Below are 204,171 nucleotides of genomic sequence, written 5' to 3'. Positions count from 1 at the left end.
ACTGTTCTTCGTATACCAGCATATGTGCAAAAAAAAAAAAAAAACGCTACTGCAAGCCCAGGAACTGCTGCCCTGGGCCCGCAGATGCAGCCAGGCCAGCAGAAAGAGCGGAGGCCAGGGAGCCCCAGGCAACCCCCCCGCGTCCGAGCAACCCCCCAGATGCCCCCAAGATCCCAGGCCGAGAGGCAGCCACCGCCCCCCACACACACATCCGAGGAAGCCCCAAGCAGCCCCAATATGGAGTTAAAATATAAATACATCATGAAATAAATACATGCAAAAAAGTAAGTTAAATAAAATGCAAATATATATAAAAAATATTGTCCAATAATTAAATATAAATTGATAAATAAAAGTGGAAATTAAAAGTAAAATACAAATATTATTATTATTATTTCACTTTTATTCATTCAATACTGAGCCCCTAAAGGGATATGCAAAAATAAAAAAAAATAAATCTAAGTTTTTTTTTTTTTAAACATCTCCCTTTTCTTTTAAGGCTCCGTAATTTCATACCTTTGTATATATATATATATATATATATATATATATATATATATATATATATATATATATATATATATATATATATAAATAAATAAATAAAGGTTTTTGTTTTCATTTTTACTTCTATTCATTTATTTTTAATTTTGGTTTAGCCCTTCATAATAAGCCCTACAGAATGTATAAACCCTCTGGGAATTATGTTTTTTTTTTTTTTTTTTGAAAAATGGAGGAAAAAAGGTGTGTCACTTTCCTGTAACTAGTTGCATTGTGGGTGATGGAGTTCACACACACACACACACACACACACCAACACAACAAACCATGTGACAGAGTCCACAGAAAGTGACAGGCTGGGAAGTTTCAGTGAGGCGCGTGCTTGTTGTGAACGCGTGTTGTTGTCGCCGGCGCTCACGCGCTTGTTAAACGTGCAATGCGGAACTTGTTTCTCACTTCGTCTCCGCAGCAGTTTACCGTATTAAAGGTTTAGTTCCTGAGCCTGGGGGTGGGGGACACACCGACGGACTCACTGACTGTAAACAGACAGAAGCAGTTAAGCTACAGGTGCAGTTAAACACAGCATGTTGTACTGAGGATGAGCAGCTGGGTCCAGCAGGCTTCATGAAGGCACTGGGTTTAATATGTGGTAAAGGAAAGTGGGCGTGAATATTTTTTTTAATTATTACTACTGTTTGAGAGAATTTAGTTATATTTTTCATCACTTTCTGAGTCATAATGAAGTTCAACGGATACCTGAAGCTACGGATCGGGGAGGCTCTGGACCTGAAGCCCACCACCTTCTCCCTGAGACACGCCGTCATCTTCAACAAGCCTCCCCCGGCCATGGACCCCTACATAGTGGTGAAGGTGGACGACTACAAGATAGGACAGACACACACCAAGCAGAAAACCAACATGCCCACGTACAACGAGGAGTTCTGCGTGAACGTGAACGATGGCAGAAGCATCGAGTTGGCGGTTTTCCACGATACACCGATCGGGTACGATGACTTTGTTGCCAACTGCATGATCCAGTTTGAAGACCTTATCAACAACTGCAACACCGGGGAGAACTATGAGGGATGGGTGAGTGCAAGTGTTTACACCTTCTAGTTAATGATAGTAAAAATTCAACATGGCCATTAAACCATTGATTAAATAGTATTGTTTTTTGACCATGTTATGTTTCCATAGTATCGTATTGTTATCGTGAGCCCATTATTATCAATCGTATCAGCCTAATTAATACAATTAATTACGATATCAATACGATAACAATACAATACTATTGAAAGGGAAAAATAAACATTTTAAAAATGGCATTGGCTATCCATACGTAGCCGTATCCATACTAGCGCCCCTCATTGGCCAGTTTAGGTCACGTGACTAAGATGCTACACACTTGTATTTCTGTTTAAACATTACCCACCCGAACTCCCTAATTCATCCAAACATCAATTGTTCAGCTATTTTCCCCGTACTTTGTTTATACGACTACGTACGGATAGCTACGTTACGTACGAATAGCTACGTACGGCTAGCTACGTACGGATAGCCACTTCGTAATAAAAAAAATGCTGTTACGCTTTGATTTTTATAGCGCTCGTTCACGTCAATGAGCTTTTATTTTGGTACTTTTTGTGAATTTGCATTTTAACTAAATATTTAGTTTCGCCTGTGACATTTCAATTCAACATTTAACATTTCTATTTTGATTTCATTTTTGATTCAACATTTATATATAGATTCAACGTTTACATTTGAAAGTACCATTTAAATTTAACATAGAATTAGATATAATATTTACCATTTCAATTTAGATTTAACATTGACGTTTCTGCGAGAAAAAAAATCGCAAATTTCACAAATGTTGTTGTAAATCTGGTGAAAAGTAACATGAAAAAATTTTGTTGTGAAATGTTGCAAAAAGTTGCTGTTTATTTTAGCATACGCAACTTTACAATCAGCGCCCCATAGACTTAAACTCTGGGCATTTAAGGGTAGTTGAGACTCTGATTTTGTGTTTTAAAATTTCCCAAATTCCCTTTTCGGATATATATCACGCCTTCGTCACTTTTCTATTCTGTTTCCATTTCTTCATCTTTCCCTGTTTAGATGACTTTACTGCCTATTTAACTTCCCCAAATCATACCAAATCATGCTAAATAGGGTTAATAGAGTCAACTAAACTACTATTAATCGTTTTACATTTTATATGCTTGACAATGATTTACAAAAACAAGATGTTACGCCAAAATCGTGCAAGATTACATCACAAGGGTGACTCTTCATTCAAAAATAATATTCTAATGACAATCTGTGCATGAACTTTACAAAACAACTTTTTAAAATATCAAACGACTATATTCTACCCAGTCCAGATTTAAGACACGGACATGTACTTTTTTAAGGTTATGATGAGCATGTTTACTGGCAGCAACTGAGAGCTGAAAGGGGATTTTAAAAACCACAGAAAGTGGTTAAAAGTTGCAAATTAGAGTGGCCAAAAACGTGCAGAAGAAGTGGTAAAAAGGGTTAAAAGTGTCAATACTGGAACAATGAGTTTATACTGACAAATAATGGGTTAAATTGGCAAAAAAATAAGCATTGAATATGGTGAAAAGAGGTTAAAAGTGACATAATGGCTCAACATATGTGACATCAGGTGGGAAAAGTTGCCAAAAATGTGCAGAAAAGGCATTGAAATCGGATGGAGAAATGGCAGAAATAGAAGTAATGTAGCAAAAATGCATTAAAAAGGAGCCAAAATATGGCTAGAAAAAGTTAAAATATGACAAGTTTGGTGTATTTGCAGAAAAATTGTAAAAATGGGCTCAAAATGTTAAAAAAAATAATCTTAGTTTCTTGAAGGCATCTGGCAACCCTTTCCCAGTGTCTGACCTCAAGGTTGAGAACCAGGATCTATTATGGATATGGCTTTGCTTATAGTTTAATTATTCAAACTTCACCTAATTAAAATGTAATTTTATTAACGTACACTTGGCAGAACATGAGTATTATTGTCTCTTTCTTTTCTGCTACACCTGCTGAACACTGTATGACAGCCAATACAAACCATTATATTAGGCTGCGATGGTGTTCACTTTACATTTGACTGGAAGTCACTTAAATGCATTCTAAAGCACTTGAGAAGAGCTTCACACGCACGTTCACATTTTCTGCAGTCACGTGTGCTGTTCCAGATGCTGGAGGCTTAAATACGCTCCAATGACAACACGACACACACCGACACGTCCCTGAGGCTGAAGCAGACTGAGGATTGTTGTATCCTCCATGTTTGTCCAAGTCTACATGAGTTGGGAGCAAAAATCTTCCTTTGGCTTAAATACTGTAACTGTCATTGCTGTAAATGATGAATTGGCTCCCGAGGGTGGAAACGATGACCTCATCAAAGCATAGACAAACAACAAAAGCATTATTTTTGGTCTCTTGGATCCTTTCAGCATGGCTGAGCATGGCATTACTGAGCAGTTCTACAAGCCACACAAGGGTTTTTTTCTGGTCGCCTAAAATGTCTAGTAATTAATAAAACAATTTAAAACCATGTTTAAAATGTGTTAAATCATTACTTTCCTTCAAATAACTGTATTCTAAACTTTCACTTTCTCAAATAAATAAATAAATGAATGTATAAAAAAAAAAAATCTGTATATAAATATCTGAGCTGGTGCATCTCATCGCTTTGTGCACAAATTTGGCTGATATTAACACAAACACAGCATAACAAACATATAACAAAAATTAATTCTAGAATGAATTCACCAATAATTTGTGAGTCACGACCCAAAAAAGTTTGGGAACCACTTAACCAGTGTTTCTCAAATGGGGGTACGCGACGGCACTAGAGGGAGAAAGTGGAAAATTAACAAACTAATCCATTAAAAATAGGTGTTTTTATATTGTTTATCTTAAGTTAAAAATGATAATCGTAATGACGATAATAGAAATAAACTTGAATAGAACATGAACAGAAAATACATGGGTCAGTCTTGGTCCCACACCAGGCGGAACTAAGAAAAACTATAGAAATAAATCTATTATTTCCACTTATTTACAAAACTTGATTTTTAAAAATGTGTGTTATCACTTATTCATTCCATCATTATGCGCTATAGTTGTTTTTTCATAGTATTCTGAGCTAAATGTTGTATTTGTACAAAAGGCGTACTCGAGCCAAAACAGTTTGAGAACCAATGAACTAAACCATACACACCAAACGGAAAAATAATCAACACTATGTAATGGAATGTCTGTATTTAAAAGCCATTCTGTTGATACCGTCTAACATTTATTGCTGATGTGCATCTTATTCTCAGAGCGAGGCGTAGAAAGGAAGTGGTGTGACATCATGGTTCGTGGAGCATTGACACCTTCTTATTTAAAGTCGCTGCTGTTATCTAGCAGCGAAGGAAAGGCTCTGTTCTCGCTTAGTTTCACATGTTGAGGTTCAAGCCTCCACACGCCCCCACACGCCCACTGCTGTTTATCACACTTTTCTCACCCGCTGATCCTTGCTCAAGGGTTCACTGGGAAAATACTTACTTTCTGTTAGCTCTTGTCCAAACAGCTTTTCCGTGGAATTTTTACACGTGTTTGTGTGTGTATTAACCCCATGTTTGCTCAATATTTGCTTAATATTGAGTTAAAGCGTTATGCTTTACAGGATCTGTTCAGTTTCATAAATGTAGTTAAATGATGAACAATAGTTTTCTTAGAATTTGGTTTAAGAATTCCCACGTTCTTCTTCTGTTGCATGTACTTGACAAACTAGTCTGACTCCTCAGTGATGCCGTATAAGTAGACTTAATGATCTGCTGCCAACCTCATGTTTACAGATACCACAGCCAGGGTTTCCTCCAGAAAGCTTGCTAAGCCTGGTGGTAGAGAAGCCCACTGGAGACCCACCGTGTTTTTATAAAAAAAATGTGTTAAAAGTTGCAAGGAATTCTGAATTTATGACTATTATGTGTAATTATAAGCCATTTGTTAACGATACTTAAAGGTAGAGTCTTACAAAGAGGCACAATATTTAAATACTGTTTTAACAAACACACACAAAAAAAAATACAATTAAAATAACTAATATCAATTGTTTTCATTTAAAGCTGATATCCAGAGTTTCTGAGAAACATCTTGATGTCCCGCCCTAAATAGCTCCACTTCCTCCCACTGCCTCTGCCAATCTACCAGAAGCCACGTCTCTACTTTTCTGCACGCGCGTCACGGAGCATAACAAGGTCGCATTAATATAGGTCTATGGGTCAGTTAAGAGCCAAAATCATATTTACCTGTTTGCTGTTGTGACGCGGCCTTGTTTCCGTGCACAGTTCTGCATTTGCCTTGATTGACAGTCTCAAAAACAGGAAGTCGAAGCCTATTGGCTGGACGCACTCGGCAATCATCTCCATTTGTATAGGGGTCTATTGGACAAAGGAGGGACTTATATACATTAATGTATATGAATGACCACCGGCAGTAGACCATAGTAAAAGACTAGTTAGGTATTTTTTGCATTTCAAAAGAATGATACATAAACATAGATTTCTCAGAAACTCCGGATATCAGCTTTAAGTTAAATCCTAGTGAATCTTAAAACAAGCCATTTCTGGTCACATATAAAAGTAAAATAAATTAACATAAATAAAAAAGTGCAAACATGGCCAAGGGGTAAAACCAGGAAACTCAGAGGCTTCAGTGATTGACAGCCTACAACATGGAACATGTGAAAGTTATTAGTTATTTTCATAATTTTCATTTAAGTCAGTGTACTGTATATACATTATTTATTATTTACTTTTGCTTTTTCTTGCTGCCATTTCAATGCAAGTGCAATGGTGTAGAGTCTAGGGCTGCAACTATTAAGAACTATTTTAATAGTCGACTAGTCATCGATTATTGAAACGATTAATCTACTAATCGGATGACAAATTGTACAATTATTTGCTCTATGTTGTTACAATTTTTAAAATTTGGCTTGGGGCAATCTACGACAAATAAAAACAATAAATAAATAAAACAATTCCCAACTTAAGGTGTAAACAGACTCTAGAATGTGCTTCAGTTATAACATTTACGCATTAAAAAACCGTGGCTCTGGTTGTAGAGGGGTCGTCCTCTGATCGAGGGGTTGGGGGTTCGATCCCGGTCTATACCGGTCTATGTGTTGAAGTGTCCTTGGGCAAGTCACTGAACCCCAAGTTGCTCCCAGTTGTTGACTAGTGCCTTGCATGGCAGCGCTGTCCCATTGGTGTGTGAATGATATGTAAAGTACTTAGTGACCTGTCTGTGAAAGGTGCAATATAGATAAATATTACTTACTTGTATGCAATTCATTTATTTCCTCATTTATAATAAAATTATTATTTAAAAATAACAAAAATAACTACAATATAATATAGTTTATTTTCTATCTGATAATATGTCACATAAAGTTATGGTTGATGAATATCTCACTAATTTCCAATAATTAAACCATATCAGACTTGATGATTTAATCATTAATATACTGAGAGCAGTATTAACAGTATTTTTAGGTGTAATAATTAAAATATTTACATTACTGTCTAATGGGGCCAGCTTTGTCTGTGAACACGTGAAATATAATTAAAAATATTGTGTTTCACAAGTTGGGACGGATGAATAGTGACAAGAGTTTTATGCCAAAATGTATTTCACATGATGTTTGACGTTAGCTTGACATGTCTGTGACCCTTAGTGGTTTAATCACAGTAAGCCATGTACTTTTCACTAGTCTCTTCCTTTTATGAAGTGGTTAGCGTTAGCTCTTAACCCAGTTTTACGTGTCGGTGGGTTAGCTTGTTGTTCACTTTGTTGCGAGAGAGAGCCGTTTGTGACATCTCCGTACACTCCAATGGTTTTTTTTTTTTTGTTGTTGTTGTTTTAACAGCAATGGCGGAGCCTCACGTTTTGTCCTGGAAGTGAGCAGTTTAGCATTGTAGCGCATTGAAGCTACAGCAAATGAGACAGTTTGTGATGCACTTAATTTGAACTTTAAGACGTTTAAATAATCATATTGGATATTATTATAATTATTATCAGCGTATCTAGACCCATTAATGTGTGGTGTTTTTTAATGACCCCTTTTTTTTAAAGAAATTTAAAGAAAATTCAAAGCAATACATACTGTATACAATACATATTAACGCATTTTTTAGCCAAATTAATGTTGGTTTTAACTACGTAAAAAAGCAGATAAGCTAGCTTCTAGGCAAGGCAAATTTATTTGTATAGTGCATTTCATACACAAGGCAACTCAATATTGCTTAAAATCAAATGAATTAAAGTCGGCAACAAAACATTTCATACTATCTAATGTGAAAGCACTACATACTAATTTTGGCATCAGGCTTAGTATGAGTAATACGTTAGTAGGATATACTTAACACAGCCTTTGTCTAAAGCAGTGGTTCTCAACTGGTGGGTCGGGACCCAAAAGTGGGTCGCGGACCTGTACTGGGTGGGTTGCGGACAGCTGGTCAAAAATAAATAAATGCTTAATGTCTCTCATGTTGGACTTGTATTTTATTTTGAAAGAAACTTTTCTTTTGACAGGCATGCTGTGAAATGCATGTTGCACAGGAAAATATATAGATTTATGTTTAAAAAAAGATTGTATATGTGTGTTTTCAACAGCCATTTTTGAAAAACAAATTTTTTTTGGTTGAATTCTGAAAAAAAAAAAAAAGAAAAAAAAAAGTGGGTCGCGATATAATAATGTCCATGGCAAAATCTGGGTCCCAGGATGAAACCAGTTGAGAACCTCTGGTCTAAAGGTTTTTTGCATTGCATTGTGGGATGTGGAGTCCCATTGACAGATGCATAGAAGTGTTTTTACTTCATTCTTACTGTGATTTCTTGTGTTTCTTCACCAAACAGGACAGAGATTAGTTTGACACCATTTTTTTATTACCTGTCATATCGCCTCACCCCTCCAAACATTCAAGATTCACAGATCTTTCCTTGTAAACCCCAAAATAAACATCCGCCATTGTTTTCGCTAGGGGTGGTAACCTCTGCTCACAATATGACGATACTGCGATTATCGATATATTGGTCAAAAATCAATCTACAATGATCTATGACAAAACTAGAAAAAAAAAAATTAGGTGAAAAAATACATTTTTTTATTTCATATCTCTGAAAGACAATAAATTAAAAAAGTGTCCTCTGAACAGTGACACTATTTTAGTGCAACATTTCTGTAAATAAGTGTCAACATACCAATGTAAATGAATAAGTATCTCCAATAGTGCTTTTTGTAAACAAAAAATAGGGTCTTCTTACCAGTGACATCATTATAGTGCAATATTCCAGTAAACAATATATTGGTTCCTTCAACAGTGATAACATTTCTGTGAAGACGTACCTGCACATTTTAGTGAAAAAGCAGACAGGTTTTGAAAATAATAAAATAAATCTTGAATCCAAAAAAATTAAAAATTAAAGAAAATTGATACTTAGGGCGAGCATATCGATAATCGGTTGTGTGAAAAAAAAAAAATATATCGCCATATCGAGATATCGTCACACTCCTAGTTTTTGCTGCAATTTTCAGTCCGTGAAAACACCAGGAATTTGTTGAGAAGTCAGAGTTTTTGTGGGGAAACACAAGAAATCACAGTAACAATGAAGTAAAAACCCTTCTACGGGACTCCACATCCCACAATGCAATGCAAGAATCCTTTCTCCCCACCCATTACATACCAAGTTATTCCTGCTTCCTTCAGGGTTTAGCTTTTCCCTGGTTATTGTTAATTTATTATTGTGTGTTTTTATTTTATTACTGCTGTACTGCAAATGAATTTGCAACCTCATGGAGATGACAAAGATTTCTTGAACTTGAAAGCCATCTGGGGTGTTAGTTCGTGCACAGCCTTTTAAGTCATGGCTTTTTAATTCCTAAAATTGTTTTAAACAGGGAGTGTAATGATAGGGCTGTTTGTGTGTATTGTGTGTGTCACGGCAAATTTGCGGTTGACCTCATTTTCCTGAAATTGAGTAAAAACAAAAGAGTAAAAGAAGAATCATTCAGAAATAACAAAGGAGAAAAAACGTGTGAGCTCAAAAAAATCATGGCCAATAAAAAAATAAAAAATAAACTTCAGCTCCAAAAGCTGAGGCAACAGAGGGCTCTTTCTTCAACGGATGTAACCATATCTTGCATTGTGGGGGGGTCTCCCCTCAATGAGAAAATAAAAGGAAAGAAAAGCTAACAAAAACAAACCCATTAGTAACACTGTTTTCCTCCCTTTTGTTTGTTTTTTCTCATAAAGGCAAAAGCAGTGTAAATAAATGAGCAACATAATGAATAAAAGCAAAGATAAATGATGGGCACACATGGTCTCATGTGGCAAACAGAAGGGTTCTGTGTGAAGTTATGGTGGTCCTGTGTTTCAGCAAGAAAAATATAGGGAACTTATAGTATTAAAAAGCAAAGAACTTCAACCATTTGAGCCCTTTCTCATGGCAGTCTCTTCACTGCGTCAAAAAACAGAACAGCTGAAGGAGGAGAGAACCTCCAGAATGATGAAAATCAATACAGTGCTCGACTGGTTGCCTTTCTATCAACACAGAGCGAATATATATATGTAAATGAAAATTTATATATATATATATATATAAAAAAAGGCTGCTTTACCTTAATAGTCCGAATTGGTGTTTGAGGATCAACCGATGGTTCGTGGTCCAGTCTCTGTTCGAGGGGCAGACCACCGTGGGGAAGACTCGGAAGTCCCATGCCATAAAAAACTGGCTTTGGGGTTTTAAGTGCGTCCACTCTCCGGTGCTGGTCCACGGCAGAAGCCCCCCAGAGTAGAAGATTGAACCTGTTCGTGATCGCCAATTTGTCACGGCAAATTTGCGGTTGACCTCATTTGGAGACATGATTTATTGCTCTGGTTGAATGATGGAGTCCAGGCGAGGCATTGATGATTTTATAAAAAAAGTTTATTATAAAACTAAATAAAAAGGGGTAAAAAAGAAGCTTCCATCCTGAAAGAATGAAAGGCAAAAGGCTCCTGGCAGAGCAAAAAGGTAAGACCCACTCTAACTAACAGTTTCACAGCTTAAGCTTTTATACAGATAACAGAAAAAGTTCCACCCTGAGGTGAGGAGAAGGAGGGAGTCAGATGTCCAACAGTGGAAACATTTGAGGATGATGAAGGCGTGAATATTATGAGGAAGATTGGTCGCCACTCTTATCTATCCTTGATAGTGTGTGTGTGCGTGCATATCTGCACGTGAGTTTGAGTTTTGGCCTTCAGCAGAGACTCTGTGTTGCACTGAGTACAATACGATCTGTACTGTTTAATCTAACATGATTCAGCTGTTCAAAAGTGCAAAGAGTAATGGAGTCATCATGTATTTAAACATGACAAATTGTACACATGAACACACATTTGACGATATGATGATGAATATAAAAATTGCCATAACATGCGGAAGAACGTCTCAGGAATTTACTAAACTCCTCCTCATAATTTCACAAAGAAATGTTGCTGCCTCCCACTTGATGTGGTAGACCATGTGGTAAATTGATCGAGATTTAAATGTTCCTTTTTTTTTTAACCAAAGTAAATTTTATGGCTTGCTTCCAGACATTGTTTACTATGTATCGGTTTAGAGAGCACTTCTTCTCAAAGCTCTGACGTAGCTTTACGTCTTCTGCTTTTTTTTTTATCTACATCAGGCTGTCATTTCCCACTTTTATTTCTGATTTGGTTACTTTTATTTTTGGTTGCTTTGCTTTTTCTGTGAAATGTAAGACCGGTTGAACCTCATCAGGGCTGGTGATTGCGAGAGTCTTTCTCGGATATTTCAGGATGGAAGATAGGGTGGCCATGTAAAGTACGGGTCGTTAATCAGCCAGATTTCCCAATTAGATTAGATTACAAACCGATTTTCAATAAATAGCAATTATTGATTTGATTTTTTATTATTGCTGAATATTGATCTTCCATTTACCAACAGTAAGCTACTGATTTATTTGACTTCTCTTTTGAGGAACACCTCACAGCACCTTCAGCATTGTATAGTGTTATTAAAATATAAAATTATAATTTGAATTTTTGGAAATATGAGAATCAATTCATAATCATCAATTTTCACGGCACCCCTAATGTAAAGGGTACGAATGAAAGGCACACAGACACAAAATCAAGTTTTTATTTGAACACAAAGGCAGAACGTCCTTTGTGTTCCTCCTGTTATTGACGCCTCTGATTGTAGACCATCTGCTTTTAATGTATGAACTAAATGTTTTTTGACATATGGAAAAACATGTGTGATATAAAAGGGGAATACAAAGGAAATTGGGAGAGAACATGCACATTTTATTTAGTCATTTTCTTGCAAAGAAACCGAGACGCTAACCTGTGTAACAAAGCAACTGAAAGAATAATTAATTTATACATTTGTTTAAGATTGTGTGTGGTTTTTTTTTTTTTTAAAGAATAATAATTTTAAAAATTCAAAAATTTACTTCAATAATAAGTAAACATGGTCTCCTTTGTAAAATTCAGATAATTCTTGTCTCCTATTGTCAGAAATGTATTAAAATGGCCTCTACTGCATAAAACAATTCTGTTTCAATAAATTACAAGAACATTTTGTATTTTATTGAGCGATAGTACAGATAGTTTGTGGCAAATTTTTCCAATAAAATAGCCTTAAAAAAGAACGAGGAACATTTCCAGATCATTTTTAATTTAATTGTAATTGCAGTGCACTCCTGTACACTTAGGGGTACACATATCCTTGTTTGGGAACCACTGCTCTATAAGAAGCACTTTCTGTACAGACTCAGGTCCATCTTTTAATCTGTTTTTTGAATATTGTTTAATGCAACAGATGCAACTTTAATATGTCAGACTCATTATTATAAAATATGTCTGTACAATACCTTAACTTGCCAAGTCCAAAAAGTGCTGGACAAATTATTTCCTTATCTTATTCTCCTCATTCCAAGGGGCTGAAAAGCAGACAAAATGTGTAATTTGGTTCATCTGCTGTCTCAATAACATCACAATGCGCACATAAGCAGGTCACTGAAGGCATGGCCACCTGTCTTTAGAGCAAAGATATCATTTTCTCTCTAAACTCAAAGCTGTGCATTCAGCTGAGGTTGTTGGTAAGTTATAGTACATCTATGACGTCTCTGGTTTTTGGCCAGAGATATTTTCCAGGACGAGCATATGTGACTGTCACTGATCTTTGTCTTACCTCTTTGTATAAGATAAATACCAACTTAGTGCTTATTATAGGAAATGTTTTGCTCTGCTTGTCATCACCGTCCAGATCTAAGAATAAACCCCCATCTCTCTGAATGCAGGTGATGATGTTTGAAGCTGAACTCACAGCTCTTCTGCATCACCTGCACAACAGGCCCGACTTGCTCTGCTGCCTTTTTGTCGTACTGTTTAGATTCCTTTCACACCGAGGACGCGCCAAAGAATGTAGAGACAGTATGTGTTCATTCCTCAGAGTTTTTGCAGAAAGGCTGGGGCTTAAATATCAAATTGTTGTCTTGGTTATTGTTTGGTTGGTAAATCACATATTGTGTTTTTAATGGAAACCTTTGACATTAACTCCTTCAGACAAATCATTTATTTAGATTTTGAAGTTGCTTCGAAGATTAAAGATGAGTATTCTGTGTGAATTCTGTCTCTAGGTTGAGCTCTGCAAACTATTAGGGATAGAGGAACATTTTTGTCACCTGAGTGTAATATGTTGGCGCTTACGGAAGCAGATTAGGGACAATTTTGATGGAGAAAATAATTTTGGGTAAATCAAGAATGAAGTTGAGATGTGGATACTAAAGTCGAAATGTCGAGATTAAAGTAAAAATGGGAGAATAAAGTTGAGATGTCAGAACTAAAGTCGAGATGTCGAGACTAAAGTCGACATGTCGAGACTAAAGTTGAGATGTTGAGAATGAAGTCTAAATGTCGAGAATAAAGTTGAAATGTGGAATTTAAAGTTGAAATGTCGAGACTAAATTTGAGTTGTCGAGACTAAAGTCGGAATGACGAGATTAAAGTTAAAATATCTCGACTAAAGTCGAGATGTCGAGACTAAAGTCGAGATATAAAGACTAAAATCGAGATTAAAGTCGAGATTATTGTTGAAATGTCGAGAAAAAAGTTGAAATGTCGAGACTAAATTTGAGATGTCGAGACTAAAGTCGGAATGACGAGATTAAAGTTAAAATATCTAGACTAAAGTCGACATGTTGAGACTAAAGTCGAGATGCCAAAACTAAAGTCGAGATATAAAGACTAAAATCGAGATTAAAGTCGAGATTAAAGTTGAAATGTCGAGATTAAAGTTGAAATGACGATATTAAAGTCGAGATGTCCGAGATTTAAATCGAAAAGTTAAAATGTCGACATTAAAGTTAAAATGTCGAAAAAGAACTCAAAATACGATATTGTGATAAAAGTCGAAGGTTTGCTAATAAGTCAAATCTACGGAAGGTGACTCGGGCCAATTCATCATTTGACAACAAACAACAGATTGTGGCCATCTGCAAAATGGTGTGATTTGATTAATGCGTTAAAGGGATAGTTCGCCTATTTAAGACATGACGTTGTATGCAATCCTCACCAGCACTATAGTGCATACACATTGTTTCACTCAGTGGTCACCTCCCTGGTCCGAGTTCTGGCCGTTTGAAGTTGGTCAAGAAAGTAGTCCCGGTTAGTTTCCGGGGCCACAAAACTGTGCGTTTTTAATAGAAAAAAAGATATGCGTTTGAAAGCTGATTTGCCCACAATTATTTTCTCTATCAAAATTGGCCCTATTTCCTGCTGTATTACTGCGAGAAGGACGAGAGTTTGATTTTCTCAGCAGCATAGTCTTAACGTTTGTCCTGCATTACGTTAATGTTTTTCTGGTTTCATCCCACAGTCTGTCTGTGATCATCTAAAAAAAGTGTTGCTTTTGTGGTCACCTGAGTAAATTTACAGGTAAACATGCTCATGTAGAATAACCTATTATGAAATTAGCATTAAAAAGATAATAAATGCATGTGGTGCTTGTAATGTAAGGTATTGACCTAAAAAAAAACCCCACAAAAAATAGTCATTTTAAAAAAACCTTTGGGTGCAGTTAAATAAAAAGTGTATCGTTGATGTCAATACAAATATGAGCTGATCTGTTATAAATATTTCTTTCCAGTTTGTTTATAGAGAAATTATTTATGCTGTGTTTGTGTGTCCACAGATGGAATTAGAGCCCGAGGGTAAAGTCTACGTTCATATTTCACTCACTGGATCCTTCATCGACGGTAACTATTTCATCCTTTTGTTGTTTCCTGTTTGCATTTCATCTTCACCCCCTCAAACCACCAACTCTCTCACTCTGTCATTGTTTTCACCTTTTTCTAATTTGTCAAATGCTCCATCCTGTTTTTTTTTAGTGGACTGTTAAACTAACTACAGCTTTGAAACCATCATCCTGTGTGTTCATGTCAACAATGATCTCTCATGTCCTTATAAGTAAATTAAAATACATTTAAAATGTTTTTTTTAACCAAAAAAAATTTGCAAATTTAAATGATGAGATAAATAACATAATCTGGATAACTATACATACAGTATACAAACCATTACTAATAATAGTAATACATTTCAGAATCAGAAATAGATCCCATGGGGAAATAACTTTCTTACAGAGGATCATTAAATATTACAGATGAAAAAAGAAACACTAAATAAAGAAAAACGGGAAACATTCATAATAACTACACTGTACAATCAAGAAGCTGTTGGGTATAGGTTAGGAGTTTAGTCATGTTTATCACGTTTAGATCATTAAAATTATAAAGTGTTTAAAGTTTTTGCAACAGTGTGTCTGACGCCCCCTGTTTTATTCTTGTACAGCAGCTATTTATGTTATTTGCGTGGGCTAAACCGATCTGTGCAACCTCGCTGTTTTTTCCAACTTGATTTCACTGACACTCCTGAGAGCTGAAATACTTACTGTAGAGCTGTAACAAGTAGATGTGCGCACAGATTGAGCATTTTTATATCAACTTACACGGACTGCTTCCTGGAAACCTCTTTGTTCTCAAATAAATACAATTATTTTATTGCATAGTTGTGACCTTTACTAGCCCTCCTTAAGTAAGGATAAGAAAAACTTTATTAAAAGTGAGAATATAAAAAGAGGGGTCACTGTTACACCTTGGTGAGGGGGAAAATAATAGGGGAGAGGGAGTCAGGGTAGGACAATGGGGTGTAATCTATTAAGCCCGGTTTAAGCATAATGAAGAATGTAAAATTTTTAATTCAGCCACAACATCTCTATGCTACAGTTTTTGTACAATAAGTAAACTCTTTGCCTGACGTAGGGCTGGGCGATATGGACCAAAACTCATATCTCAATATATTATTCTAGATATAAGATATATAGATCTTATATAGAATAAATATATATAATTAAAATCTTATATAGATATAAGATTTAAATTATTTCATTATTTTTACTGCTGATTTTAAATGTTTTTACTGGCGATTTTAATGTTCTTATTGATTTTTAACCTGTCAAATGTTTTCTGTTGCACTTTTTGATCATGTGAAGCACATTGAATTGCCTTGTGTATGAAATGCGCCCTACAAATAAATTTGCCCTGCTTTGCCTATGAAATAAAAATATATCAATATAGGCGATATAGTAATTCACTATGTCGCCAAAGCATAAATTGTGATATATCTTCACTCTCGATGTATTGCTGAGGACTAGCGTGAAGTAGAATGTTAACATCATGAAAATAAGGCCTTTTGAATTTAAAATAAGTGCTCAGTTATACCTAACTTTTAAACCTTTTTTCTTCTTTTATTTAATTATTGTTTGATGCTGTTATATTTCCTGTTTCCTATTTCCTATATAGTGTTTATGCCTTGTATTATTTAATTCTATTGTATGTTGTCTTCCTTTATTTAATTATTGTTTGATGCTGTTATATTTCCTGTTTCCCTGTTTTTCCCCCATTGGGGGATCAATAATTATAATTTATCTTATCTTATTTTAACAAATGAGGATCATTAATAACTCATTTAATTTTGAGCTAATTTCTAACATTTTGTTATGACTGAGTACCCCAAGCGTCTTCCTTTTGCCGCTTTCAGAGGATGCCATCGTCAAAGAGTACAAGCAGTTCACCAGGAAGCGTCAGGGAGCCGTGCGGCGGAGGATCCACCAGGTCAACGGCCACAAATTCATGTCCACGTTCCTCCGTCAGCCCACCTTCTGCTTTCACTGCAGAGAGTTCATCTGGTGAGACTGCGGGACGACGGCCAGCCCCCCTCCTCCTGTGTAACAGGATCTAACGTCTCTGTCTGTGTTGTAGGGGCGTGTTTGGAAAGCAGGGTTACCAGTGTCAACGTGAGCAACACCTTATTGTGTTTTATTCTGCTTTCAGTCACAGTGGGCTCAACTTACAGGCAGGATCCTGAGTTTGATATTGTTTTGTTGTTTTTTTCCCAGTGTGCACCTGTGTAGTTCACAAAAAATGCCACCAGCAGGTTGTCACTGAGTGTCCTCATAAGAAGAAGCCAGCGAAAGAACAGGTAACAACAGGGAATGGCAGCTAATGTAGGAAATGTACTGTAATCACTGCCAATACAGACGTCATTCTTTTTTTTTTTTTTTTCATTTAGAATACAGTAGAATCTTTTTATTGTTATTGCACAAGTACAGTGACGTTGCACCTGCCCCTCCCAACAACGTTCAACATTCTATCTTTATTGTTCTTTGTTTGATTTTCTATTAATGTTCTCACTCCCTGTAGCACTATGAGATTTGTACACAAATTTTGAAGTGCTTTACAAATAAAATGCATTATTATTATTATTGTTATTAATATTATTATTATTATTATTAACTACACTTCAAAGATTAAAGCCAAACATACACAATCGTCATAAAAACAACATAAGGTCGGAATAAAAAGTTCATCAGTATAAAAGTGCATGGGTATGAAATATCTAAAAAGAGACAGTATTTTTATTTCAAGGAAAGCATATGCATATAAAATATGGCTAAATTACAAGATTTCCGTCATTACAGATAGATAATAGTGAGTTTTTTTCGTCCCTTGTTTTACATATATTTGGAAAAAAGGGGGAAGAAGTGCATGCTTATTTTATCCCACCCCTTCTGCCTATTTAAATCAAAGTTCCTCATTTCTTAAGCTTCCATATAAGGCAGTGTTTCTCAAATGAGGGTACGTGATGGCCCTACGGGGGTACTTAAGAGAGAGAGAGAGAATGTGGAAAATTAACAAATAACAGCATTAAAAATATGAGGATTTTTTATTTAAAATGATAAAAATGATGATTTGTGGTACATGAGAAAAATCTCTTCATGAGTCACTAAATACTGTTTCTTACCACTTATTTACAAAGTTAGATTCTTTAAAATGTGTGTAAAATTTCCTTTATTCAATCATCGTAGTCTATGATCGTTTTTTTTTTCATAGTATTCTGAGCAAAATGTTGTAGCCAGAAAGGGGGTACTTGGATTCAGAAATAAGAGAACGGGGGTGTTTGAGCCAAACCACTTTGAGAACCACAGCTATAAGGTATTTACCACCAGGAACCGAAAATATATTGCATTTATAGAAAAATACAAAATTGTGAAGAAAAAAAACATGAAATAATAATAAAACATGTATATTTGCAAATTCTAAATAACACATATGTGATCATGTGATCAAAACATACATATACACAAAGAAAAACCAATATAAGCTCAAAAACTCAATGTGAAACAGAAATGTAGTCATAACTCAACATACAGAACACTTGGGATGTGCATTAATTTACCAAAAATACAGGAACCTTTCCACTGCACAGGTTCCTGTTTCTGTGCTGTGAGTCAGTCAGGGAACTAAAACTTAATTTTTTATTTTTTTTTACGTTTGCACTTTTGTGTTGCTAAAAATACCCACTGATACATTGCTAACCTTTGCTAGTTTGTCTCTTTTTAGAAACCCTCAAAATTCATCATCAAAGCAAAAACTATATTTAGAATATTTGTGACTATTTCACTCTTTTGTATGTTGTTGCACACTGCTTTACTTGCGTTGTGCGCGCTCTGCGTCCTCACTCAGGCGTCCATCAATCAAGCTTTTGGCATCAATCTGCCTCACAAGTTCAATATCCACAACTACAAGTCACCCACCTTCTGCTCCCACTGTGGCTCCCTGCTGTGGGGGATCGTCAAACAGGGGCTGCACTGTAAAAGTAAGACTCCATTTAAAACCGTGCCTAACATAATCAGTTGTTGCTGAGTGTTTTTTTTTTAATTTATTTTCTTTTTCCTCAAAGTCTGCAAAATGAACGTCCACATGCGCTGCAAAGGCAACGTAGCTCCCAGCTGTGGGGTGAACAGCGTGGAGTTGGCCAATAGGCTGTCAGAAATGGGTCTGCACGCTGACGTACTCACCAAAAGAAACTCAATGGTGAAAAAAAAGAGTGGATTTCAGAATGAGTGTAAAACTTGGGGGGAAAAAGGTTTCTGAGTGTGTTTTTTCACTGACAGGTGAGAAAGACAGAGCCGAAGAGCGCCCCGTCGGAGAGGAGAGAGAGTATAAACACACAGCTGCACGTGCCTCAGCTGGGGATTTCAGACTTCACTTTCATTCAAGTGCTCGGAAAGGGAAGCTTTGGGAAGGTAAACGACAATATGAAATAAAGAACACATTTCATTTAGAAACTGTAATCAGGCAAAAGCTTTATTACCAAGAAGAGAGTCATTACATGGTAAAAAATACTACAATGCTTATTTTAATTTACAAAAAAACGATTCTTACTTTAATTTATAAAAATGTGGTTGCCTGATCCGAGGACCACATTATCAAACTATTGTCGGCTATTAAAATAATGACAATCTGAGTTTTGCAACAAAGGATTTGTGTCATTTTGTTGTAATTTTATCAAATTTTCTGTTATTTTATTTTATTTTTCTTGTTGATTTGTTTTTGTTGTCATTTGTTTGGGATTTTGCAGTTATTTTGGGTATTTTTGTATATTTTTCCATCATTTTGTGAGTGTTTTTGTATGTTTTCTGTCATTTTGTTTGTCATTTTTTGTGTATTTTTGCTTTGGGAAGGTAAACAACAATAAGCACTAGAGACATGGACAACGCACGAGAAGAACAAATTTCAATTAGACACTGTAATCAGGCAAAAGCTTTATGACCAAGAGAAGAGACTTGTCGTCAAGGTGTAAAAAAAACAATACAATGCTTATTTTGATTTACAAAATAAAACAATTCTTGCTTCAAAATATTTGGTTTTAGTGTGATTGGGAATGTGGGACAGATTAAAGATCAGTGCCTGAGGCTCTTGAATTAACATGATTTTGAAACCCATGATTTACGACATCATGCAGAGATTTTAAAATGACAATCTGAGCATTAGAATAAAAACATTTTCAAATGTTATTGTCATTTTGTAAAATTTTCTGTAATTTTCTTTTCTTTTTATATTTTTGTTGTCATTTGTTGGAGTGATTTTGGTTTTTTTTGTTGTATTTTTTTAAATCATTTTGAGTTTTTATTGTTTTTTTGTTGTTTTGTGTTTACAAATTTAATTTAGAAACTGTAATCAGGCAAAAGCTTTATTACCAAGAGGAGAGTCTTGTCATCGTGGCAAAAAAAACTGCTACAATGCTTATTTTAATTTACAAAATTTCAGCTTTAGTGTGATTGGAAATATGGGACAGAACTTTTGTCACAACGAGGGCAATAAAAATGTGTTTGTCTGATCTGAGGACCACATTATCAACATCCATGTCAGCTATTAAAAAAATAACAATCTGAGCATTACAACAAAGAATTCGTGTAGTTTGTCAAATTTTCTGTAATTTTCCTTTCTTTTTGTTGTTGATTTGTGTATTTGTTGAGATTTAGTGAGTTATTTTGTGTATTTCTGTTGTAATTATGTATATTTTGTCAGTTTTTCTCGTTGTTTTGCATCTTTTTGACATTTGTTTTATTTCTATTGTCATTTTGTATGTTTTCTGTCATTTTGTTTGTCATTCATTTGTGTATTTGTGTGGTTCTTTTCTTTGTTTCTCTGTAACTTTGTGTTTTTTTTTAGTCAATTTGTGTATTTAACTTGTCGTCCACACAAAACTAGTCCGCCATTTGCCAATGTGTGACCTGAAGTGTCTTGTAAATCTTATTTCCAGGTGATGCTGGCGAGGCTAAACAGTAACGATAGCGTATTTGCGGTCAAGGTGTTGAAGAAGGACATCATTCTGCAGGACGATGATGTTGAGTGCACCATGACGGAGAAGAGGGTGCTGTCACTTGCCCGCTATCACCCCTACCTCACACAGCTGTACTGCTGCTTCCAGACATCAGTGAGCAAATCTATACGCAGAATTTACACAAATATACTCCTTTACAAAACAAATGGGGAGGAAAAGTGTGTATTTTTTAGGGCTTTCATTTGAACCCGTTAATTGCGATTGATGTGTTAAAGTGAACTTTACTTGGGACTAGTCGCAAATACAGCAGAATGTAAAAGGCTACGCCTGCATCTATCCAAGTCTGTGAAAAACAATAAATGACTTTATGATGATAATAATAATAATAATAATAATAATAATAATAATAATAATAATAATAATAATATGAATATGAATAATATGAATAATGATGATAATAATACATTGGATTTTATACAGCACTTTATCATAGACACTCAAAGTCACTTTCTTAAATATCAATCTTTTGATCTGCCACAATAATGTAAGTTAAATGAAAATACCTCAAGTTGACTGCGTTTCTCAGCAATTTTTAGGTGAGATTAAAAAACAGATTATTAGATTAATTAATTACAGAGCATCATTCTTTTTTTTAATCTCTTGACAGTACTAGTATTTTTTGCAATCAATATGTTTTTTAGGGTTTTTCTAAAGTTGCACATCATTAGCTGACCAGCAGATGGCGCTAGTTGCACGTTCTTGATGATTGTTCTCCCTCAGACTCACCGTTACATCCGCTTTAGTTGAAATGTATAACCAGTAACCACACCTTGTATTTTTGATAATTAGTAGAATAAGATTATTAATCTGAGCGAAATATGGTAAAATTATTACACTTTGATGCAGTTTGAATAAATACTTTTAACTTGGCATATTTTAAATAATTCCAAGCTAATTTGCAAAATTGAAAATCGAAAGGTTTTTACAACTTTATTACTGAAAACCACAGTCGCTGCAATAAGTAACGTAATGTCATTGATTAGAATATATATATATATATATATATATATATATATATATGTTTACATATATATATCTGTGTATATGTTTACATATATATGTATACACATGTTTTTGAAATTAAACATTTAAAACACAATGTGAACAAATGGATCAGGTCTCAAAACCATGAATCTATTTTCTGACCCCATTGTTTATTTCAGGGTCACGGGGAAGTTTAAATGATTATTGTTATTTTTTTAAATATTTTAACTTTTTAATTCTAGTGCCAGGTTTATTTAAACTACAACAGTTACAGATTAATAGGTGCATGTATTGGAAAATTGCATATAGTCAACCCTCAGATGTTTGCACGTGTGTGTGTGCATGAGCAGAAAAAACCCATGGGTAATGTTGTGATGAATTATCATACAAAGTATGTTTTTGAGGAAAGATGAATGTGTCCAGAGAATTATCTGAACTACGTCTTTTATAACCTCCTCAATGTCCTCTTAGATGTCATTCAAAGTGCTGCGACATTGGCTCGACATGCTGCAGAGATTTAATGTTAAACTAAAGATCATTAAAAAGTCAGAGTGGCTGAATGTCACTGCAGGACATTTATAGGCGGGTCTGTTAATCACATTTTTCTGGCACTTTTAGTCCCCAGGCTTCTATTTTCTACATCGCTTATCGACCGTGGCCTGTAATGAGATTTATGAGTTTGATCGATATTTCACCCCTTTTTCGTAACTTCAAAACTGCACTTGGTTGCACAGGAATCCATTATAAAGACGTGAAATTTATGACAAGCAGTCACGTTAAAGTCTCCGTGTAATCTCAGCACAGTCATGGTCGTTGGTTCGTGCTCGGTTTGATAACTCAGGCTGCATCGTTCACGTGCGCACGTGTAAGCTCTTGATTTGTGCGACAGGATCGTCTCTTCTTCGTGATGGAGTTTGTGAACGGTGGCGATCTGATGTTCCACATTCAGAAGGCCAGGAAGTTTGAGGAAGGCAGAGCACGTTTCTACACGGCAGAGATCACCTCGGCTCTCATGTTCCTGCACAGCAAAGGCATCCTGTACAGGTCAGAGGACGACACACGTGCACACAGCAGTAGTCAGGGTTGGGGTCTATTACATTTTTCAGTTACAATCAAGATTTCAATTTTACATTTTTAATTACAACTCAATTACAATTAGTGATCAGCATTTTTTCCAATTGCAATTAAATTACAATATTTTTTTATATCAACAGAAAGTCAATTACAATTACATTCTAAATGACTAAAGTTCAATCACAATTACTGAGTCTGAAATAAATAACTTATTAAAAGTTAACCTTCCTCTTGTGTTAGCTTTCTGTTAGCATCTCTTATGATAACGGGTAGTAAATCAGCTGTAAAATACACTAAAACATATATTTTAGCTTCCTAATCAATTAAAATATAGGTTTTAAGATTTTTAGTGTTAAAATGTGGGAAAAGCTTGATATGAAACATATTTTAATAATTGTTGACTACATATGTGTAGAACTGTAACATGGTTCCCCAGTTTTGCGTGAAATTATAATTGACATTTTATATATGGAATTTTCATGGCAATTACAATTAAGAGGTCAATTATCTGGACTCAATTACAATTTACTTATGATTACGACAACAGCAGATTTTTAAAATTACAATTCTAATTCACCCCAACGCTGGCAGCAGTTAATCATCAAATTAAGTACATGAACTGAAACTATATGGAACCGTTTACTTCAATAACAAACTACTGCTGTAGTTTTAATGCATATAATTTACTTAAAAACAAGTTAAATTCTGAGATCTTCTGCATTTGTTGCTGTTTGTTTTAAACTGGGTGTCAATGTTCTTGGTATATAAATATATATATGTATATATGTATAATGTATTGTTGACCAATATCTTTGAACTAAACGAAAATTAGAAACTGAACTAAATGAAATTAGAAAACCTTTTGGAAAAAAATGTATTATTTACAATAAACGAGGTGGATGAACATGGAAACAACAAATCTTACCCAAAATAAATCTTTGGATGAGAACAGAAGAACAAATTTTAGATGCTGAAAAAATAACATTAAAAATTAGAGATAACTTGCAAACATTTAATAAAATACACTAAACTAAGTAGACTATACAATTGCATCAAAAGATGTGTGACAAAAAGGCACTTACCCTCTTTATTTATTTCCCATTTCCTACTATGCATTTCTTTTAAACTTTAGCTTTTTCCCTTTTCTTTCTCTTTTGTATGTGGGTGGTGTGTTTTGTTTGGTTCCTTTTTGTTCTTTTTGTTTCTTGTCTTATTTAGTTAATATTTAATATATAATATATATAATATATTTAATATTTAATTAATAAAGTATTTAGAGGAATATTCTTGGTAATCTGCCATTCACAGCTAATAATTTCTAATAATTTTTATCATTCAAAAACAACGATCAGAAACTAAATGGTTTGACACCATGATAAAAATGTCATTTAAGAGCCGTGAATTTGGCTCAAAGGTCATGACTCTGACAAGTGTTAAAATAAATAATTCATGATCAATGGATCCATTCAGGCATCCTGGTTTAAATAAACCATGATGAACATTGTAAGGGTGTTTGTTGAGAAACACTTTAATTTAGTTTGATAAGAGCTAAAAAAAATCAAAAAACGAATACGTTGACTCAACAAATAGAATGAAATAAATTGACCAAAACAGACTCTAAGTAATTCAGGGACTTATCGAAGGCCTGCCAAACCAAACATCTATAAATAATTAACCTTTGAAAAATGTGCTCTATAATAAACAACTTCATGCAAAGCTGTGCACATGATTCCCCAGATTAGTTGTTTTAAACCACAAAGCAATTCAATCCTAATGTCAACAAAGCAGCATAAAAACATCCCAGCGGGGAGAGATCAGGTGCTCGCGGCCATTAACGCTGACGACTTGAAAACTGCACGAGAGAAATTAGAGGAAGGGAAAAACACAGCAGCAGTCTCAAAGTCTCAAACTTAGCGTTAGCATAGCAACTAGACCACATGTGTGAAACTCAAGGCCCCGCGGCCATATCCGGCCCTTTAGAGCAGTGTTTCTCAAACTTTTTTGGCTTAAGTACCCCCTTTCTCTTATTTCTGATTCCAAGTACCCCCTTTCTCTTATTTCTGAATCCAAGCACCCCCTTTCTCTTATTTCTGAATCCAAGTACCCCCTTTCTCTTATTTCTGTATCCAAGTACCCCCTTTGTCCAATTACAACATTTTGCTTAGAATACTGGGGAAAAACCACTATAGAGCACAATGATAGAATGAAGGAGTGATCTCATTTTGTAATTAAGTGGAAAGAAGCATTATTTAGTGCAGTGGTTCACAACCTTTTTTGGATCGTTACCCCATTTTGATATCAAGAATTTCTGGCAACCCCAAAGACATTATTATTATTATTTATTTATTTTTTTTACTGCATTTTAGTTGAACTAGATTTATATTTCACAAAGTGAAAGTATAAGCCGCCACCTGGGAATTTTTGTTTCTGAATCAGATCTACCCAAGGTTGTTTCACGTCATCTGCGACGGGCTGAACTGTACAGAATGAAGCGATTGGGATCATGTTTCAACGCCTTCTTTGGCCCACCGTCCCCCCTCCCTCCTACATAGTGGCGGCAGGAGGGGCGAGCGAGCCACCTGTAAGAGGCTGCACGCGCGCGCCCCCCAGCGGCTGGCTGCAATCCTTTTTTCCACCCAAAATGACCAAATATTTCATTTGAAGACATATCAGCCCCCGCAAATACACAAATTTGCATGGCTCACAAATTTTCAATGCTTATATCACACGATGGCAGTCATTTCTATATGGAAATTGTTGCAAGAACTTAACATTTTTCTAAAATCATGCAATTTTCCTCCAAATGTTCAACAAAATTTTGCCAAATTAATTAAAGATTGGTCACAAAATTAAAGAAATTGAATTGTAGATTGAGCAGGGACAGATATCTGACACTTAATGCTTATAAGTATTGTTGGTACCTTACATACTTTATATGTCATTTATACCTGAAAGTGAAAACTAGTGTTAAAATGACTCGTTTTCTTCACCGATAGGCCCAATCTGCGGCTCACTTTACATCAAACTGCTCCGTATTTTGGCCCCTGAACTAATATGAGTTTGACACCCTGACCTAGATTAAGATTGATATGTTGATGATGTGATGATATACTGTTTTATTTTCAATCAAATGTAATAATACAAAAACAATATGACAATAAACAAAAGATTTGATGCAGATGGCTTCTCTCCAAAAACCCCCAAAAAACAAAACAATGACATATATTACTGCATACACAGTGGACGGAAGTATGAACGTATTAGTCCCACCCCTTTTCCTACATTACAATTCAAAATAATTCATTTTCAGCATCCTGTTTTGCAGCCATTGCCGCTGTTAATTATTTAATTGTGTCATATCTTTATATGATTTTGATTAAATACACACAAAAAAAACATATTAAATACTTTCAAAATTGTCAGTTGACATAAAGATATTTCCTTTATATTTTCTTTTAAATTGATTGATCTTAGTATACACTATTTAATTTCCATTGGCATATGTTGCAGAATCTTATTCCACACACTGATACACACATGTTTTTCTTGTTGTCCACACACTCACAGACCTAAATTGTATTTATGTATTTACTATGTAATTACAGAGCAGGTCAACAAGTTGATTTTGACATCATGTGGATGTAATGATGATCCATAGTGAGAAGATGACAATTTACACAATTGGATTTTTTTTGTTGCTTTTTTAAAAATATCATCATCAACTTTGTTTTTTCACAACGCGAGGCTAATTAGCTCCAACAGCAAAGTAGGATAAATAAAATGTAATATCTTTTTCAACGTGCTTTGTTGTGCTGTTTTTTACTCGTTCTTTGGAACATTCCTCATGTTCTTTGCTTACATTGAGTTACATAGCAGAGCTGTGGGCCTTCTGCCAGAACATTGTGATATAGGAGCGCCAGCATCATTGACCTAACACCAAATCCTCAGTTATATTTAGTGATCCATGTGCCTTGTCTCAGCTGGCACCCCACAGCATGACAGGAATCTAAAAGCTGGACACGGTTAGCATGCTGCAGAGACAATAACGTGTCAGAATGGTCGCACACACAGATCAGGCTTTTATAATGAGAACAGAGCTCCCAAATTAGGGAGTTAACCACTGTCAGTGTGTTGTGTAATACACACGCGCAGATGTCCTGCTTTGACTCATTGTGATGCTGTTGTTCCTTTAGCTTCATGGGGTAGGGAAAACTCATTTTGCATGAAATTGCTTCCTATTTTTGTAAATGTGGAATACTTCTTTCCGTTAGTTTGCTGATGACTTTTCTGCTCCATCTAGACTCCCCCTTGAAGGCAGTTTGGTGAAGTCTGCAGGGAATAAACACAGCATCGTAAACAGCTGCTAAATGTCATGCTAGTACAGCCGTAAACACTGATGCTGTAGGACGTAAAAGATTGTTTAAAAGAGGAGTTACATTAAAAACCAATAACACATGGATGAAATTTTTAAACCAATGATTTAGGTTACTGATTATTGATAATGTCTTCATGTCAATCTAAAGGTAGTACTACAATTAAAATAGAGGTGTGCATTGCCATGAATCTAACGATACGATTCACGATTTGCATGTCACTATACGATATATCCGTACACTAAACAATTCGATATACATTGTGATATCAATAATTACAAATTTCACCATTAAAAAAAATTAAATAAATTGCATTTCATACTATTAAGAAAATGGTAACTAACTGTAATTCAAGAACCAATATCAAAAACAAGTGGTATGTTTAGCAAACTGTCAAATTCCATTTTTCTATAAAGTTTTTGTTAAGTTTTTAAATTCTTTAAAAAAAAAAACAGTAACCACATACGTCTATAAAAGTACCCAGTATGTTTTATGAAAATAAAGCGCTCTGCTTATATTAGCGCAATTAAATGTCTTTTTTTTGTTGAAAAACACGATTTAAAAAATCGATTTGGACTTTTTTTTGTATGGATTCGATGATCGCGCGGTGAAACATCGTGATATATCACCTTATCGATTTTTTCTTACACCCTTAAATTAAAGTGCTATGAAATGATTTCATATGAAATCTAAAAATCTGTCATCAAAGAAAGCAAAGCAAACCTCTTGATTTCAAATTTTTATAGTGTAAAAATTCTACAAATGAGCATTGTCATTACTCAGAACCTCCTCCGTCTATCCCCCTCACTGTCCCCTCTGTGAGCCTCACGACCACGGGGAGCAGAGCTTTCAGTCGCTCTGCTCCCCAGCTCTGGAATTCATTCCCTCTTGACCTCTGAAACACTGACTCACTGTCACAGTTCATATCTAAACTCAAAACCCATCTGTTTCAACTCCACTACTTTCTCTGATCCATTATTATCAGAATCTCACCTTATTTTGATTGTAAATGAGGTTAAAAAGTAGTCGACAGCCTGTGCGTCATATTGTTTCAACACATTTCCTCTTTTTTTTTTTTTTTGTTGGAAGAGGAATTAAATGTTTGGTTTCTTAAACCTATTTACTTTAGTCAATTGTTGTTTGGTTTCAGTATACATTCTTAACAAAACATAATTGGCTTTGGATTCATGCAAACAGGATAAAACGATCACTTTATCCAGTAGTGCAAGAGTCTGCGATCATGGCGTTGATTCATGTTTCGCCCTTTCACTGTGTGACCATCAGTCTTGTTCTGCTTCTTTTGGCTCCAGGGAGCGTTACAGAGCTCTCTGAGCTTATGACTCACTGTTACACAATCAGCTTTAGGTGAAGAGGAGCAAACCAGATTAATCCAACCAAACCAGTGTTGGACCAACCACAGACATTTAAAAAAACACTTTCTGTAGATGTATTTTTTCATACATTTTTAGGTTTCTATATGATACAAAATCTAGGGTTTTGTAATTTTATGATTTAATAGACTAAAGAGCAGAGACATTTGTGAATCTTTATTATTATTTTGTTCATTGAAATAGGCTAATTCCCCCCACCCCACCCTTTTTTTTGGTCAATATCTTTTTATTTCATTTTCTTTTGGTTTTTTTTTTCGAGCAGGGACAAGAAAACAATCAAATAAGATCCTTGTACACCTATAATTGCAATAATATGTCTGCTCAAAAGGTTAGTGGGAAGAAGAAAGGCTTATTGAATCCCACCTCCATTCCTTAATGATACAATTTTCATCATAATGCTTCCGTCTGTTTGGACTTCTAGAAATACACAATAAGTTTGAAACAGAATAGGAAAAAAAAATGACTAATAATCAGTAACTGAGGTTGACCACAGTGTCCTAGCCAGCTTGGCTAGGTTGGCTAACTCTGCTGTAGCAAAGAACAGCTCCACCTCTGTCAGCTTCGGCCTCTCCAACATCCGCTCTCTCAACGGCAAAGGGCATCAAATCCGCGATGTCGAAATTTGGCAACAGCCAAATGACTTTGCCTCTCTGAACGAGTCTGCTGCGCCGGGGTTTGTTTACATCTGCCAGCCTTACGCATCCAGCCGCCATGGCGGAGGTCTCACGATGTTTCACTGCGAGAGTTGGGAAGTTGTTCCTGTGCCTGTGTTTTCCTCCTTTGAGTACTCCGTCTCACTGCTGTCTGGACCTTCTCCTACAGTTGTTGCCAACATCTACCGCCCACCAAAACATAACAAGATCCAAACTATTTCTCTCACCTGCTGACACATTTCTCGTCTTTATCTCAAAACGTAATCCTCCTTGGTGACTTCAATATTCATATGGACAGTAACAGTAATGCTATCTCCAAAGACTTTTCATCGTGTTTAGATAATTTTGGTCTGCAACAACACATCAATTTCTCTACTCACTGTGAAGGTCACATCCTGGATTCAATGTGTTGCTCTTGTCTCACTCCCACTGACCGTAAACCTCATTTACTCCCATACTCCGACCATATGCTCATCACATTCAACACCAACCTCTCTCTCTCCAAATCCATCCTCCCCCGAACCATTTCTAAAATCAGAGATATAAACACTGCCACCTTTTCCTCAGACATTAATCATCTCCCCAGTACTAATCCCAATAGCTCACCCAACGATCTGGTTTCCCACTACTACAGTAATCTCCATCACCTTTTGGACACTCATGCTCCACTCAAAACCAGATCTGTCTCCTTCACGCACTCCGCACACCCTGGTTCACCCCCGCCCTCCGTCAGCTCAAATCCCAAGGATGACAACTAGAGTGGCTGTACAATTAAACTGGACTCACCATACACAAACTAAATAACCATATCATTCAATACAAGGACCATCTCTCCTCTGCCAAAGCCGCCTGCTACTCCGGTTTAATTCACTCCAATTAACATAATTCTAAAACTTTGTTCTCACTCCTCACCAATATCACAAAACTCCCTGACTTTCTCCCCCACCACATGCAATCCACTCACTGACTGACTTCTTTATCGCCAAGATCTCCAATATCCACCAACACCTGACCTCATGGGGAGCTGCAGTTTTTGGAGTGGACTCCTCAGCCCCCCACACATCCCTTAAATCTACATTTTCCAGCTTCATCCTCCCCTTCGTCCAAGCCATTTCCGATCTCATCCTCACATTTAAACCCTCAACCTGTCAGATTGACCCTCTCTATGCAGTTCTTGTTATATCCTGCCTCTCTTCACTTGCCCCTTTTCTCACCAATATCATTCACTCATTTCTTATCTCTGGTACTGTCCCCCTCTCATTCAAAACTGCCACAGTCACATCCATTCTGAAGAAACCTGGTTTGGACCCCACCAAGTTCAACAACCTACCACTAGATTGAAATCTAGTGGTATACTGACTCAAAAAATGCTCAGACGCCTACACCAAAAATATTAAAACCTATATTTTCATTGATTTGGAAGCCTAACAAAGTAACCAAGAGATAGGAAAGGAATTAGATGATAGATATTTGTTTTTAGTGTATTTTACAGCTGATTTAGGACCTGTTAAGAGATGTTAACACAAAGCTAACATGAGAGGAATGTTAACTTTTATTAGGTTATTTATTTCAGGCACAGTAATTGTGATTAATTTTAATTGAACTTTAATAATTGAGAACGTATTTGTAATTGACTTTCTGAGGACAAAAAATATTTGCAATTTAATTGTAATTGGAAAAAATGCTGGTCAGTATAATCGTAATTGAATTGTAATAATAAAGAAGTTCAGCTCTAATTTACAGTACCCTTAGCTTTCATTTTTTTCTATATAAGTATAACTTTTTTTAATACAGTTTTTATGATAGTTTTATATGAACTGCCTGCTTTTCTTGAAATTGACCTTGGCATGGAGTTAAGTCCTCTGATCCCAGATTAAGGTTAAAACCCTGAGAACACTCTCAGGAGCTTTAATCTTTCTGTCAGATGACAAAGCACCAGCTGATGTGAACAGAGACGGTACAGTTTTCCACATAGTTTTAATGGGCAGAGTAGACACAGCAGTGGGTGGCAGACTTTCACTGAATGGAGTTTGAGATGAATACAATGGAACAATGCATGCTGTTTTACTGATGGCCAGTACAGCTATAATACATCTACTATGGTGTCTAATACCAGTGACATGAGAAAGGGTTTTCTGCCGAAGTGGTCGCCTGAAGGCTCTCCTGGCAAAGTTCTCTTTCTAGATGTATTATCACGAACCAACACCAACCAGATGTAATAAAACCTACCTGAACTAGAACGAAAGCAGAGGTAGGCAACTATTATGACAGCGGGCCACAAAAATGTGTTTGTTTGATCAAAGGGCCACATGATCAACATTCATGTCAGCATTTAGAATAATGATCGATCTGAGCATTAATACAAGAAAGAACAAAGAGTTTATATAATAGTTTTGTGTGTTTTTCTGTCATTCTGTTTGCGTTTGTTGTTGTCTTACTTGTTGTGAGGCATTTTGTGTATTTCTGTAGTCCTTATGTGTAATTTCTCTGTAAATTATGTTTTTTGGAGTCATAATGTGTATTGGTGCTGCCATTTTATGTTTTTGGTAGTATTTTTTGTGGATTTTTGTTGTTGTTTTGCTTGTTTGTTAGTACTGGGTGTTTGTGTGGTAATTTTGTATGTTTTTCCTGTCTTTTTGTGTACTTTTGCTGTCATTTTCTAAACTTTTGTATCTGAGTAATTATGTGTATTACTGTACATTTTTTGAGTAGTTTTGTGTATTTTTGGAGTATTTTCTCTGTCTTGCTCTTGTCTTTTACTGTATTTTCCTGCAATGTTGTAATTCTTTGTATGTTTTAATGTATTTCTGCTCTTGTTTTGTGTATTTTTTTGTCATTTTGTACATTTACTTTGGGGGCCGCATAAAATTAGACCGAGGGCAACATTTGGCCTCTGGTCCGCCAGTTGCCTATGTCTGCACCAACGTCTAATGTTGTCTTTGTGTGTCTTTTTTTCCCTTTGCAGGGACCTTAAACTGGACAACGTTCTACTTGACAGAGACGGTCACTGTAAACTTGCAGATTTCGGCATGTGCAAAGAGGGCATGTTTGAGGGCGTCACCACGGGGACCTTCTGTGGGACCCCGGATTACATCGCCCCTGAGGTCAGTTTCTGCCCTCAATTTGCTTTGTCGGTGCACTTTTAGTTCCTCCAACATTAAAGTATTCCATCAGTCTGACACTTTCATTCAGGGGTGTCAAACTCATTTTAGTTCAGGGGCCAAATACGGAGCAGTTTGATCTTAAATGGGCCACAGATTTTAAAGAAGAAAATTAGTCATTTCAACATTGTTGTGCTATAGTTTGCACTTCAACTGACAATATCTAAGAAATAAGTGACAAATATCAGTCCCAACTGGATTTTCACTTTAAAGTTCCTAGATTTTGTGACCAATTTCTATTCAAGTAAATCAAATATTGTTGTAATTTTTAGGAAAATTGAAGGATTTTGTAAGAATTTTGAGTTTTTTTCCAACTGTTTAACATTAGAAATGACTGCGATCATGAGGCATAAGCAATGTGAAAACTGTGAGGCAGCCCCTGCAAATATTGTTGAGTTTCATTTACACAATGATTCCTGTTTTCTCTGTCATTTTTATTTTCTCCTGCGGGCCGAATTGGATGCTCCAAAGGGCTGGATTTGGCCCCCTGGCCATGTGCTTTAAATAAACAGATTCTAGGTCAAAGTAATTATCAGATACTGACAAATCAGATTGGATAGAAGGCTCTAATTCCACCCATGGATTGAGATTCTTGTGATATTAAATCCAAAGCTGGACTTTGACAAACACGTCCACTAAATGACATTGTAGAACTTTTGAATAAACATTAATCAAATACTAGACAAATATTGTGATTTCATAGCTCATTGCTGCAAAATCATAAACATCAGAGAAGACCAAACACATCTCATTAAAACCACCACTGCATACTGGTTTCCTGGAGGCATTTTGACTTTGCAGTGACTGGCAGTTTGAGCAGTAATATTAGAGGAAGCCAGTGTCACTGTCTGCAGAGAGGAAAGCATAAAAAAATAACAAAATCCAATTTTACCAGCCCTGGACTTTTATTGAAAGTGTTGTGAGTATTGTTTTCCTCATTAAAGTTTGATATTGTCATATATTGCAAAAACCCAACGTAGTGCAGTAAACACTCTGCAGGGTCACAAACACACACTTCTCCACTATCAAGTCACCTTTTTTTCATCCCTTAGAGTTTTTCACAGTCTTATTTCACTCACTCCCAATAAAGCAGCTTCAAACCACTAAGTATAACGGTAATAGGCCCTTTGACTTTCCAAAAAGTTTATCCATTTTCACGTTTCTTTACACTTTTCCGTTTTGTTTCCGTTTGAACTTGGTTCAACTTTATTTTATAGCGCTAATCACAACAGTAGGCCATCTCATTTCAGAAAATATGAAATTGTTAAAGAAAAAACAACAATTATACATGATCAAGCATCAGTTTCATCATCTTTCCTTATTTAGATAATTTTCCTGACTATTAAACTTCTTGAAATTATATCAAACATGCTAAATAGGATTAATAGTCAACTACTATTATTAGTTTGACAATTTATATGGTTTGTTACATTGAAATCACAAGAGCCACACTGCTAGTCCCTAAGCCACCCATGTAAAGGGAAAAATGTCATGGAAATGTGTGACGTGGTCCCACAACTTTAGTTGTAAAACCTTGAATTATCGGCAAGCTGCAAATTACCCCCATGTTTTGCGCGAAATCACGCGCAACCGTCTGATTGTTGATGCTTCTTCCATAACGTGTCACCAGGTAAACTCATCACCAGTTGTACTAACACACTACAATAGCTGTACTAATAGCTAAACCTGTTTTTGTACCAGAGCCTTTTCAGATTTGAATGGAGTCTGAAAATGCATGAAGAGCAGTTCAGATTATTAAATCACAGGATAACATGATCACCACTCGAACCAAAACACGTAGCACAAGATTTTGAACGCGATTATGTGTGGAATTGCACATTTTTGTCTGTTTGTCACATTTTCTAGACATTCAGCCGCCTGTTTTCTATTGAAGAATGACATTTAAATGTGTGATTTTGTTACAAAACATGCATGTGAGGTATTTCTTTTGTCATGTTAGGGCCTGAAATCAAATAAATGGGGGAAAAAAAATTGCATTTCAGAATGCAAATTCAGTTTTTTCCATCCATTTTCTGCCATCACAGAAACTCGGAGGCTCTGCAGGAACCAATAAGATTCTAATTCAAGGAACAGTTGCTCAGTTTTTATTATAAATTTGACTAATCTCTATATTTTAGAGGTCTATGTTTTGTTCATCAAATTGGCATTGTTTTTTTTTATTTATTTATTTAACTTTTTTCTTATATATATTATAAATGTAACTTTTTTAGCCTCCGTCAGGTCAGGTTTTGACTGGCACAGTGAGTGGAGTATGTGAGTGCACATATTTACCGTAGGTGGGCGTGGCCACCATAATTATAGAGTCAAGCAATTTGCTAATTTCACACAGCTGTGAGACTTTTCACAAACAAGATTTGTGTGTTTGTATTAATGAAGGTTTTCATTTCACTCCTCAGTTCAGCCTCGTTCACAATAACGCCTCCTCTTTAGGACTCAGTGTGATTTCATCTAATATATTACTCCACCTTTTCGACAGATCTTGCAGGAGATGCAGTACGGGCCCTCCGTCGATTGGTGGGCACTCGGGGTGCTGCTGTACGAGATGCTGTTAGGCCACGCCCCCTTCGAAGCCGAGAACGAAGACGACCTGTTTGAGTCCATCCTCACTGAAGACATCGTCTACGCGTCTTGGCTCAGCACACAAGCCGTTGATATACTCAGAGCTGTGAGTTTCACCTATTGCACATTTTTCATTAAATATACATTTTTATTGACTGACGATGACACTGGGATGAAAGCCAGCTGGACTGTGGCCTTGTGTATTCACAATGGCAGGAAATGTTTGCGGGGACTATTCCAGCAAAGTGAAGATCATGAAGGAAATGTTTCTTTTATTTTTAACTGTAATCACGTGGGTGACACACATATCTTATCTTCAGTCATAGATACAGTACGTCCTACTGTTTTTCATTGGATGGGAGACATTTGGGTTACCGCAGCAACAAGGAGAAAAAAACACTTCACACAAATACACAAATAAATGTAAAATGAACAAAAAGGGGAGGGGAAAAAAAATAATGATAATAACAGAGGTGTAAAAAGTATTGATATATTTGTTACTTGATGAAATTGTACTCAAGTACAAGTAAGTCATACAGTACATAAAATACTCGAGTACAAGTAAAAAGTAGCTCACATTAAGTAAAAGTAAAAGTTTCTAGTTACTTTCACCCCACACATTTATTTTTGGTAATAAATCTTGCCACGTTCCTTCGCATACAGTAAACATCTCACGTATAAACTTAAAAAGGATCATTTCTTTTCCACAAACGCATCTGTATAAAATAAAAGGTTTGTCAAAATTTTTTTTTAAATAATAATAACACCAATGAATTAAGTTCAAAATGAAAAAAAGTATCTGGCTCTAAGTATAGCTACATTTATAAAGAAAATAACCAGCATTCAATGCTGTTTACTTTTAATCTGATTGGTCGGCTATGATGGGATGCATTTGATTGTTGTCTGGGTCATAACATTATTTTGTAGTGTCACAATCGATGATTTCAAAGCAAAAAAAAATATGAAGTTACTCCCTAACGGTTGGGTGCAGAAATATAATGAATTACTTCTTTTAAAACGTACTTAAGTACATGTAAAATTGCTGATTTAGAAATACACTGAAATAAAATCAATCAATTAATCAATCAATCAATCTATATTTGTCATTGCACATTACAGGGCAACAAAATTACATTTCAGTTTCATCCCGTCCAAGAAACATGAAAACACTATCACATATAACATGGGAGAACAGGGGCGGGAGAACTGTGGGCTATCAGAAGGGCGGCGCCCCGTATTTCTTAGATGAGAAGTGGAAAACAGGAGGTAAGAAGAGGGGAAGAAAAGGCAGGTCCCAAACAATGCCCCATTTTGTGAGGGGCACAGTGTGGAATTAGGGGAAAAAACTCCTTAGCACGTAGAAGCAAAAAAAAAAACAGTTACAACAGCAAAATTCAAGGACATGGCACATTTGGGCATGTACCCATAAAAGCAACTCAATTACTGTAACGTGAGTACTTGTAATCCGTCACTTTCACCTCTGCTAAGATTTGATCTGTTAGTTTACTTATGTTATACATGTAGTGTACTATTGGTACAGGGCCAAGACTTTTACTTATATTAAGTGTGTGTCTGACGATTTTCTGGATTTTTCTAGGAGAGAAGGTCAGCTTCACTGAAACAGAATATGAGTCAAAATAATAATGAGTTGACACAATACACCAGTGGTTCCCAACTTTTACCTTGAACCATAAGTACCCCCTCACTCATACTCACGTGTTCCACATTCTCCAAAAGTAGAACATAACACAACTGAATATTCAACGCAAGTCAATTTATTTCATCTTCTTAAATTGAAAAATTATTATTCAGGCATTATCTTCTTATTTAACTCAAATTAAACATAAAAGTGTGTTGCCTTAAAGGCAGTAAAAATGATAAATATAAGAATTTTTTTATAGTAAACGTTTGTATTGTTAATACTGTATTATTAATACTAATATATTATGATTATATTGTTATTAAAGAACAATAATAGTTGAAACTAGAAAAAAAATAAGAATAAATAAAAATGATAAGTAATATGAAGAAAACAAATAATTAACCTGCTTGTGTTATATGGAACTTTTATGACATTTACCACAAAAGGAGCTTCTTTGAATATGTCCCCTTTAAACAGGCATTTAAATTTTAAAAACAAGTCATAGCACACACGTACCATTTTATAAACGGACTTATGAAATGACTTATTATCTTGGTGGTTGGGAAACACTACAATACACAACACTGTATAATAAAAGCAGCTGATTCTGGAGCCTGCAGTGAACAGAGATTGTTTTTGATTATGTTTTGTATTTGTTGTCCTTCAGACTTTCTGACCACAGCCTGACTCTCAACCAGCTGTTTGAACCTCTACATAACTACGTATATGGAGGCATGGTCCCCTGCTCTTACCCTGCACACAGACTATAAATACAATCCATCAGTTTTTTTTTTACATTGTTCTCTTCACAGCCGCGATGTTATGAGTGGAAGAAGCAGCAAACCCACCGTTCACGTGCACTCTCCTCCACAGATGTCTGTTGTGCGTTGGTGTGAGTGGATTTAAAGGCTGATGGGATAAACAACAAGCTCCGCTACTGCATTTAGCTCAGCCGTGATGCTGTGCAGCTTTGTGACACCGTCTACAGATATATTTGGGCTCACCGCAATATCTGATTACCCACTTAACATCGAGTTACATAATTTAGTGTTTGCAAACGTCCAAAAGCCGTGTTTTGTTTTTGAACCCTTAAACAACATTATGCGTACCACCAGACTTATGAACAGTTTCTTCTCAAAAGCCATTCACTCTAAACGATCAACACACACCATAGACACCAGCATCACAACTAATATATGGAAAATGAAATACTGTCTATCAGGGGCTGCTCCTCCAGCCCCGCTTCGCACCACTGCCTGATCGATCCTGATCCCGAAGTTACAGTTCAACTACTGTCTGCATACACAATCAAAAGACGAAGGGAGGCTGGCCCGACTTGATTTTTGCGACAGTGCCACGGTGCTTGTGGCCACTAGGGGCGCTTGATGTGAAAGTTACAGGTCTAGTGCCCCTAGTGACCAAAAGTTACACAGTGTGCCTTTAAAAGCTCACTATGTTATAGAATATTATTGATTTTTTTTTTTTATTGTATCATTGTATTTAATTCATAATCTTTTTTTTTTAGCATTTTTATTACTTATTTTTTTTCATAATTTCTGTTTTGTTGATAAACATAATAGTATGTAATATAAATTGAAAATATGTGATAATTTTTCCCTTAGATTTTAGATTATTACCTCCGCCAAGGATGTGAGTTTTTTTTATGTATTTGTTTGTTAGTCTGTTAGCAGGATTACGTCAAAAGTGCTTCACAGATTTTGAAGATTTTTAACCAAAGATTGGCGTTGTGAAGTGGAAGATTTCATTCAACTTTGGATGGGATCTGGATTAATTTACTGATTCTGGATCAGTTTCAATATGAAAATTGAAGACATCTAAAAAAAATTCATATCTCGGATCATAATTGACCGATCTTTATGAAATTTGACTCAGTTATGTCAGGTTGGTTCACCAATTACTCCAGTGAGTCTAATCCATTCCACCTCAATTTTTTTTTTTTTTTTTTAATGGTGGTGTCTATACATCTGGACCTACTGCATGGTTATTAATGGGATTTGAAATTTCTTCTTTAAGGTGTGAATAATCATGGTTCCATAATCAGGATCAATGATCCAGATAACTGCCAATATCTGACGCTTGGTGGATGCTTGTGTTCTCTGAGTGCTTTCAAAACATGTATTGCTTTTATAGTTTTTACAATGATATTGCAATATTATCAACCGTGATTGGGGAGTAAAATTATAAGCAATATTGAAAACCAAACTTTATACTGTATTAATCCATCTGTTGTATCAAAAAGCCTATGTTCTGCTAATGCCAACAAAGCTGCTACTGCATGGTGCTGTTTAGCCTCAGGCTGGCAGGTAATGGTGTTTTAAACTGATATATCAGGACATATTTATTATTGTGGAGTCGACGGCTGTCACGCTGGAGATGGAGAGTTGTTGGTCGACTGTCTGTCATTGTGCAGGTCGTGAAGACGACTCTTCATCTCAATGGCTTTTTCATTCATTGTGCGAACACACAAAGGGTTTTATTTTTCAGCTGCTTCCCACAGGCATTTAAAAATGAGGTCGCGGATTTTCTGTTGTTTATAAAGGAACAAGGAGTTCTCTATTGTTTGGTTGCGTACAACGCTGGCCTTACTTGCACTGTGCTGAACCTGAACTTTGTTTGCCTGGAGCAACGCGGGAGGTATCTGAAACAATCAAGGGTGTGCTTTTCCTTTTTGTTCCTGTTTCTTTGAGCTGGGAGGGGGGGGACTGAGAAAGTGAATCAACTTGTTTCCAGTTTGGCCTTTTTTCATTTATATATACAGACCCTTTCCAAAAAATTACAATATCATGGAAAAGTTCTTTTATTTTTATACTTCCATTCAAAAAGTTAAACTTTCATAGATTATAGATTCAGAGCTCACAATTTAAAAGAATTCAAGTATTTTATTTATTTTTTATTTTTTTACATAATTTGGACTTCCAGCTCATAAAACCTATGAAAACATGAAAATTAGAATACTGTGAAGAAATCACCATTTACTTTTCAGTTTTTGCAGAAAAAAAGAGGAGAAGAAGGACTGGACTGTTGGCCAGTGGTCCATGGTCCTCTTTTCCAATGAAAGTAAAGTGTCTTTCATTCAAAAATCAAGGTTCAAGGGTTTGGAGGAAGACGGGTGAGGAACAGAACCCAAGCTGCTTGAGGTCCAGTGTGAAATATCCAGAGTCAGTCATGATTTGGGGTGCAATGTTCTGTTCTGTTCCTCACCCGTCTTCCTCCAAACCCTTGGACCTTGATTTTTGATACTTTCATCAGAAAAGAGGACCATGGACCACTGGACAACTGACCAGTCCTTCTTTTCCTCTTTTTTTTCTGCTAAAACTAAAAAGTAAATGGTGATTTCTTCACAGTATTCTAATTTTCATGTTTTCATGGGTTTTACCTAATTATGTAAAAAAAAAAAAAAGCAAAATACTTGAAATCATTAAATTGTGGGCTCTGAATCTATGAAAGTTTAACTTTTTGAATGGAATTATGGAAACAACTTTTCCATGATCTTCTAATTTTTTGGAAAGGGTCTGTATACATATCTTATCCAACTGAATGTGATACATGGCTTTTCTCTTGCTGTACTTGAGAATTAGCTTTTATCCATGCAGCTTTATCTCTAGTCTTTGATTATAGGGTGTATTATTACCAGCTTTGAATCTTTAAGTGGCAGCAGTAGCTCTCTGTAATCATAATAACCCTTTTAAATTCCTTAAAACAATAATTTCAGAAATATTTCTGTTTTTTTTTTTTTTTTTTACAAATGGTGATTACGTCTTTATTTATATTGCTCCTAGCATCAAAATAAGCCATAAATGTCTCATCAACACTTGATGTGTGTTGTCTTGTATTACTTTGGATGTATTCAGTGTTAGTTGAAATAATGTGGGTTTCTCACACACTATTAGATATTGTTATCATCAGTGTTAAAGTCTGTCTTTACTCAGTGGTGATAAAGCTGCCTTTTAAGTTTCTTCATGTATTTTTAAAACATGTATACTATGAAGTCAAGGATTCAAGTCTGTAAATATATGAAAACTCATTTCAGCGTTTTTTCCCTGCAGCTCTTGACCAAAAACCCAGCGCGGCGTCTGGGCTGCGTGGCCTCAGAGGGCGGAGAGAACGCAGTGACCTGCCATCCTTTCTTCAACTGCATCGACTGGGACAAACTGAACCGAAGGGAAATAGAGCCTCCCTTCAAGCCGAGGATTGTGAGTTATCTAGTCCAGGGTTTTTCAACCGCATGATGTGCCATGGGAATTATTCAATTTTACCTAATTGGTCTAGAAAACATTTTTGAAAACTAATTAATTATTGTCTGCAATATATGCAATTGTGCAGCTGTGAACCCCTCCCCGACCACAGCTGCATGTCAGAGTAGAGAGCACCACTGTGGATGTGTGCACATAAAGCTACCTTAATTTGTGATATTCATAATAAATAGATAAAAAAAAAACACCATGTGATATTTGCTCGCTATAAGCACCACACGTGCACTTTTCTGCGTTTTCGGACTGCTCTCACTCTGAGGAGGAACGGATGAGGAGCTTATGTTTGCCTGTGTGTGAAACACAACCATAAAAAATCAAAGAAAAAATATCGCCACATAACTGCCACTCAGTTCTCATCGTTCATGTTAATAAACTAGATTTGGTTCGTTCTTGATCATCACATTCCCAATAACAGCCTTTGGATCAAATCTGACAATCCTAACGTTTAACAATACAGAACAAAATGTAATTATAAAACTGTATTATATATTTATTTAATAACATGTTTACATATTATATAATATAAAAATATGCATTATATGAAACCAAACAATATTTAACAGAATAAAGTTCAATTGTAGTTTTTTTTACTTACTTACTTTTATCCCTCCCATGACGTGTATCATGTATGTAAAATATGAAAGATGATAAAAGGTTGTTTTTTAGGACTCTGATTAGAATGAATGTATATTGTTATTATAAGCCAGTGGTTCGCAAACCTTTTTTGGCTCAAGTACCCCCTGTCTCTTATTTCTGAATCCATGAACTATTTAACATTGTGCTTAGAAAACCTTTTAAAAACCACTATAGAGCGTAATGATGGAATTAACATTTTAATGAATTTCATTTTGTAAATAAGTGGAAAGAAACAGTATTTACTACAGTGGTTCCCAACCTTTTTTGGATCGTGACCCCATTTTGATATCAAGAATTTCTGGTGACCACAAAGACATTTTATTTTTGTTTTTGATCAAGTTTGATATAGGATTTTTTTTTTTTTACTGCATTTTGTTTTACTAGATGTATATTGTGTTTTAATTTAGAAAAAGAATAATAATTATAAAAAAAAATTTAAATCTATTTTAGTTTTTCAGAAATTTCATGCGACCCTATTTTAACTCCAAGTGACCCCACATGGGGTCCCGACCCCAAGGTAGAAAAACAATGATTTAGTGCCTCCTGAATAGATTATTTCTATAGTTTTTATCATTTACGGTGATTTCACACCTGGGGTGGGACCAACACTGTCACTATATTCGTTAATTTTCCACTCTCTCTCCGTCATGTACCCCTTACCCCATTTGAGAAACACTGATATAGGCTGCAAAGTTTCATTTAAACATTTTTGGATGGTCGTATGCCTTAGAAATCTTTTCAATGCAAAGATGTACCTTTGCTCTAAAAAAAGGGTTGAAAAACACTGATCAAGTCATGATTTTGTGTGATTGGATGTGAATTAATGTGAAATGCTTCCCTTGTCCTCCCTGTAGAAAGCTCCAGAAGATGTCAATAACTTTGACCCAGATTTCACTCAGGAAGAGCCGACGCTCACACCCATCGACGATCCGTTCATCTCCACCATCAACCAGGAGGACTTTAGAGACTTTTCCTTCACTTCACCTGAACTGCTTTAGAGCCCAGACAGAGGCTTGTTTTTGCTCGTCCAGTCTTTGCACTCCTGGCTCATTGTTTCTGAGCTTTGCCAGAGACCATCGACTGCAACGGTATGCAGAGGCTGTCACATTCCCCACAGATATGAGTGAACAGAGCGCCGAGAGGCCTGCCAAACATGAACTTAGTTAAAAAAAAAAAAAAAAAAACACGAGCTTCATCCCAACAATGGAGGAACTCTGACTTGGCAGACGATGTAAAGAGCTTTTGGAAATAAGATTGAGTTTTTACTGTTATTTGGCTTTGTTTACACTCTTGTATTTGTAGTTTGATTTTTTTAATGAAACATGGAGCGTGAGAACATTGTTTGTACTGCCTTTGATAACCACACACATGCACACACACACACACACACAATAATGTCTCACCTTCTCTGTGGCAACCTCCTTCCCGTCTTGATGATGTAACATCTCATCAGAGGTAAAAGACATTATGTGACTCATGGTAACTGTTTATTGCTCAAAATCTTTCACATTTCACCACACAGCTCGGTGAACTTAAATATTTTGCAACCAGGATTAAGAACACGCCACTTTCTCACTTTCTTCTCCAAACGTGCACAGATTGTTAAAAGGCACTGATGTTTTATGTGTAATCTAAACCACCTGATAATGTGTCCAAGGTGTGGTCTGCCCTCCAGACGAGGGTGATTGGTAGTGAATGTGCAGTCTGACTATGCACTGGTAAGAACATATAAGACTAGAGCCATTGTGACATTAAAACAAACTCAGATATGTACATTTGAAAGGAGTTATTGAATAATATTTCTGCTGAACACCTAAACTGTTTTCTTTGTGAGTGTTTAAAGCTTAAAGGAAGTCATCAGTGACAGGATCTCACTCCACTACAGTAAAGTTCAAATAGAGACCAAGAGTAGCAGCGGAGACAAACAGGAAACCACAACGCGTCAATGCTTTCGCCTTTAATGGAAATAGGAAGACACCTTTAATGTGTGTTAACATACCAGACAGACGATGCACACATCATTCTAAAACGAACACACTTCTTTTTTTACTGTCATCATTTTAAGATCTAACTTTTTAAGCAACATCAAACAGAGAGAATGAGATCTGCATCAAAGCAAAATTGTTCTCATGTGAACCTGTGCGGACATGAATGAGATCGACCTTGGAGGACTGGGACTCTCTTCCTGTTGGTTTAAAGGAGGAAGTCTAGAAATGCACGTGTTCATCTCCTGTGCTCTGTGTCCTGTGCACGAGCCTGATTCAGAGCAGTACGTCAGAGATAGAAGTGCACACTGCAATAGAAAGTTACGTCTCATTACTAACTGCCATATAACCAGCACAGACATGATCATAAATTCCTTCCTTTCAGGTTGTAATCCCTGATTGATATGAAACGCATCTGAACCTCAAACAAATATGTAGAATATTCTGTTATGGTTTCTTTTATTCAGACAACAGTTTCTCAGGAAATCCACTTTGGTCTCCTGACGTGTTTCAACTGTCAACTGCCAGTCTTTGTCAGAGGCATCGGCTGATCGCTTTGACGTGTCCTTATGAGTTTCAGGACAACTTTACCCGAAAAAGTTGTCTGAATAAAAGAAAAACCATGACATATTATTCAAAAAGAAGATACAATGAACTTGCTGGAATTATGTTACTAAATATTGCTACACTGCTAATCCTTTTTCATTTCTGGTACTGAGGAACCAACCTTTACAACCATCAGTAACTATTTTAATGATATGTTGAGGTTTCATTTATTCAGACAACTGTTTCTCAGGAAATCCACTTTGGTCTTTTGACATGTTTTGACTGACAACTGCCAGTCTTCATCAAAGGCGTCTGCTGATCGCTTTGAAGTTTCCTTTGAAGTTTCCTTGACTTCCGTGTAAGAATTCCAGCAATATCATTTTTGAGTTGACGAAACCTTAACATATCATTCAAAAATAATCTTGCTGGAATTATTACGCGGAAGTCACGGAAACATCAAAGTGATCAAACATGTCAGGAGATCAAAGTGGATTTCCTGAGGAACAGTTAAATGAAACCGTAACATATCATTCATAAAGGCAACAAAACAAATCTTGTTGGAATTCTTACACGAATATGTAGATGTTTATCAAACTCAGACTTAACAGTAATTACACAAATTATCTACTTAAATCTGCTTTCCTCAGCCGTTACCACTGTCTGTCTGTGTGCTATTGTACAGAGAAGAGGACAACAGATTAAAGCACTTGAGTTTTTGTTTATCCATTAACGTCGTGACACTTGGCAACTCTCCCTGGGTAACGCCTGAACCAGAGGAAAGATTTAGAGAGGCTGTCTCAGCTTCCATTAGTGAGACTTAGTGATGGCCGCCAGCACTCTCTCTGCACCGCTTTGATTGTGTCTGTGGTAGATTCTCCCGTCTGGCCCTGTTTGATTGATGCCTTAAAAAAAAGCAGCGATAGATCATGAAAGAGACCGAACACAGACGTCACATCAGTAATCTGAGGAAATCAATATAATTCCATGACTCAAATGTGTCACTTGTGGACAGGGCTGGACTGGAACAAAAAATTCAGCCCTGGCATTTTATGTCTTCATTTTAAATACTACTCCCTCAGAAAACCTTAAGTTAATTATGACACTTGTATCCAATTTTTGTCCTTTCTTGAATTTTTGTGGACACTTTTCATCCAAATAAGCTAGCTTTTACCCAATAAATACCACTTGTTTCCTTTTTTCTCTAAATTTTGCTTCTTTTTGTTGCACATTTTGCCCTTTCTTCACTATTGTTTGCCCCATTTTCTCATTAAAGCTACCGTTTTCCATTAAACACCACCTGGTCCCTCCTTATTTGCCCATTTTTTTAGCACACTCTTGACTTTTGGCCCATTTCAGTGATTTTACACTCTTTTATTGCCATATTTTTGCAACTTTTGGGCCATTTTTGACCACCTGTTCTTATGCCTACCTCCACTCTTCAAAAAAAGAAAAAAAAAGCAGACCGTACCGGCTCACTGGGACGATGCCCGGTAGGCCTGATGGCCAGTCCACCTCTTGTGGAAAATTCACTGGATCAGTTCATTGCAACTCCTCCAATGAGCTTCAGATTTATACATATTAAAATCTATATCTTCTTCCAGAATTGTGTTTTTGTTAGTATAGTTATCTTACCAGGGATTTAAAACTTAAGGTTAGCCACAGGTGATGGAAGGAAAGGTGATGTTCTGTAGAGGATGCAGACGGTGATGTAGGGAGGTGGCTGAGTTGTTGCACCATGTGATTTTTGTTTAGGTTAACAAATTGTTTTGTCATCATTTTACTTGAAGTTAATGTCATTCATCGTCAAAAATAACAATTCATTGTTTAATTTTTTTTTTAAAGCTCTAGGGAGCCATTGAAAAAGTGTCAAAGAGCCACATGAGGATCCAGAGCCACAGATTGCAAACCCCTGGCCTAGTCTGTAAATTAGATCCCCAAACTGAAGAGCACCAGAGACAACATTTTTCAAGCATCTTTAAACTTCAAGAAATCCATGCAGCACTCCATGCAACATGTTATTTATTTATACAAATCTACTATTGTTGTGGATGAGACTGAGAGCTGTTTTTATTGCTACCTGTAGTGTTTCTGTTTGTCTGACTCACACTGTGTATGAACTCCTCAGTGAACCTTTGTTTCGCTCTGATGTAATAGCTGTAAACTCGTCCAATTCTCATGTGAACGCGCAGAGTGGAAAAAGAAGGCATGTGATTGCGCGCTCCCGCGGAAGCAGCCGAGGGGGTGGGTCTCTCTCTCTCTCTCTCTCTCTCTCTCTCTCTCTCTCTCTCTCTCTCTCTCTCTCTCTCTCTCTCTCTCTCGCTCTCTCTCTCTCTCTCTCCAGCGTGGCACCATTCACCGGGAGGAAAGTACGCACTACGCATTTGGTCTCGGGTTCAATTTCTTGGATCTAACCCTAACCCAGACCCGGACTCTTATGCAACCCTCTTGAGGAGGATTTTCGGATTATTAATATTTCACGTGATTTGCGAGTTTTGGTTTTTATTTCCCGTCTGGACAGGAAACAGCTCTACACAGGTAGAAAGAGAGCTTTAATCTGGTTGACTCGTCCTGACATGGACACAGGAACTGTCCCCGAAAAGAAAAGGTAAACCCCCATTTGTTCACACATGTAGCATTTTTTTTTTTTTTACCTTTTGTTGTCTTTTTAGGTTCAGTCTTGTGACATCATTCCTTTGAATTAACGCTTTGAATCCGGTTTGGGCGATAGTTGGAACGCTAGCTACACCGCTGTCTGTAGCTAGCGGCTAGCAGCTAGCTGTGTGATGTGGATGCAACTATTTCATGGCAAAATGTGTATTTTTCCAGCTATTAAAAGTTAATTACTCTACATACCTGTGTAGTTACAGCTATCACACACACTCATTAAAGTACAATGTCCGTCTACATTAATTAAACATGCACTGTTCACAAGTTTATCTATGGTTGGCGTAATTATTTCCACTTTATTTGTCTCTTGGCTGCTCATTAGTCTAATATTAGTGCATGGCTGCAGGTGCGTTAAAAGTGACAGCTATAAGTGAAGGTCTGCCAGTTCATCATGTGAGTTTGGAGTCTGATTCCAGCTCTGAAGTCCTTCCATTGACTATTGTTGGCAGTAACATTATGCCTATTGTATTACCAAGTATTAATCCACCAGGATTAGTTTAGTTTTGTCTTTCTTACCAGAGTTAGTGTTCACATTATTTTATCTATATATTGTTTTATATTTTTAACCTGGCTGGGTTCTCCGGATGCACATTATCACTTTTTTTATTTTTATTTTGTGGCTCTGTGCTGTACTTTCTACTTTAATGTGCCACTGTAATAGTTACAAAATGACACCACTGGCACTGCCTTCTTTTATTTATTTATCCATGTTTACTGTTTGAGATTTTAGCAACCTCATTTTTTAATGTTTTTTTTCCCCCCTATGTTCACACTGTTTCGCTTCTTTGTTTTGAATCATATTTTGGGTATTATAAGATCGTGTTGTCATGTACAGTTTATAACCTGTGTATTTACAATATTCCTATTTCATATATTAGCATATATACTGTATTGATAATCGGCAGATATATTAGATATTGGCTTAAACACACACACAGACACACACACACACACACACAATATCAGTAAAAAAAAAAAATCCCATATTGGTTGGGTTCATTAATGGGGAATCCACATATCAATTAATTTTATAAAGAAAAAAACCCCAAAAAATAATGTTTTTAAAACTCCCAATATAAGTTATAAAATTATAATAATCCAATATTGGTCGGTGGGTTCATTAATAAGGACTCTAAATATCAATTAAATAAATAAATAATGTATAAAGCACTGGATTCCCATCAAATCTCCAGTTGAATAAGTGCAAATACAAGTCTCACTCTTGCTAGGTCATCAGGTTTAATCCCCCCCTTCATGCTGTGGCTGAGCAGGACAAAATGACACTTAAGACCTTTTCCTGGAGCCGCTCTGTGAGGGCAGCCTGTCATTAAATGCACCTCAAAGTCTAGTGGCTACTGGCTAGGCGATCCTGTTCAGTAAACAGTAAATACATATTTCATGACTTGTGTTGACTCGTGAACTATAATAATATAATCTTGAATCAAAAGATTGGCATGTCTTGTAAAAAGCACCCTAAGCTCTGACAGGTTTTTGTTATTATCATTGGCAGAGTTGGAAAACAAGCCCACTCATGTTTAGCGCTCCACGCCAAGCAGATTAGTGCCCTGGTCCAGGATGACGAGCTTATGCCTCCACTCAGTCAATAGTACAGTACCGCTCCTGTTTGTGTTACAAGCCTTTGAAACCACATCTCCAAATAAAGACATGTAACTATGATAGGTGACAGACTCATTTCTGAGATATAGCAAAGCAATAGACAGTCATAAAATAGATTAGCTAGGGGAAATCTATTGAGTCCTAAACGGAAGAACAAGGTGTGCATTTCTCAGACCTCAACAGAAACTTTCACTGTGGATTCAATATGATTCAGTTTTTTACTGCGTTCAATGAGTAAAACAATGCAAAGGATGCAAAATATAAAAACACATTCGTGTAAAAAAGAGAGTGAGCCCACACACATTACTACCTATTGCCTTGAAAAGATTGGTGATACATTTTGAATCGGCATGAAATGCATCAACGTGAGGCAAGGGAATTTTTGATAAGAATTTAGAGATTTCGATTCTGTTAGATACTGCTTTTCGATTTGATTCCTTGCCGATTTTCATTGGTTGAGGGAATTAAATAATACAAATGGATTTGTTTGCTTTAACTCTTTGCTTTTATCTTTGTCTCTTTAATTTGCTGCAGGGATATCAGCTCTCTTTTAATCCACCAGGTAAGGCAGGTATAGATTGTTTTAACTGGATAATGATATATGCAATATATGACACTGGCTACAAACATTTGAGAATATTTACAGTGCTCCTTTTGAACTTGATCAAATTGACTCAAAACTAATTCAGACATAAAACAAATAATTATTCTATACTCTTAGCAAAGATTTCTTCATTTTATTCAGGCTGGTGTAGCTCAAGTCTCCAAAGTCCACCTTGGAAAAAACACGTTTGTTTTTTTAATGTATGTTTGGGGCCTGACATCTAAAGACCGGAGTACATTTTGCACAGTAATTTACAAAATAAACATTACTACTCCACACTCACAAAGTGAGTATAAAAAGTTATACTTTTTGCACCACTTAGCTACTACTTAACACAGACTTCATGGTTTACCACGTGTGTCATCATCAAAACAAGACAGGATTTATAAACATTACGCCTTCCTTCACCATTTTCTACGATGTTTCCCAAGTATTGGATCTTTGTACTCACCTATGAATGAACACACTATTAGTGCATTACAAAGCGTCATTTTATCAGGGTTTAGATTCAAACTCGGCCCTGTTCACCCCATTACACACTGGATCAGATGGTTTCCACCCAGCTAGCAGAACAAGATGATTCAGCCATGTCGTCAATAGTCATTAGCTCAACTAATGACAGCAGATGTCCCTCAAATCTTTTTCTAATTAAAATAATTAGCTTTTCTTTAACTGTTGGTAGCACGAAATTGTAGTCTCTCTCTTTATGAGATTTATATGCATGAGTTTTGGGATTTATTTTTCTTTTATTTGTATTTATCTGAATGAGTGGATTTAATGAAGTGCTTTGCCTCAGGCTGATGGTGTAGCTACTGGTGTGTTTGTGTTCTTTGTGTGTTGTTTCTCTTTGCAGTAATATTTAGGATAAAAAACATCATGGATTTTACTAGAGTCAAAAGTCAAAGGTCATTTGAACTGGAAAAGGAATTCTATTCCCACTCGTGTGTTGCCTTCCTCTTCCCACGGTGCGTGTTGTTTTTCTCATTACGTAACAGCAGTGACCATGTTGTTTACTGTCACTTTAAACCACATCAACAAATAGTGCCAACATTTGGACCTTTAATGCCTTTAAAGCTGTTCCAACAAGCTGCCCTCCTCAATTTATACACGGCTACTAACAAATCAAGTATATTTAGTTTTTTATTACATCGTTCACAAACTAAAACTCCACATGGAAGTGTTTGCTCAGGGGCACTGGAGCAGAGCATTAGAGGAGAAGTACCTCCATGTGCATATTGTTGTTATATAATAGTGGCCTCTAGGGATGTAACGATTCACTCAACTCCCGATACGATTCGATTCACGATTCTGGGTTCATGATACGATTTTCTCATGATTTATTTTACAAAATGGGAATGTTGACAAATGACTGAAAAATATTCCTTTATTTTTTGGGAGAAAATACTGTACTATTTTCCTTTTATTTTTCATTGTCAAAAGAATCCCTTGATAAACTATTCAAAATGATGCAATTTAACTAAAAATAAATCTTGAATGAAATAAATAAAGGAATAATACAAATGAAGAAGCCTATTAATTTAAATTCTGGTTCTATAATAAACAATTCAAAACTGCGTAATAGTTCTTTTTCTTTTTAAAAGTGCAACTGAAAATGCATTTTGTGCCTTAACAATTGGACTTTTAAAAAAAAAAAACAAAAAAAAAACAGTCATTTTACTGTATTTACGTCAGATATTTGTTTAGACCAGCAGAGGGCGCTGGTAACCCAGTGGTCGGTTGGCATGCAGTTATTCCACCAGTGAAGAAGAGAAGCTATGCTAGCAGACAGAGCTAATAGAAAAACCTGACTTTTACAGATATTCACGTAATATTACAGATATTCTTTCGGTGCTAAAGGAGTAAAGAATCATTTTTGAGCATGTTTAACAGTAAATGGCGGCCAGAAAGAAAATAGTAGCAGATTTCCGCCCGTCACGTCCGCTTCTGGAAGGATTAATATATAGCGCCCTCTGCTGGTTAAAAAAAGTACTGCGATTCAATTTTCAGAGCATCGATGTGAACCGTGGTACCTATGAATCGATTTTTAACTGCCTTACGATTAATCGTTACATCCCTAGTGGCCTCTCTACTTGCTCTTTTTTTCATCAAGTGAGCAATCTTATCTTGAATGCTGTTTTTTTTCCCTCTCTTTGTACAATTCAAAAGCAATGTCATTATTATTAATAATTACTAGTAACTCCAGTTGAATTTAGGTTTTGGTGCGAAAATGACTTAACATTACATTAGACACATGCATAGTTTATTTCAAACTGTACACGTGAGATAAAGTTGTGTTGTTCTATTAATGCAGTCGCTCAGACACTGCAGCTCTCTCTAATTTGTGCCCTTATGGAATTTTACAACTCAACTGTAGTCAAACTGGTTTTGCATGGAGAAGTAGAGTCTATGATAGCTCGTTTAATTACCCTCTATTTCTTCTCGTGACCTGGCACATTTGTCTGCATGTAGCCTGAAGAATTGTGACTTTGGGTACTAGCCAGATATCCTTATGTATAAGACAGAAAATGGAAATATTTGTTTGTAGAGTTGACAATAGAAGGCCAATAAGGTTGTGACTGTGGAGATGTGCAAGAAGTTGTATTGGCCTCTCTCACTGGAAGTGATTATATAATATATTAAAATGAAAATGCACTAATTTCCCAATAATTCACTCACCGTTTATTGCCACTGTCTCTGTTTATCAAGAGTTTGGCTGGGGGAGTCGTGTTCTTTCCGGGGTGCGACGACTGGGGTATACAGTTATTAGCAACTGTCATATTACTATATTACTATCAAAATTTCAGTCGACATCCTCCTGAAGCATACAAGTCTCCCAATCTATATTAATCTATATTAACAGGCTTTGTTAACACTTATTAGCCTTGTGTCACTTGTTGGTTCAGCTAGCTAGCTCATGTCACAGTTTGTTTTATTAAGATCCCCATTAGCTGTGATAACGCTCTTATAGCTTAAGCTTAAGGAGGATACGAACAATATAATATAAGAAAACCTACACAGCACTGCATGAGCTTGACTGGTCCGGTATGTTTTTCTTTCGATAGTTGTAATGTCCCCTTTGTTGTTCATTTTAATATGTTGAATATATCCGTCCACAGCATATTGTAAGCCCTTTTGCCTGGATCTGGAGGATATTGCGCAGGTATTGCCCCAAAAAGAGTCACTAACACGCACTGGTAGACTTCTCCCAGCCATTACAGACTTGACGAACTCAGGAACATGACGGTCATCCCAAAAGTAAAGAAGGGGGGGCGGGGCTTTTGCGAAAGCTCAATTGGCAAAAGTTCTAGTTATCATTTTTAATCAACATCAACATGTTTCAAAATTATCTTCTCTGCCTGCTAGGGCTGCCAACTTTGGTCGTTTAGTCGACTAATTGCTTGATGCTGTTGTGGTCGACCAAGATTTTCATTGGTCGACCAGCAATGGTATCAGTTTCAATACTGTTACATATATTGGTGATATTACTAAATATCAATATAATGTATTTAATGCCTAAACATGATTCTATGTCCAGCAATAGCTCTGAGTGCATGCGTGCTGCAAAAAAAAAAAAGTATTGCGCTTCAGCTGTCAGTGCGCAGTGCGCTGTCCTCAGAGCAGAGAGGGACACAAGAACAAGAACATGGATTATCCTTATATTTGATACGTGGATTATGTAAATAGAACCACTGCTGTCTCTGACGCCACGGGCACACTGCGCACCTGTGTTTGACGTGCGTTTGATTCCCCGTGCGCTGATCTGATGTTGTTTATTAATAAAAGCAGCCTTACCACTAAATTAAATGTAAATATATCCTTTGTAAGAGGAAATAAATAATAGGTTTTAATTGTCGGTTTCGGGCACGGATATAAATGCCTAATGTTTGTCGGACCTGTAGGTTTCACTTTTGCTTTGTTGGGTCCTGGTCAATGCTTGAAAACTACATTTTTGTCTCTCTTTTTCTTTCTCCTCGTCCTCCTCTGCACCTGCTCATTCATTCTGTGTTTTTTTTTTGGTCGACTAATCGCTGCGTGTGCCATAGTCTTGGTCGACTAACCATTTCCTTGGTTGACTACAGCCCTACTGCCCACACAGTTTTTTTTATTTTTTAAAAAAGCTTTAATGATCAAATCTTTCACTTTAAGATGCACAACATTAAATGCCTCTCATCCAAAAGAGGACAAAACTCCTTTTAACAGACATTCAGACTGTGCTTATTGACAGATCTGTCTTTGACATCTACTCTGAAAGACGGCAGATGCAACTCAAAGTAGTTTTTTTTTTTTTTACCTATTTGTATAAATATTTTCTGATGTGGTGATTTTATATGGAGACAAAATACAGCATGATGTGGTGATCTTTTTTCTTTTTTTGTGTTATTTTTCATGTTTGAGATGAGAAAGTTGTTTTTGTGCTGCCATGTGACTTCTTTAGCCCTAAAGTACAATAACGCTATAATTGTATTGCTGCTTGCACATCATGTTTTATTTGAATTTTTGTGCTGTCTCTAACAAAAAAAAAAGAATCCTGCAATCCCCCCTCCATGTGATGTGCAAGACTGCAGGCTAATTTTAGTAAGCCGGGTCGCTTTCTTTTTATATTGCCCCACAAAAGCAATTTAGCCTCCTTTTTTAGCTGTAAGTGGATCACAGATCAATTCCAATCAATCGTGCATTTCATGGCCAAGGGCTTTTGAACCATCATCCTCCTTGTTTTGATGCATTTGGGGTTTTGAGATAAAGTTTTGGTGAAGGCTGCTGCACCCAGGCCAGTAAACAAACACGATTACCCTGATGGTCTGGATGCTTCTATTCTTTTTTTTTTTTAATACACTACATTTAGGAAGTAAATTCACATTTTTGTGAAAAGGTCAAGATTTTTCTTATATTGAATGGAAACCAATTTCCCTAAGAGACTGTGCCTGGTAGGGATTTCTTACTACGTGCCCTTTCAAGGACATTATAAGTTATTCTGAATGACTGTCAGGTCTTTGGAACTTGTTTACTGTCTGCTGAGAGTCCATTAGCCAGGCTTTGGATAGCCGCCCAGATACATGTGAGATCAAAGTAAAAGGAGTATGAGCAGTATGCAGTTGTGAAGGTTGCTAAGGGGTAATAATAGCAACTCTAAAGCATTTGTCGTGGCTGTGATGTTGTTCATTTCGCTCTCGTGTGCGTTCTCACATTGTTGATGATGATGGTGTTATTATTATTTTTTCCTGTCGCTGTAGATTCAGCTGGGACTCATAAATGTCACCATGATTGGTGTTCTGCGCCGTAGCTCGATTGTGTACTACGAGACGGAGCTGATGCTCTCTGCCAATTACTATAGTGTAAATGAACTAGGGCTGGGCAATATATCAAGATTTATCAAGTTTTTTTTAATTTTGGCATATAAATCTCAATAATTTTAACTAAAATGAAGTCTGACCAGAAAGATAATTCTGAGTTAAATTTGCCACACAGGCACATTTAATAACAGTCAGTTGCACAATATGTGCCACTTTTGGCTTTTTCTCCTATAAGGGGCAGCGTGTGTGAGTAAGTTCTTTAGTGTGGCTTGTTTAGGGAAAGGTCTGGGTTAGGATGCACTCAGAAGTCCATCTAACTGTGCTTTTTATGCTCTTCTGCAAAGTAGTGGAAGCAGCGAGTTTAAAACAAAATAAGCTGTAAATATATATATATCGATATAGCTGATATTATAATTTCCTATATCACCAAAATAGAAAACTCGATATATCTTGAACCTCGATATATAACGCCCAGCCTTACACTTCACGACCCCTTCCATTCTCCTACCCCGACTCCCTCTTCCTTGTTCCTTTCCCCCTCACTAAGGTGTAACACTGCCCTCTCTTTTTATATTCTCCTTTTAATAATGTTTTTTCCCCCATCCTTATGGAAGGTTGGTGATGGTCACAGTTATGCAATAAATTCAATGAATGTATTAAATTGCAATAATAGTAATAATTAAAAAAAAGAACAGCATAAAAAGCACAGTTTAATGGATTTCCAAGTATTTCTTAACAGACCTTCCCCTAAACAAGCCACACTACAGAACTCACTCACACGTGCTGTCCCTTAGAGGAGAAAAATAATTGTCTTTCTGGTAAGACTTTATTGAGTTAAAATTATTTACATTCATATCATATGTATAGCCATTTTGAGAAAAACTATCAAGACATGAGTTTTTCGCCCAGCTCTCAGGTGGACTGAGTTTCTATCATTTAGAAGCCACTGAATTGATTGTAGATCAGAGTTTATGCTAATCAGGGTTCAGACGAGGCTTCTTTTTTATGGACTCCAGTAACTCCACTCCAGTGACTACACTCCAGCTGCTGTTTATGTTGCCTGAGGCTGAGCAGTCACTATGAAGAGAGGGTGTCACTGTTGTTGGCCCGTGGGACCGTGCACAACAGTCTGTCTGTGTGTGTGACCTACGACCTGTCCTCCACAGGGTGAGCTCGGAGCGCAGGAAGGAGAAGTCCCGGGATGCGGCGCGATGTCGGCGTGGGAAAGAATCTGAGGTGTTTTATGAGTTGGCTCAACATCTGCCGCTGCCCCACAGCCTCCCCACCCTGGACAAGGCCTCCATCATGAGGGTGACCATCAGCTACCTGCGCATGAGGAAACTGCTCTGCACCGGTCAGTGATTGTCACTGTTTTTTTTTTTGTTTTTTTTCTATAATAGGCTATTGTACAAATAGACTGGCGCCCTGTCCAGGGTGTACCCCAGCCTTGTGCCCAGTGTGAGCCAGAGACCCCTGCAACCCTAAAATAGGACAAAGCGGGTCTAAAAATGGATGGATGTATTGTACAAATATGAACTTAAAGAGAGGTTTAATAGTATAAGGGGAGATTTGTCTCAAAAATATTCACAAATATGTCCACAATTTTCACATGTGTTTTTCAGATCCACAAATGCATCTGCAATTTACACGTGCTTTATAATTTGTGTGACTTGAGCAAGCAGGAATTCTATCACAACACATCATCATTAGGGTAAAACTATAACAAATAATGATATAAATCTAAAATTAAATTATATAATGTAAACACAAAGTTCTAATTATATTAAACTTACCTTTATCCCTCCCACGACATGCATCAAGTATGCAAAATATGAAAGATGATAGAATATTTTTTATTTCTATTCAAGACATTGATAAAAATGAATGCATATTGTTAATTACACTTTTTATTTGAAAAAAGAAATGTGAAATATCCTGAAAACTTTTTTGTTGTTCATTTAATTCGTATTAAAAACACTTTGATAAGAATTAATGCAGATTGTTAATTACACAATTTATTAGAAAGAGGAAATGTGAAAGATCATAAAAACGTATTTCTTTATGTTTATTTGATTCCTATTCAAGGCACTTTGATAAGAATGACTCGATATTGTTAATATTTGCTACAAAGTTACATTTTTTAACATTTTCGGTTGGTGGTGTGGTTTTTTCCCCACAAAAAGATGTAGCTTGCCTCCAAAAAAAAGGTGAAAAACACTATAATAATGTGTCTGTGTAGATTTCTATGCAGGCTACTTTACTTCCTTGTTTACATTTATTCTCTTATCTTCCTTATTTTTCTCTACTTCCTCCAGAAGAGCCAGTGGCAAAGAAGGAAACAGAGCTTGATATCTTACTCGACAGCTCCTACCTGAAGGCCCTGGAAGGCTTTCTCATGGTGCTGTCTGATGATGGAGATCTGATCTATCTCACTGACACTGTCAACAAGTGCCTGGGTTTGACACAGGTTGGTCTGATTTGACCTGCTGTACTGTACTGGCAGAATGAGACACATCCACTTTGAATACTGTTTACCAAGCAACCAATGTTGTGTAAATGCAGTTGAGTTTAAGTGACCTGCAGAGAATAGCTATGGTAGCTGTAATTATATAAACAGGGTGAGTGTAATAAAGGTGTCAAAGTAGAAATGCATAAACAGTGGAACTGATGCATAGTTGGTTTCTGTTTCTGTCTGTGGGCTGCAGTTCGACATGATTGGACACAGTGTTTTTGACTTCACTCACCCATGTGACCAGGAGGAGCTGCGGGAGATGCTGGTCCACAGAACTGGTGAGCAGCGTCATGTTTCAGACCTTTTAATGAACAGAGACATACACATTCAGGTCAGGGGAGGACGGACGGAACGGGAGTCCATTTCACTGAGTTTGCAAATACAATAGAGGAGACTTCAAAACAACAGGCTTCATCTTACTGATCCAGCGGGTCATGGTGGTTCAAGGTGGCTGCAATGTACACCAAAATGACCTCTTGTTTTCCTTTGACACGTTAGCTGTTGTGTTATTGCACTAGTGTTGTGTACCTTTCACCTTTTATTTTTTTCATCCCTACAGCAGTCCAGTTAGTTCAATATGACACAGGAACATTTTAATGAAATGTAGCCAAAACATTTTAATCAGAATTTTAAGGTGCACATACTGTAGGTCTACCTGTTTATCTAATGCAAACAAGTAGTTTATGCCTAAACCATCGTTTCCTCTAGAAACTGCTAAATAACATCTGAGACCATGAATAATGCAACATATTCTTTGTTTTTTTTATTTGGAAAGTTTTCATAAATCTTTATTGTTTACTGTGAGTTACTATTATTGTATTGGTTAATGCGCAGAATAAAACTGGCACTTCTATCGGGTGTTAATCTGTTTGCACTCGACAGTACAGCCTAACGGGGTGGTGAGGGCATGATTAAACTATGAACACCTTTTTTGAAGTGTTATGGTGCATTTACACTAATCCTAGAGCAGTTAAAACGCTCAAGGATTTGTTTGCTCAGATAGTCCTCCTTGTTTGGCTGGTGTGAACACGCAAACGAAGTCTAGAGTGGATCAAACGGGCAAACTCTAGAGCGATTGTTTCTCTCGGTTTTGGAGCATTTTCATTCGAAGTCCAGAGCGATTAGGTGCGTCGTGAACGCAATTGCTCTTGGTGCGGATAAAACACAGGAAGTATTAACGATGAGGTAGAGTGCACAGCATTGTGGGTTGTCGGTAGAGCCGGCTTTAAAACCACCTAAAGCACGGCAACTTTTTGCTGATCCATTGTTGAATGTTGAGAAAGAAGAAATGGAGAAGGCAGAAGTTTCTGTGCACTCTTAGTGTAACTAAACCGGTGTGAAAGCACCATAAGAGGTGCTGCGGCTAATTTAGTTTTGTTTTTGATTTTGCACTTGTAGTCGTGAGTACAGGAAAAAGAGTTGGCAAAGGTTACAATGCACGACAAAATTAGTGTTTAGAAGTAAGTGATAATTTAAAGTCACATGTGCCTTTTTTGCTTGTATAACTTGTCAGTCATCACATTGCTCACACTTCCCTGAAATCACAGGAGTTTTCCACAAATCAATGCAGTGCTGGTTTATGTCAAATTAAAGAGATTGAACTCACATAGTTGGTTACTATCTCTAAACTCAAACTGTGATTTCAGGCACCAAGAAAGCCAAGAATCACAACTCAGAGCGCAACTTCTTTCTCCGGATGAAGTGCACGCTCACGAGCAGGGGGCGAACTGTCAATGTCAAGTCAGCAACATGGAAGGTGTGTAAGCTGTCTGATTATCCTTTATTTTAGGGGTGTCAAACTAGTTCAGGGGCTAAATACGGAGCAGTTTGATCTCAAGTGGGCCACAGATTTTATGCTGGAAAAACAAGTGATTTCAGCAATATTACGCTATAGTTTGCACTTCTACGTATACATAAAATACAAAATATGTAAGAAACCGACCATATCCAAGCAATAAGTGATAGATATCAGTTCCAACAGGTTTTCACTTAAATTCTATAGATTTTGTGACCAATTTCTATTTAATTAAGGGAAATATTATGCAATAACTTAAGGAATTTGTAAGAGATTTTCTGTTTTTTCCCAACTGTTTAACATTAAAAATGGCTGCAATCTTGCAATATAAGCACCAGGAATGTTGAGTTTCATTTACACACATTTTCCATGCTCAGAATGAAACGTGCACTTCAGCCTTATATGTGAGGTCACCACAGTGAGTGTTTTGTTTGGGATGAAATCCACCTTAAAGCTCTCCTATCAGACTTTAATCTGTTTGCAACCCCAGGATGACAGTGTTTATTTATTGTCTTTGTGGTGTGAAAACACTTAACTGTGGTTATGGTTCTATTCTGGCTGCTACAGGTGCTTCACTGCACAGGTCACGTGCGCGTTTATGAAAGCCCAGCTGAGCAGAATGCTGCAGGCCTTAGAGAGCCACCAGTCCCTCACTTGGTTTTGATCTGCGACCCTATCCCACACCCCTCGAACATCGAAGTCCCCCTGGACACCAAAACCTTCCTCAGCCGCCACACGATGGATATGAAGTTCACCTACTGTGATGAGAGGTCGGACACTTTAAACATTTACACAGAGATCAAAGATTAATGCCTGTCATTCTGTGCTCGTGATAATACCTGTCCTTTATATTTGATCATAGATAGCCCCCTAGTGTTCATATAGGGCAGTGGTTCACAAACTCTTCACAGTCCTGTACTGCTTCACACATTTTACCAGTAACCTAAAGCCCTGTACTCCTTACTCCTGCACACTTAAAAAAAACATAATAATGTATAGTCATATTCTATGTAACCCTACAGTGAAATTTGTCCCAGAATTTTACCTGGTAATAATAATATATTAAAAATAAGAATAATAATCTGTTTCAGAATTATCACTTGATTTATTTGAGAAACAATCTCTTTTTTGGGGAGGGCAGAGAAATCTACCAAACATTTGTTGATTGAACAAAAACCAGTAATACAACATATTATCACCCTGAAACTGTGAAATACGACTCTCTACAACTTTAATACGAAGGGTGAGGTTGAGAGGATGCACAGAACTCTCCAATGTTTGGATGAATTTGAGAGAAACTGAGTCTAAAATCCTTCTAAAGTCTTTTTTATATTTTGTTTTCATGTTTATCAAAGCTGAAAATCAACTTTCAAACCAAACCAATCCAGTATGTTTATAGAACACATTTAACAACAAACAAGGTTTGACAGAAGTGCTGCCCAATAAAACATAAAACCCAGATGTACAACAATGTAAAATACCAGTGTTTAATGGAAAATGTCTAATAATAAGTCATCGACTCACACGGTGTTAAAAGCTACAGCAAATAGATGTTTTTAAAAGAGATTTAAAAATGAAACAGAAGAGGCCTCTCTTATGTTTTCGTACTTTCATACAAGTACGTGGTGGCAAAGCAATATTTCTCCCGTCACATTTGCACTTTTTTGATAAGATTACTTCAGGTTACTACACAAGTTTGAGCTGAAAATAATGGAGTTTTATATTTGTTTCCCTAGGATCACTGAGCTCCTGGGGTACAACCCAAAGGAGATGTTGAACCGCTCCGTGTACGAGTACTATCACGTTCTGGACTCGGATCATCTCACCAAGACTCACCGCAACTGTAAGGGGGGAGGGGACACATTGTTTCTAAAGTCCTGATAAAACATGAGCAACCTTCAAAAGAGTATTATGATCAGACGTCTACACCAGTGAATGCTTTGAAGTGATCTTTGTTTTGTTTCTTTCACCCTCACTCAGTGTTTGCAAAGGGCCAGGTGTGCACTGGGCAGTACCGCATGTTGGCCAAGAGAGGAGGCTACGTGTGGTTGGAAACACAGGCTACTGTTATCTACAACAGCAAGAACTCCCAGCCCCAGTGTGTCGTCTGTGTCAACTTTGTGCTCAGGTACCGTCAGGAGACTTTTTATGAAGAATTTACTGCTTGCCAGTCTCCTATATACCTACTAGGGGTGTAAAGATCTGTTTTAGCAACGTCACGATCCGTTGTTGCTGATATTGGTTAATTAAGAACGATTCGATTTCAAATGATTCAGTGACTAGAAATCGATTCAGTAACTTTTTATCCAGAATGAGAATGTAACCAGTGTGACTGAAATAAATACCTTTAATCATCAATACATTTTCATTAAAAATACATATTAGGTTTAGTTGACTCTTCTGCTTGTTTTTGCAGCATAAAAATAATACAATATTAACATAAAAAATTAACTGCAACCAAGATTAGATTAGATAGACTTTATTAATCCCTTGGGAAGGCTCCGTCAGGGAAATTACAATTCCAGCAGCATTACAGAATGAAAAGAAAATCAGCAAACAGGGTTGAAATAATAAATTAATACAGAATGTAGAGAATATATGATCTGTTCAGGTTAAATGAGCAGTGGTTGAACTTGCTACTTTCCCTTTTAACATGATGGATATCATGAGGCTTCTGCAGAGCTAATGCTAACGAGCTAACGCTACATGCACTGCTGCCGCTGCAGTGAACACAGCCAGAAGGGCCTAGTAGTGGACGGTCGACACAGTGAGCGACTCCTTTAGAATATCTTTGTCTGTGTGAAAGCCAAAGTGTTTCCGTGTTTCCACACACTGGATCCCAAAGGTGGATTATTGAATAATTTCTCCTTCGCTTCATTATCTGCTGTGCACGCCGTGTGGCGTCACAGATAGTAACGTCTTTAATATTAAAAGTGCTTTTAAAACACATCATGTAAAGTCTGCCATGCTTACATCCAATACATAATTTCCTTGTATCGATACAATCGATTGATTACTTTTTAAAATCATTTTAGATCAATTAATGTCAACTGGAAGGCCAACTAGCCGAGCACAGATTGATGTAGTTAGATCGTAGCAATATAAACTGTTTCATCGATCTAATGGACCCTTAATACATACATTTATAGATGCAAACCATGCTTGTGTTGTAATTTCAGTGGAATCCAGGAGGAGAAGATGATTGTGTCTCTGGAGCAAACTCAAGACATGAAAGCGGTGAAGCAGGAGCAGCAGGAGGAGGAGGAGGAGGAGGAGGAGGAGGAGGAGGAGGAGAAGGAGAAGGAGAAGGTTGTTGTTAAGACCATCCTACCTGGGGAGGAGGAAGAGGAGGAGACAAAGCTGGATGTCATTAAACCTTTTCCCCAAGTGGTAAAGAGTGACACATCAGTGAGCCTGTGTGAGCAGCGGAAGGCTGAGCCAGAGGCCCTCACCCTGCTGACTCCAGCTGCAGGAGACACCATCATCTCCCTCAACTTTGATTGCCCTGGTTTGTACATGTGCACATTCATGTAAATTAATCACTGAAAGCACACTGACCTTCCTCCATCGTCTGGTGTAGATTCAGAAATCCAGCTGACCAAGTACGTTCCTGTCTACAATGACGTAATGCTTCCGTCTACAAGCATTGAGATGACTCCGCCCCTGTCTCCCCTGCCTCCCACTGAGCCCCTCATTGTCTCCACCTGTGAGGAGAAGTGTGAAAACTTTGCTCCAGTCTCGTCCGCTACAACTACCAGCCACAGTTCCTCTGAGGTAGGACAGACCGCCGCTGTACGGTGAACATTTTAGGACATCCTCAGGTCTCACAGTGAGGTATCAGGAAATCAAGAAAACCTCTGTTATTTATCAGACCAAATTGACTCATGACTCAGCAAAACTTCCATCAAATGACTTGTCAAACAAAACGCCAAAGTCAATTTAAATGACCTTAGGCTTCAAAATAAATTTGCCTTGCTTTAACTTTTAAAAATACATAGAAAATAACAGCTTTTAACTCACACTCATCGTATCCGAAGCAGCGCATATTGATGACGTTGTGTTTTTTTTTTCAGTTTTTTCAAAATACAACATCATATTGTTTTTTATGGCATGAGATGGTTTGAATTGAGCCTGATGACTTTTATTTTGAAGCCTGAGGCTGTTTTATCTGACGGCGTTTGGTCTGACAAGGCCTGATACCTCATTCTGAGACCTGAGGATGTCCTAAAATGTACATTGTACTCTGTCATGTGCTCATTTCTCTGTCTGTTTTACACTGAAAGGTAAATAACATGTAACTCCTTTTTGAAGGCCGTCAGCTCGATGGATTTCTGTTTCCCAATGGATTCAGACATAAGTGGAGAGTTCAAACTAGATTTGGTGGAGAAGTTGTTTGCCATCGACACCGAACAAAAGACTCCTTTCAGCAATCAGGTAACGTCACCAGGAAGTAGTGCACATACTGTTTCCTGTCCGCTCACTAAACTCTGTCTCTCTCCAAAGTTAATGGATAACTTGGATCTGGAGATGTTGGCCCCCTACATCCCCATGGATGATGACTTCCAGCTACGCTGTCTAACCCCAGAGGAGCCTCTGACTTGTGAACCCGTCAAATCTGTGGAGAATTCTCCCATCCACGTCATCAAACAAGGTGTCCACAGCATTCCCAGCTCTCCCTTCAGTGCAGCCTCCCCCGAAGCACCCAAGCCTGTAAATGTTCCTCTTCCTGCTGCCTTCCTACTGGACAGGTAAGCTTTGCTTCTTTCTTTGACTTTATTTGGATCTGAGAGCTAAGTGCTGCTATTGCTGTGCTGCAGGGCCCCACAGCTGGACAGTAGCGTCTCACTGGCTGCTTTAACAGCTCAGACTGCACCTCGTAAAAGAAAACTGGGTGATCTAAAGGACAAGATTGAACAGGTAGAACTCTGTTTATAAAGCTACAGATAGACTGTGATGATTTGGGGTGTTAATAATTGTTTTTTTTTAGGGGTCTTTGCACTTGGAGCAGCTTGATAAGGGCAAAAAACTGAAGGAATCAGAGGAAGCAACAATCAGGACGGTTCTTCTGCTGCCTTCAGGTAAATGAAGCAGATTTTCAGGAAAGCAATTACAAACGTACCTGAGAAAAGAATGTTAAGCAGGGTACACACACAAAGACAAGCAGGCTGTTTATTTACTGATTTCTGAGGCCAGTGCCAGATTATTTTATGTTTTTATAAAATATTACTATTAGATCATCCTGTGGTCTGAGGGGTGTTGAGAATTAATTTGTCACTGAAACGAGTCGGGCGGACAATTGTTAATATTAAACTTGTTCAAAACCCCTTGTGTGTGTGTGTGTGTGTGTGTGTGTGTGTGTGTGTGTGCGTGTGTGCGTGTGTGCGTGCGTGCGTGCGTGTGTGAGGAAAGCCGTCATTTGTGACATGGAACGGAATGTAGCCAATCAAAAAGCGAGCTGACTGAGAAACACAAAATGCTGCGTTCAAGGCAACTCGGAATTCTGCATTTCCAGCAGCCAAAAAATGGAAATCTATCAGACTGACGCCAAAAAGGCTCAGACGCCCACACTATAAATATTAAAACCTATATTTTCATTGATTTGGAAGCCTAACAAGGTAACCAAGAGATAGGAAAGAAATTAGATGATATGTATTTGTATTTTATGGCTGTTTATGACCTATTATCATAAGAGATGCTAACAGAAAGCTAACTTTCATTAGGCTATTTATTTCAGGCTCGGCAATTGTGATTGAGTTTTAGTAATTGAGAACGTAACTGTAATTGACTTTCTGAGGATGTAATTTAATTGTAATTGGAAAGAATGCTGATCGCTGTAATCGTAATTGAGTTGCAATTGAACATGGATAATTGAAGTCGTAATTGTTACTGAAATATGTAATTGACCCCAACCCTGGTGTTTGTTTCCTACTGTACCAATTATTTTTGCAAAAAAAAAAATTAAGGACTAAGGACACATGCGATCAGCAGACGCCTCTGAGGAAGACTGACAGTAAGCAGTCAAAACATGTCAGGTGATCAAAGTAAATTTCCTGAAAAAAGCTGTCTGAATGAATGAAACCGTAACACATTATTAAAACTGCTTGATGCCTGATTGTTTATCTTCATGTGTGCGGCCTGTAACAGATAAAATACAATGCTAGCACTTTACTTGAAGTTTCATACATGAGGCTGACATTACGCTGTCATTATTTGTCATTAGCATTAATAAAGTGTCATGAAGGCTGTCATTAAGTGTCGTTCGCTAAATGATGACACCTTTAGCGCTATGTTGGCATTTTTTGGGTTAGTTGGAGGGATCTAGTGGGGTTGGTTAGGGTTAGGGATTACTGTAGCAAATAATGATGTGCCGATACTGATACTAGTATCTGGGAGGGGCCTCGATGTGGCACCAAAAGGCTGGCATTGTTATAACTATTAACATGCTGATGCCATTTACAGCATCAAACTCTTCTTCAAAACACGTATGAATAAGTGTTCAGTACATGGCAAGGCAAGCTATTGCTTTTGGCCCGGAGCTGCCGTTCTGAACCAATCGCAGGGCCATGTTTTTATGTTGTGGAAAAACAAACAAACGTCTCTACACATGAGAGAAAATGTCGGCAATTGTGAGGACCTGGTTTTCTTTTTTTTAACCTTGCGGTATCGCTAATATTGAACGTTACCATGCAACTGGGTATCGGTATCGGGACAAAAAAAAAAAAAAGGGTATCGGAACAACACTAGTAATGAACGACACTTAATGACAGCCTTCATGACACCTTATTAATGCTACTGACAGATAATGACAGCGTAATGTCAGCCTCATGTAAAAAACTTCAAGTAAAGTGTTACCAGAAATTCTTCAGATTTAGAAAATCCTTAAGTGTGTCCTTTGCTTTAGTGCTACTTTAAGTTGAACTTTTTCTTAAATATTTTCTCTTAGACTTGGCGAGCCGCCTGCTCAGCAGCACGTCAGAGGGCACCACCACCCTCTTCACTCTGCCTCATCTCACACGCTACGACTGCGAGGTGAACGCGCCCCTACAGGGCCGACAGTACTTACTGCAGGGAGAGGAGCTGCTGCGCGCTCTGGACCATGTCAACTGAGTCATTGCTTAGCCCTTAGCTAACTGCTGGACTAGATCAGATACCTTAGCTTAGTTTGTCCCTGACCCCCCCCCCCCCCCCTTTTACATTACAGCTACTGCCCCCTTATTTATGTGCCTGTTATAGTCTGCTGCTGTTTGTGCACATTGCGTAATATTTGCAGCATTCCACCGACAAACCTCACAGCATCATCCAAGATCTGGTGCAAGTTGTTTGTAAATCTTGAGATGCCCATTCGTCGTGTTTCTTCTCATTTTTCCCTCTCGTCCAATGAGCCGCTCAGCACACGGTGCCCAGTCTGATCATCCTTCCACATGACCGGGTGCTCCTGCCAGCAGTGTATTGTAAGCTTCAGTCGCACAATTTATATTTTCTTAAGATAAAGATATTACCAGCAATATATAAGCCTTTTTAAAAGTAGTTTTAATGAAAAGTTATGCAGCTTTATTTTTCCTCGTATACTTGTATGTCGTAGTATTCTTTACTCAATAGGATGTTTTTTCTGTCCACATGTGTGAATTGTTTAAGCCTAAAGTGGTGTGAATTTTTCTGTTTTAATAGGTGTCAGTCTTTGACGTAAAGGCATTTAAATGTGTAGCAGTCCAGTACATGTCACTTTATTACTTTACTGTAAGTGTGTATGTGTGTTTTTGTGCAGAATATTTTGTCAACTACGAATTGCTTTCCCACTCTGTGTCACATACAAGTATCAGTTTCACTCTTTATTTTCTACCTTCATCATGAAAAATGTTATTCTTTGGTGTAGAGTGACTATTCGTTTTTTGGTCTTTATTGTGTGTGACACACTCAGAGTGGTCAGTTTGTTTGTTTCTAAAACATCCCATTAGTTCAGTCTACTGTTGGAGACCATACTTGTGTCCTAAGCCAAGGGCCATCAGTTAAAAAACCTGCATTATTTGCCATAATGTTGGATCTGTCCTGCTTCTTTTTGCTGTCTAACGTTACTGTATATGGCTTCAATAAAGTGCACTGCGTCAGAAAGAGTTGGAGTTATTGTATATTTGTGTTAAAGTAAACTTTGTATTGTGTTTTCTACTGATAATTAATGAGATCACAACTCAGAATTTGTAGCTAAACATAAAAACATTTTTTATATAACTGCTTAGCTTTCATTTGCAGTGTCCCCCCTCCCAAAATAAAATGTATTACAACATGGATAAACTAGTGCTACAGTTTTTAAATTGAATTGTATTTGAAATTAGTAAAGTATACTGTTGGGTTTCTGTCGTTAAACCTGTCCTTGCTTTTCTAATTATATTCTAGAATTGTTTTGTTTGTTATACTGTGATACAAATATATGTTCTGATGCATCAGCTCAGATATCTTTATATTGCATTTCATTCCAGCTATATTTACATTTGAGACAGTAAAAAATAGTTGTTTAAGATTGTGTGTTGTGTTTTAATTCTAGCCATCCATTTTCAGACCCGCTTGTTCCTGTTTTTCAGGGTTGCGGGGTGTGTTTTAATTTGAAAAAGAAAAATGTTTAAATAACTGAAAACAAAAATAATGTGTAATCAGTAATTAAAAAATAAAATATGAATATGAATATCAAGTACGATACATTTCAGGTGACCCCACATAGGGACACAACACCAAAGTTGAAAAACCTTGTCCTTGCTGAGTCAGGATAAAACATCCTTAAACAGTCAAAATAAAGACCTTATTTTTACATGTTTTGTTTATTAGAGAAAATCCATCGACATTGAATGTAAAATGTTCAAATATCTGATTTATAACAGGAAGAGAAACCAGTTTGCTTTGATGTATCTCTATGAGTTCTTTCATAAGGAAAGCATCTACTGATTGCTTTGATCATGTATCACTGTGAGTTCTTTCATAAGGAAAGCATCAAAGCATCTACCGATTGCTTTGATCATGTATCCCTGTAAGTTCTTTCATAAGGAAAGCATCTACTGAACACTTTCATGTGTCCTTATGAGATTTTTCCTTATGAAATAACTTACGGGGATATGTCAAAGGAACCACAAAATGCCTCTGAGGAAGACTGACAGTTGGCAGTCGAAAAATATCAGGAGATCTAATTTCCTGAGAAAAAAGGTGAATAAATGAAACCTTGACATGTACAGTATTTCATATATTTATGAAATAGATTAAAGCAGTCACAGATCATTATTTCCACAGTTCCTTTATCATTCACAGTTATCTGTCTTTGTTTACATAAGCTCTTCCTGTATACATTAGCTCATGTTTAGCAGCTTCAAACGGTGTTGTTGCTGTCACTCTGTGGAGTCTGGAGTCATCTGCAGTGGAATCAACCTGTGTCCTCTCTGCACCACCACGCTGATTTTACTGCTGCTGTTGATGGCCTGGTACAGCTCCTCTGACGTGTTGGCTTGGACCCCATTGATCTGGACCACCACGTCTCCTGGTAACATCCCAGCTCTGAACACAGTGGACCAGAACAACAGGTTAGTCAGCTCTGTTTCTTCTATCAACTGTGGCTTCAATGACAATTATGTCTTCAATCATCCATGTTCAATTATGATTACGGTGGTTGTTATTTTTTTTTTTTACAATTAAAATTGCAATCATTTTCGCCCTGAAAGTCAGTTTTAATTACATTTCCAATTACTAAAGTTCAATTACAATTAATAATTGAGCCTTTAATAAATAAATCCATGAAACATAACCTTCCTCTTGTGTTAGCTTTCTGTTCGCATCTCTTATGATAACGTGTCCGTCTGATACACGTCCATAATCAGCTGTAAAATACACTAAAAAATATTATCTATTACATAATTTGTTTCTCATCTCTTGGTTGCCTTGTTAGGTTTCCTAATCAATGAAAATATTGGTATTAATATTTTTGGTGGTGGCGTCTGAGCCTTTTTTCTGTCACTATAACACTATTTGGTAGTGGGAAAAATTGATATGAAACATTTTGATAATTGTTAACTACATATGTGTGAGACATAGAACTGTAACACGGTTCCATAGTTTTGCATTTCATTAAATTATGACTACAACAGCAACAGATTTTTTTTTTTTTAAACAACTATAATTGCGTCATAATTGTAAAAAATGACCAATTATAATTGACCCTCACCCTGGCTTCAGCTTACCTGTTAGCTGGTGAACCTAAGATAACTCTGTGAATCAGTATTCCATGTGTTACATCTGGAAACGATGGATCTCTCAGTTTCAAATCGGCAATAATGCTAAAAAAAACAAAAATAAAAAGTCAAAATGAGAATCCTGCTGTGAGTAAATCTCATTAATGCTTCTAATAATGATGTTTTTACCTTGGAGTCAACGTCAGCATGGTTACACCGATGTACTGTCGCTTTGACGCAGATTCACCAGACCTAGAGCCTAAATACAGTGAAGAAGGTAACTTAAAACATAAGCTCATGAAGGGGGTGAGGTGTTGCTTTGATATTGATCTGCTCTTACTCTTTCGTTGTGCAGCTTGATCGAGAAAACGTTTGAGGCGATCAGAAGGGATGGCGAAAGAGATTCCAGCTGTGACCTTCATGGTGTTGATACCGATGACTTCACCGTCCTGAGGGAGGAAGGGAACAGTAAGAAAAGATCGTTCTCAGTCTTCACAGTTCGATAAACGTACCACTTGTTTTTAATATTAATACTTGCTACCATTTACTTGTTTTAAAAAAATGAAATAAATTGTATTTCATACCATTTTGTACTTGCAAAGGTTACATTTGTAATTATTGGTATCACGATATATCGTGATGTGTATCGTATTGTTTAGTATCGGTATGTAGTGTATATTGACATGCAAATCGTGAATTATACTGTATACTTTTGATAAACGCAGCAAATGATCCTTTAGGTTCACATTAGGTTTATGTGACGACTCTATATTATAGTTTAATTTCCCCAGACCTTATCTATTGTAATATGGCTTGTGGCAATACACGTCTAACGTATTTAAACAAGGTTTTGCTAATTAAAAAATAATTTCTAAGCATGTTGGATTTCCTCTGATAGATTGTCTTTATCTGGTCCTTTGTTTAGAAAATGCTACATTTTGTCCATTTTCAATGTTAACATTTACAGAACTTGTTTATTCATGTATAGGTACTGTATGTGCACGTATATATAAATTGCTTACAAGTAAGTCTATAAACAAATAACTACAGTGTGAATAAATGTACGAACGTGATTTCTGACTCACCAAATTAATCAGGGGACCTCCTGAGTTTCCAAACTGTGAAACAGACCAATGACAAAGTAACGAGTCATCCTACAGACGTTACATCTCTGACTCATTGTACGTCCTCTCCTCTGTGTGAATTATCTAACATGATGAGTTTACTGTGTATAAGATGGACTCACGTCGATGGCAGCGTCCGTCTGTATGTACTCCATGTTGTTGTTGGAGAGGCCGAGCTCTTTGCTGCCTCTCTGCACCGTGCTGACGATGCCTGAGGTGATCGTGTTCTGTAAAGAAAACGGACTCCCCATGGCAACCACGAACTCGCCTTGGCGAACGTCAGACGACTTCCCCAGTTTGAGGGTGGGCAGAGGATTCTGGGACAAAAGTCAAAGAGCCGTACGCAGCTGATACAAAAGTGGTAATTAAACAGAAGATGTATTTGACAGATGGGCCTTTAGTAAGCATTAGTTTACACATCTTATGGGATTTTGCCTGAACAATAAAAATAGCTTCATGCTTTTATTTTGAAGGTAGCACCCAATCGGTAGCCAAATTCTAAAGAGCTCAATATTTTTCAGTATTTACCTACTGACCAGGGTGTCTAAAGAAAAGATTTACAATAGTTTTTTTGTTTGTTTTTTTTTATTTATCAGAAGGCAGAAAAAAATATTGGGTTTGTTACTTTTTATGGAATGTTTTGGATTTATAGTATGTTAAATAGTAATTACACAATTTCCCTTAATTTTAGGTCATGGCTGGTAAACAGAGGCTGATGGTGTGTCCCAAAGCCAGACCGACACAGAAATATGGATTTAGAGAAATGCATGAGTCACAGCCGTGTTCTTACAGAAACCTGGAACTGCATCTTCAAACTAGAATTAACGCAGCCATTGTAATTAAAGGTGTGAGAAAAAAATCAATTAGGCAATATATCGTGATATTTCACCATGAGATTATCGTATCGATCCAAAAAAAAGTCAAAACATTTAATTGTGCCAACATATGCATAGCACATAAACGCCCGGTCACTAGATGTCAGTGAACCACATCAGACCTTGTTAAACTCCCTCACTCCTCAATGCATTTAAGATAGAAGTTGTTTGCACTTTATTTTCATTAAACATACTGGACACTTTAAAGGGCCCATGTTACGCTAAATCAACTTTTCTGTGCTTTAAACATTCAATCATTGGTTCCCTCAATCGTTAGTTAGAGGGTGATTTGCTCCTTTCTTACTGCAGGGTGAGCCCAAACACCTCGCTCCAATTTCATGACGCGTTCCCACTTTGATGACGAATTTGATGCGGCACTGAGATGAAGAAGCCGCGCCTCCAGGAAGCTCTCTGCCGTGACTGACATGTAAACAGACACGCCCACAAAGGCGAGCATTTCAGCATCCTTAGCGCAGCGCTATGTATGTATTTTCTACAGTCTATTTATGTACCGGCGAACGCCCCGCCCCCACGCTCTGTCTGTCTTTATAAAGCAGCATGAGCTCGGCTACGGAGTGGGAGGGAGGAGGGCGGGCCGTCCTCTGGCCCTACATCACCGTGCGGGGAGGAGGAAGTCAGTGTCCCGTCTATAGTCACGCCCACTCATGAATATGCATAAGTATGCTGCAAATCAGCCTGTTTGTGTAGAGTTGCTCAGAAAGTGACTTTTCAGAGGCTAAAACTCTGGAAAACAGGCGAGTTTGGGAAAATAAACCTTAAATACTATGTTTTTGGGATTCTTAGAACAAAGGAGATGGGTGAAAAATAGCATGATATGGAACCTTTAATATACTCTATGTATGTATGTTGTTACTTTTTTTTAATTTTTTTAGAATTTAACAGAATGAGAATCTGTTGTAGAAGCAAAAGTTAAACTTTTTTGAAAAATGTGATTTGACAGTTTGATAAACATATTTGAATTACAGTTAGTTACCATTTACTTGTTCTTGCAAGTTTAAAAAATTAAAAATAAATTGTATTTCACACCATTTTGTACTTGTAAAAGTAATTAATGATATTGCGATGTGACAAATCGTATCGTATCATCAGATTCACAGCAACGCAACCTCCTAATTGTAATAAAACCTAATATAAACAGAAGAACCCTGCAACCAGCTGTTTGCTTTTGTCATCATCTCATTGTGATGAAAAAAAATCAGTTCCAAAAGGACAAGAATCTGACTCAGAATTATTATTATAATTATTTTTTTTTAATGAATCTTACCTTTGCAGTGATTTTAATGGTTGCGATGTCTGCTACGGGGTCCACGTCCTGCACTGTGGCGTTGTACACGTCTCCGTTAGTGAGCTTCACCCGGACGCCTCTCTTATTGGCCACCACGTGGGCGTTAGTGAGGATGAGACCATCACTGCTGATGATGAACCCAGAGCCGTTGGACAGGGGCACTTCTCTCCCTGTGAATGGGTGTCTGTAAAGTAACACGTTAACAACACGGTGTTATTGATGGGAAAGCATCAGCATTGATGAATGGTGTGTGAGCCATTGTGCAGTCCCATATAATTAAGATTAGTCAAATACAATATTCAAGGTCAATGAGTGCTACAACAGCAGAGCCATTACCAAAACGCATGCTAAATGTTGTTGAGCTTTTATGTTGCTCATGGAAAAAATAATATTTTGGATTAATGCTACAGCTATGATCAATAATGTTTGCATGGTCCAGTCTTCTTGTCTCTTTTTATAGTTGTACTTTATTAATATAAGGCATTTAATTTATGCCGTACAAAAATGTATAATCACAGCCTTCAGCACAGGCTTTGAGATGAAGTTTTCTGGCACTTGGTACAAATTTGGCAGCTTAAAATTAAGCCACACAATCACTGACAGGCAGAGGTGACAGTAACGGATTACAAGTACTCGCATTACTGTAACTGAGTTGCTTTTATGGGTACTTTTTCGAGTATATTTCTAAATCAGTAATTTTACTTGACTTTAAGTCCATTTAAGAAGTAGTAAAGTAAAAAATGATTACATTTCTACACCCAACCGTTAATGAGTAAATTAATAATTTTTTGATTAAAAATGATCAAGGGACGTTGTGAATCCACAATAAAATTAAATGACCAGACAACAATCAAATGCATCACATCACAGCCGACCAACCAGATTAAAAGTAATGTAATGCGCATTGGTGTCAGTCTGCCCTCGGGCAGCTGTGGCTACATTGTAGCTTACCACCACCGGTATGACTGTGTGAGTGACTGGTGTGAATGAATAATGGTTTCTGTGACGCGCTTTGAGTCTCCTCGAAGAAAGCGCTATATAAATCCAAGCCATTATTATTATTATTATTATTGGTGTTATTTTATTGGAAGTGTCTATTCACTTAGGTTTAGTTAGTTAATAGCAAAAAGTCGGAAAAGTAAATAGCTTCTTATTGGCCAGTTTAGGTCGACACGTGACATAATCTGGCCAATGAGAGCCCGCCTATTGAGACTTTTACCGTACGAATAGCCACAGATATAGATGCCTTTGTGGAAAATAAATTAAGTTCCAAATGTTCCTTTTTAAGTTTATACATGAGATGTTTACTGTACGCAAGGGAACCGTGGCAAGATTTATTACCAAAAATAAACGTGGGGCGTGAAAGTAACTAGTAACTTTTACTTTGAGTACTATTTAATTGAGCTACTTTTTACTTGTACTTGACTATTTTATGTATGACTTACTTGTACTTGAGTACAAGTGAAATCAAGAGTTATATATAAACTTTACCTTCCAGAGGTCATTCTGCAGTTTCTGTTTCTTGTTGTGTTTGATGATATAATAGTAAAAGATCTCAATGAGTTATAAATAATTAATGCACAACCTGCTGGTACAAAAATGCACATGTACATAAAACTTTGAATGGATTATTATCACCTAAGGTAAGTTGACAACCCACCCATAGATCCATACAGGTTTAGGACACCCACCTGACCACGATCTCAATGTATACCAAAGCTGGAGTGGATTTTTCCACCACATCTGCTATAAAGTTGTACTTATATCTGGGGCTGTCTGGTTTAAATGGAGAGGCGCAGTGAGCAGAGGGCAGGAGGTCCGTCAGTGAGCGTCTGTTGTCTTCTCTCTCCTCCCTCTGACCCTCCTGCAGCACCGCTCCGAACAGACCCAGACCCAGTCCGACCGACACCGACCTCAACAACGGATCTCTGCCGTCCCCTCCGTGTCCTCTACCCCCAGAATTAGCTCTCCTCCTGTCCGGGGTGAACCGTCCTTCTGCTCCGCTGCGGTGACAAACCGTCACAGCGGACAACAGGCGTGTCGTCCTCCCGGTCAAGGAGTCAAATCCACGGCTAAGACAGAGGCTGCTCTGGGTCCGTAGAACCGACCCCAAACACCGACTGACAACTTCTGCTGCCATGTTGCATCACTTCAGTCCCGCCAGGTGTCCAGAGTTTTAATATTATCACTCCCCAGCGACTTCACGGCCAAGACAAGTTATTTTCATATCTGAAAACGCTCATACTGTAAATATGGTTACAAACAATAAGCAAAAAAAGACAAATAAACACACAAAGCTAATAAACACAGGACTATGACGTTAATGCGCCTGCGCGCGGGGTACTATTCTTCTTCTCTTTTCTTTATTTGTGTAGGTTTAGGTTCTTTCTGTTCGTTACTGCCCTCTACAGGAATGGTTCAATTAAAATGTTGAAAATCCGTCAAGATGGTTCTTTTGTAGAACCACGATGATAATATACTTACTTTCAGTTAGTTACGAGGTTAAAACGTACATTTTAGCGTATAAATACAATTTGAAAAAAATGTAAACCAAAAAAATAGTCTTCTGACATCCGCATAAATAATGTCATGATTGTATTAATTTTAAATTAATTTTTAAATATCTACCCGTGAAATCAAAAGTTTATAAATCGTGTAAGTTAATGTTGTTTTGTAAATGATTTCCACAAGTGAGCATACAAAGACTGTTGGGATTTCATTACATGGCTGGATTTCTGGTGAGGATTCTGGTTTTCCATCAAGTTTAAAATGTGTATAAAAAGAAACCACACACACACACACACATTAACAAAATATAAAAACAGTGCTCAAAACATAATATCCAACATTGACCATCAAGAAAATTATGTTTAAATCATTAAAAAAGGGGGACAAACATATAGCTAATTTCCCACTATCTACATAGAGTTAGAAATAAAAAAAATTAAAAACTTAACTTTTATCCGTTATTTTTAAACCAAACTTAATCCAGAATCCTGCCCAGAACTCAAATTATGTATTTCTTTTTTTTATTTTTTATTTATTGAACAAGTACAGATACAAACAAAAGACACCTTTCCACGTTAATACCGATTATAGACAATGTAGAAAACAAAAGAGGACAAAACAAAAAAGAACCAAGAGGCTAAACAATGTATTTACAAATAATAATAATAATAATAATAATAACAATAAATTGGGTTATTGAAATATGTAATTAAATCCAAACAGTATTTTGCGCTCATATACGGGCGATTTCCGGAAGTGACGTTTTGCAGTGGGCGGGTGAAACATTTAAAAATATTGCGGGCTTGTTAGCCGTTAGCTCGTAGCTCTTGTCGACATGGCGTCTCAACACTATTTACTGAAACAAACTACGCAGCAATTTTCGTCTCCATCGAAAGTGTTTGCGAGGCTGAAGTCTAAAGTGCAGAGAGGGGAGACATGCGTTGTGGAAGCCGCGGAGAAACCCGGGGCGGACTTCAGCTCTCCCAGGAAACACAATGGAAACGCCTGGATGTCCGAGGAGCTCTGGGACAACCAGAGAGTCGGATCCTATTACACCGAAGTAGAACCACTGACTCTGTCTCCCATCTCCAGTCCTCAGAAAAGGTGCAGATACTCAGACAAAACCGTGCTGGACGTGTCCCTTGGTACTGGGGGAGGACAGACACACACAGGAAGAGGACTACTGGAGTCCACAGCCCTGTCTCAGCCTTCCTCCTGGGTCAACACGATCCAGACCCGCAAAGATCCACCACAGATCAGAGACATGTCTAGCAGGACTCCTGTAAAAACGCAAATGACAGACAGGGATCGTGATAGGAGTGTATTTGTTGATCAACCAGACAACGTGTTTTCCCCCATAAGGAGCAGATTAAGGAAGAGGAAGCATAATCCACCTGCGTTTTACAGAGCCTTCGGCATGACTGGGTGGGAAACAAAAGAGAGGAAATCATCTGCACCAAGTGGCAATGACTCCTACTACAAGAGCTCAGTAATGGATCCTGTCAAACAACTTCCTGTTGACCAATCAAAAGTCACCAATGAGCCTATGATCCCACTATCCAAAGCTATACTGAAGAGTAAGACGTGTACTTCTCTCTCTGGTTTGCTTCCTTTCTGTATTATGTTTGTACATTTGTATTGTATTTTCCTGGAGGCGTGCACTTGTATTAATTCCCTATTTAATTAACAGCATTCTATTTAATTACGTACATTTTATATATTTTATTTTTTCACGAAAAACCAAACAACACTCAATTGTCTAACTAATCAGCTAAAAGGGTGTAGGTTGAAGCAAAGGCTTATACACATCTATCCCAACACAAAAACAAAATAATGCTCTCTAGGAAAAATATCACAAAAAATTAGGAAACTAATATTACTATTTTTACAATACACATTAAATATATATTCTACACAAAGTTTTATATATTTACAGTTTATACATGCACATCAAACATATATACATACATACACATGCAAGAAATAGATGCACATAATATACTATTTAATATTTCCTCCACATTTCATCAATTAAATTTTAAAGAGAGTGGCAATATTTAAATTAATAATATTCTCTATCACAATATATACTTTTTTCTGGGTTTTTCTGGTGTTTCTTTTGAAATATTTCTGGAGCACCTGTAAAAAAAATAAAAAGCAATTTTCCCCCTGGGATAAATAAAGTATATCTGATTATGATACTATGTTGTTTTTAGGATGCACAGTTAGTGTCGAGAAATGTCCTCAGATGTCACCGGCTAAAGTATTTGCTTTCATGAAGGAGAAGGAAACAAACTTGCCGAAGAATCTCCACAACATCAAGAGGAACCTTAATGGTGAGTTAATGAGGAAGAAATATTTCAACAGCACAAAAACTAAATATTTACACGATCAGTCCTTTTTTTTTAAATATAATTCAATTTTTTTTCACGTTAGCTCGAATAATTTGAAGTCAACATTTCTTTTCCATAGGGAAATCCCATCAGGTTGGAGATGCTCATCTTTCCTCGTCTCTTGCTGTGAATGTGTCTCAAGTCTCACCAGACAGCGATGCACCAGACAGTAGAACCAACACGATCGCCTGTAAAAGCTCAGTGCACAGCCGTTCCAGTGGTTATTCCTCAGAGGATGTGCTTCTATCTCACCCGCCAGCAGACGGATGTGCTAATGATGAGGTTTTTACACACAAAACCATGTTAAACGACGACAGCGAGAAACATCAAGCAGGATTTAACCCAGGAGACATGCGGCCACTGGAAAGTCAAGAAAGAGTTTCTCATCAGAACGAAGGGCAAGCTTCACTCACATCGAGGCCTCAAAAACTCAACCAAATTGAAATACCACCAACAAGTGAAGAAGAAATCCAACCATTGAGAAGAGGAAAAGGAACAGCCTCCCTGGAGTTAACAGCTATGTCTCAGCCTCTTGGAATCAAAGATTTGAAGAGTTTGAAGGTTTCCAGCAGGATGTCTAAAAATGATAATCATTTCTTCGAGGAATCACCTCCTCTAAGCAAACACTCGTCTGAAGCCGACATATTTTCCCCCATAAAGAGCAGGTTAAGATCAAGAAATTGGCAGCTGAATGATTATAGTAAGAGGGGTGAGAGTAGAAATGAAAATTGTTCTTGGCTTAAAGAAAGAAAGCTCTCTGCTCTGAGGGATGATCACAGCAACAAGACGTCCATCCAGGGTGCGGGTGATGTTGTAGAGCTTCCCGTCAACCAATCAGAAGTCATACCTGAGCACAGGGTCCCACAACTAGGCACCAATGTTGAAAAATGTGAGTCATTTATTTTAGTTTGTAGTCATCTTTTAAAAAACAATAAAAATAAACATGAAATGTACCTTTTTTTGGTAACACTTTATTTGAAGTTTTATACATAAGGCTGACATTACACTGTCATTATTTGTCATTAACATGAATAAGGTGTCATGAAGGCTGTCACGTTTGGAGCTATTTTGGTGTTTCTTGGGTAATTTCTTTATATATATATATTTATATATAAAATGATTATATATTATATTTTTCACATGTTCTCCCGTGCTGTGTGGGTTTCCACTGGGTACCCCGGTGTCCTCCCACAATCCAAAAACATGACTGTTAAGTTGGTTGGAATCTCTAAATTGACTCACTCAGTGTGAGTGATTGTCTGTCAGATTGAATGTCACCCTGCAATGGACTGGGGTGTACACATGCCTAGGCACAGGCAGACCCACGCAACCCTGAAATAGGACAAAGCGGGTCTGAAATTGGATGGATAGATATTATTTACATTTCTTTATAGCTCCAAAGGTGTCATAATTTAGCGAACAACACTTAATGACAGCCTTCATGACACCATATCCATGCTAATGACAGGTATCATGTTATAATAATGACAGCGTAACAGCAGCGTTATGTATAAAACTTCAAGTAAAGTGTTACCCATTTTTCTTATGCTTAGATTCTGCTGCTTTTTCAACAGGTTTCAGTGAAAGTGGATTCCCTCTAAGGTCTCCAGCAAAGATGTTTTCTTACATGAAGGAGCGAGAAAATAAAAGGAAACCACAAACCCATCACCACATCAGGAGGGAGACTTTTTCTGAGTGTGAGCACATGATGAAATGTGACACATTAATTGTGCAGCAATTTTTTGTTTTGTTTTTTTTTTTAATTAGATATTCTTATTTTTAAATGAATAGGTAAGGTTCCTCCATCCAGAGACGTTCCTGTTCTTCCAGTTCAAACAGAGGCTGACAGAGAGGATGTGACCGTTACCTCTGCAAACCAGTCCATCAATGGTCCAGCTTTGATCCAGTCTGCCTCCTCCAGTTTAGATGAGGTCGTCCCTGTCCCCGCAGCGCAGCCAAAGCCAGTTCTGTTTGAGGACCCGCTCGTGCTTAATTCTCCACGGATCTTCATACCGAAAAAACCCGAGGCTGTGTTCAAGCGAAACAAATGGCCAAAGCAAGTTCAGTTTCCTAACGTGAGTAAAGAAAACTAACGGTTTCAATTTTTTGGTTCGATATCAGCAAAGGGAAGGGAAGAAAAAAAAATCTAAAATCTTCTATATAAAGAAATCCAATGCATAATTAGTTTGTATAATTTATTATTCTATTGAATTGTAGAATGTTCTTTTGTTTGGTTATAATTGATGCAACCCATTGGTTAATAGTTAATCAGTCAGTTTTTTTCATCCTAACTGTAGCTGACTATTATTCTCCGAGTAATATCATTTGATTTAGTCTTTTTTAACATTCCACACTGCAAACAAAGTAATAAAAGTATGCGTGATTGATTCGTGTGGATATCATATCTGATAAATATCTGTATAGACCAGTTCAAAAGGCAGCAATATTGGTATCGTATCGGAAGTGATAATGTCGTATCGATGCATCCCTACTTGGATACATATTTGGGGTCGAGGTAGTGAGTTCTTATTTTCTGTGGTTTGTTTTTACAGGAAAGTGTGATTTATCTGAAAAAGTGGTTCCTGAGGAAGAATGGTATGGGCCTGTTTGTTGAAGGAATCCACAGGTGGGTGAAGATGAAGCCAAATAATTAAAAGCAATGATAAAACTTTCACATTCTTTATTTACTATACTACCATCTTTGTGTGTTTGTTCAGATTATTTTTTTTGTTTTTATTTGTTTGTCTTCTGTCCACAGAGAAGAAAACATTTCTTGGAACAGTAGCAACATAAAGGACAGGGTGTCCAGCTCTGTGCTGAAGACTGTTTCTGGCAGAGTGTATATTTTAGATGGGAAGATGAACATGGACAGAGCATCTGGTTAGTCCAAGCCTTAAAGAAAAACCTTAACAACTCGCACAGTAAAGCTGTTAACTGTAACAACAAATGATTCTTTTCATACGTATTTTAATTTTTCAGATTTCCCCAGGTGGATTTTGATCAAGTTTGCTAAAGGTTTCCCTTCTAACTGGAAAGATCTTTATGAAAAACTTCTGTTGGAGTCAAGAGTGTAAGCTTTTAGTTTAAAGATATTTCATTTTTTTAGGCAAGAGTTACTCGTGTTTTCAAGAGTTTGATTTTGTTTTTCTGTAGCAAACAAAGAAGATGTAGTGATGGGGGTAAAACTGTAAAGACACCGGCAGCCAACGCCGTCAACATTTCTGTGAGACAAAGCCAGAAACGTTCTTTCAAGACCCGTAAGTACGCGAGTTAGAGATATTAGAGCTTTCCACAGCTTGTTTGCACAGAGCCAAAACGTAAAACATGAACTGCTGGTCACAGTTACTAGTGAAACTTACTGATATGTTGTAAAAGTAATTTTGTATTTGTTCTGCACTTACTCTGTCAAGTATTGTGTTATGAATATTATATTAATTATTAATATGGTTATTTTACCTGTATATTCTAATTATATATATATAGACACACACCATACTATCACTGTGGATATTTAAATGATGGAGGTGATGGATGTGAAGTGCCTCTTTTTTTTACCAATATATCTGAGAATTTTGGTGAATATGAGGGTCAAGGGTCTCCTGGACCATAAAGGGGAGGAGGTGGGGAGGGTGGGCTTGAATAGTGCTTGTGCTTCTCTGTGTGTGTTTTATTTTACATTATATCATTTATATATTTATTGGTTTTATTCACAGCATTCTGAACAAAATGTTGTAGTCGGACAAAAGGGGGAACTTGGATTCAGACATATGAGACATACTTGGGCCAAAGTTGATCACAAAAAAAAAACAAAAACCTATGCAAGTCTAAATCTCCAGCGTTGGTTGTTATCAACCTCTCTGATCACCTGTCTCGCTCCTCAATCCCCAGCTGAACCCTGTTCTCCTCCGTCCTCCGCCTCACAGTTGAACATGTCCCGAAGTGGCCGTGTGATCAAAGCACCACTGGAGTACTGGAAAGGAGGCCGAGTCATGCTGGACGCGCACATGAATGTGACTATTCACAAGGGTTATGAAACTTCCATGTGCAACCCTGTAAGTATCTTAAGATAAACTCATTCCAACATACTGTGACTGCGTTAGGGCTGGGCGATATTTTTCTCAAAACTGCAATATGCGATATAAATCTTGATAATTTTATTTCAAATGAAGTCTTAACAGAAAGACAATTTTGGGTTAAATTTGATAATCTAAATGCCACACATTCACATTAATTAACAAACAGCTGCACAATATGTGTCACTTTAGTCATTTTTCCCCGTAAGGGACAGCACGTGTGAGTGTAGTGTGGCTTGTTTAGGGGAAGTTCTGGGTTAGAACACACTCAGCAATCCATCAAATTGTGTTTTTCATGCTATTGTAAGTAGTAGAAGAAAGCAATGACCACTGAAACAAAATAAGCAATAAAAAAGATTTATATAAATATATCAATTTAGGCAATATTGTAATCTTAGTTTGAATCTCAGTATATTGTCCAGCTTTAGGATGCACTCAGAAATCCATCTAATTGTGTTAACAGCGACTCCTAAAATGAGTATTTGAAAACAAAATGAGCTATAAAATAAAAATATATTGATATAAGCGATATTATAATTTTCTATATATCGCCAAAATGGAAAACTCAATAGCCTATATCTTGATATATTGCCCAGGCCTTGACTGCATTCAAACCTGTGATATTAATGGTTTTATTTTGTCTTCATTTTCCAGGATACGTCTTCCATAGGGTCTTCCAGTGTTTTGCAGGCAAATGTTCATGTTCTTCTGCCCAACACTGCAGGTAGGCAAAGGAATGTCTCCATGATGACACAGACGTCCTTTGTGGAGGTTGATAATAAACTGTCTTCCAACTGTTTTGTGGTTTTAGATTCAAGGGAAAAGAAAGCAACTGGTGGCAAAGAGGAATCGGTCCCAACGAGGAAGGTGAAGGCTCTAATTCATCCACAGAGCAGAAGTAACGTTGGTATTGCTGAGAAAGTCTCTAAACCAGTTGAGCAGCAAGTGGAAGCACCGCACAGGACGAAAGAAACATCTGGGAGAGCCACAAGGTCCAACAAACAAAGTCCAACTGCAGAGAAACAAACGCATGTGGAAACTGTCCCTCGAAAGGAAAGAAATGCACCTGGGAAACAAAAAGCCAAAAAACAACAGCAACCGGATACAGACAGGACAACAGCAGGAGCATCAGGAACCAAACAGGCCAAGATTAACGCTGTAGATCCACAGGAGCAGGATGAGGAGAAATGGACTGGAGCAGAACTTAAGAAGCTCAAAGAGTAAGTTCAGTCTGCTTCATCATTCTGATGATCCAATAGGCCACCTGTGTCAAAATCAAGGCCCGGGGTGCAAATCAGGTCCTTATGAGCGTCAAATTTGACCTGCAGGAGAATATAAAAATCTCAGAGAAAACATGAATCATTGTGTAAATTTCCAACTTATTCAGTTGTAAATATCTCAGCCCCTCCAAATACACAAATTTAATGAAACGCCACAATATTTGATCACATGATCACCAGAAGTTTAGGCGCAAATTGTTGCAACAATTCTCAGTTCTTCAGAAATCCTACAATTTTCCCTAAATTGTTCAACAAAACCTTCCCAAATGAAATAAAATGTGGTTACTAAATCAAGGAAATTTAAGTTAATATCCTGTAGGGTTGCTGGAATATGGTCTCAAGTACTTTAAATATCATTTATACGTGGAAATGCCAACAAAGAATAATGTTGAAATTGATAATTTTCCCACCTGGTATTGAACTAAAATGAGTTTGACACCCCTGCTATAAGCTGATGATCCTAGTTTGTTTCAATCATTAACCGATTCAATTTAACTTATAATTAAATAAAAGTTATCTGTCGTTTTTGTATTCTATTCTGTTTTTGTGAGAAAAGCTCCTTATGATATGTTCTTGTTCATTTTAATTGATGTTGAAGTAGAATCACCGCACTCATCACTTAAATCTGCCAAGGTGCCAAAACTTAACACATTGGTGCAAAAAAAAGATCTGCACACACACATGGATCAATGCTTGGACACTTTATCCAAGTGTGCAGATCTCTTTTTTTTTTTTTTTGCACAAAAGAATGTCTTCTCCAAAGTGTTTGTTGGGTCGGCTTCAGTGTGTCTGTAGTGTTACCTCATGTTACGAGTGTGTTTCTTTTGAAGGGCTGTGAGTTACTATCCCAAACACATTTTGGGTTACTGGGAGCGAGTCTCCCAAATGGTAGGAACGCGATCTGCGGAGGAGTGTTGCAACCAACACGCTGCCCCTGAAACGTCCCAAACAGCAGCCAAGGAAGCCAAGAAAGTGCAGAAGAAGAAGAAGAAGAAGATGGTGGTGGCGCCCAAAGATCCTGGTAAGTCCTTCACTGGTACAGAGGCTCCCCCAGGAATAAGGTCATAATTACTGTGTCTGTACTATGCCGTTTAGATATGAGGAAAACAAGCTTTCAAGCGGCAATTATAACAGTTTACATCTTTTTTTTTTTTTTGCAGCAAATGACCTTTGATTTATTGATCTGTGAGTCCTACACTATGACTTACAGCAGTAGTTCCCAACCTTTTTTGGATCGTGACCCCATTTTGATACCAAGAATTTCTGACAACCCCCAAAGACAATTATTTTTAGAATTAGTTTTTGATGAAGTTTGTTATAATGTATTACAAATACAGAGTAGCCATTATTAGTATCAAGTTGTGCTGCTCAGATATTTGTATACTGCACCTCATTATTAATGTTATTAATGATAACTAGATATATATTTGACAGTGTAAATATATATTAATTAAAAATGTAAAAAATTCAAAAATATTTGTTTTTTTATCAGTAAAAGAAAATAGTTATTATTACTAGACAAAATCAGGGGACCCCATTTAACCTCCTGGCGACCTCACATTTGGTGCCGACCCCGACGTTAAACAACAATGACTAGTAACAGGATGATAAACCTTTAGAAAATTTACAATAGCCTGTTTTTTGTGTGACAGTGGTTGGATTAGTTCAGTCACTTTCACTTTATTATTATTATTATTATTATTATTATTATTATTATTATTATTATTAATAATATACAGATAGATATATATTTGTCAAAGTGAAAGTATAGAATACAATTGTTTAAGATTGTGTGTTGTTGTTTTTAATTAAAAAAATTCAAAAATGTTTTTTTAATCGGTAATGTTTTTTTTTTTTTTTCAAATCAATTACTAGACATTTCTGGTAACCCCACATGGGCTCCCGACCCCAAAGTTGAAAAACATTGACTAAAAGGATGATAAACCTTTAGAAAATTTAGTAATAGCCTGTTTTTAGCGCAACACTGGCTGGTTTAGTTTAATTCCTTGTTTGTGTTTCGATGCAGAACTTCCCGTAATATCTGCTCGAGCAGGAACGTTGAAGAGAAAGCAGCAGGTTCGTCAGTACCTGGACACCATGCCCAGAGATAACGTTGATGATGTTTTCAGCTCGGCCTACATGCAGAATAAACGCGTTGGTTTGCTTTTTTTTTCTCTAAATAATGCTTCACAAACTACGAGTTAAAGAAGTCCTAATCCTTACCCTGGTGTGTCTGTCTGTCTGTCTGTCTGTCTGTCTGTCTGTCTGTCTGTCTGTTCCTGATGAGTGCAGATGCCATTCCTGTGTCCCAGCGAGGATCACGACCTCTCCATATCTGACATGGAGCCTGTGACTCCAAAGTCCAATGGTTATCCTCAAGTAAAGACTCCACAGTGCCTGTATATCACTCCTGGAATGATGGGCTCACCAAACAGGTACAGTATGTGGATGAAAAGTAGCTTTAAAAAAAGACTTCAGTACTTAATTTCTCTGGGTCATTGAACGATTGGTACGTTGTGATTTCCTAAAGGAGCATCGATGACAAGTGCGTTTATCAGCTGCAGAAGAGGATGAAGAAAAACCGATTTAATGTCAACAAATACTCGGCTACAGCAAAGGTACCGAACCACTCTGGACTTTTTGACATTAAACGCATATTTAGAAGTACTGTATTTGAGTTGCTTTTATGGGTACTTGTATTTTTTTTTTTTTAGTATATTTCTAAATAAGTAATTTTACTTGAATTTAAAGAGTAACTAAATCCCTGCTTTCTCCTGACCTGCCACTAGGAGGGAAATTTAAAAAAATTGCCTTGATTATGGGTTCCTGGAGCAGTTAAGACACACCCAGTCTATACTATAACATCTCCAATGAACAATCTAGCTACTCATTACTTAATATACCTCTATTCACTCTGCTCTCAATCCAACCTACTCACCACAGATTGTAGAGCCCACTGGTGCTTGTTTTTATAAAAGGGGAGTGGCTAACAGTGCTTGTTTGTGACACAAGATGATCCCAAAATGTCACATAAATAGCACAAATAAATTGTAATAGCCAGGTTTCACCCCATAGAGGGCAGTCAATACAACACAATACAACAAAACTTGGACTAAGATGTTGAGAGTTGGACCAGGATCAATCATCAGCACTACTTCATACCCAAATACATTTGTATTCTGCAGGGTTTAGTTACTCTATAAATATGTTTTAAAAGAAGTAAAGTAATTTGTTACATTTCTACACCCAACTGTTACTGAGTAAATTATTATTTTTGGTTTTAAAATGATCAACGGACATTGTGAAACTACAAAAAAAAATGAAATGTCGAGACAACAATCAAATGCATCACATCATAGCCAACCAATCATCCATCCATCCATCCAACCATTTTCAGACCCACTTATTCCTATTTGTCAGGGTCGTGGGGGCCAACCAATCAGATTAAATGTAATGCATGGCGCCAAAACAACATTAAATAACAGTTACTCTCAGTTTTAGATATTTTTCAATTTAGCTACAGTTGGAGCCATTTTTTTTGTTTTTGTTTGTTTTTATACATTTTTATTTAAAAAATCATTCTACATTTTCAGAAACCTTTTATTTTATACAGATGCCTTTGTGGAAGTTCCATTTCTTCTTTTTTAAGTTTATGCATGAGATGTTTACTGTATGCAAGGGAACCGTGGCAAGATTTATTACAAAAAAATAAACTTTGGGGTTGAACGTAACTAGTAACTTTTACTTTGAGTTGTATTTAATTGAGCTACTTTTTACTTGCATTTGAATATTTTATGTATGACTTACTTGTTCTTAGAGATGTCCTGATACAACTTTTTCATTTCCAAAATGATACCGATATTGCAGCCTTGCGTATCGGCCGATACCAATATTGATCCGATATCAGCATGAATCATACATTTTTTTTTTTCTCTCTCTCTTTTCTTTAGTAAAAAAAAAAAAATAATTACTTATTTTGTGGTGTGGAATGTTAAAAAAGACTTGATCAAGTGATGTTACTCAAACAGAGAACAATAGTCAGCAACAGTAAGTATGAGAAAACCTGACCCATCTCTTATTAATCAATTGGTTACATACAATTTAACCTTCAGCATAATATCTCCAGTATTCTACAGTTGAATAAAATAAATAAAAAATAAACAAATTTTTAAAAAATTCAGAAAATCCGGACGTTTGAATCCGATATTCGTTATCAGGCTAATGTTGGACCGATATCGATATTGAATCGGGACACCCCTACTTGTGCTTTCACTTGAGTACAATTTCAATTAAGTAAAAGTACGTATACTTGAGTAGGATATATCAGTACTCTTTACACCTCTGCACATATTTTCTCAGCTAAAAAATATTCTGTTCATTATTTGTTTTTCAGAAGTTCCCAACAACACCATCCGTCAGACAAACGATGAAGAGATGCAGTAACGCAGGTATGCCTCCTAGGAAATCATGAGATTATACTAACTATACAGTCAGTGTTTGGTTATTTATTTGTTTTTGTGTCTTCTCACTAGAAGACACCAGTTTTGTAGTTTGGGAGATGTTCCCAGGAAACGATGCAGCTCAGTCTGACAGCGGAGAAGAGGAGGACGTTTACTTCTCTGAGAATGACTGAGCACAGTTTCACCTCCGATGTTTTATAGTTCATTTTATAAATATTTCCTCATCATTTTGTGGTGGAAATGTTCTAAAGTTGCAATAAAGTGTACAACTATTAAAGGGCCTATATCATGCTAAATCAACATTTTGAGCTTTTAACCTTGTTACAGTGTATGTATTATTGGGCTTCCTTCCTGAGCAATCCTCACTAATCCTGCTGCTCTGCCCTCTTCTGAAAAATGACCGGTCAGACTTTCGTTACATCACAAAAGTCTGAACCACGCCCTCCAGGAAGTGCCTGCTTTCGGCCGCACCTCCACAGTGAACTTACACGCCCACTCTCTCGAAGCTAAAGGCATGCGAGCTACATACACAAAATGTGTTCTCTGCATTTAACCACACCCTGAGGATCAGCAACGGTGTAGAACCAAGGGAGCGTTTCCATTTTTTGTGTTTGTTATATCACCTTGTATCACTTTTGACTTGATCTGACAAGTTTGTGGCACAATGCAACGCAGCGGTTGGATAAAACAAATGATTATCACCTTAAATGCAATATTCCTGTAGTTAATAGAGAAAAGTAGGAGGAGAAAGTGACTTAGCAGCTTGATGCTGCGTTCACACCAAATGCGTCTTCTGCGGCAGCGGACTCATCTGCAATATGAAATGCAGTTTGGTCCGCAGGATCAAAAAATGTTCCCATTCGCATCATACATGCGTCTGAAGCGAAGCCCATACAGCTCCAGGTGGTCACACACAGCTTCTACTCCATGGTTGAATGGGTGAACAGACCAGTGTCTGTGTTGACAGCCTGACGTCATCATCATTAAAGACTGATTGGCTTTCATCATGCGAAACAGTCGCAGGAGTTCAATGTTTTTACCGCATTGCTGCACTGGAAAGATTTTGCATTTGGGACGCATCTATCCATTGGCTTTGTATGTTATCTGGACGTACGGACATTTCTTGACGCTTCCGGTGTGAACGCAGCTTAACACTCCAGTGTTTGAAGCAGCTGACTTACTCTGCTGCTGCTGCTGTGATAAACACACAGCCTGAAGCACTGAGATGGACTCACAATCACAATAGCCATTTAAATATCCATGTGTTTTACTGTAATGTGCAGTTTTTTTCTGAAAACAATAACAACAGTGCAAAAAGGAAATTGCAAAAGCGAGGCCTGAAGTCAGCGTCTACACACACGCCTACTCATGAATATGCATAAGTAGGCTCCAAAACAGCCTGTTTTTAGAACTGCTCAGAAAGTCACTTTTCAGAGACTAAAACTCTTGAAAACAAAACTCAAGTACTATGTTGTTGGGGTTCCTAAAACAAATGGAGATGGGTGAAAAATAGCATGATATGGGACCTTTTTTAAGCAGAGTTGCTGTGCTGTGATTTTTTTATTTTTTTTTAATTATAAACAGTCAACTGGAAGATTTTTAATAAACTTTTTTTTAAATCTAGTTTTAGGATTGCTTAATTTCTACATAACAAATAAATCACAATATTCTATCTTACACCCTTCTTCTGAAATGAGCAATAGCAAGAAGATAAAGATTTAAATGAGTCCAAATATTAATTGTTATGACTGAGTCAGAGCCATCCTAATGCAGAGAGGTATGTATACCGTGTTACCTTCTTACTTTCTAAAAGTTGGTTTTGGTCATAATTTCTGACATTTTACATGAAAGATGTGCAAATGAATGCTGAAAAGGGGAGTCGAAGGCTGACCTCTGGCACATGAATGAATAATGTTAAAAAATTTATAAATTAATCACTTGAGAAAAGGCAAAATGATCTTATCTGCTATTCACAATACGTCCACTGGGGGTCGCAATGATTTAGTAAATGTAATAAACACAAAGCATAGAATTGAACAGCAGATGACAGCAAACACAATTGAGGCGCTGAGTTTGCCTAATTTCATGTATTGTATTAATATATATAAATTATACATTTAAAAGGCTTTACCTTGTTCTCCTAATGGATTCCTATAATATTTCATAAACTTTAGTGTGGTGAGCAGGGATTTCTAAACAAAATGTAGAAATTTTAGTGTCAGGAACTTTTACATACATTTTACAGCATATGGAAACCTATTTTGGAGTATTTCAAACTTTAAATGACCCCATTACACTCAATTTGTTTATGGCTAAATTGTGTATATTTTACTATAATGTTAATAGCCTCATTGTTAGTATTGTGTAATGGTTTCGTGTTTGTTTGTTTATCCAGGTCTACTTCTGTTTAGAATGAACTCTGGACCCAACTACTGTATTTCTGTATACTTTGTGCCTGGCTGTGTCTTTTTTCTGTCTTAGTATGTGTCACATGTAAAACGTTAAAACTCATAAAGTTGGGAAAGAAAAATGTGTATAAATGTGATTTTTTTTATTTGATTATTTTAAGTTTAAGAACTGAATTTAATCTTTTAGCAAAATACTGTGTTTTTTATGCAATGTTTAATTCTTCTGTAGCTCTATTGTGATCTGTAAATTGTAATGGACAATATTAATCTGTAGAAATAGTTCAACAAATGCGGACACTTTCAAAAATGTTTTACTTTTACACTGAAACAATGATGTGGTAAACAAAGGGGGAAAACTGACAGTGTGCTATAATCAAAGTGACTCAGTAGGTGGTCACATGAGCACAGGTCACGTGACTTTCTCTGCCTACCCCAGCAGCAGGACTGTTAAACACATAGAGCAGAGGACAACATGAACACTGTGTAAGTGCTGCATTCACTATTTATTACCTTTGGGTTTGCTCTGTAATAGCGTCTAAAGAAACATTAATGTTAAGCTTTGCTGCGTGAACTTTATATTCGTGCTGTCTGTGATTGATCTAGTTTAGTTATTTTAGCTTCCGCTAACAAAGCCGGAAAATGGAGAAATGTGAGGAATGAACTGCTCTAAATAAAAGTATTTTGTGTGTGTCTGTGTGCTACGAACGTGTCGCTGTGATGTGACTTATTTGATAATAAGTCACATTGAGACTCTGTGTGTGCGTGCGTGCCTGCGCACGTGTGTCGTGTTCTCTGTTGTGACCTGAAAGAACACTGGGGCTTTTATTTTGGAAAATGTTCAGTAGAAGCTGCGCGGAAGTTGAACAATACACAAACTATCATGTTTGTTGGGGTTAATTACAATTGCGTCTTCAATTATCCATGTACAATTACAACTGTATAATAATTACGGTGACCGGCATTTTTATTTTTTTCCCAATTACAATAAAACTTAGAATAATTCGTTTTCGCCATGAAAGCCAGTTACAAGTATGTTCTCAATTACTAATTAATCACAATTACCGAGTCTGGAATGAATAACCCCATAATACACGGCTTTCCTCTTGTGTTAGCTTTCTGTTAGCATGTCTTATTTTAACAGGCCAGTTTTGACCAATGTCAAAAACTATCAGCTGTAAAAATACTATAAATATTATCTATCATTTGGTTTGTTTTTCATCTCTTAGTTACATTGTTAGGCTTCCTAATCCATGAAAATATTGGTATTTATATTCTTGGTGTGGGAGTATAGCGTTTTCCCCCCCAGCTTCATACCCTTTAACTTAATTTAAAAAAAAAAAAAAAAATTATATTAAAATGATCTCAACAGATTTAAAAAAAAAAAAATAAATAAAAAAATCACTTCCCCCCGTTTTTATGCCTTACTATTTGCACCCTTACCTTCGATTTTAGGTGTTTTTTTTCACATTTTTGTTGTTTTTCATGCCTTACTGCAGGCCAAAAAACGGGCGGAAAAACAAAACGGAGGTAAAGCAATAGTAAAGCATAAAGAATAGTGAAAAAATTTTCAAAAGCCATAAAATGGAGGTAAGGCTATTAACGCATAAAAAATAGCAAAAAAAAAATTCAAACAGCAAAAAACAGAGATAAGGCTATTGAGGCATAAAAAATAGTGACAAAATTTCAAGCGCCAAAAAACGAAGGTAAGGCTATAGTAAGGCATAAAAATAGCAAGAAAATTTCAAAAGCCAAAAAACAGAGGTAAGGCTATTAACGCATAAAAAATAGCGAAAAAAATTCAAACGCCAAAAAACAGAGATTAGGCTATAGTAAGGCATAAAAATGGGCAAAAAAATTTCAAAAGCCAAAAAACGGAGGTAAGGCTATAGTAAGGCATAAAAAATAGCAAATAAAAATTCAAAAGCCAAAAAACGGAGGTAAGGTCATTAATGCAAAAAAATAGTGAAAAAAATTAAAATGCCAAAAAACAGAGATAAGGCTATAGTAAGCCATGAAAAAATGGCAAAAAAAATTAAAATGCCAAAAAACAGAGATAAGGCTGTAGTAAGCCATGAAAAAATGGCAAAAAAACTTAAAATGCCAAAAAACGGAGGTAAGGCTATTAAGGCATAAAAAATAGCAAGAAAATTTCAAACACCAAAAAATGGAGGTAAGGCATAAAAATGGGCGAAAAAAGTTCAAACGCCAAAAAACAAAGATGAGGCTATAGTAAGGCATAAAAAATAGCGAAAAAAAATTCAAAAGCCAATAAATGGAGGTAAGGCTATTAATGCATAAAAAATAGCGAAAAAAATTCAAATGCCAAAAAACGGAGGTAAGGATAAAAAATGGCGAGAAAAATTTCAAACATCAAAAAACGGAGGTAAGGCTATTAAGGCATAAAAAATAGCAAAAAAAAATTCAAAAGCCAAAAAACAGAGGTAAGGCCATTAACGCAAAAATAATAAATAGCGAAAAAATTTAAAACGCCAAAAAACAGAGATAAGGCTATAGTGAGCCATGAAAAATAGCGAAAAAATTTTCAAAAGCCAATAAACGGAGGTAAGGCTATTAAGGCATGAAAAATAGCAAGAAAATTACAAATGCCAAAAAACAGAGGTAAGGCTATAGTAAGGCATAAAAATGGCAAAAAAACGCAAAATAACAGAGGTAAGGCTATAGTAAGGCATATAAAATAGTGAGAAAATTTCAAACGCCCAAAAACAGATGTAAGGCTATAGTAAAGCATAAAAAATAGCGAAAAAAATTCAAACGCCAAAAAACGGAGGTAAGGCTATAGTAGGCCATAAAAAATTCAAACACCTCAAAACTGAGGTAAGGCTATAGTAAGTCATAAAAATTTGCGAAAATTTTTTTCAAATGCCAAAAAACGGAGGTAAGGCTATAGTAAGGCATAAAAATGGGGGTAAAAAATTAAAATGCCAAAAAACAGAGGTAAGGCTAAAGTAAGGCATAACAAATGTCGAAAAAATTTCAAACGCCTCAAAGCGGAGGCAAGGCTATAGTAAAGGAAAAAAAAATGGTGAAAAAATATAAAATGCCTCAAAACGGAGGCAAGGCTATAGTAAAGAAAAAAAAATGGTGAAAAAATATAAAATGCCAAAAAACAGAGGTATGGCTATAGTATAAAATATAGTATAAAAAAGGGCGAAAAAAAATTCAAGCGCCAAAAACGAAGATAAGGCTCTTGTAGGCCATAAAAAATGGCAAAAAAATTTTAAACGCCAAAAAATAGAGGTGAGGCTATAGTAGGCCATAAAAAATGGCGAAAAAAATTTCAAACGCCTCAAAATGGAGGTAAGGCATAAAAATGGGCAAAAAAAAATTGAAGCGCCAAAAAATGAAGGTAAGGCTATAGTAAAGCATAAAAATGGGCGAAAAAATTTTAAAATGCCAAAAAAACGGAGGTGTCTATAGTAAGGCAAAAAAAATGGTGAAAACATTTCAAACGCTTCAAAACAGAGGCAAGGCTTTAGTAAAGAAAAAAAAAATGGTGAAAAAATATAAAATGCCAAAAACCAGAAGTAAGGCTATAGTGAGGCATAAAAATGGGCGAAAAAAAATTCAAGCGCCAAAAACAAAGGTAAGGCTCTTGTAGGCCAAAAAAAGTTTTAGTTTTTTGTCATTTTTTGTGCCTTAATGCTTTCTTAGCCCTGTTTAAGTATGTGCATTATATTTGCAGTAGATTTTAGGGTCTAATGATGGTCCTAACTCAAATTTTTTTTTTTTTTAAATTTTTGAAAAAAAAGCCTTGCTATAGCCTTACTTTTGATTTTGGGTGATTTTTGTTTTTTGTCATTTTTTGTGCCTTAATGCTTTCTTAGCCCTGTTTAAGTATGTGCATTATATTTGCAGTAGATTTTAGGGTCTTATGATGGTCCTCGCTCAATTTTTTTTTTTTTGAATTTTTTTTGAAAAAAAAAGCCTTGCTATAGCCTTACTTTTGATTTTGGGTGATTTTAGTTTTTTGTCATTTTTTGTGCCTTAATGCTTTCTTAGCCCTGTTTAAGTATGTGCATTATATTTGCAGTAGATTTTAGGGTCTAATGGTGGTCCTAACTCAATTTTTTTTTTTTTTTAATTTTTGAAAAAAAAAGCCTTGCTATAGCCTTACTTTTGATTTTGGGTGATTTTTGTTTTTTGTCATTTTTTGTGCCTTAATGCTTTCTTAGCCCTGTTTAAGTATGTGCATTATATTTGCAGTAGATTTTAGGGTCTAATGATGGTCCTAACTCAATTTTTTTTTTTTGAATTTTTTTTGAAAAAAAAGCCTTGCTATAGCCTTACTTTTGATTTTGGGTGATTTTTGTTTTTTGTCATTTTTTGTGCCTTACTGTTTTCTTAGCCCTGTTTAAGTATGCGCATTATATTTGCAGTAGATTTTAGGGTCTAATGATGGTCCTAACTCAATTTTTTTTTTTTTTTAATTTTTGAAAAAAAAGCCTTGCTATAGCCTGACTTTTGATTTTGGGTGATTTTAGTTTTTTGTCATGTTTTGTGCCTTACTGTTTTCTTAGCCCTGTTTAAGTATGTGCATTATATTTGCAGTAGATTTTAGGGTCTAATGATGGTCCTAACTCAATTTTTTTTTTTGAATTTTTTTGTAGAAAAAAAAGCCTTGTTATAGCCTTACTTTTGATTTTGGGTGATTTTTGTTTTTTGTCATTTTTTGTGCCTTACTGCTTTCTTAGCCCTGTTTAGGTATGTGCATTATATTTGCAGTAGATTTTAGGGTCTAATGATGGTCCTAACTCAATTTTTTCTTTTTGAATTTTTTTGGAAAAAAAAGCCTTACTTTTGATTTTGGGTGTTTTTAGTTTTTTGTCATGTTTTGTGCCTTACTGCTTACTTAGCCCTGTTTAAGTATGTGCATTATATTTGCAGTAGTTTTTAGGGTATAATGATGGTCCTAACTCAATTTTTTTTTTTTTGAAATTTTTGAAAAAAAAGCCTTGCTATAGCCTTACTTTTGATTTTGGGTGATTTGAGTTTTTTGTCATTTTTTGTGCCTTAATGCTTTCGTAGCCCTGTTTAAGTATGTGCATTATATTTGCAGTAGATTTTAGGGTCTAATGATGGTCCTAATTCAATTTTTTTTTTTTTTTTTTTTTTTTTTTGGAAAAAAAAGCCTTGTTATAGCCTTACTTTTGATTTTGGGTGATTTTTGTTTTTTGTCATTTTTTGTGCCTTAATGCTTTCTTAGCCCTGTTTAAGTATGTGCATTATATTTGCAGTAGATTTTAGGGTCTAATGATGGTCCTAACTCAATTTTTTTTTTTTTTTTTTTGGAAAAAAAAGCCTTGTTATAGCCTTACTTTTGATTTTTGGTGATTTTTGTTTTTTGTCATTTTTTGTGCCTTACTGTTTTCTTAGCCCTGTTTAAGTATGTGCATTATATTTGCAGTAGATTTTAGGGTCTAATGATGGTCCTAACTCAATTTTTTTTTTTTTTGAAATTTTTGAAAAAAAAGCCTTGCTATAGCCTTACTTTTGATTTTGGGTGATTTTTGTTTTTTGTCATTTTTTGTGCCTTACTGTTTTCTTAACCCTGTTTAAGTATGTGCATTATATTTGCAGTAGATTTTAGGGTCTATTGATGGTCCTAACTCAATTTTTTTTTTTTTTAATTTTTGAAAAAAAAGCCTTGCTATAGCCTGACTTTTGATTTTGGGTGATTTTAGTTTTTTGTCATGTTTTGTGCCTTACTGTTTTCTTAGCCCTGTTTAAGTATGTGCATTATATTTGCAGTAGATTTTAGGGTCTAATGATGGTCCTAACTCAATTTTTTTTTTTTGAATTTTTTTGGAAAAAAAAGCCTTGTTATAGCCTTACTTTTGATTTTTGGTGATTTTTGTTTTTTGTAGTTTTTTGTGCCTTATAGCCTTTTTAGCCCAGTTTAAGTATGTGCATTATATTTGCAGTAGTTTTTAGGGTCTAATGATGGTCCTAACTCAATTTTTTTTTTTGGAATTTTTTTGAAAAAAATGCCTTGCTATAGCCTTACTTTTTATTTTGGGTGATTTTTGTTTTTAGTCATTTTTTGTGCCTTATAGCCTTTTTAGCCCAATTTAAGTATGTGCATTATATTTGCAGTAGTTTTTAGGGTCTAATGATGGTCCTAACTCAATTTTTTTTCTTGGAAATTTTTTTGAAAAAAAATGCCTTGCTAGAGCCTTACTTTTTATTTTGGGTGATTTTTGTTTTTTGTCATTTTTTGTGCCTTGATGCTTTCGTAGCCCTGTTTAAGTATGTGCATTATATTTGCAGTAGATTTTAGGGTCTAATGATGGTCCTAATTCAATTTTTTTTTTTTTTTTTTTTTTTTGGAAAAAAAAGCCTTGTTATAGCCTTACTTTTGATTTTGGGTGATTTTTGTTTTTTGTCCTTTTTTGTGCCTTAATGCTTTCTTAGCCCTGTTTAAGTATGTGCATTATATTTGCAGTAGATTTTAGGGTCTAATGATGGTCCTAACTCAATTTTTTTTTTGGAAAAAAAAGCCTTGTTATAGCCTTACTTTTGATTTTTGGTGATTTTTGTTTTTTGTCATTTTTTGTGCCTTACTGTTTTCTTAGCCCTGTTTAAGTATGTGCATTATATTTGCAGTAGATTTTAGGGTCTAATGATGGTCCTAACTCAATTTTTTTTTTTTTGAAATTTTTGAAAAAAAAGCCTTGCTATAGCCTTACTTTTGATTTTGGGTGATTTTTGTTTTTTGTCATTTTTTGTGCCTTACTGTTTTCTTAACCCTGTTTAAGTATGTGCATTATATTTGCAGTAGATTTTAGGGTCTAATGATGGTCCTAACTCAATTTATTTTTTTTTTTAATTTTTGAAAAAAAAGCCTTGCTATAGCCTGACTTTTGATTTTGGGTGATTTTAGTTTTTTGTCATGTTTTGTGCCTTACTGTTTTCTTAGCCCTGTTTAAGTATGTGCATTATATTTGCAGTAGATTTTAGGGTCTAATGATGGTCCTAACTCAATTTTTTTTTTTTGAAATTTTTGAAAAAAAAAGCCTTGTTATAGCCTTACTTTTGATTTTTGGTGATTTTTGTTTTTTGTAGTTTTTTGTGCCTTATAGCCTTTCTAGCCCAGTTTAAGTTTGTGCATTATATTTGCAGTAGTTTTTAGGGTCTAATGATGATCCTAACTCAATTTTTTTTTTGGGAATTTTTTTGAAAAAAATGCCTTGCTATAGCTTTACTTTTTATTTTGGGTGATTTTTGTTTTTTGTCATTTTTTGTGCCTCATAGCCTTTTTAGCCCAATTTAAGTATGTGCATTATATTTGCAGTAGTTTTTAGGGTCTAATGATGTTCCTAACTCAATTTTTTTTTGTGGAAATTTTTTTGAAAAAAATGCCTTGCTATAGCCTTACTTTTTATTTTGGGTGATTTTTGTTTTTTGTCATTTTTTGTGCCTTATAGCCTTTTTAGCCCAATTTAAGTATGTGCATTATATTTGCAGTAGTTTTTAGGGTCTAATGATGGTCCTAACTCAATTTTTTTTCTTGGAAATTTTTTTGAAAAAAAATGCCTTGCTATAGCCTTACTTTTTATTTTGGGTGATTTTTGTTTTTTGTCATTTTTTGTGCCTTAATGCTTTCGTAGCCCTGTTTAAGTATGTGCATTATATTTGCAGTAGATTTTAGGGTCTAATGATGGTCCTAACTCAATTTTTTTTTTTTTTTTTTTTTTTTGGAAAAAAAAGCCTTGTTATAGCCTTACTTTTGATTTTGGGTGATTTTTGTTTTTTGTCCTTTTTTGTGCCTTAATGCTTTCTTAGCCCTGTTTAAGTATGTGCATTATATTTGCATTAGATTTTAGGGTCTAATGATGGTCCTAACTCAATTTTTTTTTTGGAAAAAAAAGCCTTGTTATATACTTACTTTTTATTTTGGGTGATTTTTGTTTTTTGTCATTTTTTGTGCCTTATAGCCTTTTTAGCCCAGTTTAAGTATGTGCATTATATTTGCAGTAGTTTTTAGGGTCTAATGATGATCCTAACTCAATTTTTTTTTTTTGTAATTTTTTTGAAAAGAATGCCCTGCTATAGCCTTACTTTTTATTTTGGGTGATTTTTGTTTTTTGTCATTTTTTGTGCCTTATAGCCTTTTTAGCCCAGTTTAAGTATGTGCATTATATTTGCAGTAGTTTTTAGGGTCTAATGATGGTCCTAACTCAATTTTTTTTTTGGGAATTTTTTTGAAAAAAATGCCATGCTATAGCCTTACTTTTTATTTGGGGTGATTTTTGTTTTTTGTAGTTTTTTGTGCCTTATAGTTTTTTTAGCCCAATTTAAGTATGTGCATTATATTTGCAGTAGATTTTAGGGTCTAATGATGGTCCTAACTCAATTTTTTTTTTGGGAATTTTTTTGAAAAAAATGCCTTGCTATAGCCTTACTTTTTTTTTGGGTGATTTTTGTTTTTTTGTCATTTTTTGTGCCTTATAGCCTTTTTAGCCCAGTTTAAGTATGTGCATTATATTTGCAGTAGTTTTTAGGGTCTAATGATGGTCCTAACTCAATTTTTTTTTTGGGAATTTTTTTGAAAAAAATGCCTTGCTATAGCTTTACTTTTTATTTTGGGTGATTTTTGTTTTTTGTCATTTTTTGTGCCTTAATAGCCTTTTTAGCCCAAGTTTAAGTATGTGCATTATATTTGCAGTAGTTTTTAGGGTCTAATGATGGTCCTAACTCAATTTTTTTTTTTGGAATTTTTTTGAAAAAAATGCCATGCTATAGCCTTACTTTTTATTTTGGGTGATTTTTGTTTTTTGTCATTTTTTGTGCCTTAATAGCCTTTTTAGCCCAAGTTTAAGTATGTGCATTATATTTGCAGTAGTTTTTAGGGTCTAATGATGGTCCTAACTCAATTTTTTTTTTTGGAATTTTTTTGAAAAAAATGCCTTTGCTATAGCCTTACTTTTTATTTTGGGTGATTTTTGTTTTTTGTCATTTTTTGTGCCTTATAGCCTTTTTAGCCCAGTTTAAGTATGTGCATTATATTTGCAGTAGTTTTTAGGGTCTAATGATGGTCCTAACTCAATTTTTTTTTTTGGAATTTTTTTGAAAAAAATGCCTTGCTATAGCCTTACTTTTTATTTTGGGTGATTTTTGTTTTTTGTCATTTTTTGTGCCTTATAGCTTTTTTAGCCCAGTTTAAGTATGTGCATTATATTTGCAGTAGTTTTTAGGGTCTAATGATGGTCCTAACTCAATTTTTTTTTTTGTAATTTTTTTGAAAAGAATGCCTTGCTATAGCCTTACTTTTTATTTTGGGTGATTTTTGTTTTTTGTAGTTTTTTGTGCCTTATAGCCTTTTTAGCCCAGTTTAAGTATGTGCATTATATTTGCAGTAGTTTTTAGGGTCTAATGATGATCCTAACTCAATTTTTTTTTTTGTAATTTTTTTGAAAAGAATGCCTTGCTATAGCCTTACTTTTTATTTTGGGTGATTTTTGTTTTTTGTAGTTTTTTGTGCCTTATAGCCTTTTTAGCCCAGTTTGAGTATGTGCATTATATTTGCAGTAGTTTTTAGGGTCTAATGATGGTCCTAACTCAATTTTTTTTTTTGGGAATTTTTTTGAAAAAAATGCCATGCTATAGCCTTTTTTTTTTTTTTTGGGTGATTTTTGTTTTTTGTAGTTTTTTGTGCCTTATAGCCTTTTTAGCCCAATTTAAGTATGTGCATTATATTTGCAGTAGTTTTTAGGGTCTAATGATGGTCCTAACTCAATTTTTTTTTTTTGAATTTTTTGAAAAAAAATGCCATGCTATAGCCTTACTTTTTATTTTGGGTGATTTTGTTTTTTGTCATTTTTTGTGCCTTATAGCCTTTTTAGCCCAGTTTAAGTATGTGCATTATATTTGCAGTAGTTTTTAGGGTCTAATGATGGTCCTAACTCAATTTTTTTTTTTGGGAATTTTTTTGAAAAAAATGCCATGCTATAGCCTTACTTTTTATTTTGGGTGATTTTTGTTTTTTGTCATTTTTTGTGCCTTCATAGCCTTTTTAGCCCATGTTAAGTATGTGCATTATATTTGCAGTAGTTTTTAGGGTCTAATGATGGTCCTAACTCAATTTTTTTTTTTGGAATTTTTTTGAAAAAAATGCCTTGCTATAGCCTTACTTTTTATTTTGGGTGATTTTTGTTTTTTGTCATTTTTTGTGCCTTATAGCCTTTTTAGCCCAGTTTAAGTATGTGCATTATATTTGCAGTAGTTTTTAGGGTCTAATGATGGTCCTAACTCAATTTTTTTTTTTGGAAATTTTTTGAAAAAAATGCCTTGCTATAGCCTTACTTTTTATTTTGGGTGATTTTTGTTTTTTGTAATTTTTTGTGCCTTATAGCCTTTTTAGCCCAATTTAAGTATGTGCATTATATTTGCAGTAGTTTTTAGGGTCTAATGATGGTCCTAACTCAATTTTTTTTTTGGGAATTTTTTTGAAAAAAATGCCATTGCTATAGCCTTACTTTTTATTTGGGGTGATTTTTGTTTTTTGTCATTTTTTGTGCCTTATAGCTTTTTTTAGCCCAATTTAAGTATGTGCATTATATTTGCAGTAGATTTTAGGGTCTAATGATGGTCCTAACTCAATTTTTTTTTTGGAATTTTTTTGAAAAAAATGCCTTGCTATAGCCTTACTTTTTATTTTGGGTGATTTTTGTTTTTTGTCATTTTTTGTGCCTTATAGCCTTTTTAGCCCAGTTTAAGTATGTGCATTATATTTGCAGTAGTTTTTAGGGTCTAATGATGATCCTAACTCAATTTTTTTTTTTGTAATTTTTTTGAAAAAAATGCCTTGCTATAGCCTTACTTTTTATTTTGGGTGATTTTTGTTTTTTGTAGTTTTTTGTGCCTTATAGCCTTTTTAGCCCAGTTTAAGTATGTGCATTATATTTGCAGTAGTTTTTAGGGTCTAATGATGGTCCTAACTCAATTTTTTTTTTTGTAATTTTTTTGAAAAAAATGCCTTGCTATATAGCCTTACTTTTTATTTTGGGTGATTTTTGTTTTTTGTCATTTTTTTGTGCCTTATAGCCTTTTTAGCCCAGTTTAAGTATGTGCATTATATTTGCAGTAGTTTTTAGGGTCTAATGATGGTCCTAACTCAATTTTTTTTTTTGGAATTTTTTGAAAAAAAATGCCTTGCTATAGCCTTACTTTTTATTTGGGTGATTTTTGTTTTTGTAATTTTTTGTGCCTTAATGCTTTTTAGCCCATGTTTAAGTATGTGCATTATATTTGCAGTAGTTTTTAGGGTCTAATGATGGTCCTAACTCAATTTTTTTTTTTGGAATTTTTTTGAAAAAAAATGCCTTGCTATAGCCTTACTTTTTATTTTGGGTGATTTTTGTTTTTTGTCATTTTTTGTGCCTTATAGCCTTTTTAGCCCTGTTTAAGTATGTGCATTATATTTGCAGTAGTTTTTAGGGTCTAATGATGGTCCTAACTCAATTTTTTTTTTTGGAAATTTTTTGAAAAAAATGCCTTGCTATAGCCTTACTTTTTATTTTGGGTGATTTTTGTTTTTTGTCATTTTTTGTGCCTTATAGCCTTTTTAGCACAGTTTAAGTATGTGCATTATATTTGCAGTAGTTTTTAGGGTCTAATGATGGTCCTAACTCAATTTTTTTTTTGGGAATTTTTTTGAAAAAAATGCCATGCTATAGCCTTACTTTTTATTTTGGGTGATTTTTGTTTTTTGTCATTTTTTGTGCCTTAGAGCCTTTTTAGCCCAGTTTAAGTATGTGCATTATATTTGCAGTAGTTTTTAGGGTCTAATGATGGTCCTAACTCAATTTTTTTTTTTTGTAATTTTTTTGAAAAAAATGCCTTGCTATAGCCTTACTTTTTATTTTGGGTGATTTTTGTTTTTTGTCATTTTTTGTGCCTTATAGCCTTTTTAGCCCAGTTTAAGTATGTGCATTATATTTGCAGTAGTTTTTAGGGTCTAATGATGGTCCTAACTCAATTTTTTTTTTGGGAAATTTTTTGAAAAAAATGCCTTGCTATAGCCTTACTTTTTATTTTGGGTGATTTTTGTTTTTTGTCATTTTTTGTGCCTTATAGCCTTTTTAGCCCAATTTAAGTATGTGCATTATATTTGCAGTAGTTTTTAGGGTCTAATGATGGTCCTAACTCAATTTTTTTTTTGGGAATTTTTTTGAAAAAAATGCCTTGCTATAGCCTTACTTTTTATTTTGGGTGATTTTTGTTTTTTGTCATTTTTTGTGCCTTATAGCCTTTTTAGCCCAATTTAAGTATGTGCATTATATTTGCAGTAGATTTTAGGGTCTAATGATGGTCCTAACTCAATTTTTTTTTTTGGAATTTTTTTGAAAAAAATGCCTTGCTATAGCCTTACTTTTTATTTTGGGTGATTTTTGTTTTTTGTCATTTTTTGTGCCTTATAGCCTTTTTAGCCCAGTTTAAGTATGTGCATTATATTTGCAGTAGATTTTAGGGTCTAATGATGGTCCTAACTCAATTTTTTTTTTGGGAATTTTTTTGAAAAAAATGCCTTGCTATAGCCTTACTTTTTATTTTGGGTGATTTTTGTTTTTTGTCATTTTTTGTGCCTTATAGCCTTTTTAGCCAAGTTTAAGTATGTGCATTATATTTGCAGTAGTTTTTAGGGTCTAATGATGGTCCTAACTCAATTTTTTTTTTTGTAATTTTTTTGAAAAAAATGCCTTGCTATAGCCTTACTTTTTATTTTGGGTGATTTTTGTTTTTTGTCATTTTTTGTGCCTTATAGCCTTTTTAGCCCAGTTTAAGTATGTGCATTATATTTGCAGTAGTTTTTAGGGTCTAATGATGGTCCTAACTCAATTTTTTTTTGTGGAATTTTTTTGAAAAAAAATGCCTTGCTATAGCCTTACTTTTTATTTTGGGTGATTTTTGTTTTTTGTCATTTTTTGTGCCTTATAGCCTTTTTAGCCCAGTTTAAGTATGTGCATTATATTTGCAGTAGTTTTTAGGGTCTAATGATGGTCCTAACTCAATTTTTTTTTTGGGAATTTTTTTGAAAAAAATGCCTTGCTATAGCCTTACTTTTTATTTTGGGTGATTTTTGTTTTTTGTACTTTTTTGTGCCTTATAGCCTTTTTAGCCCAATTTAAGTTTGTGCATTATATTTGCAGTAGATTTTAGGGTCTAATGATGGTCCTAACTCAATTTTTTTTTTTGGGAATTTTTTTGAAAAAAATGCCTTGCTATAGCCTTACTTTTTATTTTGGGTGATTTTTGTTTTTTGTCATTTTTTGTGCCTTATAGCCTTTTTAGCCCAGTTTAAGTATGTGCATTATATTTGCAGTAGTTTTTAGGGTCTAATGATGATCCTAACTCAATTTTTTTTTTTGTAATTTTTTTGAAAAGAATGCCTTGTTATAGCCTTACTTTTTATTTTGGGTGATTTTTGTTTTATGTCATTTTTTGTGCCTTATAGCCTTTTTAGCCCAGTTTAAGTATGTGCATTATATTTGCAGTAGTTTTTAGGGTCTAATGATGGTCCTAACTCAATTTTTTTTTTTGGGAATTTTTTTGAAAAAAATGCCATGCTATAGCCTTACTTTTTATTTTGGGTGATTTTTGTTTTTTGTAGTTTTTTGTGCCTTATAGCCTTTTTAGCCCAATTTAAGTATGTGCATTATATTTGCAGTAGATTTTAGGGTCTAATGATGGTCCTAACTCAATTTTTTTTTTGGGAATTTTTTTGAAAAAAATGCCTTGCTATAGCCTTACTTTTTATTTTGGGTGATTTTTGTTTTTTGTCATTTTTTGTGCCTTATAGCCTTTTTAGCCCAGTTTAAGTATGTGCATTATATTTGCAGTAGTTTTTAGGGTCTAATGATGATCCTAACTCAATTTTTTTTTTTGTAATTTTTTTGAAAAGAATGCCTTGCTTATAGCCTTACTTTTTATTTTGGGTGATTTTTGTTTTTTGTCATTTTTTGTGCCTTATAGCCTTTTTAGCCCAGTTTAAGTATGTGCATTATATTTGCAGTAGTTTTTAGGGTCTAATGATGGTCCTAACTCAATTTTTTTTTTTGTAATTTTTTTGAAAAAAATGCCTTGCTTATAGCCTTACTTTTTATTTTGGGTGATTTTTGTTTTATGTCATTTTTTGTGCCTTATAGCCTTTTTAGCCCAGTTTAAGTATGTGCATTATATTTGCAGTAGTTTTTAGGGTCTAATGATGATCCTAACTCAATTTTTTTTTTTGTAATTTTTTTGAAAAAAATGCCTTGCTATAGCCTTACTTTTTATTTTGGGTGATTTTTGTTTTATGTCATTTTTTGTGCCTTATAGCCTTTTTAGCCCAGTTTAAGTATGTGCATTATATTTGCAGTAGTTTTTAGGGTCTAATGATGGTCCTAACTCAATTTTTTTTTTTGGAATTTTTTTGAAAAAAATGCCTTGCTATAGCCTTACTTTTTATTTTGGGTGATTTTTGTTTTTTGTCATTTTTTGTGCCTTATAGCCTTTTTAGCCCAATTTAAGTATGTGCATTATATTTGCAGTAGTTTTTAGGGTCTAATGATGGTCCTAACTCAATTTTTTTTTTGGGAATTTTTTTGAAAAAAATGCCTTGCTATAGCCTTACTTTTTATTTTGGGTGATTTTTGTTTTTTGTCATTTTTTGTGCCTTATAGCCTTTTTAGCCCAGTTTAAGTATGTGCATTATATTTGCAGTAGTTTTTAGGGTCTAATGATGGTCCTAACTCAATTTTTTTTTTTGGAATTTTTTTGAAAAAAATGCCATGATATAGCCTTACTTTTTATTTTGGGTGATTTTTGTTTTTTGTAGTTTTTTGTGCCTTATAGCCTTTTTTAGCCCAATTTAAGTATGTGCATTATATTTGCAGTAGATTTTAGGGTCTAATGATGGTCCTAACTCAATTTTTTTTTTGGGAATTTTTTTGAAAAAAATGCCTTGCTATAGCCTTACTTTTTATTTTGGGTGATTTTTGTTTTTTGTCATTTTTTGTGCCTTATAGCCTTTTTAGCCCAATTTAAGTATGTGCATTATATTTGCAGTAGTTTTTAGGGTCTAATGATGGTCCTAACTCAATTTTTTTTTTTGGAATTTTTTTGAAAAAAAGCCTTGCTATAGCCTTACTTTTGATTTTGGGTGATTTTAGTTTTTTGTCATTTTTTGTGCCTTAATGCTTTCTTAGCCCTGTTTAAGTATGTGCATTATATTTGCAGTAGATTTTAGGGTCTAATGATGGTCCTAACTCAATTTTTTTTTTTTGAATTTTTTTGAAAAAAAATGCCTTGCTATAGCCTTACTTTTGATTTTGGGTGATTTTTGTTTTTTGTCATTTTTTGTGCCTTAATGCTTTCTTAGCCCTGTTTAAGTATGTGCATTATATTTGCAGTAGATTTTAGGGTCTAATGATGGTCCTAACTCAATTTTTTTTTTTGAATTTTTTTGAAAAAAAAGCCTTGCTATAGCCTTACTTTTGATTTTTGTTTTTTGTCATTTTTTGTGCCTTACTGCTTTCTTAGCCCTGTTTAAGTATGTGCATTATATTTGCAGTAGATTTTAGGGTCTAATGATGGTCCTAACTCAATTTTTTTTTTGGGATTTTTTTTTGAAAAAAATGCCTTGCTATAGCCTTACTTTTTATTTTGGGTGATTTTTGTTTTTTGTCATTTTTTGTGCCTTATAGCCTTTTTAGCCCAGTTTAAGTATGTGCATTATATTTGCAGTAGTTTTTAGGGTCTAATGATGGTCCTAACTCAATTTTTTTTTGTGGAATTTTTTTGAAAAAAAATGCCTTGCTATAGCCTTACTTTTTATTTTGGGTGATTTTTGTTTTTTGTCATTTTTTGTGCCTTATAGCCTTTTTAGCCCAGTTTAAGTATGTGCATTATATTTGCAGTAGTTTTTAGGGTCTAATGATGGTCCTAACTCAATTTTTTTTTTTGGGAATTTTTTTGAAAAAAATGCCTTGCTATAGCCTTACTTTTTATTTTGGGTGATTTTTGTTTTTTGTCATTTTTTGTGCCTTATAGCCTTTTTTGCCCATTTTAAGTATGTGCATTATATTTGCAGTAGTTTTTAGGGTCTAATGATGGTCCTAACTCAATTTTTTTTTTTGGAATTTTTTTGAAAAAAATGCCTTGCTATAGCCTTACTTTTGATTTTGGGTGATTTTTGTTTTTTGTCATTTTTTGTGCCTTACTGCTTTCTTAGCCCTGTTTAAGTATGTGCATTATATTTGCAGTAGTTTTTAGGGTCTAATGATGGTCCTAACTCAATTTTTTTTTTTTGAATTTTTTGAAAAAAAATGCCTTGCTATAGCCTTACTTTTTATTTTGGGTGATTTTTGTTTTTTGTCATTTTTTGTGCCTTAATGCTTTCTTAGCCCTGTTTAAGTATGTGCATTATATTTGCAGTAGATTTTAGGGTCTAATGATGGTCCTAACTCAATTTTTTTTTTTTGAATTTTTTGAAAAAAATGCCTTGCTATAGCCTTACTTTTTATTTTGGGTGATTTTTGTTTTTTGTCATTTTTTGTGCCTTACTGCTTTTTTAGCCCCGTTAAAGTATGTGCATTATATTTGCAGTAGTTTTTAGGGTCTAATGATGGTCCTAACTCAATTTTTTTTTTTGGAATTTTTTTGAAAAAAATGCCTTGCTATAGCCTTACTTTTTATTTTGGGTGATTTTTGTTTTTTGTCATTTTTTGTGCCTTATAGCCTTTTTAGCTCTGTTTAAGTATGTGCATTATATTTGCAGTAGTTTTTAGGGTCTAATGATGGTCCTAACTCAATTTTTTTTTTTGGAATTTTTTTGAAAAAAATGCCTTGCTATAGCCTTACTTTTTATTTTGGGTGATTTTTGTTTTTTGTCATTTTTTGTGCCTTATAGCCTTTTTTAGCCCATGTTTAAGTATGTGCATTATATTTGCAGTAGATTTTAGGGTCTAATGATGGTCCTAACTCAATTTTTTTTTTTGGAATTTTTTTGAAAAAAATGCCTTGCTATAGCCTTACTTTTTATTTTGGGTGATTTTTGTTTTTTGTCATTTTTTGTGCCTTATAGCCTTTTTAGCCCAAGTTTAAGTATGTGCATTATATTTGCAGTAGTTTTTAGGGTCTAATGATGGTCCTAACTCAATTTTTTTTTTGGGAATTTTTTTGAAAAAAATGCCATTGCTATAGCCTTACTTTTGATTTTGGGTGATTTTTGTTTTTTGTCATTTTTTGTGCCTTATAGCCTTTTTAGCCCAATTTAAGTATGTGCATTATATTTGCAGTAGTTTTTAGGGTCTAATGATGGTCCTAACTCAAATTTTTTTTTTGGGAATTTTTTGAAAAAAATGCCATGCTATAGCCTTACTTTTTATTTTGGGTGATTTTTGTTTTTTGTCATTTTTTGTGCCTTATAGCCTTTTTAGCCCAGTTTAAGTATGTGCATTATATTTGCAGTAGTTTTTAGGGTCTAATGATGGTCCTAACTCAATTTTTTTTTGTTGAAACTTTATTAAAAAAAATGCCTCGTTTTGTGCCTTATAGCCTTTTTAGCCCAATTTAAGTATGTGCATTATATTTGCAGTAGTTTTTAGGGTCTATCTGATGGTCCTAACTCAATTTTTTTTTTTGGAATTTTTTTGAAAAAAATGCCATGCTATAGCCTTACTTTTTATTTTGGGTGATTTTTGTTTTTTGTCATTTTTTGTGCCTTATAGCCTTTTTAGCCCAATTTAAGTATGTGCATTATATTTGCAGTAGTTTTTAGGGTCTAATGATGGTCCTAACTCAATTTTTTTTTTGGGAATTTTTTTGAAAAAAATGCCTTGCTATAGCCTTACTTTTTATTTTGGGTGATTTTTGTTTTTTGTCATTTTTTGTGCCTTATAGCCTTTTTAGCCCAATTTAAGTATGTGCATTATATTTGCAGTAGTTTTTAGGGTCTAATGATGGTCCTAACTCAATTTTTTTTTTGAGAATTTTTTGGTAAAAAATGCCTTGCTATAGCCTTACTTTTTATTTTGGGTGATTTTTGTTTTTTGTAGTTTTTTGTGCCTTATAGCCTTTTTAGCCCAGTTTAAGTATGTGCATTATATTTTCAGTAGTTTTTAGGGTCTAATGATGGTCCTAACTCAATTTTTTTTTGGGGAATTTTTTTGAAAAAAATGCCATGCTATAGCCTTACTTTTTATTTTGGGTGATTTTTGTTTTTTGTAGTTTTTTGTGTCTTATAGCCTTTTTAGCCCAATTTTAAGTATGTGCATTATATTTGCAGTAGTTTTTAGGGTCTAATGATGGTCCTAACTCAATTTTTTTTTTGGAATTTTTTTGAAAAAAATGCCTTGCTATAGCCTTACTTTTTATTTTGGGTGATTTTTGTTTTTTGTCATTTTTTGTGCCTTATAACCTTTTTAGCCCAGTTTAAGTATGTGCATTATATTTGCAGTAGTTTTTAGGGTCTAATGACGGTCCTAACTCAATTTTTTTTTTTGGGAATTTTTTTTGAAAAAAATGCCATGCTATAGCCTTACTTTTTATTTTGGGTGATTTTTGTTTTTTGTAGTTTTTTGTGCCTTATAGCCGTTTTTAGCCCAATTTAAGTATGTGCATTATATTTGCAGTAGATTTTAGGGTCTAATGATGGTCCTAACTCAATTTTTTTTTTGGGAATTTTTTGAAAAAAATGCCTTGCTATAGCCTTACTTTTTATTTTGGGTGATTTTTGTTTTTTGTCATTTTTTGTGCCTTATAGCCTTTTTAGCCCAATTTAAGTATGTGCATTATATTTGCAGTAGTTTTTAGGGTCTAATGATGGTCCTAACTCAATTTTTTTTTTTGGAATTTTTTTGAAAAAAATGCCATTGCTATAGCCTTACTTTTGATTTTGGGTGATTTTTGTTTTTTGTCATTTATTGTGCCTTATAGCCTTTTTAGCCCAATTTAAGTATGTGCATTATATTTGCAGTAGTTTTTAGGGTCTAATGATGGTCCTAACTCAATTTTTTTTTTGGGAATTTTTTTGAAAAAAATGCCATTGCTATAGCCTTACTTTTTATTTTGGGTGATTTTTGTTTTTTGTCATTTTTTGTGCCTTATAGCCTTTTTAGCCCAGTTTAAGTATGTGCATTATATTTGCAGTAGTTTTTAGGGTCTAATGATGGTCCTAACTCAATTTTTTTTTTTGGAAACTTTTTTGAAAAAAATGCCTTGCTATAGCCTTACTTTTTATTTTGGGTGATTTTTGTTTTTTGTAATTTTTTGTGCCTTATAACCTTTTTAGTCCAAGTTTAAGTATGTGCATTATATTTGCAGTAGTTTTTAGGGTCTAATGATGGTCCTAACTCAATTTTTTTTTTGTGAATTTTTTTGAAAAAAAATGCCTTGCTATAGCCTTACTTTTTATTTGGGTGATTTTGTTTTTGTCATTTTTTGTGCCTTATAGCCTTTTTAGCCCATGTTAAGTATGTGCATTATATTTGCAGTAGTTTTTAGGGTCTAACTGATGGTCCTAACTCAATTTTTTTTTTTGGAATTTTTTGAAAAAAATGCCATGCTATAGCCTTACTTTTTATTTTGGGTGATTTTTGTTTTTTGTCATTTTTTGTGCCTTATAGCCTTTTTAGCCCATGTTTAAGTATGTGCATTATATTTGCAGTAGTTTTTAGGGTCTAATGATGGTCCTAACTCAATTTTTTTTTTTGGAATTTTTTGAAAAAAAATGCCTTGCTATAGCCTTACTTTTTATTTTGGGTGATTTTTGTTTTTTGTCATTTTTTGTGCCTTATAGCCTTTTTAGCCCCTTTAAAGTATGTGCATTATATTTGCAGTAGTTTTTAGGGTCTAATGATGGTCCTAACTCAATTTTTTTTTTTGAAATTTTTTGAAAAAAAATGCCTTGCTATAGCCTTACTTTTTATTTTGGGTGATTTTTGTTTTTTGTCATTTTTTTGTGCCTTATAGCCTTTTTAGCCCAGTTTAAGTATGTGCATTATATTTGCAGTAGTTTTTAGGGTCTAATGATGGTCCTAACTCAATTTTTTTTTTTGGAATTTTTTTTAAAAAAATGCCTTGCTATAGCCTTACTTTTTATTTTGGGTGATTTTTGTTTTTTGTCATTTTTTGTGCCTTATAGCATTTTTAGCCCAATTTAAGTATGTGCATTATATTTGCAGTAGTTTTTAGGGTCTAATGATGGTCCTAACTCAATTTTTTTTTTTGGGAATTTTTTGAAAAAAATGCCTTGCTATAGCCTTACTTTTTATTTTGGGTGATTTTTGTTTTTTGTCATTTTTTGTGCCTTATAGCCTTTTTAGCCCAAGTTTAAGTATGTGCATTATATTTGCAGTAGTTTTTAGGGTCTAATGATGGTCCTAACTCAATTTTTTTTTTGGGAATTTTTTTGAAAAAAATGCCTTGCTATAGCCTTACTTTTGATTTTGGGTGATTTTTGTTTTTTGTCATTTTTTGTGCCTTATAGCCTTTTTAGCCCCTTTTAAGTATGTGCATTATATTTGCAGTAGTTTTTAGGGTCTAATGATGGTCCTAACTCAATTTTTTTTTTGGAATTTTTTGAAAAAAATGCCTTGCTATAGCCTTACTTTTGATTTTGGGTGATTTTTGTTTTTTGTCATTTTTTGTGCCTTACTGCTTTCTTAGCCCTGTTTAAGTATGTGCATTATATTTGCAGTAGATTTTAGGGTCTAATGATGGTCCTAACTCAATTTTTTTTTTTTGAAATTTTTGAAAAAAATGCCTTGCTATAGCCTTACTTTTGATTTTGGGTGATTTTTGTTTTTTGTCATTTTTTGTGCCTTAATGCTTTCTTAGCCCTGTTTAAGTATGTGCATTATATTTGCAGTAGATTTTAGGGTCTAATGATGGTCCTAACTCAATTTTTTTTTTTTGAATTTTTTTGAAAAAAAATGCTTTGTTATAGCCTTACTTTTTATTTTGGGTGATTTTTGTTTTTGTAGTTTTTTGTGCCTTACTGCTTTCTTAGCCCATTTTAAGTATGTGCATTATATTTGCAGTAGATTTTAGGGTCTAATGATGGTCCTAACTCAATTTTTTTTTTTGGAATTTTTTTTTACTTTTGATTTTGGGTGATTTTTGTTTTTTGTCATTTTTTGTGCCTTAATGCTTTCTTAGCCCTGTTTAAGTATGTGCATTATATTTGCAGTAGATTTTTAGGGTCTAATGATGGTCCTAACTCAATTTTTTTTTTTGGAATTTTTTTGAAAAAAAGCCTTGCTATAGCCTTACTTTTGATTTTGGGTGATTTTTGTTTTTTGTCATTTTTTGTGCCTTATAGCTTTCTTAGCCCTGTTTAAGTATGTGCATTATATTTGCAGTAGTTTTTAGGGTCTAATGATGGTCCTAACTCAATTTTTTTTTTTTGAATTTTTTGAAAAAAATGCCTTGCTATAGCCTTACTTTTGATTTTGGGTGATTTTTGTTTTTTGTCATTTTTTGTGCCTTACTGCTTTCTTAGCCCTGTTTAAGTATGTGCATTATATTTGCAGTAGATTTTAGGGTCTAATGATGGTCCTAACTCAATTTTTTTTTGGGGAAACTTTTTGAAAAAAATGCCTTGCTATAGCCTTACTTTTTATTTTGGGTGATTTTTGTTTTTTGTAATTTTTTGTGCCTTATAACCTTTTTAGTCCAATTTAAGTATGTGCATTATATTTGCAGTAGTTTTTAGGGTCTAATGATGGTCCTAACTCAATTTTTTTTTGTGGATGTTTTTTAAAAAAAAAATGCCTTGCTATAGCCTTACTTTTTATTTTGGGTGATTTTTGTTTTTTGTGCCTTATAGCCTTTTTAGCCCAATTTAAGTATGTGCATTATATTTGCAATAGTTTTTAGGGTCTAACGATGGTCCTAACTCAATTTTTTTTTTGGGAATTTTTTTGAAAAAAATGCCATGCTATAGCCTTACTTTTTATTTTGGGTGATTTTTGTTTTTTGTAGTTTTTTGTGCCTTATAGCCTTTTTAGCCCAATTTAAGTATGTGCATTATATTTGCAGTAGTTTTTAGGGTCTAATGATGGTCCTAACTCAATTTTTTTTTTTGGAATTTTTTTGAAAAAAATGCCTTGCTATAGCCTTACTTTTTATTTTGGGTGATTTTTGTTTTTTGTCATTTTTTGTGCCTTATAGCCTTTTTAGCCCAGTTTAAGTATGTGCATTATATTTGCAGTAGTTTTTAGGGTCTAATGATGGTCCTAACTCAATTTTTTTTTTTGGGAATTTTTTTGAAAAAAATGCCTTGCTATAGCCTTACTTTTTATTTTGGGTGATTTTTGTTTTTTGTCATTTTTTTGTGCCTTATAGCCTTTTTAGCCCAGTTTAAGTATGTGCATTATATTTGCAGTAGTTTTTAGGGTCTAATGATGGTCCTAACTCAATTTTTTTTTTGGGAATTTTTTTGAAAAAAATGCCATGCTATAGCCTTACTTTTTATTTTGGGTGATTTTTGTTTTTTGTCAGTTTTTTGTGCCTTATAGCCGTTTTTAGCCCAGTTTAAGTATGTGCATTATATTTGCAGTAGATTTTAGGGTCTAATGATGGTCCTAACTCAATTTTTTTTTTTGGGAATTTTTTTGAAAAAAATGCCTTCCTATAGCCTTACTTTTTATTTTGGGTGATTTTTGTTTTTTGTCATTTTTTGTGCCTTATAGCCTTTTTAGCCCAATTTAAGTATGTGCATTATATTTGCAGTAGTTTTTAGGGTCTAATGATGGTCCTAACTCAATTTTTTTTTTGGGAATTTTTTTGAAAAAAATGCCATGCTATAGCCTTACTTTTGATTTTGGGTGATTTTTGTTTTTTGTCATTTATTGTGCCTTATAGCCTTTTTAGCCCAATTTAAGTATGTGCATTATATTTTCAGTAGTTTTTAGGGTCTAATGATGGTCCTAACTCAAATTTTTTTTTGGGAATTTTTTTGAAAAAAATGCCATGCTATAGCCTTACTTTTTATTTTGGGTGATTTTTGTTTTTTGTCATTTTTTGTGCCTTATAGCCTTTTTAGCCCAATTTAAGTATGTGCATTATATTTGCAGTAGTTTTTAGGGTCTAATGATGGTCCTAACTCAATTTTTTTTTTGGGAATTTTTTTGAAAAAAATGCCTTGCTATAGCCTTACTTTTATTTTGGGTGATTTTTGTTTTTTGTCATTTTTTGTGCCTTATAGCCTTTTTAGCCCAATTTAAGTATGTGCATTATATTTGCAGTAGTTTTTGGGGTCTAATGATGGTCCTAACTCAATTTTTTTTTTGAGAATTTTTTGGAAAAAAATGCCTTGCTATAGCCTTACTTTTTATTTTGGGTGATTTTTGTTTTTTGTAGTTTTTTGTGCCTTATAGCCTTTTTAGCCCAGTTTAAGTATGTGCATTATATTTGCAGTAGTTTTTAGGGTCTAATGATGGTCCTAACTCAATTTTTTTTTTTTAATTTTTTTGGAAAAAAAAAGCCTTGTTATAGCCTTACTTTTGATTTTGGGTGATTTTTGTTTTTTGTCATTTTTTGTGCCTTACTGTTTTCTTAGCCCAGTTTAAGTATGTGCATTATATTTGCAGTAGTTTTTAGGGTCTAATGATGGTCCTAACTCAATTTTTTTTTTTGGAATTTTTTTGAAAAAAAAGCCTTGCTTATAGCCTTACTTTTGATTTTGGGTGATTTTTGTTTTTTGTCATTTTTTGTGCCTTACTGCTTTCTTAGCCCTGTTTAAGTATGTGCATTATATTTGCAGTAGATTTTAGGGTCTAATGATGGTCCTAACTCAATTTTTTTTTTTGGAATTTTTTTGAAAAAAAAGCCTTGCTATAGCCTTACTTTTGATTTTGGGTGATTTTTGTTTTTTGTCATTTTTTGTGCCTTATAGCCTTTTTAGCCCTGTTTAAGTATGTGCATTATATTTGCAGTAGTTTTTAGGGTCTAATGATGGTCCTAACTCAATTTTTTTTTTTGGAAATTTTTGAAAAAAAATGCCTTGCTATAGCCTTACTTTTTATTTTGGGTGATTTTTGTTTTTTGTCATTTTTTGTGCCTTATAGCCTTTTTAGCCCCTATTAAGTATGTGCATTATATTTGCAGTAGTTTTTAGGGTCTAATGATGGTCCTAACTCAATTTTTTTTTTGGGAAATTTTTTGAAAAAAATGCCTTGCTATAGCCTTACTTTTTATTTTGGGTGATTTTTGTTTTTTGTAGTTTTTTGTGCCTTATAGCCTTTTTAGCCCAGTTTAAGTATGTGCATTATATTTGCAGTAGTTTTTAGGGTCTAATGATGGTCCTAACTCAATTTTTTTTTTGGGAATTTTTTTGAAAAAAATGGTTTGCTATAGCCTTACTTTTTATTTTGGGTGATTTTTGTTTTTTGTCATTTTTTGTGCCTTATAGCCTTTTTAGCCCAATTTAAGTATGTGCATTATATTTGCAGTAGTTTTTAGGGTCTAATGATGGTCCTAACTCAATTTTTTTTTTGGGAATTTTTTTGAAAAAAATGCCTTGCTATAGCCTTACTTTTTATTTTGGGTGATTTTAGTTTTTTGTAGTTTTTTGTGCCTTATAGCCTTTTTAGCCCAATTTAAGTATGTGCATTATATTTGCAATAGATTTTAGTAGATTTTAGGGTCTAATGATGGTCCTAACTCAATTTTTTTTTTTTTGAAATTTTTGAAAAAAAAGCCTTGCTATAGCCTTACTTTTGATTTTGGGTGATTTTTGTTTTTTGTCATTTTTTGTGCCTTATAGCCTTTTTAGCCCAATTTAAGTATGTGCATTATATTTGCAGTAGTTTTTAGGGTCTAATGATGGTCCTAACTCAATTTTTTTTTTGGGAATTTTTTTGAAAAAAATGCCTTGCTATAGCCTTACTTTTTATTTTGGGTGATTTTAGTTTTTTGTAGTTTTTTGTGCCTTATAGCCTTTTTAGCCCAATTTAAGTATGTGCATTATATTTGCAATAGATTTTAGTAGATTTTAGGGTCTAATGATGGTCCTAACTCAATTTTTTTTTTTTTGAAATTTTTGAAAAAAAAGCCTTGCTATAGCCTTACTTTTGATTTTGGGTGATTTTTGTTTTTTGTCATTTTTTGTGCCTTAATGCTTTCTTAGCCCTGTTTAAGTATGTGCATTATATTTGAAGTAGATTTTAGGGTCTAATGATGGTCCTAACTCAAATTTTTTTTTTTTTAATTTTTTTGGAAAAAAAAGCCTTGTTATAGCCTTACTTTTGATTTTGGGTGATTTTAGTTTTTTGTCATTTTTTGTGCCTTAATGCTTTCTTAGCCCTGTTTAAGTATGTGCATTATATTTGCAGTAGTTTTTAGGGTATAATGATGGTCTTAACTCAATTTTTTTTTTTTTTGAAATTTTTGAAAAAAAAGCCTTGCTATAGCCTTACTTTTGATTTTGGGTGATTTGAGTTTTTTGTCATTTTTTGTGCCTTAATGCTTTTTTAGCCCTGTTTAAGTATGTGCATTATATTTGCAGTAGATTTTAGGGTCTCATGATGGTCCTAACTCCATTTTTTTTTTTTTTAAATTTTTGAAAAAAAAGCCTTGCTATAACCTTACTTTTGTTTTTTGGTGATTTTAGTTCTTTGTCATTTTTTTGCCTTAATGCTTTCTTAGCCCTGTTTAAGTATGTGCATTATATTTGCAGTAGATTTTAGGGTCTAATGATGGTCCTAACTCAATTTTTATTTTTTGAAATTTTTAAAAAAATATGCCTTACCTCCGACTTTGGGTGATTTTTTTTTTTTTTTGCCTTACTGCGTTTTTAGCCCATTTTAAGTATGTGCACTATATTTGCAGTAGTTTTTAGGCTCTAATGATAGTTTTAACTCAATTTTTTTTTTTTGAATTTTTTTTAATAATTTGCCTTACCTCCTATTTTGGATATTTTTTTTTTTTTATTTTGGTCATTTTTTTTTTGCCTTACTGCGTTTTTAGCCCATTTTAAGTGTGTGCACTATATTTGCAGTAGTTTTTAGGGTCTAATGATGGTCTAAACTCAATTTTTTTTTTTGAAATTTTTGAAAAATATGGCTTACCTCCATTTCGAGGCTTTTGAAATTTTTTCGTCCGTCTTTCTGCCTTTCTAGCCTGTCATAGTTCATTCTTGGAAGCTAAGCAGGTCTGGGCCTGGTTAGTAGGTGGATGGGACACCACTTAGAATTCCAGGGGCCACAGTGGGGGACAGTCGCTCCAGTGGTATCTGTCATTGTGTCCTAGGGGAAGACACCTCACCCACATTGCCTAGTATGAATGTAGTGTGTGAGTGAGTGTTGGGGGTGGCCGGAGGGCCAAATCATAAAAAAATCAAGATTAAAATAAAACTGAATATCTAAAAACAATACAGAACTTCTGCAAGATCATATTTCAATTCAACTTTATTCATAAAGCAATAAATACAACAAGACATGTTAAGGAAATCATCACAAAATATAAAATTATAACATTCTGATCTTGTGATCAAATGCTTGTGTTTTTTTTGTGTTTTTGTTTCAACCCGTGGGACTTTTTTTTTGTTAGGTTTGACTATAAATAATGATTTTTTTTCTGTCTCCATCAGATTGGCATTTTCCATCCCCTTGTTATTCAGCTCCATGGTCTGGAGTGGATACCTGGAATATGACCAAGATGTGCTGTAAGTAAACCTTATTTTTCCAAGCTATTTTTAAATGTTCTGTTGCTAATGTTCATTTGTTATAGTATTTCTGATCATTTGCAGTAGTTGGTACGTTCCTGCCTGCTTTAGGTATTGGAAAGGAATTGGGAAACTCCTGCAATCTTATAGTTTAATGAAATCATTGTGGAATGTTTAAAAATTCAGTTTCTTTTTTGTTTTATTTTTAAACATCACCTTAGGGTTTTTCAACGACCGCGTTGTGGCACAAAAGTTTGACATAAGAAATAACCAAGTTATTCCAAAGATGTGCAATTATTAGGGGGTAGGAACCTATTGTTATCCTGCATGTTCTGCCTTTTTCTTCTTCTTGTTCTTCGTCCGAGGAAATCATGTGCTCAAAATCATCAAATTTTCTACAAAGGTCCAGTCACATGTCAAATTGCCTCAGCTGCAAAAACAGGCCAATAGTCCTAAAGGTGGCGCTACAGCAAGCTTCTAAAGTTCAACATTTTAAATTCACAACAAATCCACATGATATGCTACAGATCTGCAGCCTTCACCAAAATGTAGCCCCAATACCACAGAAACTGTTTTACATTTAAACCTATTGCAAACTATCAAGTCAAACACTGGGTTTTTTTTAATCTGTAAAACCTATTAAAAATATCTCCTTCCACAATTTTCAACAAGTGCATCAAAATGTTAGAATGTCCACTTTATTGTGAACATTTACTTGTAAATTTTTAATAAATACATCTTATCTTTCGAGTCATGGTCGATAATGTTTGGAAAATATCACAATTTTAATTCAGCATTTTGAATTTCGTTCTCATGTAAGCAGTTGGAGTCAATGCAAAATCAGCATTTTTAAACATGACTTTTTTGACTTATGGAGCCAAAATTAATTTCTGAAAACCAATTACCAACATCTCCATGTTGTCTAAATGCAAAATGTGTATTTTTGTATTTTCTTTTTATTAAGTGAATTTCTGACAATCGTTTGAAATCTGCCATTAAACGCTAACAGCTGCTGTTTTGTTTTGTTTTAAATTGCTTGGCTAATAAAATCTATTTATCTCAGTAAGTGGCAGTAGCACCAAATAAGGTTCTATTGTTGGTTGAAAGGATTAAAAGGCACTAATTTAAAAGATGTGGCTATACTATTACTGTTTGTACATTACTTATATAGACATATGTATATATGTACGTATAGGTGTGTGTGTGTGTGTGTATATATGTATGCGTGCATATGTATGTATAGATAAGTCGCTCATAAATAAAATGGTTAGACTGGTTATAAGAGGGGTAGGATTAAATAAGTCAGACTACTTCCTACTAGTTTTTTGAACATGTAAATGTTTTATTGAAATCTTTTTAATTGTTTGTGACATTCCCTTTTATTACATCTGTATTGTTTTTGTTTTGACATCTTCAAAAATAAATAAAATAAAACAAAATGGAATTTTTCGTTGTTATTTTCAACAGATTTACGTGATTTTGAGTTTAAAGGTTTATAGTTGAGCACAAATGTTAAATCTTTAGATGAACTGGATTGTGGATGAGCAGAAAATGTTAATGATGGTGATTTTTTTTTTTTTTTTTGTTCCTCCAGGATACCTGGAGACTGGTCCCGTGTGGGTCGGGTTGATCCTACACAGGAACTGGAACTGACCTTTGCTCTGAAGCAGCAGAACATTGATCTGCTGGAAAAAATTCTACTTCTGGTGTCAGATCCTGACTCGCCTCAATATGGTATTCCTGGTTAATCCTAAATGATCTGCACACTGTAACACACTGTATTATCTCAGAATATAAACCATACTGCCCTCTCTTTCATAACGGGCTGATAAAACTACAGATAGATGTGTACCTTGTCCCTGGTTTGACCTTGATCTGTACATGACAGAGAGAAATGGCTTGTTTTTGGGTTTTTTTTCCTCCACAGGTAAACACCTCAGTCTGCAGGAAGTGGCTGATCTTGTGCGCCCCTCTGAGCTGACGCAGAAGTTGGTGCGTGGTTGGCTGCAGAGTCACGGGATCACAAACTGCTCCACTGTTCATACTCGGGACTTTTTGCAATGCAGCATGACATCAGCGTAAGCATATCTACACTGGTAACATTTGTTCTGCTTACACAACTCGTGATTTTAACAGTTGGAGCACAATGAGGTTTTTCCACTGACTGATCTCAAGAAAAGAAAAAAAAAAAACTGCTTTTATCTCATGATTCAGTTCCTCTTTTTGTGGTTATAGTTGACAATAAAACACTGAGCTCAACAAAACACAGAAATCCCACCATCTGTCCATCCATCCACATGTAACTAACCAATCATAAAACTAGACAACAATAAAACCCTCAAGCTCAAGGAGAACATGCAAACTCCACTGACAAACACAAGGATTACATGTGTTTGAACACAGAAACTTTCACTTTGATAAAATAAAAAACAATAATCTAACATATATCATATTATGTTGGCTCTTTGTTAGATTATTTATTTTTTTAATGTTTACATAAAACTTAATAGATAGCTATTAGATTTCACGTTCTATCATTGTGTCTTTGTTTGTCTTGGTGAAGGGTTGCTGAGACGCTCCTACCAGGAAGTCGTTTCTATCGTTATGTCAGAGAGGGTCAGTCTGTGATCAGGTCCTCAGCTCCGTATTCTGTCCACAGTGAAGTACAGCAGCACCTGGACTTTGGTGAGCATCATGATGTGGTCAACAGTCTGTTAACAGATAGTTTTTTCTTTATAATTGCAGGTAGATTATGATAACATTAACTAAAAAGGCCAAAGTGTCTCTACAGTAGGTACATTTTAATTATTTTTAATGACAAGGGACAATGCACATTAATGGATATGAACATGTCCCTGGCAGCTTGATGTTGTGTTCAGCAGAATTCACATTTAAAGGGGCGGTTTTATGAAAAAATCACTTTATAATGCTTTTAAAGGGATATACATCTTTAGCATCAATCAGAGGGCCAAAGTTGAAAAATTTCTGTTTCCTCCCTCCCTTGTTATTCCACATTTTGTAAAAAGTCAGCTCCAAACGGGCCAGTTGGATTTTCAGCGAGTGGGGAAAATCTTCCTCTGGAGCAGTTCCATTTTTAGTATCTGTTACATCGCCTTGTATCGCCTTTTACGTGATCTGACATGTTTGTCACCTAATGCGATGCAGCGTTTGGACAAAACAAATGATTATCACCTTACATGGACTATTCCTGTGGTTAGGAGAGGAGGAGGAGAAAGTGACTTATTAGCTCTGGTGAGTGAAGCAGCAGCAGCAGCTGACTAACTCTTATGAAGTCTATGTGTACAGACACGCCCACTCATGAATATGCATAAGTAGGCCCCAAAACAGCCCGTTTGTGGAACTGCTCAGAAAGTCACTTTTCAGAGGCTAAAACTCTGGAAAACAGGCTAGTTTGGCAAAATAAACCTGGGGTTCTTAGAAGAAATGGAGATAAATAGCATGATATAGGACCTTTAAAAACAACACAAGAAAAAAAATCAGACTGCATGGACAGTATAAAAAAAAAAAAAACAAAGACAAAACTATATCAACATTTAGCAGAGGACAGACCAGAAATAAAGTGACCGTAAGGCAGATGATAAAGTGCTAAAATGCAAATGTGCTGATATTTTGTCTTAAATAAGAAATTGCACCTCACCCTTAGCCTGGTTGGTTGTAGTTAAAGTACTAATATTATTGCACATGGCCCTTTTGCACATGGTTAGCATTAATAGATGTGAGAAAGAAAAAAAACTATGTATGCATTGGTACTGTATATTTAGATGATGAGGCACGGTCAGATGTAAAGATTACAGGTGTAATGTTTGGTTGTGTTGATTCTGTCACTTCCACAGTTGGGGGTCTCCATCGTCTCCCCCCTAAAGGGCCGAGCGTCAGCACTGAGCAGCAGAGCTCTAAAGCGGGGTTTCACCTCGGGGTCACTCCTTCCATCCTGAGGGAACGTTATAACCTGACCTCACATGATGTGGGATCAGCTGAGAACAACAGTCAGGCTGTAGCTCAGGTATGACATCACTACTAATAAATAAACAGTAGATGTTTGCAGTAGGGCTGGGCGATATGAACCAAACCTCATATCTCGATATTTTTTCTCAAAGTGGCGATATACGATATAAATCTGAATAATTTGAATTTAAATGAAGTCTGACCAGGGGTCTTGGTTAAATTTGCTGATGCAAAATGCCACACAGGCACATTTATTAACAAACAGTTTTTTCTCCTATAAAGGACAGCACATGTGAGTGAGTTCTGTAGTGTGGCTTGTTTAGGGGAAGGTTTATGTTATAACCCACTCAGAAATCCATGTAACTGACCTTTTTACGCTATTTTGAGAAGTAGTGAAAGCAGCACCTCCTAAAAAAAATTTTGTCAAACAAAATAAGGTCTAAAAAATATACCGGTATATATCCATATAGACAATATCATAATTTTCTATATCATCAAAATAGAAAACGCAAAAGTCGATATATCGCCCAGCCCTAGTTTGCAGTATTAACAGCTGTCTTGTCCAACCATCTACTCTCCCTTTCCTCAGTTCTTGGAGCAGTATTACCATCCTGCTGACTTGGCAGAGTTCATGGGAATGTTTGGTGGGAGCTTTGAGCACCTTTCACAAGTAGATAAGGTTATTGGGACCCAGGGAGCGGGTAAAGCTGGACTGGAGGCCAGTTTGGATGTGGAGTACATCATGAGCACAGGGGCAAACATCTCCACCTGGTTCTTCACCAATCCAGGTTTGTAATCCACTTCCTCGTGAGCTGCTTCGTCTAAAATCTGATTTTCCTGCCAGGCTTTAAATTCACAAAGATCAATACACATACTTAGTAGAGTTAAATACTACTGCACTTGTTTTTAAACCAAATTAAGCATCTTTTAAATGTTTATTTACACTGAAACATTGTGACAAATGTGTTCAAGTATCACAGATACGAGTAGGTTAAAGATGCTGCAGTTTTGTTGGTTGGATTGTGATAAGAAAAGTGGATAATTAAAATATCTTACATTATTGTTACATTTTAAAAACATGGTAATTGTTTTACAAATGGTTAAATTTGGCTCGTAAAATGGGAACAAGACAATTTCCCTCGAAATGTTTCAGATGTAGTTGTTTGAAAATGAAACAATTGCATAAATAAAGAGAAATAAATTGTTGCACGTTGAAACTTGAGTATTTCCTACTTTGTTAAGTTACTTCCTGTCATCTTCATCATCTTTCCATTTAAATAAAGTGAAATTGTGACGTTTTAGAATTTGGTAGCTTTTTGGATTATTCAGTAACTTTGGAGAAGGTTGGTGACCCCTGATCTAAAACATGCAGGATTGCAGCCGTCCAGGACCAAAGCTGTAACACAATGGGTTAAACATTGCAAAGCTAATTTCTTTATCCAAGTTTCATCTTTTTATTACACAGAAGTTGCACCATTAATCATGCAGTAGCAGCCCTGGAATCAGTGGAGAAAGCACACATGATTATCACAGGAAATCTGCAGTATCAACAGGTTTTTTTTTGTATTTTTGTGTTTTCTTTCCTTTAAAGGTCGACATGAGTCTCAGGAACCGTTCCTCCAGTGGATGGTTCTGCTCAGTAACATGTCCGACCTACCGTGGGTTCACACGATCAGTTACGGAGACGACGAGGACAGCCTGTCAACGTCCTACATGATGCGCATCAACGCAGAGTTCATGAAGGCCGGCGTCAGAGGAATCTCACTGCTCTTTGCTTCTGGTCAGTCAGAGGAAAAGCCTGGAAAATAATACAAAATATGGGCTTTTCTTTAGTTTGTTAAACCTAGAAATATGTGAGGAGTAATAATAGCATTTCTGATAATATCAGGAAGTCCTGGTAGTAGTTTGTATCTTATCTGATCATCTGTTTTGCTTTGTTGCTGCACACAAAAACAAATGAAACTGATCATGTGATAATAACGTAAAACCTGTGACCTCTAAATGGTTTCTCTTTAAACAGGAACACAGAACAGTTGTTGTAAATCAAAAAGCCATGCAGACACGTTTGTCCTTTAGCTTGGACTAACGTTGTCAGTAAGATGTGCTGATTATTACCTGTTCCATCATGTGTGGTGATCAGGTGACAGTGGAGCAGGATGCAGACACATGGGGAAAGGACAGAACTGCTTCAGGCCCAGTTTTCCAGCCTCCAGGTAAAAGAATCCATCCTTCAAAATAAATCTGCTGCTAACAGGGTTGGTGTCAATTAGAATTGTATTATGGTGTAGTTCAAATTGGAATTGTAATTGAAAAACTATGTTGCTATTGTAATCATTTTAATTGAGTTCAGATAATTTACTTATTTTATATTATACTGTAATTTCATGAAACGTAAACCTGGGGAAGCTTAACAAAGTAACCAAGAGATTAAAAACAAATTGGATGATAATCCAATAATATTTCATATTGTGTATTTTACATCCAATTAAGACAAAACTGACCCGTTATCATGAGACGCTAACAGAGCGCTAATACAAGAGGAAGGTCTATTAAAGGCTCAGTAATTGTGATTAATTGTACTTTAGTAATTGAGGGCAGAATTGTAATTGACTTTCAGGGAAAAATAGTATTTGCAAAAGTAATTAGAAAAAATGCCGGTTACTGTAATTGTAATTGAACATGGATAATTGAAGACATAATATTGCTAATATTCCACAGCACGCAGACTCCTCACCTGGTTGTGTTGTAGAATGTGGAGTGATGGTGGCGAAATGTCCTTTTTCTTTGTTTTTCTCAGCCCATATGTGACCACGGTTGGAGGAACGTCCTTCAAAAACCCGTTCAAGGTCACCTATGAGGTCACAGATTACATCAGCGGCGGAGGCTTCAGCAACGTCTTTGAGATGCCAGACTACCAGGTAACGACAGCGATGATTGCCTCAGTTTCTGCACATTCTGTCACCTGCTGACAGATCTATGTGTGACAGATCTATTAACGATAGATCTATGTGTTCCCCCTGTTTTTCTGCAGGTCACTGCAGTGAAAAAGTATCTGCAGACGGCAGCAGCAGACCTTCCTCCTCAGGCCTATTTCAACGTTAGTGGCAGAGCCTACCCTGACATCGCTGCACTGTCTGATAACTACTGGGTGGTCAGCAACAGAGTGCCCATCCCCTGGGTCTCTGGGACGTCGGTAAAACTGCATCTTGGTTTCCCTCCTCACAAGTAAAAAACGTGGGCGTTATTTTAGACTCACTTTTATCCCTCACATTAAAAATATAACAAAATTAGGTTTTTATCATTTGAAGAACACAGAATAGTCTCTGTGTTGGCCCCATTCTCTCTCAGCCAACACTGACGCATGCTTTTATCACTAGTTGACAACTTCTGTAATGCCCTGTTTTCTGGTCTTCCCAAAAATAGTATTTCAGAATTCAGCAGCACGTGTCCTGACAAAGACCAGGAGGCGAGAACACATTATACTCATTTTAAAATGGCTGCATTGGCTCCCCGTGTGTTTCAGGATTTATTTTAAGCTTCTATTACTGGTTTTTAAGTGTCTTAATGGTCTTTGGCCTTCTTACCTTTCAGAACTACTTTTACCCTACCAGCCTTAATAATCCCAATAGTCAGGACACGCACACACGGTGAGGCGTCGTTCCAGTTTTACGACCCCCGTCTGTGGAACAGTCTGCGGAGAACGTTCATATTTTTAAGAACCATTTTTGGACCTGCTTGCGCTTTCTCAGTGTGGTGAGGTCTGCTGGTGCCTATCTCCAGCTTGTCTTTATGCACTAGGCGGGGCTATACCCTGGACAGGGCGGCAGTGGATCGTATTTCACATATAATTATTGATCTTATCCTTGGTTGAATCACAAGAATCTCCACAAAAGCAGAACATGTACAGGGCAGGGCTTTCTACTCCTCTCTAAGGACACAACAAACTGTTTATGTGCTTTTGAACTTGTCTTTGTATTGACTACAACTAAACCAAGGAGAGGTGGATGAGACACAACTTCTCTAATATCTATAATCATGACCAGCAGACGTACTGTATATATTAGGCCTAGTAATGTAGCTAAAAAAGGATCATGTAATTATAAATATTGTAAAGAGAACTGAAATAAAATCATGGTGTAAAGTATTCAAAAATAAAATAAACGCCTTAACACTAATAATAAGGTTTTAGAAAATAAGTGTTTGTAACAGTAAAGAATTTGTCTGTCAGGAGAAAAAGAAAGAATAGTTTAACTCTGTCCAGTTTCAACAGTGACTGATCATTTATTAGTCCTAACATTAGTTTCCTTGGGGCTAATTATGCTGCTAATACGTGTTTTTCTCTCTCAGGCATCAACGCCTGTGGTCGGAGGAATGCTTTCCCTCATCAACGACCAGCGTTTGTTGAAAGGTCTGCCAACACTCGGCTTCCTCAACCCTCGCCTCTACAAACTCCAGGGACGAGCTCTGTTTGACGTAAGTCACATGACAAACCACAGCGACTCTAATAGGGTCAAGTTCTAATCCCAGATGATTTCGTTTGTTCCTCCTGGAGAGATGCACGGAAACACAAAACAATGATGCAAACGGAGAACAAGGGGATTATGTAGAAAACAAGTCATGTTGTGGTTTTTAAGCTAAACATACATCATAAGCTCTTTTAAGTTTTTATTTTATTAATTAGAGTTAAGGAAAAAAATCACTATTAAAGCTGCAAGAGAATTTTTTTCTATCTGATAAAGACAGTGTAGGCCTCATCATTTGCCTTAAAAACAATTTAAATGGCTAAAATTGCCATTTGAAAGTTTGTTTTGATCTTTAGGAAAACACTCTCTTGTTGACATTTTCGGAAAGGTTTGGTGCATTGCATTGTGGGATGTGGAGTCTCGTAGATGGATGCAAAGAAGTGTTTTTACTTCATTTTCACTGTGTTTTCTCAACACACAAGGAGGAAATTGATTGGCTTGACACCATTTTTATTCTAGTTTGTTCCCGATGTTCCCCGTGATATCACCTCAGTCCACGAGACATTTGATTTCAGCTCAGTTTGGATCTTTCCATGTAAACCTCAAGATAATCATCTGCGTCATCAACACTAGAAATGTGTTGGTAGAGTTTTTGGAGCCTAACACAAGAGATTCTGGTAAGAATTAAGTAAAAAATACTTCTATGCATCTCTTTATGGGACTCCACATCCCACAATGCAAAGCAGAAATGTTTTACAACAATGTCAATAAGAGTTTGTTTACAGTGGAAATAAAAAACTAATTTTAACCTCATCCTTTTTCACGCAAATGATCTTCGATTAATTGATCTGTGTGGACTAAACTATGATTTAATCTGATCAAATCAATTATAATTTCCAGCAGTTTTAAGTATGCCTGTAAACTAGGCAGGGTTGGGGTCAATTACATTTTTCAGTTACAATTACAATTTCAATAACCCATGTTCAATTATGATTACAGCATTTTTTTCAATTCCAATTATTTTTTTATTCTCAGAAAGTCAATTACAATTACGTTCTCAATTACAGTGCTAAAGTTTAATTACTGAGCTTGGAATAAATAACCTAATAAAAGTGAACCTTCCTCTTGTGTTAGCTTTCTGTTAGCATATCTTATGATAACAGGTCCTAAATCAGCTGTAAAATACACTAAAAACAAATATCTATCATCATTGGTTACCTTATTACTGGCTTCCTTATTGTCAAAAATAAAATTCATTTCAATATTTTTGGAAATGGTCAAATGTGGGAAAGCTTGAATTGAAACATAATTTAATAATTGCTAACTACATATGTGTAGAACTGTACATAGAATTGTAACATGGTTCCCCACTTTTGCGTTAAATTATAATTGGCAATTTTTATAGAGTTTTCATGGCAATTACAATTAAAAATTCAATTATCTAAACTCAATTAAAATGTAATTATGATTATGGCAGCAACATATTTTTTTTTAAATTATAATTATAATCATTCCATAATTGTAATTAATTATCAATTTTGGGATTACAAATATAAGTGACCCTAACCTTGAAACATAGGTTGTTCATAGATTGGGTTCAATATGATGACGATAGTTTACAGCTTTTATCCTTTATATTATTATTATTGTTTCTGGTTTGTTTTTTGCTCTTTGCACCAACTACCAAGTTAAAATCCTTGTACTGGTTTGAAGCCGTACGTGGTGAATAAAAACTGATTCTGAAATAAAGGAAAAAGCTTCATTGCAGTTGCGTAAAAGTAAAGAATGTGCAGCAGTGTGAGCCTAATTCTTAGGTCTCTATGTAAATCTAAGCCCAGTAAGTCAACAGTGATCATGTGACTGGTTGAAGCTGAAATACGAGAGAAACCGTTTTCTTACCGTCTACGTCACCAGCTGCAGTTGTTTTACACGCTGCGTCTTTTTTTCCTCTTCCTGACGTCAGGTGACTGAAGGCTGCCACCTCAGCTGTCTGGACGAGCAGGTCCAGGGAAAAGGATTCTGTGCGGCTCCATCGTGGGACCCGGTCACCGGTTGGGGGACGCCAGACTTTGCCTCCCTGCAGGGATTCCTCTCTGAGTAAACCGCTGCATTTCATTGGCTGAGAGCAGATCTAATGATAATAATAATAATAATAATATCCAGACTGTTGATTCAAAGACTGAGGCCAATGTGAAGATCAACTTTCAAATCTCAAGGAACGTTTTTATTAACTCATCATTACTGCTCTTTATTACAGATTGAACTCAACAGCATTGATCTTTTTTTTTTAGGGCTTTAACTGTTAAAATGTTTTAAAAATCAGGATAAAAAAAGCTGATGCACTGTTTGTGTTTTTATTAAAGAAACTAGAAAGATTTATTGGGTGACTTTAGCATCAGGCTGTAAAGATTACTTCAGGTACTATAAATTGAACTTGTAAGTGGATAAAATGTTTTGCCGTCGTAAATTAAAGGTCCTATATCATGCAAATCACCTTTTTTGAGCTTTTGACCCTGTTTCAACTTTAATTCCTTATCAAAAACACCCCCTAAGTATTACTAGGTTCCTTCCTGCTTCCCCGCCCCCTTCTGAAAAATGAGCGATGTTCCGAACCGACGTCACAACGTCTGAACCGCCCCCTCCAGGAAGTGCCTGCTGCCGAAGCCGCGCCTCCACAGTGAATATACACGCTCACTTTCTCGGCTCTAAAGGCACGCGCCGTGAAACTACACAGACAAAGAAGAAAAGAAGATATTTTTTGATGGACTCTGGGACGAGAACGTAAGGCTCCACAGAACTACGCCCCTCCATCTGTAGAAATGTGTTTACAAAGTGTGGTGGGCGTGTCTGTTGCCCACGCTGCCGTGTTCTAAGGCTACGTCATGAAATGGGAGGCACTCACACGGGGTGAGGCGGCGCTCTAGGAAAACCGTGCTTTTCAACTTCCGGGTTGAAAGAAAGTAAGTCAAATTTCTTAATAAATTTGTATTTTATTTTGCAAAATGTAAAATATTACCCATATGTGGCTGTAGTTTAATAAGGAAGGTCTTAAAAAAAGCATGATATAGGACTTTTAAGATTCATGAGCTGGTTTTTTGTTTTTATCTATTACTTTATAATAATAACATAGTAGATTAAACAGGGTTAAGGAGCAGCAGGACATTTCATGACTAATTTTTACTGTTTGTCATTTATCTATCTCACAATATGCACTGGAATGTGTGAGTCTATAAAGATTCACCATGTTACCTACAGGAACTGTTTTAATTCTTTATCGTTTGACTGTAAATCACCAAATGTGATGTTTGCGATGAGTGTAAATGCATGTTGTGTGTAGAAGAATTTTATTAAAGTTTATTTTTAAAATTCTTGAATGTAAGACTGTTAATTTATCAAAAAGTCAAATAACCCCAAATGCATGTTATTTTTACAGTTTTTTACAGTAAAAAAACAAACTATGACTAGTAAAATAATTGTACTTTTTTTAAGAGAGAAGAAATTTTGATCACTGATCCAGATAACGGCCAATATGTGAACAAAAAAGTTTTGGCATTTCTGCCCCGAGTGTTCTTAATAAATGATGTATTACTTATTAGAAAATGATCAATCCTTGTGTAATTACAAAAAAAATCCAGAGTTTTCTTAAATATGGTGTAAAACAGAGAGAGAACACAATGCTTTAAAGAATAAGATTTGACTTGCACTGCAAATCCTAATCAACGATCCATGACTCCAATCATGTTATAAAAAAAAACAAAAAGCGGTGAAAGTGCAGCAGTGAACCTGTAAGACAGGAAATACTAACGTGTTGTGTATGCAACCATAAAACGTTGGACTTCCTTTCAATTTGTTTTACAAAACAGGGAAATGTTTGTTGAATCAGTCATCAGTACACACACGCACACACACGCACACACAACTAAACCATGTGTTTACAGACCTGAACTTCAACTAAAAAAGCTTCTAACTGAGGAACGTGTGATCAAACCCCTGCTGATGTTTGCCTTTCTGACATCAAAGGTTTCTAACGAACAAATTTAACAAAACATGAAAGCGGAACTTGTCCTGAGTGTTTTTATTATTTCATTTGGAGCCGTTCAATGATTTACTTCCCAATAACTGCCGTACTAAAACAACTCTTGATGCCACCGTTTTTTAGAATGACGGTTTTGCGTTCATAATGCAAGGAGGGTAGAGAATTAAATCAAAGCGGTTTAATCAGAGATCACTGATAAAAGTTACTTAGCTATTTATCTACGCAACTGTGATGTGGAATTGTGGAAAATAAAACTTTTCAAAGACCACTTAGGGCAACACACAATTGAGGGGGGGGGAGGGGAAACAAAAGGAAAACCTCTTGATGAAGAACTACAAAAGCAATGGGACTACATACATTATCACAGAGCTTATGTCAAACAGTGTACAATGTGCACACGTGGGAAAAGTACAAAATTGAAAAACTATTCATCATTAAGGGTCAATATAGATTTAGACAAACATTGACTGCGTGCCAGGGTATAAATACGTGTTTTAGGTGCAGATCCAAAGAAGAAGAAACCACCGACAGTTCCTCCAATCAGGAGCTGAGCTGAGGCCTGAGGGGGCGGGGCTTCTCATCAGTTACTTGTTGAGGCCTCCACGTGTGTGTGTGTGTATCAAAAAAAGTTTACAGATGTAATTTGTTTGTTTTAACCTTCGACCTCGAGGCAAAAACAAAGAGACTTGTGATCCATCAGCGAAGCAGGAAACGGGACATGGAGTCTGTCCATCAGACGAGCCAAACAATAACAGGACAAATCCTCCAGTGTGTGTCACGTCATCCCAACCACTCACTGGTTGTTTTTGGCTTTGGCGTGTGTGAGGATGTGCGACTTCAGGTTAGTGGACTGGGCAAATTTTTTGTTGCAGCCGTCAAAGGGACACACGTACGGGCGGTCGCCGGTGTGAATACGGACGTGTGTGCGTAAGTTAAAGTCCAGAGAAAACCTCTTCCCACAGCCTTCAAATGTGCACTGGAGAAAAAAGATAGACACGAGTCTCAACTGGGCTCACAGACAAAAAGAGCAACACATTGTCCTAGACATACTGATCTGATCACATTATTATTTCCTTTGATGTGCATTGATTGAAGTATGTAAATGTTTTAGCGACTACAACTCCCTTTATTCATGGATTAATCCTACACCATGAAATTATACATCTTGACTAGAGCTGGGCAATATATTGAGATTTAAGATATATATCGAGTTTTCTATCTTGGCGATACAGAAAATGACAATATCGCCTTCTATATCGATAATATTTCCTATAGCCTTTTTTGTATTAAAATACTTGTTTTACGAGTCCCTTTTTTCACTACTTTTCAGAAGAGCATGAAAAGCACAGATATATGGTTTACTGAGTGCGTTCTAACCCAGACCTTCCCCTAAACAAGCCTCACTACAGAACTCACTCACACATGCTGTCCCCAATATGAGAAAAAGCCAAAATTGTCACATAATTTACAACTGTTTGTTAATAAATGTCTGTGACATTTTGCGTCAGCAAATTTAACCCAAAATTGTCTTTCTGGTAAGAATTCATTTGAAATTAAATTATCAAGATTTATATTGTATATCGCCATTTTGAGAAAAAAGTATCATGATATGAGCCATTAGTGGCACATATTGTGCAGCTGTTTGTTAATAAATGTGCCTGTGTGCCTGTAGTTGCAAAATTTTTAACTGACCAAATAAAAAGTGTAAGTACACCTTAAAAACATTTTCAGATTTAGCATTTGTAGTTGTAAAATGTCAGAGTGAGTGCCCCCTATGGGTTGAACGCTGGCTATTACAATTAAATTGTGCTGTGACTTGGTGAGTGGGCGTGTCTTAACTACTCTAGGAGCAACGCCCATAATCAAAGCTTTTTTTAAGTTCCCCTTAGAGGCCGGTCAGCAAAACCCTGGGGGTGTACCGTACTAAAACTTTAACTAACAAATACGACATGATACACTAGAGTCCAATTAATGTAATTGAGGCCATTACATGTATAAACAGGCTGAGACTGTCTCTACAGGTCACATTATGATAAACAGGTTAAAATGGGGTTTTTTAGTGTGTATTTATTTACATTTATTAGTGTTTTTACTGATTTCTGCCATTTAATGTTCAACTCAACCAACTGTTCCACATTGTGCAGTGAAGGAAAAAGCTGGTTATGGCTCTGTAAAAGGATTAGCAGCTTAACTTTAGAACAGGCCATGTGTCCAATGAGCAGGGAGTGTTTACAGAAGGCAGATAATGTGTTTGCTTATCTGATGGTTAACACAAAGTGTGTCCTGTCCCCTGCTGGGAGCCTGTGTGTGTGAGAGAGAGCATATGCAAACCTGTCTGTGGTGTGTGGGTTTGTGTATGTTTGTGCATCCTTGTGCAAAGAGAATCAACCTGACTCTCCAAGCTATTGTCCTGAGCTACAACTGATCATCAGAAATAATAACTGGGAAATTCCGCTTGGTTCATTAAAGCTGCCTGATACCACAATCATTTTTATTACATTAAATTAGTGCATGCCTCATTGATCAAAGAATACAACATCATTTAATCTCACAACTAAGGAAAAAACTCAAAATTGTCATTTGGAAGTAGGGGTGAGCATTGGCAAGGATGGTGCAATACGACACACATCACGATACAATATCATGATATCGCAATATTCCACACAGTTAATATCAACATTAAACATAGGGATGAAAAATCAAGTTGCTGTATATGTTTATCAGAAGACAAATTGTGTCAAAACTATTTGCTTCAAAACATCCTATTTATTATTATTATTATTATTATTATTATTATTATTATATCTACGGTACCATCTACAGGAGTGGAGGTACCGAAGTGGCACAATTTTCAAGGTTTTTATGTAGGAAGAGGAGCTGGTCAACATGCCCAGTCGTTAGGAAAGAAAATGTGAAAAATACAAGAAGAAAAACATTGATTAAATATATATAAAAAGATTTATTTTTTCACACCAATATTTGGAAGTGTGGAGTTTCATAACCACTGTAAACACTTTACTTCTTGTCATTTATGCATTGCATTGTGGGATGTGGAGTCGTGGAGATAGATACATAAAAGTGTTTTTACTTCATTCCAATATCAAAAGGAACGCCAGGAACAAACTAGAACAAAAATGGTGTCAAGCCAAACACTGTAATTTTTGTCTAGCAAAGAAACACGAGTGTTTACGGTGGAAATGAAAAAAACTTTCATTCAGCAGTTACAATATTTTTTCCTTTCTTTTTGGAATAAATGATGTTCAATTCATGATTATATCTAATATAAATTATTGCAGTTAGCAGCTTTAATTTAAAAAAAACCCAGCATTACAATAACAATAAAAAGGTATGAACCAAAACGATCTTGTTACCTGTTATTTGAATGAAAAAAAAAATTGCCAAAAACTTATTTTTTCCAAAACATCTTCCAAGGAAAAACATTTGTATATGAAATCGTGAAGTGTCACAGGTACATGTGAGTAGTAGTGAACCTAATGGAGCTGTGTGTATTTCCTGCCAATGAACTGACCTGGAAAGGTTTTTCTCCCGTGTGAACGAGCTGATGTCTCTTCAGTTTTGAACTCTCCACAAACGCTTTGCCGCACTCGGCACAAACGTGCACGCGAGGCCCGTGTGTGTGTAGGTGTTTCCTCATCGCTGAGTTGTCCCTGAACATCTTCGTACATCCCTACGAGGAAAAAAAAAAAAAAAACAAACATCAGAGGGTGTTTACACTGACATTATAAAAATGTATACTAACCTGACAGTTCATGCATGGCTAAAGTCAATAATGACAAAACTAGAGCTGTCAATTTTTTTTCCATTTTTCAAATCGCGATTAATCGCACCTTTTGCATTTGATTAATCGCAATTGTTTATTTCCATGTTTCTAAAGAGAAAAAAAAGAGGCAGTATTGAAAAAACGTTTTCTATTTTTGAAAATGCCAGACAGACATCTTGAACAATTCTGCAATATTGCACAAAAATAGTGGTGATATAAACATACAGTAAAAACTGTTAACATTGGTTATAAACATTTTAGTTTTGTAAACATGTTAGTTTTGTAAACATTTTAGTTTTGTAATGCTATTTAAGTGAACTGCTTGAGATCATATATTTAAGATGATCTTCCTTCAACCAGTTACTTGAGAAAACAAGCTTATTAACATTCATATTCAACTTATTATCAACACCCCAAAGTTGGTCGAGCCAATAAGAGCCCAACAGGAAAAAACGTCATATCCCCTGCACTAAGCAGTATCAAAACAAACATGGCGGCCGATACGGACAAGACCATTGCAGCTGTGTTCTGCGCTGTTTTAAAACACCTGGATATAATGTTGAAACCACAACAAGAAGAGGCTTTAAAAAACGAAGTCTGTACCGTAACCGTACTACACGCTGTTTTCGACAGTTGGCTCCGTTTAGGGAAAAAGAACTACTACGCTAGTCACGCTATTGTCGTCACGTCCGCTCATTGTTTGATTGGTTACTCTGTGTTTGCCCCACCCACTCATCCACCAGAACTCAAACGCCTAGTGAACGCTGGATTCCAGGCTATAGTCATACATACAGACAATGCGATTATTCTGCATTCAAATATAGTGAATGCGTTAATGTAGAACGATTAATCGCACGCGTTAACGCGTTAAATTTGACAGCCCTAGAAAAAAATACAACCTGGCAAGTGACCGAGTGTGTCAGAGTTTTTTTTTTTTTTGTGTGTGTCAGAGTTTAAATCCTTCAAATAGTTGTGCTCACATCAAAGGTACAAACTGAATAATGCTCACTTTATGTGGACACGCTATCGTCCTGGGAGCGTCGTCTTCTTTTACTTTTCTTGGCTTCATTCTGCAACAAAAACAACAACCAAGTAATCCGTTTTAAACACATCGTACTCATTACATCCCAGAATCTTATTCTGTTCTAAATCAAATACTGATGTACACACTTTAGGATGTCATACTGAGTTGATTTACCCGACTAACACTGACTTTTCTGTCTTTGATTGTGGCATTTGGCACAAAACATTCCAACTAACCGTGCAAACTCTGCCAGCTGTTTGGGGTCGGACAGGTCGATGCCTGGGATTCCTCCAGGAGGAAGTTTCTTCCCCGTCATGTATTCGGAATAATCGGGCGGCGAGTTTTCTCCCACAATCTGCTCCTCGTGGTCGATGTCCTTCTTATCATCTGCAAGTGAAGTGGCACAAAGATAAGACATAACTTCTGTTTGTGTTGAGGTTAACATTTAACGTGGATTAAAGGCAGACTTTGTTTTGTCTTTGTGATGGTGTTTTACATGTGCACGAACTTCAACATTGGTCCATCTTAATACAAAGGATCGGATATCACGCCGCAAGCAGCATTTTCCAACTTTTTTGAGGTAAGAAGTGATGTTAAGAGTGTTTTTTTTTTTTAGGTTAGGCACTGTCGTTGGACAAGAAGCACAAGCTCACAGTTTGGTCCGATATAAGCAAAAATATTATATCAAATTAAAAAATAAATATACTACTTTACACATTTGTTCATTCTTAAAACATTATTTTAAATGCGAAATGCAATCCTCGGGAAGTTACATCTTTGTAAACCCAAACTTAGCCATAATGTAGCTGATGTTGAGAGTGTGTTTTATGAAATTCTTTGCCAATCAAAACAGAAGCATATTTTCTAGGTTAGGCACTGTCGTTGAACAAGAAGGACAAGCTCCCATTCTACAGTTTAATTCACAATGAAGGGGATGTACAGTGAGTGTGCAGTTCTCAAGTTTCTCAGGCTGCCATGAACTTTACTGTTCCAAATTATGTACAAGTTACTATACAAATAGCTTAAAATGCAATAAAGTGAATTTAACAGCACGACCACATAATTATGACAGTAAAATATGCATCTTCCCATTTCATTGTTTTCTTCAAGTAGTTGCAGCCTATAATATAACTCGCTAGTATACTGACAGTGACCAATATGCACTGTACCTTCCAACACTTCAGATATTCTCATCCATGTTTTATTACAATAATATGTTGATTTTTTTAAAAATAAATCATTTTGTGAAGCATTATAATGAGTTGCTACCAGAAAGTCATTTAGAGTGGAGAGACATTTCAGTTGTATAAGACTTTAATTAAATTGCACAAAATAGACAACATTGCAGTATTTGAGCTGACCAACATATCTGTCCATATAATGTGATTGTTATGAATAGACTAATAATCGGCACAGCAGATTATATCAGCCAAAAATCTGCATTTTTGTTTGTATATATATATATATATATATATATATATATATATATATATATAATATCGACTGTTTTCCCCCCGACAGACAAAATAAGTTTATTTTAAAAGGCGCTCCTTTGGCTCCTATACAGACGTGTCTCTCTGCTTTAAGTCATCACTCTTAGTTTAAGGTCTTTTCAAATCATAGATCAGTGTACAAAATACAAACAAAACAAACTGTACTCAGTCTAATCCTAGGTGTGTTCTTCTAAATGTCAACACCAAAATTTAAATTTCTACAGCAAATTAATATTGGTTATTCGTTACCTTGATTACAAATAATCAATATTGGTAGATCATTAATTGTTTTTTTTTGTTTTATTTGTATCATTATCATTACTTTTATATTAGTATTATTAAGTGTTCCAAACTGATATTGGTCGGATATCAGCAAATATATAAAATGAAAATAAAATAATTATAAATAAATAAATTGACTACTTTGCACAATTTTTCATTCTTAAACCATTATTTTAAATGTGAAAAGCAATCCTCAGGAAGTTGCTCATTGTATGCCCAAACTTGGCCATTATACAGCTGATTCTGATTAAGTCTCAAACATATATTACTAAAAAAAAAAATTTATTTCGTGCATATATTATGTTTTATTAAGTTAAAATCTTAAGTTTAAAAATGCGATTGCCGAGCTGTCCTTGAACGCCGCACAGAGCCAGTTGTAGTGAAGTGCGTCACGCGGCCTCTCGGACATACACCCGCTCCCACCGCCGCCATCTTCGTCGGCCAAATAAACGCCATTTTTTCGGGCCGCCATACTTTCCAGACCGGGGAAATATGGCGGCGCCCATCAACACATAAAACATGGCTTCCTTTAAAAACAAAAACATTTGAAGAGGGGTTTGGGTGACATGGACTTGGGGAAAGGCTCGTAGTTTGAGCGGAGCATAAGGCCTGGTCTAGGCCGCACACAGCCTGAGAACAAAGCAACGGGCTACGGTGCAGCTTTTCACACTGAACTTACCCGAAGCCCACATAGTGACTGAAAACTCCCCCTCCAGAGTCTTTATCTGCACCTGCTTCTGCTCCCACTTCCTGCCCATCTCTCCGCCGCTCAGATAGCTCTTTTTGCCCGCTTTCTTCCCGGTGCCAGCCCGCCTCACTCGGCCTGAGGACGAGCTTTTCCCGGCCACGGTAACCAGAGTCTGTTCGATATAGTCCTCTTCCACGGCGGGCACCGGGATGAGGATCTGGTCGTCGTAACCATCATCCGTGTGCAGCTCTGAGTCGTCCTCTCCGACCACCTCCTCCCTGGTTTGCACCAGAATGACTTCTTGGTGCGGATGCAGGGAGTGCGGGTCGTCCAGCGGCTGTAAGGCGATCATCTGCTGGTGCTCTCCGTCCTCTCCCACCACCGTGGTCTCGATTGTCTCTACCTCGATTTCGTGCAGTTCAACTATCTCCGCTGGCATTTCAGTCCCGTCCGTTTCTATGTACAGGGTGTCCCCGGACGCCATGGTTTCTCTTCTGAGTAACAGCCTGGGTTTTAAACACAGTCTCCTTCTCTTCCCTTTCAGCCTTCCTCCTCCCCAACAACAACTCTGCTCCTGCTGCTCTCGTCCAACAAACGCTCCACTTACCAAGTCTCGCGAGATCTCAGCGAATTTGTTCCACTGAAGAAAAGCATGAAAAAGCAAATTAACACCACTATCACAGGTGTATTGTTACTTTCTACCCAAGCAGAAATAATTGTTACTTGATTGAAATTGTACTCAAGTATAAGTAAAAGTAAATCCTACATAAAATACTCCAGTATAAGTAAAGCTGTAGCTCAATTAAATAGTACTCAAAGTAGAAATGACTACTTATTAACCCCCATTGTTTTCCTCTTCTATTTCCAACATGACATGGATACAAATAAACACACACACATTTACTAATACATAAATAAATTGATTACTCAAGCAATTACTACTAAAATCACTAACTCATAACTGTTTACTTTACAAACTAGGATACATAAACAATACAATAGCTTGACAGTAGCATCGATTTGAATTTTTAAAAGTTGTTTAGTGCACCCTTCAAAAAAAAAAAACAAAAAAAAAAAATCAAACAAAAAAAGAACACAATTTAAAAAAAAAAAAAAAAAAAAGGCTTGAATATATTTTTCTTAAAAAAAACAAAAAAGTTTTAATCAAAGAAAAAAAAAGTGAAAACTTTTCTGGGTGTTTTTTTTAAAAATTTATTTATTTAAAGCGCAACGAGATGATATATTTAATATATTTATATATTAATAGTTTTTTTTTTTTGTGACATTCTTTTTTGGTTAAAGTCACATTTAAAAAAAAAAAAAAAATGAATAACCTAGATACAAATCTACCTCTATAGACATATCTAGCCTGCAGCAGGTGCACAGACGTCCCCCAGAGGCAGTGGGCGGAGCCACAGTTACACTTTCCACCTGTACCTCGGACAGTGGGCGTGGCCCGATACTGAAGGTGTAATGATACACATAAACTCCCCCACAAAGCCCTGGCTCTCACACACACACACACAGACACACACACAGAGGGACGCAATGGGGAAGTCTGGAGGAAGAGGAGACTTTGAATGGGTTTACGACGACCAGCCGCACACTTCAAGGAGAAAGCAGATTCTAGGTAAGACCAAAAATATTGAAATACATAAATAAAGGGCATCATCACGCACCGCACGTGTTGTATTTAAAGTTCAAGTGAAACTATGGAGGCGGAGGATTTCTTAAAGAATAAACTTCATGTTGTGATAATCCACAGCCGGTTCGACCTGTTCACAGGTTTGTTGCTTGCTCCACAAAACAGAAGATGCAGGGAAGACTTTGAAACTGACACTGTTGAAGATAATCATACAACCCCACACAAACACGCTATTTACATAGACTTTTTATTCATTTATTTGAAAAGGATATTCATTATTTTAGTTCATTTCTTTTTTTTTTTTTTTTTTAAAAGATGAATCCTAAAGTTTAAGCTTTTCAACTTCTTGGGAGTTCTTGGGTTTCTCACATGTACTTGTATACACATTAGATCAGTGGTTCCCAACCTTTTTCTTGTCATTTATAAATCACAAATTTCCCCCTAAAATCAGTTTTTGAACATGTTTGTTATACTGTGTTACAAATACCGAGTTGCCATATGGTTTAGAGCACAATGTGACTCAGAGTTACCAGTTCAATTATTGTTCTTTGATTTAGATTTGTATTTGAGACAGTGAAAGTATAGAATACAGTTGTTTGAGATTGTGTATAGTATTTTATTATTATTATTATTTATTTTATATTTATTTTATTTGAAAATGATCAATACCTTTAAAAAAAATTAATTTTTTTTATTATTACTAGACATTTTAGGTGACCCTATTTTTTTCCCCAGGTGACCCCAAATGGGGTTGCGACACCAAGGTTGAAAAACTGTGCATTAGATACTATGGAAACCATTTTTCTGATTCATTGACTGTCGATGGAAGATTCTCTAATCGCAGTTTAAACACTGATTTATATGAACGTAGACCTGCACTATCAATGACAAGAATGTTGTAGTTTAGCTTTAGTTTTGTGACATTTTACATAACACAAAAAAATTAGCAAATTAAAAAAAGAACCCAATTGATTTATTTTAGCACGGACATAATGATACATTCTCTTTATGTAAACCTATCTGAGCCACTGTCATCTGTCATCCATCTTTCTCCATTATGAGACAATGGCAGCATATTGATAACAACTGCAGGTGACAGTGTCTTTAGTCTTGCCTGGTAACCAGACACATTAGTGGTTATGGAAAGTATGGGGGACAAAAGTGCACAGCAAGCTAGAATAACGCCTTTATGAGAGTCCTGTAAATCACACTTTATCTAAACTAAGGGGAAAAAACTCAATTTCTCTGTCTTCCACAATATTATTTAGAATATCTAAGGAATTTGTATTCTTTTAAGTAATTACCACTGAACCCTGTTTATGTGCATTTGATCCCAGCATGTTGTGTGTTTGCTCTGGTGTGAAACCAACAGACTCAGAGGATGGGTTTGTTGACACCAGAGTCCTGCATTATTAAAGCGTTTAGTTTTAATTATCCTGTAGCCCTGGGGTGGGTGGGGTCATTGTTCCTCCTCATGCTGTAACGTGTGGAACAATTTGATTGACAATAGCATTTCATTACTGTACATGGTTGGTGCGTTGGTTCCATGCTCAAAGGACAAGAGTTCATGGCAGTGACACATGAGAATATGCAACGTTGACAATTCAAATTAGACCCAATGATTCTGATTCTGATCAGAATCATCTAAAGAGGATTCTGATTCCCAAAAAGGTGAATATTGGGGGTAAAAGTGGGGAACCAAGCTTATTTTGGTCAATTTGTGTATATATGCTGATTGAGAATATCAATGTTCCCATGCTGTAACTTCAGCCCTTTAGCTCTTAAAGTGAAAATCAAAATAGCTGCCAAGGCAGTAGATTTTGGCCAATCTTTAGCATTTTACAGACAATCAATTTATATCCAGATTTTGATAATGTCGATTTATTTGGTCACATTTTCGTCAAATCAATTTGGGATGTTCTTAAAGTCGGTTACATTATGTTCGTTGATGATATTAGCAATACTTGTGAATGAAAGCATTCATTTGTGTTGGTGCAGATACGTTGTTCACTGGTAGCACAGTCATTGGCACGAGCATGAAATCATCTCTAAGCTAACCATGTCCATAAGCAGTTTTAAACAGTGAATATGAGCATGAAGGGCTTGAAATTCAGCTTGGGGACATGGATGTTCGGAATCAGCTTATCAAATTGATCTAAAACAGTGGTTCCCAAACAGGGGTACGTGAACTTCTAGGGGTACGGGAGCACATTGCAGGGGGTATTTGGTAAGATTTAACAATTTATTTAAAAATCATTGGGAAATGTTTCTAGTTCCTTTTCAGGCATTTTTTTTTGACAAATTCACCACAAATTAACAGTACTATCACTCAAAATACTATATTTTCTTGTAATTTATTGAAACATCCATCCATCCATCCATCTTCTCCCGCTTAGCCGTTTCCGGGTCGCGGGGGCAACATCCTCAGTAGGGAGGCCCAGACTTCCCTCTCCCCGGCCACTTCCTCCAGCTCCTCCGGGGGGACCCCGAGACGTCCCCGGGGCCTCCTTCCGGAGGGACGTGCCCTGAACGCCTCACTAGGGAGGCGTTCAGGTCCTCATCTGGCTCTTCTCGATGCGGAGGAGCAGCGACTCTACTTTGAGCCCCTCCCGAATGACTGAGCTTCATTTATTGAAACAGGATTATTTTATGCTGTAGAGGCCATTTTATCACACTTCTGACAATAGGAGACAATAATTAGCTATATTTTTTTTTTTACAAAGGAGACTGTATTTACTTACTATTGAAGTAATCACATAAAATTCCACTTTAAATTCGACTCATTGTTTTACGTTTTTACTTTAAATCTTAGAGAACCAATGTTTGAGACACATTTTGGGGTTTAAGGAGAGCCCACTGTTCCACAATGAAAATGCTTATGAAATTATGGAGAGGGTACTTATGATATGAAGAGGGGGTACACGGGACAAAAAAAGATTGGGAACCACGGGTCTAAAACCAACATGTTCCCCGCTTCTACCCCAATTTGCCGCTAGCCGCTAGTTCCAGCAATCTTTATAAGAATCCGGCCTAGTCTAAATTAGGACGTAATCAATATAATCTGTTGAAAGCCAAAATAAAAAATTGGCGAGAACGTAAAAGTTTACCAGCAGATTAGTTTGAGAAAACAACCCTTCATTCAGAAATGTAGGCGAGGTCAGAATGTTGTGCACAGGCTTTTTTTTATGGTGTTAGTTATTGATTCAACCTCATTGGAGCTAAAGTTGCAGAGTTCAAAACTCAGATTTTGATCGATGAGAAACTGATTTATGGGGAAAAGCAGCAGCAGAAGAAAAAAAAAGAAGTAATGGCGATGATGTTAGATGAGAGCGTGTTTACGAGTGATGGATTAATGGGACACAATGGAGGATTCTTTCAGGTTAACAATTAACTGAATAAGGAAGGTTCGCTCAGTCAAAGGGAGAATGACAAACAGTATAAAAGAGACGTCCTGGCTTTAGGTTTTGAATTTCCATATACAGGAAAGCGGAGAAGCATGTCACATTTGCATGTCACGCTCACCTGGATTTTGATTGGTCTAACACACGTGTCAAACTCAAGGTCTGGGGGTAAAAAAAAAAACAAACATTGGTACATTTACATTTGTAAATGACCAATAACTTCAGATTTTGATATCTGAGCCCCTCCAGATATAACAAATGAATCAGAGTCCACAACATTTGCTGAACTCAGTTTTCCACTTCTTATATTGCATAACGGCAGTCATTTTTAATTTCAAATTGTTAAAAGAAGTGTAAAATTTTTTCAAAATCTGGCAAGTTTTCCTGAAATTATTCCACAAAATTTCTCCAAAATCAGGGAAATCTATGGGAGGATCCGGCAAGGACTGATATACTCACATACTTTATTAAAATTATATATGGAAGTGCAAACCAGAGCACATTAATGTTGAATTTGCTCTTTTTTCCAACAATTTGGCCCCAGAACTAAAATGAGTTTGACAGATTAGTTAAATATGCTTCCCTAACTTGAATTGCACTGATTTTTTTAACATATACGGTGCGGAAAGATCAACAAATTTATGTCCAAGCGTATTATTACCATATGATTTCACTAACTCGTGCAGCACCTGAGTCACATTAAGGCTTTTACGGTGGTGGTAATAATTAGGGAGGGGGTGGTGGGGGATGGATTTCATCAGCACTTCTTGCCCATGTGTCCCGAGTGGTTAGATGTGTGAGGTTTAAATGACTTGCCTGTTACCTTCATATTGTTTTTCTCTCAGCAATACGACACCTCTGCAAATTAAACTTGACATTTGTGAGCGGGCGGATCCCAAGTGATGGCTGACGCCATCCAACGCGCTCTACTGTTAAAATATTACGTTAATGATTAACAGTGAATTACTCCTGGTACACAGTGTAGATCAACATTTTTGTTGTAGTTTATATAATGGGAGTCAAACATACAGTTTGTTATGCGCTAGTGTAATTATTAAATACAGCAACATAGGATTACCACAGTTCCAAATTGCGTTTCTCCCTTTTATAGATCCACTTTGGTTTGAAAATTCTTAAGATAAATCCATATTGTTCATAATTAGGCTTGCAAAGGGGCGGAAAATTTCTGGTAAATTTCCACTGGAACTTAACGTCCAGAATTTTGGGAATATTCACAAATACAATCTTTACATGGGAATTATTTTATCCAATGAACCAGAAATTGGGAGTAATTTTAAATAACTATCTTAAGTCCAGCAAGTTCATTCTGTCTTCTTTTTAAAAAAATAAATGTTAAAATTTCATTTATGCAGACAACTTATATCTCCTGACATGTTTCACCTCTGAGGAAGACTGGCAGATGACAGTCGAAACATGCTTCAACAAATTTCCTGAAAAACATTGGTCTGAATAAATGAAACTTTAACATATGAATAACTACAGTATCTTATTCAGACGTAAATATTAGCATTTCACACAGGGTTATATCATTAAAAGTTGGGAACTTTTCCATGGGTGCTAACGGGAATTAACATGAAATTTTCAAAATAAAAAGTTGACCCTGAACAGAAATGTTCAATATGGTTGGGAAAATGTATTTTAGCATCAGTTATTTAAGAATGATATCAAATTTCTGGTTAAATCCAAAGAATAATTCCCATATTTTTTAATATTCCCTAAATTCCTAAGCTTAACTACCCATTGAAATTGACTGGAAATATTGCATCTCTTTGCAACCTTATTAATAATACACAACTTTCACTTATGTAATATAACAAAAGCTAAAAGTAGGAATTATACTCATTTATAGGTTACTTTGTTGTGATTTGACTTTAGATCTAGATAAAGTGTATGTACGCCCTTTAAACAACACTCCTGATTTATATATTATATTCACTGTAATGATGTTGTTTGCCTTTATTGTTTGTCTTCAATATAAAATTTCTGTCTGATTGTCACTGACTTCTCTTTCTTCCATTGCTTTTTGTTTTTTTTAGCCAAGTATCCAGAGATTAAGTCGCTAATGGGTCCAGATCCACAGCTAAAATGGGTGGTATCAGGCATGGTTTTAACCCAGCTCCTGGCTTGTTACTTAGTCCGTGACCTCTCCTGGAAGTGGATCTTCTTCTGGTCCTACGCCTTTGGGGGCTGCATCAACCACTCCCTCACCCTGGCTATCCACGACATCTCACACAACGTGGCCTTTGGGAACAAACTGGCCAAGTGGAACCGCTGGTTTGCCATGTGGGCCAACCTGCCCATCGGACTGCCCTACTCCGCCTCCTTTAAGAAGTACCACATTGACCACCACAGATACCTGGGAGGGGACCAGCTCGACGTCGACATCCCTACGGACTTTGAAGGATGGTTCTTCTGTACTCCGGCCAGGAAGCTCGTTTGGCTTTTCCTTCAACCGTTTTTCTATGCCCTGCGGCCATTAGTGGTTAATCCCAAACCAGTGGGTCAGCTGGAGATCCAGAATGCAGTGGTTCAGATAGTGGTGGACAGCATCATCTATTATTTTTGGGGGCTGAAGCCCATTGTCTATCTCATTGCAGGATCTATTTTGTGCATGGGACTCCATCCCATCTCTGGACATTTCATAGCGGAGCATTACATGTTCCTGAAAGGTCACGAGACGTACTCCTACTACGGACCACTCAATCTGATCACCTTCAATGTGGGCTATCACATGGAGCACCATGACTTCCCCAGCATACCTGGCAGTAAACTACCTCAGGTGTGACTATCGTTCTTATGATTTATGCGTTCCAACAGTTGAACTTTGGACTTGAGTCATGCTTTCCATCTAAACTAAAGTGGAGCTCATTTAGGCTTATATCACCAGGAGTGGGAGCTGATAACTGCTGCCTGTCCTCTGATCTAAAACCAGGTCCACAAGAGCAATATGTCACTTATTACTCCAATCCACAGCAAAAAGTTAACAGTTCAATGATTTAATCTGGCATGCATACGCTTTAATGAGAAGTTTATTTGCAAAATTCCACAACGAGGTGAAAGTTAACATTTATCTTTAGCATGAGTCCTTAGTTCTTATCTCACCTTCTGTATCTGATTATCCTGCACACAGTTACATGGGTTTGTCTCTAGGTAGTGTCAGTGTTCAGAGACTTTGTCTGAGGTCTTTACTACCTCTCTGGCCTAAAGTTTCTTATCCCATTTTGGATTACTTTAAAATTCATGTCTATTACTAAGAGAATCTAATTGAGATTAATGTCAAAATTCCGGAGAAAAAACCCCCTCAAAATACGATATTGTGATAAAGGTTGAAGGTTTGCTAATGAAGTCAAATCTACAGAAGCTGACTAGAGCCAATTCACCATATGACAAACAGCAGATCTTGGCCGTCGTCTACATAATGGCGTGTATCGATGAATGCGTTAAACTAGCGATTCTCAACTGGTGGGTCTGTACCCAAAATCGCGAACCTCAAAAATAATTAAATACATAATGTCTCATGTTGGACTTGTCTTTTCTTTTGACAGGCATGCTGTTCAAGGCATACATGTTTTCAACAGCTATTTTTGAAAAACAAAATTTAATTAATTTAGGTCGCGATTTAGTGGCCAAATGTGGGTCCGCGGGTGAGACCAGTTGAGAACCACTGCGTTAAAATATACTTTGAAATTGGGTTTAATAACAAAGACATTCTTTCTTTTTAGCTCATAAACACTCAGACTGTGGTTTTGGCTCCGGTACCAACAGCTGCTACTAGTGTCAGTCCCTGTGGCTATTAATGAGCTACGGAAACAGATTAGGGCCAGTTTTGATGGAGACTGTTGTTGTATAGGTGAATTGGCTCCAGTCAGCTTCTGTAGATTTTACTTTTACAAAATACAAAATATTGGATTTTGAGTTTATTTTCGCAATTTCGACTTTAATCTCGCCTTTTCTACTTTAAATGTTGAGATTAAAGTTTTATTCTAAACATTTCAACTTTATTCTTGACATTATATTTTGACTTTATTCTCGACATTTCAACTTTATTCTGGACTCAATTTGCCCAAAAATATTTTGTCCATCAAAATTGCCACTAATCTGCTTTCATAAGAATCAAATAATATACAGATATTGATATTTAATGCTTAACATAATATTTTTGATTAGTTTTTACTGTTCACAAGCTCCTTAAAATTAATGTTTTATATTTAATAATGCTGCCTTTGCCAAGAGTCCAATAGAACCAAGAAACATGTCTTAATTGAGTTTTTCTTTTAAACTAAATGTGTGACTGCCTCATGTTATAGTGAATAATTTAAACTTAAATTTAAGTGAATAATAAAACAATAAATAGGTGTAACTGGATTTACACAGACATACAGGAAGTGAACATATTTGTCATTTTAAAATGATGCAAATAAGTCAGTTTTTCTGTTTTTTGTTTGGTTACATTATTACCTCATCCTCTCTTCTCATTGGCAGGTGAAGGAAATTGCATCAGAGTTTTATGACTCCTTGCCCCAACATTCCTCCTGGACCCGGGTGTTATGGGACTTTGTGTTTGACGACAGCATCGGGCCGTACGCCAGAATCAAACGGGAGTACAAGCTGAGCAAACAGGGATAGATGACACGATGATGACACAGTACTCCATTACCTTAGCAGGGCATTTTGACGTTTCCATCTCGTCCGCTGAACGCTCCCGCAGCGAATGAATGTGCAAGTTTTCCTCTCACACTGTTCTTCACGCTTGGATTAATTTGAGCCCATGGGAAATTCAAATACACGAGGACACGGAACGATAAGTCTTCTCCATTTCTAGTTAGACAAAAATTTACAGACATCAAAATAAATGAATGTTGATTTTTTTTTTGAAATGTTACTTTTAAACAAGGAGCTCGTTAAAGGCTTTCTTTCTCAATAGTCATCTGAAAGGAAACAAAAATTATATCATTCAGTCTGCCGTTACTAAACTAGTTTTTTAAAACAAAGGTCACATACATTCTCATGATGTTTACAATTGTTGTCACCATTTCCTGTGCCTTCCATTTAAATACAGTTGGAGGATCTAAACTAATAAGATAAATGAGAATATTTGGTGCAACGTGTCGCCTTTGTTGTGCAGAATTGTGCTGATGTGGAAAATGAGCGTTGAACCTTACCTTCCAGTAAGAGGAGCCTTTTCTTCAGTGAAGCCTCATCCTGCTTAAGCAGCTTTTAGAATTGAATAAATTACAGCAAAGCGGACGGGATAATAAAAATAATAAAAAGTGGCAATGAAATCTGTGTACTGTTTATTTGGTTATTCCGTTTTAAAACCAAATCAAAAGAACAAATAAACGGTGTGGTTATTTTGTTTCACTGACTTAAAACCTAAACAGAAATACAGAAAAAATTAAATTTAATATTCTGTTTCTGTGATATTTAGATATTTAAGGGAAACTAGGACAAGACCTTCATGTTTTAATCTCTCCACACAGAGGGGACCCACAGACGGGGGCAGACTTTACAACACATAATAAGTCACATTAGTGACGAACTGAAACGTTAATACATGAATAAATTAAAACAAAAAATGGATGCCATGCAAAACACAACACGATATGTGATTAAAGGAACCAAAGGTGGTGTAATGAATCTACTGGTGCTCCTTGTTTCTTGTGATCAATTTCCATGTGTGTTGACGTTTGCTGTTAGTGGCTAGCGATATTTTCAGTGCCCAATCCTTTCGGACCTGATAGTTCCGGATACTTTCAACGCATGCGTGAAACGCGTCTACATCCGGTTGGCCTATTTTACGGCATTTTGTTAACTATTTAAAAGGTTGAAACCCTGCTATTTAAAAACATCCATAAATGTATGTTTTGAGTGAATTCCGATTTATTTTGGTTTTTATTTTATTTTGTGTTTGATTTTTGATTGTCAATGTTATGTATTGTTGTTATTTAGTTTTAAAAAAGCAATTTACAATAAAAAAAAATCCACAAACAGTCACGTGTACTAATAAAATATTTAACCAACATCGTATGGTTGGTTTACATTCAATTATCACGTCCCAGGTGCTCTGTCATAAAGATTGCGAGTGAAGGAAGTGATGTTGTCTACGTGCATGCCAACATCCTGTTTATTTGGATACTATTTGGACCATAACACCGCAAAACAAAACATAAACGTGAGCAGCTTTTTACGAGCTAAAACATCCACAGACTGCATGAAAACATGAGCAGGAGAAGAAAACTGCTGAAATACATCTTAAACAGTTCTATTGTGTGCGGAGACCTTCCAGGACCTGTGGAGGAAAACCAGGGGCAGTGGACTTCCGTTCTCGCTCTAATTTCTCCGAAAATATCCAAATATCACACAAACAAAAAACTGAAAAATAAAAAACAAAAACTGAAAAACACGACTTAGCTGGTTTTTGATATTTCTGTTTGGGTTTTAAGTCAGTAAAATAAAATATCCACACCGTTTGTTATTTTGTTTGGTTTTAAAACGGAATAAGCAAAGAACGAACGATACACGGATTCAATAAATTGAATTAGGTTTGAATGCCTGAAGGTGCCGTTAAGTGAGGAAAAGATTGCTTCACAGCCTCTAATCCAGGCTGTTGTTCATACTTCTATTTAATAATATTTGTAAAACTACCATTAACCTTCTTACTATAAAGCATATCAATCCAGTTGTGTGTGTTGGTCTCTTATTCTTTGTGATAATCAGACACTTCAGTGGTTTTTTGTTCTATTTGGATGATTTTTTTTTACTTCCAGCTTGTAAATCAGAACATAGTTGAGAGCAGACAAAGTGGGTGAAAATGCAACAATTGATATTAATCTGAATCCTTTCTGTAAAGACACACTCGTTGGCCTACCCATTAACTTTCTGCACATTAACTCTGCATTTCCCTCTATATATTCACCACACTGCTATCATTATCAACATCTCATATAAGGAAACGGGAACCTTCATACAAACAAACCACTATAATAAATGTACCACCGTTAATATATATAGAATTTTTTTTTTTTCTCCAATAAAATCAAAAAAATAATTAAGGTAATTCATTGAGGTGGAGGGTGTCATGCATTACTTGGGAGGTTCACAAAGCATAGAGTGACTAAGATAGTACTACATTGGTTAATATGGAGGAAAAAAACCAGGTGGCACATTTACACTTTTGGGCCTGTATGGTGAACGATCCCCACGTTATAACCTTGGTCACACTGGAGTTGTAAAGCAGACTTTTTTTTTCTGATTCCTTCGCTCATTTTAAATGTTGTATAGGTGTCGGTTATGGAGAAAAGCAGATTATTGTTTACACTGTTTTTTTTTTCAGGGGAGAAAAGGTACACAACACCAGTATGAGCAAGGTGGGTTGAGGGCAGGTGTGTCTGCAGCACCAGTTTGCCCTATTTTTGTGCTTGTTATCAAAAAAAAAAAAAAGGATCCACTCACATAAATGATTATAAAATATAAAAAAACGTTGACCTAAGTGTGCAATATTCCTTTTTCCTTCCATATCAATAAAATACCCATTGTCATCAACAGCTTCATCATCACCACAATTTTTTTTTCTTTAAATAATAAAACAATTAAAAGATTTAAAAAAAAAAACTAAAAATATTTTCTTCTTGAGACTTTAACATAGAACAAAAAACAATAAAAAATAAAATTGCAACACTGGGGCTGAATGAGTCTAGGTGCACAGAGAGGAGCACGGAACCTGAAACTCAGCAAATGTGTCCGTCCATCCGTCCTTCAACCCGTTGCTTCATCCTCTGGTTTGAGTTCATCATCAGCACGTTAGTCTTTCAGGATTCGTCCGTCCCCGTCTTCTGACCTATGATCCGCTCGTTCGCTCCTTCCAAATCTCGCCGTCCAGCAAAACTTTTTAATGTTGGCAAAACGTCTCTGCAACTTGCATCGTGGCATCACAGAAACATTGAGAGAACATTCTCAGGTCCTCGTGTGTCTGTCGCTCTCCTCCTCCGTCACACTAGGATCAGATTAGGATTAGGATGTGCTGATTCTGCCAATTTCATGTCTGATGGCTGTGAGGAAGAAAAACTGTCAGAATCACAGAGTAGTGGGTTGTATGCAGGTCAGGGTTGGTCTCAATTATAATTATCATAATCATGCAGAGGTGTAAAAAGTATTGATATGTTCTACTAAAATAGAAGTACTGTTACTTGATTGACATTTTACACAAGTACAAGCAAGTCATACATAAAATACTTAAGTACAAGTAAAAAGTAGCTGAATTAATTAAACTCAGTTAAAAGTTACCAATACTTTCACCCTCACGTTATTTCTGGTAATAAATATTGCCTCTGTTCCCTTGCATACAGTAAACATCTCATGGAGAAACTTAAAAAAAGAAGAATTTGAATTTAAATTTATTTTCAACAAAGGCATCTGTATAAAATGGACAATTCTTTTTTTTTTAAAAAAAATAAAATAAAATAACGCATATGAATTAAATTCAAAATAATACAATTCTCAGACTAAGTATAGCTCCATTTCTAAACTCTAAAACTCTAAAATAATTAGCATTCAATGCTGTTTTGGTGGCGTGCATTACGTTTAATCTGATTGGTCGGCTATCATGTGATGCATTTGATTGTTGTCTGGTCATTTCACTTTTTTGTAGTTTCACAATATCAGCTGATCATTTTAAAACAAAAAACAATAATTTACTCAGTAAGTTGGGTGTAGAAATGTAATGATTTACTTTACTACTTTTAAAATGTACTTAAGTACAAGTAAAATTCCTGATTTAAAAATATACTCAAAAAAGTACGAGTACCCATAAAAGCAACACAATTACAGTAACGTAATCACGTATTTGATAATTCATTACAATTATGATGTAATCATAATGGTACTTGTAATTGTAAAAAATATTTTGCTGTTGTAATCATAATTGAATTGTAATTGAGTTATTTTGTAATTGTAATTAGCATGAAAATTCTATAAAAAAAAATGTCAATTACAACGCAAACCTGGGGAACCATGTTACAGTTCTACGTACAGTTCTACACATATGTAGTTCACAATGATTAAAAGAAAATCCATATGAAGCTTTCAAACATTTTACCATTTAAAAAAATTAAATAGAGGGGAATATTGACACAAAAAGGCTCAGACGCCCACATCAAAAATATTTAAAACCTATTTTTTCATTGAATAGGAAGCCTAACAAAGTAACCAATAGATGAGAAAGAAATTTGATGACAAATATTTGTTTTTAGTGTATTTTACAGCTGATTTAGGACCTGTTATCAAAAGAGATGCTAACAGAAAGCTAACACAAGAGGAAGGTTCACTTTTATTAGGTTATTCATTTCAGGCTCAGTAATTGAGATTAATTAGTAATTGGAAAAATGCAGGTCGCCGTAATGAAGATGTAATTGAACATGAATCATTAGAGACGTAATTGTAATTGAGAAATGTAAATTGACCCCAGGCTTTGTGAAGTGCTTTCTTTACCATGGATGATTTCATCTTTCACTTTATGCAGCTCTCTGACGACCTCGTCCAGGATTTCCTGAAGAGAAACAAATGTTAAACTGTGTGTAAGAGTCTTAAGGTGTGAATTTTTAAACTTTCTATCGCCAGTCTTCAGAAAAACAAAAAACACTCAGTTGTCTCACTAATCAGCTAAAATGTGGTCGGCTGTAGCAAAAGCTTATCCACACCAACCCATCACAAAAAAACTAATGTTACTATTTTTACTATACACATTCAATACATATTCAACACAAAGTTTTATATATACAGTTTATACATGCACATCAAACATATATACATACATACACACATACATAGTAATAATATACTATTTAATTACTCCACAAATTTCATCAATTACATTTTAAATACAAAATATAGTGAGGTAATATCTAAATTAATAATATTATCTATCACAATATATACCTTTTATTATGTTTATTAAGTATTAATATATTTTATACCATTATATACAGTACATCTTATATATATATATTATTGCTGTTCTAGGTGAAACTGGTGCTATTTTTTCTTATACCTACTAACTAAACAGTATATGACTTAAAAAGATTTTCAAATTGGTTGATGTTGGTGCTTTGTTTTGTTTTATCCTTCAGGCCACGTGTGTCAAACTCAAGGCCCGGGGGCCAAATCCAGGCCCTTTAGACCATCAAATTCGGCCCTCAGGAGAAAGTTAAAAAGACATACAAAATAATTCAGTTATAGATAAATCAGCTCAGATATCTAAATACAAAAATTCACAATATACAGAGGATCACAATTTTCCCATGCTTTTTACACATGACTGCAGGAACATCATTTTCCTGAAATTATATCACATAATTTCCACAAATAGTGTAAAATCACATTGGAATATTTGTGCAGAAATACACCAGTGTGCACAACAACAAAACACCAAAATAGACAAATATAATGAACACGGTAAAAATACAAAGGGAAACATTTGACACTATGAAGCGAGGCGATAAAAACACACATACAGCCTACTTAAAACTATACAACAATAAAACAATAAAGTGCAAGAAAAGCCTTCAAAGTGCTTTGTTCAGCCTAACAACAGCTTGTGAGAAGAAGCTGTTAACGTGGCGAGATGTCCTGCATCTCAACGAACGATATCTTCTCCAGGAGGGAAGGAGCTGGAACATGGCTTTACCAGGGTGGCCAGTACCAGAAGATGTCATTGATGATTCTCAGAGCTCGATTTAAGAGTCTGCAATCACAAAGAGCTCGTTTTCCCGCCTAAAATCTGCGGCCCACTTTAGCTCACACTGGTCCGTATTTGGCCCCTGAACTAAAATGAGTTTGACACCCCAGTTTTAGGCAGTTCCATATCTTACCCCAGTTTTCAATCCCTGAAAGTGAAAAGAGAGAACCAACACCCACCTGCTTCATTTTATCAAACTCTGTATCTGATTCGCTCGTACTGCCGATGGGCCTCACTCTGAAACACACACATTTTTCATTTCAATTAACCTGGTAAAAGCTTAGCGAGATACAAAATCTGTTTTTCAAATGAATTTAAGGATAAGATGACCCTCAATAACCTGAATATAGCATGTTTTTAACACATCTGTAGTCTTAAACAAAGCTGCGAGCTAACCCTTAGCGAACAGAAGACGTTAACTTAAGTTACGCACATTAAAGGACAAGGTGGGAATACTTTAAAACCGCAAACGTTATCAGGATTATATCAGCTAATCAACAGCCACTCCAAACTAAAGCACACTCCAGAGCGACAGACTTTGATCCAAGTCATTAAAAACCAACGTTTTCTAATCAGATCACACTTTTCAAACTCCGCCTCTACACGTCTGTGCAAACCTGGAAACCAGCGAGGATTTCTCTGCTGAGTTGGATCGCTCCCACGGCTTCTTCACAGCATCTAATTATGAGTAAAAAACACACAAAAGGAGAGAAAAAGAGAGATCACGATAGCTGTAAATATGTAACTGTTTGGAATAAATATTTCTCACTGATGATTTTTAGCCGTTCATGCGCTCATGGTGCAAAGTGAAAACCCTAAATAGTCACCACAAATACTGATTTAAAAATCTGAAACAAGCCTATGTATGTGTATTTTATATGTGTTTTAGAGCTTATCAGAGGTTATTTTAGCCTCAAGTAAATAGTGGCCAGGATATGAATATTAACTTAAAAGATTTAATCACATCAACACCTGGCTAAGCTAACAAGATACAAGCTGATATAAAATAATGACGTCCTTGAAGGCTTTTGTTTGGTTAGAGTTGAGTTTCATAATCAAATACATCTGTTAGGATCATAAAGGTAGCAACGGTTGGCTAACATGCTAATGTTAGCATTGAGAGGTTTATTGTTTGTAATAAAATGTAGCAACATGAAAAAATAAAATCTTGCCCCCCCTAAAAAAAGTTGTGAAATCCCTAAAAAATCTATTTTTTGTCAGTAAAAATGTATTGAGGGGCATTAGAATGGTCTTGATGAGTATTCAACATTATATATATATATATATATATATATAATTAAAGCTATTGTTATTATATATATAATAAATATAATAATAATAATAATAAGAATTATAATAATGCATTAGATTTATAAAGTGCCTTATTTTGATCACTCAAAGCACTTTACATGACATTATTCTTTCACTTAGATGTACAGTCCACTCATTAGAGAATTATATATATATATATAAACGTAGAAAGTGAAAAGAAGAGGTGATCCTCTACCTGTTGAGTTCTGCCCCCGACTGTTGGAGTCATCCTACAGAAAACACACCAGTAGCACATTACACCTCTGACACATAAATAACATACTTTTATCAGGAGGATATATATGTTTATATTATTATTAAAAATTTGATGTGGAGACTCTCTGATGACTTTTTTTTATTTGAACAGATTATGTAAACTTACGTCATCTGGCTTCTCTGAAGCTTTTCGTCTACAAAAAGGAAGAAAAAAAGAAGAATAAAAAGAATAATAAGAATAAAAATAAAAAGAATAGAAGAATACGAATACAAATAAAATGAATAAGAATAAAAAAAATAAAAAGAAGAAGATTTTTACTGCCAGCTTCTTTATCACATGGTTAAAAAAAGCTGTTGTTTTTCTGTGTATTTCTGTCGAACACAAGCTGTACCTGCGAGCTAGTAAGGCATTCATCTCCTGCATCAGCCCCTCCCCCCCACCACCACTGCCACCACTAGACCGGTTTGAGTCGCTTTTTCCACCAGAACCAGGTGGGCTGCTCTCATCCTGTAGAGAAAAAACAATCACACATCAGTCCCCACAGGAGCCACTCATAACATCATAACACATCAAACCAGAAGGACTGGATTTTCCCCCCACCCCACCCCCCAGAGGCTCACCCGATGCACTTTGCGTAGTTTGGCTCCAGCCAAAGCTGCAGCCAGCCCTGAGGGTTGGTGCTGGACTCCAGGGGGGGCACCGGGAGGCCCTCCACCAGCGGGCAGAGGAGGGGGCATGGGTGGGGGTACCGCCATCGGGGGCGGCGGCCCCGGAGGAGGAGGTGGTGCTGGAGGACCAACCATGGGTGCTGGAGCAGGAGGCGGAGCTACAGAGAGCATGGCCGGGTGCCCTGCAGACACAGGAGGGCCTGGGAAGGAAATATTAGTGTTTGGTTACCAAGTTAAGAGTTAAATTATTTATTTATTCATTTAACCACTCAGAAGTTTTCTATGAAGACTGATTTTTACATAATCCTCATTTTCTTAGTTTGATACTTTTATTCATATTGAGAACTTTTGGTAACACTTTACTTGAAGTTTTATTTATACATAAGGCTCGTTCCCTAAATGATGACACCTTTGGAGCTATGTTGGCATTTTTTGGGTTGGGGAGGGATCTAGTGGGGTTAGGGTAACGATCGACACTTATTGACAGCCTTCATGACACCTTATTCATGCTAATGATGGGTGCCATGTCATAATAATGACAGCGTAATGTCAGCCTTATGTATTTCCAACACTAATTATTTTACTTCCTTTGAAATATGTGTCAAACTCAAGGCCCGGGGGCCAAATCCAGCCCTTTACAGCATCTAATTCAGCCCCACAGGAGAAAGTAAAATGACAGAAAGCATGAATCATTGTGTAAATTACCAACTAATTCAGTTGTAGATATCTCAGCACCTCCAAATATTCAAATTCAATGAAACTCCCCAACATTTGCAGGGCTTATAGTTTTTCCGTGCTTATATCACACAATGGCAAGCAATTGTAGTCTCTATTTTACCAAAATCCTGCAATTTTCTTTTACTTATCTCACAAAATTTCCCCAAATTAGGTAAAAATCAAGCTTAGATCTTGCACGAACTGATGTCTGTCACTTATTGCTTGGCTATTGTTCATGCCTTTAAGATTTTATATATCATTTATACGTGGAAGTGCGAACTACGACACGTTCATGTTGAAATTGTGGCCTACTTGAAATCAAAGTGGTCCGTATTTGGCCCCTAAACTAAAATGAGTTCGACACCCCTGCCTTAGATTATTAGGGTTCCATTTAAAACATCTAGACATGGCAAATGTTTAAGTTTTAATTCAACAACAGGCTGAAGTCACATCAGAGGCTTGTAATTAGCCTGTAGGATGATGAAGAGCCCAAACACATTGTTAAAGCCATAAAACCACATGTTACACACTGTTACACGCCATCTAACAATTTTTTTTTTAATGTTAAATTAAAGCAGCGCAAAGTGCAGGAAAGATAAAACTGGCCATAACTTCTTCACAGACTGGGCTTCAGTACTTGAGCAGTGACTACAATCTAGGGAAATTATTTAAATGCTGTTTAATTAAAAAAAATGTTGCCATTTAATACAGTAAATTATTATCATGATTTCACTAAAGTAGCTGCAGACTATAAAGGTACTAAAAAATATTATGTGTTAAAGAAAACAAAATACCAATTTTTGCCATTTAGAAAAAAATGTTTATAGATGTCACGCCCCTTCATAGGTAAAGCACAGGAATTATTTTAAAAACCCAATAAAACCAGTCTGTGACTCCCATTTAGGTCCGACACACCAGTTGAGAATTGCTGTGTGTGTGTGAGTGTGTGTGTGTGTGTGTGTGTGTGTGTGTGTGTGTGTGTGTGTGAGAGAGAGAGAGCTGAGGGCGTGTTTAAGATTTATAGATTGTGTACATTTTGAAAATAATTGTCTACCTGTGTGGGTGTGGTGCTGCCATTAGCGCGCTAACATTTGCACACCTGACCTTGTCGGTCTGACATTCTGCACATGCACAAACACACACACACACACAAACACACACACACACACACACACAACACGCCTCTGCTGAGAGACAATCTCCTCCTCTCTCCTCCACATACTTACTGCTGCTGGCCATGAGGGCTGTCTGGGGAACAGGGGAGGGGGTCTTCTTGGGCGAGCCCCCGTCTGACATGGCAGTGTAAGAGGGGGGTGAGGAAGAAGTGGAGGAAGTGGAAGTGTTGGGGGGCTGAGTCTGCTGGTGGTACACCTGCTGCTGCTGCTGATGCTGCTGTGGGTGGAAGGTGGAGGGGTACTGGGGCTGGTGGCCTGGGGGTGCCTGAGCTGACTGGGGGGGCATGTGCACAGCCTCACAGTACTGAGGTGTGTGCGGCAGATGCTGGGAGTGAGGGGAGTAGGAGCCATCCGGCTGGCCGTTGGAGTGAGGGTGGGGCTGCTGCTGCTGCTGCTGCTGGGGGTAATGGTGGGAGGTGGTCACAGTGTTAGGATCTAGAGGTGGGGGCTTCATTCTGGGGTTCAGAAGTGGAAGCGGGTGAGCTAATGGAAGCGTTGGCTGTGGGGGCAAGCCTTGCTTCATGTGCATGGCCATCATTATCGGGGGGGAAGAGGAGGGGGGCATCTGATTGTACATTTGCTGCAAATGGGAGGCAGACCAGGTGCCGTGTTTAGGGGGGAGCATGATGTCCTGCTGCTGCTGGTGGTGGAGGTGACGTGCTGCCGTGGGGGGGGACAGGGGGATCTGACGAACCTGTCGGCCCTGGGTCATCACACCCGCCTGCACCGGGGAGAAGGCTGAGGCAAGGGAGGTGGAGAGCTGTGAGGAGAGCTGGGCCTTGTCCCTAGCAGCCCCCACCTCTTTCTCCTGAGGGGGAGGGATGGATGATGGAGGAGAGGAGGCTACGCGGGCGTAGGAGGGTGGCAGTGTGCTAGCTCTGTACTGTCTGTACTCTGGAGGGGTGTCTGGGTGGGTGGGGGGAGTGGAGACTTTATATTGGAGAGTGGAAACGACTGTGACGGGTAAAGAGAGAGAGACAGAGTGAGAGAGAGAGAGAGAGAGAGAGAGAGAGAGAGGGGAAGAGGAGATGCATACGAAGACGAAGGAGGGCAACAAACAAAGGAAAACAGAAAAGAGAAAAACGTGAGAATGAAAAGCAACCAACTGAGCAACCAAGCAAGTAAAAAAGATGAGAAAAAACCAGGAGCAGTCAAAAAACATAAGCCAGCCGCAAATAAGAAAGAATTAAAAAATTATTACAAAAATAATAAGTAGCAGAATGCAACATGACTGAGCCATGATCAGAGAACATATGGCATTTCCCCCCAACAGTAGCTGGAAGAAAGAGATGGCAGTAGAGCATGTTGCAGGGACGGGAAGGTACTGATCCAGTCAGTGACACCGGGGGACAAAAGGGGGTGGGGGGATGTTTAAGTCTGTATGTGCACTAAATAGGGCAGACTTGAACATTTCTTATGTGTGCATGGATAAGAAGAAGAAAGCATAAAGACGGACTGGGGAGGTGTGGTTGAAACTAAAATGGGAACACAAACCACACGCAGGAAGCCTGTTTTCCCTGTTTATCAAGACACTGTTTTTCATCTATGAGGCATTCAATCAGCGGTTTCATTTGAGAAAGGACAGCGAGCTTTTACTGATCACACAGAGACGACACTACATTTAAACAGACAAAAAAAAAGGCCCTGTTAAATAAATAACCCTTTTACCTCCAGGCACTGATTAGCTATCACTGTGAGCGTGTACGTCTTTTCCTTTGGTCTCCATAGCGCCTTAGGTCTGTGACTCTGTGTGTGTTTATGACAGGGTGGGGCTGTGTTTGACTAAGGCTCACCTGATCCTGACGTCCGGCGCTCTCTCTCCTTCTGATGTTGCTCCATCATCCTATCAAGTGCAAGGTTGTCACTGCTTTTTTTTTTTTTTTTTTTTTTTTGTTAAAGTTCCAAACATTTCATTGATTAAATATCAACTCCACAGAGCAGTGCTGGGGTTGTTCATTTAATAAAACACATATAGAACACAGATGTATTCACCGCATTGGAACAGATGTGTTGCACTCAGGGTTGGGTTACAAATATGGCCTAATTATAATTTAAAAAATCTGTTGCTGTCGTGATCATAATTCAATTGTAATTGACTTTGATAATTGACTTTGTAATTGTAATTGCCATGAAAATTCTATTAAAATTGTCAATAATAATTAAACACAAAAACTGGGGAACCATGATACAGTTCTATGTACAGTTCTACACATATGTAGTTAATTATTAAAGCATATTTCATATCAAGCTCTCCCACATTTTACCATTTAAAAAAAATTATAAATCGAGCGGTATACTGACAGAAAAAAGCTCAGATGCTCACACCATAAACATTAAAACCTACATGTATATTTTCATTGATTAAGAAGCCAAACAATGTAACCAATAGATAGGAAATAAATTAGATGATATATATTTGTTTATAGTGTATTTTACAGCTGATTTTAGGACCCGTTATCATAAAAGATGCTAACAGTAAGCTAACACAAGAGAAAGGTTAAATTGGATTAGGTTATGTGATTCACGCTCTGTAATTGTAATTGAACTTTAGTAATTGAGAACATAATTGTGATTGACTTTCTGAGGATAAAAAATAATTCTTATTAGAAAAAAAAAAGCTGGTCACTGTAATTGTAATTTAATTGTGATTGAACATGGAATTGAAAACGTAATTGTAACTGAAAAATGTAATTGACCCCAACCCTGCACTGCACTTTGAATCATTTTAAATAGAAAACTCGAGAGTTTTTAGAGAGAACATGCAAACTCTGCATTGAAAAATCAGCTGATCTGACAAATTAGATAAATAACAAGTCAATTCATTTTTTCTTTTGTTATTTCTTACTGATTAGGACCTCATTTTGTTGCTAATGCAACATCACTGGAACTGTTTTCATATTGCTCCAAATAATATGGACTAATGCTCTTATCTGCCAAGACTGAGAAAAACAGTCTATACTAATTACTTTAACTTACGGAACAAACTGTCTAGGGACCTGAAAGACACGTCAACTTTAAACATATTTAAAACATCTTTGAAATCACATTTTTACCAATCTTAATGTATACTGTATATCATGTTTTTTTTTTTTTAATTAGTTTGTTGGTGTAATGAAAATGTGTCTTGATGTACCTTTTTATGTAATGTTTCTATATATTTTTAACTGTCTTTAATTTTTTTTTGTTCTTATACGTACTAGATTTTTTTTTTAATGAACCCCAGGTAGATTAGCAGCCGACACGGTGGAAGCTAATTGGGATCCAATGTAGAAATAAACAAATAAACAAAAAAACTAAAGGAAACCATTACAAAGTGCTTTACAGTATAAGCCTGGCTCAGTCTAGACCAGACATGGGCAACTGGAGGCCTCTGTGTAGTTTTGTGTGGCCCCCAAAGTTACAAATTACTCAAAAAACACCCACAAATATAGAAAATAATACCTATAAAAGACAAACAATAAATAAAATTACGACAACAAAAACACACAAAATGAGAGACTAATATACAAAACTGGACAAAACCTCGAATTACTGCGCCAATTGGTCATTATTCTAAATGCTGACATTAATGTTGATAATAAGGCCATCGGATCAGACAGTTTCCCATCTCTAGTCTAGACAATAAGCACTACTGTCGTTCAACCTAATTAATTAAAAACAGTGGAGAGCACTGAAGTAACTGAGATAAGTTGGGTAACAAAGTGTGAACTAGATAGAGAATATTTGAAGAATGTTACTTTTTTAAATTTATTTATTTATTTGTTTTTTTACAAGTTTGGCCACAATCATGACCCAAAAGACTGAGACCTGTTACATCCTCTTCGATACAAAGGGAGAACTGCTTCAACCTGGAATGCAGCTATCACCACTAATCTCTTCAGTGATGACAAAGGTTTTTTTGGTGAGAGATGGAATGTTTATTAGGTGTCTTTGATTGACACTATCTTCTACCCTGTCTACTATAATTGAGATCTACAGTAGATGTAAAAAGTCTACACACCCCTTTTCAAATGCCACATTTTTGTGATGTAAAAAACTGACACCAAGATAAATGAACTTTTTCCACCTTTATTGTGACCCATAACCTGTACAATGCAATTAAAAAATAAATTGAAACCTTTAAAGGGGAAAAAAAACCAACTTAAGATAACCTGGTTGCATAAATATGCACACCGTTAAACTAATACTTTGTTGAAGCACCCTTTGCTTTTATTACAGCACTCTGTCTGTTTGGGTAAGAGTCTATCAGTGTGGCACATCTTGATGAGGCAATATTTGCAAACCCTTCTTTACAAAACTGCTCCAAATGTGACAGATTGCGAGGGCATCTCCTGTGCACAGCCCTCTTCAGATCACCCCACAGATCAGATTCAGGTCTGGACTCTGGCTGAGCCATTCCAAAACCTCAATCTTATTCTGGTGAAGTTGATGTGGCTGTGTGCTTAGGGTCATTGTCGTGTTGAAAGATAAAGTTCCTCTTCATCTTCAGCTTTCTAACATACTGTAAGCCCGAAGGTTTTGTGCCAACACTGCCTTGCATTTGGAACTGTTCATAATTCCCTCCACCCTGACTAAGGTCCCAGTTCCAGTGAAAGAAAAACAGCCTCAAAGCATGATGCTGCCACCACCATGCTTCACTGTAGGTATGGTGTTCTTTTGGTGAATAGCAGTGTTGTTTTTGTGGGACCATAACACATTTTCCCACACGCGTTTGGCAGATTTCAAATGTGTTTTTGCAAAATTAAGTCAGGCTTGGATGTTTTTCTTCGTAAGATAAGGCTTTCATCTTGCCACCCTACCCCATAGCCCAGACATATAAAGAAGACGGTAGATTGTTGTCACATCTACGACACAGCCAGTACTTGCCAGAACTTCCTGCAGCTCCTTCAATGTTGCCGTCAGCCTCTTGGACGCCTCCCAGACCAGTTTTCTTCTGGTCTTGTCATCAATTTTGGACGGACGTCCTGTTCTTGGTAAAGTCACAGTTGCGCCATATTTTCTCCACTTGATGATGACTGTCTTCACTGTTTTCCACGTTATATTTACTTCCTTGGAAATTATTTTGTACCCTTCACCTGACTGATATCTTTGAACAATGAGATCCCTCTGATGCTTTGGAAGCTCTCTGCGGACCATGGCTTGTGCTGGAAGATGTGGCGACAAACGTGAGGAAAAACTACTAGAAGAGCTGAACTTTATTTGGAGTTATTCAGAGACACTTTAAATGGTGACAGGTGAGTAAGTGCTGACTCCAATTTAACATGAGTTTGAATGTGATTGGTTAAATCCGAACACAGCCCCGTCCCCAGTTATAAGAGGGTGTGCACATTTTTGCAACGGCATTCTCTCACTTTTTTATTTTTACTTCAGCTCCCTGAAAGGTTTCAGTTTGTTTTTCAATTGCATTGAACAAGTTATAGGTCACATTAAAGGTGGAAAAAATGTATTTATCTTGGTGTCATTTTTTTACATCACAAAAACCTGGCATTTAAACAGAGGTGTGTAGACTTTTTATATCCAATATCAAATCATTATTGGATAAATGTAGATTTTAGGCTGTTTTCAAACTGGTCACCATTATCATTTCTTTGATTGTACCTCCTTTGTGCCTCGCTTTCTTCGGAGGACGGCCCATTTTGGCGCTGAACAACTGGACCTGGTAGACAAAAAAGAAAAAAAAAAAGAAAAGAAATTATCAACAAAAACACAAGAATGATATTTAATTATTCCTGATTATTTTTTAAGATTAATACAGGAAAAACATGCCTCATGACAATAGCACATGGAAAACACATGATCATAACATCCATCCAGCCATCCATTTATTTATAATTATGAGAACTCATGTCCTGTAATGTAATATTTAAGTAGGTTTTACACTGAGACAGTCTCCAGTCTATTACTGGGCATGGGCTAACACACAGAAGTGAACAATTATGGGCATGAACATCAATCCATTTTTAGGAATAACGTCCATACTCATAAGCGACTGGGGTTTTTTTTAGTGTTCTAAGACAGTGTTTTTTAAAATGAGGGTTGCAACGAAAACATAAAAATATGGGGTTTTGTAATGTTTATTTTGAGTTAAAACTGTTAATCATAATAATGATGGATCTTCATTGGAACATGAACTGAAAATACAAGGTTCAGTCTTGGTCTTACAGCAGAAATGATAAAAACTATAAAAGTATATTCATTCAGGAGGCACTAAATTCTGTTTCATTCTACTTATTCACAACAGGATTCTTTAAAAAGTGTGTTATCACTCATTCATTCCATCAGTATGCCCTATAGCTTGAACAAAGCTTGATTGTTGTAAATATATAAATCATATCTGTATTTTTTTTTGGAAATATCTGTATCATATTTGTATATAAATTGTAAATTTGTATTATTATTAGTATTAGTATTATCTATCCTACTTTATTTTCGACTACTGTAATGTGTGTGTATCTGATCCTTATTTTTAAAAGTCTTTTACTTAATTATACACTTATTTATTTTTTATTCTTTCTTTCCTCTTTGTTAATGTTTTTATTGTGATTTTTTTTTCCCCTGTGGTTGTAACATAAGCAATTTCCCCCTGGGATTAATAAAGGAATTCTGATTCTGATTCTGATTGTGAAAAGAATGGATGAGTTTTAATTAACTGGGAATAATTGAGACCAATGGTATTACAAATTACAGTCATGCTCTGTAAATAAGTCTAAGTTGTGCTTAAACTTAAAATAAGCAACTCTGCCCTGCAGCAGCCTGTAAGTCATTTATATGGTGTAATCTGCCCAACATGTTGCAAACCACAGTCTTTTAAGTGCTAAACCACATGAGAAAGTAGCGCCAACACTACGGTATATTATGCAATTGGGTGCAAAATCTTGAGATAAATGTGAATATACTTCCCATGAAAGCGAACCAGAAAATAAAAAACGGCGTATTGATCTTAAATATATATATTAGTGCTGTTTAATGAGGGTTTTTTAGTGGTTGGGGGCAGTTTTACACTTAAACACAACCAGCAGAGTCAGGGCCTCATTCTGGAGAAGCTATTAACAGAGAGCACTTATCAGATATCAGCAGAATACCAGTCATTAAACTTCAACACCCACTGACGCAGCGAGATCAGCCTCTGGGGATATTTTGGTTTATACTGGTAGGAGCACAGTGTGGATAGCATGGGGTAGAAGAGCGTTTCAGGAGTTCCATTAGAAATAACAAACCAAACTGGACTATTCTTGCTTTTTAAGAAAGTAAAGCTGTGCAATCAAAATTTGATTAGGATTTTGAAACAAACTTCCACGATTTAGGGTTTTTTTTTTTGTTTTGTTTTGTACTTGATTTGAGTGTTTATTTATGTTTAAATATTATATTTTACATTGTTTTGTTCAAAAAAGAAATAACTTTTTGGTTGACAATTTTTTTTTTTTTTGAATAATCGCGATTTCAATTATGACTCATTTAATCGTGATTATAATTATTTTTTATTATAATTATATTTTTTAATTCTAGCAAGTTCATTTTGTCTTCTTTTTTGAATAATATGTTAAGGTTTCCTTTATTCAGGAAATTTACTTTAAATTTACTTTGATCCAATGACATGTTTTGACTGCCAAGTGTAAATCTTTTTTCACTGTTTTGATATTAGATTGATATCAGATGTCATAGGACATTATTACAGCACTTTCACTGTTTGAAGACAAAAATTCTTGACTGGAAAATGTATATTTTCTTGAATTTGTACAATTTTTAATCCATTATAGTTTTGATATGTAGTGTTCATCACACATTTCGTGCAAAGTTTTTAATTCATTTTTTATTATATTCAATAAAAATAATCAAAAAAAAAAGTCATAAGACATTGAATTTCTTTTGTCTTCACAAGTTCAATAAAAAGACATCACAGGTAATAACGATGAGTCAGAATAGCTAATATGAATACATAATTTATGTTTAAACTGCAACACGCAACAGGCAAAAATGCACTTTTTCATGAAACCCTGAGGGTGTGTGTGTGTGTGTGTGTGTGTTTCATTGCATCACTACAGTAAGTGAACCCACGTAGAAAATAAAATGCAGCAGTCAAGTGTTTTGCCTTGAAGACACTTTGTCCTCCTTGTCAACCTGACATTCCCCTAAAGTATGTGAAAAACTTATCTGTGTAAAAGAACTAAACCTGTTAGCTCCTGGTAATTATTTGCTCTGTCAGAAAAGGCTGCACATTAAGCAAATAACGTAATCTGATGTGCAGTGGAGGTGTGAGGGGTTGACACATTTCTACAACCGGATGGAAATACTGCCTTTAAAGAAAAGAAAAGCAGATGAAATGAAATACAGACACAGTAATGCTACAAAACTTTACATCAGAATAGATTTAATGCATGAGAACATCTAAAATAATCACCCTGTTACGACTTCAAGCCTGCAGTCTTTGTAAACAAAGGCTTTCTGTTTGCTGTAAAGCTATTAAGTTGTATTTATCGGCACCACAATTTTTAACATTTGAGGCCTTAACTTCTGGAAATATTAACAATAACCAACTACTAAATTAACTTATGTAATAAATAAATATGTTTGATTGAATTTGACTTTTAAAAGGAAATAGTGAACATGTTTCAGGGCTATGTGATGAAACAGCAGCACACAAACACAATTCAATGGCCATTCTAGTGTGAAAGCATGCCTTGTTAACCTCACCCGCCCTCTTCTACATATCCCTTCATCATCTTTAATTACATATCGACGTTATCCATAAACAAGCACCTCTTCTGCCGTGGCGCAGGCAGATGAATGTTGTCACGGCCATAATTGAAGAATATGAGGGGCTAAATCTGACCAATCCTGGGACAACAGAGCTGCAGCAGACAGAGAACATGCTCCTCTGACTGGTTGCACCAGGACTGATCTCTGCGTGTAAAAGTTTTTAACGCAGGGAAGGAAAAATAGAAATGATTGAGGAAGAAAACACAAAAACAAGGTCAGAGAATAATCAAAATGATGAGTCCGTTTTAGACGAGGATGAATTTAAAGGGTACATGCATGTGGTGGAAATGTTAATAACAAAACATGTATTTAATGTATTACCAATAAACTAAATATGTGCACCCTTTTATGGAAAAACAAAACAAAAAAAACACATTAAAATCACTTTTTAGAACAAATTTATACCTTGGGGCATAAAGTGTGTAAAGCCGCCATATTGGTCAGGATATGATGCACTTTCGGCAATGGTGCATTGTGGGAGGTAGGAAGTTTTTTTTTTTTATTTTGGCTATATTGAAAATTACAATATTGCCTATATCAATATTTTAATAGCTTATTTTGTTTGAAGACACTGGTTTCACGAGTCGCTGCTTTCACTGATTCTCAGAACAGCATTCAAAGCACCGATAAGTAGATTTCTGAGTGCGTACTAACCCTCACCTTCCCCTAAACAATCCACAATAAAGAACTCACTCACACTTGCTGTCCCTTAGAGGAGAAAAAGCCAAAATTGGCACATGTTGTGCAGCCGTTTGTTAATAAATGTGCCTGTGTGGCATTTTGCATTAACACATTTAACCCCGAATTGTCTTTCTGGTCAGACTTCATTTGAGAAAATATATTGAGATATGAGTTTTGGTCTATATTGTCCAGAACTATGATAAAGTGCAGCATCCAGGTTACGACAGCAACCAGCAACTACCTGATGGACAGAGCTGTTGATACCAGCAGAAACGAGACATGGCTGAGTAGTTAGGTGCTGGAAGTACAAAAATATGGTGAGAAAGAAAGCTGCGTGAAAGTATATCTGTTCTTTCATGGGACGATTCGCCACCACCCTAACAATTTAAATGAGTATCCGGTACCAATATTATGAAGCCAACGTCTAACTCTGACTTAGTGTTGTTATTTGGTTTAGAGACTCAGGGGTTTTTCTCTTGTTGTTATAGCAACCATTGGCTTTACACTCCACCATTGTTCAGAGTGCGAGGACCAACAGAACACTGTTGCCTAGCAGTAGCTAACAGGAATCAATATAAGTGCGTCATATCCTGACCAAAATACCCAAAGGTATAAAATCGTTCTAAAAAGTCGTTTTAATGTGTGTTTTTTTTTTTTTTTTTTTTTTTTTTAAAAAAAAGGTGCACACACTTTGTCTATTGGTAATACATGAAACACATTTTTTGTTGTATACATTTCCACTACAGGTACCCTATAAACCACTTCTCTAAAAACGTGGTTAACTTTGGAATGCCTGAGGACAAAGCAGAAACCTGCAGGACGTTGTACTGCAGGTTTCTGTGACGCAAGCACAAAAATAGGACATGATGCAAGAGAACGCCACCTAAAATCTAGTCTTTGGTGCATTATTAGTCATTCATCCTCGTCTACTCAGGCAAGAAACGCGTCCGTGTTTTGTGGCCATTAAGGGAAACCAAAGACCTCAGCAAATTAAAAAAAAAAAACCTTTACCTGACAGAATAAATACAAATAAAGTCGACTCTAAAGAGGCACTGGCCTGTGTATTCTACACTGAATCCAATGTACACATGACTCTGTTGCTATGGCAAAGGTCAGAGAAGGACAGAAAGCCCTGAGGACACCAGGACTTGTTCAGACTTGTAAACTCATCACTGAGACTCATGAGACCAAGACCTTTGTGTTTGGAAATACAGTACCTGCTCACGTTGTGCAGGAACATCATGCCTCCTGCAGGAGGTTCAACGTCCCCAAATGTAGCCTCAAGAAATAGTATTAAACTTGTATCACACGATGATATAGAACCAGGGTTGTGGTCGATTATAATTGTAATTGGCAATAAATCACAATTATGATGTAATAATAAAATCCTAATTGAAAAAATTGCTGTTGTAATCGTAATTGAGTTGAGATAATTGACTTTGTAATTGTAATAGACATGAACAACTTGTAAAAACTGTCATTTATAACGTAATAAAGCACAAAACTGGGGAACTATATTATAGTTCTATGGTTTACACATAGGCCTATGTAGTAAACCATTATTAACATATATTTCAGATCAAGTTTACCCGTTAGTTCTCTTGAGGATCATTGTACCTTTAAAAAAACAAAAAAAGTTGAAATCTAGGGGTATATTGGCAGGAAAATTAATACCAATATTTTCATGCATAAGGAAGCCTAACACGGTAACCAAGAGATGAAAAAAAAAATATTAGATGATCAATGATATTTTTTGTGTATTATACAGCCGTTTAAAAAAAAAAGTTGAAATATTGGGGTAAAGGCTCAGACGCACACATCAGAAATATTATTACCAATATTTTCATGCATAAGGAAGCCTAACAAGGTAACCAAGAGATGAAATACATATTAGATCGATGATATTTTTTTGTGTATTTTAAAGCTGATTTAAGACATGGGTCTTTTTTGTGTCTGTATACCCCTCGATTTACATTTTTAAATAGTAAAATGATCCTCTAGAGAACTAACAGATAAACTTAATATGAAACATATTTTAATAATTGTTAAGTACGTATACCTATGTGTAAACCATAGAACTATAACATGGTTCCCCAGTTTTGCGATTAATTACATTGTAAATGACAGTTTTTCTAGAATATTCATGCCAATTACAATTAAAAAGTCAATTACCTGAACTCATCCGAACTTATTTACAATTACATCATAAATGTAATTAATTACCAATTACACAATTACAATTATAATTGACCCCAACCCTGAGATTACGTAATATACACAAGCCAGAATCAACAGCCTAGTACTGCTGCTGATAGAAACAACAACATCTGGGCTGGTGCACCAACATCTGCACAGCTCAACACTTACTGAGAGTGATGACAGTGGAGGAAACACGTCTGAGAACACCAGGAGAGATATCTGGAGTCATCATCATGGTAGCAAAGCTTCCAAACTCACCCCGTCCACATTTTACATAAAGTAACATGAAAAGCAGGCATATTTTGTCTAAAAATAAATAAAAGAATTATCTCTCCTTAGTGATAAGAAGAGCCATTATCACACATCCAAATACATCCACGATAAGCCGTGAGCTGCCATGGGAGGGTTACGACCCCAATGATCTGTACCGGATATTTTAGTCACTAATGGGGGGGTCACATGGGTAAGATGGGATGACAGAACACACCTAAACAAAGTTTCTCAGTATTTGACACTCACCCACACACATACAGTGTATATAAGTAGCTTGAAACCAGAGACAGTCAGGACAGGACGTTGTTAGTCAGCTGTGAAGGTGTAAGTTTAGCTTTAAGGATTTAATCAAATGTAAGCACATTACTGCTTAAAAAAACCTCGAGAAAAGGAAGAACATAAGTAAATTAAACTTTTACCAGAAAGAAGCTTGAAAATATGAGAAAGGCATGATGAAACACACAGACTGACAGTCACTGTCTGTGTGTGTGTGTTGGTTAACGTGCAGTACAGGTTATGAACCAGCAGGGAGCGGTAGAGTTCAGTCTAGTTGAACACTACACTGATGCTGATGTGGGATGAGGTTAATAATAAATACTGGTTTTTAAACGTTAACAGTGTCACATCAAGGTCTATGTATAAACACCAAACAGTCATGACATCATCAGCACTAATAGGTGAAATGACTAACACGAGTTAAATATGACTCAGCACCCAGTGAGGATTTAAAGAAATATGGAACGAGACCAGATCAAGGAGCTGAAAATGAGGGAAAAACTGGGTTCAAGCCGAGGATTGTTTGAAAATTCATCAAAAACTACCAGAGGTTGAAAGTAATGGATTACAAATACTCACGTTACTGTAATTGAGTTGCTTTTATGGGTACTTGTATATTTCAAAATCAGTAATTTTACTTACTAAAAGATGTAAAGTAATTCAATACATTTCTACATCCACACTTGTTAGTGAGTAAATTATTATTTTTTTTATTTTAAAATGATCAATGGACATTGTCAAACTGCAAAAAATGAATTAACCAGACAACAATCAAATGCATCACATCATAGCGACCAATCGGATTTAACGTAATGTACGGCACCAAAACAGCGTTGAATGGAGTATATTTTCTCAGTTTTAGAGTTCATAAATGTAGCTATACTTAGAGCCTGATCACTTTTTTTTTTTTGATTTTGAATTGAATTAATTGGTGTTATTTTAATTTTTTTTAAATGTTAATTTTGACAAAAGACACCTTTGTGGAAAATAAATTAAGTTCCAGTTGTGCAAGATGTTTATACATGGGAAGTTTACTGTATGCAAGGGAACCGTGGCAAGATTTATTACCAAAAATAAACGTGGGGGGGTGAAAGTAACTAGTAACTTTAACTTTGTGTAGTATTTAATGAGCTACTTTTTACTTCTACTTGAGTATTTTATGTATGACTTACTTGTACTTTAGGATAATTTAAATCAAGTAACTTTTACTCGAGTAGAGTAGTACTATTTACACCTCTGACAACGACAGCATTTGTTTGTGTTCTCAGACTGTAGTGAGTTTTCAAAATGTGTTCAAGTAAAGAGAAGCAGGGACCCGGTGACCGTCTCAAACCTATATAAAAAACCTAAATAAACAGAAGTCTGAGCACTGCGAGATTAAAGTCATAACTTAATGAGAATAAAACCGTATCTTAAAAAACTCAGTGTTGAGTAAGTTATTCTAAACTTGTAATATCTTTATATTACTAGTTACTGGAATAAAAATGTAATATATTTGTATTACAATATTACTGTTTTTTAAGATGTAACTGAGTTACACTACTTTGAGTTACTATTGGTCCAGAACACTAATTATATCACATCGATAGTGTTCCAATAACATCGCTCTAAGTTTTGTTTCAAATACTTCTGCTGTTTCAGGAGCAGAAAGCTCTCTTTTGTTCCCCATAAGTTATATTTTACTATAACGATCATCTTTTCTTCCTCAAATAATTTCAAACAGTGAAAAAACAAAGCAAATATGCACTTAAATTAAATGTGCATGTAACTTGAGTTACTTTATACGTAACTAGTGATATATTACCACTTTTTACTTTTGTAATGACTTACACTACTGAGTAACTTCAAAAAAGAAATATATTACTGTAATATATTACAAAAAATAAGTAGTTACTCCCAACACTGAGGGTATAGCGCTCAGAATTCCCAATAATAACACCGATTACTCTGAAGTCGACCTTTTCCAACCAGTTCCTCCTCCACAAAAGAGGCTATTTTCACCAAATCAGTCTGATTCTTTCATCGGAACAAACGCAAACTACTGCAAAGTGGCTTTAAAGTTCTTAAACTGATAACAGTGTCACTAAATGTTCCACATTCCACATAACGCACAAATGCAATAAATAAATAAATACAAAACAGGCAAGATCCTGTTTGTATTTCAATTTTATTTACAGAAAAATATTGAATATTGAATTGAATATTGAAATATTATGACTTTAATCTCAAAATATTACAATTTTAATCTCAAAATATTACAATTTTAATCTCAAAATATTATGACCTGAATCTCATAAAATTTGTATTAAAGTACAACTCCATTCTCATAAAATTACAACTTTATTCTTGAAATATTACGACTTTAATCTCGTAGCGTCCAATTTTTTTTTCATATTCATGTGGCCTTAATACGCAGTCGTACAAACCAGCTCCGTCAAAAGTACAAACAAAGTGATGCAAACGTTGCAACTGGACTGAATATATCGTGCATCACTAAGTGTTGGTGAGGAGCAAATTATTGGGTAGATGCATGGTGGTCCATTTTTGAGCAATGTCATTGTTTAAAATATTAACAATATTAGTGTTTAAGTTTGTGGATGCCCCAGCACACAAAACAAGCACTCTAACATTGATTATATCCAACAGTGATCAATAGAAAACTTAAAAATTCCTCAATCAACATCAGCGTTTTCAGAAAAGTTCAAAGCATTAAAATCTCTACCTCCACTGTCGGGTGAGCTGAGGACATTGAGGGCAAACAACATGGCGTTGGAGAAGGTGGTGGCCTCCTCCTTACTGGCAAAGTTCAGCCCATAGACCTGGCGTGCGTCGCGCCACTGGTGGAACGTGGGAGTGGCCTGATTGTACTTCAGGCCCTTTACTATGGAGTAGTTGATCACAACCTGTAAGGAGTCGGAAGAGCAAAACAATCATTTGCTTTTTAAACATGTGAAAAATAGACTTAAATTAGCCTATTTAGACGCTCTGTGGAAGAGGATCAGCAACCGAGCAAGTGAAGTCTGTCCCCCTGTGTGCAATGCAAACAACTGCACAACAGAGATCCTTGAGACACACAGAAATATTACATTTGTATTGGCCTATCACATTAAAAGTAATTAACAATCAAAACCCTTATAAAACACCTTCAAAATGACTAAATATTGTCCCTTGTCTGTGTTTATTATGTCAATTTCAGCCAATTTCACCAATAATTCATCACATTACTGATTAAATACTGCAGTGCATTTGCAAAAGTATACGGTACACTTTACATTTAAAAGCATGAATGAGGTTCTGTTACCTTCGTACAGCCCCCAGTGATGTGCTGTATGGAGGAAATAGGACCTTATTCTCCAACACAGAGCTGCTTATGCTTAAATGACAGCTGAGGTCTGTTTAATATTTTATTTTGACACAGTCAGATTTTGCTGTGCTGCGCCACAAATCCACACTCAGATTTGCGTACACAAGGTCAGATCTGATCGTAGCGTACGTTCATGTCAAAATTGCTAAATATCGAAGCTCGCGTGAATACGGTCGAACGCACGTCGTACGCTCGGATCTGAACGTACAAACGGTTGATAAATGACGGCCAATGTGTACATGCTTCCTGCACACTGTCGCTAATTTTTTAGTATTTGGGTTTCTGGTGCTGCTCACCTGCTGGTCCTGTAGTTTGACGCCCACCACCCTGAAGGTGTTGTTGGCGGTGTTGTGGTAGATGTTGATCCGGCTAAAGCCCTGCTGCCCCGGTTTGATGGGCACCCACTTCTTACTTGCATCATCGTAGACCATGACAGAGGCCCGCGCCTGGCAGATACTCTGTTCACTGTAGAGAGACAGGGAGAAAACATAAGGATCAGATGAAACGTGGCTTTTTCTATTTAAAACGAAAAATCTTGAGAATTGAGAGTTGATTGAGTTCCTGCTACACATCACATGTGTGCAGTGTACAGGCTAAGATGCTATTTCCAAGATCTATAAAAACATCTCCACCCATCTGCTGAAGCAGGGAAACCATCTCCTTTCCTTTGCGGGTTTTTTTTTATTTATTTTTTTACTGCAAAGTAGCCTCATCAAAAACGATTCACAGGAGGGTGTGTGTGGAATAATGACACACTGTTTAAAAAACACAAGCGTTTGATCCTCTAGTGTGCCATCAGCTGCAACCTCATTAGGAGTCACACAGCAAGGAAGCATTAAATAATCTTATTTAGGGAGCGATTAAACACCAGAATTTACACAGAGATGCTTCGAGGCAGTGAATTGTAGTTTGTACGAATAACAACTCAAATTCATGGGTTTAGAAAGTTTTGTTTGCATCGCACTCGCCTGCAGGTGCTTAAATCTCTTCAGTATCTGCACACACGAGAGGACGAAGAGAAGAGAGGTTAATTTGGACGAGCCTGCTAAGTGACTTAAAGCTGCTCTAATTGTCACTCTCGACACTTGAAAAGCCGAGTCAGTCCTCTGACAGTCAGTATTTAGATCCTCATCGACAACACACCGAACGCGTGAGGGCCAAGAAAAGCAAAACCAAACACGGCTGGTGATGTGTTTACTGACTTTGAGGATAAAATGAAGATAAAATGAGATGAGACCACATGATGATGACGACCAGAGTTCACAGCAAACATTGTGAAGCAGCTTTTAGTTGTTATGCTGCAAAGGAGGGGAATACTTTTATTGTTGATTTTTAAACCCTGTTTAATGTTTTTATTGTTGACTTTTACCTTGGTTTTAATGATTTTAATAATGAGTTCAAACTCTGTTTTAATGTCTTTATTGTTGATTTTAAACTCTGTTTCATGTCTTAATATTTTACCGTATTTTTTGGACTATAAGGCGCACTTAAAATCCTTTAATTTTCTCAAAAATCGACAGTGCGCCTTATAATCAGGCGCGCCTTATGTATGAAATTAACTACTGTGCTTCAACATACTGAACTGAAAAAGTGAGTGTATTGTTCTGTATTTTATGTGTTAAACCTGAACAATGTTGAGAGTTATTGTTAATGAGTTGAATAAAGTTTGACTTATCTGACTATTTTATTTCGCTTAAAGCGTCTTAATAATAATAACAATAATAATAACAAACCGGTGCGCCTTATAATCCGGTGCGCCTTATAGTCCAAAAAATACGGTAATTTTTATTGTTGATTTTTAACTCTTTTTCACGTGTTAATGTTTTTAATGTGAATTTTAAACTCTGTTTCATGTTTTAATGTTTTTATTGTGAATTTTAAAGTCTGTTTTAATGTTTTTATTGTGAATTTTAAAGTCTGTTTTAATGTTTTTATTGTGAATTTTAAAGTCTGTTTTAATGTTTTTATTGTGAATTTTAAACTGTTTTAATGTTTTTATTGTGGATTTTAAACTGTTTTAATGTTTTTATTGTGAATTTTAAAGTCTGTTTTAATGTTTTTAATGTGGATTTTAAACTCTGTTTTACTGTTTTTATTGTTGATTTTAAACTTTGTTTTAATATTTTTATTGTGAATTTTAAACTCTGTTTTAATGTTTTTATTGTGGATTTTAAACTCTGTTTAATGTTTTCTGTTGCACTTTTTAAACTCAGGTAAAGCACATTGATTTGCTTTGTGTATAAAATGTGCTGTACAAATAAACGTACATGCCCTGCCCTTGTATTGGCATAAAAAAGTACGTAAAATTTGTCCATATTTGTCCAAAACTGGATCTCTTGAAGATAACACCTCAATGCCTCGATGGGACTACATAAAAAATAAGAAATAAAATAAAAAGCATCCCTGCAGCAACTTATCTCAGCTCACATTGGGTCTGAGGCAGAATCCCTCAGGTGTCAGGACAGGATGTAATCAATCACAGGGCTAATCAATAAATATACTTAGTATGGACACTCCAGTTCCTTCCTAATGTCCAAAGGGAATTTATCTAGAGCCTTCAGCATTTTTTAAACCAGCTGGAGGAGTGAATGTGCATGTATCACTGAAATTCTAATCACAACTTCTGTGCATACGATGGAGGAGATCAGAGTTAACACCTGAGAGACCCTCAAACACCCCCCCCCCCCCACCCCCACACCCCCCAAACACACTAACACATGTTCCAGACTCAGCCAGCTTCCTCGTCCTTCTCCTGCCATCGTTTTTCCTGCAGTTCCCAAACGGCTGCTGGAATTGGCCCCAAATACCCCAGCTGGGATGACATTGCACTCCTTGTACTAAATAAACCTCACACTGCGGTCAAATTAATCCGTATTGGATGTTTTTAATGTAAGACAAGATGTCGACTTCTGATGATGTGCTCGCTGCAGCTAATGTTCTCAGGGTTGGATAAAAGAAGCAACTATCACAGAGGAAAACTATTAGTAGTAGGGCTGGGCAATATATCGAGATTCAAGGTATACAGTTTTCTATTTTGGCGATATAAAAAATTACAATATTGCCTATATATATAGTTATAGTTATAGCCTATTTTGTTTTAGGAGTCACTGCTTTCACTACTTCTCAAAACAGGATAAAAAGCTCAGTTAAATGATTTTTTAGTGCATTCTAACCCAGACCTTCCCCTAAACAAGCCACACTACAGAACTCACTCACACGTGCTGTCCCTTAGAGGTGAAAAGGCCAAAAGTGGCACATATTGTGCAGCTGTTTGTTAATAAATGTCCTAGTCCTATTGTGTATTTTTTGTCCTGTATTTTTGTTGTTCTTCTGTGTAGTTTGCTGTAATTTTGGGTGTCTTTCTGAGTCGTTTTGTGTTATTTTTTTGGGACGTATGTTGTTCTAGGATTATTGTTGTTCCATTGTGTATTTTTTCTCCTTTTGCGTCTTTTGTTTATTTTTGTTCTTTTATGTATTTATGTTGTCCCATTGTGCGTTTTTGTGTATTTTTGTTAAACTAATCTTAAAGCACCATGATGTTATTTTAGCCTGTCTGGCATTTTGCATCAGCAAATTTACCGTTAATGCTGAATTGTCTTTCTCGTAAGACTTTATTTAAACTAAAATTATTGAGATTGATATCGTGTATCGCCATTTTGAGAAAAAATGTTGAAATATGAATTTTGATCTATACTGACCAGCCCTAATTAGTTCTTATATATAAAAGCTGTGTAATTCTTGACAGCTGAATATTGGTAAACTGAAGCACATCACTTATTTCATGAGGGAGAAGCCTTTAAGGCTCACTTGACAGACTGGATTTTAGACACAACTGTTGACGTTAAGCTTGTCCTCCCCCGTCAAACGTCAATCACTCCCCACTGCACAACTGCTGCCATGATAATTAGCAGCCGTCTCTTGCCATGTCTGGATGCTACAGGGGGTTTAAAGTGATATCAGGGCAAGTCTGATGATGATGATGATGATGATGATGATGATGATGATGATGATTATAGGAAATGCTTACACAATATCCATTGGACAGGAACCAAACAGGAAACAGAACACAAGCAGATGTTAAGATGAAGTTCCTTAAATGTGGAGGGAAAAGTACAAATGTGACCGTGTGCAGTTCGATGTGTCAGCTTTCTTTGGAACAAAACCGATTGACACAAAACACACCAGTAAACACTTTGTCCACATTTTGATAGATTCTAACTACAAACTCAGCAAACAGCGTCCAGCACAACATCTTGTTTAGCAACGTTTATTTTCAACCAATAAATGCCATGTGGATTATTTCTGTTTTAAAGCGATACGCAATAACTCATCACATGAATGCACTTAGGGGTCTATTCTCCCGTCTGGACATCATCATCATCATCATCATCATCGCTATAAAGCGTGACCGAGTTAGATGCGAGATATGAGGAAATAACGCGGCCGCAGAGCGTCCTGCTTCAATACAGAGGGATGTTTGCAGTGAAACAACTATTGGCTTCCATAATACGCGGTTTTAAATATCAATTGTTTAAAGCGACCCGAGCTGAGCCTCATTAAAATCTGTGCAGTTTGTGTTCCATCCTCATCAGCTTGTTTCACTCTGTAGTGGATCAAACTGTGACTTTACATTGGACATAGTATGAAAAATAGCTGAATCACTGTGACCAACGTGGACAAAAGTCTGCGTCTGTCAGCGTTTTAATTAATCGAGTCCGTGTGGCTTCAAATGTAACTAAGTCCATATTTTTAGTGCAATATATTGTTTCATCTTATCGGGGTGCTGCACTTATTCCGGAGTTAGAAGTGCGTAAAAGGAAAAGGACTTACGCACACCGGAGAATGCGCGTAAAGCCAGATTTGAATGGGAAGCCCACATTTCAGGGCTGTTCCACCCACAGTGCATAACTGGGATGAAGGCGCGGGGGAGAATATAGCACGCAGTCAAACAACGCCGCTATGCAGCTTTTTGGACTTAAGCGCATGGGAGAATAGAGCCCTTAAAGAGTAGTCAGGCGATAAGCCACACCCACTTCCTTACTTTTTGTAAGAAAGTAGGTATGATAATGCTGCCGTTTCTGCTCACTTCCTTCACTTCCTTATTGCCAGTATTAAACACTGAATAATACAAGGAGATATGGATGGATTCTAGGCTACATAAAGCGTAAATAAACCCCCAAAACATAGTTGAATATGAAAAAGATCAGCAATCAGTGACATTAAAATAGGATGAACTGGTAAAGGGATGATCAGAGCTGTAGAGATGCAAAGCCAAGGATGTTCAAGGTCAAGCCATCATGAAAATGGCTTCTTTTTTTCTAGCTAGTCACTACTAATCTATTGCACAATTCAGCAAGAACTGGGAGCAAACGGCACAAAACAATGAACTAATCATGTAAAAACTTAGTAAAAGTATCGAGTTTAACTTCACAATCTTTCACACTGAACATTGCTGACTCGGCAATGCTCATTACAAAAGCCAGTTTTCCAAAAAATTTCCATAACAAGTGTCTCATCCATGAATTAATCATTAGATTTTCTTTTAATCTTATTTTCCAAATTTGGACAAGTCCAAGACGCTTATCGACACATGATAAGATATAGAGACTAGGAATGTGACGAGATCTCGCAAGATTTTTTATTTTTATTTTTATGTGAGCTATCCTAACTTCTATTTGTGACCTGTGGGGGCAGTAATGCACCTTTGCTATGAGGAGGGGAGGAAATTAGTTCGAGTTTCAATTTGTGGAAGAAGAAGTTTATTAATAGTTAAAAGAACATGGCTGTGTAGTTGCAGCATGTTGTTAATGACATACTTGGTCAGGCTCTGTTTGCAGACAGAGAACTTTGATTTGGTTTTACTCATAAAATTATCAAGTGTTCATCTCAAAATGCACGTGCAACTCGTTAAATACAAGTCTGTTGGTCCAGTAATATTGTGTCGTTGTAGTTCTCAAAATCTCGTCTCGTCTCGTTCTCGTGAACCCAATACCGTGTCTCGCCTCGTCTTGTGAGCTGAGTGTATGGTCACACCCCTAAAAGAGACATTTTAACATTTCTTGTAATGGGGACATGGAACCATGTTGTTTGCTTTAGTTTCCATAAATTCCATAGTAATAAGCAAAAAATAAGAGAAAAGCTTTAATAATTGAATATTATTGTGGCATAAAGCTTCACATTTTATATCGAGAAGCAACGGCGGACATTACCGTACAGATTAACAACAATTTTATGTTTTTGTTTAATCTTTCCATTTTTGCAGAGAAATATTAATAGTTCAACATTGCTTCACGATGCTAATTTCATCTGCAATTTGCCAGGAGGTGGTTAAAAAACACTAAACATGTTCACTACATTTTCTATACCAACTAAATTCTACTACGTTTGAGCAACAACAACAAAAGAAAGCAGCTTTCCCTAACACTTCAGGATAAAAGCTCGTATAAATAAGGTGGATATTCCACTTGGACCATTTCAGACTCTGAGCCACTACACAGTTCAAGTGTAATGGCTCACTACACTTTAAATATGTATAGGCACTTCACCACTACCTGCTCATAAATAAGAAATACTAGAACAAAAAATAAAACACGGGCTAATGAAAGTAGCACACCATTAGACTTGTTTTGATAGCCTGCAGTAGTTTTTCCTTAACTTGTGCATGTTTGTAGTGTACAGAACTCAAATTACCAACCAGAGCCTTTCTTGGAAAAGTAGATCCCATTGGAGGATTTTATACCATTTTTTTGTGTGGGAATGATATTTATTTAGCTTTAAAGGCAGCCAAAGAAGGTGTGGAAAAATACAAGAAGCACAAGACAACAAGAGATGAAAAGGAAAGTATGAGTATGTGCTCGTGATAAATAGGCCTCGTAGGCACATGGTTCAAAAAGGAGGACACATTCCCAGGCATTAGAATTAAAGCTGCTTCCCCCCTTACATGGGTAGACTTATGTGCACCATCCTCCACACAAATCCTTTTCTTACACAATCCGAGTGTTTTCCCCCTCCCTCCTACATCAGTCCATTAACAGAAAATATCAGTGCTGGAACTAAAGAGGCCAGAGACTGATCCAGTCCAGAAAGGAGTCTACATGCTGGGGTTAAGTGTGTGCATTAGGAACAGTAGTTTCATGTCTCTGTGATGGAGGGTTGGCAGATCTACAGTTGGCTGAGTTTAGGATGGGAAAGAGGTTCCTTGGCAAGACACAGAAGTGGGTTGGATTGGGGGTGGTGGTGGTGGTGGGGGGTAGAGACTCAGAGCATCCACTCTAGGAAACGCCCACAGGGCACGGCTTATGTTGTTGTGGCAATTAGCTTGTGTTGCTGGGGTAAGTGTTTCATCCTCTGGTTCACAGAGTCACTGAGGAGGAGAACCGAGCAGACCTGAGTCCTTCAGACCAGCTCAGGGTAGAAGATCAGATTGGTTGGACCTTTGTTTTTTGCACCAAAATATGCAAAATTTAAATACTTTGACTAAAATGTCAAGAATTGGACAACAGGATCCATCAACAACACAACTTTATACCAAAATACAAATGTATTCAGCAAGAAAAAGTACCGGTAGTAGTTTTTGGGTTTAGTTACTCTTTGAACAATACATTTGGGTCATCCAATTAGAGCTGGGCAATATATCGAGATTCAAAATATCTTGACTTTTCTATTCTGGTGATATGGAAAATTATATATAGCTACAGTATATACAGTATATTTTTATAGTTTATTTTGTTTTAAAATACTTGTTTTATGAATCACAAAAACCCATACAGCCGTGTGATTATGCAGTGTTAGAGTATGAGCGAAATTTGATGTATTTGTCAATTTTTTAAACTTGTTAGACATTTTGTCAAAATTATCGTGTAAATGCATGCAAGATAAAATATGCCTGATTTTAAATTTAAAAAAGAAGGAACAAAATGGTTCAGATGGGTTTTTTTCCATTTCTGACCGTGAAATCCGTTTCAAAATGTGTGTGAATTCCACATGTTTTTTTCACGATCACGGAAAATCTGAGTTCCTACAGTGAATGTTGAAGTTTGAAATTAAAATTACAGAAAACTTATTACTTATGCAGTTATATGAAACTTCAAACATATTCAACTGACACCTTATAACCTTACACTGTGAGGAACATTTCAAGTAGAATTGTAGCTGTCGTCTTAGGGGAAAGCAGAGCGACTTTAGATGGAAACAACACCAAACTCGGTAATAATCTAGACAACTTTATCCTCGTCATATCAGATTTCATATCACTTTTGTTTTAGAATTAAGTAATTTGAGAGCACATAAAATGGCAGCAGGGTCATGTGAACAAGGCTTGCCGATGCACTTGGAATAAGGAATGTTGTTGAAGAAAGGTAGTGATAAAGTTGCCAGGGTTCATTGTCCTGGTGTGTTAGGTCATATGCAATATTACATTGTGTAGCTAAGTGGACACTAATCTAATTAGCATCATATGACAAACATTAATGTACTAAGTTAAATGTCTTACACTCTCCTGTAAAGTGAAAGTCATTCATGAGAAACAGTAACATCTACAGAGACTTCCTGTGTAGCAGCAGCAGTGATAATTACACATCAGCTAGTGGTTGGCGGTAAATAAATGAGTGCTATCATCTGGAGTAAAGTCCTAAATGAAAGCTGACTGTCCAGTCTGACCAATCTGCTCACAATCATAACAACAGTTCATATGAAAAGTAACAGAGTTGTTTCAAACTTCAACCACAAATCATTCTAAACTCTGAATCTAAAGCAAATGAACTTTTCTGAACAAGCTGTAAAATGCAAAGAGTGGCTTTAGTCCAGATTCTTCTTTGCTGAGTATTCAGTGCTTCAACTGCCACTCTTTCATCCAAGCAAAGGGAGAGGTGCATAATTACGCTCCCACACACTGCATATTATGGTTCCCATACTGCGTATACGCCCAAAATACACATCACACACACACAGAAACATGGTTGCACAATTGGTCGATTCTTGGGGTAATAAACAGGCCGTTTGCACAGTATAAATCCAGAGTACATTGAAAGTATGAATAATCTGAGTCAGAGAAGATCTGGATAAGAGACCAAGCCTAGCAGGCAGATCATTATCTCAATGCAGTTTTGGAGCTTAATTAACCAGGATTCAACTGATTGGACCAGGCCTGTAATCTGCTCCATGGGGGAAAGTAGGACTCACCAGTACAAGCAGAGCATAACAGCACTGTATTCAGTTCATTTCTGAGTTCTACATAAGAAAACCAGGGAACAAGTAGCCAACAGTTCATCACTCCAACACAGTAAATACGCTAGTGATGCACCAAAATTCCGGCAACTGAAAATTTTCGGCTAAAAACCAAAAATGCACTTTTGGGCCATTTTCACCGAAAAAATGTGACCGCAACAGGATGTTGTGATGATCCGAGCAAACAGTGTGTGGAAACGGGCCATGTTGTCTGCAGACTTGTGCATTGTTGGAATGTCAATGCTAGTAAGGAGAACTAATATCAGTGAAACCAATTGGATGTTTTTAGGTAAATCAAACTCCCAACAACCTTAGACAGCATGTGTAGACAAAAAAATAATAATTGCAGCCTTCGCGTTTTAGGATATCGCAATAATATCGCAAATGCAATTAATCATTCAGCCTTAATTCATATTCATTTATACAATTGCAATGTTTTAATTTTAGTGAGGTTAGTACACATTCAGAGCTGTAAAGGCAATGGGAATTATAATTACTGTGTTTCGGTTTTCTGTTTTCAGCAGGGATGTAACGATTCACTCAACTCCCGATACGATTCAATTCACGATACTGGGTTCACGATACTATTCTCTCACAATTTATTTTACAAAATGAGACTGAAGACTAATTATGACTGCATTTTTTTGTTTTTTTTAATCAGAAAAAAACTAGAAAATACTGTACTATTTTCCTTTATCTTTAATTAGAATAAATACAACAAAAAAATATAATAATAATAATAATAATATAATTTATTTTATTTTATTATTACTAGACATTTGCTAATGACTACGACAGTGTACAGCCTCAAACTTTAATCAGTCAACAATGAGACAACAGAATGAATAACAGAGTAATACAGGCTTTTATATTCTCACTGCATTTAAGCCCAAATGAGAGAGAAAAGAGGAAGAGCAGAGTGCTGCGGCCCTAATAACATTAATGCAAACCGCGTTACTGTGCTTATGTTCTTAGTGAAATGTCCCAGTTGTGTGGAAAACGCTCAGTCTCATGCTGTAATTCTGCTGCAGCAACATTTAATTCATTTCACTGTGTTGTTGCCATGAGAGAAGAAGTGCATAACCCACATTTTGTGCCAAGCAGCTTCTTAATTATGTGCATCAATTCCAAATGCATACTGTATCTGTGACTACAGTACAAGCAAAGGATAGTCCAGGACTTTATGACGATGAATGCTCACTGTTTTATAGTGTTTTTAAATTGATGATCAGAGCATTACAAGTACTCACGTTACTGTAATTAAGTTGCTTTTATGGGTACTTTTTTTTTTTTAGTATATTTCTAAATCAGTCATTTTACTTGTACTTAAGTACGTTTTAAAAGAAGTAATTTCTTACATTTCTACACCCAACCGTTACTGAGTAAACTAATTGTTTTTGATTTATGATAAACTGACATTGTGAAAATACAAAAAATGAAACAACCAGACAACAATCAAATGCATCACATCTGTCAATGTGCTTGGAAAATAAATGAATATAAGCCACGATGCTTCCTTAAACCCACCAACATCAAACCAATGTGTGGGTAAAGCTGAGTAATTATGGCTTTTGTTTGCAGAGAAGTAGCAGCTGTACATATAAAACCCTTTCTTTTAAATCCAACCTTCCCGTCTTCCTTTCACACATTCCCTGATGATACCAAGATGGCCAACGAAGCCGTTTGATCTGCTTCTCATTTGGGACCGCAGCAGCGTCCAAAGCTTGCTTCCCTCATTTCTAACATCTTTTATCCTCCATCCAGAATAAGAGAAGGTCACTAGCTTGAAAGGAAGGATGCTACTTTAGCTACAAGCCATGCTGTAGTTAATACGTATGTGTGAATTATCATGTATGGAGCGCTGATCATTTTTCATATTTTGGATTTGGAGTCACAGCCAATGGGCAACATCTAGGGTTGGGCGATATGGACCAAAACTAATAAAATGGCAATTTAGGATATAAATCTCAATATTTTTTTTTATCTCAATAAAGTCTTACTAGTTTTGGCTTTTTATCCTATAAAGGACAGCACGTGTGAGTGAGTTCTGTAGTGTAGCTGGTTTAGGGGAAGGTCTGGGTTAGGACACACTCAGAAATCCATCAGATTTCTATTTTGACGATATAGAAAATTACAATATCGCCTACATTGACGCATTTATTTTTTATAGCTTATTTTGTTTTGAAATACTTGTTTCACAAGTCACTGCTTTCACTGATTCTCAGAACAGCATTCAAAGCACTGATAAGCAGATTTCTGTGTGCGTCCAAACCCAGACCTTGCCCTAAACAAGCCACACTACAGAACTCACTCACACGTGCTGTCCTTTATAACAGTTTGTGTGGCATTGTGCATAAGCAAATTTAACCTTTCTGGTAAGACTTCATTTGAATTAAAATAATCGAGATTTATATAAAATATTAGGGGTGTCCCGATTTGATATCGATATCAGATATCGGTCCGATATCAGCCAGAAAACAAATATTGGATTTGATCGAACTGCATCTAAAATCTTCAATATATTCTATATTATATTTATTCAATTGTAGAATACTGTAGATATTATGTTGAAGGTTAAAATGTATGTAACCAATTGATTAATAATAAATGGGTCAGTTTTTCTCATCCCTACTGTTGCTGACTATTGTTCTCTGTTTGAGTAACATCACTTGATCAAGACTTTTCTAACATTCCACACTACAAAATAAGTAACAAAAGTATGTATGATTCATGCTGATATTGCAATGGATCGACATTTGTATCGGCCAATACTCAAGGCTGCAATATCGGTATCGTATTGGAAGTGAAAAAGTTGTATCGTTACATCACATCGCTATCAAATATCGCCATTTTGAGAAAAAAAACCATTGACATATGAGTTTGGGTCTATATCGCCCAGCTCTAATACTTGACTAATACACTCTTAATGCTCGACTTTTCTAAGAAAAAACAGTTCTTTAAAAATATGTTTGTTCCACTTCAAAATCAAATTATCCATAGTCACAACAACTAATCCAAAACAACCTCAGTTCCAAATCTGAATGCATCCAGATTAGGATTACGTATTAGTATTAGTATTTCCGCTCTGATTAAAACACGGCAGAGGAAAAATATATTGAACTGTTTACCCGGAAAATCACAATAATACTACACAATCGTAAAACATCCTCAACAAATCTTCACGTGTTCTCACCTCTCATTTATTTCCCTTTGCTCACGAGTAAAACACAACAAACGCAATGTGTGAATACAAACCTGGCAGTGATGTGGCTATAAAACAATCCTGAGTCACTGACACTCTGTGGGAGGCAGTAACGCAGCATTTGGAATCGATGCACATCCATGTTGTCGTTACAGAGAGCGTTAGCATCAGCATCAGCATCAGCCGTCTATGACACTAACTCCAACCTCTGCAGCCTTGAAACAATAACTCATTAAAAGCAGCTTAATCCTCTGGCTAAGAGCACATAATCTAAATGAGCAAAAAGTAAAAACGCCGGTCTGAACAATTGAATCAATCCTTTGGAAAGAAAAAACCCACAAAATGTCCCAGAATAGATCCCTACTATCCAGTGATGGTTCATCCATCCAGAAACAAAGAGATGACTGACAGACGGGTGAGCACAGATGAAGTCATTGACCAGTTGTCTGAGCGGTTAACAGATAGGCATAAGCGTGAGTGTGTTTGTGCGCATGTGTGTGTGTGTGGAATTGAACCTCTGTATTAGAGTAATACTGTTACCCAGGGGAGATTACCTCATGTCTGCCCCCCCCCCATTTCCCACACACACATACACACTCCACACAGTTTAGTGAGTGAACGTATTTGTGTGGAGCATGCTGACATTAACCCCCACACTTGCTCCTGCTCTTAACCCCACCCTGCTGTTGCCATGGTTACAAGTATTAGGGCCAAATTAACAAGCAGCAGTTCATTCAGCAGTCAGCTGAAACTATTCAGTCCCGTTATGTACCTTTTCAGACATTTAACCTGAAGCCATGTACCCCCTACTCCTGCACACTTAAACAACATAATAATGTAATGTCACATACATTGTATCCTACAGTGACATTTCAAAATATGTAATAAAAAAAAGAATAATAATCTGTAAGCACACAAGAAAACATCTTATTTAGAATTATCACTCGATTTAATTAATACCAAACATTTATTGACATGAGTTTTGGTCCATATTGCCCAGCCCTACCTGGAACAAAACACAGCAAAACAAAGCTGAAGTGTGCAGCTTTTTACAAGCTGAAACAACCACAGACTGCATGAAAACAGGAGTAATACCGGAAAACTGCTGGTAGAAATAACGTGGGATAGTAGCTGAAATAAATCTTAAACAGTCCTATCCTCTCTGTGTGTGCAGACCTGGTCCAGAGTGAAAAAAGGGTGAAGCAAACCTCCCAGAATCCACTTTTTGTGCTTCAGCTCAGACAATTTGCATCAACTCATTTTCTTTATTGGTTTAATCATTTTAGGCGTACTGTGCACAGAAGGACCGGAACCACGACTCACTCATTCCCCTCTGGCTGTCAGACAGGGAGGAAAACTAAAGCTCAGGAATAACAACTGATATTCTGCAAAGCACAGCAAAGATGATTCCTAAGGTATTTCTGGTTTGTGCTTTCTATTATGTGACACAGACAGATCTGACATTAAAGGGATCCTCCACTGTTTTTACAAATGTGACCTCAAATACTTGAAATGTCCTTATTAGAAGATCTATGCCTAAGAAAACACATTTTTCTGCACCATATTCATTTTATTAACTTTTAAAAATAGGATTGTTTTAAAACCTGTGTTCCTCCATCTTGAAATCACGTGATTGAAGACGTCACACCCTCCCCGTTTGCTTGTAAACTTGGCTTTACACAATCAGGATTTTGGGGCCGATCACCGATCAGTGAGTAGAAAAAAAAAACAGATCACCAATCCCATCATACGAATTCAGGTTGTTATTTCTTAGGTACAGACCAAATTTTTTGGTACTACCTGATACAGATCCACAGAAAATCAAACGATACCATGCTTCTGGACCTAAACGCAGCCTTGTGACTGTGAGAGATTAGAAGAGTTAAAGAATTTTCATGCAGCACCTGTGTGGGTACATGGCCCTTTAACAGCAACTGAATGCCCTAGTCGCGGAGTGAGGGAGCGTGTGAGACCGGAGCAGATGGATTATAAACTGTATGCCGTTTTTAGTGATTGGCAAAATAAACGTTGCAGGTGATGAATTAAACCAGAGTTCCATGTCAGACTCAATGACTGCTGTGAAGCAGGGAAGTTAACCCTGAAGCTGAGGATAGCTTCAAATACAGAGAGTTGGAGATGAAGTTGTGGAGGCAGATCACACTGGAACTACGTGAAGCCTTCATTAGCATTAGTATTAGCATTAGGAGCAAACACATATTTCCTGACTGGCATCACAAAACCTGTTGTTGCTTATAGTTCGTATTCACAGGTGCACAGCGGAGGTGGGGCGCACGCACACATGCTTCTGTGACCACCATCACTCTGTAACGGACAGAAGTCTCTGGTATGAGTGCAAAAGTAAACGGGAGAATAAACAAAACAAGCTCGCACACAGACAAACACACACAGATGCTAACAACAGACGCCGTCACCGTTTTCAGAGCCAGTAGACTAGGGAAGAAGTCCAGCGCTCAGCGACTTCACTCCAACCGAGACATTTTGGCCGTTCACTTATAGGTTTTCACCTTTGTGCTCAAATGTGAGTGAAATAAAGCCATGTCATGTAAAGCAAAACAACTCTTCGGTGTAAATGAGACGATAAAACAATGCAATGGGAGCATCTACAGAAAGTTTCATCACGACAATGACATCATTGATCGGATCGGCAAATTAAGGCATTAAAGCCGATCACATGAATTGCATAAAATGCAAAATATCAGCCGATCCAATGTAGCCGATCAGATCAGTGGAAAGTCTACTGTAAACATCCCATTATTTTCTATAGGAGTGAAGCATTCAGCCTGTTTGTAGATCATTTAGCAGCCTTTTGGGTCAAAACGTAAATTTTTGCTGCTTTTGGTTGCTCAACATAATCAGGAAAAGTTAAAGATGTCTATGTAAACCTCTTTTGTTAACCGAAAGAGAATAAAAACAGTTGTGACCTGAAAAATAATCTATGAAGGCATTAGGCAACAGTTCCATCTATGCGGTTTGGAAGAAGACAATGAAGCAGAGAAGAAGAGCTCAGTGCACTGAAGATAGCAAGTAATCACGGACTGTTGAAGACAAACAAACCCTGAGGAAAAAAGTCCTTTTGGGTGGCAGTCCTTCAACAGTCCGTGACTGTCATTTTGACCAAAAACAGGACTGAATCATAACATAAACTAACCACTAGAGCGGACGAGCTCGTCTGTGAACTGTCGCATTTACAGACCTTGGAGTCGCTGTTAGCTTACCAATAAACAGAAAGAGATTTGTCACTTTTATAATAAGTGCTGACTAGGACACTGGGAGTGAGGCCCAAGGCCAAGACAGGCTGATGTGATAATACTGTATCATGTTTTTCTGCAGCCAGTGCCTTCTCCTCGTCCTTTTCTCTCTGCTCTGTTTCAGGTGTTGTGAAGCTGATGATGGCAGTTCCTGATCTGTGGTTCACGGCTCAACTAGTCTGGGACACTCTGATGTTCTATCTCTCTATCCTGTTCTGTTGGTCCTTCTGTCCACTAACCCCAACCAGTCTACGCAGATGGCTGCCACCTCTGAACCTGGTTCTGCTGGAGATTTATTTCTGTTAAAAGGGAGTTGTTTCTTCCCACTGTCGCTAAATGCTTGTTCATGTGGATCTTGTTGGGTTTTCTCTTTCTTATTATGAATTTTATATTTTGATAAGCACATTGAGATTACTTTGTTGTAAATCGCGCGATACAAATAAAGTTGAATTGAAATGAATTTTGCAGACAACAAGGAAAAGCTTTTGTGTATCAGTATGTGAAATAAGATTCTAGAACGGTTTGCCAATGGAAATTAAAAAGTAAAAATATCAAATATCAAGCAATTTAAAAGAAAATATCTTTTCATTATATTTGAAAGTGTGTAATATGTTTTTTGTGTATATTTAATCAAAAATCCTAAAAAAATGAAACAAAATCTATTTATTAACAGCAGCAATGGTTGGAAAACAGGATGCTGAAAATGTATTATTTGTTACTATAATGTAGGAAAAGGGGTGGGACTAGTTATAAGTTCATACTTCCACCCACTCCCTTTTGAACACACAAAGTATGTGTATGCGGTAATATATGTAATTATTGTTTTGTTTTTTGGAGGGAAGCCATCTGCATCAAAGCTTCTGTTTATTGTAATATTGTTTCCTGTATTACTGCATTGTTCAAAATAAAACAGTGTATGATATAAAGGGGATTTTTACAGGCAAATGGGTGTGTGTGATGTCTTCAGTCACGTGATTTCAAGATGGCATAATACAGGTTTTAAAATGTCCCATTTTTAAAAGTTAATGAAATGATTATGATGCAAAACAATGCGTTTTGTTAGACGTAGATCTTCTAATAAGGACATTTCAAAGGTTTTAGGCTATATTTGTAAAAACAGTGGAGGATCCCTTTAAAACAGTTTAAAGATGATAGAAAACTCACGTGACCTTTGACCTCAACGGTTCCCGACCCTCCTCTGTAACAGCTGACCTTATACACAGTGAACAACAGCAACAGATTAACTCTACTGAGGGGTGTAAAGGGACGCTGAACATCTGACAACTCTGCGTGTGATTGGTTAAACGAGCTGTTCCTGGCAGCGTGGATTGGATGACAGGGATGCAACATAGACTCTGATTTGTTCTCAACGTCTCACAGTAATGCATGAGCTGAGCACAATTACCGTTGGCCTGTCCGTGGCGTGGGGCGCACGGCTGCACCGCAGGACGTTTCCGTAACGGTGGAAACAAACATTAGCAAGCTTGATCTGTGACGGATGAGACATGATGGTGCTTGGAGAAAAAAAACCAAAAAAAAAAAACCTGCAAGCTCAAAACAACTTTTAAAACTGATAAAAATGTGGAACAAAAAGAGGGAAAATGTAGGGAAAAAAGGAAACATGGTATTTATTGGGCAAAAGTTATCTTATTTAAAGGAAAAGTGGCCAAAAATAATAAAGAAAGAACAAACATTTGGATAAAAGTGTCAAAAAAAACTTTCAAAAATTGACAGAAATAGGAAAAAAGTGGTATTTATTGGTAAAAGGAAGCTAAAATCTGAAAAAAGTGTCCAAAAGGGGCAAAAATGGGACAAATGAAGTTGTAAAATGGCCAGAGGGCCACATTTGAGCATCGCTGACTTCTACATGGTGTCATTGATAATGTAGTATTGGGCTGGTCTCGACAGAAAATGCCAGGGCTGAATTTTGATCCCAGTGCACCACTGGTCAAGGCTAATGGGGATCCAAATAAAAATAAAAGACACTATGGGATTTAAATACATTTCAACTCATTTGAAGTTGCTTTGCTAATAACGGGATCTTTTTAAAGGAACAGTTAAAAAAAAAAAAAAAAAAAAAAGGTAAAACAGACATATTGACATCCTTAATTCATAACATGGCTCCTTGGATGCATGTCAGGCCCCGGGCTAATGCATACAGTACAATACTGGTATCAACCCCCTCTTCACCCTTCCCCCATCACTCCTCCTCCTCCTCCTCCTCAATCCACCTTCCTCAGTGATCTCCGGTCCTCGTTGTGTCGCTAATCCTGATCCTTAAAGGGAAACACCACTTCAACTTGGAGGAATAGATCATAGCGAGAACACAAATAGGATTGGGTGAAGAAAAAGGACACTTCAAGAGACGCCAAATTTTCTACATTTTGAACCAAATCTGACATTTACCGCTGGTACTTCTTAGGGTGTAAAAAAGAATCACAGGCTGTTCTTTGTATCTCGTGTTATTTACGGTGAACTGTGTCAGAAAAAGGAGGAGAGAGGACATGAAAGGGAATAACTGAGCTGTTTTCATCAAAGTAATGATGCTGGTTTTGTGCTTTTATTGGATGTTGGATTTTACATCTATGACACGTGTCAAACGCAAATCCGGCCGTTTAGAACGTGTACCCCTAGGGGTACTTGAACACATTGCAGGGGGTACTTGGATGAATCTATTTCCAACATGCTGACAGCACTTTTAAGCCTATTTCAGACACTCTACATGATCATCCAACATTTTTTCCACCCATTGACAATAAATGGCATTAATAGAATAAACAATATTGTGGCCTTAATATTCTACTAAATTGTTACTAACATGTTATTCACATTACAAAAAATTGAGGTAAATATATTCTCTGATATACAATAATTGTAATGCACAAAATTGATATTTCGGTTGACATTTTCAAGCTGTAGGAGATTTCAAACGCCAACATGTTAACAACATGTTAGTAACAAAGAAATGTTACTAAATTAGAGTGACGAAGGGGTTCTCCTAATCTGAAGAGAGGTCTCGGGGGTACAATAGACAGAAAAGGTTGGGAAACTGCTTTAGAGCATCATAGTCGGCCAGCAGGACAAAGAAAACATGAAATATTTTGTATTAAACCAAATAATCTAGTTGTAGATATCACATGAATGCAGTCATTTTTAATTGCAAATTGTAAAATGAAGTCTAATTTTTTCCAGAAATCTTGCAATTTCTTACAAACAATTCCATGAAATTCATTTAAATTACACAAAAATTTGTTATAAAATCCATATTTTTTTAAAGTGAAGATCCAGCAGGGACTGATATTGAAAACTAGAGCACAATGATGTTAAAATTGCCCTAAAATCTGTGGCCCACTTGAGTTAAAACTGGTCCGTATTTGGCCCCTGAACTGAAATGAATTTGACACCCCTAATCTATGACGTCTTTCCATAATAATGGCCAACGCAAAGTGTTGTTTTATCTTTGATGCGCTGCATTTATAAAGCATGTGCATTAGATTACCCGATAGCATGTTATCATCTGCAAAACGCTTGGTTTTATCTCCTCTGCTGCACATCTGTATTTGAGCTTACCAAAACACCCTGACCCGCTGTAATCTGCCGGGGCCATATTACGCCTCTGTCCACATATCATCTGGCTTTTGATAGTCCCACTCATTCTGTCACTCAGAGATAAGCACAGTGTGTATCTGCTTTCCAGTGTCCATTTTTTTTCCCACACACATGCAACATATCAGCCATGATCAGTCTTCTGAGTGACTGAGAGCAGCTGAGCGTACACACACCGACAATGCAGGACAAAATTCGCCCTTTTTTCCCAGGACTGAACCCCCAGTGAAAGATGGCTTTGGGGTAGCCAATCAGAGAGCTCCTCCAACAGCTGGCAAAGAAAACCCCCGGTGGAAGGGAGGAAATAAGAAGACAGACGAGGGAGAGTCAACAGCTCCTCCAGGAGATTTTCCTCTGCTTTTCTTTCCAACTCATGCTAGTTGCATTCAAGAACATGTAAACCTAAGATGGGCTCCACAGAGGAGGCCAATCCAGAATATATTCAATTAAGAGAAGCCCCAAAAATGCATTTCCACGACTCTAAAATGATCATATAGACCACCTGTGTGAAACTCAAGGCCCGGGGGCCAAATCTGGCCCTTTAGAGCAGCCATATGCAACTGGTGGCCCGGGGGCCAGATGCGGCCCATGGTCTAATTTTGTGCAGCCCCCAAAACAAAACTATAATTCAGGAAGTTGGAAGTGATATGAAGCTTAACAAAGACACACTAAACAACCACTGAAACACAAAATGACTACAAAAACAACAACATATACAAAAGGAGTTCAAAGACACACAAAAAGCCAACGAAATCGCACCAAATGACACAAAACAATAACAATAACACAATAAATTTAACAGAAATGCACAAAATGACTCAAAAATGCAACACAAATGTGACATTGACAAGAAAATAGACAAAATAAATAAAAAAACAAAACACACAAAAAACCCCATGCAAAAGGAGTGACTACAAAGGCAAAACCCTTTGATCTTTCCTGTATTAATGCTCAGCCACGTCATTATTCTAAATGCTGACATAAAAGTTGATAATGTGGCCCTCGGATCCGTTTTTTGTTACCCCGTTCTGACAGAAGTTGCCCATCTCCCCTTTAGAACATCCAATTTGGCCCGCAGGCGACAGTAGAAATAAGAAAACATTAATTATTGTGGAAATTACCAAATAATTCAGTTGTAGATATCTCAAATTAATTGCAATTTATTTGTGGAAACAACTCTAATGTTTTCCATATATCTTGCAATCTCTCACAAGCAATTCCACAAAATTCTTCTAAATTACACAAAAATTGATAACAAAATCAAAAAGTTCAACAGAAAACTGGATACTGTATATCTTGAATCTCGATATATTGCCCAGCCCTACTATACAGTACTTATGAAGTAGCACACAGTTTCAGAAAGGCTGGTGTCCCCTGCTTTAAACACATTAAAGAATGACAAAAATACCTACATCACAGCCCAAAAACACAGAGATGAGAAAAAGAGAAGTAAAAATGAAGGGTTGTGGCACCTTACCTGAAATCGTCTAGGGAATACATGTCAGTGAGGGAGGGGGGTGGGGGTGGGGGGTGGTTAGGGGATAGCAGCCCAGTCCTCAAGCAAAGAATGACAGAAGGTATGAGGGGAGATTATGGAGGAGAGGGGGAAGTGTCAGCCTGAGACGAGCGAGCGCCGTCGCACATGCTGTAAAACACGGCTACAGTAACTCAGCATGTCCTCCTCATTCACATCTCAGGAGTTTCTTTCTAAGAAATCCAGAACGCCAAAAAAAAACAAAGCTACGCCTTGATAAAGATACGGAGAGGGAAGAAGAGCGTGAAAGAGATGAGAAGGGATGAGTAAGGGAATGAAGGAGAGAGAGAGAGAGAGAGACAGAGAGAGAGAGAGACAGAGCATGTGACCAGCGTGGACCAGTCACCTCTCGCTGCTTTAAGCATTGAACCACCATCTTTCCACCTCTGAGGAATCGTTTCCACTGGATGAAAATTACATGTTAGCCTATTTGGAGACACAAGTGCTTTCTTTTGAGTCGGCTGCTAAAACTACTGCAAAAGATCTGAATATAGTGTTTCTAAAATTAATTCCAGCTCTAAGGCCTTAATAAGTCATTGACTTCCAAAGGATGAAACAACATCAACGCACAAGTTTATTCATTCAGCTCTGATTTCATAACAGACACAGCATTCCAGCTCTCAGCAGAAACACATGGAACCGTCTTATTTAGCTCGGCTAACAAAGGTTTCATTGATCTCATCTGATGTTTGTGGTTTTCATCCTGACTTTTCTCCAGTGACCAACCAGCTGGCTCAACTAAACAGTTTATTCTGCATTGCGACTCGAAATCTGCAACCCAGTCCGCTAGAACAGTGGTTCTCAAACCTTTTTTTGGCGACCCTAAAAACTTTTTTTTCTTCCTACAATTAGTGTTTGATCGTGTTTGAGCTCAGATATTTTTTTTTTTTTTTTACTGCATTTTAGTTGAACAACATTCATACAGTTGTTTAGCATTTTTGTGTTGTTTTAATTATAAAAAAAGAATAATTCAAAAAAATCAAAAGTTTCAGAAATTTCAGGCGGCACCATTTAAACTACATGACCCCAAGGTTGAAAAACACTGATTTATTTGCTCACGCATAGGGTGGGACCAAGACTGACACTTAATTTTACACGTACCCCCGTTTGAGAAACACTGCACTGGACTTGGAGTCAGATTTTGGGAAGAGTAGAGCATGTGTAAAACAGTAGAGTGAGTTTGATGTCAAAATTGGAATGTAGTGCGTTCACATTAGATAGTATGAAAAGATTGAGTATGCGAGAAATACCTGGATGTATACTATATCGGGAGATTTTTTTAGGTTTTGCACGGAGGGCACACTAGTCATACTCAACTGTCCCATGATGCATTGCGAGCGGAACGTAAAATCGTCCTGGGACCGACTTCAAGCTAAAAATCAAACGTTCCCTTTTCAAAACAAAAGCATCTCTTCTTGTCTTCCATTAGTTTTTTTTAAACAATGTGTAAATAGTTTTTTGAAGTTAACCGTAAGTTTTGTCAGTAGCACAATGGCGAGTCTCCGAAACACGGCTGAAACACTTTTCTCACAGAAAAAAGCCGACCGGAACAGGATGTTGTGATGATGCGTGTGGTCAGCATGTGCGCTTGTCTGGAAACGAGCCAACTTGTCCGCGGACTCACGGAGCAGATTTATTTTAATACATCTGAGCACTAAGGCATTTTTTAAGCAGAGGTGACGAGGCTCGTAAGCGTGTTTTATGTTTCTGTGTCATGTAGAGACTGTAGTTACTGTACGTGTAGGCTCACGGTCCGTGATGCAAGTGTTATGGATCAAATGACCACATGTTGATATTCTACATGTTCACTTTATTGCTTAAAATGCTTTTGGAACTTTCAAAGGTGAAGAATTAACGGAGATATTTAGCCTTTGGTTTTCGACCTTGGCTTTTCATTCTCGATTTTCGGTTTCGGCCAAGAATTTTCTTTTCGGTGCATCCCTAGTATATACTCATTGAGTTTGTAGTGTATATTACGTTAGTTGGCCATTTCAAACTGTGAGTCAGAGGGAGATAAAACTCTGCATTCACAGGAAGCCAGGGAGTGGGAAAAGAGTGAAAATGCCGAGCTGTAAATACTTCTCTCAGTGTGTGGTGAGGTCATCTGATACTGTTCGTTCTCCATCATGCCAAAGGACACGTCATAAAGCAGCTTCATCATGTATGGGAAAATGTGCAGATTATGAAGGGATACAGGAGAGCTTTTTATGTTACGGACATTTAATCCTGTCCTATGGATGGTATGGAACATGGAGACAGGCTGTTGTTGCTCTATGTAGAAATTATTAACACAAGTTAAGACCGAGGCTGCTTTCAAAATGACATACTCCACACTATACACTACAAACTCAATGAGTATATACAGTCTACTATATACAATGGTAAAGATGATACCCGTTCCCACTGAAGTATATTTCCAAGTTTCCCAAGATGCATTTGGAACCTACAACAATAAAAAATCCAAATCACACTGAAACTAAATATCTGTTTATTTCTAAACCTTTGAAAGTTCTGAAAGCATTTTAAGTGAGAAAGTGACCAAGTAGAATATCAACATGAGGTCATTTGATCTATAAAACCCGCGGAAAACCCCTGAGAATTCCAGGTGTCACAGTGGGGGACAGTCGCTCCAGTAGTATCTGTCATTGTGTCCTTGGGCAAGTCACTTCTCCCACATTGCCTGGTATGAATGTAGTGTGTGAGTGAGTGTTGGTGGTGGTCGTAGGGGCTGATGGTGCACTATGGGAGCCTCGCTTTGGTCAGTCTGCTCCAGGGCAGCTGTGGCTACAATAGTAGCCTTCCACCACTTGCTGTGGAGTGATCCCTTGATTGTGTAAAGTGTCTTTGAGTGTCCAAAAAAAAAATCGCTATATAAAATTGATGTATTATTATTATTGTTAAATGTCCAAGATTTTGTGACTAATTTCTACTTAATTAGGGTAAAAATTATGTCATGTTTGGGGAAAACTTAAGTATTTTGAAGGAATTTTTATTGTTTTCAAATGTTTAACATTAAAAATGACTGCAATCATGCGATAGAAGCACCGGGAAAACTCTAAGCCCCTGCAAATATTGTTGAGCTTCATTCACACAATGATGAATGTTTTCTCCGTCATTTTTATTTTCTTGGGCGGGCCGAATTTGGCCCCCGGGCAATGAGTTTGACACATGTGCCATAATAGTATACAGCACATCCTGGTATTACTTGTGCACTCAATCTTTCCATACTATCTAATGTGAACCTAATGCATACTAATTTTTAGGGGTGGGAACCTCTGGGTACCTCACGATACGATACGCGATACAAAGCTCACGATAACGATATGACGATACTGCAGTTATTGATACATTGGTCAGAAATCAATCTACGATAATCTATAACATAACAAGAAGCAAAAAAAGATTAAGTGAAAAAATACTATTTTTATTTTATATCTGAAAGACAATACATTGAAAAAGTGTCCTATGAACAGTGACACTATTTTAGTGCAACTTTTCTGTAAATAAGTGTCAACATACCAATGTAAATGAATAAGTATGTCCAACAGTGCTTTCTGTAAACAAAAAATAGGGTCTTTCTTACCAGTGACACCAGTATAATGCAATATTCCAGTAAACAATATATTGGTTCCTTCAACAAACAGTGACAACATTTCTGTGAAGACGTACCTGCACATTTTAGTGAAAAAGCAGAAAAGGTTTTGAAAATAAATGAATAAATAAATAATAATATATATATTTTTTTTAAATCAATACTTAGCACAAGCATATCGATATTCGATCGTGTGGGAAAATATCGCGATATATCGAGATATCGTCACACTCCTACTAATTTTGACGTCAGACTTAGTATGAGTACGTTAGTAGTATGACATTTCAAACACAGCCACAGTGTTTTATTGTTTCTATTCTATCCTATCTATTTCTATAGAAAGGCCCAAATAGAAGTATAGTGCAGTGACTGACGCTATGGCTCACGTGATTCGCTCAGACTTCACAGCCTGGAGCTCAGTGCATAACTCAGCATTTCACCTTCCAGTGACTGCACTTTCTCCCTCTACATTTCCCACAATGAGTCACCACGATGAACGCCTGAGACGTGATCCTGCATTAATCGTACAGGCAGACGCCTCCTCGCTGTGTGCCCTCTACACTCACTCTGCTCCACCTTTTCTAACCATCACACACAGTATCAACTGTGTTTAATGAGAGCAACCAGTCCATCAAAGATGAGAAGACGACGATGTGACAATAAAAGCCACTTACACCCCAGACTAAAAATAGATTCACTCAATTCTCCATACTGTGCACATCACGACTGATGTGGTTGTGTCTGTTAAAAAGAAAGCTTTCCTTTGCATAAACACTCCAATGGAAGCAGCCAGGCCGAACAAATGATCTCATTGAAATATTTCCCTCGCCTTGCTCTGTAGGGATTTAAGACGTCCCCCGAGGTGTTTGTCATCAAAAAAAAAAAACACACACACACACGAGATGAGACACAGGAAGCACAAAGGAAAGTGACCGTCCAAGCAAATGGTCAGGAGTCAGGATAGAACTGCTACATGTTTATCACAAGTGAGTGAATTATAGGAGGGGAGCCCTCAACACAAGATATCCAGATGTTGCTAAAAGCAAAAAGCTCCCACGGAGGCAACGTTCATACAGAGATGGATTCTTCCAGAAAAATGTCTTCTACCAGAAAACATGTGGTGCACGTTTGTATAAAACACAAGTGCAAGCCGCAAATAAATGGAGAAGTTGTGTCATAGACGTGGGCTGATTGGACCATTCCTAACCTTTTGGGTGGGTTTCAAATCCCTAGTGTTGTGTAAAATAACTTCAGATACTTGAAAAAAGACATTATATCTATTTAGTACAAATATTAAACTGATTAACATTCAGTCCATCTTATTCTTGCTGGCCCAAATTCCAGTTTGAGTCATTACATTATCCAAGTGATGAAGGATTTTATTTTAGTAATAATTGAAGAAACAGTTTATTTTCAAGCGTCCTTGTGGAACGCTCGCTCCTGTTGTGCTGAGTAAGGCTGTGCAACGCTGACATGTGGTGATAATGAACAATGTTCTAACGATTAACCCAGATCAGAGACTGACTGTTTAAATCATTCAACACTGTTCATACAGATATAGATTATAGCACTGGGACGATATGCTTTTGGCCTGATTCCATAGTGGGTTTTTGATTTATATTGCGGTTTTGCAGTTTCCTAGTAACTATTATCACAATTTTATTTTTCTTATTTTCCTTCTTATCCAAAAACAAAAGTTTATTCATACACTTAGAAACAATATTTGAGTTATAGTTCCAAAAAACAATGCACATCACACGTCACTCAATCAGTCGGACATTTACGATATTTCAATTGCATTTGAAAGTGAACTACACACTATGTAGTGTTAACCTATGACCTCTTATAAAGACTACGGGGAGAAATATCTATGTTCAATATCAAAAGAATTTGGATTGAAAAAAAAATTGTGTGTTTTATCGTGTGGTTGGATTTCCAGTGAACAGTCATTGAGGACCACGAGGACAAGCAATGAGATGGATATAAATTTATGGTTTTTTTAAAAACAGTTATGAGGCAAGATTTCAAAATGATTTTATTTACTTTTTAATAATATTATTTTAAAGGCTCCTAAAATAGTGCATATAGGAATCTCTCTATCTATCTATATCTATGAATGGAAGAACCAAACAATAAAGTACTACCACCCTTTACCAGGAGCACCACATCTCCTCTGAGGCAGATATTGGCACCAGTTCTCTGGATCAGTGATCCTGGTACCAAGATTAATAACAATCAAAGCTCAGAAAGAAAAAAAAAAAAGATATTCCCATTAATAACCATACAGTAGATCCAAATGCATGACACCCCTATTTTTAAAAAAAAATAATTACGATGAAATGCTCAATCCAGATCTGATCTGGATGAAACTTGGTGGGGTCATTGAGAAACCAACTCAACACAACTGTCATATTTGATAAAGATCGGCCAATAACGAACCAAGATATAAATTTACGACATTTTACAAACAATGAGATACAATTTTTTTGATATTTGAAACTGATCCAGAATCATTATATTGATGCTGATAAGGAGTGTGACAATATCTCAATACGGCGATATATGGCAATTTTTTTTTTCGCACCACTGATTATCGATATGCTCGCGCTATTTATTTATTTATTTTTATTTTATTTTTTTCAAAACCTTTTCTGCTTTTTCACTAAAATGTGCAGGTACGTCTTCACAGAAATGTCGTCACTGTTTGTTGAAGGAACCAATATATTGTTTACTGGAATATTGCACTATAATGGTGTCACTGGTAAAAAAGACCCTATTTTTTGTTTACAGAAAGTACTATTGGAGATACTTATTCATTTTCATTGAAATGTTGACACTTATTTACAGAAATGTTGCACTAAAATATTGTCACTGTTCATAGGACACTTTTTCAATTTATTGTCTTTCAGATATAAAATAAAAAAATTCTTTTTTCACTTAATCTTTTTTTCTTGTTATGTCATAGATAGGTATGTAACGATTCACTCAACTCCCGATACGATTCGATACACGATACTGGGTTCACGATACGATTCTCTCACGATTTATTTTACAAAATGGGACTGTAGTCAAATGATGACTGAAAAATATTCCTTTATTTTTTTATTTTAGAAAATACTGCATTATATTCCTTTTATTTTTAATTGTCAAAAGAATCCATTGATAAACTATTCAAAACAATGCAATTTATCTAAAAATAAATCTTGAATGAAATAAATAAAGGAATAATACAAATGAAGAAGAAACCTATTAATTTAAATTCTGGTTCTATAGTAAACAATGCAAAACTGCATAATAGTTCTTTTTCTTTTTAAAAGTGCAACTGAAAATGTATTTTGTGCCTTAACAATTGGACTTTTAAAAAAAACCCCATCATTGCACTGATTTACGGCAGATATTTGTTTGGACCAGCAGAGGGCGCTGGTAACCCAGTGGTCGGTTGGCATGCAGCTAATCTAGCAGTGAAGAAGAGATGCTATGCTAGGAGACAGAGCTAATAGAAAAATGTGACTTTTACAGATATTCACGTAATATTACAGATATTCGTTCGGTGCTAAAGGGGTAATGAATCATTTATTAACATGTAACATTAACATGTAAGAGTAGAAGGCGGCCAGAAAGAAAATAGTAGCAGATTCCGCCCGCCGGTACACTGCTGGACAAGAGAAGGGATAAATATATATTGTTTAAAAAAGTACTGCAATTCAATTTTCAAAGTATCGATGTCAATCGTGATACCTATGAATCGATTTTTAACTGCCTCACAATTAATCGTTACATCCCTAGTCATAGATTATCGTAGATTGATTTCTGACAATATATTGATAATCGCAGTATCGTCATATCATGAGATAATCGTTATCGCAAGCTTTGTATTGTATTGTATTGTGAGGAACCCAGTGGTTCCCACCCCTAATGCTGATCCCCTCCAAAATCGAACGGAATCTTCTAGAGCTGGGCGATATCGACCAAAACTCATATCACAATATTTTTTCTCAAAATGTCGATAGATCTTGATAATTTAATTTCAAATGAATTCTTACCAGAAAGACAATTCTGGGTTAAATTTGCTGACGCAAAAGGCCACACAGGCACATTTATTAACAAACAGTTGCAAAATATGTGACATTTTTGGCTTTTTCTCCTCTAAGGGACAGCACGTGTGAGTGAGTTCTGTAGTGTGGCTTGTTTAGGGGAAGGTCTGGGTTAGGACGCACTCAGTGATCCATCCAACTGTGCTTTTTATGCTGTTCTGAGAGGTAGAGAGAGCAGCAACTCCTAAAACAAGTATTTTAAAACAAAACAAGCTATAAATATTGATATAGGCCACGGCAATATGGTAATTTTCTATATCACCAAAATAGAAAACTCAATATAGCTTGAATCTCGATATACTGTATCACCCAGCCCTAGAATCTTCCATGTCGTAAGATCTATGATTAAAATCTTGTCAAAATCTGTTACGTACGTTTGACGTAAAACTGCTGACAGACAAACAAATAAACTGTGGTGAAAATATGACCTCCTTGGAAAAGCTAATAATCTCACACTACGAGGTGCTACCGCGAGCTGTGCTTATCATGCTAATCATGCTGGTGTGTCATTGGCTCTCTTTGCAACACCATTCCATCACCAGTTTGTTTCTCCTACAGGTTAGTAGCTATAGATGAGCAGCAACAACATGTCAATCTTTCCTTCCCTGTGGTGAGACTCCAGCTCAGACTAAGATCTATTCCCCATTACTGGATTGTAGATCTTTGTCTGTTTAAATCCAAGGCTCTGTCTGACTACGCTGGTGATGATGGAGTGCAGTAGTAGTGAATCTGAAGCCATGAAGCTGGGCTGTGCACGAGGCTGCAGCTTCACAGACATGGAGGGAGTCAAAGCAGAATTATAAAAAGGACTGTTTCAGAAATAGTACAGAATACAGTGACTGCAGCAGGGAAAGATCCAGGCCTGTGCATACTGCATACTGCATACTGCATACCCAAGCCAGCATAAGCAGGAAAAAGGCTCAACATGCCAACCATAGCCAGAAGACACAGTAAGGGCTTTACATGGGGAGTACAGGGTGTGTGTGTGTGTGTGTGTGTGTGGTGGGGGTGGGTGTCTGTTAACCTGCCTGGCAACCACCAGAATAAACACCCCCTCTTATGCTGCACTGGTTATTATGGGAGCCCTCACTTATCCTGTTTCACCCCTCCATCCATCCATCACATCCATCCCACATTCAACCAAACGAGCTCTTATTCCGCTATACAGGATGCTGTCGTTCCCATGACAACGCGAACCAGTCTGGATGCTGGTTTCGACCTGCTGGGTGGGTCCAGCACTGACACACAAAAAAACATGGAAGTGAGCGGTGTAGTGGAAAATGAACCATGGGGAGGACGGACACACACACACACACACACACACACACACACACACACACACACACACACACACACACACACACACACAGGGTGGGGATGAATGGATGAATGAACAGCTGTGGTGTGATTAATCAGGCCGGTTGAACGTGTGGATCCAGATGTGGCCCCGCAGGTGGAGGGCCACATCTGTTCATGACGCGTCAAACGGTGCGGTCTGCTTACCTCATTTTGCCCCTTTAACGACAAGGCGCCGACGGAGGCTAACGGCTGTATCCGCTGCTGTGTCGCTGTTTCCAGGCTCCACTTCGATGAGCAGGCCCCCCTCCCCACCGCTCGGTCCTTATGAGAGTCTTTAGTGTGTCTCAGGCGTGTTACAGGGACGCTAAGCGGTGTCTGCGGTCCGCTTTGTGCTCCGTTGTCCCCGTTTTGAACACACACTGCTGCTGCTGCTGAGGTCCATGGCCGCTATGAGCTGCTAATGACACAGGAATGGTGGAAAGCTGTCCGTCTGCCGCCTCCTTCATGCCATGTTTTAGTCCCATTCGGAGCCTTTTTTTTTGTAGGTTGGCTTCACAGATTTAATGATTTAAGGGTCAATGCAAACACAGCGTGTGTTAAAGCAGAGTGAGCTCAGTGCTGCCAACCTGCGGTAGAGACTAGAATTACAGGCAGCGTCAGCACTGCTGCTCCACCCGGTGCATCAGTGATCATCCACACACTAGAGCTGGACGATATATCGAGATTCAAGATATATCGAGATTTCTATTTATGGCGATACAGAAAATTACAATATCGCTTTGATTGATATACATATATTTTTTATGTCTTATTTTGTATCAACATTCTTGTTTTAGAAGTGGCTGATTTAGTTACTTCTCAGAAAAGCACAGGTAGATGGATAACCCAGACCTTCCTCTAAACAAGCCACACTATGGAACTCACTCACACGTGCTGTCCCCAATAACCAAAGGGTTAGGGGTTCAAATCCCACTCTATCAAAGGCATTGTGTCCTTGGGCAAGGCACTTTACCCTCATTAGCTAGTATGAATGTGGTGTGTGAGTGAGGGTTGGTGCTGGTTGGAGGGACCAATGGCGCACTATGGCAGACTCGCTTCTGTCAGTCTGCCCCAGGGCAGCTGTGGCTACAATAGTGGCTTACCACCACTGTGTGTGGAGTGAAAGAATAATGCACATCAATGTAAAGCGCGATATGAAATCTAATTCATTATTATTTCTAATAATAATAATAATAAATGGGCCTGTGTGGCATTTTGCATCAGCAAATTAAACCCAGAATTGTCTTTCTGGCCAGACCTCATTTGAATTATAATTATCAAGATTTATATTGTATATAACCATTTTGAGAAAAAATATTGAGATATGAGTTTTGGTCCATATCACCCATCCCTACCCAGCCACCGTATCTTTTGTCGATTATTTTGATGTACACGTTCTTCTTTATTCCTAGCTGCGTACCAATAGGGGGCACTGTGGCGCAGCCGCCTAAAAAGTCCACGGGATTTGTGTGAAAACTATTATTTATTAGAAGACAACACACTTATTTGCAGCTGTGTAATGTATTACTTTTCATTGTTTTCCTGAAAAATCTAATTATCTTTCGCTGGCATGGGTCAGCTTAGGTTGTGACTTATAGACACTTTATTGCACTCCAGCTTTTTCAGCCTTTGTGTAAAACACCCAGTCATTATTAGTGTGTAAAAATTAGGTATTATGTGATGTGATAGAAGGCCTTTCTAATAAAGAAGAGAAACTATCTGTAACATATTCAAAATATTTATTTTTATTCAGTATGATTTGGTAATTGATTAATTTTAATTTTCCGTACAGGAAGGCAATCATCTCACAATTTAACCCAACATTTAACAGCATCCTCTTAGTAGCCAGTTTTGTGTGTGTGTGTGTGTGTGTGTGTGCACGCATCCTGGTATAGAGCTATTTATCTTAGATAACATTTTCTATTCTTACAGTGGAGGGATTTTTTTTGGAATCCTATACGATCCCATTAGGAGCAGTGGGGAGCTTACATGGGGAAACACATACAAAGGAAACTGTTTAGTGACCTGGGCTTTTGTATCAATAAAGTTAATCGTAAAGTTGCGCAGCCTAAAAAAATGTATGTGATTTTTTTATGTTACTTTTGAACAGATTTACAGCAATACTTGTGAAATTTGCCATTGTTTTTTTTTCTGGTAAAAATTGAATGTCAATGTTAAATATTAAATCTAAATCTAAATGTTACATTTAAATGTTAAATTGTCAGGTTCTGATTAGTTTTGTTGTCTTTAGCCCTTGTAGTCCTCTTTTTGTTCTGTAAGTGGCTCTGTTAAGTTTCCATTATGGTTCTTGTTTAATCTCGTCTTGTACCCTGCTCCCTGGTTTTCCTCGTGTCCTTCCTCGTGGATTTGGTTTTTTCATTAAAATGGACTCTTATAAACACTACGCCTGCCAGCTGCCTGATTCTCTCTCATCCACCGCTCTGAATCATGACATAATGATCCAGCCACAAATGGACCCAGCACAGGAACTGCTCTTTGAACTAGAGAGTATCCTTTGTGAGGAGAATCCTTCCAACCCCTCAGAATGGCTTAATGCAGTCTGAATAATATATTATTCTCTGTCATCAAGACCTCAGGTATCAGCTCAGCAACTTTTCAACAACAACTTGGCCACAGTTGATGAGCTGCTTCTAAACTAGTCTCTATGAGTTCCCCAGCTTCCAGGCCAGTCTTTCAGAGTCCTTCAGCTTCCAGGCTAGTCTTTACGAGCCTCCTAGCTCCAGGCTAGCGTCCCCGAGCCTCCTAGCTTCCATGCTAGCGCACCTGAGTCCCCTAGCTTCCAAGATAGTGTTCCTGAGTCCCCCAGTTTTCAGACTAGCTTTCCTGAGTCTCCTAGTTTCCAGATAGCGTTCCTGGGTTTCTAGGCTAACATTTCTGAGTCTCCTAGTTTCCAGGCTAGCGTTCTTGAGTCTCCTAGCTTCGAGGCTAGCATTCCTGAGTCTCCTAGCTTTTAGGCCAGCGTTCCTGAGTCTCCTAGCTTCCAGACTAGCGTTCCTGAGTCTCCTAGCTTCCAGGCTAGGATTCCTGAGTCTCCTAGCTTCCAGGCTAGTGTTCCTGAGTCTCCTAGCTTCCAGGCTAGGCCAACATCGCCTCCAGTGCCAGCACCCCGCGCCAGGCCGCCAACGTCGCCGCCAGTGCCGGCTCCCCGCACCAAGCCACCAACGTCGCTGCTAGTGCCCTCTTCGTCTGGCCTGCCAGAGCTCTCTTTGTCTT

At 36.3% G+C, this 204,171-nt stretch overlaps 8 protein-coding genes and 1 long non-coding RNA gene across 16 annotated transcripts; 6 read left to right on the top strand and 3 right to left on the bottom strand.

Annotated features, from left to right (window-relative positions):
• The first annotated feature begins 842 nt into the window (after positions 1-842).
• prkcha (protein kinase C, eta, a) lies at positions 843-42,926 on the top strand. Of its 3 annotated transcripts, none has more exons than XR_003672803.1 (14): positions 843-1,590; positions 14,767-14,830; positions 16,674-16,821; positions 16,895-16,929; positions 17,032-17,114; positions 18,659-18,791; positions 18,876-19,009; positions 19,090-19,221; positions 20,742-20,915; positions 22,696-22,850; positions 32,263-32,401; positions 34,956-35,144; positions 37,348-37,412; positions 40,748-40,765. XR_003672803.1 is itself a non-coding variant. In XM_028437778.1 (14 exons), exons 1-14 carry the CDS (start codon positions 1,240-1,242, stop codon positions 42,586-42,588), a joined length of 2,028 nt encoding a protein of 675 aa, XP_028293579.1. In that variant the 5' UTR covers positions 845-1,239; the 3' UTR covers positions 42,589-42,926. The 3 variants fall into 3 exon arrangements, 2 of the variants coding, with proteins under 2 accessions (XP_028293580.1, XP_028293579.1); XM_028437778.1 differs by lacking the exon at positions 37,348-37,412 and adding an exon at positions 42,445-42,926 and having other exon boundaries at positions 845-1,590; positions 40,748-40,894; XM_028437779.1 differs by lacking the exon at positions 40,748-40,765 and having other exon boundaries at positions 37,348-38,036.
• A 3,268-nt stretch (positions 42,927-46,194) lies between these two features.
• hif1aa (hypoxia inducible factor 1 subunit alpha a) lies at positions 46,195-65,714 on the top strand. The gene is made up of 15 exons (XM_028437777.1): positions 46,195-46,726; positions 55,467-55,654; positions 56,616-56,767; positions 57,006-57,090; positions 58,459-58,568; positions 59,175-59,377; positions 60,344-60,450; positions 60,588-60,735; positions 61,787-62,115; positions 62,188-62,381; positions 62,919-63,041; positions 63,111-63,355; positions 63,425-63,524; positions 63,595-63,685; positions 65,551-65,714. Exons 1-15 carry the CDS (start codon positions 46,695-46,697, stop codon positions 65,712-65,714), a joined length of 2,271 nt encoding a protein of 756 aa, XP_028293578.1. The 5' UTR covers positions 46,195-46,694.
• A 2,106-nt stretch (positions 65,715-67,820) lies between these two features.
• LOC114456135 (serine protease HTRA2, mitochondrial-like) lies at positions 67,821-74,469 on the bottom strand. 2 transcript variants are annotated; one of them, XM_028437698.1, is made up of 8 exons: positions 73,809-74,469; positions 72,097-72,301; positions 70,059-70,253; positions 69,898-69,930; positions 69,153-69,261; positions 69,002-69,071; positions 68,822-68,917; positions 67,821-68,141 (listed from the first exon to the last, which is right to left on the bottom strand). In XM_028437698.1, the coding sequence occupies exons 1-8, from the start codon at positions 74,255-74,257 to the stop codon at positions 67,976-67,978; spliced, it is 1,323 nt and encodes a 440-aa protein (XP_028293499.1). In that variant the 5' UTR covers positions 74,258-74,469; the 3' UTR covers positions 67,821-67,975. The 2 variants fall into 2 exon arrangements, with proteins under 2 accessions (XP_028293499.1, XP_028293498.1); XM_028437697.1 differs by having other exon boundaries at positions 69,002-69,261.
• A 937-nt stretch (positions 74,470-75,406) lies between these two features.
• mis18bp1 (MIS18 binding protein 1) lies at positions 75,407-87,851 on the top strand. 3 transcript variants are annotated; one of them, XM_028438165.1, is made up of 18 exons: positions 75,407-76,202; positions 76,842-76,961; positions 77,098-77,907; positions 78,593-78,715; positions 78,849-79,093; positions 79,571-79,644; positions 79,777-79,898; positions 79,998-80,088; positions 80,172-80,275; positions 80,907-81,070; positions 81,746-81,815; positions 81,903-82,311; positions 83,202-83,392; positions 84,398-84,525; positions 84,664-84,806; positions 84,902-84,989; positions 86,765-86,819; positions 86,904-87,851. In XM_028438165.1, the coding sequence occupies exons 1-18, from the start codon at positions 75,461-75,463 to the stop codon at positions 87,002-87,004; spliced, it is 3,780 nt and encodes a 1,259-aa protein (XP_028293966.1). In that variant the 5' UTR covers positions 75,407-75,460; the 3' UTR covers positions 87,005-87,851. The 3 variants fall into 3 exon arrangements, with proteins under 3 accessions (XP_028293966.1, XP_028293965.1, XP_028293964.1); XM_028438164.1 differs by having other exon boundaries at positions 78,810-79,093; positions 86,768-86,819; XM_028438163.1 differs by having other exon boundaries at positions 78,810-79,093.
• A 1,785-nt stretch (positions 87,852-89,636) lies between these two features.
• Positions 89,637-126,826, top strand: tpp1 (tripeptidyl peptidase I). The gene is made up of 13 exons (XM_028437592.1): positions 89,637-89,722; positions 115,833-115,907; positions 117,502-117,641; positions 117,835-117,985; positions 118,471-118,592; positions 119,762-119,931; positions 120,463-120,661; positions 121,465-121,653; positions 122,014-122,086; positions 122,671-122,791; positions 122,905-123,066; positions 124,221-124,346; positions 126,300-126,826. The coding sequence occupies exons 1-13, from the start codon at positions 89,712-89,714 to the stop codon at positions 126,435-126,437; spliced, it is 1,677 nt and encodes a 558-aa protein (XP_028293393.1). The 5' UTR covers positions 89,637-89,711; the 3' UTR covers positions 126,438-126,826.
• Positions 126,827-128,392: 1,566 nt separating this feature from the next.
• On the bottom strand, positions 128,393-136,281 carry yy1a (YY1 transcription factor a). The gene is made up of 5 exons (XM_028437594.1): positions 135,632-136,281; positions 133,414-133,564; positions 133,163-133,223; positions 131,902-132,060; positions 128,393-129,348 (listed from the first exon to the last, which is right to left on the bottom strand). The coding sequence occupies exons 1-5, from the start codon at positions 136,122-136,124 to the stop codon at positions 129,166-129,168; spliced, it is 1,047 nt and encodes a 348-aa protein (XP_028293395.1). The 5' UTR covers positions 136,125-136,281; the 3' UTR covers positions 128,393-129,165.
• Positions 136,282-137,123: 842 nt separating this feature from the next.
• Positions 137,124-146,995, top strand: degs2 (delta(4)-desaturase, sphingolipid 2). The gene is made up of 3 exons (XM_028437595.1): positions 137,124-137,270; positions 142,744-143,486; positions 145,190-146,995. Exons 1-3 carry the CDS (start codon positions 137,189-137,191, stop codon positions 145,331-145,333), a joined length of 969 nt encoding a protein of 322 aa, XP_028293396.1. The 5' UTR covers positions 137,124-137,188; the 3' UTR covers positions 145,334-146,995.
• Positions 145,943-201,513, bottom strand: evla (Enah/Vasp-like a). 3 transcript variants are annotated; one of them, XM_028437590.1, is made up of 14 exons: positions 201,103-201,513; positions 171,374-171,542; positions 170,436-170,616; positions 161,126-161,183; positions 157,321-157,370; positions 155,579-156,481; positions 153,588-153,835; positions 153,359-153,474; positions 153,133-153,160; positions 152,947-152,980; positions 152,057-152,117; positions 151,619-151,676; positions 150,194-150,251; positions 145,943-148,755 (listed from the first exon to the last, which is right to left on the bottom strand). In XM_028437590.1, exons 1-14 carry the CDS (start codon positions 201,105-201,107, stop codon positions 148,718-148,720), a joined length of 2,007 nt encoding a protein of 668 aa, XP_028293391.1. In that variant the 5' UTR covers positions 201,108-201,513; the 3' UTR covers positions 145,943-148,717. The 3 variants fall into 3 exon arrangements, with proteins under 3 accessions (XP_028293391.1, XP_028293390.1, XP_028293392.1); XM_028437589.1 differs by lacking the exon at positions 201,103-201,513 and adding an exon at positions 191,857-192,178; XM_028437591.1 differs by lacking the exons at positions 170,436-170,616; positions 171,374-171,542; positions 201,103-201,513 and adding an exon at positions 167,333-167,576.
• On the top strand, positions 156,463-161,210 carry LOC114456075 (uncharacterized). The gene is made up of 2 exons (XR_003672785.1): positions 156,463-157,384; positions 159,302-161,210. It is a non-coding gene; the product is annotated as an uncharacterized LOC114456075 (long non-coding RNA).
• Positions 201,514-204,171: the final 2,658 nt, after the last annotated feature.

This window comes from Gouania willdenowi, chromosome 22 (genome assembly GCF_900634775.1).
Source record: "Gouania willdenowi chromosome 22, fGouWil2.1, whole genome shotgun sequence".
NCBI lineage: Eukaryota > Metazoa > Chordata > Actinopteri > Blenniiformes > Gobiesocidae > Gouania > Gouania willdenowi.
This window is presented reverse-complemented; position numbering and strand designations above follow the sequence as displayed.

Coding starts and splice junctions, on each gene's coding strand:
- LOC114456135 (XM_028437697.1), bottom strand. CDS start 74,257: ATGGCAGCAGAAGTTGTCAGTCGGTGTTTGGGGTCGGTTCTACGGACC. Junction 72,302..73,808: donor TACATTGAGATCGTGGTCAG/GTGGGTGTCCTA, acceptor GTTACTTTACAG/ACACCCATTCACAGGGAGAG. Junction 68,142..68,821: donor TTAGGTTCACCAGCTAACAG/GTAAGCTGAAGC, acceptor CACTGTGTTCAG/AGCTGGGATGTTACCAGGAG.
- degs2 (XM_028437595.1), top strand. CDS start 137,189: ATGGGGAAGTCTGGAGGAAGAGGAGACTTTGAATGGGTTTACGACGAC. Junction 137,271..142,743: donor AAGGAGAAAGCAGATTCTAG/GTAAGACCAAAA, acceptor TGTTTTTTTTAG/CCAAGTATCCAGAGATTAAG. Junction 143,487..145,189: donor CTGGCAGTAAACTACCTCAG/GTGTGACTATCG, acceptor TCTCATTGGCAG/GTGAAGGAAATTGCATCAGA.
- yy1a (XM_028437594.1), bottom strand. CDS start 136,124: ATGGCGTCCGGGGACACCCTGTACATAGAAACGGACGGGACTGAAATG. Junction 133,565..135,631: donor AGTCACTATGTGGGCTTCGG/GTAAGTTCAGTG, acceptor CTTCACTTGCAG/ATGATAAGAAGGACATCGAC. Junction 133,224..133,413: donor CAGCTGGCAGAGTTTGCACG/GTTAGTTGGAAT, acceptor TTTTTGTTGCAG/AATGAAGCCAAGAAAAGTAA.
- tpp1 (XM_028437592.1), top strand. Junction 117,986..118,470: donor CAATGCAGCATGACATCAGC/GTAAGCATATCT, acceptor GTCTTGGTGAAG/GGTTGCTGAGACGCTCCTAC. Junction 124,347..126,299: donor AGGGACGAGCTCTGTTTGAC/GTAAGTCACATG, acceptor TCCTGACGTCAG/GTGACTGAAGGCTGCCACCT.
- hif1aa (XM_028437777.1), top strand. CDS start 46,695: ATGGACACAGGAACTGTCCCCGAAAAGAAAAG. Junction 56,768..57,005: donor AGTGCCTGGGTTTGACACAG/GTTGGTCTGATT, acceptor TGTGGGCTGCAG/TTCGACATGATTGGACACAG. Junction 63,356..63,424: donor GCTGCCTTCCTACTGGACAG/GTAAGCTTTGCT, acceptor GCTGTGCTGCAG/GGCCCCACAGCTGGACAGTA.
- evla (XM_028437589.1), bottom strand. CDS start 191,879: ATGTATTCCCTAGACGATTTCAG. Junction 171,543..191,856: donor TATTCCCTAGACGATTTCAG/GTAAGGTGCCAC, acceptor GTCTCTCTACAG/TGAACAGAGTATCTGCCAGG. Junction 148,756..150,193: donor GAAAGATGAAATCATCCATG/GTAAAGAAAGCA, acceptor TCTTCCTCACAG/CCATCAGACATGAAATTGGC.
- prkcha (XM_028437778.1), top strand. CDS start 1,240: ATGAAGTTCAACGGATACCTGAAGCTACGGATCGGGGAGGCTCTGGAC. Junction 20,916..22,695: donor ACTGCTGCTTCCAGACATCA/GTGAGCAAATCT, acceptor TTTGTGCGACAG/GATCGTCTCTTCTTCGTGAT. Junction 22,851..32,262: donor AGCAAAGGCATCCTGTACAG/GTCAGAGGACGA, acceptor TTCCCTTTGCAG/GGACCTTAAACTGGACAACG.
- mis18bp1 (XM_028438163.1), top strand. CDS start 75,461: ATGGCGTCTCAACACTATTTACTGAAACAAACTACGCAGCAATTTTCG. Junction 78,716..78,809: donor GAGGGAGACTTTTTCTGAGT/GTGAGCACATGA, acceptor TTAAATGAATAG/GTAAGGTTCCTCCATCCAGA. Junction 79,094..79,570: donor AGCAAGTTCAGTTTCCTAAC/GTGAGTAAAGAA, acceptor TTGTTTTTACAG/GAAAGTGTGATTTATCTGAA.